At 45.8% G+C, this 263,055-nt stretch overlaps 4 protein-coding genes across 7 annotated transcripts; 2 read left to right on the top strand and 2 right to left on the bottom strand.

Annotated features, from left to right (window-relative positions):
- Nucleotides 1-19,936: 19,936 nt before the first annotated feature.
- SENP5 (SUMO specific peptidase 5) lies at nt 19,937-44,507 on the top strand. Its single transcript, XM_073578737.1, has 10 exons — nt 19,937-20,446; nt 22,901-24,363; nt 34,224-34,329; nt 36,399-36,531; nt 36,697-36,744; nt 37,541-37,618; nt 39,470-39,607; nt 40,462-40,545; nt 43,155-43,205; nt 43,793-44,507. The coding sequence occupies exons 2-10, from the start codon at nt 22,932-22,934 to the stop codon at nt 43,901-43,903; spliced, it is 2,181 nt and encodes a 726-aa protein (XP_073434838.1). The 5' UTR covers nt 19,937-20,446; nt 22,901-22,931; the 3' UTR covers nt 43,904-44,507.
- A 14,370-nt stretch (nt 44,508-58,877) lies between these two features.
- Nucleotides 58,878-63,899, bottom strand: NCBP2 (nuclear cap binding protein subunit 2). Its single transcript, XM_073578734.1, has 4 exons — nt 63,760-63,899; nt 62,362-62,543; nt 59,464-59,602; nt 58,878-59,142 (listed from the first exon to the last, which is right to left on the bottom strand). The coding sequence occupies exons 1-4, from the start codon at nt 63,823-63,825 to the stop codon at nt 59,071-59,073; spliced, it is 459 nt and encodes a 152-aa protein (XP_073434835.1). The 5' UTR covers nt 63,826-63,899; the 3' UTR covers nt 58,878-59,070.
- On the top strand, nt 63,872-64,644 carry NCBP2AS2 (NCBP2 antisense 2 (head to head)). Its single transcript, XM_073578735.1, has 2 exons — nt 63,872-64,010; nt 64,085-64,644. Exon 2 carries the CDS (start codon nt 64,102-64,104, stop codon nt 64,420-64,422), a length of 321 nt encoding a protein of 106 aa, XP_073434836.1. The 5' UTR covers nt 63,872-64,010; nt 64,085-64,101; the 3' UTR covers nt 64,423-64,644.
- A 76,692-nt stretch (nt 64,645-141,336) lies between these two features.
- PIGZ (phosphatidylinositol glycan anchor biosynthesis class Z) lies at nt 141,337-235,193 on the bottom strand. 4 transcript variants are annotated; one of them, XM_073578731.1, is made up of 6 exons: nt 234,962-235,193; nt 234,689-234,847; nt 160,809-160,914; nt 157,617-157,672; nt 150,015-150,134; nt 141,337-143,509 (listed from the first exon to the last, which is right to left on the bottom strand). In XM_073578731.1, exons 4-6 carry the CDS (start codon nt 157,660-157,662, stop codon nt 141,942-141,944), a joined length of 1,734 nt encoding a protein of 577 aa, XP_073434832.1. In that variant the 5' UTR covers nt 157,663-157,672; nt 160,809-160,914; nt 234,689-234,847; nt 234,962-235,193; the 3' UTR covers nt 141,337-141,941. The 4 variants fall into 4 exon arrangements, with proteins under 4 accessions (XP_073434832.1, XP_073434834.1, XP_073434831.1 ...); XM_073578733.1 differs by having other exon boundaries at nt 157,632-157,672; XM_073578730.1 differs by lacking the exon at nt 160,809-160,914.
- Nucleotides 235,194-263,055: the final 27,862 nt, after the last annotated feature.

The raw sequence follows: 263,055 nt of genomic DNA, 5'->3' as shown, positions 1-263,055 counted from the left end.
CGAGCGAGTCAACCAGGCACTAACATCCTATCTCCGGCATTTTTCCAATGCGCACCAAGATGATTGGGTTTCACTTCTTCCTTGGGCTGAGTTTGCGTATAATAACCATCCAAGTGAAGCCTCCTCCAAATCTCCCTTTTTTGTGGTTTTTGGTCAGAACCCTGGCATTCCCCTTCCTGTGTCCCCTACCTCGGGTGTACTGGCAGCGGACTCCTTGTCTGTAGACTTCTCTCAGATTTGGAGGGAGAGCAAAGTAGCCCTCGAGGGTGCCAGCCTCAGGATGAATAGGTATGCTGACAAAAGTCGGCTAGACGCACCTCCGTATCGCCCAGGGGATAGAGTTTGGTTGTCTTCTCGGCATGTCAGGTTGAAGATTCCCTCCTATAAATTAGGTCCTCGTTACATTGGCCCCTTTGAGGTCTTAAGTCGCATCAACGACGTGGCCTACAAATTGAAATTGCCCACCTCACTAAGGATTCCCAATACCTTTCATGTATCTCTCCTCAAACCTGCAGCATTTAACCAATACCACTCTGCGCCTTCCCAAATCTCCCAACCTTGTAGCTCGGATAACACCTTTGAGGTTCTGGATATATTGGCTATGAAGACAGTTAAGGGAAAGACCCTGTTTTTAGTGGATTGGAAGGGTTACGGTCCTGAGGAGAGATCATGGGAACCCCAGGAGAATATTGATGCTCCTCGCATTATGAGATGATTTCTCTCCAGCGTGAGGAGAGGGGGATGTAAAGGGGGGGTACTGTTACGCCCCTGAGCTCCACTTACCCTGTGGCGCGCACTTCCCGGCCCGCTCCTGCTCTCCGGCGCGTCCCCGCGCCCGGCCTCTGGCTCCCTTCAGGCGCGCAGCCCCCTGGGTAACATGACGCGCTGGCTCCGCCTCCAACATGGCAGTGCCCAGCGCTACTTATGGCCGGCGTCTGGACAGGTAAGACGCCTGCCTGTTCTTCTAATGCGGTGACGCTGTCTCTTTGCAGCACTCTCCGTGTTCCAGGCCCTTTTACCCTGCCTCTGTTTGCGTTGTGCTCCTAGTCCTTGCACTCCTATTCTTGCCTCTGCCTTCGCTGCCTCCGTCAGTTCTCCCTCTGCTCTCCTGCTTTACTGTGTCCTCAGTTGCTCCTACTCCTCCTCGGTCCTGCTCCTCACATCCTTCCGCTTTTTGTTTCTTCTTTTGCAGCCTCCAGCCATTCGCACCCGCTATGCTCCGGTCCTGCGCTCAACGCTCTCTGTGCTCTCCTGTGCTCACTGTATGGATACGCCTGTGCCCCCACTCCTACCTAGCCCTAGTCGCCTTTGGTTCCAGCAGTCGCGGTTCCATCCCCTGGGGGTCTGCCCCTAACACTCCCTGTATAGGGGGTGGTCCTCACCTGGGCGCTCGCCCTCGGGGGCTCTGGAGCCGTGACCCAGAGGGTCCACTTCCGGGTTGCCTCTATGTACCTTCCCGCTACAGCAACCGTAACAGTCAGTTTCCCTTCCTGCTGCACCATAGCCTGTGTTGTCTCTGTCCAACTGCTGGGTTAGGCTACTTTCACACATCAGGATTTTTCCGACAGGCTGGATCTGGCTATTTTTAGGAAAACCGAAACCGGCGAAAAACCGTTTTTTCTTGCTGACTTGTATTAGCGCCGGATCGCGCCGCATGGCCTCCCATTTCTTCCGGTTTTGGCTGGATCCGGCAAAAAATTTAATTCCGGCGTCTGGAAAAAACGTCTACAGTAACTTTTTTTGTCTGCGGTGAAAAACCGGACAGCACCAGATGCGACGCTTCCGGGTTTTTGCTACAAGGATCTGGAAAAAGACGGATCCGGCTACCGGATCCGGTTTTTTAGTCTGAGCATGCTCAGATCCAATTGGCCAGCCCCCAGGAAACAGGTATAATCAATGCCAGTGAGGCCCTCATCCATTTACCAGCCAGCAAGACAGCCAGCCACAGAGCTAAAGCCTTCCAGCCACAGCCAGCCACAGAGCTAAAACCTTCCACCCACAGAGCAAACCTGCCAGCCACAGAGTAGCCACAGAGCTAAAACCTGCCAGCCACAGAACCAGGGCAGCAAGCCAGCGGAACACCTCCCATGGGCGTTTTTAAAAACCGGATCTGTCGTGAAGCGGATAAAAAAACGGACGAAACGGATGGAAAACTGATGCAACGGATCCGGTATTTGCCAGTTCCCCTAGATGGATCCAGCAGAAAAACGGATCCGTTTCATCAGCTCTCAACAATTTATGCCGGATCCATCGCTCCGGCGCGACGCCGGATCCAGCCTGTCAGAAAAAACCTGATGTGTGAAAGTAGCCTTATTTATACTCTCCTGACACATGCAGTCTTTGTTGGCTATATTCCAGGGTAGATCTTATCTTGCTTAGGATTTCTCTTTTGCTTCTCCAGTGGTTTGTTTGTGTATTCCCCTTCTCAGCTTTTTTCCCATTTTATTACATTCAGGGGACTGGGGGTCTCGTATACCAAAAGTCTTTTTTGGAGTCCCTCTCTAGGATGTGGGACATATATACCAGGATGGGGACAGGATGTGTGACATTAGTATATGATGTGGGAAATTACTGCATAACGGGGGAAGGTGGGAACACATATGTCCTTATAGGATTTAACAATGCTACAAGGGCCCATAAATCCAACCACAATGCGGGGCGGGCAGGTCCAAATTTCGCAAAAGGGCCCATTGGACTCTAGTTACGCCACTGCTGGACACAGGATATTGGTCATGTGCCTGCACAAGAAGAGTGGTAAGCGAGGGGGGCCCACTAACTGGGTGGCCCTCCCAGGGCCATTGGGCACTCGGTACCTGGCCGGTGTCCGCGGGATGTGTCACAGCAGCGGTGACCTGGTCCGTGGTCCTGGGCGCCCAATTAATAGGGGAAGTTGAATGGTGGAATGTATTAAATGAATAGTTCGTGACGCTGATGGTGAAGCTCCCCACAGGTGGAGCTGTATTCCCAGGGCAGTGTAGATGTAGGGGTAGAGGAGAGGGACAGGCGGTGTAGAAGCTGGTACCCCGATGTAGTGGTACAGGGTGTGTTAGCGCAGGAGTAATTGGAGGACACCAGGGATGTAGTTCCAAAGCTTTACTCACAGTCTGTAGTACACACAGGTGCCTGCCTCCGTGCTGTGTCCTCCGGGTCAGGGACTCAGTCAACCTCCAGGTCAGATGGAATGCTCCCTTCCAACACTCCGCCAACATGTGCCTTTCTGAACGTCTCCTCTTATAGCGCCTTTGGTGTGAAGGACTCCTAGCACTGAGTTACACTGGAGTTCCTCCTGACAGATGTTCCCAAGAACCATACTTGTACGGCAGACAGCTGTAGCCTGCTTCGGGGACTCCTTACTCCTGAGTCCCGGCTCACTATCCAAGTTGCTGTTGTGCCCCCAAGTCTTAGATGGGAGTAGTGCATTTACAGCTCACTACTCCACCGGTGTCTGCTGTAGGACCATTAGTATCCATACAACCTCGGGGACCGGGCCCCGGCCTTGCGCTTAGAACTTCTAGGCAGGGTTCTCTCCTAACCCACATACTCTGTTCCCTTTTACTCCTTCGTTCCGTACTAGTCTCTCCTTCTTATGGAAGATCAGGCTTCTGTTCAATGTCTTTCTCCTTCTTCCTTTCCCGTGCCAGCAGACCAAGGTCACTGAGGTCTGCTGCAGCACCTCCTTCCTCCATCCCTCTCCCAGGGATCTTCTCTCCTCACTCTCCTGAACTCAACTACTGACTGACCTGAAATCCTAAACCTTCCCACTCTTTTATGTATTCTAACACCACCCGCCTCCCAGCACGTTTCGTGTTCCAAGCAGGGAGCCACCAAAGGTGCTCTGCTACACTCCAAGCAGGTAGCCGCAATGTGGCTTTGCTGAACTACTGTGTTGTGTGGGATGCAGGTGTTGGAGCGTGGTCAGGAGCCTCCAACCTACCTGGATGGTGGAGTACCACACCTCAGGAAGAGGTGCAGTACCTCTGTGGCAACGGAATCCTCAGGGGCACCACATTCCCCCCTGTTAAGCAAAGCACGTCCGCAGGCTGCAAGTCAAACAGAGTTAACAATACAGGAACATACAAAGTTTTTTTTTGCATTGCTGAATAAACATTTCTTATACTAAACTTCCCAATGTGGGAGGCACGGTTTCTTGAACGTTGCAAACAATTCTAAGTTAACTATCTAAAGTCTTAATTCAAAAGTGCAAGTTTCATCATCAACCTATTTGTTCATCATCTTTCCTTTTTCACATGCTCTACCCTTCTGTCATTAGCTTAAAGTGATAACCGCTGATACCTAGTTCATCACCTACATTTTCCAAATCTTCATTCTTTATTCAAATCTCTCATCTCTTTATTAAAATATTCATATGTCTTATATGAAAGCTATCATAAAACACATTATCAAATACTTCACATTAAAACTTTCAATAATTCTTGTAAGTGCTGGACACCACTCCCAGCCGGGATCTCTTGCAGTGTCCTTTGATTGGAGTCATGCTCCAAATGAGGTAGACGTTATCTTCGCAAAGTGACTATGTAAAACCAAGAGAGGGCACCTAAATAGGTGCAAACTATGTACAATAAGAGTTCTGAACCATTCAGCGTTCATGATCTCTGCAGTTCAAGTGTGAAAGCTGCCATTACAACTGGGCAACAACTGGAAAAACAAAACTAAACCATGATGATCAAAATAGGAAATAAAAGGCACAACGGTGCAAATACCCACCTGGGTAACGAGAATTATTTATTTTTGCTGGAGATTGCTAGTGGTGGTCTCCTCCAGGGATTTATGGAAACTGGTTACTAGAACTGCTTCCAGGGGAGAAAAATGCATTGGCAGTCCGCAGGTAATCCTCTTCCATCGGAGTCAAATTTGCAGCTTGCTGTACTCTTGGCTGCAGGATTGGTGTTGATCCAGCTTGGCACATGGGGGTAGGCACAAACACTGTTTTGGTAATCACTGGGGGTGAAGGGGCAGTAGACGGTTTCTGCCTGCAGGTCTTGATGAGATCCTCCGGGACCCGTCTGATATTCATCGCATACCAGCCTCTCAATCCTTCATGTCTGGTAAACGTCACGTGATCTCCCGGGTGTAGGTATCTGGCAGGGTGCCTCTTCCTCAAGTGTGATTCCACATCCCTCTGATTGAAGAACAGATCAGAGATTCGGCTGGGGTCATGGATGAAGCCGAACCCCCTCTCGTGGTTCACATTCAAAACGTATCCCCAACCTGCGGAGTCCCGGGGACCGTAGTGACCGGCACGGACCTGCTCTTTCCGGTCCAAGTCAGGGCCCAGCACAGCCAACTTGCGCTGCTCCCTTGCCCGCTGCTCGGCTGCCAGCTGGCGTACGGTCACTTGGCAGCTAGCCCAATTTTCGTCTTCCTTCCGTTCTTCCCGAGACCGATCCCGGCTCGTCGTGTAATGCGGCACCACCATTAGGGGCTCCGGTGTCTTTCCCAGGGGACTGGTATCCCAGTCCCAGACTAGATGTAACACAACCTGGCCATCCGCTGTGACCGCGGTACACCCCAGGGCCTTCCCAGGTGCAGGGGCATCAGACGTACCGGGAACCTCCTGGCGGTGTGGTCTCTGCTCCGGTGCAGGCATGGTGGCAGCGGGTGCCGTTCGGTAGGATACTGGGAACGGCGGTGGAGCTAATGGCGGCTCCGGGTCCACAGGGGTCTCTGGAGGGACCTGCGCGGCCGCGTCAGGTCCGGACGGGAGCTCTTCTTCCTCCGCTTTGGCTCCCAGGGCCTTGTACAACTCCTCTGGTGGTAGCGGCAGAGAGGGAACACTATACGCTGCCGGTGGTATGGCAGCGGTCGCAGGCTCCACAAGGTCTGCCTGGAAAAGATCTAGTGCAGCAACGGCGGGTACCGGTGTCGCGGGTACCGCAGGTGTAGGCCCCTCCTGGGCGCGCTGCAGATTCAAAGTCCATAGCGCTTCCTACCTCAGTTGCAGGCAGCACGTCAGCTGGGCTATTTCGTCCTTCAGCTGCTGGCGGTTCATCTCGGACACTGGGTTGGAGCCTTCAGCCATGGCGCCTGGGAGATCCAACATAACCTCCTTGCGCTCCGCAGGCCTCCTCCCGTCTCCTTCCAAGATGGCGTTCTGGCGTTCTTCTTCCTGTCTGAGCTCTTTTCCTGCCACTGGCTTCCGCTCCTCCTTCTTGCGGCGGCGTCTTCTTCCTGCTCCTCCATACCAAGCCAGTATACTAACCCCTCGGGGGGTGGGCCATGTCGCTATCGCATATTAATTCAGGCAGGGGAGGCCCAGGACAGTTCGCGGTCTTTTCTTAGGACTTCCCAGGTTGTCACGCCCTTCTTCACCGCGCCAGCGGCCATTTTTAACATTCATTTCACAGTCTATCAAATTGGGTCTTCTGCACATTTTCAAAAACTTTAAGTCTTAGTCACACAGAACCCGATGGCATCCGGTCTCGTCATCCTGTTCGTGACGCCAAGTCTGGGTCACCCTCCCAGGGCCGTGGGGCACTCGGTACTGGGCCGGTGTCGGCGGGATGTGTCTCAGCAGCGGTGACCCGGTTCGTGGCCCAGGGCACCCAATTAATAGGGGAAGTTGAATGGTGGAATGTATTAAATGAATAGTTTGTGACGCCACCTGTGGTGTTCGGAAAGTGCGATGTTAAGCCGACGCTGCATGCAGATCCTCTGGGACTGGTGGTGTGGTGCAGCCAAGACGGTGAAGCTCCCCACAGGTGGAGCTGTAGTCCCAGGGCAGTGTAGATGTAGGGGTAGAGGAGAGGCACAGGCGGTGTAGAAGTTGGTACCCTGATGTAGTGGTACAGGGTGTGTTAGCGCAGGAGTAGTTGGAGGACACCAGGGCATGTAGTTCCAAAGCTTTACTCACAGTCTGTAGTAATACATAGGTGCCTGCCTCCATGCTGTGTCCTCCGGGTCAGGGACTCAGTCAACCTCCAGGTCAGATGGAATGCTCCCTTCCAACACTCCGCCAACATGTGCCTTTCTGAACGTCTCCTCTTATAGCGCCTTTGGTGTGAAGGACTCCTAGTACTGAGTTACACTGGAGTTCCTCCTAACAGATGTTCCCAAGAACCATACTTGTACGGCAGACAGCTGTAGCCTGCTTCGGGGACTCCTTACTCCCGATTCCCGGCTCACAATCCAATGTTATGGATGAGTCACCGAAGGAGGAAAAAACAAAAATAATAGCTAAGTCCAGAAAACCAGAGAAATTGGAAGCTATCGGATTGCAGACCCCTGAACCTATCCACAACAACTAGCAGTAGCCGTGGGGGGTTCCTACGGTGCCCTAGACCCCTCGATCACAGCCGGAGAACGAAATTAGCCTAAAGACAGAAAGGGGAAATCTAAACTGCCCCAGAGCAGACCCCAAAGCAATAGGCAGCCCCCAACATATAATGACTGTGAAGCAAGATGAAAAACACTAACATAGATAGAAAGATAGGTTGAGCAAATGATGGGGTCCAAGCTAACTAAATAGGACAGGATAGAAAAGCTGCTGTCTGCAATCCGCAAAAACCCTATCCAAAAAATGAACCAACAGATTGATAGGAAAAACAGGCCCTGAAGTCGCTAGGCTTCAAAAAGACTATATCAGCACTCAGGTATATTCTGAAGACAGAGCCAGAGATCAACAGATCAGAGACAAAAATGGAATTCAGCTCACCCCCGGCCGGGGATGGCTGAACTCCAAAAAACAAGGCAAACAAAACCAGAACTAAAGTGTACAAAAGGCAGAGCAAAACTTAGCTTTGAGAAGCAGAAATCAGACTGGTCTCCATGAATCCAGCAGGAAATCACCAGCGAGGCAGCAGGGCGTCGGCTGCCTTATATCCAGTCATCAGTTCCTGTGACCCAGTCATCATCTACCTGCTCAGCTGTTTGGTGATCAGCCTCACTACCTTCCGTCGCTGGAAGAGGGAGTTCATCAGACCTCACTGGTGAAGGGAAAAATGAACTCACAACAGTACCTCCCCCTTGAGAAGGGGTCACCGAACTCTCATCCATGCCACCAGGGCGATCAGGGTGAGCCCGATGAAAGGCACACACCAATCTTTCGGCATGAATATCAGAGGCAGAGACCCAGGAATTATCCTCCTGACCATAACCCTTCCACTTAACCAAATACTGGAGTCTCCGTCTAGCCAGACGGGAATCCAGTATCTTCTCTACCTCATACTCCATGTTACCTTCAACCAATACAGGGTCAGGAGGTGCCACCCGAGGAACTACTGGTTCAACAAACCTCTTCAACAAGGACTTATGGAACACATTATGAATCTTAAAGGTGACAGGAAAAGTCAACCGAAAAGAGACCGGATTAATAATCTCCAAAATCTTGTAAGGTCCAATAAATCTAGGCTCAAACATAGGAGAAGCCACCTTCATAGCGATATTTTTTGATGACAACCAAACCATATCACCCACCTTAAACTGGGGACCAATGGTCCTATGCCGGTTGGAAAACCGCTGGGCCTTTTCCTGGGAGAGAGACAACTTATCCACCACTTGGTCCCAGATCTGGTGCATTCTCTCCACCACAGTGTCAACACCTGGGCAGGCAGAAGGCTCCACCTGCCCTGAAGAAAATCGAGGATGAAACCCAAAGTTACAAAAAAAAAGGTGACATCAAAGTGGCAGAACTAGCTTTATTATTTAAAGCAAATTTGGCCAAGGGCAAAAATGAAACCCAATCATACTTATCAGCCGAAATAAAACATCTCAAATACGACTCCAAAGTCTGGTTTGTTCTCTCCGTCTGCCCGTTGGTCTGAGGGTGAAATGCAGAGGAGACGGACAACTGAATTCCCAGCTTAGAACAGAAAGTCCTCTAAAATCTAGACACAAACTGAACTCCTCTGTCAGACACAATGTTCTCAGGAATCCCGTGCAAGCGAACTACCTGTTGCAAAAACAAGGGCACCAACTCAGAGGAAGATGGCAACTTAGGGAGTGGTACAAGATGGACCATCTTAGAGAATCTATCACAAATCACCCAAATAACGGTCATTCTCTGAGAGACAGGCATATCAGAGATAAAATCCATTGAAATATGGGTCCATGGCCTCTTGGGCACCGGCAAAGGCATCAACAACCCACTAGAGCAAGAACAAGGTTTAGACCGGGAGTAAGTCCCACAGGACTGCACAAAATTCCTGACATCACGAGACAAGGCGGGCCACCAAAAAGACCGACTCACCAGATCTCTAGTACCAAAAATACCTGGATGACCAGCCAATGCAGAGCAATGAACTTCAGACATCACTCTCTTCCTCCACTGGTCAGGAACATACTACTTTCCACTGGGACAACGCTCAGGTTTGTCCTCCTGAAACTCTTCCAGAGCACGTCTCAAATCGGGCGAGATGGCAGAAAGAACTTCCCCCTCGCCTAAGATGGTAGCAGGCTTGGTCACAACAGGAGAATCAGCAAAGAAACTCCTAGAGAGGGTGTCTGCCTTGACATTCTTAGTGCCAGGAAGAAAAGAGACCACAAAATCAAAACGTGTGAAAAACAAGGCCCACCTAGCCTGTCTAGGATTCAAGCGTTTGGACGACTCCAGGTAAATCAAATTCTTGTGGTCAGTAAGGACCACGACCTGGTGTTTAGCTCCCTCCAACCAATATCTCCACTCCTCAAAAGCCCATTTCATGGCCAACAGTTCCCGATTCCCCACATCATAGTTACGTTCGGATGGGGAGAACTTTCGGGAAAAGAAAGCACAGGGATTCATTTTAGATGTCACAGGATCTTTTTGGGACAAAACGGCTCCTGCACCAATCTCAGAGGCGTCCACCTCTAACTGAAACGGGAGTGAGACATCAGGTTGCCGCAGAACCGGAGCAGAAGTGAATCTTCGCTTCAGCTCCTGAAAGGAAGAAACAGCCTCCGGAGACCAATTCAGCACATCAGCACCCCTCTTAGTTAAATCAGTCAATGGCTTGGCAATACTAGAAAAATTAGCTATAAATTTCCGATAAAAATTAGCAAAACCCAAAAACTTCTCGAGGGCCTTCAAAGAAGTGGGCTGAACCCAATCATAAATGGCCTGTACCTTGGCCGGGTCCATTTCAATAGTTGGAGACAAAATGAATCCCAAAAATGAAATCCTCTGTACCCCAAAAAGGCATTTCGATCCCTTGACATACAGGGAATTATCCCTCAAAATCCGGAACACAGTCCGAACATGTTCCACATGAGAGTCCCAATCCTTGGAAAAGATCAAAATATCATCCAGATAGATAATCAAAAATGTATCCACAAAGTCTCGGAAAATATCGTTCATGAAGGATTGGAAGACAGAAGGGGCATTAGTGAGCCCAAAAGGCATCACCAGGTACTCAAAATGTCCCTCCGGAGTATTAAACGCCGTCTTCCATTCATCCCCATGCTTAATGCGAATAAGGTTATACGCCCCCCTGAGGTCAAGCTTGGTAAACCAGCAAGCACCTTTAACTCTGGAGAATAGATCAGAAATCAGGGGTAACGGATACTGATATTTAACAGTAATTTTGTTGAGGGCACGATAGTCAATACAAGGCCTTAATGAACCATCTTTTTTAGCCACGAAAAATAAAACAGCACCTAAGGGTGAAGAGGATGGTCTAATATGACCCTTCTCCAACGACTCCTTAATATAGGATCGCATAGCCTCGTGCTCGGGTACAGATAAATTGAAAAGCCGACCCTTGGGAAATTTACACCCCGGGCTCAGCTCAATTGCACAGTCATAACTCCTATGAGGAGGCAAAGACGCAGACTCATTCTCACTAAATACATCATAAAAGTCAGCCAAATAGTCAGGAACATCATGCGACTGGGGAGAGGTGGAGAAAACAGGAGCATCACTAAGGGCACACCGACAACCCCAACTCACCACAGACACAGATTTCCAATCCAAAACTGGATTATGGATTTGCAACCAGGGAAACCCCAGAATAATGGTATCATGCAAATTATGCAACACCAAAAATCTGCAATTTTCTTGATAGTCTGGGGCGACCCGCATTACCACCTGGGTCCAAAACTGAGGTTTATTTTTCGCCAAAGGAGTCGCATCAATACCCCTCAAAGGGATAGGCGTCCGCAAAGGCGTCATAGGAAATCCACAACGTTTAGCAAAATCCAAGTCCATCAGGTTCAGAGCTGCTCCCGAATCCACAAAAGCCTTGGCGGAAAATGTGGACAGGGAGCAGATCAGAGTAATTGCCAGAAGAAACTTAGGTTGAACACCACCCACAGAAAACGTATGAGCACAACGTTTCTCTCGTTTAGGGCAGACAGAAATAATATGCGAGGCATCTCCACAAAAAAAAACACAGCTTATTATGCCTTCTGAACTCCTGACGTTGCGCCCTGGACAAAACTCTATCACATTGCATAGGTTCAGACATTTGTTCAACAGGTGGCAACACCTCTCATGCGGTCTTGCGTTCACGCAAACGCCGATCAACCTGAATGGCTAATGACATAGAATCGTCAAGACCAGAGGGAACAGGAAATCCCACCATAGTATCTTTTACGGTTTCTGACAAACCTTTCCGAAAGAGAGATGCCAAGGCATCATCATTCCAGGTAGTAAGGACCGCCCACTTTCAGAATTTTTGACAGTACAACTCTGCAGAATCCCGACCCTGGCTCAATGCCAACAGGGCCTTTTCAGCCTGATCAATAGCAATAGGTTCATCATACAACAACCCCAAGGCTTGAAAAAATGCATCCACATTATTTAGAATAGGATCATCAGGTTTCAAAGAAAACGCCCAATCCTGGGGATCGCCACGCAGCAAAGAGATGACAATTTTAACCCGCTGCGCGGAGCTCCCCGATGAGTTAGGCTTCAAGGCAAAAAATAATTTACAATTATTCTTGAAATTCAAAAATTTAGACCGATCCCCAAAAAACACATCAGGAGTGGGGATCTTTGGTTCAGCAGCATGTGAATGAGTAAGATAGGCGGAAATTCCCCGCACTTCCACAGTGAGCTGCTCCACACGATCAGACAATTGCTTCATCTCCATTGAGAGAAAAAAAACTTCCCCCTACGGCCTCAGAGATATAGAGGAAAAAATATACACAAAGAAATTCTGACACTTTTTTTTTTTTTTTACAATTCTTTCCTGCTATTGAGTACCCTAGGATCTGCGGTATGGCTGGTGATTCTGTTATGGATGAGTCACTGAAGGAGGAAAAAACAAAAATAATAGCTAAGTCCAGAAAACCAGAGAAGTTGGAAGCTATCGGATTGCAGACCCCTGAACCTATCCACAACAACTAGCAGTAGCCGTGGGGGGTTCCTACGGTGCCCTAGACCCCTCGATCACAGTCGGAGAACTAAATTAGCCTAAAGACAGAAAGGGGAAATCTAAACTGCCCCAGAGCAGACCCCAAAGCAATAGGCAGCCCCCAACATATAATGACTGTAAAGCAAGATGAAAAACACTAACATAGATAGAAAGATAGGTTGAGCAAATGATGGGGCCCAAGCTAACTAAATAGGACAGGATAGAAATGCTGCTGTCTGCAATCCGCAAAAACCCTATCCAAAAAATGAACCAACAGATTGATAGGAAAAACAGGCCCTGAAGTCGCTAGGCTTCAAAAAGACTATATCAGCACTCAGGTATATTCTGAAGACAGAGCCAGAGATCAACAGATCAGAGACAAAAATGGAATTCAGCTCACCCCCGGCCAGGGATGGCTGAACTCCAAAAAACAAGGCAAACAAAACCAGAACTAAAGTGTACAAAAGGCAGAGCAAAACTTAGCTTTGAGAAGCAGAAATCAGACTGGTCTCCAAGAATCCAGCAGGAAATCACCAGCGAGGCAGCAGGGCGTCGGCTGCCTTATATCCAGTCATCAGTTCCTGTGAGCCAGTCATCATCTACCTGCTCAGCTGTTTGGTGATCAGCCTCACTACCTTCCTTCGCCAGAAGAGGGAGTTCATCAGACCTGACTGGTGAAGGGAAAAATGAACTCACAACAATCCAAGTTGCTGTTGTGCCCCCAAGTCTTAGATGGGAATAGTGCATTTACAGCTCACTACTGCACCGGTGTCTGCTGTAGGACCATTAGTATCCATACAACCTCGGGGACCGGGCCCCGGCCTTGCGCTTAGAACTTCTAGGCAGGGTTCTCTCCTAACCCATGTCCTCTGTTCCGTGCTAGTCTCTCCTTCTTATGGAAGATCAGGTTTCTGTTCAATGTCTTTCTCCTTCTTTCCTTTCCCGTGCCAGCAGACCCAGATCACTGTGGCCTGCTGCAGCACCTCCTTCCTCCATCCCTCTCCCAGGGATCTTCTCTCTTCACTCTCCTGAACTCATCTACTGACTGACCTGAAATCCTAAACCTTCCCGCTCTTTTATGTATTATAACTCCACCCGCCTCCCAGCACGTTTCTTGTTCCAAGCAGGGAGCCACCAAAGGTGCTCTGCTACACTCCAAGGAGGGAGCCGCAATGTGGCTTTGCTGAACTACTGTGTTGTGTGGGATGCAGGTGTTGGAGCGTGGTCAGGAGCCTCCAACCTACCTGGATGGTGGGGTACCACACCTCAGGAGGAGGTGCAGTACCTCTGTGGCAACTGAATCCTCAGGGGCGCCACATAACTTCAATAGCTAAGCTAGCCCCTTCTCCAATGTATGGACAGTGAAGGAGTGGGACTTAGCTAACGAAATTAGCCATCAGCTGTCCTCATTCACATTAGGACACAGTCTCCTATGCAGGCCCGGATTGGTAATGTACCCAACCGGGCATTTTCCCGATGGGCTGCTATAACTTGTGGACCGCTTGCCAGCTGATGCGGCGCCGGCGGCCACCAGCCTATTTTTCCTGCCGCCGGCCTTTTAAATCTGCGGCACAGCGGCGGTTTTACAGGTGCACGCAGCACGCGTGCATCAGTCAATGGCACTGTGGCAACAAGGCTTTTGGCACCCTAGGGGTTAAGATTCAGAAAGCGCCGCGACGTCATGATGCACGTCATCTGACGTTCTTTGAGGGCAGAGAGCTGGAGAGAGCGCGGTCTGCTCTTCTCTTCCCAATGGCTGCAGGCAGGCAGCACTAACCTATCACCGACCGTCATCCAGGAATTCGGAGGAGCTCTGCTCTCTTACCCACGCACGCCGGCTCAGGCTGAGAGAGATGGTCTACTAAGTAAGCAGTGTGGCCGGGGGTGAGTTATAAAGACAGGGGCTGGGGCTGGGGGGGTGCTGCCTGGTCTGATGTGATTTGTATGCAGGGACCAGGGCTGGGGGGGCATAGCTGGTCTGGTGATGATGTGTATATATACAGGTGCTGGGGGGGCATGGCTGGGCTGGTGATGATGTGTGTATATATACAGGTGCTGGGGGGCATAGCTGGGCTGGCGATGATGTGTATATATACAGGTGCTGGGGGGGCATGGCTGTGCTGGTGATGATGTGTGTGTATATATACAGGTGCTGGGGGGCATAGCTGGGCTGGTGATGATGTGTGTGTATATATACAGGTGCTGGGGGGCATAGCTGGGCTGGTGATGATGTGTGTATATATACAGGTGCTGGGGGGCATAGCTGGGCTGGTGATGATGTGTGTGTATATATACAGGTGCTGGGAAGCATAGCTGGGCTGGTGATGATGTGTGTATATATACAGGTGCTGGGGGACATAGCTGGGCTGGTGATGATGTGTATATATACAGGTGCTGGGGGGGCATAGCTGGGCTGGTGATGATGTGTGTGTATATATACAGGTGCTGGGGAGCATAGCTGGGCTGGTGGTGATGTGTATATATACAGGTGCTGGAGGGGCATAGCTGGGCTGGTGATGTGTGTATATATACAGGTGCTGGGGGGCATAGCTGGGCTGGTGATGATGTGTGTGTATATATACAGGTGCTGGGGGGCATAGCTGGGCTGGTGATGATGTGTGTATATATACAGGTGCTGGGGGGCATGGCTTGGCTGGTGATGTGTGTGTGTGTATATATATACAGGTGCTGGGGGAGCATAGCTGGGTTGGTGATGTATGTGTGTGTATATATACAGGTGCTGGGGTGCATAGCTGGGCTGGTGATGATGTGTGTATATATACAGGGGCTAGGGGGCATGGCTGGGATGGTGATGTATATACTGTCTGGTCTGATGACTGATGTGATGTATATACAGGGGCTGGGGGGGCCGCCGCCTGCCTGGGCTGATGATGTATATACAACAGGGACTGGGGACTCCAGGTGATGATGTGGGGAGGGGGGATAAAGGGGGACTGCACATGATATGTGAAGGGGGGCTTAAAGGGGACTGCACATGATGATGTGGGGAGGGGGGTTAAAGGGGGACTGCACATGATGATGTGGGGGTTAAAGGGGGACTGCACATGATGTGGAGAGGGGGGTTAAATGGGGACTGGACATAATGATTTAGAGAGAGGTGTTAAAGGGGGACTGCACATTATGTTGGGGGGGTTGAAGATGGACTGCACATTATGTGGGAGGGGGGTTTGAAGGAGGGCTGCACATGATGTGGTGGTTAAAAGGAACTGCAAAGGATGACATGGGGTAAAGGGGACTGCACATGATGTGGGGGTTAAAATGAACTGAAAAGATGACATGGGGTAAAGGGGACTGCACGTGATGAAGTGGGGGTAAAGGGGACTGCACATGATGAAGTGGGGGGAGGGGACGGGAGACTGCAAATGATGAATTGAGAGTGAGGGAAGAGGGACAGCAATTGAATTGAGGGTGGGGAGAGTGAATGATAATCTGGGGAGAGCAAATAATAATGAATTTTGAGGGTGAGAGAGTAAATGATGTATTGAATGTGGGGGTAGAGCTGTTGATAATGAATAGCGGGTGGGAGAGAGAATGACAATGAATTGGGGTGGAAGGGGCATGTAAATATGAGCCGGGGGATCAGGAGGTACACAGTGGGGACGTTGAGTATGCAGTGACTGGTAATGAATTGGGGGAAAGAGTACAGGTGCTAATTAATTAATATATTTATTAGGTGGGGAAAGTGGCTATGTATAGCTAGAAGGGGCTCAGTGGCATATTATAATTTATATTTGGAATGGTGGGTTGCATAATAACCAATTATGTATTAATGGTGGGTGCATATCTGTATTCAGACGTGTAGTGTAGAAGAAAGGGAAAAAAGAGGGGAATGTGCTCTGGAAGCCGTGCAATAGGTAACTATGTGTTATTTTATGCAGAGATGAGTCTTGGCTGGAAGAGGTGATGGCGGACTACGCTGCATGAAAAAGAAAAGTAAAGATAAAGGACTTCAGCTAGAGACGTCCCTGGTGAGTCAGTGTGTTACCTGTACACTAATGCTATACACTGTATACTCTGTACAGAGCTCCTGTGTATAATGTCACCAGTGATCATTATATCATCTGTACACTTACACTGTATACAGAGGTCCTGTGTATAATGTTACTGGTGATCCCTGTATTACCTGTACACTATATATAGCGCTCCTGTGTATAATGTCACCAGTGATCACTGAATTACCTGTACACTGACACCGCATACTATGTACAGAGCTTCTGTGTATAATGTTTCTGGTGATCACTGTATTACCTGTACACTATATACAGATCTCCTGTGTATAATATCACTGGTGATCACTGTATTACCTATACACTGACAGTAAATACAGAATTCCCGTGTATAATGTCACTTAGTATTTTTGTTTTTTATTAATGATCAGTATTGTAGTATTCAGTCACTATGTGGTGGTACTATGTGGTCTGGTCATAGTGTGGTGATATTTGTTCCTTGTATGTGGTATTATTTGGTCTGATCATGGTGTAATGGCATTTTCCCTTGTATGTGGTATTATAGGTCACTTTGTGGTGGGATTATGTGGTCTGGTCATGGTGTGACAGTATTTGTCCCTTGTATGTTGTATTAAAGTTAAGCTCCCGTCACATACAGCGAGATCGCTGCTGAGTCAAAAGTTTTGTGATGCAACAGCGATCTCACCAGCACTTACCAGCGACCGGCCCTCCTGCCGGGTATCGTTGATTGTCCTGGAATGGCCAGGACATCTTTTTGCTCGCTGGTCTCCCACTGGCCAGCACGCATCGCTGCGTGTTACAGGCTGGAGACCAGCGAGCTGGCGCTGGTAACTAAGGTACACATCGGGTTTCTAAGCGGTGCGCGCCGCTTAGAAACCCGATGTGTACCTTATTTACCACTGCGCTGGTGCAGGGAGCTGGTAACCAAGGTATACATCGGGTTTCTAAGGGCCGCACGCCGCTTAGAAACCCGGTGTACCTTGGTTACCTGCTCCCTGCACCAGAGCGCTGGTAACTAAGGTACACAGTGGGTAACTAAGCGACATGCGTCGCTTGTTACCCACGTGTCGCTGGTCCTGATCGCTGCAGTGATCTGCCTGTTTGGCAGCTCACCAGCGATCATGTAGCGACACACCAGCGATTCTGACAAGGTCATATCGTTGTCGGGATCGCTGGTGCGTCGCTATGTGTGACGGGGCACTTAGAATCGAGTAGGGTCCGGCCTAAAGAGTCTACCGTGTCGTGATGGTGGCTTAAAAAATCTTTTGGCCAGAACAAAAGCTGCTGGCTTTGTATGTGATCTGGTGTTTGATGGGAACTGTTAATGTCTGATTGATGAGAATGTCGTGATGGAGAAGTTGAGTTTTTCCAAGAGTGAGTCGTGGGACTGTGGAAAGTTGGAAGGGTGGAGGTGGAGCTGGGGTAGAGCCTGGGCGGTGTCTCAAGGAGGCCTGAAAATTTTGCCAGTATGGAGCCCCGAAATTTCTAATGGCAGCCCTGCTGCTCAGTACCACTTTTCCTGTCCTGTATATATACACTGCACAGTACCACTCCTTTCCTGTTGTTAGAGAGGTGACATTTGTCTTTGGGAGGGTTAATACTGGTTTATTATTTTCAGGAATACTATGGGAAAATAAAAAATACTGTATTTTTCAGACTATAAGACACACTTTTTTCCTCCCAAAATGTGGAGGAAAATGTGGGAGCGTCTTATAGTCCGGATGAACCGGTTGTGGTGGGGAGGTGGGGGAGCGGCATCGGAGGAGCAGTGGGTTACAGAGGCAGGAGCCAGCAGCTGCGGCTAACTCCTGTGCCCGCTGCTAAAGAGAAATGAATTTTCACTGCATTCCACCCCCATGGGCATGGAGGGCAATGAATATTCATTTCTTTTTAGCAACCAAGTATGATTTGCCCCCATCCCTGTCCTGGTAAGATTGGTCCCATCCTTATTCTGGTATGATTGGCCCCCACCCCCATCTTGGTATGCATGGCCCCATCCTTATCCTGATATGATCCTTTCCTTATCCTGGTATGCATGGCCCTCATCCCCATCATAGTATGTATGCCTCCTCATCCCTGCAATACCAGGACTGGGATGGGGGTCAATAATAAACAGGTAAAGGATGGAGCCCTGCATTCCAGGATAGGGATGGGGCCATGCATACTTGGACGAGATGAGGACCCTGCATACCAATATAGGGATGAGGGATATCATTCCTGTCAGGATAAGGAAGAGGATCCATGCATACTAGGACGAGGTGGGGCCCTGCATACCAGGATAGGGATAAGGGCGATTATTCCTGCCATTATAGGGATGAGGAGGCATGCATACCAGGATAGGGATTATGCCAAGCAATCCCCTATCATGAGACCTATGTAGTCTCTGGGGTCCGACCTCTGGGACCCCCATGATCCCGAGAACCAGCACTCTAAAAAAGAGGTCGATCATGCGCACTCCGGTGGCATTCACACATGGCTCTTCAAATAACGCCTTTAAGAGGAGTGTTGAAGGGCACAACAAAATATAGTAACATCCACTGATCGGGTGTGGGGGGAGTGTTCTAGTATGGTTGAGGCTGGTGAGATTTGTGTGGCAGGGCTGCTTTTTTGTCCCAGTCCGGCCCTGCTCCTATGTCAAGCACAGGACTGATATCCAGGCGGCCTGGAGCTGAGTACAGCGACTAGTGGCCTATCTGGAGCGTCAGCACTGTGAGGCATTGTGAGGTAACAAGGTGAATGAACACTCCATGATGGAATGCAAGGTCCTTGTGACTGACTTCACTGGAAACCTGACAGGACGGAGCTCCGCTGCAGGGAAGTGAAGATTATCTCTAGAAGATAGACAGCTTGGTAAATAACTTCACATCCTACCGACAACGATGGCTACTCCGTGCTGCCACCAGGGGGCGCCATCTCCGCTCTGCCATCCTCTCACACTCTAGTCATGCAGGGGGCGAGCCTGAGCACCACAGACTGACGGTAGCGCCGGGGTGGACGGTCCGCCCCTCGTGGTGCCAGCTACATACATTAAACACACGGCCGGTCACCGTACGAGTACCCTGCGTGTGCCCGGCGGCCGGAGCTGGGTTGCCAACTACACTTATTTTTCTGGACAGCATATAAAAAAAATCACGGACAGACAATATTTTTTTACCGACACATAGGAAAACTAGAATGAATCATTATGAGTATAAGTGATACAAGCATACAGCCCAGTTCCGCAGTTCAGGAGTTACGGAAATAACCGAGCGTCTGGGCTACGCGGTTAGTAACGCTCATAGGTGCGTAGCTTACGGAAACAGCGTGGCATACGGTTTCCGAAACGTCTATCCAATTATGGGAGTTACGCATACGGCTTAACACAGCCTGCTCGTTTTTCCGTAACTCATAGTCACAGACACATCGTAACACAGGCGCTCGGCTAGTTCGTAACTCGTTACGGAAACAGCGTAGATCGTTGTGTTGCGTGTTTTCCTTAACTCGCATTCTCTTCTATCAGCGTTACGTAAATAGCTTAGCCTTGCCCGCTCGGCTATTTCCGTAACACCTGAATTACGGAAACAGCGTGGACCGCTGTGCTACGTGTTTTGCGTAACTGGCATTTACTTCTATCGCGGTTACGTAAACAGCGATGCCTAGCCCGCTCGGCTATTTCCGTAATCCACCTTTGGCTGCTGCATTTAGACAGGTGTTCCTTTCTCACGACTGGCTGAGATGAGAATACCAAATGTGTATACCACGACCGCCCTGGTGGCCACAATTTCCCGGGAGAGCGTTATGTTATGAGCTCACGCTCGCTGCGCCCTCCCCCAGCACTCAGGGCAGCCCCGGGCCAGTGCTCAGGCGGTCACGTGTTCCTTCCCGGCTGGGGTTCGCACTCTGCTGGTTGTTTGTCCCTTGTGATACCCCGTACAGGAGGCGTTGTGCTGTGCTTGGCCAGGAGGAAGCCGGAGGATCGGGGCAGTTGTGTGCTGAGAGTACCGGGCGTCCCCTCCTGTAGAGGCCGGTGTGGGCTGTGTGACACGTACCGGCACCGTGTCTGGCCCTCGTTATAGGGCGCTCCCAGTGGCCGCAGTGGTCAGTGGCTTCCCGTGCTGTGGCCCGGCGATTGACATGTGTGCTATCATGGATGTGAGTGGGATCCGCCACATGGCCTGCTCCGCTGAGGTAACTACATGGCTGTGCTGTGTCCCCGGGAGATCTGTGGGGGGCAACCGGGGGTCGTGTGGTCGCCATAGGACATGGCCGTCCGCTGTTGCTATGGGTTACACCACTCCATGTACAATGCTGCTGTGTCAGGGCTTAGCATCCTGATGAAAAGTTGCTTTAATGATCATTTGTGGTGGTGCCGGCTCCGGGCTTATGTGGCCCTTGGGGGTCCCTGTTCACTTTTGAGTTTTCCTTCTTTCTTTTCCCCAAGCGGTAACATTTTACTTTTCCATCCATGTCCCTTTTTTGCGGTACGACCTGTAGTTCTTATTTGGTGCCGTAATGGGGTTGATGCGACTTTCTGTTCTGTTCCATGTTTTGGGAGGCGAAGTGTCCAAAAAGCAGCGATTCTGTGCTTGTTGTGGCGGGAATGGGATCAATTCTCTGATATTTTATTAGATCAGATTGTTACACACGCAGCGTTACCAAATATCGATTTTTATTTGGTGTTCCAGAATAAAGGGATTTGAATAAAAATCCTTTTTTTAATTTATTTCTTTTTCACTTTTTTTTTCTTACACTTCTTGAGGGTCTTGAACCTGCGATCGTGCACAGTGCACAATTCTGTAATTATTGTAGTATATGATAAAATGACCGTTCATCGTGCTGGTGCCAGCCCTTTGCCCATGCTGGTGCCAGCCCGTGCTGGTGTCGGTCCTGGCCTTTGCCCGTGCTGGTGCCGGCCCTATGCCCACCGGCCCGTGCTGGTGCCAGACCTTTGCCCATGCTGGTGCCAACCCGTGCCGGTCCTGGCCTTTGCCCGTGCTGGTGCCAACCCTTGCTGGTGCCGGCCCTGGCCTTTGCCCAACTACATTCCAACTACGTTCTAAATTGGCCACGTAGTAGAGCTAGGATTTAGAGCAGCAGCCAGTGTTAAAGAGGTTGCCCACTATTTTACATCAATCGCCTATCCCTAGGATAAGTCCTTAATGGCTGATTGGCCAGGGGTCCGACACCCGGCTCGCCCGCCGATCAGCTGTTATCGGCGTTGGCAGTACTCACTTGCCAAGCTGCTCCATCTACTTGTAGCTGCCACAGGATACTGCAAATCCGCCTCCTATTTAAATCAATAGGAGTCAGATGTATAGTACAATGAGGAAGCTACTACAAGTCATCAATGGAAAAGTAGTAATTATTTTCTTGCTGCAGCCATATTTACATCAGATAGCAGAATGTGCGGCCATTGTGGTTGTCACTTTTTAAATTCTTTTTGTTAGAAACAAATCTGTGCTTTTTTTTCTCACCCTGTATAAAATTTATAATGGAAAAGTTAAGCAATATGGCAGTAGGTCTGGTTGTCAATCAAATGTTTTTAAAATGGCATCAGCAGGAAATACTTGTCTATAAGGCCACATTCACACATTGGGTTACTGGGTCAGTATTTTACCTCAGTATGTGTAAGCCAAAACCAGGAGTGGGTGATAAATACAGAAGTGATGACGGGTTTCTATTGTACTTTTCCTCTGATTGTCCCTCTCCTGGTTTTGGCTTATAAATACTGAGGTAAAATACTGACCATACTTTAACATGTAAAAAGATCAGAATTTATGGCCTGCTCTCAGACTTTTAATACATGAAATAGTGAAAGTATTGAAATAGCGCTGGGCCTGAGCCTCTAAGATTAGGTTCACACAAGTGTATTTTCATGGAGAGCGCTCAATCGTAGGCCGGGGTCACACAGCTGCATGAGTGAATCGGGCCATTATGCTGTCAGAGTTTGACACAAGTGTCACCTTAGTGTGATCCGATTTTCTTGCGCGAAAAAATTGCTGCACAAGTGAGGAAAACTTAATTTCTGCGTTGTCTGAGTCCGCTCATGTTGGACTGCACTAGGATGACATCCAAGTGCAGTCTGCTTTTTCACTCGCACCCATAGTCTTGCATCAGTGCGCATGATTCGATCATCGGATGCACTTGCAGCACGCTACGATTTTTTTTTCTTTTTTCTCTTATGCTGACTTGGCATGAAAAAATAATTGCAGATCTGCACGGCCCTAATACTATTCAATGGCGCAGTCTTTAAAGCGATTATTTTTTTTAAAGGACCATATCTGCTTGTGAAAAATATCGCAGCATGCACTAGTTTCTTCCGTATTTCGGGTCACACTCACCCATTCTATGCATGCGCCCAACATATAGGGATCCCATACGGAACATCTGTATAGCTTCTGCATTGCGATTTTGTAACATAGGAAACTGTACATGTTTTTCTAAATTAATAGCAGATGCTCTTAAAAAAAAAAAACAGGTTGCATTTGGATTCTATATGGATGACAAGTGAGAGATAAATTGAAGTACCGCTGTGCGTGTGTGATAGATATCTCTTTAAGATTGACATATAAGGTGATATTAAGAGATGAGCACCCGTTCTAAGGTCAGGATGATTTATTCTGCATTTTTCTTTTCTTTTAGGATAGCTTCAAGCCTTTTATGTGGCAGAAAAATGAGAGAACATAACTTTTTTCAAGCCCGAAAAAAACGATTTTCTGTCCTGCCGTCAAAATGTTCAGGACAGTCCGGAGATTTTAACAACTTTGTCTCCAAAGAACAAAAAAACCTCTTCCCCAAGAAATGGAATAATGCCTGCTTGAATAATGACCACAAGGACCAGCAGATTGCCGGCAGTCACGCCAAAGCACCGAAGAGACTTGCCGGTCAGATCTCAGGAACCGAATCTGGGGATAGCGCTGTAAAAGAATATAGCTTAAAAAGTCTTAAAAGAAAATGTTCTTCTTCTGAGGTTCCTTTATGTGAAGATCCAGTGACCCCATTGCAAGCCGCAAAGAAGACTAAACTTTGCGGTGGGAAGGAGACCTCAAGCCCGGTGTCCATCAATCATCTCGTCCACCAAGACTCCGCTAGTGTGCCACCAAAGAAGCCCCCCAAGGGGCAGGAAAGCAAGGATGAGATTTTGCTGCCACGACGTTGCAGGCAGAGACCGGGAAAGAGACTTTCTGGCTTATTAAAGCAACCGTGCTCTGGAGGCTTATGGCTGCTGAAAAGCTGTGATTTGCTTAATATCGGAAGAGTACCCTTATTTATGATGCAGAGAAAACTCTTTCAGATTGCAGCCTGTGGTAAATTACAGTCTGAGAAGCTCAGAGCACAAAAGCCCAGCTATAGACTACTGGATTTTAACTGGATGTGGTTTCAGAAAGGTTTTTGGAACTGCTGCAAGAAGACTCTGAGAAGCCGGATTAGGAGAGTGGTCTCGTACTTGAAGTTGAAACTTCAGAGACACAAACGAGCAGGACGGAGGTCATACGATATGAACAATAACACTTCAGGAATTTTATATCAGATCCCACAATGCCCGACCAGAAGCTGCCTACGAGGTGATGCCGCCGTCAAGCTGCCGAGCGTGGAAGCTCCCTTCGGAAATGCTGCGTCCAACGTTGCTCTCTTAAAAGACAACCAGCAAGCTCTGCTCTGCGCGCCCGCTCCGTGGTGCGCCACCGACACCTTAACCAAGAAGGCAAGTGAGGCTCCCGCTATTAACAACCAACCACATGACTTTTTACTCACCGAAAAAGAGGTATACATCTCTTGCCAGGAGGAAACGGCCACTCATGGCGAGAAGGACGACGACCAGATTCCCCTGCCTAACGACAAGCTGCACGAGTGTGCAAGCGATGCTGCTTTTACATGTCAGGACAATGCTTCCCAGGATGTGGTTGGGAATGGAGATGAATCCTGCACCATGGACTTGGATGACAGCACAGACTCTGACATATTTAGCGCCAAGTTGTTGGATCACCCTTACTGTAAAAGTCCCAATGAGCAGACGACCTCTGAAGGATTGGATGTACAGGGCCTACAGAACGGACAGAAAATGCTCTACGTCCCAGATGAACAAGTTGCATCCAGTATTTTCGGTATGTGCCCCTTTGTGTTTAAAAACCAAAAACAACTACTTTTAGCGACCATGCCACTTTTTTCTAATTGGATATGTCTAACTTGATGTTGCTAATAACTCTTGTATGTTTAGACTTGTATCACAGTGATTCTTAGATTTTTTTTTTTCTATGACTCCTTGTATTTTGTTAGTATTACATTTAGATTGATCTGCTTTGCATTTCTAAAATATTGAAAATTTGATGAAAACATAAAAAAAATCAGTATTTAAAATTCCTAAGCAGAATACGCACCGTGTGCACATACCCTTACATACCTAGCCAACTCAAATCTGTTTTGCACAAATGAGGGGCAAAGACTCCAAAACATGAATCTGCAAATGGGAGTTTCTGGTTTGGCTTCTTATCGCTGAACAGGGCCGTTGGTAACAATTTTGCTGTGGACAGGAAATTTACATTAGTGCCACCAATCCAGCGCTAAAAGAAAATGCTAGACTGGTTCTTTAAAGGGTTGATGTTGACTTTTAGGATTGCTACATCCATTACATGGCGCTTGAGTTCAACTCCTCTTTTTCTCACCCTGTGGTTCCTAAAAGGTCAATACCAGTGACGAGCGAACGTGCTTGGATAACATCTTATTCGGGTGCATGCTCGGGTGTTTTCAGCGTATCTCAGGCGTGCTCGTATATTATGTTCGAGTCCTTGCAGCTGCATGATTTGCAGCTGTTAGCCTGAACACTTGTGGGGATCACCTGTTTGTTAGGGAATCCCCATGTGTTCAGGCTGTCTAGCAGCCACATGGACTCAAACATAGTATACGAGCACTACAAGATACTTTGATAACACTCGAGCATGCTCGGATAAGATATTATCCAAGCACATTCACTATAGTCACTATACTCCTCGGTGAATTTTGAGGAGGCATAGTTCCAAAATTCGGGGCTTCTGTGTGTTGTTTTTTTTTTTGCTGGTTTGTCCTCTTGGCATTCTTTGAACAAATGCACTACAGGGTGCAGCCAGCCCATATAGCAAGATGTTGCAAACCACAGGTGCAAAATACTAAATAGACGGTCACTCACCACCTACCCATTCATGGCGGGGGTGACTGCTTAGTATACATTTGCACAATAGAGGCCATGCATGTGAACAGTGTCCTATACAGGTCTCTATTGTGCAAATAATTTTTTACCTCTATCTATTCCATCCAGAAGTCAAATCGCGCTTCCTCCTTTTGATGCCGTTCGTCCAAACAGTAGATTCTGAACACAGATGAGGTATCGGAGTGCTCGGGACAAATTGTTGTACAAATTTTTTGTGCAGTGAGCACTGTAGCGTTGGGGTCCAGAGTTCAAATCCCACCAAGGACCACATCTGCAAGGAGTTTGTATGTTCTCCCCGTGTTTGCGTGGGTTTCCTCCGGGTGCTCCGGTTTCCTCCCACATTCCAAAGACACGTACTGATAAGGAATCTGGATTGTGGGCCCCAATAGGGACAGTGCTGATAATATCTGTAAAGCGTTGTATAAGGGAGTTAAATGGAACCTGTCAGCAGTTTTGGCCGATAAGATGCGTCCACTGCCCTTCAGAGCTTATCTACAGCATTCTATAATGGTGTAGATAAGGCCCCGGTCCAACCTGCAAAATAGGAAAAATAAGTTTTATTATACTCACTCGGGGGCGGTCCAGTCCGCTGGGTGTCGCCCTGAAAGGCGGTGGCCACATCTTATAGTGGCCAAAACTGCTGACAGGTTTCCCTTTAAATAAATTACAGCTTGTGAGAATTAAAAATTTGAAGCTAAAGCGACATTTTACTTCAAGCTCCTGAAGGGTTAACAAACATCCTGAATCAGGTTTTGGATACTTCAAGGGGTACAGTTCTTAACCCCTAAGGGTATGTGCCCACGATCCGGAATAGCGGCGTTTTGGAAGCACCTGCGCTGCATCCATACCACTGTGTTCTGGGTTACAAGCACAGTGGGTTTGATTCCTATAAATCCCGTGCCCACCGTGCTTCTATTTAATGCTGCATAAAGTCACCCACGGTGCGGGTTTACAAGCCGCAGCATGTCAGTTATCTGCTGCGAAGACTCATCTCCGCTGCGTAGTCCATACTCATTCGTTACATGCGGTAAATCTGCATGGTTCAATGAAAACAACAGTTGTCTCCTTCTCACCCAGCGTCATACTTACGGTTTTGTAGCCCATTCCAGCTTTGTGCATGTCTATGATTTTGTCCCTGACATCCTTATAAAGCTCTTTGGTCTTGCCCATGTTGTAGAGATTAGAGTCTGACTGATTAATTGAGTCTGTGGACAGGAGTCTTTTATAAAGGTGACATTGTAAGACAGCTGTCTTTAATGCAGGTAATGAGTTGATTAGGAGCATTTAACTGGTCTGTAGGAGCCAGAACGCTTAACGGTTGGTAGGGGATCAAATACTTATTTCTCACTGCAAAATGCAAATAAATTTATATAATTTATACAATGTGATTTTCTGGATTTTATTTTTGATATTCTATCTCCCAATGTTAAAATTAACCTACCCTTAAAATTATAGACTGTTCCTGTCTTTGTCAGTGGGCAAACTTACAAAATCAGCAAGGGATCAAATACTTATTTCCCCCACTGTATATGTCCTGCAAATCGATCTATATATACCGGGCTAAGGCTAGTTTCACACTAGCGTTTTGGAGCGCAGCGACGGCCTACGCACGGCCGCCGCTAAGCCCCGCCCCCTGTCGCGCCCCGCCGGTAGCTCCGCCCACCGGCGCATGACGCTGCCGACCTGCGCCAAACGCAACCTGCTGCATTTTGGTTGCGTCGGCGCACCGTCAAAAAGGCGCATGCGCCGCCAAACGCATACTGCGCACGGCCTGCGCCCCCTGTGATAAAGATAGGGGACGCAGGGCGCATGCAGCGTCATGCGCCGGTGGGCGGAGCTACCGGCGGGGGCGCGGCAGGGGCGGGGCTTAGCGGCGGCCGTGCGCAGGCCGTCGCTGCGCTCCAAAACGCTAGTGTGAAACTAGCCTTACACGTCCTCCTTCCCCATCGCATATTGAACTGTATTGGCCTCCTGGATGCTGATATAGTTGAAAGCAATAATGGAAGATGGAGCCATCCACTCCCTCCTCCATCATTCTTGCTGTGTCATCTCAGCTCAGCGGGTGCAATGACATCACTAAATTGCGCCGCTGTGCTAAGCAGACCACACGCTGAAGAGACTGGAGCAGCGGGAGAACGAAGAAAGGAGAGGTGTTTTTTTGTTAAACCATGAGTACATTGTGGGGCACATTATATTAACTGGAGGGCTATTCTGTTTGCAGTGCTATGTGCAGCCATTATATTGTTTGGATGGGTCGTGGAGGCCATTATACACTGTGTCCCAAGTTATTATGCAAAAAATATTTCCTCATATTTTCTCTAAATTACCTATATGAATTGCAGTCATTGTTATTTTCCAGTCATCTAATATTCTAGTATAATTGCAATGTTTTTGAACAAACTGCCTATGAAAACAGTATATTTTTAAAAATAAGAAACACTCAAAATGCATGTTCCAAATTATTATGCACAGCAGAGTTTTCAACCTTTTTATTTTTATTTTGAACAAAAAAATGGTCAATTGTGAAATTATAAGCATTATCAGCTTTTTACAAAATGAAATCAAACAGTTTTCAAGTCAAAACTTTATTCTAGGTGATGTTACATTTGCACATAGGACCCCTTGTTGGAAAGAAGCTTCTGAACTCTCTCGTCCATTGAATTTGTCAGTTTTTGGATGGTTTGTGCTTCAATTGTTTTGCATGTGGACAGAATCCCCTCCCAGAGCTGTTGCTTAGATGTGAACTGCCTCCCGCCATCATAGACACTCCTTTTGATGATGCTCCAGAGGTTCTCAATGGGGTTGAGGTCAGGGGAAGATGGTGGCCACACCATAAGTTTGTCCTCTTTTATGCCCATAGCAGCCAGAGATGCAGATGTGTTATTTGCAGCATGAGACGGTGCATTATCATGCATGAAAATGATCTTGCTGCGGAAAGCACGGTTCTTCCTCTTGAACCATGGCAGGGAGTGCTGTTTTAGAAACTCCACATAGATTATGGAGTTCATCTTTACCCCTTCAGGGATCCTAAAGGGGCCAACAATCTCTCTCCCCATGATTCCAGCCCAAAACATTGCTCCACCTCCTCCTTGTTGGCACCTTAGCCGTGTTTTCATGGGGTGTCCATCAACCAGCCATCCTCCACGCCATCCATCTGGACCATCGAGCGTTGCACGGCACTCATCGGTGAACAGTTTGGAAGTCAGTCTTCATGTATCGTTTGGCCCACTGGAGCCGTTTCTGCTTGTGCGCAGTGGATAGAGGTGGTCGACAGGATGGCTTACGCACAGCTGCAAACCTCTGAAGGACCCTGCATCTTGTTGTTCGGGGGACGTTGGAGGCACCAGCAGATTCAAAAACTTGTCTGCTGCTATGACAAGGCATTTTTGCAGCTGCTCTTTTAACCTGACGCAATTGCCTGTTGGAAAGAGTCCTCAATTTTTCCTTATCAGCACGCACACTTGTGTGCTGGGAATCAGCTACATACTTCTTGATTGTGCGATGATCACGATGAAGTGTCTTGGCAATGTTGATTGTAGTCATGCCTTGACCTAAATACTCCACAATTTGTTGCTTCTCAGGAGCCGACAGATCCTTTTTCTTTCCCATTTTGGCAAAAAATGTAGGCTGCCTAATAATGTGGAACAGCCTTCTTAAGTAGTCTTGCCTTTATTTGGACACACCTGCCAAACTAATTTGCACAGGTATCTGCAATTGCTTTCAGTGATATAAAGAGCCCTGACACACATCACCATCAATGAGTTTAAATGACAAACAAAAAAATTCTAACCTTATCACTCCTAAACTCTTTTTGCATAATAATTTGGAACACAGTTTACAGTGTGAAGGGTTGTGTGCGGGCCATTATGCTGTTTAGAAAGCTGTGTAGGGGCCATTATACTGTGTTGCGGGTTGTGTTGGGGCCATCTTACTGTGTGGTGGGTATTCTATGGAGGACTGTGTGGGGGCCGTCATATTGTGCGGATGACTGTTAGGGTCACAGGTGGGGCACCATACTTTGCCAGGTGAGAACAGTAGGGTCATACTGTGCAAGTGGAGGGTTCTGTAGAGGCATTCACTGTGTTTTGAGAGTAAATTTGTTGGCATTATACTTGGTGGCCATGATTGGGATATCTTTGTGTTTGGGAGCACTAAAGGGCTTCAAATAGGGAAAAATCACTTTGCAAGGCTGTGTTCACACGTTCAGGATTTTTTGCGTTTTTTTGCGTTTTTCCCCTGCAAAAACGCTTAAAAAAACGCATACTGTACATTAAGCATCCTATTAATAGAATAAATCCGCAATTTTTGTACCCATGATGCATTTTTTTTGTGGAAAAAAACGCACTGCGGAAAAAAACGCAACATGTTCATTAATTTTGCAGAAAATCTGCAGATTTCATTGTATTAGGATGCTCCAGAAAAAAACGAGAAAAATCTGCTAAAAAACGCACTAAAAACGCAGAACAAAAATTGCGGTTTTCCTGGTAAGGAGTCATAAAATCATAGAATCGTAGAGTTGGAAGGGAGCTCCTGGGCCACATCTGGTCCAACCCCCTGCTCAAAGCAGGATTCGCTAAATTATCCCAGACAGATGTCTCTCCAGCCTCTGTTTGAAGACTTCTATTGAAGAACTCACCACCTCTCGTGGCAGCCTGTTCCACTCATTGATCACTCTAATTGTCAAAAAGTATTTTCTAATATCTAATCTGTGTCTCCTCCCATTCAGTTTCATCCCATTGCTTCTAGTCTTTCCTTGTGCAAATGATAATAAAGATGATCCTTCTGCAATGTGACAGCCCTTTAGATATTTGTAGACAGTTATTAAGTCTCCTCTCAGTCTTCTCTTTTGCAAGCTAAACATTCCCAAATCCTGCAACCTTTCCTCATAAGACAGGGTTTGCAGACCGGTCACCATTCTGGTCACTCATTTCTGAACTTGCTCCAGTTTGTTGATGTCTTTTTTTAAAATGTGGCGCCCAAAACTGGACACAGTATTCCAGATGAGATCTGACCAAAGAGGAGTAGAGGGCAATAATGACTTCACGTGATCTAGACTGTATGCTTCTGTTAATACATCCTAGAATTGCATTTGCCTTTTTTGCTGCTGCATCACACTGTTGACTCATATTCAGTCTGTGATCTATTAGTATACCCAAGTCTTTTTCACATGTGCTGTTGCTTAGCTGTTAGCTGTTGCTATTCCTCCCATTCTGTATATGCTTTTTTCATTTTTATTGCCCAGATGTAGTACTTTGCATTTTTCCCTGTTAAAAACCATTCTGTTAGTTGCTGCCCACTGCTCCAGTTTATTTATATCTTTTTGAATCTTCTCTAGTATTAGCTATCCCTACTAGCTTTGTGTCATCAGCAAATGTAATCAGTTTACCCTCAATTCCTTCATCTAAATCGTTGATAAAGATGTTGAACAATACAGGGCCCAGGACAGAGCCCTGTGGTACTCCACTTGAGACATTCTTCCAACTGGATGTGCAGCCATTTACGACCACTCTTTGGGTCCGATCACTAAGCCAGTTAAGAATCCACCTGACGGGTGCCTTGTCCATTCCATACTTAGTCATTTTTTCAATAAGGATTGTGTGAGATACTTTGTCAAATGTTTTGCTAAAGTCAAGATATACTATATCTACAGCATTTCCCTGATCCACCCAATCAGTGATTCTGTCATAGAAGGAAATTAAGTTAGTCTGACATGACTTATTAGTTACAAACCCATGCTGACTCTGTTTAATCACTTCATTCTTATCCAGGTACTGACATACATGTTTAATAATTTGTTCAAAGATCTTTCCTGGTATAGAAGTCAGACTCACCGGCCTATAGTTGCCTGGGTCCACCTTCTTCCCCTTTTTGAAGATAGGAACATTTGCTCTTCTCCAGTCTTCTGGGACTTCTCCTGTTCTCCATGAATTTTCAAAGATTATGGAGAGCGGTTCAAAAATTTCTTCTGCTATCTCCTTCAGTACTCTGGGGTGTAATTCATCTGGACCTGGAGACTTAAATTCATTTAGGCTAGCGACGTGTTTCCTCACTATATTTCTGTTTATAGATATCCTGGATTCTTCTATTCCCTTAATAGGACAGTGAAGAATAGTTGATGTTACATTTCCTTTCTGAGAGAAAACAGATGCAAAATAGGAATTTAAAAGTTCGGCCTTCTCAACATCCTGTCTTACCATTTCATCATTTTCATCCTGTAAAAATCCTATAGCATCTTTGACTTTTCTTTTACTTTTGACATATCCCCAAAATCCTTTATTATTGCTTTTGACGTCTCTTGCAAGCCTCAATTCATTGTCAGCTTTAGATAATCTGATTTGTGCCCTGCAGGTTCTGCAGACAGCATTATATTCTTCTTTAGATATGCCTCCCTCTTTCCATTTTATAAACATTTCTTTCTTCCTTTTTAGCATGTGCTTAAGTTCTGTGTTCATCCATCCTGGTTTCCTTAAATGCTTCCTATTATTCCCTTTTTTCGGAATTGTTAACGATTGTGCTTTGAGAATTTCATTTTTCAAGATTTCCCATCCTTCCTGGACATTTTTGTCCTTAAGGATATCCAGTCATTGGATCCCTCCAGTTCTCTTTCTGAATCCCTTAAAATCTGCCTTTCTGAAATCTAACCTTGATGTCTGAGTCTTCACAGGTCTTCCTCCTCTAGTTATCCAAAATTCTAAAATAGCATGGTCGCTACCTCCTAGAGTCCCAGCCACTTTTACCTCCTCAACCATTTCCTCCCTGTTTATAAGGATTATATCCAAGGTAGCAGTTACCCTTGTTTTCTCCCCTACCTTTTGGAAGATAAAGTTGTCAGCAAGAGAGGATAAGAATTTCCTTGACCTGTTAGTTTTGCCTGAGAGAGATTCCCAACAAATGTCTGGATAGTTGAAATCTCCCATGACAAATATGTCATATTTTTTGGAGAACTCGGCCATTTGATGCATAAAGAGTTCATCCATATCTTCAGCTTGCACAGGCAGCCTGTAGTAAATGCCTACAATGGTGTCCTTTCCATTGTTCTGTCCTTGTATTCTTACCCAAACAGTTTCCACAGAACTCCCAGTCTCTGAAGCTTGGATCTCTGTGCAGATATACGTGTTTCTAACATACAATGCGACACCTCGTCTTCGTTTATTTATGTCTGTTTCTTGCAAATAAGTTGTATCCTTCTAGCCTTGTATTCCAATCATGTGTATTGTCCCACCAAGTTTCTGTGATTCCAATGACATATTTATTATCCTGCGTTAGTAGTTCCAATTCTCCTTGTTTGTTGCCCATGCTTTGTGCATTAGTATAGAAACAATTTAGTTTGTGATTTGGTTTCTCTTTCTTCATTATTTTTATTATTTAGATTTTCTGTCTTTGTTCTTTCCTCCCACTTCTAATAGCAGAGTTCTCAATAGCATTTGTCAGGTGTATGGCTTTTTCTGGCCTCTTGCTTCCCTTCCCGCATTGTTCTACAGTAGTTTAAAGCTCTCCTTATAAGTGTAGCAAGGCGACTTCCAAATACATGTTTTCCAGTCTTCGCAAGGTGCACCCCATCTCTAGCAAGTAGTCCATCGTATAGGTAACTCACTCCGTGATCCAGAAATCCAAATCCTTGCTGACGGCACCATCGACGTAGCCAGTTGTTCATCTGCAGAATCTTATTCCACCTCCTTGTTCCATGGCCATCCACTGGGAAGATGGAAGACCACCTGAGATCCCAGTTCTTTCACTTTCTTACCTAAGTTTTCGAAGTCACTGCAGATGGTTTCCAGGTCGTTTCTTGCGGTGTCATTTGTCCCCACATGTATTAGCAGGAGTCCGTTTTTCCTCAGGAAATTTCTGCATACGTGTGCACATAGCCTTATGGCTGCAAAGTCATAAGCTATGCCTTTCTGTGACTCCACTGAAATACCTTTTTTTTTTTTTTGGTTAGGGGAAGGGGGGGTTGGGACTTCTGCTATGGGGCCCCATGATTTCTATTTATGCCTCTGGGTGCATCATATTGTGTACAGTGCCAGCAAAACAAATCTTTAAGGGGCATCCAACAGATGCGCCTTTTCTGGGCGGCTCCGGACTGCTATTTCTAAACTGGAGGGGGCCAATACCCGTGGCCCCTTACCAGCCTGAGAGTACCAGCCCCCAGCTGTCTGCTTTAGATTGGCTAGTTGGCGGGACCCCACACTGTCTTTAAACTATTTATTTAAATGAATTAAAAAAAAGTGTGGAGACCCCTCTATTTTTGATAACCAACCTGGCTAAAGCTGACAGCTGAGGGTTGCAGACCACAGCTGTCATCTTTGCCTGGCTGGTTTTCAAAAATACAGGGGAACCCACAACATTTTTCTTTTAAATTTCTAAAAATATTTATTTAGAGTGCAGGAGTTGGCTGAAGAATATGCCCATCAGCCACCGCCTGCTCGCTCTGTTAATACTCCCATAGTAGTTCCATTAACTCAAAACTGAAAATAAAGACTAAACAACCACAAGTTCGGCCCAGGTATCATTTTAATCAGTATAACGGTGCCAACCTGACATTGTCTGTAGGTTACTTTACACAATCCTGCTGAAAGGTTCCCTTTAAGCCTAAGCTGACTCTAGTAGGCTAGCGTAGCTCTGAAACACAACAGGTAGCCTCATCAGACTTTATAACTTTACTATATCCAGACATTAACATGACAACGTGATTCCGAGAGATAATCCTACCCCCAGTAAAATTTGACGTTGAAGATTTGTTTTATCTTTTATTTTATCTGCTTCTTTTCCACCTTTTTCTAGATCTTCTGAATGAAGTAGTGAAGAAGTATGGGAGTTTGATTCCATTGACTGAAAATGAAGTCCTTACTCGATTAAAGGAGGTTTTTAACCAGGACTTTTCCCACAGGTGTGACATTTAATATTCATCATGTAGATCTTCAGCAATAGGGAAACATCATGATCAGATTATTGACTTTCTTCCCTGACACTTACTGCAGTCTGCAATACTCTGGTGCCGAATGCCCTCCAGAGACAAGCCTCACAGGAAGTCTTTACATGCGTCTTCCTGTCTGCTTCACTTCCATGCTCCCAGGTGTAAGACAGGCAACTAGACATTTATTCTATTTCTTTATTTTGCTCTCATGTATTTTGTATGATAACCCCTTAAAGGGATTGTCTGGTGGAAGCAACATATTTACTATCCACAGAATAGGGGATAACTTGATGATCGGTGGGGGTTAGGCTAAGTTCACATGTCCAGTAATAATCCATTAGTACAGATCCAGTGCTGACACAACTTTTTAGTCCGTTATTCACTCACTGATTTCTGCCAGATTGTGTTTTTTTTTATTTTTTACATTGGAGTCAATGGGCCATGGATCCATTACTGCGGCATCCATTGTAGCATATTTCTAAATGATCTGGCAAGAAAAGGCCTTAGGGTACCGTTACACATAGCGATGCACCAGCGATCCCGACAACGATATGGATCGCTGGTGCATCGCTAAGTGGTCGCTAGTGAGCTGCCACACAGGCAGATCTCACCAGCGACATCGCTGGGGTCGGGGGTCGCTACATACCTGTCAGACGCGGCGATCCTTACGTCCTCCCGCCCACGTCCACGCGTCGCTCGTCGGCGCCACAGGAAACCCAGCAGGAAGCGCCCGACGAGAAATGATCCAGGACCTTCTCGCGCGATCAGCAATAACCAGCGGGGGAGCCGGTCGGAGTATCACATGTAACGATATCGCTAGCAATATCGCTGCTACGTCACAAAATCGGTGACTTTACAGCGATATTGCTAGCGATATCACAGTATGTAACGGGGGCTTTAGACCACTGGGACCCACACAGATCAGCTGAACGGGAAACTTTTAATGTTATGGGATAAGTGATAACTTTGTTTTTCCTTTATTCCCTCCCCTCGTTTTTGCACCTCCCCTTTTCAGCAGCCATCATTTTTTATTATGTCCACATGCATGGCTGTATGAGGCTTTGTCTTGTGCTTGACATACCGTATTACTTTTCAGCGGTGTTTTGCAGTACCTATACATTGCTATGTAATTTATGTTGAAAAAAAAAATATCTAACTTTATTTTTATTCATGTTTTACGCCAAAAAGCCTGATGAATTCTCCAGGTTATTACAGTCATTTAGATGCCTAATATTTGTAGAGGAGTTCCTTGCTTTTTTTTATTTTATTTCTTTTTTTATATCTGTGTGAGAATGTATTTTAAAAGAAACGTTTTTTTTTTTCCTTAATTGCTCATTTCTTTCCACTATAACTGAGGCGTCCCTAGGACCCAGACAACCCTCTACCCCTGTCCACTAGGACCTAGCAGTGCTGCGGTGCCAGGCAGACACCCAGTAGTCATGTGATCGGCGGGTGCATTAGAAGACTTGGCAGTGCCAATGACTCTATTCGCTAGATGAGCGCACTATACCGCTGCGGTCTTGCCCTCCTGTGTTTGACACCGAACCTGCTTCTTCTAGATGGCCAGAGCTTTAATCTGGAGCCATAAATTTACCATTTCACAGGATTAAATCCCGTGGTAATATTGGGGTAATGTGCAGATTATCACACTTATTTCTGTTCTCCGCTGTAAGAATCAAGTACTCGTTGGGAAATCATACCCGTAAACCATCACATGGTGTGAGGGCATCTCTGGATTTTAGCCAGCATCTTCATTCCTTCCTGCCCTCTTTCTCTATTAGTGTCATTTAGCTATGGTCCTACTAAATATTAGGTAAGTACATTTTAGGTAGTTGGTAAAAGTAGATGTCTCTTTACTGAATTAGCAGTTGGCAAACCTTGGGCATCATTGCATTAGGCAAGTATGAACCAACTAAGCATATCTTGTAGACACGTCACCAGGATGAAGCTTCGTAGGGACTTGTCTATTGCTTCTTCTTGTACCTGTGCCGGACAAATCAATACAGATGGTCATTTCTCTTTCGTCTTGTGTTCTCTCTCAGGATACCTCTCATTTGCAAGGAAATGGCAAAGTTTAGAGCCAAAAATTGTGGCTTCCGCATCTGCTATAATAAACACACGCTCTACTTGGATGATCTTGTCACCCTCGATGAACAACAGTGGCTCAATGACCAGGTTTGAAAACACGAATATGAATTTTCTTTTTTTTAAATCTGTTTCTGAAAGGCTCTGTGAGAAATAAAACCATATTCATGTATGTGTTCATATAGATAATTTTCAATCAATAATCCGTTAAAATCTTCACCTTTTTTGAGAGTGTTTTAATTTTTTTGTATTTAGGTCATTAACATGTACGGTGATCTCATTATGGATACTGCACCAGACAAGGTGCGTATTTACCTAGATGTACTTTTCTGCCTAAATTTTTGCATATTCCTTCTGTGTACCTTTTATATGATCACATTGGACAGCTGATTAGGGGCAAAGTATTTGTGAAGAATTGCAAAATTCTTCCACAATTTATGGTTAATAACTTGAATATTAAATATCAGTTTACATTATGTGATCTCCTGCAATAAATGGCAAATATGCACCAATGGGCAGTCATTTAATAGCTTGGTTAGACAACGAGACCGCATAATATGCGCATGGAGCGATTAGTAATTGTTTGTTCATTGCTTAAATGCTGACCATTGTTCTCAGCAGCACAGGTCGTGTTTACACAGAACAATATGCTGTTGAGAATGATGCTCTCTTAAGCTGCCAAAGGATCATTGGCTCCTTTGTTGGGTGATTGGCAGCCTGTGTATGCTGGTCAGCAATCCAAAACGCTCTTTCCTCATCGTGCAGTGGAAACGCACCATAAAGGGAATCTGGGAACAGGTTTTAGCTGAAGGCTGAGCCCTGTATAACCATTGGATGGCAGCTTTTTGTGTACGATGTGCATAGGCAGCAAGCTGCCAGTCAGTGACGTGTGAGGGGTGATGCAGAGCTCTTGAATATGGAGGACTACCTGGCAGCAGGTTTACTAGTCCTTCAGTGAGAATCTCCTGCTGATAAAACTTAAATTTTATAAAAACAGAATTCATATAAATTTACTGTCTTGCAACCAGAATTTTTTTTTTTTTACACAATTTTTTCTTTGCAGACACGGATGTTAACATTGTTCCATTTGTTTTATCAGATTCACTTCTTTAACACATTTTTTCATAAACAACTTGTGACCAAAGGATATGATGGGGTGAAACGATGGACTAAAAAGGCAAGTTCTTCTTTCCTTTTATTCTGTATGTGGTTATTGATATGTGGGGGAAAGGGATCAATCTTTGTTGCTCACTTCCAAAATTTCAGCTGTAAAGCCGCTAATATTGTGGCCTATTATTCTTGACTACGGCTTTTCTGTTGCCTCAATGTGTTTCTCCCAATGCGTGAACACTGGGCACATCAGGAGGCTTTGTCAGTACAACACATCCAGGTGCCGAACACTGTATATAGTACTGGAGCCCCGATGGTGGATTCTAGCAGCACAGATTTGAGCTGCACAAGGGACTGCCCCAGTAGGTGACGTCACAACTACAAGCTGACATCTAATCGTTCCACAGCCAACCATCAATGCCTATGACTGTGCCGCACACACCAGCTATACCGGCCTGCCCACCATCATTATTGCAACTTGATGCTCCCGTCATGGAGTACAGATATATGTGTGTGTATAAGTGAAAAAAAACGTTGCTGTCTCTCTGAGATCATGCAAAGCTTGTAGCCGCACACATCGAATGGTAATTTCTTATCATGGCTTTGCAGAATAGCAACACAGCCGGCACATGTCTATTGAGGGGATACACATTCATGTGCCCATGTTGACAGTATGACCCCTGAAATCTTACTTAACCACTTATGGCATAACGTGCATTAAAGGGAATCTGTCACCCCCAGGATGTACATGATCTATTAATATGGGGACACAGATGATAGAAATGTTAACCTCATACTTGCCGTCTTGTTGAGAAATCGTATTTGATTTCTTCCAGGCTCTTAGGTGTTCAGTTCCTGTAAGAAGACTATGCCTCCTGTCTTCATTTGCGTACCACCCCCCTCCCATCAGCATCACAGTGCTCTGTGACATTTAATGGTGGACCCGGATCATACGCCTGCGCCCTGATGTAGCGCGATTATACGTTCCAATTACTCTCTTCTATGGGCATTGGCTTCTTTGTTGTTCTGCGCAGGCAAGACACTGCTACTTCCATTACAGTGACCTCCAGCGTGCACGGCGATAAGGTTCTCTCCCGACCATGCATACATGGGTGACAGGGGCATCAGAAACTGTACTATGCAGGGAGGAGGGAATTGGGGAGGGCACCTTATCGCCCTGCACGCCTTTGCAGAAGAACGCTGAAGTCAATGCCCATAGAAGGGTGGAACAGGTATGTATTATCGCGCTACTTCAGGCGCAGGATTCCTGGGCCACCAGTACACTTCGCAGGGCAGTGTGACGTTGTTGGGAGGAGGTGGTACGCAAATGAAGACAGGAGGCGGAGGTTTATTCCAGGCACCGCACAGCCAGAGCCTTGAAGAAATCATTAGGATAAAGAAATAAAAGACTATATCTGTCCTCTTTCATCTCCGCTAGATTTCTAAACCATAAATTGAACAAAACTGAATTCATCATCTTTCCACCATCTCGCTCAACCCCCTCCCCCCAACAGACCTAGCCATCAAAGTCCATGGCTGTCCACTCTCCCTAGTCCCGCAAGCTCACTGCCTCGGGGAAACCCTTGACTCTGATCTCTCCTTCAAATCACACATCCAAGCCCTTTCCACTTCCTGCCTACTCCAATTCAAAAATGTCTCCCAGACCCAAGAATCTACAAAAACAAAAACATTACTGCATTCCCTCATCACTCTCACACCCTCCAATCTATCCTAAACTCTGCTGCCTGACTAATCCAGTGTTCAGTGATGCGCGGCCATCCAGTATGTGGTTTTGTATTTTGTGGAGATTCGGATAAGGGATGCCCTTCGGTGAATACTATTATCTTCTGTGTAATAACAGATTTCTGCTTTTCCGTTGATTTGCTGTACTTACTGTGTTCATTTGTGTTTTTTCTAGGTGGATCTCTTTAAGAAGACCTTGCTTTTGATTCCAATACACTTACAAGTCCACTGGGCCCTAGTTGCTGTGAACATCCCAAATAAGACTATTTCTTTCTATGACTCTCAAGGCTTACATTTAAAATTTTGTACAGAGGTAAGTGGCAACCATCTTCTTCAACATGCAGATGGGTTGAAAAGCATCTTGACAGTGCACAGAACTTGTTTCTAGGAAGCCACCTGACCCAGATGCTTGGTGCTCGCACATTCTCGGGTTTGACTCTATTCATGCTCAACACAGTAGTCAGGAGTAGAGATGAACAGATCCACAGCCCAGGTCAATGCTCTCTGGCCGTGGTCAGGAACTCAACAAATTTCCTAAGCTTCCAGGTTGCCTGACACGGCAACTGATTTGACCCGGTGTGACATTATCTGTGAAGCGCACAAGTGATGTCTCACCAGTCCACAGATCATAAGCGAAGCCTGGGATCCTGGTGGATACGGAAATACACGAGATCATGTCCACAGAAAGAGACTACGGACCTAGACCGTGGTCGGGCAAAGCTATATGCTCTTCTATAGGCAGGAGTGTATTCGAAATATAGATCTTATATAATGTGACCAGGTGCATGAACAAGTTACAGTAATAAAAAGCTCTACATAATGTCCCTAGATACTTTTCTGTGACACGTAAGAGTTATCAGGCATGAACACTGCTGCGTTGCAACTAGTCACTGATAAAAATTAACTTGGCTGAACTTTGTAAGAATGAGCAAGCTCTAGTTTACATTTCTTTCACAACATCATGTGGTCTTCTGAGCACAGTAGAGCTTGAGCAGTGGCTCTTAGGAGTGTCTCATCTATAATATCACATTGCAAAACAAGTGCACAATAAAGGTAGAATATTCATTTTACCAATGTTGTGTTGTCTACAAGGAAGGAAAATTGTTTCTTTTAAGGTGGTTCATTTTGATTCACTGAATCTTTATTATTTATTCTAATTTCCTGCAGAACATCCTCAAGTACCTTATGACAGAAGCCAAGGAAAAGAATCATCCTGAATTTCTTCAGTGTTGGCAGACTACTGTAAAAAAGGTGAAAAGTTCAGGCATTGTAATTTGCAAAAAAAAAAAACAAACTAATTTCTTCTCTGTTGTGGAACAGGAGGGTCTGTGATTCTACAATCTTTTATGCTTGAAGCTCTGTTCAGACACTGGCTTTAAGGGAATCTGTCAGCAGAATTGTGGCGAGTGTCAGGCCGGCGCTGTTATACTGATTAAAATGATACCTTGGGTGATGATTCTTGTGGGGATGGCTTTTTGTGGAGCTCTGATTAGGTATTCACCAGTGTGGCTTCTGAGAGGTCACTGATCCCTCAGTGACCTGCCCCCTATTTTACATACTGAATATCATGTTTTGAAAAAATTTCATTCAGCAGGCAGGCGGCAGCGCCTGTGATGTAGCATGAGCACATGAATAATGTCCATGTAATTATTTTATTTGGGGATATACATATATTCAAAATCGGTGATTCAATAGTTGCTACTGCACAGGCGCCGCCATTTTGCTAGAGGAAAAAAAAATTGTCTCCAACGAGATGGCACCGGCAAAATGGCGGCGCCTGTGCAGTAGCATCTATGGAATCACCGATAGATGCTACTGCGCAGGCGCTGCCATTTTGAGAATTTTTTTTTCTGAATACATGTATATCAACAAATAAAATAATTATATGAACATTGTACATGCGATCATGCTACAGAGCAGGCACTGCCACCTGCTTGCTGAATGTGACATTTTTTGTCAAAACATATTATATTCAGTATGTAAAATAGGGGGCCGGTCAGTGAGGGATCATTAAAACATGCAAAAACATAAGCCGCGGAGACACCATCACATGTTTCTCAACGCAAGCAATGACTAGCCAGGTCTTTCACCGGGAAGGAACAACCACGGGAAGGGCAGTCTCCAATGAAGGAAACCACCTATACCAAAACATGGTATCCATCCACAGACAGCTGTTTCGGGGTATTGCCCCTCATCAGTGTGGAGTAGGAAACTGGCTAGTAGGAGCAATACCTAGTAAAAGACCATGAAAAAGGGAGGATGATTGACCTCATGGAGATCAACATCCGACACTGCGGAGACACCATCACGTGTTTCTCAACGCAGTGATTCTAGAGCACTGCCCCCATCCCTTATGGGAAATATGTAATATATGTTTTACATATTTCCCATAAGGGATGGGGCAGTGCTCTAGAATCACTGCGTTGAGAAACACGTGATGGTGTCTCCGCAGTGTCGGATGTTGATCTCCATGAGGTCAATCATCCTCCCTTTTTCATGGTCTTTTACTAGGCATTGCTCCTACTAGCCAGTTTCCTACTCCACACTGATGAGGGGCAATACCCCGAAACAGCTGTCTGTGGATGGATACCATGTTTTGGTATAGGTGGTTTCCTTCATTGGAGACTGCCCTTCCCGTGGTTGTTCCTTCCCGGTGAAAGACCTGGCTAGTCATTGCTTGCGTTGAGAAACATGTGATGGTGTCTCCGCGGCTTATGTTTTTGCATGTTTTACATATTTCCCATAAGGGATGGGGGCAGTGCTCTAGAATCACTGCGTTGAGAAACACATGATGGTGTCTCCGCAGTGTCGGATGTTGATCTCCATGAGGTCAATCATCCTCCCTTTTTCACAGTGAGGGATCAGTGACCTGTCATAAGCCAATACTGATGAATATATAAGCAGAGGACCACATAAATCTCTGCCCCACAGGCCTCCCCGGAGCACCAGAATCTCATTAACTGAAAACCACAAATACAGATTAAACAACCACAAGACAGATTTCATCAACCAAGGTATCATTTTAACAAGTAAATCCATGACAACGACTGACCTTTTGGATTTCTACTTCAGATTTGTTTGTGTGTGCGCAACAGATTCACATCAGGATTAGGCCCATTGTCATTCACTGTGGCTAATCCTATATGCTATGCTAATTCTAAATATATATATATATAAAAAAAAAAAAAAAAAATTATATATATATATATATATATATATATATATATATATATATATATATATATATATATATATATATAATTTTTTTTTTTTTTAACAGAAAACCTTCAGGTAGATTTTAGTCTGTGGAGGAAGTAAAAAAAAAAAAAATTATATATATATATATATATATATATATATATATATATATATATATATATATATATATATATATATATATATATATATATATTATATATATATAATTTTTTTTTTTTTTTTTTTACTTCCTCCACAGACTAAAATCTACCTGAAGGTTTTCTGTTACCTGTGAATGGGGTTGCAGAAACCCCATTTATATGCGTGTGTATTTGCCTGAGATTTTAGATGGATTTCAGCACGGAATCTGAAATTTACCCCACAATCCATTTATAATCCGTCGTATTAGTTATTAATGTAATTAAAAAATTACTGCACCTTTTAGGGGGTTCAAGCTTATTCCCTTAAACTATAGTGAGAATACGAAGAAAAGCAAAAAAAAAAACTATTGATACATGCTTTCTATGTGAGAACAGTATCGAAGTGGGGAGTTGACAATATCTGGTCATAACTCAGAATTTTTACTTAATTTTATGCTCTTTCTTTATTGTGCTTTTACGTAGTAAAATTTTTCTCAAATTACATTTTTATTTTTCTTCCAGTGCATTCCACAACAGAAGAATGACTTTGACTGCGGCGTGTTTTTGCTTCAGGTAGGTCTATAGCCTTTTTTCCATAAACAACCTGAGACTTGTGAATCAGTCGGTTACAAAAAATGCCATGGATTCATCACAGGATATGGGATACATAATATGTGGCAACATGGCCAACCACATAAATTGTTGGCAGCTGTTGACTAGCAGTGGTTACTTGCAGCAGTAGAGTTGTATGTGTTCCAATCCAGATCTTTATCCGGACAGGTTTAGACCATCTGATAGCAATCCTGCTGACAATTGACATTTAAAGGGAACCTGTCATTCGATTTATTCTGTCCAAACCACGGGCATAATGAATCCGAGCGTGGCTGCTCGATTTGCACCCAGGTGTATAGTTAGATCTGACAGGGACCATCCAGAGGCAAAGTTAGTCGGGCACCTCCCCTCTGCACTGCTCCAGATGATTGACAGGTCTATTCCATAGCAGATCTGTTAACTATATATCTTCTAAAATGCTGATGTGTTTAAAAAAAAAAAAAGTACTTAACTGCAGTCATGCAGCCAGACTCTGATTCATGCTGCCGGTGGATTATTTGTCTAGGTTTATATATTAGCAATAACAGACGTCTTCTCTCTCTTTTCAGTACTGCAAGTGCCTCGCTCAAGAAAAGCCTTTCCAGTTCTCCCAAGATGACATGCCTCGTATCCGCAAGATGATATACAAAGAACTCTGTGAATGCCGACTCTTGGATTAACAGCAAAAAAAAATTAAAGCTGCACCATTTTGTGGCCCATTTGAAAACCATTCAAGCTGTACTTGAATTATTGAATACTTCCACAACTTTTAGACATGAAACTTTTGAAGGGTGGCTGGCCCTCCATTGTTACCTCAAATGCTCCTTTTTAGTTCGTTAGTTTCATCTGATTTGGACATGGATTACGAATACAAGGAAAGCCACCATGAAATCTTTTGTGGCTTCCTTTTGATTCTGGTATTTATTATTTATTATGTAAGCATGCGAATATGCAAAAGCATGCCGCAGTACAACAAGGACTGTATATTTGATGCACCTTTGACTTGTAGATAGAAGTGACAAAGAAAGTTTTAATTTTGTTTAAATCTATAAAATAACAGGTACATTTTTTCCTGTGATTATTAAAACTGTATTTACTTTTTAAATGTTTTTCCAATGGAAAAATGACTCATTACATATATTTTGCTCAGACGTATTTTATTTATTGCATTTTCACTTTTCTTTACAGCCCATGTATTATGGGAAGTTCCACAAATTAGGGATAATTGTGGATATGGTCAATGGCGCTATGTTTGTGCTTCAACAATGATACTATTTTATTTCATGTGCCTCAGTCTCTCTGTATCTGCATTAATAGACCCGGATCATTGTTTTGGGTAAGTCGGGCGATAAAATATCACTTGTGCCCTTAAGTGTAGTACTGCTAATTTAGCAAAAACTTGAAAACACTTTATTAATGAAAAAGTTTTGATTATTTGGGGGGGGGGGGGGGGTCAGAGTTTTGAGAACTCAACTGATTGGGTTTACTGAACTTAACAGAGCGTTTCTGCAATCAGAAATGAAGGGCATTCTTAATTTTAGTTATTAGTGGTGGTCTCGGATCTCCACTGGTTGAAACCTTTGGGGCGATTGTAACGTGGCCCGCAGTGTAAAATCACATAAGTTTCACTCTTGTGAACTCTTACAGAAATATGATGTGTGTAGTTGTCCTTAACTGTTTTGTACGATCTAGAACGACAATGTTGTTATTTAGAGATGCCACTTATGGGTAGATCAGTGCCACCCCAATTTTTGCTTACAAGAAAAAGATGATGGTTTGTAAAACTTGGTTGAAAGCATTTCGAGCTACGTTTACACACATATATTAGCGGTCTCTATGGCCAGAAAAAAAATGGGATTCAATCCTTTCTAAAGGAACCGTTAAGATTTGATCCAATGACACAATGTAAATGCTGCTTTTGCTTCGGCCACAAAAGAGCTTGTGTTCAATGATCAGATGGACACTGCTGCGCTAAAAGTAATACGGCACACAAAGGTAGCTCAGGTGCTGGACTCTGTATGTATGTGCAAATGCTGGCGAAACTGCATCACAGAACAAAAATCACTTACTGGACAAAAATTAAATAAAACGGTTCACATGCAAGAGGACAAATATCTGCTCAGATAATGTACCAACAAAGAGAGTCAAAAGGAGAATAAGTGTCAGGAGAGGTTACTGATAATCCTATTGATTCTGTCTTGAACCTCCCGCTACCTACCGGTGTCCATGATATCATGTTGGTACACCTGGCAGCAAGGGGGGTGGGTTGCTAATCTAAAGATGCTAGAGGGAAAGAGGTTCATAATGTGAAAGGTGTGAACACCGGATAACTGCTCCACAGAATGGGGATAATTAGAGATTAGTGATAAGGTAACCAAAAAGAAAAACCAAGGACCTCAAAGTGCAAGATATCTAATAATTCTCCAAATCGTGCTAAAAGCATAAGCAATAGCTCAAGATTCAAAAATAAGAGGATTTTTATCTTAATATCGATTTTATTAAATATAAACATGACAAGCAGTAAACAGGATATGAATGACAGCTAAAAAGGCTGGTGCTAACACGATAACATAGACGGAACAAATAAGATGATAGCGCACCGGAAAGAGAAACAAGACAACACTGTGGACCCCCGCACTTGGCTAGATGGAGAAGAATCCACAATAAATATAACCTGCCAGGCCGATAATAAATATATTAAGGTAAAAAAACCTCTTAGTTTTGCATCTATTGCTTATGCTTTTAGCACGATATGGAGAATTATTAGATATCTTGCACTTTGAGATCCTTGGTTTTTCTTTTTGGTTTTATTGTTTAGTCCTAGAGGTTTGTTCCACCTGGCCATGTGGATTATTTTATAGGTTTAATAAGTGCTTGGATAAGGTGTTGTCCAAGTATGCTCATGTGCAAACCAAGTGTCTTCGATGTGCTCGAAAAATATGTTCGGGTCCCCGCACCTGCATGTCTCACGCCTGTTTCTTAGGATCCCGTTACACTAAACGACGCACCAGCGATCCCGACAACGATACGACCTGGTCAGGATCGCTGTTGAGCTGCCAAACAGGCACACTCGCCATCGATCAGGACCAGCGAGGACACTGGTATCCAGGGTAACTAAGCGTGCGCGTCTCTTAGTTACCCGCTGTTTACCCTGGATACCAGTGTGCTCGCTGTTTACCTTGGATACCAGCTCCCAGCGTCTGCATACAGTGCTGGGAGCTCGCTGATCGTTGGTCTCCTGCTGCCACATGCAGCGATGTGTGCTGGCCAGCGCGAGACTGATCAAAAAATGGCCCAGGACATTCCTGCACGATCAGCGATACCCGACGGGGGGGCGGTCGCCGATGCGTGCCACACACAGTGAGATCGCTGATGCATCACAAAATCGGTGACGCATTAGCGATCTCTCTTAGTGTGAAGTACCTCTTAGGCAATCCTGCTTGTGTTGCGGACAGTCGCAAAACATGCAGCAGTGGGGACTCGGGCAAATTTTTCAAAAAGGACAGACAATTAGCACCCGAGCATGCTCGCTCATGGCTATTAGAGATCTGTCTGCAGGACTGGTGTGTGCTCAGATAATGTAGGACTACTCATACCAGAATTATAAAAGGACTTCAACACAGCATTGTTTCCTGCACAACGATTGATGGTTTTTATTCTACTAGTACAAAGACCTGCAGAGAAAATTTGTCTGACACTATAGTACAGTAGTGTTCAGAAACATGAGTTACCGTATTTTTCAGACTATTAAGACTCACCAGACCATAATACGCACCCCAAAGTTTCAGAAGGAAAATAGGGGAAAAAAAAAGAGTGTCAAATGGGGGTCCGTCTTACAGTCCGAATTCAGCCTACTGTGGGGGATCGGCAGGGCTGGTGGAGTGTGGTCACGTGGTGTACAGTGGTCTGGCGATATGATTCCCATCCCAGACTTGTGCGGCAGGTTCGGCCGTGCTAGTGGTGCGAGGGCTCCGCCAACATTTTCTGAAAGCACATCCATTGCTGCGATGCGGTGGCCGCCGGGGGTGGCAAATGCTCAGATTGAGATCTCGGCAACGAGATAAACCTGCCGCACCAGCCTGGGAAGAGTGCGATAATCGTCCTGCAGCGTTGGACTGGGACAGCCACAGAATTGCCCAAATAGTGCTGCTGCCACACTACTTGTAAGTATATTCTGACTATAAGATGCACCCCCCTTTTCCCCCAAAAATTTATAGTCTAAAAAATACGGTAATCACAATCTTTTATACTAGTCTTTATTTCCAGCATCGGGAACTGTTTCTAATTTAAAGCCTTAAGAGAAATGTATATAATTTAGGACAGCACGGTGGCTGGGGTCCTGGATTCAAATCCCACCAAGGACAACATCTGCAAGGAGTTTGTATGTTTTCCCCGTGTTTGCGCGAGTTTCCTCCTGGGTTCTCTGGTTTCCTCCCACACTCCAAAGACATCCTGATAGGGAATCTAGATTGTGAGCCCCATCGGGGACAGCGATGATAATGTGTGCAAACTGTAAAGCGCTGCGGAATAAGTTAGCGCTATATAAAGATTATTATTATAATTTTTAACTACTTTGAAGAAAATAACAAAAAATGAACATTGGGCTTTTCTAAAAAATAGCAGTGTCTGCATTTGTCTTTATAAACTCACAATATGTATTTTTTGTGGATTTAGCATTCCTGTGAACCAATAACCTAATATTTAGTTGTATAGCCACAGTTTTTTAGAACTGCTTCATATCTATATTGCATAGTCAACCAACTTCTGACACCTGTCACCTGTTATTCCAGCCCAGGATGCTTGGACGACATCCCACAATTTTTTGGCATTTCTTGACTTTGCCTCAGAAACGTAATTTTTGATGTCACTCCACAAGTATTCTATCGGATTTAGGTCCGGGGATTGGGCTGGCCACTCCATAACCTCAATTTTGTTGGACTGGAACCAAGATTTTGCTCGTTTACTGATGTGTTTAGGGTCATTGTCTGTTGATCAAATATTTTAATATATGCTAACTGGTTTATGATCCCTAGTATGAGTTAAATAGATCTGGCACTATACTAGAAACATGAAAACCTCAAAAAGAGGAAAAAATCCTCCAAAAAATTCAAATACAAACCAGACAGGCCCAAATGCATCTGCACTAATACAAGGTGCAGCGGACCCGAGTAAAATGGCAGCTGCACAGGTGCATACATACCAAATGAAACAGCCAGCCTACAATCAGGGATTGGCCGTGTGGTACACCAGTGCAGAAAAAATAATCCGCATGTGGCAGTGTTCACACACGGAATGCAGGGCTTCTGGTTCACAACCTCTTAGTAACACCATATAGGGGGCTGCCCAGTGCTAACTATAATGCATCCCGTGTGAACAGAGGCCACAAGTTTGCAGAACCATTTGGGCCCAACTGCACCCTGAAAGAAATATAAAAAGTGCACAAAAAACATATCAATATATGTAAGGTTTTTCCATTCTACATGACGGCACCACGAGAGAGGAGATCTGCCCCACGAGGACAGGAAACCTTCAAGATAAAAGGGGCGGCTCCTCTCTCCGCATCAATTGGTTTCCTGTCCTCGACGGGGAACCCTCAAGATGAAAGCCTCTTGAAGATTTTGAAGATAGAAGAGGATGCCTGGACCCGGGTCGGGTGATTAATGGCAGGCATGGATTTGCTACACCCGACGCCGGGTACCGGTAGTCGCCTCGGGGGCCATATATGCCTATGTCCCCCCTGAGCGAAGGCATGGCCACAGCCGGTAGGGCAGATGCCCAGGCGAAGCAGGGTACCTTGGCGATGGACCCTCCAAGATGACAGCACACAAAGAAGGTCCAGGGAGGCCACTTGCAGTGTTCCCTCCCTGTCGACATACAGTGGCCATGCAGCCCAGGAGACACATCGGTGCCCGGGCAGAGAAAAATGCTCCTCGGAGGCCACAGACATTGTACCCTCCCTGTTGAAGACCAGACACCGGACCCCGCAGCGAAAAGGATACCTGCAGTCAGTGGGCCATCGGGCAGGTAAGGGGTGTCTGGGGGCCCCGAAGCAAGTAGGGCCCAGGCGCTCACCCGGCCCAGGTTCGTATGGCCGCACCGGGAGGCGCGCGCGTTGGGAGCGCGCATGACGGCCGATGAACCGGAAGTGGTTGCGTGCGACCCGGAAGTAGAGCGACGCGCCGCGGGGCCTGCGAGAGGCAGAAGGTGTGCACGGTCCCGGGGGGGCGCGCAGAGGCATGGGGCACGCACGTGCGCGCGCGTCCACACAGACACTAGCGGGGCAGGTGCGGGACCAGGTGGTCCAAAAAAAAAAAAAAAGTGCTATTTAAGATCGCCAGAAAAGGCGAGCAGGCGTCACAGCCCCAATTTTGAGTTGGAGGTGACTACTCGCAGCCATAGGCAGCATAATGGAGAGCCCTTCGCCAGAACATGTGCAACCGCGCCAGGAAGCAAAGGAGAGGCGGTCGTGCTCAGAGGAGAAGGCAAAGACACGCCGCAGCAGTAGTGTGAGCCACTCGGGCAGCGCACGGGCGGATCGTCACCGCAGGAAAGAGGGGTCCATAGTCTCGTTGGGAGACAGTGAAAGGACCAGTCAGCCTCCAGATCCGGTACCCGTTCTGTGGAGCGCCCGAGTGGTGAGTGAACTTCGAGAAAGTCCAGTAATCTAATGTCTGTTCTCTTTCTCTTTTCTCCTCTCTTCCCTCTCCTCCTCCTCTTACATACATTGGCGGGGTGGAGTATAGGAGGTCCCTAAGAAATGTAGAGGAAAGTCTAAAAATAAAGAATGTGCTTTATGTAAAAGTCCCGTAGAAGCAGCCTGGAACAAAAAGTTATGCCAGGAGTGCATTAACAAGACCATAGCGGAGGAGACACCCTCATTTTCGGATAGTCTGAGGTCCATAATTCAGACAGAAGTTTCCAAGTCAGTAAGAGCATTACAATCTGTAGATACAGAGAGGAAAACTAGGAGATCAAGCCCCTCAGGGGTCTATCAACAAGACTCTACAGGGTCAGAAGACGACTCAAATAAGACGCAGTATTCAGGAAGTAGCTCGGACGGGGAAGATACGTTCCCAGTAGAAACTACAGATGAACTCATTAAAGCAGTTAGATCTACCATGGGGCTAGTAGAAGAGCGAGCAAAAAAGACAGCCCAAGAACTCATGTTCAGTGGACTGCAAAAGAAAAAACGTAAGACCTTCCCTGTTAATGAGCAACTGAAAGCACTCATAAAACGCGAATGGGAAAAACCAGAAAGGAAGTCCCAGATAACGAATTCCCTGAAGAGGAGATACCCCTTTGAGGAAGAGGCATCCTCATCCTGGGATAGGGCCCCCAAAATTGATGTAGCGATATCAAAGGTCGCCAGAAAATCTTCCCTACCCTTTGAGGACCTGGGGTTTCTAAAAGAACCGCTGGACCGGAAGGCGGACAATTGCCTTAAGGCAGCCTGGGAAACCTCGGCTGGGGCACTAAGACCCGCCATCGCAGCCACTTGTGTGGCTAGGTCCCTGAAGATATGGACAGACAACTTGGAGGATCAATTAGAACAAGGAGTTCCCAGAGAGACGATTCTGGAAGCATTACCGGCTATTAGAGCGGCGGCAGACTTTCTCGCAGAGGCGTCAGCAGATTCGGCCAGGCTAGCGTCAAAGTCAGCAGCCTTAACCAATGTAGGACGGCGTGCGGTATGGCTCAAATGCTGGCCGGGGGACACTCAGGCAAAAATGAAACTTTGCTCTCTACCATGTGAAGGAAATTTCTTATTCGGTCCGGCATTGGATGAAGTGTTGGAAAAAGCGAGTGATACAAAAAAGAATTTTCCGAAACAACCATTTCAAGCCTTTTGGCGCTCCTTTCAGAGGGGCCGAAAATTCAGAAGACAACAATTTAAAGATCGTGACAGAAACAATTCTGACAGACGATACAGAGGAGGGAGAGGCTTCTATTTCAGTAAGCCCCCAAGAGAAGCCAAAAAACCCGCCCAGTGACGGTCCTTCTCAGGTGGGGGGAAGGCTCTCTCACTTCCTCCCAGCCTGGGAAAGGATCTCATCCAGCACCTGGATCCGACAGATAGTAGGGTCAGGTCTGGAGTTAAAATTCCACCACTTCCCTCGGTGTTACATGTCGGTCCTGGATCTCAAGGATGCTTACTATCATGTCCCGATCCGGCAGCAAGACCGCAAATATCTCAGGGTGGCAGTCCAGATAAAATCTCAGTGGCATCACTTTCAGTACAAGGCTCTGCCCTTTGGGGTAGCAACAGCCCCCCGGGTCTTCACGAAATTAATTGCGGAGGTCACGGCACATCTCAGAGAAAAAGATGCTCTAGTAATACCATATCTGGATGACTTCTTGATAGTGGGGAAAGATTTCTCTCACTGTCAGGAACGAGTCAAGATAGTGATAGAGACTCTTCAGACTCTGGGTTGGCAACTGAACCTCAAAAAATCCAGGTTGGAGCCAACAATGGTCCAGAATTTTTTGGGCCTAACAATAGACTCGGTAATACAGGAATGTCGCCTCCCAAAGGAGAAAGAAGAGAAAATCAAAAATCTAATCACAATCGCAATACACGGTACTAACCTGGTGGCAGCGGGCTGTGCTCCGGTGCAGGGGCGGAAGCTCCACCGGCATTTCTTCGCAGCCCGGAGGCCCCCGCACTTCCCTTGCTGGCCGCCGCCATGTTGCGGTGGCCTCCGGGAGCATGGACGCCGGAAAGATGGCCGCCGGTCCGGGGACGGCGCATGCGCGGGATCAGATCTCGTCCCGAGATCTCGGGGGACGAGATTCAAATCTCGGCAACGAGATCTGAAGCTGCGCATGCGCCATCCCCGGACCGGCGGCCATATTCCCGGCGTCCATGCTCCCGGAGGCCACCGCAACATGGCGTCGGCCAGCAAGGGAAGTGCGGAGGCCCCCGGGCTGCGAAGAAATGCCGGCGGAGCCGCCGCCCCTGCACCAGAGAACAGCCCGCTGCCACCACCGCAGAGCCCCGCCCGCTGCCACCACCGCAGAGCCCCGCCCGCTGCCACCAGGTTAGTACCGTGTATTGCGACCACAAAAATTCATTCAAACTCTGGTACAATCATCTCAAGAAAGACAAAAGAGCTTGGAAGAGGAGGTATTATCACTTATACAAAAACTCGTACTAGAAGAAGTTCCATAAAAAGAAAAGAAGGCAGGCTTTTACTCCCCCCTATTTCTGATAAAGAAACCAGACGATTCCTGGAGGACGATTATAAATCTGAAAGGCCTCAACAAGTATCTAGTAGTCCCATCATTCAAGATGGAGACGATAAGATCTACAGTGAAACTCCTCTTCCCTCGGTGTTACATGTCGGTCCTGGATCTCAAGGATGCTTACTATCATGTCCCGATCCGGCAGCAAGACCGCAAATATCTCAGGGTGGCAGTCCAGATAAAATCTCAGTGGCATCACTTTCAGTACAAGGCTCTGCCCTTTGGGGTAGCAACAGCCCCCCGGGTCTTCACGAAATTAATTGCGGAGGTCACGGCACATCTCAGAGAAAAAGATGCTCTAGTAATACCATATCTGGATGACTTCTTGATAGTGGGGAAAGATTTCTCTCACTGTCAGGAACGAGTCAAGATAGTGATAGAGACTCTTCAGACTCTGGGTTGGCAACTGAACCTCAAAAAATCCAGGTTGGAGCCAACAATGGTCCAGAATTTTTTGTGCCTAACAATAGACTCGGTAATACAGGAATGTCGCCTCCCAAAGGAGAAAGAAGAGAAAATCAAAAATCTAATCAGGACAACATTAGGAAAGCCAACAATGACTCTGAGGAAAGCCATGTCAGTGTTGGGGTCCCTAACCTCCTGCATACCAGCGGTAAAATGGGCTCAATTTCACACAAGGGAACTTCAGTGGTGTGTTACAAAGCGATCTGACGCTTCAAGGGCAGTTAGAACAGAAGCTCACCATCCCGGATCCTGTACTCCAGTCACTAAGATGGTGGTTACAGATAGAGTCTTCTCCGAGGGGAGTACCCTGGACATATACAGCCTCCAGAGTAGTCACGACAGATGCCAGTCCCTGGGGCTGGGGAGCCCATCTAGACACCCTATGGCTCCAAGATCCTTGGGCTCAGGAGGAAAAAGATCTATCCTCAAACGAGTGGGAGCTACTAGCCATCGAAAGAGCGCTGGAAGGATTGCTGACACACCTGAGAGGACATCATGTGAAAGTCCTATCGGACAATCGTACAGCAGTTGCATACGTGAACCATCAGGGGGGCACCCGTTCTCGGGCATTAATGGAAATAGCAAGAAGAATCCTGACTCTGGCGGAACATCAGTTTCTCTCATTATCGGCCCTGCATATCCGAGGCGTGGACAACCTGAAGGCGGACTTTCTGAGCAGAAACCGCTTAAAGCAAGGCGAATGGTGCCTAAAAGAGTCCATTTTTCAACAGGCAGCATTATTCAACTATGACCTGGCAAACGATAGATGGGTCGCCAGATTTATCCGGGCCTGTACTAGAGCTGACTCTGTCCCGTCTCCTAAACCTTCTCCCTGGGATCTAAATTTAGTCCTATCATCTCCAACGGAAAGCCCATTTGAACCAATAAACGCAACATCAGATAAAGTGTTAACTTTAAAAACAGCCTTGTTAGTGGCACTCACATCGGCACGTAGGGTTGGGGACTTACACGCACTATCAGCAGACCCGCCATACACTCAGGTTATGGACGATAGAGTCGTGTTAAGATTAGATCCAGCATACCTCCCTAAGGTAGTGTCGAAATTCCACAGAGCTCAGGAAATAATCTTGCCATCCTTTTGTCCTAACCCCGGTAACAAAAAGGAAGAGAGATTACATTGCTTAGACGTTAGGAGATGTATCCTACAGTATTTAGAGGTGACAAAACCATGGAGGAAACAGAGGGCCTTATTTGTCTCATATCAGGGGGCAAGGAAAGGCCTTAAAGCCTCTAAGCAAACTATAGCTAGATGGGTGAGAGAGGCCATCATACTAGCATATAGTAGTGCAGGCAGGGCTGTTCCAGAGGGCCTAAAAACCCACTCCACGAGGGCCATGGCAACGTCCTGGGCAGAGAGAGCGGACGCCTCCATCGACCAAATCTGTAAGGCGGCCACTTGGTCCTCTCCATCTACCTTTTTCAGACATTACAGATTAGACCTATCTGCTGCCTCTGATCTCACATTTGGGAGAAGAGTGTTACAGGCAGTGATCCCCCCCTAAAGAGAATACAAATCTCTGTAACTCTCTCGTGGTGCCGTCATGTAGAATGGAAAAACACGGGTATTACATACCTGGTAATGTGTTTTTTCATGACACATGACGGCACCCTTATATTCCCACCCTATTTGATCACGTCACTAGTTGGGTGTTTTGTTAGTATTATACACTCCCTTGGTGTTGGAAATTTAGCAGTATAAAATATGTATTATTTATGTGTCCACTAACCTGCGGAGTTCCTCTCGTGCTCTGTAAAACAACTGATGCGGAGAGAGGAGCCGCCCCTTTTATCTTGAAGGTTTCCTGTCCTCGTGGGGCGGATCCCCTCTCTCGTGGTGCCGTCATGTGTCATGAAAAAACACATTACCAGGTATGTAATACTCGTGTATTGGTTGATATTAAGGCCTTAATGCGGAAGCTGACTAACTGCGTCAAAGTTCCTTACTACTTGCCAGTCCTACTCTAACATGAAAACCTCAAAAAGAGGAAAAAAATCCTCCAATCCTACTTGTTAGAGTAGGACTGGCAAGTAGTAAGGAACTTTGACGTAGTTTGTCAGCTTCCGTATTAAGGCCTTAATATCAACCAATAATGTGTCAAATGGGGGTCCGTCTTACAGTCCGAATTCAGCTTACCTGGGAAGGGATCCGGCACAGGTGGAGAAGTAGTCACAGGGGTCATTCAGTGGTCCAGGCTCGTGCGGTGGCAGCTCTGTGCTGGGGCAGGTTGGTTGTGCTGGGGCAGCTGCGCTGGGGTAGGGGCAGCTGTGCTGAGGCTGGTGGGCTCTGCGGTGCGGTGGTGGCAAATTTTTGGGGAAAGTGGGGGGTGCGTCTTATGGTCGCAATACACGGTACTAACCTGGTGGCAGCGGGCTGTGCTCCGGTGCAGGGGCGGAAGCTCCACCGGCATTTCTTCGCAGCCCGGAGGCCCCCGCACTTCCCTTGCTGGCCGCCGCCATGTTGCGGTGGCCTCCGGGAGCATGGACGCCGGAAAGATGGCCGCCGGTCCGGGGACGGCGCATGCGCGGGATCAGATCTCGTCCCGAGATCTCGGGGGACGAGATTCAAATCTCGGCAACGAGATCTGAAGCTGCGCATGCGCCATCCCCGGACCGGCGGCCATATTCCCGGCGTCCATGCTCCCGGAGGCCACCGCAACATGGCGTCGGCCAGCAAGGGAAGTGCGGAGGCCCCCGGGCTGCGAAGAAATGCCGGCGGAGCCGCCGCCCCTGCACCAGAGCCCCGCCCGCTGCCACCACCGCAGAGCCCCGCCCGCTGCCACCAGGTTAGTACCGTGTATTGCGACCATAAGACGCACCCCCCACTTTCCCCAAAAATTTTTGGGGAAAAAAGTGCGTCTTATGGTCGGAAAAATACGGTAAAACAAACTGGCATGGGTTCCGCTGTATTTTTGATAACCAGCCAGGCAAAACTGACAACTTATAGCTGCAACCCTCAGCTGTCAGCATTAACAAGGTTATTTATCAAGAATAAACAGGTCCCCAGGCGTTTTTTTTTTTTTTTTAAGCAATAAAATCAACCAGCCTTGCTAAAGCAGACAGCGAGGGGCTGGTAAGGGGCCATTGATATTGCTCCCACCCCCAGACTAAAAATAGCAGCCCGCAGCTGCCCAGAAAAGGTGCATCTATTAGGTGTGCCAATTCTGGCGCTTTGCCCAGCTCTTTCCACTTGCCCTGTAGTGGTGGGGTTCATATTTGTGGAGTTGGGGTCAGCTTGGTATTGCCTAGTGACATCAAGCCAATACTAATCTTAGGGCAGAGACACACTGGCAAATTTTTTGTCAGAGAATCGGATTGTAAAACTTGCCCTGGCCGGCACCTCTCCTGACCTGAACTTGACAGCTGCATAGTAATCCATCACGCTGTCATGCTCAGGTCAGGAGAGGTGCCGGCCAGGGCAAGTTTTATGATCCGATTCTCGTCATCGCTCATTCCACTGAAGCCATCCCATAATAAAACAAGTGTTAAAAAAAAAAAAAAAAAAAAAAAAAAAAACACCACAACCATATCCCTCAGCTGTACATCATTCTGTCCCATGCCATAATCCAGGTCTGGGCGATTAACAGTTTTCAACCTGGACGGTGCCAAGATGCAACGTCCAGGCTGAGAACCACTGGGAAAAAGCTTCTGTGCACCATCAGTGAGCAGCGGTGACATCAGCAGGATTATCGCCGGGCCTCTGAACTGTGGTGACCTCTGAGATCCCCGCTAGCACAGTGAGGAAAAAGCCTCACTATGCAGCAGCAAGTTATTCACTGCAAGAAATTTCTCATTGGACTGTGGCGGACTCTGTAAGCCAGCGTTCCCCAACTCCATTACTCAAGGCCCACCAACAGATCATGTTTTCAGGATTTCCTTAGTATTGCTCAGGTGATAATTGCTTCACCTGTGCAATACAAAGGAAATCCTGAAAACATGATCTGTTGATGGGCCTTGAGTACTGGAGTTGGGGAACCCTGCTCTAAGCTCAGCGCCAGACTTTCTTCACTGTGCTAGCGGGAATTTCACCCAGGTCACTGCAGTTCAGGGTTCAGGCTGGAAACGCAACCTCAATGACATCACCACTAGTCACTGATGTTGCGCCCACAGCAGCTCATTTTCCCATTTGTTCTCAGACTGGACAGTTGCATCTTGTTTATCCCCAGACATGAATTATGGCATGGGACAGAACAGACAGGTGAGGGAAATGGTTGTTTTTTATTTTATTACTGGAGATAGTGGCATCAATGGAATGGGTGTTGATGTATGGTTTAATTTAGAATCATTGAAGGAGTAATTTTTTCAATCAAAGGACTTGATTCTGTCTGTATATCTAATAAATAAAGCTCAAAGTAAGTGTAAGTGTGTGTGTGTGTGTGTCCGGGATTGGCATCCGCACCGTCGCAGCTACAGCCACAAAATTTGGCAGTCACACGACTGGACCCCGAGAGCATCCTAGGCTATGTTGTGAGGCGAAATTTTAACCCCGCGCATTCCAATTTAGCAAACAATTTTGCCCCTATCTACACAATGGGGAAACAGTGTGTGCATATCAAGCCCCGCCCCTCATTATGATATAATGGTTGCCATTGCGACGCTGATGTCATCATAGGTTGCAAGCCCCGCTGCTCATTATGAGGTCATAATGGTTGACTATGGGATGGAGGATGCGTGATGGGTATATAGGCACTGGACTATGTGATGGAGGATATGTGATGGGTATATAGGCACGGGCCTATGAGATGATGGATATGTATAATGGATATATGGGCACGGGACAATGGGATGGAGTATAATTATAATTTGCTATAACTAACCACAGTTAGTTACTATGCCCAGGCAGCACCGGGCTCTTCAGCTAGTTTACAATATAATTATAGGATTAGTAATGACAGGTGTCGTATAGATGCTTCTCCATTACTAAGCCATGGGCTTGATGTCACCAGGCAATACAAAAGTAACATCAACCCCACGAATCATGTGCATCCAGCCTAATAGATGTGCCTTTTTGACCTGGGGGGAGGGGGCTTACCAGCCTGAGAATACCAGCCCCAGCTGCCTACTTTAGGAAGGTTGGTTGTCAAAAATGAAGGGGACCCCATGCAGTTTTTTTTTCACAATTATTAAAATTAAAATAAACAGCTTGATGTTCGGTTCCAACCTGCAGCTGTCAGTTTTGCCTGGTTATCAAAAATACAGGGGAACGCATGCTTTTTTAAAATTATTTTATAGGGCAGACTGATTAATACTCTCATCAACAGCCAACTGCTCTCACTGTTATCAGCTGATTACAACTCTCAAGATTGTCCCCTGCTAGTGCTGATCACAGCACAAGCAGGGGAGAATGATGAGAACGGTCTTCAGCATCAGGGGCCAGGTAACAGCGCGAATAGTACCACTGCTTTCCTGGCGCCGGTACTAATGCGACACATGGTCGCCACAAGTATTACACACACAAGCACGCGGACGTGTTTCTACGGTACCGAAAATATCAGGACATGTGAAAAAGCCATTAGATAGATTATTCTAGACCAATGTTTCCCCTAGCTGTTACATTTGTATGGGTAATTTTTCATGAACAGATGTCTTGCATTGGTGACCTGTGTTCATGCTTCTGTGACAGAAGCAAAGCTGAGCTTTACGATCCTGAAAACTGCAGCAAAAAAAAAAAAAAAAAAAACACGCACCAAAAACTGCATTTTTGACTCTGATTCTATTCTGCCAAGAGTGCAGGTTTTGGTGCAGAAAAAAAAATGCTGAAAAAAGCCTACAGGCCATTTTTTTCTTTGTTTATACACTCACGTGACCATAGCCTTAAAGTGATCTGACAACAGTGAAACTTAACAAAATACTAGGATATATGTTTTCTAGGTAAATGATCAGGAACCAACTCAAAATAGTGAAATAAAACCAGATCCCAGCCAGGTGTAAAAAGGCTAAATAGCTTTTTACAGTTTATTCAAAAGTCTGAGTAGTAATATGATCAGAACAAATAAGTATGAACAGCAGAAATACGCATTCATAATTTCCTTTCCATAACAAAGGCAAACAAACATTCTCATAGAAATCACTGGATAAAGACCAAACTCCTGTTGGACGTCTTGGAAAGAGCTTGAGTTTTTCAAAATGTCTGTACGATTTTACCATAACCACCTCTTCCTGCATCATAATCCTGGCGATACTCATCTCTAACCTGGTAGAAAAAAATAAAGATATATTGGGTTCACAAAAACACTATTTTAGAAACATAATATGCATTTCAATTAAAGATATTTTTCACTTTTTAAAAATCTATTGGCTCCGAGACTCCACTTCTCCACCAGGCCCAGATTACTATGCGATCACATAAAGTCCTTAGCGACAGAACATCACATCATAAAGTGAGCGAGGACATTGACCACATGGGATTAGAGGAGAAACTGATGAAAGTAGTACAGAAAAGGGTATTTTTTTCTGTGCCAATAAAATTTAAACAAAAAAACATAAAACTACTTTAAAGAAATAGTAATCTCACCTGACCACCCGACTTCCCTCGTCCATACTGTCTACCTTCTTTAAATCCTGCATCCCAGTCTGTTCTTATGATTCTATCATCTAGACGAGTACCATTAATGAACCTCATGGCTTGCTCTGTATCTGCCCTGGTGTAGTATCTGATCACCGAGTTAAGGTTTAAAGTTTTCAGATCTCCTGAAATGATCACAACTGAACACTAGATTTTGTGTTAAGGGCAATACAAAAGGTTATTGTTACTAAAGTAAAATATATTAGTTGTCGGATGATCCAGCATGGCCTAATATAGACTAAGGACATGTTCATGCGCAGCATTTTTTTCTGCACCAAAACTCAGAGTGGTGACCAGAAGAAGAAAAAAAAAAAAAAAAAAATATCGCTGTGTACATTACGCGCATTTTTTCCCATGAATTTAAATGAAAAACACTGCAATAAAATCTGAAAGAATTTATATGCTGCAATTTGAAAAAGAAACCCCACAGGTCAAAAATCCACAAGCAGCTGCATTTTGCTCTGTTGGTACTGTAACACAGCAATTTTTCTCGATCTGCAGTACAGCACCTTTCAATGTTTACATTTGTCCAACAGAGCTCATAAAGGTACTGTCACACTTAGCGATGCCCCAGCGATCCCAACCAGCGATATGACGCGGTCAGGATCGCTGGTGCATCGCTAAGTGGTCGCTAGTGAGCTGCCACACAGGCAGATCTCACCAGCGACATAGCAGGGGTCGGGGGTCGCTACTTACCTGTCAGACGAGGCGATCCTCCCGCCCGCATCCACGCGTCGCTCGTCTCCACAGCAGGAAGCTGACGACGAGAAACAGTCCAGGACGTTCTCGCGCGATCAGCGATAACCAGCGGGGGAGCGGTCGGAGGTAAGCATCAGACATAGCGATATCGCTAGCAATATCGCTATAACGTCACAAAAACCAGTGATGTTATAGCAATATTGCTAGCGATATCGCTTAGTGTGACAGGCCCTTAAGTCATACCTGGAAACCCCTTTAAATTACAATAAAAGTCAAATTGTTTTTTCAGTAGTTCAACTTTAAAGAAGCACTTCTCCCATAAAATGTTTATCTTCTTAATCCCTTTCACGACATGCGCCCTACATGTACAGGCCATGTAATTTCCCTCCCTTTGATGTAGGCTCTGGCACTGAGCCCACATCTTTCCTGGCACATGTCAGCTGTTTTGAACAGCTTGCACAACGTATATATAGGAGGGTGTGCACTATTGTCAAACTGCAATATCTAGTGGAGTGCAATACCTAGCCTATGAACAATGAGACCAAAATGCACAGCTGTAAACCCGATAAATGCGTTTAATGTGATTGCACCGGAAGCGTGTAACTAATCCCGCTCATGTCACATGACCGTGGGTCGCTGAAGGGTTGGCATTACAACCCAAGGTCTGCAGGAGATCCCTGTGGTTGTCATTGCCAGATTGCTATGCGCGCCGCCCAGCCGTCGGCGCTCTTAGCAAGTGAGCATTTCTGCTACACACAGGTGATCTGATCATCGTGTGTGTAGCAGAGGCGATCAGACAACTGCAACTTCTAGTCTCCCATGGAAACTATTGAAGCATGCAAAAAGTAAAAAAAAAAAAAAAAAAAAAATTAATTTTTTTTGGTCACCGCAACATCGCATTAAAATGCAATAATGGGCGATCAAAAGATCATATCTACACCAAAATGGTATAATTAAAACCGTCAGCTCAGCATGCAAAAAATAAATCCTCACCCAACCAGAGATCAAGAAAAATAGAGATGCTACGGGTCACGGAAAATGACGCAATTTTTTTTTTTTTTTTTTAAATAAAATTTGGATTTTTTTTTCACCTTTTAAATAAAAAAAAAAGAACCTAGACATGTTTGGGGTCTATGAACTCAAAATGACCTGGAGAATCATAATGGCAGATCAATTTTAGCATTTAGTGAACGTGGTAAAAAAAAAAAAAAAAAAAAAAAATCCTAAGTATTTGAGGAACTGCACTTTTTTCCTGCAATTTCACCGCACTTGGAATTTTTCTCTAGTTTTCGAGTACACGACATGGTAAAACCAATGCGGTCGTTCAAAAGTACAACTCGTCCTGCAAAAAACAAGACCTCACATGGCCATATTGACAAAAAAAAAAAAAAAAAAAAAAAAAAAAAAATGTTATGGCTTTGGGAAGAAGGGGAGCGAAAAACAAACGCAAAGACGGAAAAGGGCTGTGGTGTGAAGGGGTTAATATATTGCAGTCATCATTATATAGCACTGAGTAATTACATTTGCTCATTTTGCCTGCGAAGTTAGGTATACTGTTTTCACATCAAGTGATTAAGAATTGAGTAGCTGAAGCCTTCTAAGGTCTATGTTGAAACAGGTCAATTTTGTCTGCATGACTCATGAGTCACTGCAAAAGTCCTGGGCAGTGGGGGAGGGATCAACTGGGTTAGGAGTAGGGATGAGCAAATAGTTTTGGATAACTCCTTATCCGAATAGCTATAGCGCTTACCGAATTGCTGCATCGGGAACCCGGATACCTGGAGCGCTCCCGATAATCATCTGTATGTGTTGCGGATGTGTGACAGTCATAACACATGCATGGAGAACCTGTCTGTTGTGACTGTCACACATGCAATGATTATGGGGAGCGCTTCAGGTATCTGGGTTCCCGATGCAGCTATTTGGATAAGGAATTATCCGAAGCTATCTGATCACCCCAAGACAGGAGTCGACGAGGGGAATGCTAAACGCAGGGACAAGAGACTTCCTGCTTCCACATAAAGAAGAATTAGCTGGGTAGAAAGGCACAATGAGCAATTGTAAGTACACAGTGCTGTGTAATATGATGGGAGGAGGAGTGCTTCTTTGAGAACGTCCATAAAGTTCAACCTTTAATTCAAAGGATACTCTACAAAGCAGAACCCACACGCCGTCTTCTTAACCTTATCGAGGCCCATGACGATTTTCTTCACATCGCCGCTTTTACTGAATAATTCGTAGATTTGCTCTTCTGTGGTGTAAAATGACAGATTCCCGACATATAAAGTGCAGCTCTGCTTCAGGAGCCTCTCCTGGTCGTCTCTGTTACCCTGGGGAGAGAGGGGGACACAAAACCATGGGGATAAAACAAAGTTCTCACTTCTTGGGAACTGGATGGATGAGAAGATTTCAGAGACAAGATCTCGCTCACATTAAGCCATTGTTCCTCAAACATGAGACCTCACCGGCCCCCACCTTCTCCACTGTGTGCACAGCAGCCTCCCACTGCCCAGGGGGAGCCACACCTGCCTGCCAGCATACACCCTCCGACGCACCCCAGCAATACACCCAGGGCTGTGGAGTCGGTAAGGCCTGTTTCACACTTCCGTTTTTGTGTCCGCCAAACGGATCCGTTTCCGTTTTTTTGACGGAAACTGATGCAAACGGATCCGTTTTTTTAAAAACGGATCCGTTTTTTGACGGATCCGCGGTAACCGTAATGGAAGTCTATGGGACAAAAAAAACGGATCCTGCAAAAAATGGCGGATCCGTTTTTTTAAGGAAAACAACGGATTTTGACGGATTTGAAAAAACGGAAGTGTGAAACAGGCCTAAGCCAAACCTGCGACTCCGAAATTTCCCTTACTCCGACTCCCACACATATTGCTTATATTTAAGTGAAAAATTTATTATAGTACAATGTGAACATCAGACATTTAATCATTTTTATGATCCAATAATCAAGATATTTAGATAGAACAGAATATATATTGGTGTACTACCCGGTTTTCATTCTTTTTGGTACAGATACGATATGGATAGACAGATATGGATAAATGGATAGATTAGATAGAGCAGATTTCTAATCTGCTTTTGCTATTGAGAACATTATCTATGAGCTCAAAAACCTTTCAGGTGATGCAGTTTTTTAAAAAGATGATCAACTTTTGCAGCTGAAAAACGTATCCTCAAAAAACACAGGAAAAACGCTGTGTGTGAATGTAGCCTTAGATCAGGAATATAACAGCCATTTATAGGACATTTCATAACTTTCCCAAACTCCTATGAAAAAATATTCAGCACATTCTGCATTGAATTACTGTACCCAATTTATTATATATTTTAGGAGTCGGTCCATTTTACACCGACTCCGACTCCACCAAAATGAGCACCGACTCCGACTCCACAGCCCTGAATACACCCTCCGATATACACTAGCATACAAGGGCCAGCATGAGGCCTCCAGGCTCACGGTACTGGGGCTGCCATACACCTCCTGACGGGGACCCTCACACATGGGGAAAGGCTCCACTGCGGGACGCTCACCTTGAAGTGCTGGTCCCGGTACGCGCTCAGCTCCACGTACGAATCACTCTTCAAGGAGCTGAACATTGCTGCTAGTGCACCCTCCGCCAACTACCCCGCAATACGGCAGCCGCTAAGCGACACTGGTTTAGCGACACTCATGAACCAATCAGAGAAGACACCGTAAAGAAGCATTTCCGCGTTTTACGATAAAGACCCGCCGCCATATTTGATGAGGGCGCCCAGCTGATTGCGTGCTGGCGAGGACATAGGTAAGTACGGGCTGTGCTGTCATGGCGGCTGCGCACTGTGTGAGGCTGTAACCAGCTCTATCTCCGTGCCTCAGGCCCCGTCCCGGCAGAGATGGTGCTCAGGAGGCTCCTGTTCTCCTTACTCAACAACCCCCAGCTGATAGAGAAGCTCTCCGAGTCCCGGCCGATCCGCAGAGCCGCGCAGATCACCGCATTCGCCGTCACAAAGGCGCAGCTGACCGGCAAGGACGCAGCACAGCGCATGCTCCGCTCCCACACGGTGCAGCAGCTGAAGCAGGAAGCGTCCGCGTCTCCCCGGGACCTGGGGGAAATGGGACGCAAGATGGGGAGGATCCGGGAAACGTTTGTGAGAGAGCTCAAGACTGGCATGGCGGAAGCGAGAGGGCGAATGAAGAAGCAAAGCGGCAAGTGATGCTGTGCAGAGACTGGTGGCCTGTGCCAGCCGTGCCCCCCCACTGATGGTGCCGGCCGTGCCCCCCCACTGATTTTACCTGCCGTGCCACCCGCATTAATCTTCCCGTATTGTCTGGTGCCCTCTAGCGGCTAAGCGGCGAGTCACAGCCTCCTGTACCGGGGTCTCCTGCAGGAATGAAATGAAATTGTACAACGGAAAATAAAATCTTCTGCCGTTTTATATATTTGCTGCTATTTGACTCCAGGAAAAACCATAATGTATTTATGATGAAGGGTTTACAGGACAAATGGCCCAGAATGTACCGTATGAATGTGAATGTCTGGTGATGGATTAAGGGGCCTCGGCCCACCCTAATGTTACCTGTAAATACTTAAAGGGAATCTGACACCTATTTTTTCGCCTATCAGCTGCCGGCACCGCCATCAGGGGCTTATCTACAGCATTACAGAATGCTGTAGATATACCCCCTACCGTCCCCCCATGTAACCTGAAAGATAAGAAAAACGAGTTAGATTATACTCACTGGGGAGGCGATGCGGTGGGTGTCGCGGTCCGGTCCCTCCCATCTTCTAGCGATGACGTCCTCCTCCTTACTTCTGACACTGCTCCTGCGCAGGCGTACTTTATCATTTTATCTACCCTGTTGGGGGCAGAGCAGAGTACTGCAGTGTGCAGGCGCCAGACCTCTCTGACCTTTCCCGGCGCCTGCGCACTTCAGTACTTTGCTCTCAACAGGGTAGATAAAGTGCGCCTGCGCAGGAGCGCGGCAGGAAGCAAGGAAGAGGACGTCATTGCTAGAAGATGGGAGGCGCCAGACCTCTTTGACCTTTCCCGGCGTCTGCGCACTGCAGTACTTTACTCTGCTCTCAACAGGGTAGATAAAGTGCGCTTGCGCAGGAGCGCGGCAGGAAGCAAGGAAGGGGACGTCATTGCTAGAAGATGGGAGGCGCCAGACCGGACACCCACCGGACCGCCCCCCCCCCCTCGGTGAGTATAATCTAACGTGTTTTTCTTCTCTTTCAGGTTACATCGGGGGCTTATCTACAGCATTACAGAATGCTGTAGATAAGCCCCTGATGGAGGTGCCGGCAGCTTATATGCGAAAAAATAGGTGACAGATTCCCTTTAAGGCTATGTGCACACGCTAGCATTTTTAAACGCTCAGGAAAAGGATCCCCTTTCCAGAAATCGCGCGTCTTTTTCCGCGCGTTTTTTGACGCGATTTTGACGCGTTTTTTGACACGCGATTTCTGGGATCATTGGGGAAGGCTAAAAACGCTCAGCAATGCGGAAATTAATGAGCATGCTGCATTTTTAGCCACTAAGCGATTCCTGAGCGGTTAAAAACGCATGCATTGGCACAAAAAGCCAAAAATGCATGCTAATTAATTTGATGCATCTTTTAAGTGTTTCTGCAGCGTCTGAGCCGGCTCAAACGCTGCGGAAACGCTTAAAAAAACGCATCGTGTGCACACAGCCTGAAGCCTCTTCGTTTGAGTCCTTTACAATGAAGTAATGTTTCTTATCTAATGGTAAGAACCGCACCTATTCTGGTCCCCTTTTGATGGGTCAATTTGGGAATTATCTTCCAGCACATATATTTTACTGAATTGTTTTTCATGGTGGGCGTTGGAGCTTTGGAGGGGGGTGTAATGTAAATCACGTAATTTTTTTTTTGTCATTAGAGGGCACGATGCTGTAATCATTTGCTGCCTGGAAATCCCATTCTCGCTGCCGCTCGTAGAGGCCTTCTAGCCTATTCATTGTGATGCGGGCGACATCAGCAACTCTGCTGCAGTGCGCATATTATCCTGAGCAGTGAAAATCAAATATCAAGCAGCAAACATAATACCCCCTACCAATACGAGCACACGTACCATAGTGTTGCATAACATACCCCATTGACAGCACCAAACAAATGCCACAGTGAAGCTCAACAATACTGCCCCAGTGATCTGCTGACCAATTCTCTTGTCTATAGGAATGGGGAAGAACAGAGACCTGGAAAACATTGGGATGAGAGCGACGTGGGATCAGTATTCTTTCTTTCATGGTGCTGCACTCAGCTGGTTTTCAGCCCTCACATAAGAATGAATGTAGTGTCAGTGTGCATCATCAACCACCACTCCATTTAAGATGGGCTTTTCCAATTTTCGAGATCACTGGGGATTCCAGTGCTCTGATCCCCAGCGATTGGGAAGTTATCACCTCTCTAATGGAGAATACCGTGAGCGCTTATTTTTAAATATTACTGTAACTCATGAACAGCTCCTCTATCCCACACAGTGTTTTCCATGGTTCTCATTACCTTCACTTACTGTGCTTATTGGAGTAGCGTCCTCAAAGATCTTCTTTTGTTGTACAGGACCTTGGCCATATGATGATGTCTCGAAACGTCCTGTATCCATTTTTAGTTGCCGTTTTTGGTTAATCCATTGCAATGTATTCCAGTCCCAAATCTCCTACTCCATCACCTCCCACAGAGCATAGTCTGAAATGTTGGTCCAAATGTTGTTAATAGGGATGAGTGGACCATTGGAAGTTTGGGTTCTGCTACCTGACCCAAATTTTACTCCAATATTCGGATACCGGAACTGTAGCTGAACTTGAACCTGATCACACATGTCATTGAAAACAATAAGAGCCCGATCTTTGGAGCTTGAAAACTTTCTGTCTGTGTGTGTGTGTGTGTGTGTGTCTCTCTCCTCCCGGACCTCCCCTTGTACTATTAACATTAACACAGACTTCTGGGAGAAGGTCGGGTTCGCTCATCTCTAGTGCTAACGTTTTGGCAGAACATGCAACTTCTTACTTTAAAATGTTGCAAAATAGATTATTTTAGTCTTTAAAGAGCACCATTTATCTTGTGCAATATTAACAAACCATGTGCTTCATTTTGAAGCATTTTGCACTAAAACAGTTCAACAAATACCTTCATTAAAAAAAAAAAAAAATAGGGACTTCACAAAAAGCAATCTATGAATCCGTCTCAAGGACTCCACAAGACCTCTGAAGGTTTCCTGTGGTATCTGGCACTGAGGCTAAATTCAAACAGTCTAAAATACATCAGAGAAAGCTCTCTACGTATATACTTTAGCATTTTAACAGACCAAAGGTGTTGTTTTGACATTAGTTTGGTCAGTATGTGTCTACACACAGTTTAATTGTATAGGAAATTGTCGCAAACTGCGCTTTCCTATACAAAGAGTCACTGAAAAGAAACTCATGCTAATACCTATCTATATGCAAAAATTGCAACTCATATATAGATTCATTACGAACAGTGATCTATTTCAAGTGTTTATTTCTGTTTACATTGATGATTATGGCTTACAGCCAATGAAAGCCCAAAAGTCATCTCAGTAAATTAGAATAACAAACACCTGCATTTTTGTTTAAAAATGTCCCTTAGTCTGTTTCAGTAGGCTCCACAATCATGGGCAAGACTGCTGACTTGAGAAGATGTCCAGATGGCAGTCATTGACACACTCCACAAGAACGGTAAGCCACAAAAGGTCATTGCTAAAGAAAGCTGGCTGTTCACAGAATGCTGTATCCAAGCATATTAATGAAAAGTTGAGTGGAAGGAAAAAGTGTGGTAGAAAAAGGTGCACAAACAACTGGAATAACTACAGCCTTAAAAGGATTGTTAAGAAAATGCCATTCAAAAATTTGAGGGAGATTCACAAAGAGTGGACTGCTGCTGGAGTCATTGCTTCAAGAGCCACCACACACAGACGTATCCAGGACATGGGCTACAAGTGTCACATTCCTTGTGACAAGGCACCATATGACCATTAGACAACGCCGGGAGCGTCTTACCTGGGCCAAGGAGAAAAAGAACTGGACTGTTGCTCAGTGGTCCATTGTATTGTTTTCAGATGAAAGTAAATATTGCATTTCATTTTCTAAATCAAAATCCCCGAGTCTGAAGGAAGAGTGGAGAGGCCACAATCCAAGCTGCTTGAGGTCTAGAGTGAAGTTTCCACAGTGATGGTTTGGGGAGCCATGTCATCTGCTGGTGTAGGTCCGCTGTGTTTTATAAAGATAAGTTAGCGCTGCCATCTACCATGAAATTTTAGAGCACTTCATGCTTCCCTCTGCCGACAAGCTTTTTGGAGATGTAAATTTCATTCTCCAGCAGGATTGGAACCTGTCCACACTGCCAAATGTACCAATACCTGGTTTATTAACAGTATCACTGTGCTTGATTGCCCAGCAAACTCGCCTGACCTTAACCCCATAGAGAATCTTTGGGGCATTGTCAAGAGGAAGATGATAGACACCAAATCTAACAATGCAGATGAACTGAAGGTTACTATCAAAGCAACCTGGGCTTCCATAACACCTCAGCAGTGCCACAGGCTGATTGCCTCCATGCCACACCACATTGATGCAGTAATTTATGCAAAAGGAGCCCCGACCAAGTATTGAGTGCATTTACTGAATATACATTTCAGTAGGCCAACATAGATTTTAAAATTTTTCATCCTGGTGTTATAAAGTATTCTAATTTACTGAGAATGACTTTTGGGTTTTCATTGGCTGTAAGCCATAATCATCAACATGAACAGAAAAACACTTGAAATAGATCACTCTGTAATGACTCTTTATAATACAGTCATATGTTAAAGTTTGGGCACCCCTATTAATGTTAACCTTTTTTCTTTATAACAATTTTGGTTTTTGCAACAGCTATTTCAGTTTCATATATCTAATAACTGATGGACTCAGTTATATTTCTGGATTCAAATGAGGTTTATTGTACTAACAGAAAATGTGCAATCTGCATTTAAACAAAATTTGACCGGTGCAAAAGTATGGGCACCTCAACATAAAAGTGACATTAATATTTTGTAGATCCTCATTTTGCAAAAATAACAGCCTCTAGTCGCTTCTTGTAGCTATTAATGAGTTCCTGGATCCTGGATGAAGGCATTTGTGACCATTCCTGTTAACAAAACAATTCCAGTTCAGTTAAGTTTGATGGTCGCCAAGCATGGACAGCCCGCTTCAAATCATCCCACAGATGTTCAATGATATTCAGGTCTGGGGACTGGGATGGCCATTCCAGAACATTGTAATTGTTCCTCTGCATGAATGCCTGAGTAGATTTGGAGCAGTGTTTTGGATCATTGTCTTGCTGAAATATCCATCCCCTGCGTAACTTCAACTTTGTCACTGATTCTTGCACATTATTGTCAAGAATCTGCTGATACTGAGTTGAATCCATGCGACCCTCAACTTTAACAAGATTCCCGGTGCCGGCATTGGCCACACAGCCCCAAAGCATGATGGAACCTCCACCAAATTTTACTGTGGGTAGCAAGTGTTTTTCTTGGAATGCTGTGTTTTTTAGCCTCCATGCATACCGCCTTTTTATATGACCAAACAACTCAATCTTTGTTTCATCAGTCCACAGGACCTTCTTCCAAAATGTAACTGGCTTGTCCAAATGTGCTTTTGCATACCTCAGGCGACTCTGTGGCGTGCTTGCAGAAACACATTCTTTCGCATCACTCTCCCATACAGCTTCTCCTTGTGCAAAGTGCGCTGTATTGTTGACCGATGCACAGTGACACCATCTGCAGCAAGATGATGCTGCAGGTCTTTGGAGGTGGTCTGTGGATTGTCCTTGACTGTTCTCACCATTCTTCTTCTCTGCCTTTCTGATATTTTTCTTGTCCTGCCACTTCTGGGTTTAACAAGAACTGTACCTGTGTTCTTCCATTTCCTTACTATGTTCCTCACAGTGGAAACTGACAGGTTAAATCTCTGAGACAACTTTTTGTATCCTTCCCCTGAAAAGCTATGTTGAATAATCTTTGTTTTCAGATCATTTGAGAGTTGTTTTGAGGAGCCCATGATGCCACTCTTCATAGGAGAATCAAATAGGAGAACTACTTGCAAGTGGCCACCTTAAATACCTTTTCTCATGATTTGATACACCTGGCTATGAAGTTCAAAGCTCAATGAGGTTACAAAACCAATTTAGTGCTTCAGGAAGTCAGTAAAAAGTAGTTAGGAGTGTTCAAATCAAGAAAATGATAAGGGTGCCCATACTTTTGCACCGGTCAAATTTTGTTTAAATGCAGATTGCACATTTTCTGTTAGTACAATAAACCTCATTTGAATCCAGAAATATAACTGAGTCCATCAGTTATTAGATATATGAAACTGATATAGCTGTTGCAAAAGCCAAAATTGTTATAAAGAAAAAAGGTTAACATTAATAGGGTGCCCAAACTTTAACATATGACTGTATATGAATTTCATTTTTTGGATTGAAGAACTGAAATAAGTTACTTTTTGATGATATTCTAATTTTGTGAGAAGCACCTGTGTGTGTGTGTGTGTGTGTGTGTGTGTGTGTGTGTATATATCTATAAATATAAAATTAAACAATGCATTTGAATCTCATCACCCCATCCCCTTGACCTGTGAATAATGTCTTGAAGAACACTTTGTGAACTATAAAAAAGGATATGCCTCTTCAACGAGACATCCAAATATCCAAGAGATCCAAATAACCAGAGACCCTTTACAAAACCACGGCTAGGAACACTCTACAGGATAGCTGCCAGATCATGGCTCCATCACCAGGGACACAGATTTGACATTCTACAGGATGACAGCTTAGGGGACCATGGCCCCAACTGCAACAATACAGATCTGCTCCATTGACAATCACAGAACCTATGGATATGTTTGGGTAGTCAAGATTAGAGATGAGTGAATTTGATCGGGTTAGGGCTTATTTGGCAAGCTATAACGCTTACCCAATAAGCTGCGGAGGGAACCCAGCTTCCTGGATCGCGCCTGCTGACCAGCTGCATGTGTCACAGCTGTTTGACAGTCATGACACATGCATGGAGAGCCAAACAAACAGGCTTTCCGTGCATGTGTTGTGACTGTCACACAGCCACAGCACATGCAGCTGCGGAGCCAAACAGCTGATCAGCCGGCACGATATGACAACAAAACTTTATCATCCAGTTTCCTCAGAGCATTTTTCGTGTCTTACCTACAAAAATAAACTCCAGTCATAAATGAGGAGAAACAACTGGTATCCATTGAGTCCACACATGGTGTCCTCTCTGTTCCGTAGTTCCTGGATTAAATACCATTCAATCCATTGAAGCAGGCACATCTCCTGTAGTTTCTGTTTCTTGTTGAGGTCATATATACACTCTAGTCTTCCCAAGGCGTAGATGGTGGGGTTGAACATAGTGGCATCCAAAGCCTGCTGTGCATACCACATCAATGGTCTGGTGTGTCTGTATGCTTCCCTGGTTGTGGAGCCCTGGATGGTGTGTGAGAACACCAGCCCCCTTCAGCTTCCTCCATTCTGCCTGGCTGAATAGTATCCCACTGCTGCCACCATAATGTGGAGACACAGGGGGAGCCACAGGTGCCCCGGTCCGCTAGCCAAAACCGCATAGACCAGGGATCGTCCCACCGAACGCCCACTCTCCCTTTTAACATTGGTGTAACGCTACTCAGACAAGACAGAGTGAGAGTAAAACTGTGGCAAATCTTTATTGAATCCCAAAGAAGGCAGATAACACATAGAACAGTCCCAGCACAGTACCCACGATGGTGCATTGAGTCTCACCCGCTGACTTGCCGGGATAAAAACAACTGCTACTTCAGAGCTTCCAGGGTCAACTACCCCACCTGTGGCACGCACAGAGAGAAGGTAACGACAAGCATAGAAAGAGGACTGTCCATTCAGGTATTAGGCCAGTTGATCAGAGGATCACAACCTGGATTCTCCGAACATCTCCATTGAGCCAAGTGACCGGAGGGTCCCAATCCTGGCTTTCCCCAAACAAATCCATTGTTCAGCGATGGTCAATGGAGCAGATCTGTATTCTTCCAGCCGGATCTGATGTCTCCTAAGCTGGCATCCTGTAGAATAATAAACTGTGTACCTCGGGATGGAGCCATGATGTTTTGGCTGCAGTCCTGTAGAGTCCCAGGATGTTTTGATGTCTTGGCTCAATCTTTGTCTCTTTGTCTTGATATATAGTGCTATGCAACCTCTTTTTATAATTAGCAAGTGTCCTTCATTCAGTATTTACATAAAGGGTAAGAATGGAGATTATATCAAGTAGCATTACTTGATTATATCTATTTGCATAGTTTTTCCTCCTCTGTTTTCAAACTCACCAAACTATCTGGCCTAGAGAATGTATAATTAGCATATAAGCAAGTCATCAAGCATAAGAACACACTATATTATATCAAATGTAAACTGACAGCTTATACACTCAGAAACACGACCAACCAGAAAGAAACACATAAATTCAAAAGTTAACAAATAGATAGCAGTCTATTCTTTCTGGCTTGCTAAAAATAGGCAGCTGGTTAATTAAGAATACTGTGTCTTCACCGTCAGGGATGATCATTCCCCTTTCATGGTGGACATGAGATCAATGATAAGAGAAGTACAAATCACAATTTCCAATCTGGTTTCCCCTCAGCCAGCACAGATTATGCCCCGTCGTAAAAGACCCAGATCAGAGATGAAATTAAGCTCTGATGAGGGGGAAGAGTCATACCACTCTGATTAGAATTTGGAAAAAAGGGTGTAGGTAACTCCAGCTTTTCCAGAGGAGAGGAAAAAATACAGTTTTTCGTCAGAAAATATGGATGAGCTGCTGCAAGCAGTTAGAAGCACCATGAAAATTGAGGAGACAGGTGGCCCATTCGATACAGGGTAAAATGTTTGGGGACCTAAGGACCTGAAGAAATAGGGTCTTTCCTGTTAATGAACATATTAAGGCTGTGAGACTGGAAGAATGAAAGGATGCAGAGAAGAGCCTGGTGATATGGAGAGACTTTAACCCCTTAACGACCAGAGGTATTTTTGGTTTTGCACCCTTCTTCCCAGAGCCTTTTTTTTTTTTGGTTAATATGGCCATGTGAGGGCTTGTTTTTGCGGAACGAGTTGTACTTTTGAGCGACACCATTGGTTTTACCATGTCACGTACTAGAAAACAGGAAAAAAAATTCTAAGTGCGGTGAAATTGCAAAAAAAGTGCAATCCCACCCTTGTTTTTTGTTTGGCTTTTTTACTAGGCTCACTAAATGCTAAAACTGACCTGCCATTATGATTTTCCAGGTCATTACGAGTTCATAGACACCAAACATGTCTATGTTTTTTTTTATCTAAGGGGTGAAAAAAAATCCAAACTTTGTTAAAAAAAAATTGTGCCATTTCCGATACCCGTAGCGTCTCCATTTTTCATGATCTCGGGTTGGGTGAGGGCTTATTTTTTGTGTGCCGAGCTGATGTTTTTAATGATTCCATTTTAGTGCAGATTCGATCTTTTGATCGCACGTTATTGCATTTTCATGCAATGTCACGGCGACAAAAAAAAAAGTAATTCTGGCGTTTTTACTTTTTTCTCGTTACGCCGTTTAGCGATCAGGTTAATCCTTTTTTTCTATTGATAGATCTGGCGATTCTGAACACTGCAATACCAAATATGTGTATGTTTGATTTTTCTTTTATTGTTTAATTTTGAATGAGGCGAAAGGGGGATGATTTGACCTTTAATTTTTTTTTATTTTTAAAAACATAAAAAAAGTTTTTTTTTAAATTTTGGCATGCTTCAGTAGTCTCCATGGGAGACTAGAAGCTGCAACAACCCGATCGGCTTTGCTACATATAGAGGATGATCAGATCGCCTATATGTAGCTGAATTACTAATTTGCTATGAGCGCCAACCATCGGGTGGCGCTCACAGCAAGCTGACACTGACAACCATATAGGTCTCCAGGAGACCTCTGATTGTAATGCCAATGAATCGGTGACCTGCGATTACGTGATGGGGTCACCGGTGGGCGGATTTCCGGCACGATGGCTGGAAGCGTTTGTTAAATGCCGCTGGAAGCGTTTGATAGCGGCATTTAATGGGTTCATAGCCGTGGATGGATCGTGATTCCACGCGCGGCTATTCCGGGCACATGTTAGAGGAAAGATGTGGGCTCACCGCCGGAGCCCATATCAAAGGAAGGGAATCTGACGTCGGCGTACTATTATGCCAGAAGTCATAAAGGGCTTAAGATAAGTCTACCCTTTGAGCTTGAGGACATTAGCGTTTGGGAGAAGATCTCGAAAGTTGATGTTCAGGTAACTAGAGTGGGAAAAAGACATTCATCCTATTTGATTATTAGTCAAGCCTTAGACATCCTATGGTTAGGAAGGCATAAAAGAGCCTGGGAAGCCTCTGCTGCCATAATTAGGGCCAATATAGTAGCCACTTCTGTGCACTTATGTATTGACGAGTTAGGGAACCACTTTAAAGTCAAAACACCAATAGAAGATACAGTATATTGGAATCTCTTATTTTACTCAACTAGGCAACGGGTTTCATGGCAGACACATCAGCTGAGTTGGTTAGATTTGCTGCCGGGAATATCACTTTTTGAAATTCATCTCGATGGGCCATTTTGCTTAAAACTTGGGCTGGGGATAACCATTCCATAAACATGTTATGCTTGATTCCCTTTTCAGGTCTTCAAGTGTTTGGCCCGGTCCTAGGGGAGATCCTGAAGACGGCCTCCGATAATAAAAAAAATGTTTTCTGTCAATTGTCTTTAGCAAACTACTGTTGATACCGTATGGAGTTTTGTTTTTCATGTTACTAACAATTCTCTATTTCAGTAGTTACTATTCCATATGGTGTGTTATTTTGAACCTGTTGATATGTTTACTTTTGTTTTTAGTGTGTATTATAAAACAATAAAATTTTGAATAATGCGGAATGGGAAGACCAGCAGATTGAGCTACCCAAAAGGGGGTAGAGGTAAGGGGTCCCTATTTGGTTCAGGGCCTAGCACAGGAAGACCATTACACCAGAGCAGTAGGCGGGAGGTTTTGATATTTCTGAAGTGGTGGCAGGAAATTACTCTAAATCAGTGGGTGCTTCAGACTATATCGCAAGGCTGCAAAATAGAATTTGCAAAGTTTCCACCTGAGAAGTTTCAGCTAACAACTTAAAGTCCTAAACAATTATTCCCGTTTCTCAAATAGAATGGTTTCAGGACCAATACTCTGGCCTCTTCTCCATAAAGAAACCCTTGAGCGATTTTCATAATATAATAAACCTAAAGCCCTTAAATCAATGGGTCACATACATGAGATTCATGTTGGAATCAATAACATTGACTGTGCCCTTGATAGGGTTAGATGCAGTAGTGTCTACTCTAGACTTAAAAATCAACATCCAACACTGCGGAGACACCATCACATGTTTCTCAACGCAGTGATTCTAGGGCAATGCCCCCACCCTTATGGGAAATATGTAAATATATGCAAAACACAAGCTGCAGAGACACCATCACGTTTCTCAACGCAAGCAGTGACTAGCCAGGTCTTTCCCTGGGAGGGAACAACCACGGGAAGGGCAGTCTCCAATGAAGGAAACCACCTATGCCAAAACATGGTATCCATCCACAGACAGCTGTTTCGGGGTATTGCCCCTCATCAGTGTGGAGTAGGAATCTGGCCAGTAGGAGCAATGCCTAGTAGAAGACTGTGAAAATGATGATGAATGAACCCATGGAGATCAACATCCAACACTGTGGACACCATCACATGTTTCTCAACGCAGTGATTCTAGGGCAATGCCCCCACCCTTATGGGAAATATGTAAATATATGCAAAACACAAGCCGCGGAGACACCATCACATGTTTCTCAACGCAAGCAATGACTAGCCAGGTCTTTCCCCGGGAGGGAACAACTACGGGAAGGGCAGTCTCCAATGAAGGAAACCACCTATGCCAAAATATGGTATCCATCCACAGACAGCTGTTTCGGGATATTGCCCCTCATCAGTGTGGAGTAGGAATCTGGCCAGTAGGATGGATACCATGGCTAGTCATTGCTTGCTTTGAGAAGCGTGATGGTGTCTCCGCGGCTTGTGTTTTGCATATATTTACTCTAGACTTAATACACCTATTATAATGTAGCCAGTAGGGATGAGTGGACCTGTGGAAATTCGGGTTTGGGTACGAAAACTGTACCCGTACTTAAACCAAAATCCGAACCCCATTGAAAACAATGGAGACCTGAACTTTGTATATGGGAAAAAACCTCTCCCTTTCTCTCCCTCAACCTCTCCTAGAACTTCGGACATTGCAATGGACTTCCAGGAGAAGTCCGTGTTCGGCGTTTAGCACCGAACATTAACAGTCCTATACGAAACCCGAACTTTTAAGTTTGGGTTCGCTCATCTCTAGTAACCATTCATCTCTCACATCAGAAGTTCCTCAGATTTGTGATAGAAGATCAGGGCGTGGTTCAGTACTTCCAGTGCTTCCCGTTCTATCTTCTGCCCCGCTTGTCTTCACAAAGTTAATTATGGAAATAGTATCCTTTCTGAGGGAAAAGGTACTCCTCATTGTCCCATATATATAGACAACTTCTTCTTAGCGGTACTTGACACCGAACTAGAAAGCCATCATGCAATGACTATTCTCCTTAAAAAACCTAGGCTAAATAATAAACAGGGAGATAAGTAGGAAAGCAGAACATTTTTATAGAGGTCCTCTTGGGTTCCCACAGCGGTTCATCTTTCCTTCTGCAATTAAAGCATATGGAGTTCAATAGCAGAATTCGGTCCTTTTAACGGCAAAGACAGAACTCGACCAGGTCCTAGTATTCTGGGTTTAATGACATCCTGTTTACCCAGTGTGCATGTTACCCTCAACGGTGATGCATATGGATTTGTAGACCCACTGTGACACAGGGCCGTTCTGGGAAGGGGGGTTGCTAAACAGCTACCTGGTGTTCATTGGAGTTCCTGATGGTGAAGACAGACTGGGCTGCAGGTGGCCACCAGGTACCACTTTTGGGAAGAGCACTGCAGCTGCTAACCTCAGGGAGTCAAGTATGCTGACATTGATTAGGTCTAGATCTCCATTCAGACTAGTAAATTCTGGCACCTATACAGAACAGTTACTGACACTGATTCGGGCTTGGCTCAGACACGCCAGTCTAGGATACTGGCTTAGTGTTTGGCTGCACACAGACTAGGGGAACAATGTTCAGACACTACCTGATCACGGACCAGGGGACGAGGTTCAAGCACTTGCCAATCCGGTACCAGGGGAAAGCTTCATGAATGTGGTTCAGGCATTGGCCGCTCCAGGACCAGGGGACTACAGATAAGATCTGGCCACACCGGGAGCAGTGTTACAATTTCAGGACACTGACCGCACCGGGACCAGGAGATTTTGGGAACAGGACTTGCCACTCCGGGACCAGGGGACTATGCATACAAGACTGGCCGCACCTGGACTAGGGATACAGGTTCAGGACACTCGCTGCAATGGAACGTCACAATTCACTAGTAGTACACCTTAGTACTTGGCGCACTGCCGGGAATTGCAGTGCACGCACACAAACCAGGAAGCAGGAGAATGCCAGAGACTGCCCCGAAGACCGGGGCGGTGAGTAAGTCAACGTACCTGCATGCAGGGAGAAGGGTACACCATGCAGGGGCGACAGCAGTAGCGCTACAGCACCCTCCCTTATGCCCTATTTTCTTCAAGCATCTGAGGACTCTGCAGAGAAGTTGGAGGCTGAGACTTCTTCATGGACTCCCATGACTTCTCTTCAGGGTTACAACTTCTGTCAACTAGAAGAAATATGACTAGAGTTGAGCGATACCGTCCGATACTTCAAAGTATCGGATCGGAATGGATCGGCCGATCTTTAAAAAAAGTATCGGTATCGCAGATTCCGATACCGGAAGTCCCATTCAAGTCTATGGGACTTCCGGTATCGGAATAAGAAAAACCCTGTTTTTGCCTTGTACAGCCTCTCTGGGGTCTGTACGGGCCTTTCGGGGGGCTGTGCCGGCCTGCCAGGGGGTCTGTGCAGGCTCCGGTGGTCTGTGCCGGCCTGCCGGGGGGCTGTGCCGGCCTGCCGGTGGTCTGTGCAGGCTCCGGTGGGCTGTGCCGGCCTGCCGGGGGGCTGTGCCGGCCTGCCGGGGGGCTGTGCAGGCTCCGGGGGGCTGTGCCGGCCTGCCGGGGGGCTGTGCCGGCCTGCCGGTGGTCTGTGCAGGCTTCGGGGGTCTGTGCAGGCATCGTCCGATGGGACTACAAGTCCCATCGGGCGATGCCTGCTACCATGACAGTGATTGACACATTAGCCAATGATGGGACAGTAGTAGTCCCATCATCCGGCTAATGTGTTGAATGTAAAAAAAAAAAAAAATTACATGCTACATACATGCTACATACATACAACATGCATACTACATACATGCTACATTCATACTACATACTACATACATGCTACATTCATACTACATAAATACTACATGCAACATACATACTACATATATACTACATACATACTACATATATACTACATGCATGCTACATACATACTGCATGCTACATACATGCTACATACATACCACATATATACTACATACATACTACATGCATGCTACATACATACCACATACATACTACATACATACTACATGCATGCTACATACATACCACATACATAACACATATATACTACATGCATGCTACATACATACTACATGCTACATACATACCACATACATACTACATGCATGCTACATACATACTACATGCTACATACTACATATATACTACATGCATGCTACATACATACTACATGCTACATACATACTACATATATACTACATGCATGCTACATACATACTACATGCTACATACATACTACATATATACTACATGCATGCTACATACTACATGCTACATACATACTACATATATACTACATGCATGCTACATACATACTACATACATACTACATGCATGCTACATACATACTACATGCTACATACATACCACATACATACTACATATATACTACATGCATGCTACATACATACTGCATGCTACATGCATGCTACATACATACTACATACATACTACATGCTACATACATACCACATATATACTACATACATACAATACATTCATACAATACATACATAGACATACAGTACATATAACATAGAGTAACATACTTACCAATACTTGTCACATTGTTCCCCGAAGCCATTGTCTTTTCCAGAATAAATATTAACATAACAAACCACAAAAATACTCACCCACGATCCGAAGCAGTCCACGAGTGTGTCCCACGACGATCTTGGGTAGAGAACTGCAGCATCAGCTGTTGCTGCCGTTCTCTACGGGCTGCAGGAATCCAATGACGGAAGGTAGGTATCCTTCCGCACTGTATTCCTCCGCCACTTAAAAAAAAAAAAAGTCCCTAGTCTCACTTTATGCCATTGCTGTGTGGGAATTTCCCACGCAGCAATGGCATAAAGTGAGACTAGGGACTTTTTTTTTTTTAAGTGGCGGAGGAATACAGTGCGGAAGGATACCTACCTTCCGTCATTGGATTCCTGCAGCCCGTAGAGAACGGCAGCATCAGCTGATGCTGCAGTTCTCTACCCAAGATCGTCGTGGGACACACTCGTGGACTGCTTCGGATCGTGGGTGAGTATTTTTGTGGTTTGTTATGTTAATATTTATTCCGGAAAAGACAATGGCTTCGGGGAACAATGTGACAAGTATTGGTAAGTATGTTACTCTATGTTATATGTACTGTATGTCTATGTATGTATTGTATGAATGTATTGTATGTATGTAGTATATATGTGGTATGTATGTAGCATGTAGTATGTATGTAGTATGTATGTAGCATGCATGTAGCATGCAGTATGTATGTAGCATGCATGTAGTATATATGTAGTATGTATGTAGCATGCATGTAGTATATATGTAGTATGTATGTAGCATGTATGTAGTATGTATGTGGTATGTATGTAGCATGTAGTATGTATGTAGCATGCATGTAGTATATATGTAGTATGTATGTAGCATGTAGTATGTATGTAGTATGTATGTGGTATGTATGTAGCATGTAGTATGCATGTAGTATGTATGTAGTATGTATGTAGCATGCATGTAGTATGTATGTAGTATGTATGTAGTATGTAGCATGCAGTATGTATGTAGCATGTATGTAGTATGTATGTAGTATATATATAGTATGTATGTAGCATGTAGTATGTATGTAGCATGTAGTATGTATGTAGCATGCATGTAGTATATATGTAGTATGTATGTAGCATGTATGTAGCATGCATGTAGTATATATGTAGTATGTATGTAGCATGTAGTATGTATGTAGCATGCATGTAGTATGTATGTAGTATGTATGTAGTATTTTTTTTTTTTTTTTTTAACATTTAACACATTAGCCGGATGATGGGACTACTACTGTCCCATCATTGGCTAATGTGTCAATCACTGTCATGGTAGCAGGCATCGCCAGATGGGACTTGTAGTCCCATCGGACGATGCTTGCACAGACCCCCGGACATCAGCACAGCCCCCCGGCAGGCCGGTACAGACCCCCACAGGGTGCACAGACCACCGGCAGGCCGGCACAGCCCCCCGGCAGGCCGGTACAGACCCCCACAGGGTGCACAGACCACCGGCAGGCCGGCACAGCCCCCCGGCAGGCCGGTACAGACCCCCACAGGGTGCACAGACCACCGGCAGGCCGGCACAGCCCCCCGGCAGGCCGGTACAGACCCCGGGCAGTCCACACAGCCTCCCGGCAGGCCGGCAGAGACCCCCGGAAGGCCCGAAATGACGGCGCATCATGATGCGCACACACCGCGCATCATGATGACGTCAGGCTGTCAATCAACTTTGAACTTCCGATTCCGATGCCGAATTCCGATATTGAAAAAATATCGGAAGTCGGTATCGGAATTCCGATACAGCAAGTATCGGCCGATACCCGATACTTGCGGTATCGGAATGCTCAACACTAAATATGACATATCTCACTATCGTCATGACTAGGATGCTTCTCTCCATAAAGCCATCCTCAGCATAGGGTGAAGCGGGCACAGCACCAGGAACTGGGTATTGGGAAGTCTCTCTGTGTACATTGAGATCAGTTATCACCCCGAATGAATCAAGTACTGACTGGAGTATCTCCGCCTGGTTGGTAGATTGAAGAGATTTGGCAGATACTACAGTAGCACCTTGAAATTCTCATCACCAGACCACAGAGACTTAAGATACCTAGTCTGGTCATGTCATCAGCCTTGTCTCCAAGACAAAACGACCACAAGGTGGGGAGGTTCCTGGGGCAAATGATTGGTATAATCGTTGGGACTATGTGGGACATCGCCTCTGCTTCCCATTCTTTGGGGACACAACACACAGCGACTCATCGATTAGCAGACAAGATGGTGTTTGTGCTAGCCAACCTGGACATATGGGGACCAGACACCTCTTGGGACTCAGCTGTCCCAAACGAAGCACCACACAGGGTCTCCAGACTAGAACAGGCACTTGAGTTCTCAGTTCTAGATGACCAATGGGAACACCAGACAGCACATGGAAGGCGATCTCTGTATATAGTGCACTGATCTGGAGCTTGAGTTGCTCAGACATGACTTTACTGTTTCTGAGTAGGGCTCATCCTTCATTTGACAACACCCTCACAGGATTCTGGAGCTGTCGAATGGGAATCTGACACCGGCTTGCAGCACAAACTCTCCTGGGGAACTGAAGCCTCCACTTGCCATGGATACAGTCATAATCATTTGTGGACAGGCAATTCTCCCACCAAGGGCAGCCTCTCCCACTGACCCAAGGTTTTGGAGTTTTTTAGGCTTCACTGTACAAAGACCGTCAGAATGTTTCACACAGCTTCAGCATTATCGGAATCCCTTCTCCCAACTGACTTCTGGCTTCTGCTTAGTGTGCCAAACATGGTCGAGCTTGATGGATTTTGCACAGGTAGCTGCCTCAACAGGCTGGTGAATAATTGGTCTTTGAGAGGACAGGGCCTGACGTGAGGGTCTCTTCACTCGTCTGGTTTGCTCCTGCAACCTGGGAAGGGAAGTTGTTTCAGGAGATTCTGGGTTAGGCTCATCAAAGAACATTCAGAAGTCCTGCAGGTCCGAGGTGATAGGAGCCCCTTTCTCCCATAGGGGAATGAGCCATGCCAGGGCATCTCCTGCTAGGTAGGACATTAAGAATCCCACCTTGGCTTGATCAGAGGAAAATTGCTGTATAAAAACCTTCAAAGTGCCAAACCATGGTACTACTTCGGATCCCCATAGTAGGATGGATCATAGGTGGATCAAAGAGGACGGTTTCCATTACGGGAGCGCTAGTTTCAGATTATCCAGACATCAGGGCTTCTAATAAGGCATCTAGAGTCATAAGATCAAGCAAAAATTGTTTCTCTCTCACTAGTAGTTCAGCTGCATACACAGGTCAGTAAGCAGAGAGGACTGGGAATAAGCAATGCCTATGGCCAAGCAAACTGTTGCTGCCATAGCTGAGCAAACTGTTATGCCCAACGGTGGAACATGTGGATTTCTGGACCCATTGTGCCACAGGGCTGGGCCTGTTCAGGAATGGGGTGTTAGTGAGCGGCTACCTGGTGTTCACTTGCGCTCCTGATGGTGAAGGCAGACTGAGCTGCATGTTACTAATATGTTTTTTACCAACACCCCTTCATGTCACATGGTAATTTAAAATACTCTGGTCTCTTTAGGGTCCACTACGACCCTTATTTGGTTGTTCTGGCATGAATTTGTATAGCCATTGGATACAGGACTGGCCAGACTGGGACCAGGGATACAGGGTTCAGGACACTGGACCTAGGAACCTCACAATTCTCTAGTAGTACACATTACTTACTAATGACTCGAAACGTTGCTTGGCCACTCCATGAGGGAGAGGTTGTGATTTATACAAGATGCCTCCCATGACAGCCATCTTGCAGGTGCTCTAAATTATACTAACTGCCTCTCAGCTTCAAGCTGCGGGCTTTTATTATATGCGTGCTGCCCCTTTAAGAGTAGGGGAGCACATGCATTAGGTGCAGCGGCGACGACACGCAAGCACAGACCAGGAAGTGGCAGTAAGTAGGATCACACTGGGGACTGTGCCGAGGGCCTGGGTTGGTGAGTAAACCGGTATCTCTGCATAGAGGGAGAAGTGGACACCATGCAGAGGTGCAATAGAGCTACAATGTGATGGTGCCAGTTCCATTCAAAAAACTTCAACGGAAAATTCTATCCTCCTGGGACAAACGGCCGTTGTGCGTAGACAAGAAGGTCTAAAAATTCCCTGAACTGGTGGACTTCCCTGCAAAATCTTCAAGGAGGAAGTCCCTAGACTTTATCTCCCTGCGTCACAATCACCAACAATGCAAATTACAGCAATTGGGAAGCTCAGGTAGAGGATGAATAACTGCAGGGTACCTGTGTGAGGCTGATCCCTTAAAGTGAGATCTATATGATTGCATGTATCTGACCAAATATAAGCTGAGTGCGCGCTTAGAGGCAAAAGAATGTATCGGATACACAGAGACAGATACACACTTCCTCTCTCAGCAAGAGATGGCACACAACTGAACTTTAATTTCTCATAACAAAGAAACAGGAAATGGGTGTCAAACAATCTTCTGAGTAGCCAGTGTCCGTCTATGATAGGTCCATTACAACTTCACTTCCATATATGGCGTCTTGATGTATCTTGCTATCTTCACTCCTGCATTCCAAGGATTTCTTCCAGGGTGTTTCCTCTTCACCAATCTTTGACCTCAAAGATATTCCTTTGGGCAGAAAGGACAGTTCTATCTCTGCAGTGCACCTGAGAGCATTGCAGAATCAGGTGGCGGATTCCCTCAGCAGAGACAGATTGTGATATTTGAAATGGGAGTTGAAAATGGCAGTGTTCCAACACTTGACCCAGTGATGGAGTGTCCCTCGGGTAGATTTATTTGCATCCAGGAAGAATGCGAAGGTGTAGAATTTGTTCTCCCTGAATCCAGAAGACAATCCTGATGGGATTGATGCCTTATCCCAGAGCTGGTTTTAGGCTAGAGTAGCAACTCTCTCGGGGTAAATAGGTAAAAAGCTAAAAAAAAAACTGCAACTGACCCAGCCGGTTCCTGTACAAACTGGAGATCCTGACCCCGAAGTCCCTAGTGCTTTCTACTGAGACTCTAGTGGTCTTCTGCTAAGATAGCTCTAACCACAAACTGGAAGATGGCAAGTCGAACCAATGCAACCTTAGAGGCTGTCGAGTGCTTCACTTTCCTCCTAAAAAACTGAAAAGTAGAGCAGAGCGTGAATTACCTACAAAAGTGAAAATGTGCTGTAAAAGGAAAGATTCCAGAGTGAGAAAAATAAACCATGAGATACAAAATAAAGTATAAAGTATGTACTGTTAGATAATATGCAGACTTAAAAGAAACAAGATAGGTGCAAAATACAGAATAGAAACTGCAAAGAGACAAACCCTAGCTGGAATTTCACTGACTGGTTTTAAACTACAACAGAATGATTGAACCTCCAAATGAGACTATCACCAGCGGGAAATACCAGCAGTTGGAAGAATATAAAGCCGCACACGATAGGGCAGACAAATAAAAACACCTGTTATGCTAATCAGACTGCAGCCAGATAACAGAACCTAAACACCCAGAGAAAAAGGTGTGTCTGCTGTGGCTTGGGAACAGAGAAGGCAACCACAAAACACAGGCTCAGGGGTTTGAACCCATGAGCATGACAGCTGGGACATGGAACTTTAATACTCCTTCCTGCCATTTCCTAAGATCTCAAAGGTGCTGAGGAAGATTCAACAGGACCAGGCCAGAGTAATTTTAATAGTTCCCTTCTGGCCGAAGAGGAGTGGGTTTCTCCTTCTGTACCAGATGGCTTTGAAAAACCCTTTCTTAATTCCACAAAATGAAATTATTGCACCTGTCAGATTGGATTCTGAAAGGCAGACCCTGAGGACACAGGGTCTTCTAGATCCAGTAATCTCTAAATCAAGGCTAGTAGGAAATCGGTAGCCTCAGTCATATATGACAGAATTTGGAAAAACTTCTGTCCTCAACATGTAGAAGTCATCGTAAAAATTTCCCTTCCAAATGTTTCAAAGATCTTGGACTTCCATGAATCGATTAATCCATTTTGGGGTACAATTAGAATTGGTATTTAAACAGTCCTACACATCATGCTGTTCACATTTTAACATCATGAGACCAAGACGACAACTAACAATTGATCAACAGTACCTCGCCATTGGAAGGCTTCAAGCAGGATGTTCTCAGAAGTGGCCACTGAGCTTAGAGTATCACAGAGTGTCATCAGTAGGTTACAGCGGAGACTGGAAGAGGCACAAAAAGGCAGAGAAGTGAACACCCTTTGGTCACAGCCCACACTGATCACCGCTTCATTGTGAACGATGCCCTTTGGAACCAGATGATGAATGCCGCACAACTCTAGGCACATTTAAGGGAGGTTGGAGGCACCCAAGTGTCACATCTGACCATTCAAAACCATTTACATCAGGATGGTCTGCATGCTAGGCGATCTGCAAGGGTATCTGACCACCCCACCAGGTACAGACTTCATCACAGGGATCATCTAAGCTGGATGAGAGACCAGTGGACCTCAGTGCAGTTCACTGATGAAAGTCAATTCATGCTGAGCAGAAAAAATGGCCACCAATAGTGTTGGAGACATCAGCCATTCTTGTCACCAGATGAGATTTTGGTGATGGTGGTGCTACAGTATGGGCAGGTGTTTCTAATCAATACAGAACTGCCCTACACTTTATGAGTGGTAGGACAAGCTCCAACTACTTGAATAAAATCATTAATCCATTCATTGTGCTTTTGCACGAACAACATTGGTCTAATTTCATCTTCATGGATGACAATGCTCCAGGTCATTGAGGTTGCATCAATAGGGAACGGCTGCTTGAGACTAGGTTATCTTAAATGAAGTGGCCTGTACTTTCTCCAGACCTGAATTCCATAGAAAACCTGTGGGATCAGCCGAGTCGCCGTGTAGAGGTTGGTAATCCTGTACACCAGTACCTCAATGACATGAGGGCCATCCTTCAAAAAGAGTGGAATGACATGCCTCAGGAAACAATAACTTGACCTGTGAACAGCATGAGATGTCATTGTTAAGCTGTAGTTGATACTCAAGGCCACATGACAAATTATTGAGACATTGACTTTTTTTTTGGGGGGGGTATACCCACCACTGTTGGCTTTTGTTTCATAACATTTTGGGAATGAGGAAATCACCATTGCATGCTTAAATGACCTACTTTCATGATGAAATATCACTGAGCTTTTTACGTTTTCCATATATTCCGTCCGAAAGCCAAATATCCCTAACTTTTTATGAGTAGTGTATGTGTGTATGTAGGTGTATGAGTCTATATACACGTATATACACACATACACTACTCACAAATGCAGTGTGACCCCACACTTAGACAATATCAGCTCTATATATCCTGTAAGTTAAGAGTTGGCATCTTCATAGATTGAACTTTTTTTCTAGTTAATTAAAGATGCTTGACTGAGATCTTGAGAATCTGAAAGTCAAGTACACCACACTTTGAAGTCAGTAATTTTGTTTTACCATTCTGAACAATTTTTTGCAGTGTGGCAAGGAGCATTAGTCTACAGAAAGAAGCCACTTCTGTTAGGGAAAACCATTGCCAAGAAAGTGTGTACGGGACCTACTACAATGTTAAGGCACGTTTTATGTGTCAGTAACAGCCATATGAATTTGAAAACCCAAGATTTGCTAGCTGAACACTGCCTAAAGCATCACACTGACCCCACCAGCTAGCTTTTTTTCACCTATCACATCCTTGGGACATTTCTTATTCACATGAACATGGCACTAGGCTACTTTCTCCTATTGGTCCATGGTCTCGTTCTGATGCACATATTCCCATTGTAGGTGCCTTTGGTTAACTGGACTCAGTTTGGGCTCTCTAATCCACTTGCAGCTATATAGCCTAAGGGTCCCATTACATTTCGCGATGCACCAGCGATCCCGACAACGATACGACCTGGTCAGGATCGCTGGTGCATCGCTAAATGGTCACTAGTGAGCTGCCAAACAGGCAGATCCCACCAGCGACGCAGCAGCGATAAGTGATCCAGCGGCGGTCGCTCTTACCTGTCACACCGCAGCGATGATGACGACTTCCGCCTGCATCCATGCGTCGCTAGTCGTAGCCAGTGAGACGCCAACAAGGAAGAAATGGCCCAGGACGTTCGAGCGCGATCAGCGATATCCAGCGGGGAGGCTGGTCGCAGGTATGTGTCACATGTAGCAAGATCGCTAGCGATATCGCTGTTGCATCACAAAATCGCTGACGCTTTAGCGATATGGCTAGCAATATCACTATGTGAGAAGGGGGCTTTATTTACATCAAGGTTTTCCTAGCATTAAATGCCACAGGTTGGGGACCTCTAATCTAAGAGATAAGCTGCAGTCTCTGGCAGTCTAACTACACCTTTACCTTTGTTAACATGTATTCAAGTTTGTTAAAAGGTTTCTATTTGCCAAAAAAAGTGTTGGGTGCACAGCTATTCTGATTCTAGCCACTATCTACTTCCATGAAGAAATTCAGAGAGAAATGTTAATAGAGGCAGCATCTTGTCCTCATCTTATTTGGACAGCATTGTAGATGTATAGTATATCTCTCAAAGTCTCTCTGCAACCACCAACTTTAAATATTGTCCATTCTACATTTGGGGTAAAGCCAATATCCCTGCATGCCTTAAAAAAGTAATAAATGTCATCATTATAATGTCATGACTCAGCTGTCAGGTGACCCGGGACCAGAGGCACCTTCCCTGTCCCTAATACTAGGGGGTGCCCTAGATTGCCCTATTCCCAGGGACACTTCTGAAGGTGAAGATGCCGGGGCCGCCACTCTTGCTTTATCTCCTGAATCAGACCTCCGTCTGTTCCATTCTCCCACCCAGGCAAGAGGGGAGCTGCCGTGCATGGCAGTACGCCAATCCGACAAACAAAGCAACATGAACAAAGGGTAACTGAAAATACCAGGCACATAAATATTCACTCACATATACAGAGGAATTCACCGGGGAGTGGAAGATGGGAAAAAACAAAATAAGAGGAGGGAAGGGAATTATCACACTTACAAACCCACGCAACAGCCACAGATTACTCCTGCAAACTCCTCATATAAACACCTCCAAGCCATGCAGCATAAGCTACCTCTGACATGTGTTTGAATCAGGACCCAGATTATATAGGGGATAGGAGTGGCTAACCAAGCTCAGCTGAGAGCTCAGACTCCCAGAGCTCCCAACATGACCGGTTAACCCGTGTTCTGCCCAAAAAAATAAACACCATTTAAAAAGAAGGTGAAGTGCTTCTTTTTAGCGCAGGAGTAGGAGCAATCAGATGCTGCGGTCGTCTGTCTCCTCTCTGTTGCGGTAACCCAGTGACACATAAAGGAGATAGATAGATAGATAGATAGAGATTTTGAAGTGTTCAGGTGACATCATGCTGCTTAGATCTTCACAATATTACAGCTTTGCTTTATGAAATGAACTATGCTTTTTAAGAGCTACATTTGTTATCTAAAAATTATTAAATCTTAAAAAACAAATAAAAGTCTTATTGAAGAATCAGATGTATCAAATAAGATATTTACAGACAATTTAAATTTCTCTTATGGTTTTATTTACTAGCCTGGACTCTATAGTATATAATATATTGCACGGAGCTTTCCAACCTCCTTGTATATGAAAGTGTAATGGACTTTGCACACGTTGCAGACTTGTTGCTTTTTTACTGCGGAGATATGTCACAAAACCTGTAGGGTTCCCTGATGCCAAAAAAGTGAATGAGAATCCAGAAATCTCGTTCACAAGTTGCTTATTTGTGCCCCAAAAACATACACTTTTGCTGCCGAGCTTTTCTTGCCAAGAAATGTAGAAAGAGTGCAGACATTTCTGCACCAAATATTTAATGTGTGCACATACCCTGTGAGACCTGATTGCTAAAATGAAGGGGCAGTGGTGCTCAGCTGGGTTTTGTTCTCCTCTGACACTAAAGAAAGGCTCATAGGCTGTCTACAGAGAGATGAGCGCTTTTATGTTTCAGTAGTAGAGAGGGGTCTCACCACCCGTTTCTCACGAATCAAAACTTCTTCTATGTCCATAACTTAGAAATCCGATACAACAAAAAATGTGTAAGGACAAAAGTAGCCGCAAATACTAAAAGATAGATTTATTATATAGATCAAAAAGCAAGTATATATCCAACATAACAGACGCAAACATAAATGGTCACAAAGTAAATTCAACAAAGTATGGTGGCAGCAATCAATATCCAATTACTATAAAAACCAATATATGCAAAGAGTATATACAAATGTAAATCATTCAAATAGCAAGTAAAAAAGAAAAAAAAAGTTAGTTCAAGCATTAAAGTGATATCATGCTACAGATTGGAGTGCCCGCAAATATAATTCCCTTTAGGTTAAGTCAAATAAGATGCAGATAGTGCATTAAATAATGTAGATGTAATGAGGCTCACCCAGCATAGTTCGCTTCTATCTACATGCCTGTTCGGCCCAGCACTGATCTCTGCTGGCTCACACGAACTGCTCCTGACTGTGATTCTGCTGCTTCATTTGACTTCATGTCTACAGAGCAGCTCTTAAGGTACTGTCACACTCACACTTAGCGATGTACCAGCGATCCCGACCAGCGATAAGACGCGGTCAGGATCGCTGGTACATTGCTAAGTGGTCGCTAGTGAGCTGCCACACAGGCAGATCTCACCAGGGACATCGCAGGGGTCGGGGCTCACTACTTACCTGTCACACTAGGCAATCCTGAGTCCTCCCGCCCGGCTCCACGCTCGTCGCTCGTCTCTCCACAGGAAGTGCCGCAGGAAGCTGACGACGAGAAGCGGTCCTGAACGTTCTCGCGCGATCAGCGATAACCAGCGGGGAGCGGGTCATAGGTAAGTATCACACACAGCGATATCGCTAGCAATATCGCTATAACGTCACAAGTTATAGCGATATTGCTAGCGATATCGCTTAGTGTGACAGTACCTTTACTCTTCTGGCCTGCTCTGTCGACGGGGCATCACTGCTGATATCATACTGATTCACAGCTGGCTCCCTGCAATTAAGTAGCGGGAAGCAAGCTGTCAAACAGCATGACATCATCAAAGCACCCCGTCAACAGAGCAGGACAAACAAGTAGAAGCTGCTCACTTGATGTGATGTCACCAGAAGCCACAGAGTTTGCTGCAGAATTGGTCCGTGACCTCTCTGAGCAACAACTAGCCAGCTGTTAAACTCCGGGGAGCCCGCTGTCAATCAGCATGACATCGGCAGTGATGGCCGGCCCACTGAGGAGACCAAAAGAGTAAAGGTACTGTCACACTTAGCGATGTACCAGCGATCCCAATGTCTGCATCCATTTACTCAACGTGTGCACATAGCCTTATAGGAGAAAATGAATGGTACAAGTCCTTAAGCAAATTCTCCTGAGTATACCGATACCCCATATGTGGTCAAAAACTAGTTTTGAGGCACAGTGCAAAGCTTAGAATGGAAGAAGTACCATATTGAGGTTCAGATTTTGCTGGAATGGTTTGATAGTGCCATGTCACATTGGCAGAGCCCTTAAGGGGCTAGAACAGTGGAACCACCCCATAAGTGACCCCATTTTAAAGACTACATCTCCCAATGAATTGATCTAGTGGTGAAATGAGTATGTTGACACCACATGTGCCTCACAGTGTCTTATATCATTGGGTGGTGAAGAAAGAATAATCTCATTTTTATCACTAAAATGTTGTTTAAGCCCCAAATTTTTATTTTTTTTAAAGTCTAATAGGAAAAAATGGACCTCATAGTTTTTTGTGCAATTTATCTTTATAGTGCCGATACCCTACATGTAATTGGGAACTACTTCTGAAGCACAGTGCAAATCTAAGTAGTGAGGGAGCACCATATTATAATGCAAATTTTACTGTTATGGTTTGGGGGTGCATGACCCACTGCTAGAGCCCCTGAGGTGCAATAACAGCAGAACCTCCCATAAATAACCCCAATTACGAACTATACCTTTCAACGAATTAATCTAAGGGTGCAGTGATCTGTGAGGAGCCATAGCGCTTTTCCAGAGCCTTTATGCAACCAGTAACATGAAAGCCCCTTATAATTCCATTGACAGGTGATGGACCTGAGTGAGGACTTGCTTTTGTATGGATTGAATTGAGCTTTTATTGGGAACATTTTAGATAATATGTTGAATCACATTTATCCATCGCTCCACGCTGAGCACTTACTTTGAGGTTTCTATCTAAATCCACAAATGACGTGATTCAAATGAAATCCCCAATGCTTCTGTTCATTGTAATGATGTAGCGGAGGTACTCTGGACTCTGTCTGGCCCCTGTTCAGCAGTGTCCTTCTTTTCAAAGATGCACAAAACTTTGACCGACCACACTTTTTTACATGCTTAAAAATTTCTGTAACAAAATCTGCAGCATGCGAATTAACTTTAAGGTCGAAATACACTTGCAATAGCCATTTGGCCAATAATTATTTTAACTCCCCAACAAATATACCGGTACCACCAAAATAATTTAATGTGTATGGCCTCATTTCAAAAGGAGCTCCCAAATCTTTTCTCTGCAATTTTGCATAAATATAGCTCATACAACTCAAACACATGGCTAATAAATAAGTAATATTAATAATGACCTTATAAAAAAGACCAGGGCCATGCAAATGTGGCAAGGACTAACAAGGACCTATCGTCATATAACATGGAGGCAAAGAGAAAGAGAAAAGACGATATTGTTGTCCAAGGATGTAAACAAATACTCAAATTTATTAGATACAGTTGTGGCCAAAAGTATTAACACCCCTGCAATTTTGTCAGATAATACTCAGTTTCTTCCTGAAAATGATTGCAAACACAAATTCTTTGGTATTATTATCTTCATTTAATTTGTCTTAAAAGAAAAAACACAAAAAGAATTGTCCTAAAGCCAAATTGGATATAATTCCACACCAAACATAAAAAAGAGGGTGGACAAAAGTATTGGCACTGTTCGAAAAATCATGTGATGCTTCTCTAATTTGTGTAATTAACAGCACCTGTAACTTACCTGTGGCACCTAACAGGTGTTGGCAATAACTAAATCACACTTGCAGCCAGTTGACATGGATTAAAGTAGACTCAACCTCTGTCCTGTGTCCTTGTGTGTACCACATTGAGCATGGAGAAAAGAAAGAAGACCAAAGAACTGTCTGAGGACTTGAGAAACCAAATTGTGAGGAAGCATGAGCAATCTCAAGGCTACAAGTCCATCTCCAAAGACCTGAATGTTCCTGTGTCTACCGTGCGCAGTGTCATCAAGAAGTTTAAAGCCCATGGCACTGTGGCTAACCTCCCTAGATTTCAACGCAAGATTGTGCGGATGTTGGATAAAGAACCTCGACTAACCTCCAAACAAGTTCAAGCTGCCCTGCAGTCTGAGGGTACAACAGTGTCAACCCGTACTATCCGTCGGCGTCTGAATGAAAAGGGACTGTATGGTAGGAGACCCAGGAAGACCCCACTTCTTACGCCGAGACATAAAAAAGCCAGGCTGGAGTTTGCCAAAACTTACCTGAAAAAGCCTAAAACGTTTTGGAAGAATGTTCTCTGGTCAGATGAGACAAAAGTAGAGCTTTTTGGGCAAAGGCATCAACATAGAGTTTACAGGTGAAAAAAAGAGGCATTCAAAGAAAAAAGCACGGTCCCTACAGTCAAACATGGCGGAGGTTCCCTGATGTTTTGAGGTTGCTTTGCTGCCTCTGGCACTGGACTGCTTGACCGTGTGCATGGCATTATGAAGTCTGAAGACTACCAACAAATTTTGCAGCATAATGTAGGGCCCAGTGTGAGAAAGTTGGGTCTCCCTCAGAGGTCATGGGTCTTCCAGCAGGACAATGACCCAAAACACACTTCAAAAAGCACTAGAAAATGGTTTGAGAGAAAGCACTGGAGACTTCTAAGGTGGCCAGCAATGAGTACAGACCTGAATCCCATAGAACACCTGTGGAGAGATCTAAAAATGGCAGTTTGGAGAAGGCACCCGTCTAATATCAGGGACCTGGAGCAGTTTGCCAAAGAAGAATGGTCTAAAATTCCAGCAGAGCATTGTAAGAAACTCATTGATGGTTACCGGAAGCGGTTGGTCGCAGTTATTTTGGCTAAAGGTTGTGCAACCAAGTATTAGGCTGAGGGTGCCAATACTTTTGTCTGGCCCATTTTTGGAGATTTGTGTGAAATGATCAATGTTTTGCTTTTTGCTTCATTCTCTTTTGTGTTTTTTCATTTAAGACAAATTAAATGAAGATAATAATACCATAGAATTTGTGTTTGCAATCATTTTCAGAAAGAAACTGAGTATTATCTGACAAAATTGCAGGGGTGTCAATACTTTTGGCCACAACTGTATACAATTACATAGTAGATGTAAGGGGGAAAGGGGTGACACACATATCAAAAAAAGTGCTGTAAAAAAACTAGGGTGTTTCGTCAGGGGTCATTAACGAACGCAGGGTCAAAACATGCATTGGGGCGGGTGCGCACCTCCCTGGGACCCTTGCTGCTTCTGTGTATAGTTATAACCTTTTATACTTGTGTCTGTTTGCATATGGCCATGGTGGCTACTTAATAATAATAATAATAATACATTTTATTTCTATAGCGCCGACATATTCCACAGCACTTTACATTTCAGAGGGGATTTGTACAGACAATAGACATTACAGCATAACAATAATCACATAGATTATAACAAATACCAAGAGGAATGAGGGCCCTGCTCGCAAGCTTACAGCCTATCAGGAAAGAGGTAGACACGAAAGGTGGGTGGTAACAGTTGCCCTGATTGTATGGACCAGCCATAATGTTAAGTGTGTAACAGTACAGACACAGAGGGTTAATGGATGCATAAAGCATGTGGGAAAATGATGCGGGGAACCTGGTTAAGGTAAAACTTTTGGCTGTGCCACACAGGGATAGATTAGGCTAATGTGTTGAGGCGATAGGCCAGTCTGAATAGATGCGTTTTCAGGGCACACTTAAAGTTGTGGGGGTTGGGGACTAATCGTATTGACCTGGGAAGTGCATTCCAAAGAATTGGCGCAGCACGTGTAAAGTCTTGGAGACGGGAGTGGGAGGTTCTGATTATTGAGGATGCTAACCTCAGGTCATCAGCAGAACGGAGGGCGCGGGTAGGGTGGTATACTGAAACAAGGGAGGAGATGTAGGGTGCTGCTGAGCCATGGAGGGCTTTGTGGGTGAGGGTAATAAGTTTATACTGAATTCTGGAGTGGATGGGTAGCCAGTGTAATGACTGGCACAAGGTAGAGGCATCGGTGTAATGATTGGTGAGGAATATGATCCTGGCTGCAGCATTCAAGACAGATTGGAGAGGGGAGAGTTTGGTAAGAGGGAGACCGATTAGAAGAGAGTTACAATAGTCGAGACGAGAATGAATAAGAGAAACAGTAAGAGTTTTTGCAGAGTCAAAAGTAAGAAAAGGTCGAATTCTAGAAATGTTTTTGAGGTGCAGATGACAAGAGCGAGCCAGTGATCGAATGTGGGGGGCAAAGGAAAGCTTGGAATCAAGTATGACCCCAAGACAGCGGGCATGTTGCTGGGGAGTAATAGTGGAACCACACACAGAAATGGCAATGTCGGGTATAGGTACATTAGTAGAGGGAGGAAACACAAGGCGTTCAGTCTTTGACAGGTTCAGTTTCAGATATAGTGAGGACATGATGTTAGACACCGCGTTTAGACAATCACCGGTGTTTTCTAGAAAGGCTGGCGTGATGTCAGGAGAAGAAGCGTATAATTGGGTGTCATCAGCATAGAGATGGTACTGGAAACCAAATCTACTGATTGTTTGACCAATAGGGGCAGTGTACAAGGAGAAGAGGAGGGGGCCTAGAACCGATCCTTGAGGAACCCCAACAGTAAGGGGAAGGTGAGAGGAGGAGGAACCGGCAAAAGATACAGTAAAGGAGCAGTCAGTGAGATTGGAGGAGAGCCAGGAGAGAATGGTGTCCTTGAGGCCAAAGGAACGGAGCATAGTGAGGAGGAGCTGATGATCCACAGGGTCGAATGCTGCTGAGAGATCCAAGAGAATTAGCATGGTGTAATGGCCATTTAACTTAGCTGTTAGTAGATCATTAGAGACTTTAGTGAGGGCAGTTTCAGTAGAGTGTAAAGAGCGGAAACCGGATTGGAGAGGGTCGAGAAGAGAGTTATCAAAGAGATAGTGGATAAGATGGGAGTGGACCAGGCGTTCCAGGAGTTTAGAGATGAAGAGAAGATTAGAGACAGGTCTATAGTTAGTGGCACAGTTTTGGTCGAGGGATGGTTTTTTAAGTAGTGGATGTATGATGGCATGCTTAAATGAGGAGGGAAAGATACCAAAAGAGAGATAGAGGTTAAATATTTTAGTTAGGTGAGGGGTGACAGCAGGGGAAAGGGACTGGCGCAGATGTGACGGAAATGGGTCACTGGTGCAAGAGGTTGGGCGAGAAGATGAAAGAAGCCTGCTTACTTCTTCTTCTGTGACTGGTTCAAAATCAGAGAGTGAGCTATATGCAGTGGAGGAGGGAGGACAGTACATGGTATGAGGTGATTGGGAGATAATTTCCTGTCGAATCTGGTCAATTTTTTCTTTGAAGTAATTGGCCAGATCATCAGCTCGGAGCTCCATGGTTGGGGCCTGTACTCTTGGGTTGAGTAGAGAATGAAAAGTATCAAAGAGACGTTTCGGGTTATTGGACAGTGAGGTGATGAGGGTGTTGAAATAGTTTTGTTTGGAGAGGTGAAGGGCAGTGTTGTATGTTCTAAGCATAAACTTATAATGGATGAAATCTTCGTGTAGATTGGATTTTCTCCACAGACGTTCAGCGCACCTGGAGCACCTATGCAGGAAATGTGTTTGCAGGATGTGCCAGGGTTGTCGCCATCTGTGTTGTGGTGTTCTATTTATAGGGGGTGCATATTCATCAAGGGCACTTTGAAGTGTTTCATTGTAATGCTTCAGTGCAGAATCAGGACATGAGAGGGAGGAGTTGGGGCCAATGAAGACTGCAAGTTCTTCATAAGTTTCTGGGTGTTAATGGCCTGTATGTTTCTATAAGTATGGACTGTGGGGGTGACCTGAGCAGCCTGGCAGTTCTTGATAGAGAATGAAAGAAGATTGTGGTCAGAGAGCGGGAGAGGGGAGTTTGCAAAATCATCCACTGCAAAAAGCTGAGAGAAGACCAAATCGAGGGAGTTTCCGTCTTCATGCATTGGAGAATTAGTAAGCTGCGAAAGGCCAAACGAGGATGTTAGAGATAAAAGGTGAGTAGCAGATGGGGAGAGGGGAAGAGCAATGGGGATATTGAAATCTCACATGATGAGGGTAGGGATGTCACAGGAGAGAAAATGTGGAAGCCAAGTGGCAAAATGATCCAAGAACTGATGGGAGGGGCCGAGAGGACGATACACCACCGCCACTCGCATGGAGAAGGGGGTGTAGAGTCTGACGGCATGGACCTCAAAAGAAGGGAAGACTAGTGAGGGTAGTTGAGGGATAACCTGAAAGGTACATTTTGGTGATAGGAGCAGACCAATGCCTCCATCTGCTCTATTGTCTGATCTTGGGGTATGAGAGAAGTGTAGTCCCCCGTATGAAAGAGCAGCAGCAGCGGTAGTGTCTGACTGCTGGATCCAGGTTTCAGTAAGAGCCAGGAGGTTAAGAGAATTAGAAAGGAAAAAGTCATGAGTGAAGGAGAGTTTGTTACACACTGAGCGAGAATTCCAAAGTGCACAATTAAGAGAGACAGATGGCATGCAGGGAATATTAATAAGATTAGAGGGGTTTCTGAGTGTAGCAGTTGGGGGTTTGACTTTCTATAACATGGGGGACCAGGGTTGGGAGCAATGTCTCCTGCGACTAGGAGGGGGATAGAAAGAGTGAGCAGATGGTTAAGTGATTTGTGAGAGCGTCTCTTATGTTGAATGGTGGGACTGACTGGATCTGTGCAATTTAACAATGTGAAAAGAGCGTGAGTGCTATACATAGGAGAGGAAAGGAGTGAGGGGCCGATATGGATGGAGTGTAGAGAGTTAATGCCAGGGTGGTGGATGTGTGTGAATGCAGCGGCCAGGATATAAATTACACAAATGCATATGGTATATATTTGTTGTCCTCCAAATGTACAGGGAATAGATTTATTTTTTGTCTTACCTGTCTCCTGCCCTGTCTAACTGCCATGTTATAACTGCCAGTACTTTGATACATGTACTTTGATTACTTACCTCATTAGTACAATCTGCTGACTGGTGTTTCTCAAATACTGCTTCCTATATAGAGACTGCACTATTTCACCCATGCTATATCATGATAGTATACTTGTAACAATAATGTAAAATATCATGTATGATTTCTCCGGAACATTCTGGAATCTTCCATTCTCTACACTTTCTAAAAAAAAGGTGCATAGCTTCCCAGAGATAAGTGACCCCACTGTTCTTGTCCCTGTGTGCCTGTCACACATTGCAGCTTTGTATTCTCCCTCTGCCTGACAGTAATGTGAGACTCCAGTATGTGATCCACTCACTCTTTCCTGTCCACCCCTCCTTCCTCGGAAATGTCTTAATTAGCAGAAAGAATTTCCTTTGTCTCTTTTCCACCATGTGAAGCTACTCGCAAAGACAATAATGAGAATCTAATCACTTGGTCATAGAACGCCGCCAGATTATAATAGAAATATGAAAATGACACATTGGGACGTGCGCCGATCGGGCTTCATTACAGTGGTTCTTGCTAAATTCTAGCACCAACAGAACCAGAGAAATGGATTTCTCCTGAGCAGAGCGGAATAGACAGCTAGTGTTTGATGTCATTACAAAGCTAATTTCAATATAAGGGCAGAGACACACTGGCGTATTTTTTGTCCGAGAATTGCATCGTAAAACTCGCACTGGCTGTCTGCTCTCCTGACCTGAGCTTGACAGCTGCATAGTAATCCATCACGCTGTCATGCTCAGGTCAGGAGAGGTGCCGGCCAGTCCGTGAAGTGCGATGCGATTATCGCATGAGAAATTCGGCAGTGTGACTCCAGCCTAAGATGAATGATGGTTCTCAAGCCCAGATATGATGGTTATAAGTTTTCAGAACCCAAATCTGTACTTTGAGAAAGGGGAGGACTGTCACAAGCCAGCCCTTTAGTGATGTCACAAGTTCAAAGGTATAAGGTGTTTTCCCCTACTCCTACCTCATTCTAGCCTGGGATGCTGTGGCAATAAGATCTCAAAATGAATGGTGACGTTTGGCTCCTCCTCCTGGCATGTTCTGCCTGAAATTATCTAAGCAATATGTAAGTTTATCTCTGTTTTTTAAATCTCTTTTATTTGTAGTTGGATTGTACATACTGTTATTGTCTCATATCATAAAACCTTTTTATCTTCTGTAAACACTGCCCATCTTTTGGGAATAAACTATAAAATTTATTAGGCCTGTCTCCTTGCTCTGTGACAAATTCACGTGCCTATAAGCTAATTACGCTACTGATTTGGGTTGGCTTCGAACCACTCTATTAATTTTAAATATTGATAAGAGAAATCGTAAGCTGGTGGCAGCGAAGTGTGCTCTGGGCAGGTGGGCTAGCAGGCAGTGATGGAAAGGGCAGGCGGGCTAGCTGGCAGTGGTGGCCAGGACAAGTTATAATTCCCTCACTGCAGCGGCCTAATAGCCAGTGCACAACAAGTAGCCCGTCCGGCGACTAATTATCCTAGGTGTAGTTCCCGGACTGACCTGAGGGTAAAGGGGTGCCGGAGAGCTGTGAGTTCCAAAGTGGAGCTGAAAAGTGGGATATACCGTATATACTCGAGTATAAGCCGACCCCCCTAATTTTGCCACAAAAACCTGGGAAAACTTATTGACTTGAGTATAAGCCTAGGGTGGAAAATGCAGCAGCTACTGGTGAATTTAAAAAATAAAAATAGATACCAATAAAAGTAAAATTAATTGAGACATCAGTAGGTTAAATGTTTTTGAATATCCATATTGAATCAGGAGCCCCATATAATGCTCCATACAGTTCATGATGACCCCATAAGATGCTCCATACAAAATACACCCCATATAATGCTGCACAAAGGTTAATAATGCACCCATAAGATGCTCCATAGAATAATATGTCCAATATGATGCTCCATAAAGGTTATGGCCCCATAAGATGTTCCATAGATTATGCCCCCATATGCTGCCCCCATAAGATGCTCCATAGATTATTCCCCAATTTGCTGCCCCCATAAGATGCTACATAGATTATTCCCCCATATGCTGTCACATAAGATGCTCCATAGATTATTCCCCCATATGCTGCCCCCATAAGATGCTCCATAGATTATTCCCCCATATGCTGCCCCCATAAGATGCTCCATAGATTATTCCCCCATATGCTGCCCCCATAAAATGCTCCATAGATTATTCCCCCATATGCTGCCCCCATAAGATGCTCCATAGATTATGCTGCTGCATTTAAAAATAAAAAAAATGACATACTCACCTCTCCATTGCTGGGTGTCAGGTGCCGGTGTCACTGCTGGCACCTGAGATACTCACCTGTCCTGCATCCATGGCTGCTTGCTGCTGTCTGGCACGTCATCGGTCAGTGACGTTCAGACTGCAGGGGGCGCAGCGTGCACTAACCATGTCACCGTGCCCTCTGCAGTCTGAACGTCACTGACAGATGACGTGCCAGACAGCAGCAAGCAGCCATGGATGCAGGACAGGTGAGTATCGCTATACTTACCCGTCCTGGCGCTGTCTCTTCAGTCCACAGCTTCTCCACGCTCTCCCTTCCTGCCTTCAGCGGTCACGTGGTACCGCTCATTAAAACTCATGACTATGCGCATATTCATGAATTTAATGAGCGGTACCATGTGACCGCTGAAGGAAGGAAGGGAGAGCGCGGAGAAGCTGGGGACTGAAGAGACAGCGCCAGGACGGGTAAGTATGACCTTGACACCAACGCCCCCCCCTCCCCCTCCGACCCCCTGGTGTATATGACTCGAATATAAGCCGAGTGGGGGACTTTCAGCCAAAAAAAATGGGCTGAAAATCTCGGCTTATATTCAAGTATATACGGTACATAAAATCCCGGCAGCTTATAACCTATTGTGGCAGCGGTGGGATAACCAAAATAAGCCCCCCCGGTGGTAAATTTTTAGGGCAAGACTAGCGTGCTGTTTTTATCACATGGTGCCAGCGGTGGTATAACTAAGATAAGCCGCCCTGTGCCTGTGATAGCTGTGAGCGGCCAAAGGTCACACCCCCTGATCGTGACAATACTTACCTGTATTCTACATTTTTTAACCAGGTTAGTCATGTTACATACTTGTTTACATGGGGATATGTCAAAAGTAAAAGAAAAGTCAAAGATGCTATAGGATTTTTACAGGATGAAAATGATGAAATGGTAAGACAGGATGTTGAGAAGGCCGAACTTTTAAATTCCTATTTTGCATCTGTTTTCTCTCAGAAAGGAAATGTAACATCAACTGTTCTTCACTGTCCTATTAAGGGAATAGAAGAATCCAGGATATCTATAAACAGAAAGATAGTGAGGAAACACTTAGCTAACTTAAATGAATTCAAGTCTCCAGGTCCAGATGAATTACACCCCAGAGTACAGAAGGAGATAGCAGAAGAAATTTTTGAACCCCTCTCCATAATCTTTGAAAATTCTTGGAGAACAGGAGAAGTCCCAGAAGACTGGAAAAGAGCAAATGTTCCTATCTTCAAAAAGGGGAAGAAGGTGGACCCATGCAACTAAAGGCCGGTGAGTCTGACTGCTATACCAGGAAAGATCTTTGAACAAATTATTAAACAACATGTATGTCAGTACCTGGATAAGAAGGAAGTGATTAAACAGAGTCAGCATGGGTTTGTAACTAATAAGTCATGTCAGACTAACTTAATTTCCTTCTATGACGGAATCACTGATTGGGTGGATCAAGGAAATGCTGTAGATATAGTATATCTTGACTTCAGCAAAGCATTTGACAAAGTATCTCATACAATCCTTATTGAAAAAATGACTAAGTATGGAATGGACAAGGCAACTGTTAGGTGGATTCATAACTGGCTTATTGATCGGACCCAAAGAGTGGTCGTAAATGGCTGCACATCCAGTTGGAAGAATGTCTCAAGTGGGGTACCACAGGGCTCTGTCCTGGGCCCTGTATTGTTCAACATCTTTATCAACGATTTAGATGAAGGAATTGAGGGTAAACTGATTAAATTTGCTGATGACACAAAGCTAGGAGGGATAGCTAATACTAGAGAAGAGAGAGAGAGGATTCAAAACGATATAAACTGGAGAAGTGGGCAGCAACTAACAGAATGGTTTTTAACAGGGAAAAATGCAAAGTACTACATCTGGGCAATAAAAATGAAAAAAGCATATACAGAATGGGAGGAATAGGGCTAAGCAACAGCACATGTGAAAAAGACTTGGGTATACTAATAGATCACAGACTGAATATGAGTCAACAGTGTGATGCAGCAGCAAAAAAGGCAAATGCAATTCTAGGATGTATTAACAGAAGCATACAGTCTAGATCACGTGAAGTCATTATTTCCCTCTACTCCTCTTTGGTCAGACCTCATCTGGAATACTGTGTCCAGTTTTGGGCGCCACATTTTAAAAAAGACATCAAGAAACTGGAGCAAGTTCAGAAAAGAGCAACCAGAATGGTGACCGGTCTGCAAACCCTGTCTTATGAGGAAAGGTTGCAGGATATGGGATAGTTTAGCTTGCAAAAGAGAAGACTGAGAGGAGACTTAATAGCTGTCTACAAATATCTAAAGGGCTGTCACATTGTAGAAGGATCATCTTTATTCTCAGTTGCACAAGGAAAGACTAGAAGCAATGGGATGAAACTGAATGGGAGGAGACACAGATTAGGTATTAGAAAAAACTTTTTGACAGTTAGAGTGATCAATGAGTGGAACAAGCTGCCACGAGAAGTGGTGAGTTCTCCTTCAATGGAAGTCTTCAAACAGAGGCTGGACAGACATCTGACTGGGATGATTTAGCAAATCCTACTTTGAGCAGGGGGTTGGACCAGATGGCCCAGGAGGTCCCTTCCAACTCTACGATTCTATGATTCTATGATTCTATGATATCTGAGTAATGGCTTTCTTCATGCCACTCTTCCATAAAGGCCAGATTTGTGCAATGTGCGACTGATTGTTGTCCTATGGACAGACTGTCCCACCTCAGCTGTAGATCTCTGCAGTTCATCCAAAGTGATCATGGGCCTCTTGGCTGCATCTCTGGTCAGTCTTCTCCTCGTTTGAGATGAAAGTTTAAAGGGACGTCCGGGTCTTGGTAGATTTGCAGTGGTATGATACGCCTTCCATTTCAATATGATCGGTTGCACAGTGCTGCTTGGATGTTTAAAGTTTTGGAAATCATTTTGTATCCAAATCCGGCATTAAACTTCTCCACAACAGTATCACGGACCTGCCTGTTGTGTTCCTTGGTCTTCATGATGCTCTCTGTGCTTCAAACAGAACCCTGAGACTATCACAGAGCAGGTGCATTTATACGGAGGCTTGATTACACACAGGTGGATTATATTTATCATCATTAGTCATTTAGGAGAACATTGAATCATTCAGAGATCCACAATAAACTTCAGGAGGGAGTTTTCTGCACTGAAAATAAAGGGGCCGAATAATATTGCACGCCCCACTTTTCAGTTTTTGCATTTCCACAAAAATTTAAAATAACCAATAAATTTCATTCAACTTCACAATTGTGTTCCACTTGTTGTTGATTCTTCACCAAAAGTTTACATTTGGTAACTTTATGTTTGAAGCATGATATGTGGAAAAAGGTTGAAAAGTTCCAGGGGGCCGAATACTTTCACAAGGCACTGTATAAACAGTACTGTATGTATGGCTTATAAAGAGGATAGTATATCCAATTAATATCAATTCAAATAATAGTTATCTCAAAACCACCAAACCTGACACAAATCAGAATGAAACCCATAAAGACAATCCATATCTATAGCAGCAAAGAGTTATAAAAAGTGCAAAAATAGTGCAAAAGTATCTGGTATCGATATGATAAACAGCGACATTAGAGGTGGCAATGTCAGCAAAAAACTTGCCCAACTTGAGACCCAGTGGATCTGGACACTTCGCACTGTGTCTCATTGGGTATCAATGAGAGTCTTTCTTTTATACCATTCTTATAATGTTTGTTTTTTTAGTGTTTTTTAATATTTTAATATTTTTATCTTTTTATTAATTTCAGCTTTTGTGGAATGTCGTTATATATGTGGATTCCCCTGAATATACATGCATCTATATGAGAGAAAAAAAAAATTTTGATGGCGCAAAATAAGAAGATCTTTGTTCTGCTAACAAGAAATTTGTGCCTTTCTCCAATATTTATTATATATTGTGTATTCATATTATTATTCTCATTCCACTTTGTGGGTTATCTATATGTATTCTGTACAATTTATTTGCATTATAAATTGTTTAATATTTGTTGTTACATAGACTCCATATATACACCTATTTACCAATATAGTGTATGCTTTTCTTATTTCAACTCATTGCTCTGCATTACATGCACCACCTGATATCCCTTTACGTATATCCCCTTGCTGTTATCAACAGCTCTCTTATTAGTATTCCTCCATCTGGTGTCTATGTCCCGAGCATTGAGCAGTGCGCATTCGCGGTCTGACGTGCCGCCTTGTCGCGTGGCAGCGGCGTCTCTCTGTGTAGCAACACGCCACCTTAGGGCGGTGTTTGCTCGCATGACGCCACTTGCCGCATCACTTCCGGGTCACGCCGACCGCGCATGCGCCGCATCGCTTCATGCCCCGGGCTCACCGGCCTTTATATAACCCCTCTTGCTGTGCCATTATGATGAACTCCCTGACGAAGGAGACTTCCGAAACGCACGTCGGGGCGCGTTCTTTAGGCATACCACATCTCCCACCTTCCTGGCACCCACAGGTATTCAGCCCTATTCTTACGCTATTTGCCTTTTATGGCTCAATTAGGCTGACCCACGCTACATTATAAGAATGGTATAAAGGAAAGACTCTCATTGAGACCCAATGAGACACAGTGCGAAGTGTCTAGATCCACTGGGTCTCAAGTTGGGCAAGTTTTTTGCTGACATTGCCACCTCTAATGCCGCTGTTTATCATATCGATACCAGATACTTTGGGGTGCGTTCTTTAGGCATGCCGCATCTCCCACCTTCCTGGCACCCGCAGGTATTTAGCCCTATTCTTACGCTATTTGCCTTTTATGGCTCAATTAGGCTGACCCACGCTGCAACATATCGGCGCATATGTGATATTTATCACTGTGGTCTGCTCCATTATACACTTAGCCTGACTGCTTCACATTCAATTTTACATACCTTTTTTGCACTTTGCATTATTGCACACTTTGCTAATTTGCACATTATTATTGCTTTATATATGCTTCATATATACACTTCTTTTTTGTATATTTTATGACTTGTTTAGTACCTTTGCATATTTTGCACAAAGGACCGTTATGTATCTCAAGGTGGGTGGCCTTGAGATGGAGACTTAGGTTTGTATTGAGCAGCAATGATACTGCTGAGGTTCTGGTTCAATGTGTCAGGGAGAAGTCTCCAGGTATCTTGGGAGACGGGCAAGCCTAGTTACCTAGAAACCCACCCAGGGGGTGTGTTTAGAACACTATGGTAGAGTGTGTATGAGAGTGTGAAGGACCTGTGATGAGGTCATAGCCATGTGACCCAGTGGGCGTGGCTATGGACCATATAAGGTGGCCAGGGTAGGTCACATGGGGGGAATGCAGGGACCTGGTTGGTCCAGTGTGGAAGGCCCCCTGGAAGAAGTGTCTCCTGGCTAACAGCCTGTGGAGTGGCTGTGTGTAATGGCTGCCAGCGTCTGAGAGTCCCAGAGGAGAGAGTGGATGTCTGCAGTGTGGAGAAACAGCCATGAGGAAACCCTGACGTGGGTGAGATAACTATGAGGATGAAGAGCCTGTGTATGCCAACCTGTGTGACCACAGGGAGGACAGAGAGAAGCTCTGTCAAGGATGCTATGCTGAGATGAACTTTATGTTGCTTGCTTTGGTTTATGCTGCATAATAAACCGCATGGACTATACTGGTTTTATGGAAAACCCGTGCCGGATGTGGTTTTGCGGCCGCTAAGCGAGAATCCCCTATGTGAATGATAGCGCTACCTCACAATTGGTGGAGATTGCAAAGGGCAATATTGTAACCTTGTTGCTGGGAGCAACGGAAGAGGACTGCAAAATTCAGTGGCTAAGGCCAGCGCTGAGCCAGGAGGGCTGACGGTCGAGAAAGCCGTGTAGTATGCTGACTGGCCACGTGTGTGAGCAGAGCCTGTGATGGCCTGCAATTGGGGAAGCCACTGTTCGACTGTGGTTCTGGAACCGTGGGGGGGCCTAGTGAGTAAGGCACGGTCCGGATCGGTGAGCCCAGTGCGGCCGCTTCCCCAGGAGAAAGAAACTGGTGATTGCTAGGGTGCCTCTGTGGAGAAGAGGTACCCGAGGACCTGTGTGGCCGACACAGGTAATGGACTGGTGTTCGTGTGGTACTGACCTGGGTCAGTGAGTAAGATGGTGTACCTGGAGGGTCCAGTGAGGAAAGTCCTGGAGGGTCAGTGCCGGGAGAAGAGTCAGATCCCGGGAGCACGTGGTGTGACCTTGGACCTGGTGAGGCACGAGTGTTGGGCAGTCTCAGGCGGAGACAGATGTCCTGAAGAGCACCAGCCAAGCCCCTGGACCTGGTGAAGCCGGTGTGTGGGGAGACCCTGAGAGGAGGGTCGCTCCCTGAATCGCACCCGGTGCGCCCTGTGTGTTGGACGGTCTCAGGTGGAGACAGGAACGTCCTGAATAGCACACAGACAGGACAGGTGAGTTTTGTGTGGTGTGTTTTTTTTCTTTTCTCAGCTCAGCCTGCGGTGGCTCAGTGGGAGTCAAGAAGGTGACAAGCGGCTTGCTGTAACTTGGCGGGGTTACGAAGGGGACAAGCGGCTTGCTGTAACTCGGCGGGGTTACGAAGGGGACAAGCGGCTTCCTGTAACTCGGCGGGGTTACGAAGAGGACACCGGAAGCTGTGTGTGAACAGCAGCCGGTGGTGTCGGTGTTCGGTGACAGCAGGAGCTGTGGTGGTGCCAACAAGTACTTGTGTGGTATCGTAAGAGACATAAACTGTGTGGTGTCAACTGTGGTCTGAGAAGACCGGTATAACGGACATGGGGAAGTCTCGGAAGTGGGCGGTGACCCAAATTGGGGTGGTAGCCCAAAAGGGGGTGGAGTCCCAGAGGGAGGTGGTGAACCAAATTGGGGTGGTGGTCCAGAAAGGGGCCGAGTGTGAAGAAATGGCAGCACTGGTTGGCTCAGTGGGGATGTCTGGGAAACCGCAGTGTTCGTGTATGTTGTTTCCAGAATGTGGGATATTCTTTCCGGGTGATGACTGGCCACAAGTGTGTACAGTGATGCTACACCAGGAAGGAATCTTGGAACGGTTGGAGTCAGGTGACTCCTCTCACTTTCTGTCTGACCGAGAAAATGGTCCAGGTTCACTGTAAACATGGGGTCACGGTGAACTATGCGGTAGACAGAGTAATGTTGGAGGGGCTCGGAGGCAGTGAGTGCCAAGGTGGCAGTATACCATCAGACTTAGTGTATGCCTTGGAGTGGGGCCGGGACTTTGTCAGGTTTGATGACATGCCAGGAGGGCGGAGACGTTCCTACTGGTGGGCTAACCAATACTAAGACGGTGACGGCTCCTGACATGGAGAGGTCAGAGGTAGAAGTGACCGGGAAAAGGGGTATGTCGGCCCAACGGACGGACCTGACATCGCGTGACAAAACTGACGTTGACCTGGTAGATAAAACGGCTGGAGTGTTCACACAGTTAATGGGTAGCTGGAGGGATTGCTCGGCAGGTCGGGGTGACTCAGACTCTGGGGGTGACTGTGGCTTTGAGAGAGACAGGGAGCACAGACTAGAGGAGCTCTTGAAAGAAGTCTTGGAGCTCAGAGGTCACCTGTCCACCTGGCAAAGTGTGAACAAGACCATTAGGGAAGAGTTGGAAGAACTCAAAGAAACTGTAAGAGATCTTCGGCAGGAGAGGAAGTTGGACGAAGATTTACCACGGGTGAGCGCGAGTGATAACAAGACGGAACTGCCAGTATCCATCTTGACGAAGGGTCATGAAGAGATAAAATCTTGTGAAGTTGGTGAGCTAAGAACTGAAGACAACAGTCACCCAGTCGGGTCAACTGTAGTGAAGGAAGTGTCCGTGGGAAAGCCAGAGCCTTCGGTCCAGGAAGAGAGCAAGACCACGACCTTCAAGGCTGTGATTGAGGTACCAGAAGACATGCATGAAGCCTGTGCGGAGGAAGGTGTGCATGAGGCTTTCAAAGAGGCGGTCAAGGCGTGTAAGGTGCACTGGGCACCTGAAACTCGGCAGTTGGTGGTAATATCAGCCAGGGAAGATACAGCAAACCGGGTAGCTGTCCTGAAAGAGATGCTTTTACAATGTCTCCACGCCAAACAGCTGGTCAGGCGGAGTAATATGAAGGCTGCTCGATGCCTAGAGTTAGAGAAGGAGGCTATGGATCGGCTAGGTTTGCGGAAAGATGTGGTTCTGGTACCCAAAGCTCTGATTGGGAGAATCATTGGAAGATCCGGGAAGGTAATGCAAGACCTTGTTAATATCTCCGGTGTGGTGAGGGTGAGGATCCCTCCAGATAATGAACACCAAGTATCCAGTGAAGTGGATAGGATTCCCATCATGGTGGTTGGCTCCGTGGAGAGCCTGAGAGACTTTCGGATGCTCGTAGAGTATTGAGTGGGGTACCTGCAAGAGATTGAGCAGTTGAGGCGGGACCATCGGCGAATCAATAAAGAGGTGCGGAACACCAGGTGGCGGTTGCCTTCAATCCAAGATGTAAGGACCCGAAGGGTTTCTCCAAGTAGTGACATGGCAGGTGGCCGAAGATTTCAGCAAGTGGCAGTTCGACGGGCCGTGCGAGGCTGAGAGACATTAGTTCCGGTGAGACGCTGAATGGGTCATACTCAGGCCAGACAGTAGGCCCGATTAAGACTGATGACCGTACCAACCGGGAGAGCTGGTCAGTGGGAGAAAGGTCAGGTGACGAAGCGCACTGTAGAAGGGTGGTGACTCAACAGTGTCTGATGACGCAGACAGATTGTGACTGGAGGGCCAGGGATCAAGACCAATATGCTGACCGCCGGGGGTGGGTGAGGCCTAACGCAGAGATGAGGCCGTATGACAGATGGAGACAGTTCTCTTGACCTGGGGGGCAAGGTGTAGTGAGTGCCCGGTCTCGAGATCCTGGGGTGATGCTGTGTGTTCAACTCCACAGGTTTCAACAGAGGGGGGAGGTATGAGGTGTAATGACCACTGTGTCTGCTAGGGTGCACTGTGTGGATGTCCCAAGAGAGAGGATGAGTGGCAGAATACAGAAGGACCGTTATGTATATCAAGGTGGGTGGCCTTGAGATGGAGACTTAGGTGTGTATTGAGCAGCAGTGATACTGCTGAGGTGCTGGTTCAATGTGTCAGGGAGAAGTCTCCAGGTAACTTGGGAGACGGGTAAGCCTAGTTACCTACAAACCCACCCAGGCGGTGTGTTTAGAACACTATGGTAGAGTGTGTATGAGTGTGTGAAGGACCTGTGATGAGGTCATAGCCATGTGACCTGGTAGGTGTGGCTATGGACCATATAAGGTGGCCAGGGTAGGTCACATGGGGGGAATGCAGGGACCTGGTTGGTCCAGTGTGGAAGGTCCCGCTGGAAGAAGTGTCTCCTGGCTAACAGCCTGTGGAGTGGCTGTGTGTAATGGCTGCCAGTGTCTGAAAGTCCCAGAGGAGAGAGTGGATGTCTGCAGCGTGGAGAAACATCCATGAAGAAACCCTGAAGTGGGTGAGATAACTATGAGGCTGAAGAGCCTGTGTATTCCAACCTGTGTGACCACAGGGAGGACAGAGAGAAGCTCTGTCTAGGACGCTATGCTGATATGAACTTTATGTTGCTTGCTTTGGTTTATGCTGCATAATAAACCGCATGGACTATACTGGTTTTATGGAAAATCCGTGCCGGATCTGGTTTTGTGGCGGCTAAGCGAGAATCCCCTATGTGAATGACAGCGCTACCTCACAATATATATACAGTTAGGTCCATATATATTTGGACAGAGACAACATTTTTCTAATTTTGGTTCTAGACATTACCACAATGAATTTTAAACAAAACAATTCAGATGCAGTTGAAGTTCAGAGTTTCAGCTTTAATTTGAGGGTAACCACATTAAAATTGGATAAAGGGTTTAGGAGTTTCAGCTCCTTAACATGGGCCACCCTGTTTTTAAAGGGACCAAAAGTAATTGGACAGATTAAATAATTGTAAATAAAATGTTCATTTCTAGTATTTGGTTGAAAATGTGAGAGGGGCATACTGTATGCCTCATCAGCCCTACCGCCCCTTGGAAGATCGGATCACAACCTAGTGCACCTCCAACCCGTGTACAAGCCACTTGTACAGAGAGAACCTGCTGTCACTCGCACAGTGAGGATATGGACTGAGGAGAGTGATGATGCTCTGAGAGACTGCTTTGAAACAACCACTTGGGATGTGCTGCAAGATTCCTATGGTGATGACATGGATGGTCTCACACACTGTATAACGGACTACATTAATTTCTGTGTAGACAACACGGTACCCACAAAAGTAGTGAGGTGCTTCTCTAACAATAAACCATGGATCAGCCCCAGAATAAAGGCTCTTCTCAAAGAGAAGAAGTTGGCCTTCAGATCAGGTGACAAGGGCAGGCTGAGAGATATGCAGAAAGATCTGAAGAATCTAATCAGGCAGGGAAAGGCTAATTATAAGAGAAAGATTGAACTGAAATTGTCACAGAAAAGGATTCATGAAGTCTGGGAGGGTCTAAAGTCTATATCTGGGCATAGACAGACTGTCTCCAGGATGGTTGTAGATAAAGAGATTAATGAACTTAATCTATTCTTTAACAGATTTAATCACACACTGGCTGCTCCTGCCCCTGCATACCATTCACACCTCTCTGCTACAATAACCTCACCCCCTGCTGCAACTTGTCAACTGAGCCAGGGTCTGTTCTTCACAAGTGCCCAGGTTGCAAAAGAACTGGATAAGATCAAAGTTTTGAAGGCTGCAGGTCCTGACGGCATCAGTGCAAGGCTAATCAAAACCTGCGGGCACCAGCTGAGTGAGATCATTACATATCTGTTCAATATGAGCCTGAGAATAGGTATAGTACCACAACTGTGGAAATTATCGTGTGTGGTACCGGTTCCGAAGAAACGTTATCCAAAAGACCTTAATGACTATAGACCTGTAGTATTGACATCACACCTGATGAAGGTACTAGAGAGATTGGTTCTCACACGTCTCCGTCCTCTAGTGAGCTCGGATATGGACCCTCTCCAGTTTGCCTACAGGCCGGGCATTGGTGTGGATGATGCCATTATCCATCTTCTAGATAGGACTCTCTCTCACCTGGAGAAACCTGGGAACACTGTGAGAATAATGTTCTTCGATTTCTCTAGTGCTTTTAATACCATACAGCCAGGTCTACTGAGAGATAAGCTGGGCCTTGTTGGCGTGGACCTCCAACTCTCCACCTGGATCCTTAACTACCTCACGAACCGACCTCAGTTTGTAAAGGTTCGTGACAGTGTGTCAGACACGGTGATCTGCAATACAGGGGCACCTCAAGGTACAGTTCTTGACCCTTTTCTCTTCACACTGTACACTGGATTTTAAGTGCAACTCATCTAGCTGCTACTTGCAGAAGTATTCTGATGACTCTGCAATGGTAGGCCTCATCACAGGAGGAGATGAAAGAGAGTACAGAGATACTAACCAAGCTTTTGTGGAGTGGTGTCAGAGGAACCACCTTAGGATTATTTCTGGGAAGACCAAGGAATTGGTGGTGGACTTTCGCAAGGGAAAAAATCCACCAGTAGTGGTGAACATTCAGGGAAATGACATTGAGATAGTCGACACCTATAAGTACCTTGGTGTGATCCTCAGTAATAAGCTTGACTGGGCCCATCACTTGGATGCAGTGTACAGGAAGGGCCACAGTAGGCTTTATCTGCTCAGAAAGCTGAGAGCCTTCCAAGTTAGGGGGGCACTCCTTGCATCCTTTTTCAACTCTGTTGTGGCATCAGTCATCTTCTTTGGTGTGGCGTGCTGGGGTAGTGGCATATCAACCAGGGACAGGAATAGGCTGGACAAACTGATTAGAAGGGCCAGCTCTGTCCTGGGATGCCCCCTTCATCCAGTTCAGGAAGTAGGCGACAGGAGGATACTGGCCAAGGTGAGCTACATGGTGCAAAATGATTCTGTCATGATCCCAGTGCAGGTTTTTGAGCTGCACACCGGGGGTTAATGTCTGGAGCTCTGTGCAGGTTTTGACCTGCACACTTGGGGTTAATGATTGTGGCCTCTTTCTGGTTCTGGGAGAGCTTCATAAACCTCTGGGTAGCTTCAATCCCTGCCAGTTATACTTTTGCCTTTGGCCTAGTGTGCTGACCCCCGTGTGCTTGTTTGTTGCTATAGCTTGTTTATATGGTTCTGACCCGATTCTGTTTCCCGTTGTGAGTTTGCCTGTTGATTTTGTACTGCGTTATTATCTGTGTATGACTCATTGCCTGTGACCTGACAACTCTCTGCTCGCCCCTCTTGTACCTTGCAGCTATCTGTGTATGACTCATTGCATGTGACCTGACTACTCTCTGCTCGCCCCTCTGGTACCTTGCAGCTATCTCTGTGTGTGACTCATTGGCTACGTCCTGACTATTCTCCCTGTCTATGCCCCTTGGTAACTTTGTCTCGCAGTTACTCTGCTAGGAATTGTCTTGCAACTCCTAGCTCTGTGGAGTTTAGGCCACGCCTCTAGCAGTCACGTGATCCAGGCCCTGCTGCTCTGAAGTACGCATCTATTCGGTTGCTGCCCGCTCCACAGGTAGCTTTGAGCACGCTTTCGCTTTACTCAGGGCACGCGCACTGGCTCAGTGAGCAAGTTCAGTGCGGTGTCTCTGACATTATAACTGGCCTACAATTTTTTTTTTCCTCTCCTCACTGCTGCAGCATGGACCCAATGTGTGCTTTATCTGAGCAGGTGAAAAGCTTGACTCAGTCATTGCAGAGGCTTAGTTTAGAACACCAAGCTCTGGCCCAGTCCCAACGGCAGGTTGAGGACTCAGTTCAGGGGGTACTTTCCGCTGGCTTCCAGCAGGTGGGGAATAGAGATGTCATTTTAGTCCCACCTGAATCCCCAGTTAAATTACCAGATATGTTTTCTGGTAACAAGGATGATTTCAGGGCATTTAAGGAAGGCTGTAAGCTTTTTTTTTCTTTGAGACCCCGTTCCTCTGGGGATGAGAAACAGAGGGTGGGGGTGGTGATGTCCCTGCTTAGGGGGTCCCCACAAGCCTGGGCATTCTCGCTTTCCTCTTCTGCCCCTGAGAGAATGTCTGTGGATGCATTTTTTGAAGCCTTAGGGCTTATTTATGATGAGCCTGATAGAGTGCGGTTGGCTGAGGACAAAGTGATGAGTGTCTGTCAGGGGGAACACTCGGCCGAATGGTTCTGTACTGAATTCAGATGTTGGGCAGCGGAGATTTCCTGGAGTGACGCCGCCCTGCGGGGGCTGTTCCACAGAGGCCTGTGTGAACGTCTGAAGGATGCTTTGGCACTTCATCCTCCGACTGACTCCCTGGAGGATGCCATGGTCCATGCGGTTCGCATGGATCGCAGGCTGCGGGCTAGAGGCATTATGCAATAGGAAACACCATTATTCTTCAGTGGAGATGAGACCCAGACTCTTCCTATAGCTATGGAGGTGAACGCTGTCACCTGTGAGGGAAAGGAAAGAAGACGCCGCCGGGAAAAGCAGTTGTGCTTCTATTGTGGGAAATCTGGACATTGGAAGAAGGACTGCCCCTCCTGTCCGTCATCCTCCAAGATGGCGGGAAACGACTAGGTCTGGGTAGTAATCGAGGAGGCTACCCAGACCTTCAGGTACAATTTTCCTCATGTGCTAAAATGGTGCTGCAGGTGGAACTGGAACTTGGTTATGGTCCTGTTCAGACTACTGCTTTTATTGACTGCGGTTCGGCTGTGAACCTGATTGATACCAAGGTTATGACTCTTTATAAGATAGGGACAGTCAGGCTTCACGATCCTGTTAAACTTGTGGCAATTGACTCATCTCCTCTTACACAAAACGGTATCTGTTGCAGGTCTGAACTATTTTCCCTAAAAGTGGGTTCCACTCATGTGGAGAAACTAAGTTGTCTGGTGGTAGATAACTTGCCTGCAGGACTGGTACTGGGGATGCCTTGGCTTCAATGCCATAATCCTACCATTGATTGGGTTACAGGGGAAATCACTCAATGGGGATGCAATAGTAAATGTGGTAACCGGGGACATCTTGTTAATGCTGTTAAATCTGTGTCTGTGTCGTCTGTCGATCTGGAAGGTATTCCGGAGTACCTGAAAGATTTCGAAGACGTTTTTTCCGAAAGTGAGGCTGAGGCGCTGCCACCACATAGACCCTATGATTGTGCCATTGATTTAGTACCCGGAGCCAAGTTACCTAAGGCTCGATTGTTCAATTTGTCTGGGCCTGAGCGCCAAGCCATGAAGGAGTACATAGCTGAGAGTCTCCGCAAAGGGCATATCAGGCCTTCTGTGTCACCTGTGGCAGCAGGGTTCTTCTTTGTGAAGAAAAAAGATGGTGGTTTGCGGCGGTGCCTCGACTTTCGGGAACTGAACAAGATAATGGTTAGGAACTCTTACCCGCCTCCCCTCATCCCAGACTTATGTAATCAGTTAGCTGGGGCCCAATGGTTCTCCAAGTTGGATCTGCGGGGGGCCTACAATCTGATAAGGGTTCGGGAAGGGGACGAGTGGAAAACGGCATTCCTCACATCAGAAGGACTCTTCGAGAACCTGGTAATGCCATTTGGGTTAACTAATGCACCCGCTATTTTCCAAAATTTCATCAATGTTGTGTTTTCTGATCTGATAGGCCGTTTTGTTATTATTTATTTGGATGATATTTTGGTGTATTCCCCAGACAGTCAATCTCACTTGCAACATCTAAAGACAGTTCTCCAGAGACTCAGGGAGAACCAATTGTTCGCCAAATTGGAAAAATGTTCGTTTTTTGTACAGGAGCTGTCTTTTTTGGGGTTGATTGTGTCCTGTGAGGGGTTTCGTATGGATCCTAAGAAGGTGCTGGCGATCACTAACTGGGTTCAGCCTCGAGATCTCAAGGGGCTCCAGCGCTTCTTAGGATTTGCGAACTATTACCGGAGATTCATTAAAGGTTTCTCACAAGTGGTTAAACCACTCACGGATCTTACCCAGAAGGGAGCTGATGTAAAAAATTGGTCTGTACTTGCTAAGGAATCCTTCTCAGTGATTAAGAAATGTTTTATGTCTGCCCCGGTGTTGGTGCAACCTGACCCTTCCAAACCATTCATTGTGGAGGTGGATGCTTCTGAAGTGGGGGTGGGGGCTGTGCTGTCCCAGGGTCCGGCCACCCTTACCAATCTCAAACCCTGTGCCTTCTTCTCCAAGAAGTTCTCTTCAGCTGAGAAAAACTATGATGTAGGCAATAGAGAACTTCTTGCGGTCAAGCTGGCATTTGAGGAATGGAGGCACTTTTTGGAAGGGGCGGCTCACCCTATCACGGTTGTCACGGATCACAAAAATATGGCATACCTTGAATCTGCTAAGAGGCTTACTCCTAGACAGGCCCGTTGGTCACTTTTTTTTTCACGATTTCAGTTATCAATTACTTTTCGACCGGGATCCAAAAATGTTAAAGCGGATGCCCTGTCCAGAAGTTTTGATCCAGTGTCTCCCCCTGAGCCGCCATCCTCCATTCTTCCCCCAGGGGTGGTAGTGGCGGGGGTCTCAACTGAGTTGGAACAAGAAATCCTAAGGGCTCAGGCCCTAGCTCCGGCAACCAGGCCAAGCGATAAATTGTTTGTTCCTGATTCATTGCGCCTAGACTTCTGCAGGAGTTTCATGATTCTAGGCTGAGTGCTCATCCAGGTATCACAGCCACTAGAGAGGCAGTAACCAGGGGTTTTTGGTGGCCTTCATTAAGGTCCGATGTCAAAGAATTTGTTTCTGCTTGTGGCATGTGTGCCCGTTCCAAAAGCTCTCATAACCGACCAGCTGGGGAACTCATACCTTTACCGGTTCCTGATAGGCCATGGACTCATCTTTCCATGGATTTTATTACCGGTCTTCCACCTTCCAGGGGCAATACCGTGATCTGGGTGGTGGTGGACAGGTTTTCTAAACAGGCCCATTTCATTCCCTTGGCAGCATTACCCTCAGCAGAAACATTGTCAAGGTTGTTTGTGCAGCATGTGGTCCGATTGCATGGGGTACCCCTGAATGTTGTGTCTGACAGAGGTGTGCAGTTTGTGGCCAAATTTTGGAGGGCGTTCTGTATGAAATTGGGCATCTCACTCTCCTTCTCGTCAGCATATCACCCGGAGAGCAATGGTCAGACGGAACGCACCAATCAATCCCTGGAACAAATTCTCAGGTGTCTGACCTCCGCCAGACAGGAGGATTGGTGTGATGCATTACCGTTGGCTGAATTCGCTTTTAACAACCGGGTGAGTCAGTCCACCAACATGTCCCCATTCCTGATTAACTACGGCTTTAATCCGCATTTTGGGGAGTTTTCTCGGGTGGATTCCGGTTGTCCAGGAGCAGAGGGGTCCGTTCAATGGTTAAAAAACCTCTGGGCTGAAGTCCGGCGTAATATCTCTCGGGCCCAGGGGAGATACAAATATTTTGCGGACAAAAAGAGAGCCTCGGGAGACATGTTTCAGGTGGGAGAGAAGGTTTGGCTCTCCACGCGTAACATACATCAACTTAAAGGTACCATCAGTTAAGTTGGGACCAAAGTTCATTGGTCCGTACGAGATTATGGAGATAGTCAACCCTGTGGCATATAGGTTGCGTCTCCCCGCCTCCTTAAAAATATCTAATGTGTTCCATAAGTCTCTGTTAAAACCAGCAGGATCTGTCAAAGAGAACTCTGAGACTGTTGTTCCTCCAGTGCTGGTGGAGGGTCAATTGGAGTATGAGGTCGGACATATTGTGCACTCTCGGCGGGTGCGCCGCTCTTTGCAGTACCTGGTCCACTGGAAGGGATATGGACCAGAAGAGCGCTCATGGGTCCCTGCTCCTTCGGTACATGCAGATCGCCTGGTTCAGGCGTTCCATGCCAAGTACCCGGGGAAGCCTGGGGGTCCAGAGGCCCCCCCGTTGAGAGGGGGGTACTGTCATGATCCCAGTGCAGGTTTTTGAGCTGCACACCGGGGGTTAATGTCTGGAGCTCTGTGCAGGTTTTGACCTGCACACTTGGAGTTAATGATTGTGGCCTCTTTCTGGTTCTGGGAGAGCTTCATAAACCTCTGGGTAGCTTCAATCCCTGCCAGTTATACTTTTGCCTTTGGCCTAGTGTGCTGACCCCCGTGTGCTTGTTTGTTGCTATAGCTTGTTTATATGGTTCTGACCCGATTCTGTTTCCGTTGTGAGTTTGCCTGTTGATTTTGTACTGCGTTATTATCTGTGTATGACTCATTGCCTGTGACCTGACAACTCTCTGCTCGCCCCTCTGGTACCTTGCAGCTATCTCTGTGTGTGACTCATTGGCTACGTCCTGACTATTCTCCCTGTCTATGCCCCTTGGTAACTTTGTCTCACAGTTACTCTGCTAGGAATTGTCTTGCAGCTCCTAGCTCTGTGGAGTTTAGGCCACGCCTCTAGCAGTCACGTGATCCAGGCCCTGCTGCTCTGAAGTACGCATCTATTCGGTTGCTGCCCGCTCCACAGGTAGCTTTGAGCACGCTTTCGCTTTACTCAGGACACGCGCACTGGCTCAGTGAGCAAGTTCAGTGCGGTGTCTCTGACATTATAACTGGCCTACAATTTTTTTTTTCCTCTCCTCACTGCTGCAGCATGGACCCAATGTGTGCTTTATCTGAGCAGGTGAAAAGCTTGACTGTCATTGCAGAGGCTTAGTTTAGAACACCAAGCTCTGGCCCAGTCCCAACGGCGGGTTGAGGACTCAGTTCAGGGGGTACTTTCCGCTGGCTTCCAGCAGGTGGGGAATAGAGATGTCATTTTAGTCCCACCTGAATCCCCAGTTAAATTACCAGATATGTTTTCTGGTAACAAGGATGATTTCAGGGCATTTAAGGAAGGCTGTAAGCTTTTTTTTTTCTTTAAGACCCCGTTCCTCTGGGGATGAGAAACAGAGGGTGGGGGTGGTGATGTCCCTGCTTAGGGGGTCCCCACAAGCCTGGGCATTCTCGCTTTCCTCTTCTGCCCCTGAGAGAATGTCTGTGGATGCATTTTTTGAAGCCTTAGGGCTTATTTATGATGAGCCTGATAGAGTGCGGTTGGCTGAGGACAAAGTGATGAGTGTCTGTCAGGGGGAACACTCGGCCGAATGGTTCTGTACTGAATTCAGATGTTGGGCAGCGGAGATTTCCTGGAGTGACGCCGCCCTGCGGGGGCTGTTCCACAGAGGCCTGTGTGAACGTCTGAAGGATGCTTTGGCACTTCATCCTCCGCCTGACTCCCTGGAGGATGCCATGGTCCATGCGGTTCGCATGGATCGCAGGCTGCGGGCTAGAGGCATTATGCAATGGGAAACACCATTATTCTTCAGTGGAGATGAGACCCAGACTCTTCCTATAGCTATGGAGGTGAACGCTGTCACCTGTGAGGGAAAGGAAAGAAGACGCCGCCGGGAAAAGCAGTTGTGCTTCTATTGTGGGAAATCTGGACATTGGAAGAAGGACTGCCCCTCCTGTCCGTCATCCTCCAAGATGGCGGGAAACGACTAGGTCTGGGTAGTAATCGAGGAGGCTACCCAGACCTTCAGGTACAATTTTCCTCATGTGCTAAAATGGTGCTGCAGGTGGAACTGGAACTTGGTTATGGTCCTGTTCAGACTACTGCTTTTATTGACTGCGGTTCGGCTGTGAACCTGATTGATACCAAGGTTATGACTCTTTATAAGATAGGGACAGTCAGGCTTCACGATCCTGTTAAACTTGTGGCAATTGACTCATCTCCTCTTACACAAAACGGTATCTGTTGCAGGTCTGAACTTTTTTCCCTAAAAGTGGGTTCCACTCATGTGGAGAAACTAAGTTGTCTGGTGGTAGATAACTTGCCTGCAGGACTGGTACTGGGGATGCCTTGGCTTCAATGCCATAATCCTACCATTGATTGGGTTACAGGGGAAATCACTCAATGGGGATGCAATAGTAAATGTGGTAACCGGGGACATCTTGTTAATGCTGTTAAATCTGTGTCTGTGTCGTCTGTCGATCTGGAAGGTATTCCGGAGTACCTGAAAGATTTCGAAGACGTTTTTTCCGAAAGTGAGGCTGAGGCGCTGCCACCACATAGACCCTATGATTGTGCCATTGATTTAGTACCCGGAGCCAAGTTACCTAAGGCTCGATTGTTCAATTTGTCTGGGCCTGAGCGCCAAGCCATGAAGGAGTACATAGCTGAGAGTCTCCGCAAAGGGCATATCAGGCCTTCTGTGTCACCTGTGGCAGCAGGGTTCTTCTTTGTGAAGAAAAAAGATGGTGGTTTGCGGCGGTGCCTCGACTTTCGGGAACTGAACAAGATAATGGTTAGGAACTCTTACCCGCCTCCCCTCATCCCAGACTTATGTAATCAGTTAGCTGGGGCCCAATGGTTCTCCAAGTTGGATCTGCGGGGGGCCTACAATCTGATAAGGGTTCGGGAAGGGGACGAGTGGAAAACGGCATTCCTCACATCAGAAGGACTCTTCGAGAACCTGGTAATGCCATTTGGGTTAACTAATGCACCCGCTATTTTCCAAAATTTCATCAATGTTGTGTTTTCTGATCTGATAGGCCGTTTTGTTATTATTTATTTGGATGATATTTTGGTGTATTCCCCGGACAGTCAATCTCACTTGCAACATCTAAAGACAGTTCTCCAGAGACTCAGGGAGAACCAATTGTTCGCCAAATTGGAAAAATGTTCGTTTTTTGTACAGGAGCTGTCTTTTTTGGGGTTGATTGTGTCCTGTGAGGGGTTTCGTATGGATCCTAAGAAGGTGCTGGCGATCACTAACTGGGTTCAGCCTCGAGATCTCAAGGGGCTCCAGCGCTTCTTAGGATTTGCGAACTATTACCGGAGATTCATTAAAGGTTTCTCACAAGTGGTTAAACCACTCACGGATCTTACCCAGAAGGGAGCTGATGTAAAAAATTGGTCTGTACTTGCTAAGGAATCCTTCTCAGCGATTAAGAAATGTTTTATGTCTGCCCCGGTGTTGGTGCAACCTGACCCGTCCAAACCATTCATTGTGGAGGTGGATGCTTCTGAAGTGGGGGTGGGGGCTGTGCTGTCCCAGGGTCCGGCCACCCTTACCAATCTCAAACCCTGTGCCTTCTTCTCCAAGAAGTTCTCTTCAGCTGAGAAAAACTATGATGTAGGCAATAGAGAACTTCTTGCGGTCAAGCTGGCATTTGAGGAATGGAGGCACTTTTTGGAAGGGGCAGCTCACCCTATCACGGTTGTCACGGATCACAAAAATATGGCATACCTTGAATCTGCTAAGAGGCTTACTCCTAGACAGGCCCGTTGGTCACTTTTTTTTTCACGATTTCAGTTATCAATTACTTTTCGACCGGGATCCAAAAATGTTAAAGCGGATGCCCTGTCCAGAAGTTTTGATCCAGTGTCTCCCCCTGAGCCGCCATCCTCCATTCTTCCCCCAGGGGTGGTAGTGGCGGGGGTCTCAACTGAGTTGGAACAAGAAATCCTAAGGGCTCAGGCCCTAGCTCCGGCAACCAGGCCAAGCGATAAATTGTTTGTTCCTGATTCATTGCGCCTAGACTTCTGCAGGAGTTTCATGATTCTAGGCTGAGTGCTCATCCAGGTATCACAGCCACTAGAGAGGCAGTAACCAGGGGTTTTTGGTGGCCTTCATTAAGGTCCGATGTCAAAGAATTTGTTTCTGCTTGTGGCATGTGTGCCCGTTCCAAAAGCTCTCATAACCGACCAGCTGGGGAACTCATACCTTTACCGGTTCCTGATAGGCCATGGACTCATCTTTCCATGGATTTTATTACCGGTCTTCCACCTTCCAGGGGCAATACCGTGATCTGGGTGGTGGTGGACAGGTTTTCTAAACAGGCCCATTTCATTCCCTTGGCAGCATTACCCTCAGCAGAAACATTGTCAAGGTTGTTTGTGCAGCATGTGGTCCGATTGCATGGGGTACCCCTGAATGTTGTGTCTGACAGAGGTGTGCAGTTTGTGGCCAAATTTTGGAGGGCGTTCTGTATGAAATTGGGCATCTCACTCTCCTTCTCGTCAGCATATCACCCGGAGAGCAATGGTCAGACGGAACGCACCAATCAATCCCTGGAACAAATTCTCAGGTGTCTGACCTCCGCCAGACAGGAGGATTGGTGTGATGCGTTACCGTTGGCTGAATTCGCTTTTAACAACCGGGTGAGTCAGTCCACCAACATGTCCCCATTCCTGATTAACTACGGCTTTAATCCGCATTTTGGGGAGTTTTCTCGGGTGGATTCCGGTTGTCCAGGAGCAGAGGGGTCCGTTCAATGGTTAAAAAACCTCTGGGCTGAAGTCTGGCGTAATATCTCTCGGGCCCAGGGGAGATACAAATATTTTGCGGACAAAAAGAGAGCCTCGGGAGACATGTTTCAGGTGGGAGAGAAGGTTTGGCTCTCCACGCGTAACATACATCAACTTAAAGGTACCATCAGTTAAGTTGGGACCAAAGTTCATTGGTCCGTACGAGATTATGGAGATAGTCAACCCTGTGGCATATAGGTTGCGTCTCCCCGCCTCCTTAAAAATATCTAATGTGTTCCATAAGTCTCTGTTAAAACCAGCAGGATCTGTCAAAGAGAACTCTGAGACTGTTGTTCCTCCAGTGCTGGTGGAGGGTCAATTGGAGTATGAGGTCGGACATATTGTGGACTCTCGGCGGGTGCGCCGCTCTTTGCAGTACCTGGTCCACTGGAAGGGATATGGACCAGAAGAGCGCTCATGGGTCCCTGCTCCTTCGGTACATGCAGATCGCCTGGTTCAGGCGTTCCATGCCAAGTACCCGGGGAAGCCTGGGGGTCCAGAGGCCCCCCCGTTGAGAGGGGGGTACTGTCATGATCCCAGTGCAGGTTTTTGAGCTGCACACCGGGGGTTAATGTCTGGAGCTCTGTGCAGGTTTTGACCTGCACACTTGGGGTTAATGATTGTGGCCTCTTTCTGGTTCTGGGAGAGCTTCATAAACCTCTGGGTAGCTTCAATCCCTGCCAGTTATACTTTTGCCTTTGGCCTAGTGTGCTGACCCCCGTGTGCTTGTTTGTTGCTATAGCTTGTTTATATGGTTCTGACCCGATTCTGTTTCCGTTGTGAGTTTGCCTGTTGATTTTGTACTGCGTTATTATCTGTGTATGACTCATTGCCTGTGACCTGACAACTCTCTGCTCGCCCCTCTGGTACCTTGCAGCTATCTCTGTGTGTGACTCATTGGCTACGTCCTGACTATTCTCCCTGTCTATGCCCCTTGGTAACTTTGTCTCGCAGTTACTCTGCTAGGAATTGTCTTGCAGCTCCTAGCTCTGTGGAGTTTAGGCCATGCCTCTAGCAAGTCACATGATCCAGGCCCTGCTGCTCTGAAGTACGCATCTATTCGGTTGCTGCCCGCTCCACAGGTAGCTTTGAGCACGCTTTCGCTTTACTCAGGGCACGCGCACTGGCTCAGTGAGCAAGTTCAGTGCGGTGTCTCTGACATTTTCCCATCCCATGCATGAGACGTGACAAAGATGTGCAGTACTGTCAGTGACCGGCTACTTCATCCTAAATGTGAGAGGGAGCGCTATCGAAAGTCCTTCCTTCCTGCTGCAGTTAGGCTGTATAACCAGCACTGTCCAAAACGGAGAACGACCCAAACAGTGAACTGATAGATCCAAAGTTGTGATAGTCCTGTTATATCTTTTTTTTCGTATATGTACCTACCTACTGTCAATGTAATGCCTTTATGCATCTGTATCTGTACTTGTTCCTGCCTTGCTGCTGTAATGCTCTGAATTTCCCCATGGTGGAACGATTAAAGGATTATCTTATCTTATCTTATCTTAAAACCCTTTGTTGGCAATGACTGCCTGAAGTCTTGAACTCATGGACATCACCTGATGCTGTGTTTTCTCCTTTTTGATGCTCTGCCAGGCTTTCACTGCGGTGGTTTTCAGTTGCTGTTTGTTTGTGGACCTTTCTGTCTGAAGTTTAGTCTTTAACAAGTGAAATGCATGCTCAATTGGGTTGAGATCAGGTGACTGACTTGGCCATTCAAGAATATTCCACTTCTTTGCTTTAATAAACTCCTGTTTTGCTTTGGCTTTATGTTTTGGGTCATTGTCCATCTGTAGTATGAAACGACGACCAATCAATTTGGCTGCATTTGGCTGGATCTGAGCACACAGTATGGCTCTGAATACCTCAGAATTTATTCGGCTGCTTCTGTCCTGTGTCACATCATCATTAAACACTAGTGACCCAGTGCCACTGGCAGCCATGCATGCCCAAGCCATCACAATGCATCCGCCGTGTTTTACAGATGATGTGGTATGCTTTGGATCATGAGCTGTACCACGCCTTCGCCATACTTTTCTCTTTCCATCATTCTGGTAGAGGTTGATCTTGGTTTCATCTGTCCAAAGAATGTTCTTCCAGAACTCTGCTGGCTTTTTTAGATGTTTTTGCAGCTTAAGGATGGCTTGTTTCACCTGCATGGAGAGCTCCTTTGACCGCATGTTTCCTTCACAGCAAAACCTTCCAAATGCAAGCACCACACCTCAAATGAACTCCAGGTCTTTTATCTGCTTGAGAATGACATAGCGAAGTGATTGCCCACACCTGTCCATGAAATAGCCTTGGAGTCAATTGTCCAATTACTTTTGGTCCATTTAAAAACAGGGTGGCACATGTAAAGGAGCTGAAACTCCTAAACCCTTCATCCAATTTTAATGTGGATACCCTCAAATGAAAGCTGATAGTCTGAACTTCAACTGCATCTGAATTGTTTTGTTTAAAATTCATTGTGGTAATGTCTAGAACCAAAATTGGAAAAATGTTGTCTCTGTCCAAATATATATGGACCTAACTGTGTGTGTGTGTATGTATATATATATATATATAAATATTTTTGCACTGCATTGTTTTATCACTGCTCAGGTTTATTCATTTTTTTGTGCCAATACTTTTGCACTATTTTTGCACTTTCTATAGCTCTTTGATGCTATAGATATGGATTGTCTTTAAGGGTTTCATTCTGATTTGTGTCAGGTTTGGTGGTTTTGAGATAACCATTATTTGAGTTGATATTAATTGGATATACTATCCTCTTTATAAGCCATACATACTCTTTATATATTATGTGGTCTAATTGCCTCTTACACTAATTTTATTATATGTCTATGTTGTTGAGCCAAAGAAATATTTTAATAAAGGCTATTTTAATTTAAAAAATTTTTTTTACTTCAATTCATTTATTTTCACAGCCCCCATCAGGGTTTTTTGTCACCATCTTCAGTTGTTTTTTTCAGCTGGTAGAAAAAGATGCATAAGCAACCGGGATAAACGCAGCCTTGAAAGGATTAAGAAAAGACCATTCAACAATTTGGGGGAGATTCACAAGAGTGGACTGCTGCTGGAGTCATAGTAAAATAGTAATATAGTAACATAGTTAGCAAGGCCGGATCTACGTCCTTCTAAAGAATCTAATAACTGTAAGATACAATATTGTTACGCTCCAGGAAAACATCCAGACCTCTCTTGAACCACTCAACTGAGTTCGCCATCACCACCTCCTCTTGCAAGGGAGTTCAGATTCTCACTGCCCTAACAGTAAAGAATCCTCTTCTATGTTGGTGAATAAATCTTGGTATAAACAGATCCTCGGAGAGATATTTGTATTGTCCCCTTATACACTTATACATGGTTATTAGATCTTCCCTCAGTCGTCTTTTTTCTAGACTAAATAATCCTAATTTTGCTAATCTCTCTGGGTACTGTAGTTCCCCCATCCACTTTATTAATTTTGTTGCCCTTCTTTTTACTCGCTCTAGTTTCATTATATCCTTCCTGAGCACTGGAGCCCAAAACTGTACACAGTACTCCATGTGCGGTCTAACCAGGGATTTGTACAGAGGCAGTATAATTTGCTCATCATGTGTATCCAGACCTCTTTTAATGCACCCCAAGATCCTGTTTGCCTTGGTAGCCGCTGCCTGGCACTGGCTGCTTCAGATAAGTTTATCATTAACTAGGATCCCCAAGTCCTTCTCCATGTCAGATTTTCCCATTGGTCTTCCATTCAGTGTGTAATGGTGATATTGATTCCTTCTTCCCTTGTGTATAACCTTACATTTATCATTGTTAAATCACATCTGCCACCTTTAGGACCACCTTGACTGCTTTACATAGTTTTGTATCATCTGCAAATATCGATAGTTTACTGTGTAAATCTTCTAAAAGATCATTACTAAATATGTTGAAGAGCATAGGTCCCAACACTGACCCCTGCGGTACCCCACTGGTCACAGCGAACCAGTTAGAGAAAATACCATTTATAACCACCATCTGCTTTCTATCACTAAGCCAGTTACTTATACACATTTTCCCGGAGCATTGTCATTTTGTGTACCAACCTCTTGTGTGACATGGTATCAAATTCTTTGGGGAAATGTTGGAATATGTTTGGTGCAACCACTCCATTCCTGCCTGTGAGTGTTTAATTGCTAGATTTGTATGCTGTTCATAAAGTTAGAACTAAAAAAAAACTCCCAGAAGCTCACACAGGGAGAGCATGTGACTATATTTCCTGTTTTTCTGTGTCTGTGTATGAGAGAAACAGACTGCTGTAGATGCTGCACACATTGAGACACACAAATGATTTATTCCTGATCTATTAAGCATATTGTTCCTGATTGTTCCTGAATAAAGAAGCTCTGTTGTCACACGCTTGGAGAGTATTCTGAATAATCCATTGCCAACAGGTTATGCGCCAGAGTGACACAGAACCTCAGAGTAACAAAGCAACAGAAGCGCAGAGCAAAAGCAGCACATAGCAACAGAGAAGATGTCCACTAGCAGCAATCCTGTCAAGTTCATATAATCAGAATCCTTGAAACAGAACGCATTTTTTATAAGAAAATCAATCCCTATACCAAGTGGTGAGGGGCACTATTTCAGCACGGGATGCTCCCATCATACATGAAAACAGCAAAAAATGAGCAAAATATTTCCTATAAAATTATATCAAATTCATTAAACAAAATATTACATAAAAAAATTGAAAAACAGACATTACATAAATTGACAAAGTCAATAGACGATTATAAGCACAGATGTAAAGTGCATTGGCCCCAGTGACATGTAGTGGATAGGGGAAGATAAAGAATTGGTAAAAAAAGAAATTTTATTTAAATATAAAGTGCAAGTGTTAATGCAATTTTTTGTTCCCAAATCTCAGAAAAAAGAAGAGGTATACCAATCACAGGACTATTTATGTACTGAAAATAGCAGAGGGATATAGTAACTGATTAAATTATACAGCGCATATCACTTTAATATTTTGTTTAATAAATTTAATATAATTTTATGGGATATATTTTGCTGTTTTTTGTTTTTTTGCTGTTTTCAATCCTGTCAAGTTCTCAGTGCCAAGCCTCACTAACCAGAACTACCAGTCCTGGAAATTCAAGGTGGAGATCCATTACCAGATGATTGGCTAGAAAAGGATTAGAAAGACCAAAGCACGATCTCCCTCAGTGTAGATGATAATCAGATTGTGCATATATGCAAGTGTGCAACCTCAAAGGAGATGTGGGATGAGTTACAGAAAGTGCATAAAAGATCAAATCTCAGCAATAAGCTTTATCTCATGAGAAAGCTGTATCAGTCTAAGTTAAGTAAAGGACAGAATATGCAGGACTATATAAGAAACACCCTAGAGATTGTGGAGCGTCTCAGGGGTATTGGAGAAGAAATTAAAGATTTTCATGTTGCTGCACTTCTATTAAGAGGTCTTCCAGAAAGTTATGACACACTTGTGACTGCACTAGATGCACGGCCAGATGATGAGCTCACACTATAGTTCATTAAAGGCAAACTTGTGGATAAATTCAAGAGAAAAACACAGTATTTAAGCAGCAGTAATGAATCCAGAGCAGAAACAGCATTAAATACAAAGGATTTCCCTAAATATAAGAGCAATCTAAAAGAAACTAGTGAATGTTTTCTCTGTAGAAAGCCTGGCCACCTTAAAGCAGACTGCAGAATTTGTGAAAGCAAGAATGAGTCAGCTTAAAAAGAACAGTCATCACAGGGTTAAAACAGCTGTAACGGAAGATTCTGCAGGTGTTGAAGCTGCATTTATTGCCAGTACAGGCCCATCTGCAAAGCATATATGGTGCATAGATTCTGGTGCAAGCAGCCATATGACAAATAACAAGGATTTCGTTACTGACCTTAATGAAAGAAAAGTCAGAAAAGATCATCTTAGCTAATGGTCACTATATGACTTCAGAAGGAGTAGGAGACGGCTACCTCCACTGTCCAGTTTCCGCAGTACAAAGCAGAAAGATCCCAACAAAAGATGTTCCTATGTTTCCAGCCTTAAAAACAATCTTCTGTCAGTAAAGAAGCACACACAAAAGGGGAATGTAGTTACTTTTAAAGATAACCGCTGCATCATCTCAAAGAAGGGTCACACTCTTGCAGAAGGAAAAATCCAAGATGAACTTTATCAGCTAAAATGCAAAGAAAGAGTGTACAGTGCTAGACAAGATCTGCATAAGAACTGTATCCATGTACGGCACAGGCGTCTTGTCCACAGAGACCCAGAACCAGTAAGGAAGCTAGCTCAACTTGCAAATGGTATTGAAATCAACCAGTGTAGTCAAATAATGAAGCACACTAGCTGTCTTAAAGGGAAAATGTCCAGAAAATCCTTTTCTAAAATAAGCACCACTAGATCGGCACAGCCACTGGATCTGATACATACAGATGTATGCGGTCCAATGAGTGTTCAAACTCCTAGCAAGAAGAAATATTTTCTCACATTTATTGATGACTACTCCAGATATACAGTCGCCTTCCTGCTTCACAGTAAGGATGAAGTTCCACAGATACTTGAAGAATATCTTGCTGTAGTGTTTAACAAATTTGAACAATGCCAAAAGCCCTGCATGCAGATAATGGAACGGAGTGGTAAGGTGCAAACCATTTTGAAAAAGGATGGAATCGTGATCCAGACTACCATTCCATACAACCCAGAACAAAATGGCATTGCAGAGAGAAAGAACCGTACTCGCTGTGAAAGTGGAAGAAGTATGTTATTTGATGCCAATCTACTTACAAGGTATTGGGGAGAAGCCATCATGACAGCTTGCTATCTTCAAAACAGAGTGCCAGGTAAAGCCACAAATAAAACTCCATATAAGCTATAGAACTACAAGAAGCCTAACCTGAAGCACCTCAGGATTTTTGAAAGCAAAACGATTGTGTATGTTCACAAAGAAAAACATTCCAAGTGGAAATCACATGCAAAGCAAGGAGTCCTGGTCGGCTATAGCGAAACTCAAAAGGGATGCAGAATCCTGTACCCAGAGACCAACACAGTAACAATCAGCAGAGATGTAGTGATTGATCAAAACTCTATCGCTCAAATTCCATGAAGTTACACCAGTTATTCAACCTAAAAAGCATGAACAAGAATCTCAATCACCAAACCCAGACACCAAAAATGAAAACACTGAAGTGTAGATAAGTTCTGAAGCCACCAAGGAAGAAACAGAATAGCCAAGTCATCCTCCAGTCAGGAGATCAGAAAGGCCAAACAAAAGTATCCCAGCTAGACGTTTTTCCTATATTGTCAGAACACTTCCTGAACCAGAGCCACAGAAGTGGTTAAATGCCGCTAATGAAGAGATGGAGTTCCTTCACCAACTCCAGACATGTGAGCTTACTGAGCTACCATAAGGAAAAAGAGCAATCCGTTGTAAGAGGATGTTCAAAAACAAATATGACTCAGAAGGTAAAGTTCACCGGTTTAAAGGGAACCTGTCACCCCCCCAGGGCCTATTAAAGTTAAAGAGCCACCTTCAGCAGCACTAAGGCTGCATTCCTTGAAGGTGTCTCTTATGTTTTTTATCCCTAGGAATGCTGAAATAAAGACTTTTATAAATTGTCCGCCATACCTCTATTGCGTCATGGGTATGTTTTCTCCCTGTCTCAACCGCCTCACTGACGTCCATCATCCCCGTCTTGCCTCTTTGTGCCGCCTCCTCTGTTCCTCGTTACGTGACTGGTGCCTGTGCTCTGCAAACATATCTCAGGCCTGCACCGTGCGCGCTGCCCGGGAACTTACATCAGGTGATGATGTAAGGATATCGCACCTGCGTGTAGCGGAGGCCCCAGATCCCGCCCCGCAGTGTGTATGGTGCACCTGTCCCCATCTCCCTCTGCCTCTTTCCGACCTATTTACTTTAATTGGCCCTGGGGGGTGACAGGTTCCCTTTAAGGCAAGATTGGTCACAAGAGGGTACTCGCAAAAGTATAGTGAAGATTATGATGCTACATTTTCACCATTTGCAAAGGAAACCACATTCAGAACTTTAATGTCAGTAGCTACAGTTCAAGAGATGACAGTGAGACATTTTGACATCAAAACAGCCTTCCTACATGTGACATTGAAGAAGAGTTGCACATGAGCCAACCTGAGGAATATATTAAAAAGGGTGAAGAGCACCTTGTTTGTAAAATGCAAAAATCTCTCTATGGACTTAAGCAGTCGGCAAGAGCATGGAACTCGAAAATGAACAAAGTTTTGATGAATGAAGTATTTACAAGATCTCAAGCTGATCCATGTTTGTATATGAAAAATGTAGCTAAAGAGTGGATGTATGTTCTCCTATATGTAGACAATGTGATCATGTCTCATCAAAATGAAAAAGAAATTGTAAAGCCAGGTGAAATTCTCAACCAGCACTTTAAGACTAAGGACCTTGGAAATGTGACATATTATTTGGGAATCCAAATCCAGAGAGAGGAAGATGGGAGTTTCTTCTCAACCAAAGTTATAAAATTTACGCAATACTAAACCAGTTTGAATGTCAGAAGCCCAAGGTGCATCAACACCAATGGATCCGTCCTAGTTAAAGTTGGAAGGAGAAGAAGATCTGCTACCCAGCAATGAGAGTTACAGACAAGCAGTTGGGCCGCTTCTGTACATAACAACCACAACTCAACCGGATATCAAGCAACTGTCATAATTCTCTGCCGACATGTAAGCAAGCCACGCCAAAGAGACTAGAATGCAATTAAGAGAATTCTTCAATATCTTAAAGAAACTCAAAGGCTAAAACTTAAGATATCTGCATCAGGAGATCTTACTCTCCGAGGTTATGTGGATGCAGTTGGGCTGGAGATTCCAGTGATCGGAAATCAACAAGTGGTTACTTGTTCAAGTTAGAAGAAAATTAAATTTCTTGGTCCAGCAGAAAGCAAGTGTCAGTCACATTATCTTCTACAGAAGCAGAATATATGTCTGCTGCTTATGCAAGTCAAGAATTAATTTGGTTGAAACAACTTTTGGAAAATGGCGGCAAGCCACTAGATCAACCAACAATTATCTATAAGGACAACCAAGAATGCATTAAACTTGCCAACAGTGAGAAGATTAGTAGATTACTGCAAGGACTCAGCACTTTGATGTAATACAGTAATACTTCAACAGTTATGTGACTTAGTGGAACGTGGTGTACTCGAGTTTGTGTATTGCGAGTCTGGCAAGATGATAGCTGATGGTATGACAAAGCCATTAGCAAGAGCCTAGTTTGTGGACTCCAGAACCACAATGGGACTAACAGGATAAGTAGTTGCTGAGTGGGGGTATTGGAATCTGTTTGGTGCAACAACTCCATTCCTGTCTATGAGAGTTTAATTGCTAGATTTGTATGCTGTTCATAAAGTTAGAACAAAAATAAACTCCCAGAGGCTCACATAGGGCGAGCATGTGAATGTGTTTCCTGTTTTCCTGTGTCTATGTATGAGAGAAGCAGCCTGCTGTAGATACTGCACAGATATAGACACACAAATAATTTATTCCTAACCTATTAAGCATATTGTTCCGGATTGTTCCTGAATAAAGAAGCTCTGTTGTCACACGCTTGGACAGTATCCTGAATAATCCGCTGCCAACAAAAAATCAAGATATACCAGGTCCAATGACTCACGTTGGTCCAGTTTACAGCTTACCTCTTCATTAAAACTGATTAGATTGGTTTGACAGGAGAGATTCCTCACAAACCCATGCTGATATGGAGTTAAAGAGTTATTCACATTGAGATAATCCAGAATAATATCCCTCAGAAACCCTTCAAAAATGTTACCAACAATAGAGGTTAGACTTACTGGCCTTACTCCCCGTCTATGTGTTATTTGGTTTGAGGCGAACCCTTTTATATTTGTCATGTTTGTTATGTTTTATATCCTGAAGTAAAATATTTTGGATTTTATTTTTTGTTTATGCGACACTCTTGATCTATATGTTGTATAATAGTGACATGATCTGTATATATATATATCAACGTTTCGGATTGTAAAATCATTTTTCAAGCTGGTATTATAAAGTATTCTAATTTACTGAGATAATGACTTTTGGGCTTTCATAGGCTGTAAGCCATAATCATCAACATTAACAGAAATAAACACTTGAAATAGATCACTCTGTTTGTAATGACTCTATATAATATACAAGTTTCACTTTTTGTATTGAAGAACTGAAATAAATTAACTGTTTGATGATATTCTAATTTTGTGAGATGCACCTGTACTTGCAGGTTATCATTATTATGGCTGAGCACCTTTATACATAGTTTGTGGTTAATATCTATATATAAACTTTACAATTGTAAATGCTATACCAGTGTTTGGTTTCTCATAGGCCATCCGCTCAAAAAGACAACCTCAGACGTACTTAGCACTGGCCACTTCATCTAACATTTCTGAGAGGAATCCTGGCCTTACCCCTATACAGGGATCTGGACTTACTAGGTCATCTGGGTTTTATCTGAGGAGTAGCCGCTGGCCAGAGTAGCGATCCTGAAGTAGGAATTATCAACGAAAGCTGGGTCAGCATGAGTAGAGACAAAATCGGTACACAAAATCGAAGTCAAGGAAACAATATGAGTCAGATACCAGGTGATCAGAGTTGGCAAAGTCAGGCTCTCTGGCGTCCAAATTAGGCGGGATAATAAGACAAATGTGATCAGGGACCCAAGTTAGTCAGATAGAGGATAAAAGCATCAAGAATAGCACCAGTGAACCAGAAGAAAACCTAGCAATTACTGGTAACTAGAGATGAGCGACTTTTGGTTTTTTAGGGTCGCGTTTCGTTTCGTGAAACCCGACTTTTCCAAAAGTCGGGTCGAGCAAGATCGTCCGATTATAGGGAAAAGTCGGGGTCGTCCCGAAACACGAAACCCAATGTAAGTCAATGGGGAATAAAAGTCGGCAGTGAGAGGAGGACAGGAAACACACCTACAGTGCCCATTTGAATGCCAAAAGCATCAATTCTTCTTACTTAAGCTTGTCAACCTTAATTAACTTCATAATACAAGTTACGCACTGAAAAATGGGGGTTATTTGGCTAAAGTTGTGGGGGGGGAGGGCTGGCTGCAGGTTTTCATGTGCCCTGGGCGAAAGAGCGCCCCTTTAACACATACCACAACTCATCATGCTCCGATACGGCAGAGAAATAGCGGTATAGTACAATGAAAAATACCTCACTTTTTACATCTCATGACGAGGCCCATCTATTTCTCCATACAGAATCATTGGTCCCATATAATGTTTGAAACAGTATATGATGAGCTCCACATAATGCTACAGTATATGTTGGTCCCCATGGATGAAGCTCCACTGTCTTATGGGCCCAAATAATGCTCCAAACATAATGGGCCCCATTTCTAATGCTCTAGTGTATAATGGGCCCTGTAAATGCTGCTCCAGTGTCTGATGTCCACCTTTGGAATGTTCCAGTGTATGGTGGGCCCCATCTATCATTCTCCAGAGTATAGTGCTCCCCAAAAATTGCTGTCCCAACATTGAAAACAATCAAATAAGTCTCCTCGCTAGGGAATCCCTGTACTTGTCTGGATTCCTCGTCGTCCCCATCTTCCATCTCACTGCACAGTATTTCAACTTTGCAAGTGCTGTGATCCTGAGCAAGCAGGGGGGGGGCCCACTCGTTGGCGACGGCACTGGCACAGGGCCCCTGATAGTACGGTGGTGTGTCTGATGGCGGGTGGGCCGAACCTGCACTTTCATCTGCAGCTTCCTCTTTGTCACCGTGTAAGATGGAACTGTATATGGGAAGGGTAACCTGAGTTTCATCAGGGTCAGATTCAGGTCGTGTAGCGTGCGAGGGGAATGTAGTTGTCTGGGTCAATGTACCAGCAGATTCATCGAGCAGTGGCTGGGCATCAGTGCACTTGTGTCGCCCCCAGGAGTACGGTCGCCACAGTGGCATTACCTTCTTCCTAGGGAGTGTGATGTCATGCTTGGGAGCAACGAAGGATCTCTCTAGCAGGTTAACTGATTGGGCGGCGTTATTCCCACGAGTCATGACCCTCCAAACAGCGTTCATGAAGGCAAAGTGTTTGTTTTACGTGGGCAGTATGGTTGCAAAGCTGAACCTTAAAGGAATGTCCAGAAGGGCACCACCAGGAGTGGAGCCTACGGTTAAATTCGACTCCACCTGGGAAACCTCAACCATGCCAGCTACAGAACAGATGCACACATTGCAAGCTTAATTCCGTTAACGAATGAGACTCTGTCATGCCCCGCGGTCCGAGTCCGGCTTACTAGAGGGACACGTGACGCTCTGGCACATGAGATTGGCCAATAACTGGTGTGTCATGCCCTTACATGTCCGTGGCTGCATGTGCGCTACACTGAAAAGGCCAGCGTTTGTCGCTTACAGGTGCAGATAACCCGCTGAACAATGTTAGTGATGGGGATCACTGATTACAATTATTACCCGCGAACAATGATTTCCCAGTAAGTGCAGGTCAACTGCAGTTCCGGAATTAGGCCTAACCGTCATTCCTGAAAAAATGAAAAACTTACGTGTGCAAACCACAGGTGCTGTAGCTTGCTTAACGGCTCGCCAGCCGTTCTCACGCCCAGTATGGATTACACGTGATTGCACAAAGGTGAGAAAGGGTACCGTATCCCCAGATAACATGTATGGATAGCGTACACATTCAAAATATATGTCTCAGGAGGCAGGCTCAGACGGTGTTAGGCCCAGTATGGATTGCACGTGATTGCACAAAGGTTAGAAAGGGTACCGTATCCCCGGATAACATGTATGGATAGCGTACACATTCAAAATATATGTCTCAGGAGGCAGGCTCAGACGGTGTTAGGCCCAGTATGGATTGCACGTGATTGCACAAAGGTTAGAAAGGGTACCGTATCCCCGGATAACATGTATGGATAGCGTACACATTCAAAATATATGTCTCAGGAGGCAGGCTCAGACGGTGTTAGGCCCAGTATGGATTGCACGTGATTGCACAAAGGTTAGAAAGGGTACCGTATCCCCGGATAACATGTATGGATAGCGTACACATTCAAAATATATGTCTCAGGAGGCAGGCTCAGACGGTGTTAGGCCCAGTATGGATTGCACGTGATTGCACAAAGGTTAGAAAGGGTACCGTATCCCCGGATAACACGTATGGATAGCGTACGCATTCAAAATATGTCTCAGGAGGCAGGCTCAGACGGTGTTAGGCCCAGTATGGATTGCACGTGATTGCACAAAGGTTAGAAAGGGTACCGTATCCCCGGATAACATGTATGGATAGCGTACACATTCAAAATATATGTCTCAGGAGGCAGGCTCAGACGGTGTTAGGCCCAGTATGGATTGCACGTGATTGCACAAAGGTTAGAAAGGGTACCGTATCCCCGGATAACATGTATGGATAGCGTACACATTCAAAATATATGTCTCAGGAGGCAGGCTCAGATGGTGTTAGGCCCAGTATGGATTGCACGTGATTGCACAAAGGTTAGAAAGGGTACCGTATCCCCGGATAATATGTATGGATAGCGTACACATTCAAAATATATGTCTCAGGAGGCAGGCTCAGACGGTGTTAGGCCCAGTATGAATTGCACGTGATTGCACAAAGGTTAGAAAGGGTACCGTATCCCCGGATAACATGTATGGATAGCGTACACATTCAAAATATATGTCTCAGGAGGCAGGCTCAGACGGTGTTAGGCCCAGTATGGATTGCACGTGATTGCACAAAGGTTAGAAAGGGTACCGTTTCCCCGGATAACATGTATGGATAGCGTACACATTCAAAATATATGTCTCAGGAGGCAGGCTCAGACGGTGTCAGGCACAGTATGGATTTGACGGCCCAGACTACACAGCGGAGGAGCAGGGAGAGGTAAACATTGCAAATGCTGGGGCCCTGCCCAAGCAAGGGGGCCCACTCGTGGGCGTCAGTACTGGCACTGGGCCCCTCATAGTACGGCGGTGTGTCTGACGGCGGGTGTGCACCACCACCGTCAGAGACACTTGATTGCACTATGAAGGACCCTGTACCAGTGCCCGCGCCCAAGAGTCGGCCTACCCACCTGTCCAGGGCAACGGCACTCGCACGGTGTCGTGCGCTAGGTGGTGACCCCGGCCATGGGGGGGGAGGCAGCACAGTTAGGGAGTTTTAGAAAGTGGCATATGTTGATGTTGGACATTCAGCTGATGCAAAAGGTGAAATAGGTCAAGTCCCAGGAAGAGGTGGACCAAAGCAAGACATTTTTCTGTCACCCTATGTGTCATCAGAGGAAGGTGGGACAAAATCCTTGGAAACCCATGCGTGGTTCATTTTAATGAAGGTTAGATCATCCACATTTTGGGTTGACAGACGGGTCCTTTTTTCTGTCAGGATTGATCCAGCTGCACTGAAGACTCTTTCCGATAGCACACTTGCAGCTGGGCAAGCGAGCTCCTGTAAGGCATATTGTGCCAATTCAGGCCAGGTGTCCAGTTTAGCGGCCCAATAGTCAAAGGGGAATGACCTGTGTGGGAGAACATCGATATGGGAGGAAAAGTAGTTTGTAACCATAGTTGACAACTGCTGTCTCCTGTCACTTTCCATCGATGCAGTATTACCAGTTGTGTGAGCGGTACTTGAAAAATCAGTCCACAACATTGTCATGAAACCCCTGTCTCCAACGCCACTTCTGCTGTGTGCACCACGAACACCTCTGCCAAGCTGCCCCCGGCCCGTACGGCTCGTGTGAGAACCATCACCGCTGCTGTGTGCTGGGAATGCCTCAAGCAACCGATTTACCAGAGTTGCTTGTTTATTAGCCAATATTAGGTCAAGGTTCTCCTGTGGCATGATGTTTTGTAATTTGCCTTTATAGCGTGGATCCAGGATGCTGGCCAACCAGTAGTCGTCATCGTTCATCATTTTGGCAATGCGTGGGTCCCTTTTTAGGATCTGCAAGGCATAATCTGACATGTGGGCCAATGTTCCCGGTGTCAATGATGCACTGCGAGTGCTGGTTGGAGGAGCACTTTCTGGCAAATCCACATCCCTCCAGTCACGCACAAACCCTGTACCAGACCTTGCCACGCCAACATTTTCACTTGCCCCACGAGATGCATCCTCCTCCCCTAAGTAATCATCCCCATCATCCTCCTCCTCCTCCTCTTCTTCCTCCACCTCGTCCAGGAGAGGTCCCTGAGCAGACAATGGCTGAATGTCATCAAGGATTCCCTCCTCCTCTTCCTCCTCATCAACATTGGCTGCAGACGCCTGCTCCTTAAGGTGCGTCAAAGTTTGCATGAGCAGACGCATAAGTGGGATGCTCATGCTTAGGATGGCGTCGTCTGCGCTTACCAGCTGTGTGCATTCCTCAAAACACTGAAGGACTTTACAGAGGTCTTTCAGCTTCGACCACTGCACACCTGTCAACTCCATGTCTGCTCTCAAAGTGCCTGGCCGTGTATCCTCCCACAAATGCATTATGGCCTGCCTCTGCTCGCACAGCCGCTCCACCATGTGCAGGGTGGAGTTCCACCTTGTTGCAATGTCGATAATGAGGCGGTGGTTGGGAAGGTGGAGCAATCGCTGCAGCTTCTGCATACGAACGGATTATACAGGCGACCGGCGGATGTGCGCGCACAGTCTTCGCACCTTCTGGAGCAGGGCTGTTAACTCTGGATAATTTTTGAGGAAGCACTGCACCACCAGGTTCAAGGTGTGAGCCAAGCAAGGTATATGGCTGAGTTTTGAAAGGGCTATGGCTGCCACAAAATTACGGCCGTTATCACTAACTACCTTGCCTGCCTCAAGATGTACACTGCCCAGCCATGACTCAGTTTGTCGCTTCAAGTACTCGGCCAGCACCTCGGCGGTGTGTCTGTTGCCCAAACACATCATCTGCAACACAGCCTGCTGACGCTTTCCACTAGCTGCTCGATAGGGGGACACATCGTGTGCAACAGTGGCAGCTGCAGATGGAGTGCTCGTACGACTGCGCTCTGTGGACGAGCTTTCGCTTCTGGAGGAGGAGGAGGAGGAGGAGGGTCGAACGCCTACAGCCAACTGTTTCCTATACCGTGGGCTAGGCAGCACTGTCCCACCACCGCTGTCCCCTGTGGACCCTGCATCCACCACATTAACCCAGTGCGCAGTGATGGACACGTAACGGCCCTGGCCATGCCGACTGGACCATGCATCAGTTGTGAGGTGCACCTTTCCACTCACTGACTGCTTGAGTGCATGGACAATGCAGTCTTTCACATGATGGTGGAGGGCTGGGATGGCTTTGCGAGAGAAGAAGTGGCAACTGGGTAGGTCATAGCGTGGTACTGCATAGGCCATGAGTTTGCGGAAAGCTGTGCTTTCCACCAACCGGAAGGGCATCATCTCAAACGAGATTAGTTTGGCAATGTGGGCGTTCAAACCCAGTGTACGCGGATGAGAGACTGAGTACTTTCTTGACCTACTCATAGTGTCTGGGAGGGTGAGCTGGACTTGAGAGCTGCATATGGTGGAAGTAGCGGTGGACTGAGAGAGGGTTGATGATGGTGATGGAGTTGGTGTTCTTTCTGATGGCCTAGAATCAGTCTTTCGTTGATATAACAGTGGGATTCCCTGACTGCTGTGGCCTTGCAACGACACCTCAACATTTGCTGCTGTGCTAACCGGTGGGCTTACAGTGGGGGAAACAATGTAGCGTTGCTGACTACCTTCGTTGTGATCAGTTGCACATGTGGCACTTGAGGTTTGGTGTTGTGTCCACGCTTGCAAGTGCATGCTGGTTAAATGTCTAAGCATGCAACTGGTATTCAAATTTTTCAGATTTTTCCCTCGGCTAAAGGTCTTTGCGCACTTCTTACAGATAACCTTGGCCTGATCATGAGGATTTTGTTCAAAAAAGTGCCACACTGCACTCTTCCTACTTTGGCAGACATTTTGCGGCCTAGCACGCTGTGATCTTTTGACCCTCTGGACAAGCTGTCCAGCAACTCTTTTGATGTTTGGAACCTGTCTTTGGAGTGCTCCGGGCCTGCCAGATAACAGCTGTTGCGATGTCGATGTCTGCTGTGGATGCTCCTCATCTGAGCTATTGGAAGCAGCACCCTCTTCCCCCAATGGATGCCAATCTGGGTCAACAACTGGGTCATCCATCACCTCCTCTTCTATGTCATGTGCACCTTCCTCTGTGTCACCGTGTATGGTGGTATAGTGTGCGGGAAGGGGCACCTGAGTCTCATCAGGGTCAGAATCTGGCTCTGTACACTGCGAGGACAATGTAGTGCTCTGAGTGAATGTACCAGCAGAATCATCCATCAGCGGCTGTGCATCAGTGCACTCCATGTCAGATTCATCTTGGCCTGGGTAATTCACCATTTGACTTGATAATCCAGGCATGGTATGTGAAAACAGCTCCATGGAGTAATCAGTAGTATGGCCTGCGTCATCCTTCAATCTTGGTTGGGGTGAAGGACACAAGGAAAGGTGTGGTTCATGAACATGAGCCTCCAATGACAACTCAGTGCTTTTACTTTTTACAACTGAAGAAGAGGAGGCGATAGAGCTGGAGGCTGAGTCAGCAATGTAAGACAAAACTTTTTCCTGATGCTCTGGCTTTAAAAGCGGTTTGCCAACTCCTAGAAAACTAAGCGTTCGAGGCCTTATGTAGCCAGACGATGACGCAGGCTCAACACCTCCTGCATTCGGTCCTATTTTGCTCTTGCCACTACCATCAGATCCACCACCAACACCATCATTACCAGCTGCCAACCCCCGCCCAATTCCACGGCCTCTTCCACCAGCCTTCCTCATTTTTGGTAGAAATGTAGACAAAATCCAACAAACTATATAGTAATGTAAAACAAGGTACAAGGTGTCTATAGGACAGGGGAGATTTTGAATTTCTGCACACACTTGTGGACACTGGACACTTTTGGATTGTGTGAGGCCCAATGAATATCTGAGCGCTATGTGACAGGCTCGATGGCACAGCTGTGACAAAAGTGACTAGAGGATAAGGGAGATTTTGAATCTCTGCACACACTTTTGGACACTGGACACTTTTGGATTGTGTGAGGCCCAATGAATATCTGAGCGCTATGTGACAGGCTCGATGGCACAGCTGTGACAAAAGTGACTAGAGGATAAGGGAGATTTTGAATCTCTGCACACACTTTTGGACACTGGACACTTTTGGATTGTGTGAGGCCCAATGAATATCTGAGCGCTATGTGACAGGCTCGATGGCACAGCTGTGACAAAAGTGACTAGAGGATAAGGGAGATTTTGAATCTCTGCACACACTTTTGGACACTGGACACTTTTGGATTGTGTGAGGCCCAATGAATATCTGAGCGCTATGTGACAGGCTCGATGGCACAGCTGTGACAAAAGTGACTAGACGATAAGGGAGATTTTGAATCTCTGCACACACTTTTGGACACTGGACACTTTTGGATTGTGTGAGGCCCAATGAATATCTGAGCACTATGTGACAGGCTCGATGGCACAGCTGTGACAAAAGTGACTAGAGGATAAGGGAGATTGGATTGCTTTTAAAAAAGCAGTTTGCAGAGCAGTGGGTAAACAGCAATGCCAGCCTGTCAGGAAGCCTTAAAAGGCAGCCCAACAACCAACACCACTGATACACCACAATATAGCCTCCCCTTGCACTGCACACACAGTGACTGGTGTGTTGTGCAGGCCAAATTGCTAGCAGCAGAAGCAGTTTTTTTTTCTTCTCAGCAGGACAAAAAAAAAAAATTGGGATTGCTTTTAAAAAAGCAGTTTGCGGAGCAGTGGGTAAACAGCAATGCAGGAATGTCAGGAAGCCTTAGAAGGCAGCCCAACAACCAACACCACTGATACACCACTATATAGCCTCCCCTTGCACTGCACACACAGTGACTGGTGTGTTGTGCAGGCCAAATCGCTAGCAGCAGAAGCAGTTTTTTTGTCTTCTTCCCTGCCTAACGCTCTCCCTACAGAATCAGCAGCAACTTCTCCCTATACTGAGATCGGCAGAAGTAAGATGGCGGTCGGCGTGCACGCCCTTTTATACCCCCTGTGACGCCCACCAAAGCAAGCCAATCACTTGCATGCCCTTCTGAAAGATGGTGGTGACCCCTGCCTATGTCATCACGTTGCCCACAGTGTCCGTGGATCCTGATTGGCTGAAAAAGAGCGCAAAACAAACTTTTGAAACGCGACTTTGGCGCGTAAGTCGCCGACCTCGTGGCCGACCTCATCCTAGGGTCGGGTTTCGTTTCATGAAACCCGACTTTGCCAAAAGTCGGCGACTTTTGAAATTTTTTCGACCCGTTTCGCTCAACTCTACTGGTAACTCTTAGAAATTTGCAGGGAGTTTTAGCAGGTACTGGCCGGTTGGTCAACGAACACCCATTCTGCCTGGCTATTCAGTACCACATATCTAAGCCACAACAGTATTTGTGGCTTGGCAGTGCTTCCGCCACCACGCAATACTGGTCATGATATTGATAACTTATACTTATGAGTCTTTAGGATAACATCCTAGGATAGTCTTTAGGATAGGTCAGCAATATCAGATGGTCGTGGGTCCGACACCCGCACCAATTATTAACTCTATTGGTTTGCAGCTCTGTTGGTGACTAGATGTACACAGTGTGCAGAATCAGAGCATAACTGCTTAGTTCACTATGTAGTAGCTGCCCTCATGTCAAAGGACCAGATCAGCTGGAGTATTCGAGAACATTCGCTACTCATTGGTCAGAACTGTGCTGTGCCAGCTGTGTTCACTCTCTACATCCAACTGCCTCATAAAAGCAAGCACCTGGTCGGTGGGTGTGCCGGGTGTCAGACCACTACAATTCTGATATTGATGATCTATCCCAGGGACAGCCTACCACCCTACCCGTGCCCTCCGTTCTGCTAATGACCTGAGGTTAACATCCTCATTAATCAGAACCTCCCACTCCTGTCTCCCAGACTTTTCACGAGCCGCGACAATTCTTTGGAATGCACTACCCAGGCTTGTACGATTAATCCCCAAACCCCACAGTTTTAAGCGTGCCTTAAAAACTCATTTGTTCAGACTGGCCTACCACCTCAGCGCATTAACTTAAATATCCCTGTGTGGCTCATTTCTAAATTTTTTACCATAACCAGGTTCCTCGCATCATGTTCTCACATGCTTTTTGCATTTAATAGCCCTCTGTGTCTGTACTGTTACATATTTAGACTGTTAACTGGTTCATGCAGCAACAGGAACACCGAATTCTTACACTAAGTAAGGTCCAAACCATAAAATAAAAGCAATTGTTACCATCCACCTTTCGTGTCTCCCCTTTTCCCTTATAGATTGTAAGCTTGTGAGCAGGGCCTTCATTCCTCTTGGTATCTGTTTTGATCTATGTGTTTATTGCTATGCTATGCTGTAATGTCTATTGTCTGTACAAGTCCCCTCTATAATGTAAAGTGCTGCAGAATATTTTGGCACTATAGAAATAAAATTATTATTATTATTAAAATTATCTGTGTCCTAAACCTGAAAAATCCCTTTAATAGAATACTGTGATGATTTGATTACCAAATACCAACCACTGCCAGAAAAGAGATTTCATTTGAAATCATTCTAGAGTAGGATTGGACAGTTTCTATAAAATCATTGTTTTTAATCTTGGGGGCAAGTGCAAAACCCTGCTCAATGCTACCCCCTTGTTGTCCCCACATCGACCTCAACTACGTGCAGAGATAAGTGACTTTTTAAACTGCCTGTGAACAAATGAGACATTTTGAGTGGATCCTCCATAGTGAGATGTGGTGTGAACAAGGCTTCATCTTTAAAAGCTAGACCGCAACTCTCCACAACTGGTTTAATAGTGCCAGGGAATACGGCTATCAAATGGTGCACTGTCTTCCCCAGCTCTTGTGCATTTCTGACTGAAAGTTCTACTTGTAAGTCTCTAAATGTTTGGCACATGATATCTTCTGTGCAGCCAGCAACGTCAATAATATTCACCGCTGTTTGTCCTTTCTTTAGGTTCAGCAAGTACAGAGGGGGCATGTATGTGTGTGTGAAGAGGACAGAGTAGCGGTATGACATGTTGCCAGAGGCGGAATTAGACTGCACAATTTGTTGGATGCAGAACAAGCCGGGAATTATTCCAGCTTGATGGAAACAGCCAAAGAAAAAGGCTCCAGTGATATTAAACAAGATGATAACACATTTTGTTTTCATTGTGCTATTATAATTGGAAACTAATAATACCAATGGTACTAACAGGGGGATTAGGAAGCGAGGTTCCTGGTGGCTAAAAAATGAGAGACACATTAGCGGTGCAAAGTAAAATATTAACAGTAAGCTGGTTGGCTGAGGAGAAGGCTTTTCATTGGGACTTTTATCAGAGTTACTCCATATCTTGTTTTTTAATATGGTCACACCAGTGCACACAGCGGACAGATGAAGCAGTCCAAAAAGCATAAAACCATTTACTGCCATGTGAGTTACTCGGGGGTGAATCCCATGCTCAGCAAGATTTTCAGGGTTCATGTTGTATTGCAGGAAATTAATAGGTGTTAGAATTGTGTTTTTCACTAGCTGCTCAATGAAACCTTCTTTGCCATTCATAGAAAGCGGCCAATGTCCAGTGTAGTATATGGTGTCTGCAGCTATAAATAAGACTGTGCAGAGGATGACACTTGGCATGGTCTTCAATACAGCAAGAATAATAGATGTCGGGGAAAAATAGGTCTTGTGACTGTCGCTTTTGTCAGCCCAGTATAATATTGGCACAAAAGCGAAACAAAGAAAAGTGGGTCTGTTAAAAAAGCCAACTGTCAAGACCAGGCCAATAAAATGATAAGATTTTGTTTTACCAGAATTCAATACAGGGCTTCTTTCAAGAGGTGATATAAGTAGCAGGAGAATAGCAAACAGCACACCCTCAACAGCATTGCTGATTGTTCTAGTGTAGAATACTAGTGTAACTGGAGACATTGCCAGGAGCACCAATGCCTTCCATGGGTTGGAGCCCCAGGAAAATGCTACCCGATATACTGTATAGTCCAATAGGAAGGAAAGGATTGTTATGATGAGACGAGGAAGAACCAGAAGAAAGTAACTGTAATTCGAAGCCATCTCTGTCCCAAATATATGAAATACGTTCATAATCCAGAAGGCTGTGCCAGATGTTAGAAGGGGAACAAGCACTGTCCTACAGGGGGAGACTGATTGAAATTCCCAAGGACGATAGATTTCCAGATCCAATATGTCACCTAGAAAACATATATACATTTAGTAAGTCTATAAAATTGGACTCTTAAGGTTGGCCACATGCAAGATGCAATCATAGCAAGATTCAACTTATGATTGGATTGTATTATGTGTACTGGCCCAAAATTTACAGTGAAGTTTTTATTAAGATATATCAAACATTTCTTTAACCAGAGTTTAGAGATGGGCATACCCCTAGAAGTTCGAGTCCAGTGGTTCGACCAAACTGTTAAAAAAAAGTTTGAGTTCGGCTGCCATAATAGTACTCCGACCCAAACCCAAACCCGGACCCCATTCATTTGAATGGGGGGCCTGAACATTCAATGTTTGCTACACTATCATGTGTATGACAGCGCGGCAAACACTGCCTCTAATCGGCAGTAAAATCAAATGAGAGTGTGAGCCCAGCAGCTGTCATTGGTAATAAAAAGTTTACCTCCAGTCACTGGTGTCGGCTGATGGGACTACTTCTCTCATGAGCCTATACCTACTTTCGCTAATAACAGTGAGAGCAGGCGGAGGCTGATGGGAGTTTTTATCAGCTGGCGCCTGTGCTCTCAATAAATAATTTCTTTAAAAAATGACGTAGGTTCCCCTATATTTTTTGATAACCTGCCAGGCAAAACTGACAGCTGCGGGTGGGCTGCAACCCTCAGCTATCAGCGTTAGGAAGGTTGGTTATAAAGAATAGAGGGATCCCCACGCTATTTTTTTAAATTATGTAAATAAATCATTTTAATAAATGGCGTAGGGTCCTCCCCATTTTTGATAACCAGCCTTGCTAAAGCAGACAACTGGGGGCTGGTATTCTAAGCCAGGTAAGGGGCCATGGATATAGCCCCCCCCCAGTCTAAAAATAGCAGCCCACATATACTCAGAAAAGGCACATCTATTAGATGTGCCACCTCTGGCACTTTGCCTGGCTCTTCCCACTTGCCCTGTGGCGGTGGCAAGTGGGGTTCATATTTGTGGGGTTGATGTCACCTTTGTATTGTCCGGTGACATCAAGCCCACAACTTAGTAATTTAAAGGCATCTATAATGCACCTATCCATTACTAATCTTATAGTTATATTGTAAATAAACACAGAGCCAGAATAAAGTCCTTTAATTGAAAGATGTCTATTCATTAATAATCCTATAGTTATATAGGAATGTCCAGGCTGAGAACCACTGAGGACTGACTTTTTCTCACTGTGCTAGCGGGGACCTCCAGTGAGATCACCGCTAGAACAGTGAGAAAAAGTCATTCCTCAGTGGTTCTCAGCCTGGACAGTCCCATCATTTTGTGTTATTACAGGAGACAAGGGCTTTAATGGAATGGCTGTTAGGTGAGTATAACTATGCTTGTTATTTTTAAATAAAAAGGAAAAGTGTGTTTTTTATTTCAAATATAAGATTTTAGTCTTGTTGTGTGTTTATTTACAATATTACTATAGTATTAGCAATGGATAGGCGTCTTATAGATGTCTCTCCTTTACTATGCCGTGGGCTTGATATCACTGGACAATACAAAGGTGACATCAACCCCACAAATACGAATCCTACTGGCCACTGCCACAGGGCAAGTGGGAAGAGCCGCTCAAAGCACCAGAATTGGCGCATCTAATAGATGTGCCTTTTCTGGGAGGTTGTGGGCTGCTATTTTTAGGCTGGGGACAATATCCATGGCCCCTTACCAGCTTGAGGATACCAGCCCCAGCTGTCTGCTTTAGCAAGGCTGGTTGTCAAAAATGTAGGGGAACCTCATGCTGTTTTTTTAAATTATTTATATAAATAATTTTTTTAAAAAACAGCATGGAGACCCCTCTATTCTTGTTAACCAACCTTGCTAAAGCTAACAGCTGAGGGTTGCAGCCCGCAGCTGTCAGTCTTGCCAAACCTGAACAGTAACATAGACTTTCTGGTGAAGTTCATGTTCGGGGTCTGTGCCTGAACAGTAGATGTTCAGTTTGGACGCTGAACTTTACTGTACGGGTTCACCCATCTCTACCAGATTTCACACTTTATTGCTTTGGTAATGATTTAAATAATTTGTAGATTGAAAAATGTATTAATCTACAGGGCTTCCTTCAACCTTCTGCAAAAAGTATAATATTTTAATGACTTTTAAACCCCTTCCAATCAGAATCCAAGAAAATGGTGGCTGAGTGAATTCTCAAGAATTAAATCTCAAAAAAGTCAAATGTCTTATAATCTGAAGTTTTTGGGAAATTCATAGCAAAATTAATTCTTAGAATGTGAATCAATTCACTCATATTTACAGATCAATCAAATCAATAATTTTTATTTACATTAGCAGAAAAATTTATTTGTGTAATCCAAACAGGGCTGCCATCAGGGCTTTACTGCCCTTACTGTTGTATGGGACCTGGTGATCAAAAGTAAAAAGGGGCCCCCCTCTAGCGCTTCTGCTCACTGGGCCCCAGGTATAACGAAGCACTATGTACCGGTGAACCACCATAGGAGGCACACATCTCATCCCAGGGAGCCTAGCTGAAGCTTCACGGAACATCCATGCAGCTCCAAGGGAGTCCCGCCATCTCTTCTGTGATGCGCTGGTGACGGCGCGACCACAATGATGTCATCGTGTACGAGCGGCATTTATGCACGCCACTCACTGGGACACCTGAAGTGGAGCTGCAGGGGATTGTATGAGAGGTAAGTATGTAATTTTTTTTTTATAAAAATGAATTAAATGGGCTTGAGGAAGCAAATGATGATGAATTGAGGGTGGGGACGGCAGATACCAAATGATAATTTGAAAGTGAGGTGTGAGGAGAGCTAATGATGACTTGAGGGTGGGGCTGGGTATAGCAAATAGTGATGAATTGAGGATGGAGTACAGTAAATGATAATGAACTGAGGGTGGGGGCAGCAAATAAGGTTGAATTGAGACTGGGGATGTGGGACAGCAAATGATAATGAACTGAGGGTGGGAGAGTAAAGGATGATGTATTGAAACTGCGGGATGGGGGACAACAAATGATGATGAATTGGGAGTGGGGGAATGTAAATGATGAACTGAGTGTTGGGGAGAGGAAATGATGCTGTATTAAGAATAGGGAGACCAAATGAGAGGATTAATTGAGGATGGGAGAGAGAGGACATTGCATAATGAATTGGGGTGAAGGGGGCATGTAAGTATAATGAATCAGGGGAGCAGAAGGTACAGAGTGGGGTGCATTGGGGATACAGGAGTGTGACTGGTAATGTATTGGGAGAAAGAGTACAGGTTCTAATTAATTTATATATTTATTGGGTATGAAAAGTGGCTATTTGTAGTTAGTGGGGGAACTGTGATGGATTACAATTTATATTTGGAATGGTGGGTTGCATAATAACTAATATATTAATGGTGGATGCATGTCTGTATTTAGCTGCATAGTGTAGAAGGTGGGGAAAAGTGGGGAATGTGTTCTGAAAGCGGTAATCTACTGTAGATAACTATGTGTTATTTTATGAAGAGACGACTCCTGGCTGGAAGAATTGATGGCAGTCTATGCTGGCTGAAGAAGAAAAGCAAAGATGAAGGACTTCAACTAGAGACGTCACTGGTGAGTCAGTGTATTACCTGTACACTTACACTATACATTGTATACTATATACAGAGCTCCTGTGTATAATATTATGGGTGATCACTTTATTTTCTGTACACTGACACTATATACAGAACTCTTGATACTTGAGACTCCTTAAAAAAGCCACTGGGCGAAACTTACGTTGGAGTTACAGGAGCCACGGGTTACTGACTACTGGTATATATTTATTTATTATATCCCTCTTTTCTATGCTCTTTATGCACTTTAGTTCTAGACATACTTGTCTATTAGGTTTTTGCACTATATAGTATATTTATATGAGATTATTATTATTTTTAATCATTCCCACAAATGATTTTTCCTGTACTGTGGTTTGTGATTTTACTTTTCTTTTCCCACTATCTTTCATGTTTTATAATAATAATAATAAAATTTGATATTTTATCTTTTTGATTCTCATTGGTTGATTCACATATTTTAAGCAGGTTTATTATATTTCTCTGAGAATATCCTGAATCAATGTTGTTTCATTATAGTGAGTTTATCTCACATAGGTTGTTGTTTTACTATCCCATGTACAATGTCACTGGTGATCCTTGCACTGCTTGTACCCTATACACCATTTACAAAGCTCTTATGTGTAATATCACTGGTAATTCCTGTATTAATTGTGCAATATTCACTATATACAGGGCTTCTGTGTATAATGTCACTGGTGATCCCTATATTACCTGTACACTATACACTATATACAGAGCTCCTATGTATAATGTCACCGGTGATCACTGTATTACCTGTACACTTACACTATTCAATGCATACTATGTACAGGGCACCTGTGTGCTTGTAATATGCTGTCTGGTCATGATGTGGCGGTATTTGTTCCTTGTGTGGTATTATTTAATTACTATGTGGTGGTATTATGTGGTCTGGTAAACGGTGTGGTGGTATTTGCTCCTTGTATGTAGCATTATTCTGTCACTACGTGGTGATAATATGTCATCTGGTCATAGTGTGACAGTATTTCTCCCTTGTACATGGTATAATTCAGTCACAATGTGATGGTAATTTGTGGTCTGGTCATGGTGTGACAATATTTGTCCCTTGTATGTGACACATTCCCAGCCAAAAGAGTCTACCTTGTCATGGTTGTGGCTTAAAAAATCTTTTGGCTGAAACAAAAATTAATGGCTATGTATATGATATGGTGTTCGATGGGAACTGTTAATTTGTGATTGGTGAGGATGTGGTGGAGAAATGGAATCTTTCCACGAGTGGGCTGTAGAACTGTGGAAAGTTCAAGGGGTGAAGGTGGTGCTGGGGTGGAGTCTGCGCGGAGTCCCCAGGGGGCCTGAAAATGTTGCTAGTATGGGGCCCTGAAATTTCTGGTGGCAGCCCTGAAGTCAAACCTGCTGGGCAAACACCGATAATCAGCTTCTGTTACATGCTTCTAAAGCTGGCCAAAATTATGGCTGTCACTCAACTCTCCCATACAAAGGAGGGGTCATTCGGCCAAACACTTTTGTGTTCTCTATGAGAAAGTCGCCGGCTGACACATCAGCAGTGGCTTATCTTTGGGAGAAAAATGTGATTTGCAGTCTAAAATCGGACATGCCTATTCAACATTTGTCTCAACCATCAGTCGGCTGGCTACAACCCTCTACAAGTATAATATTTTATTGACTTTTTAACCTCCTCCAACCATCAGAATCCAGCATAATGGCAGCTGATTGGAATCTCAAGAATGAAATCTCAAAAAATTCTGATTTCTTAGAATCTATAGCTTTGCAGAAATTCATAGTAAATTCAATTCTATTACAATCAATGTTCTCATCTCTACAGATCAATCAAATCATGATTATTTAGATTAGCAGAAATATCTATAAGCCAGATGTAAGATCTAGGCAGTGCTGGGAGAACATTGATCAGCTTCTGTTGCAAGCTTCTAATGTTGGCCATAAAGATAGCTGTCAGCCAATTCTTCCGCACACAGGAGGGCTTGTTTGGCCAAGCACTCCTGTGTTTTCTTTGAGAAAGACTCCGGCTGACACAAGAAATTAGTGGCAACTTATCTACAGGAGAACAATGCAATCCGCAGTCTTAGACAACCATCGTTTGGCCAGCACCTCCATAAACATTATGGTACCGTCACACTTGGAAGGTCGCTGGTTAGATGTCAAACAGTCAGATCTCAACAGCGACGCAGCAATGATACAGAATGATACAACGGTCTTTGGGATCCTGTCTCTCAGACCTGTAGTAGTGAGGTAGTTCGTCGCTGTCTCTGTCAAACACAGCGATGCATGCTGGCCAGCGGGACACCAGTGATCAAAAAATGGCCCAGGACATTCGAGCACGATCAGCGACAACATCGCAGCAGGGGCCCGATCACCGCTATGTGTCACACATAGCGAGATCGCAGGCGAGATCGCTATTGCATCACAAAATCGGTGACACAACAGCGATCTCACTAGCGATCTCGCTATGTGAGACGGGGGCTTTAGACTTTTGTCCAAACTAGTTACAGACAGGGGATGATCTTCAGCCCTGGTATTTGATAGGACACAGGCCCAGACTCCGTCCACAAGCACCAGATTGGATACATTAGTTATATTACCCTGGATGGAGGAAAGCAAGATGTACTAAAAGACAAATATTTCTAATGATACCTGTGACTTGCTGGGGTAACTATCGGAGTCAGCGACTTTGTGCTCCTTCATAACTCTTAACAGTATGAGTGTCTTGAGAACACCAATTCTGCTAACAACATAGCAGACAAGGCAGCCCATGACCAGACAGGCCCTTCTGGCATTTGCCAGAATTGCCAGATGGCCAGTCCGACTGTGGTTTGAACCCATCAATATCGGCAGGTTCGGACAACATTAGTCTAATGTGTATGGTGTCCTTTAGTCATAAGTGAAAAAGAGAGCTTGAAAGCAATCATGCAGTTTGTAGGCATTACATACCTGCCATTACTTCAGGAGACTGGAAGAATTCATCAGGATGCAGGTAGCCATTCTGCGGAGCAAGGCACCACATGACACGAAGAGCACTCAAGGCTCCCCACAGCATTTTCTCTTTCATTGCTGAAGCAAAATAAAGTTAAACCATCAAGAAAAATCAATCAATGCTAACGTTCTCAATAAATATGCCTTCAGCAGTAAAGTAACTGACTTGCTATGTGTGGACTATTTTTGTTACTGGATTACTTTATACCTGTTTTATATTGCCATAATAAGGTGTTACACATTATTGTACATAGTTCATGACATAGCTACTTAGCATTTTATTAGACTGTTACCTGTATAAGCCAGTGTTGTTATTATGCTAGAGAATAGGTTGTTGCCATTTCAATAATTTTTATTGTAAACATTAAAATACAATTTACCTTCCCATAGGGGCCCACAGAAATAGGTCCAGTTTAATTAATATCTAATGCAGGATACAAATAATTCTTAATGGTGGTCTCACGTAATGTGACATTTTGAGTTAAAAAAATAAATTCAATTTAAGGATTTATTGCAAGTGTAGATGAACAAATCAATTTCATGTCAATTCAACATGTGTCAATTTTTTTGAATTTGCCAACAAGCATTTTACACAATGCAGAATACTATATCACCCTAAGAAGGCTCACATGACCTCAGGTGCAGCTATGACACATGGTACAGCACATCCAGTCAGAAAAACTCTCATAGTCTGTATAAAAATTGAAGCAGGAAATGAAGCAGTCATTTAGCAGTGAATCTGGATAGTGAAAGAACGCCATATTGCATTGCTTAGCCATAGAGATAGGGAGAGACAGCCATAAACTAGTGAACAAATTCTACAATTAGTGTGTGTTGTGGCACAGCAGTGAGGAGGATTAGTGTATAACATGAGAAGGAAAGTGAATAATAAAGACATTCAACTGATAGTGAGTGAGATAGGAGGCTGTAATTGATCACATTTGTTATAGTGCCGCTGCAGTTCAATTATACATTTTTTTAATTCTTCACGCAGAAATACAAACTGAAAGAAAATTGGAGTGCCCTGCCAGGGCCGTGGGGGCACTCGGTACTGGGCCGGTCCTTAGGGGGTGCATCACACCAGCAGTGACCCGGTCCGTGGCCCTGGGGGACCAATAAAAATGATGGAAAGGGAGATTAAAGTTTATAAATTATAGTTTGTAGCTCGTGCCGCCATCTGTAGTATTCGGCAACAAAGGTGTTAGCTGCCACTGCAGGGGAGACCACTGGGGCAGATGGTAGTGCAGCAGAGTTGGTACAGCTCCCCACAGGTGGAGCTAGTCCCAGGGCTCTATAGTGTGATATATAGAGATGATGATGATTGTAGTACAGAGCAGGTGTCGCAGCAAATAAAGGGGAGGACACTGCAAAGTGCAGTCTTCACTCTTTTTCTCACAGTTTGTGATATAGTCCAGGGCACTGATTACAGCTGGTATTGTAGATCCGTTCAGCCTGGAAGCAGTTTGGGATCCATATAGCCAGGTGGGTTCAGAGTAGGCCTCCCTATTGTGCTGTATGCTAAGATCCTTGCTGCATAAAGCTGTGCTCAGTCCTTGGCTCTTTTCTGTTCCTTTGGTTCTTGCCTGTATAGCAGGCAGCTTGAGCCTGTTGCAGGTGTCACTACTTCACTGTGGCTCCGACTCTGGTCTGTTGCTTCTGTGCCTTCAGGTGTTATGGTGGGGCCAGGGGACCTGCAGTCCCCTGCCCTCCGGATTTAGCTGTCGGGGTTTCAGCACCCACACAGCCACGGACTCCAGTGTCCGGTCTTTAGCACATGACCCTGAGGTGAGCTTAATTCCACCCCCACTCCTCAGGTTCTTCATTTCACGTCCACTCTCCTCTCTTTCTCCCTCAGACTGACTAAACTAACTCCACCCCAGCCCAGAACTTGCTGGAAAGCTCCCCTGAAACTGGGTTTAGAGCTCCCCCTTCTGGTCTGGAGTAGGAAAGTGTTGTATGCTGTTGTATCTGGCCAGTGAATTCCTCCTTGCTTTCAGGCATGACATCACCCCCCCCCGCGAGGCAGGCAATGCCACTGTGGCAACTGGACTCCTGGGGTGCCACAAAATCTCTCTGTGACTGCCCCATAAGCCCAACCGGGTGAATTCTACCAGTAGGCCCCTGCATCAGAAATTTGAGTTGTTCTCCTCAATTTACAGGAAGCAACAGAACTGTCTGCCTGATCACAAAAAATACAGATAAATTGTAACTATTTTATTACGCTGGCTGTTACCACCTGTGCCTGGTTTGCCATAGCCATACTTGATAAGGTTGGTCAAACACTTTGACGTTACCAAGGCTGTGTTTATGTTAAGGTTCTTGAAAACTGTTGGGGACAGTCCTATGAGGTCTCAGGGTGTCATACACACCCTTTCAGAGCAGTTGGAGGCTTTGGAGCAGTGTTAATTAAAATTTTTTGAAAATTTTTAGAGAAGCTGGTAAATGTTAATTTCAAATGATATTATCATCCCTATTGACAAGCATGTCTTATGAAGGAACGTTGTTATTTATATCATGAGTAAGAAGAATCGCCTGAGGATCTCTCTGATTTTTCCCCATTCATTTTCACTTTGGTTTACAAATGAGGGTCATCACTGATGAATAAATGGGGACACTTTGCCACAAATGTTCAGGAGGAGTTGGGTCGCCCTCCCAGGGCTGTGGGTACCGGGCCGGTGCCAGCGGGATGTGTCACAGCAGCAGTGACCCAGTCCGTGGCCCTGGGTGCCCAAGTAATGGGGGAATTTGTATTGTGGTTAGTTTGAATGAATAGTTTGTGACGCCACCTGTGGTGTTCGGCAAGTGAGGTGTTAAGCCGACGCTGCATGCAGATTCTCTGGGGCTGGTGGTGTGTGGCAGCCAAGATGGTGAAGCTCCCCACAGGTGGAGCTGTAGCCCCAGGGCAGTGTAGCTGTGATGGATGAGGAGAGGCGCAGGCAGTGTAGGAGCTGGTACCCAGATGTAGTGGTACTGAGGGTGTAAGCGCGATAATGAATGGAGGACACCGGGGCTTGTAGTTCCAAAGCTTTACTCACAGTCTGTAGTGCACACAGGTGCCTGCCTCCGGGCCGTGTCCTCCGGGTCAGAGACTCAGTCAACCTCCAGGCAAGATGGTAGGCTCCCCTCCAACACTCCGCCAACATGTACCTTTCTGAACGTCTCCTCTATAGCGCCTTAAAGTGTGACGATCTCCTAGTACTGAGTTACACTGGAGTTCCTCTCATCAGATGTTCCCAAGAACTCTACTTGTACGGCAGACAGCTGTAGCCTGCTTTGGGGACTCCCTTCTCCTGAGTCCCGGCTCTCTATCCAAATGCTGTTGTGCCCCAAGTCTTAGATGGGAGTAGTGCATTTACAGCCAACTACTCCACCGGTGTCTGCTGCAGAACCATAAGTGTCCATACAACCTCGGGGTCCGGGCCCCGGCCTTGCGCTTAGAACCTATAGGCAGGGTGCTTCCTTCCAACCCACATCCTCTCTGTTCTATTCTCCTTCGTTCCGTATTATTCTCTCTTTCTTATGGATGCTTAGGTTACAGATCAGTGTCCTTCTTCCTTCCTTCCTTTCCCGTGCCAGCTGGCTCAGGTCACTGAGGCAGCTGCAGCACTCCTTCCTCCATCCCTTCTTCCAGGGATCCCCATTCCTCTCCGAGTGGCTTCCTTCTCAGACTTCCCTGATGCACTCCCCCTGAGGGACTGACCTCTAATTTTAAACCTTCCCAGTCTTTTATCTATCCTAACTCCACCCACCTCCCAGCACGTCCAGAGTTCCAAGCAGGGAACCACCAAAGGTGCTTTGCTACTATCTAAGCACTGAGCCGCAATGTGGTTGTGCAGAACTACCCTGGTGTGTGGGGTGTGAGTGTTGGAGCGTGGAAAGGAGTTCCCACCTTACCTGGACGGTGGGGCACTACACCTTAGAAGAAGGTGCAGTACCTCTGTGGCGACTGAGCCTCAGGGGTGCCACAGACACAGTTCTGATTCTTCTGTAGCAGACATCATCATGTTTTCCTTCCTATAATAGTTTGTTAATGCAGATATGTGAGTGAATGCATCCAAGCTAAAAATATGACTGTTTCCATGTGTCAGGAGCAATTGCATTGGATTAAATAAGATATTCAAAGCGTTAAAATGGAAATATTTGCATGCCACAATTTCCACCAGATGTACTAACATTATTCTATTTTTAGCTTTAACGATGAGACTTGTAAAATAAGTGGCTAACTATGTAACTAAAAGCATTTAGACAACAAATTGCAATAGTAATGGCATGATTTCTGTTTAGCGAGATCCATTACAAAGTGTCCATTAGAGTATTAATAAATTAGTATTGAATGACTTTAAGTGAGAGTAACTCATATATGCTTTTTTGGCAATAAATAATCTAGTCCTACTTGACCTGCTATCAGCATAGTACATAATTTAGAATTTAAGCGGGTAGCCGTAAAATAATCAGCAAGTCTAACCTCTCTAACTGTTTGTACAGTGGGGTATGTGAACTTTTGATCAGGGTCATTTGGATGTTTTGAGTTATCATTATGATTTAAAAAGATAAAACACAGTAGTTTGACAATAAATGGCTTCACCCAACCACTAACCATTAGTGGAGAAAAAGTTTTGGGATTATCATTCATGTTATCTGAAAAAAGGCCACGAAAGCAAAAATTCTGCCGGGGTATGTAAACTTTTGAGCACAACTGTATGCTCATGTAGATCAATGAAAGCTAAATGCATTGATACATTTCTATTTACTGTCCATTACATTATTACACAAAAAATGATGATTTTATGAATATGCAGACGAAATGTTAGGTGCTTCATCCTGCCCAAAGCACTTAATGGAAGTTTGCCTTTCCCAGTCATTTACATCGAAAGTGCTTACCTCTCTCTTTTGATTGATAACTGGCAGTCTTGCTGGCAGAAACTCTTGTGCCTGCTCAAATTACTGTGGAGTTCGCGCTTGCACTGTATGGTCCTCTCCTGAAGGCGCTGATTTCAGTATGTTAATGCACTTGTGCCACTCATTGACACTGTATTCCCAGAAAAAGACCTGGGGCAAGATTTCCTGCTAGGCGTCTGTCATCAGCGAGATAGCCAGCTATCAATCAAAAAACCGGAGGCAGGCACTAAGGATGTACGGTAAATAACTTGGGCAGGCAAACTTTAGGTGCTTTGAGTGGGATGAAGCACCTAACGCTCATTTGCTTATTTGTAAGCTTGTGGATTTCTATGAAACAACTCATTGAACAGCAAATAGAAAGGTATCAATACTTTTTTTTCTAATTACCTACATGACCATATAAATGGTTAAGAATGTTACATTTACTTGCCCTTTAAATACTCAGATACATTAAATGCTACGAAGAATTGTTCCCAGGTGACTTGTCTTAGAATTTGATTTCACTATAAATTCATTCTCAAAGTTTTGATGCTCAGAAATTTCCTCCTCTGCATCTCTTTTATTTTGCTTTAAACTGCGCTTTTCCAAGCTGATGCATTTTCTCAGTCTTAGCATTCGAAATCATGGAGTATTCATACCAAATATAACAGCACTGCTATGGCATATTTACTCATCTTGGCTTTACCTATGGAAAATCCGACTTCTACGAATGTACTATGGGTCTATAGTGTAATAATGTTTACTATGTTTTCATGTACAGTATAGGGAAAGTGTAGTACTCCTGGTTGGACACTAGAGGGGGGCACTCTAGTATATAGATTAGTTAGTGGGTAGTATAGGGTTAAGTGTAGGAGGGGCAGCCGAGAGATAAGATTAGAGCAGAGGGGAAGTTAGTTAGATGAGGCCAGGGTGCCTAAAGTGTCCACATGTGCTATAGGCCCAGGATGGCTCGGCAGCCACGCAACGTTAAGTAGCTGCAGCCCATTTTATCCACAGCCACTAGGCATCATTGCAGTGGGCCAGTACAGGATAAAGAAGATGTGGCGACTCATAGCCTGGGCAGATGCCTTTAGGGAGGGAGTCGGTTGGAGTGAGGAGCTGAAGGAAGTTGGAGCATCGAAGAGAATGGTACAGCCGGGCCGGATGCTTTTCCAGAGGCAACCAAACCTGGTGGCTGATGATTTTGAGTCTGGGGCGAAACAGGCAGAAGGAATTGTCATCATGGCGAGGTTGGGCCAGGGAGAATCTGGGGAGCAGTCTAGGACGGTATGGTCCAGTGCCGCACTGAAGCGTCAGCGAAATAGGGAAGGATGAGGAAACAAGTGCAGTTGAATGTGAATTCCATGATGTGCCAACTGTGGATATAAGGTGTGAAGTTCTAAGTAAAGAGAATGTGCCAGTTATCCTGGACTGTGTCTCCATTTCTGGGGTCACCCGGAAGAGGGGCCATTGCCGCCTGTGAAGCACCCAGGGGGACTAGAAACTGGAGACGCAGGTACGCTGAGAAGTGTAATACAGTTTTCTGTGAGGGAAGGTCGGGACACAGATGCTTCAGTGTCTCTTGCCATGACTACAGTCCTATCCTCCCCTTACATTAGCAAAACACATTAATCTACCACCAAAGGTGTCCAAAGCCTTTGTTAGCCATTTATGGTAAATTGTTTAGATGACCAGTCAGCGCAGTTAACAAAGTCATGTACAAATACATTTGTATACTTTTGAGAAATTCTTACAATGTTGGCTACCTTTGGCTTGCCTACAGCTGGGACGAATGCATCTTATGACTTAAGGCCCCGGCCCACACAGCGATCTCGCTAGCTGGATCGCTGATTTTGTGAAGCATCAGCGATCTCGCCAGCGAGATCACTGTGTGTGACGGGGATCAGCGACCGGCCCCCCTGCTGGTTATCGCTGATCGTGTAGCATCGTCCTGGGCCATTTTTCGGTCGCTGGTCTCCCGCTGCCCAGCACGCATTGCTGCGTGTGGCAGCGAGAGACCAGCGATCAGCGACGCTGGACGCCGGTTACTAATGTAAACATCGGGTATCCAGGAGCAGCGCGACTCCTGTATACCCGCTGTTTACCTTGGAAACCGGAGTACACGCTGGTTTCCAAGGTAAACATCCGGTATCCAGGAGTCGTGCGGCTCTTAGATACCCGATGTTTACATTAGAAACCAGCGTGTACGCTGGTTTCCAAGGTAAACAGCAGGTATCCAGGAATCGCGCTGCTCCTGGATACCCGATGCTTACATTAGAAACCAGCGTCCAGCGTCGCTGATCCTGATCGCTGGAGGGGCTGTCTTGTGACAGCTCACCAGTGATCAGCCTATCAATGTCCCAGCGATCCCATCATGTCGGATCGTTGGTGGGATCGCTGGGACATCGTTATGTGTAATGGGGGCTTTACTCTTCAGACAATAAAACTGCAGCATATCCTTTAGGTCATTGTTGAATTGTAATGAGGTCATATGCAGTATATTAACCACATTGATATTCACGGTGAAGAAAAGCAAATCATGAAATCCTTGTTAAAATGCGTCAAAACTGCAGTTATCTTCTTTGTCACTACTGAAGTTTGTAAATATAGCATATGTGCTGTCAGTGAGATAATCATTTCATAGTAACATTACTGTATATTCACTTTAGCGCTTTATTGTACCTTGTTCTTGCATACCTAAGGTTTTTTGTTTCTGTTTCAAATCCATTTCTGTTGCACTAAAATGAAAACAAAACATACAAAATGGTTAAATAAGAAAGTATATGAGCACTACCTGTGCTTAATTTTTCGTAAAGAACATGAAAAAAACTTGGTGCATCGGTACATACTATAGATTGTACACATAGACAAATCTAAAAAGTCTACACACCCCTGTTAAAATGCCAGGATTTGCCATGTAAAAAATTATACCAAGAAGAATGATTTCAGAACTTTTTCCTTCTTCAGTGCCACAAATAATCTGTACAACAATGAGATCCCTTTGCTGTGTTGTAAACTGTTTATAGATTGCTGATTTTGCTGTAAAATATAACTAAGAAAATGCCAGGAAAATCTTAGAACAGCTAAACTTATATGGGGTTAATCAGAATCGCTTTACATTTTGGCAGCTGTGTACTGACTACTATTTGTCATGAGTTTAAACGTGATTGAGTAATTCTGGACACAACCACAGCCCCAAATATAAGAGGGTGCTCACACTTGTTCAATCACAATCTTTCGGTTTTATTTTTTCATTTTCCAGTTTGTTTCAGTTTGTTTCTCAATGGATTTGTACAGATTATGGGTGGCATTAAAGGTGGAAAAAGTTCTGAAATCATTGTTTTTGGTATGATTTTTTACATGGCAAAAACATGGCATTTTAAAAGGTGTGTGTAGATGTTTTATATCCACTGTAAATGTAAACCTATTTTTGACAAAGGTAGAGGGGGAAATAGCTCACTGTATTCCTGGCACCTGTTAAGGAATGAAGTCCACACTTGGAGCCACCCTGGCCCTGGGTGTTTCTTGAAGCAGAAATGATAGAAGGAATTCTCCATCGTTGAAGGAAAGATAAAACTTCACATTTATTCTGTACTAGTTAACAGAAAGACTATCTAGTCAAAACGCGTTGGTATTGTACTCCCTGGAATATTCATTGGTGTAACCAACATGTCTTTCTTTTAACAAGTATAGAATAAATGTGACGTTTTACCTTTCCTTCTGCGCTGGAGAATTCCTTCTTTCATTTCTGCTCCTATTTTTTACTAACAGCCACTTTTGAAGGAAAGGAGAAAATGTACTTACTGTATTTATAAGGGGGTACAGAGGACAGTTTATACCCTGCCTGCCTTGCACCTGCTTCTATGTCTCTGTTATGAATAATGCATTGTGTGTATATATATATATATATATATATATATATATATATAGTATATACACACACATTGTATATGTATTCTATCATATGTTTTGTAATGCTGCCATATTATTGTGTATGTATAATATTAATATGCTGAGCAGTGTATTGTATAAGATGTAGGAAAAAGTATAGGATCTAGCTAGTTGTAGGATTTAGATTAGCCCACTAGAGGGGGCACAATAGGAAAGAACATAACAGAGTAAGATAGACCAATAGGGTTTAGTTAACTAGGAGGGGCCAACTGGGTTAAGTGAGAGAGAGCTTCCTGGGCTCAGGGAAAAGGGTCTGGGAGCCTGGCCAGGGCAGTTGTGCCCCGCAACATTAAAGCAGAAGATCCCAGCTCGTCCAGGGCCTAGAAGCTAATGGTCACAAAAGAGGTGGAGGAATACAGGGCAGCATCAACATGGTGACAGCTAGATCGATCCCAGATGTCCAGGGCGAATCGGACAGGGAACGCCTGAAGCGGATTAGGCTGAACAGAGTGCTGCGGTACTGGAGGAGACGGTACGACCCTGCAATATTCCTGGAGGCGTTAAGGACAACACAGGGAAAGGAAAGGTTATGATGTGTGAAGGATCCTGTGTTGTACCTGTGACTAATCTGGACGAGCTGAGAAAAGAACTGAGTAAAAAATGGATAAAATGTCCTGTAGTGTATTTGTGATGCCCCTGGGGCTTCAGTTGCCACAGAGATACTGCACCTCATCCAGAGGTGTGGTACTCCACTCTCAGGTAACGCGGGGGTGGGTCGCCCACCCGGATGGGTCGCCCACCCGGATGGGTCGCCCACCCAGGGCCGTGGGGTACTTTGTACCGGGCCCAATGAGCTTCAATGAGAGATGTCACGGCAGCTGGGACCCGGCCCGTGGCCCTGGGTGCCCATTGTAAAAGGGGGAATGTTCAGTGTGCTTATGATGATTAGAATGAATGAGTCGTGACGCCACCTATGGTGTTCGGCAATGAAGGTGTTAAGCCGACGCTGCAGACAGATCCTCTGGGACAGACGGTGTGGTGCAGCAATGATGTTATAGCCCTCCACAGGCAGGGCTTTAGTCCCAGGGCAGAGTAGGTGAAGTGACACTTAGATGGTGTAGTGTCGGACGCAGGGGATGTAGCAGTGCGGGGCAGGTTGACGCAGCAATAAGTGGAGGACACCAGGGCATGTAGTTCCAAAGCTTTACTCACAGTCTGTTGTGGCACCAGAGCCCGCATCCGTGCCGTGTCCTCCAGGTCAGGAACTCAGCCAACTTCCAGGCAAGATGAAGTACTCCTTTCCAACACTCCGCCAACTTATGTGCCTTTTCTGAACATCTCCCTCTTAGTGCCTTTAGTGAAGTACTCACAGAACTGAGTTACACTGGAGTTCCTCCTGTCAGATGTTCCTATGAACTCTACTTGTATGGCAGACAGCTGTAGCCTGCTTCGGGGACTCCTTACTACCTAGTCCAGGCTCTCTTATGTTGCTGTTGTGCCCCCAAGTCTGGTGTGGGAATAAAGTGGTGACAACTTCTATTCCTCCGGTGTCTGCTGCAGGACCATTAGTATCCATACAAACTCGGGGACCGGACCCCGGCCTTGCGCTTAGAACTTGGGAAGGGTTCTCCTCTAACCCTAATCCTTAGTTCTCTTCTTCTCCTCACGTTCCATACTAATCCTTTCCTTCTTATGGAGAGTCAGGCTTTCCATCAAAGTTCCTTTCCTGTGCCAGCGGACCCAGGTCACTGAGGTCGGCTGCAGCACTTCCTTCATCCATCCCACTCAGGGGATCTTCTCTCCTCCTCTGGCTCTGTCAGACTAAATCCTAAACCCTTCCCGCTCTTTTAGTGTAGGCTAAACTCCACCCGCCTCCCATCACGCTTCGTGTTCCAAGCAGGGAGCCACCAAAGGGTGCTTTGCTACAGTGCTATGTTGTGTGGGATGAAGGTGTTGGAGCGTGGTCAGGTGTCTCTACCTTACCTGAATGGTGGGGTGCCACACCTCAGGAGCAGGTGCAGTACCTCTGTGGCGACTGAATCCTCAGGGGCGCCACATACCCCCCCGTTAAACACAGCACATCCGCGGGCTGTAAAAGAAGCAAAGATGGACAAATACAGGAACATACAAAATTTTGTGATGCTAAATAAACAGTTCATATCTAAACTTCCCAATGTGGGAGGCACGGAGTCTTGAACGTTACAAACATTTTAACTAACTATCTATATCTTACTACAGTTCCAAATTCAAAGTGCTATTTCAAGTATTATCATTAACATATTTCTTCATCATCTCCTCTTTCACATTTTCTACTTTCTATTATTAACCTTAAGTGACAACCGCTGATGCCTGGTTCGTCACCTGCATTTTTCAAATCTTTATCCTTATTCAAATCCTTCATCTCTTTATTAAAACATTCCTAATAGTCATTGCTATTAACTAGATTCTATATAAAAGCTGTTGTCTAACTATTAAGACTTTCATAAGGCACAATATAAAATACTTTACATCAAAACTTCAATAATTCTTGTAAGTGCTGGACACCGCTCCCAGCCGGGATCTCTGGCAGTGTCCTTTTGATGGGAGCCATGCTCCAAGTGAGGTAGTCCTTATTTCCAAAAGGGCTATGTAAATCCAAGAGAGGGCACATAAAGAGATGCAACTATGTACATTAAAGTTCTGGATCATTCAGTGTCCATGATCTCCACAGTTCAGTAAGAAAAACGCTGCCAATAAAACTGGGCAACAAAACTGGAATCAACAGGGAAACAGCATGATAACAAAAAATAGAAAAACAGGCACAATAGTGCAAATACCCCCTGGGTAACAGAGTTAGTTTTTGGTATGCTCTTTAATGTTGGTGGTCCCCTCCTGGGGTACTGGAAGCTGATGACTTGGGCTGCTTCCAGGGAAGAAATTGTGAGCATCCTCTTCCTGCTTGTGGGTTCACATAGGACGAGTTGTTGGCAGCTGGGTGGATTGCTGCTTGAGGTACAGCAGGTGCAACTACCTGTACCATAGGGTGGCTGACAGGGGTTGATATAGCCTGTCTGACCTTGGCAGGTGGGATCACTACAGTGGGAGGTATTCCTGCCGGTGGGACATAGGCCTTCTCTTTCTTATAGGCCACAATTAAATCTTCGGGGATTTGGCGTATGTTTATGGTGTACCAGCCACGCAACCCCTCATGCCGGGTAAAAGTAACGTATTCCCCCGGTTGCAAGTCTCTTGCAGGATGTCCCTTCCGGAGGTGTGACTCCACATCCCTCCTACTAAAGAATAGGTCACTAATCTGCTTGGGGTCCGTGATAAAACCAAACCCCCGCTCATTATTCACATTGAGGACCTGTCCCCATCCGGCTGAGTCCCGGGGACCGTAGTGACCGGCACGGACCTTTTCCTTCCGGTCCAGATCAGGGCCCTGCACAGCCAGCCTCCGCTGTTCCCGCTCTCTCTGCTTGGCTGCCAGCTGGAGGAGGGTCTGCTGACAAAAGGACTCTGTCTCTTCTTCCTCCTCCCGGGATCTGCTTTTACCCACTGTAGACAAGGGCACTACCGCTAGGGGTTCAGGTGTTTCCCCCCAGGGCTCAGAGTCCCGGTCCCAGACAAGGTCCAGCACGACCTGTCCGGACGCTGCAGCAGCTACACACCCCGAGGCCTTCACAGGTGTAGGGACAGTGGACGTACCTGGGGCCTTCTGGCGTTGCTCCGGCTTCGGTGCAGGGTTAGAACGGCAATCAACAACAGGAACATCCACCGGAATAGTCCATTTTGCTGTCGGAGGCGGCGGTGGAGCAGATGGCGGCTCTGGGTCCGCAGGGGTCTCCGGTGGGACCGGCGCAGCCGCGTCAGGTCCAGGTTGGGGCTCAGCTTCCTCCGCTCCGGCTCCCAGGTCCTCCGAGAGCTCCTCCCGACAGGCTGCACTCTGCGGTGATGGCAGCGTGCAGGTGGAGACAGGCACTGCCAATGGCACAGCAGCAGCCGCAGGCTTCACAGGTGCTGCCGGCGAGAAGTCTTGTGCATCGGTGGCAGGTACTGTGGGTGAAGGTACCGGCGTGACAGCAGCGATAGTGGGTACCAATGGTGAGGGTACCGGACATGGAGGTACCGATGGTGTAGGCCCCTCCTGGGCGTGCTGCCAGTTCATTATCCAGAGCGCCTCCTGCCTCAGCCATAGACGGTGTGTCAGCTGGGCTATCTCGGCCTCCAGCTGCTGGCGGTCCATTGTGGAAGCCGGATCGGAGCCTTCAGCCAATGCGCCGGGGAGGTTCAGCTCAACCTCCTTGCGCTTTTCGGGCCTCCCTCCTTCTTCCATCATGGCGTTTTCTCTTCCTTCTTCTTCCTGTCTAGACTCTTTTCCCGCCACCGGCCCTCGCTCTTCCTTCTGAAGGCGGTGTCTTCTTCCTACTCCTCCATACCAGGCCAGTATACGAACCCCTCGGGGGGTGGGCCATGTTGCAGTTGCATAGAAGTTCAGGCAGGGGAGGCCCAGGACAGTTCGTGGTCTTTTCTTAGGACCACCCATATTGTCATGCCCTTCTCCGTGCCGGCGGCCATTTTTAGAGTCCATTTTACAGTCTATGAATTTGGTTATTCTGCACATTTTCAGCAATGTTTAAGTCCAATAAATCTTAGGCACACAGAACCCGGTGGCATCGGGCTTCGACATCCTGTTCGTGATGCCAAGTTGGGTCGCCCTCCCAGGGCCATGGGGTACTCGGTACCGGGCCCGATGAGCTTCAATGGGAGATGTCACGGCAGCTGGGACCCGGCCCGTGGCCCTGGGCACCCATTGTGAAAGGGGGAATGTTCAGTGTGCTTATGATGATTAGAATGAATGAGTCGTGACGCCACCTGTGGTTTTCGGCAATGAAGGTGTTAAGCCGACGCTGCAGACAGATCCTCTGGCACAGATTGTGTGGTGCAGCAATGATGTTATAGCCCTCCACAGGCAGGGCTTTAGTCCCAGGGCAGAGTAGGTGAAGTGACACTTAGATGGTGTAGTGTCGGGCACAGGGGATGTCGCAGTGCGGGACAGGTTGACGCAGCAATAAGTGGAGGACAGCAGGGCATGTAGTTCCAAAGCTTTACTCACAGTCTGTTGTGGCACCAGAGCCCTCATCCATGCCATGTCCTCCGGGTCAGGAGCTCAGCCAACTTCCAGACAAGATGAAGTACTCCTTTCCAACACTCCGCCAACTTATGTGCCTTTTCTGAACATCTCCCTCTTAGTGCCTTTAGTGAAGTACTCACAGTACTGAGTTACACTGGCGTTCCTCCTGTCAGATATTCCTATGAACTCTACTTGTACGGCAGACAGCTGTAGCCTGCTTCGGGGATTCCTTACTACCTAGTCCCGGCTCTCTTACGTTGCTTTTGTGCCCCCAAGTCTGGTGTGGGAATAAAGTGGTGACAACTTCTATTCCTCCGGTGTCTGCTGCAGCACCATTAGTATCCATACAAACTCGGGGACCAGACCCCGGCCTTGTGCTTAGAACTTGGGAAGGGTTCTCCTCTAACTCTAATCCTTAGTTCTCTTCTTCTCCTCACATTCCGTACTAATCCTTTCCTTCTTATGGAGAGTCAGGCTTTCTATCAAAGTTCCTTTCCTGTGCCAGCGGACCCAGGTCACTGAGGTCGGCTGCAGCACTTCCTTCATCCATCCCACTCAGGGGATCTTCTCTCCTCCTCTGACTCTGTCAGACTGACTAAATCCTAAACCCTTCCCGCTCTTTTAGTGCAGACTAAACTCCACCCGCCTCACAGCACGCTTCGTATTCCAAGCAGGGAGCCACCAAAGGGTGCTTTGCTACACTAATATGTTGTGTGGGATTCAGGTGTTGGAGCGTGGTCAGGTATCTCCACCTTACCTGAATGGTGGGGTACCACACCTCAGGAGGAGGTGCAGTACATCTGTGGTGACTGAACCCTCAGGGGTGCCACAGGGGTACTACCCAGAACCCAGACACTTGCATCCAACACTATACCTCTCAGGGCCCGTGAGGACCTAGGCATAGCGTGTGAGTGGAGAAAGCAGCAGGGGGAGAGCTGAAGGAAGGACAGTGAGAAAGTGTAGATAGTTGGAGCTGGAGACTTAAGCAGTGAGGAGCTTGTCCCTAGACCAGAAGACAGTAGAAGGAGAGAAAGGAAAGACAGAAGAACAGAAAGATAAGCTTCAGTGGAAGAGAGTAAGAAGGGGTCCTAGGGGCACGGGTAGTGAGGAATCCACCCGTAGGGCCCATATCCATGCCAACCATAGTCATGTAAATGGACCAGGTCGCAGTAGGGGACCGGCCCCAGACTAGTGGAGAAACTAAGGACTCAGCTAGCTAACCGGAGGTTGCAGTATCTGCATGTGCTGCAGCCACATCCATACACATTCGCTGAAAAGGCAGCCGGATAGGATCAAGGGGACCTAGAGCACATCGCCCGTCAGGATCCGGGGCTGCTGGCTTGGGACACTGTGTGTGAAGGCGCAGGGCAGAAGAGGAGGAAGCCAACGCAGTGAGACAGCCAGGGAAGGAAATTCTGAAGGGGGTTCTGGCACCCCGGTTGGGAATTGTAACTGGAAGAACTGTGAGTAAAAGTGTGAAGACTGCACTCCACTGTGTCCTCTGACGTATTTACAGCGTCACCTGATTTTGCACCACAGCCACCATCATCATCTCTAACACCTATAACTGCCCTGGTGCTTAGCTCTACCCGTGGAGAGCTGTAACAACCGCTCCAGTGGTCTCTTTTGCAGCATAGGCTATCACCTTTCTTGCCGAACACCACGGGTGGCATCACGAATCATCCCCATCTTTATTCCCTTAAATCATTATCTTCTTTATTTTCATTGCATGCCCAGGGCTACGGACTGGGTCACTGCTGCCGTGACATCTCTTTTAAGAATTGACCGACCCGATACTGAATAACCCCAGAGGTAGGGGGCACTGCAAACTTGGCATCATGAACAGGATCTACCAACCCGATAAACCATGTCTCGTGCCTTAAGACTGTGTAAAAAGACCGTGGAAGACGCCCCAAGTTTATGTAAATGGGAGTGCTGTAGCTTCCCATCGTGGGCTGAGTTATTGATTGGCACGAACACCATGCCTGCCCACTGTAGATACTTTTGTGCACTAAGAACATGTCAGTCGGCCAGTGAGATCCACCTCCTGATCTGGGATGGCGGTAAAAGGAAAAAGAAGAACTGCCCATGGAGGAGAGAGCGGGAACAACACATGGGCATGACAGAGAACAACCTGGAACCCAAGATGGCGAGCGGGGGATACCCGGAGCATGGGGTGGAAGCAGAGGACTCCCCCAGCCAACGGGATGGAAGCCCGGACCAGCTGCCAGTAAAGGACCCAGAGTTCTTTGGCTCGGAGGTGGAGGAGCTGAGCCGCCAGCTCCTGCGCTCACAAATCACCGCACTATCTAAGAGGAAAGAGGCCTTGCGGGAGAGAAGATGCCAGCGGCAGACGGCCTTGCAACCCGCAGTCCCGACCCCAGCGGAGGAGGAGTCCGGCACCGGAGAAGCGACAGCTGCAGGTACAGTGATAGCCCCTGCCCCGGTGACCGAGGAGACCCTTTTAGGTGCACTGCAACCCCAGAAAGCCTCAAATGTGCACCCAAGCCTCCCAGACCCAGGTGGAGGGAGATGAGCAACTTGTGCTACCCGATGTAGCACTGGAGCACGAACTTTCCTGACCAGCGAGTTGCAGACCCCAGGCACTGTCCTGGAAGCAGAAGAAGTAAGAGGAGATAGAACATGACGGAAAATAGTAAAAAAAAATGTAATAGTTAATAGTTAACCTGGTTAAGTTCCTTCATAAAAGTTTAAAAACACTGTGGTCATGGACAATGAGTGACCATAACTTCTCTGTAAATAGTTAGCACTATATGTGCTCCGTATTGGTTTTACCTCAGTCCGTGTAGAGTGTGAGTACTCTACATTTGCACTTTAAAGCCCAAAGAACAAAAACCGTCTGGCGTGGCCAAAAAGTGGGCCAACGAGGTGACCAGCTATGCCTTGTAGCCACGCCCAATGCCTATGTTGGGGGTTTGAGACGGGTTCCCCCATATTGCACTTAGGAAAAGAAGAATACCATGGTTCTGGATTACACTGAACTCTGTTGCACTTGATATGAAAAGTTTTATTGATATTAACGTTATATTTCATGTGTCAGATAGTTCTATCAATGGTAAAGCTATTTTTCATATTTCTAGATCGTTATTAATTTTATCACAGTTATATTTATATAATAGTTATATGTAGAGTTGAGCGACTTTTGGTTTTTTAGGGTCGAGTTTCGTTTCATGAAACCCGACTTTTCCAAAAGTCGGGTCGAGCAAAATCGGCCGACTATAGGGAAAAGTCGGGGGTCCGACCGAAACACGAAACCCAATGTAAGTCAATGGGGAATTAAAGTCGGCAGTGAGAGGAGGACAGGAAACACACCTACAGTGCCCATTTGAATGCCAAAAGCATCAATTCTTATTACTTAAGCTTGTCAACCTTAATTTACTTCATAATACTAGTTACGCACTGAAAAATGGGGGTTATTTGGCTACAGTTGTGGGGGGGTAGGGCTGGCTCCAGGTTTTCGTGGGCCCAGGGCCAAAGAGCGCCCCTTTAACACATACCACAACTCATGATGCTCCGATACGGCAGAGAAATAGCAGTATAGTACAATGAAAAATACTTCACTTCTTATATCTCATGACTGATATCCATTTTAAATTCTCCAATACCTCCAAAAACGGACAGTATATAACTCCACACAGTATTATGGCCAGCGCTTAGTGCGCTATACAGAGTAATGAGGCCCATATATTTCTCCATATGGAATCATTGATCCCATATAATGTTTCAAACCGTATATGATGAGCTCCACATAATGCTATAGTATATGTTGGTCCCAATGGATGAAGCTCCACTGTCTTATGGGCCCAAATAATGCTCCATATATAATGGGCCCCATTTCTACTGCTCTAGTGTATAATGGGCCCTGTAAATGCTGCTCCAGTGTCTGATGTCCACCTTTGGAATGCTCCAGTGTATGGTGGGCCCCATATATCATTCACCAGAGTATAGTGCTCCCCAAAAATTGCTGTCCCAACATTGAAAACAATTACATAAGTCTCCTTGCTAGGGAATCCCAGCACTACTCTGAACTCCTTGTTGTCCCCATCTTCCATCTCACTGCACTTGGCTGTTTAGGCCCTCCCACCGGCAGAGACACTTTTGCGTACTATGCGGTGCCCTGTGCCAGTGCCATCGCCCATGAGTATGCCATCCCCACCTGCTCAAGGAACCTGCACTTTCATCTGCACCTTCCTCTTTGTCACCGTGTAAGGTGGTATAGTATGTGGGAAGGGGAACCTGAGTTTCCTCTGGGTCAGATTCTTGCAGTGTAGAGTGCGAGGGGAATGTAGTGGTCTGGGTCAATGTACCAGCAGCATCATCCAGCAGTGGCTGGGCCTCAGTGCACTTGTGGCATCCCCAAGAGTACAGTCGCCAATGTGGCATTACCTTCCTCCTAGGGAGTGTGTTGTCAAGCTAGGGAGCAACGAAGGATCTCTCTAGCAGTGAAACCAACACACAACACATTTCCCAATCCAGGCTAGCAGGGAGACCTCTGAACCTGACTGCTGAGGCGCTGCTCTCTGTGGTCGGGAGGAGGTAAGTTAGGGCACTCTGTGCAGGGAAGGAGAAGTGTGTGGACGTGAGAAGGGGAGCTGGAGGATGAGCAGAATTAAGGCTCACTCCTAGCTGGAGCGCATGGTCCCGATTCCGGTCTCCGAGTTTGTAGGGACACTGACGTTCCTGCAGCAGAAACCGGGGGAAGTAGCAGCTATAAATGCTCTGTACCCAACTAAGGCTCGGAGGCCCCAGCATCGACGTGTGGGAGCCAGAAGGAAAAGGCTACAGCTGTCTGCCATACAAGTAAAGTCTGAGGAACATCTGTTAGACAGGAGGCACTTCAGTGAACCACGGTCCTGTGAGTGCTTCCCCCACAAGCGCTAGAAAGGAGACATTCAGGAAGGTACATCTTGGCGGAGTGTTGGAAGGGAGCTTTCCATTTTGGTCCCAGAGGTTGGCTGAGGTCCTGACCCGGAGGACACAGCACGGAGGCAGGCATCTGTGAAACCTGCAGACTGTGAGTAAAGCTTTGGAACTGCATGCTCTGGTGTCCTACAGTTATTCCAGCACTGCTACATCTGGGTACCAGCACCTACACCGCCTGTGCCTTTCCCCCATCACTACATCTACACTTCCCTGGGACTCCAGCTCCACCTGTGGGGAGCTTCACCATCTTTGCTGCACAACACCATCAGTCCCAGAGGATCTGCATGCAGCGTCGGCCTAACATCTATGCTGCCGAACACCACAGGTGGCGTCAAACTATCTATATAAACTCTTTACCATTATACCACGCCATTTACATGGGCGCCCAGGGCCACCGTCCGGGTCACCTCTGCTGTGACACATCCCACTGACACCGGCCCGGTACCGAGTACCCCACAGCCCTGGGAGGGTGACCCATATGCCGACTGCTGATCGGGCGGCTTTATTCCCACAAACCTCCAAACAGCGTCCATGAAGGCAAAGTTTTTGGTTTCCGGGGGCAGTATGATTGCAAAGCTGAACCTTAAAGGAATGTCCAAAAGGGCACCACCAGGAGTGGAGCCTGTGGCTTAATTGGACTCCACCCGGGAAACCACAACCATGCCACCTAAAGAAAAGATGCACACTTTGAAAGCTTTGTCGATTCTGTGTGTGGTGTGGTATGTGTGTTTGTAGTTGTGCTAGCGATTTCTCAGCTTTATTCCATTAACAACCGAGACTCCGGCATGCCCCCGCAGTACGTGTCAAGCTTACTAGAGGGATAAGCGAGGCTCTGGCACATGAGATCGAGCAATAACAAGTCTAGCATTCCCGTACATGTCCAGGACTGCATGCACGCTACACTGAAAGGACCAGCTTTTGTCGCTTACAGGTGCAGATAACCTGCTGAACTCCGTTAGTGATGGGGATCTGGGATTCAGATTATTCCCCGCGAACGAACGATGATTTCCCAGTAAGTTCAGGTCAACCGCAATTCCGGAGTTGGGCCTAGCCGTCATTCCTGAAAAAATTACGTGTCCAAACCACAGGTGCTGTAGCTTGCTTAACAGCTCGGCAGCCGTTCTCAGGCCCAGTATGGATTCAACAACATTGTAGAAAGTTGATAAAGGGTACAGTTTCACCGGATTACACGTATATATGTAGCCTAGTTTACACATTAAAAATATATGTCTATAGATCAGGAGGCAGACTCAGATGTTTTCAGGCCCAGTATAGATTTGACCAGATTGTACAAAGTTGAGAAAGGGTACTTTATCACTGGATAGCAGGTATATATAGCATAGTTTAAACATGTAAAATCTCCGTGTTCTCAGTATGGATTACACAGCAATCTAAAAAGTGGAAAAAAGGAAATGCATTTGAGGCGTAGACAACTATATACTTTTGGTGTTATTTTTAAATCTTCAGATATATTTCTGTCTCAGTAATACAGTCCAGCCTCTCCGCAATAGGAAATGAGATGCATACAATTACTGACATAAAGGCTAGTGATTGCAGAAATCTAGGAATTACTATTCACGGGAAAAACTTCCATCACAATTCTCATAGGCGATGCTGACCCTCAATTAATTTGTGTGTTGAGACAGTGAAAACATTTTTTTGTGAATAAAGTCTTGCTGTATCGCACTTCCATTGATTCCATCACTGTTACTCATCTCAATTAAATTTTTATCACAGGGAGCGTTCTAAACATGGTGCTCACTGGCTATCATGATCTGTCACGTAACTTTGGAGTGCAAAAGACAGAAGCCACAGGCCGTAGGCGATTCTATTTGATTGGCATGAGAGGGCACATTTTAAAATGTGCGCCGGAATGTCACACGTTTGTGAGTAGGAAAACTGTGAAAGCTGATGATAAACCACCACTGCATGTCATTGTGAGTCGACGTCCATAAGAAATGGAAGCCATTGATCATCTGGAGCTAGAGCCCGGCCAGCAGGACAGGGCATAGCTACATCTTAACCATCATCTTTCAGTTCAATCAATTTGTAGTGGCACTCCCAGTGAAGGATTTGACAGCCCAGACTACACAGCGGAGGAGCAGGGAGAGGTAAACATTGCAAATGCTGCGGCCCTGCCCAAGCAAGGGGGGCACACACGTGGGCGTCGGTACTGGCACTGGGCCCCTCATAGTACGGCGGTGTGTCTGACGGCGGGTGTGCACCACCACCGTCAGAGGCACTTGATTGCACTATGAGGGACCCTGTGCCAGTGCCCGCGCCCAAGAGTCGGCCTACCCACCTGTCCAGGGCAACGGCACTCTCACGGTTTCGTGCGCTAGGTGGTGACCAGGGCCATGGGGTGGGGGCAGCCCAGTTAGGGCGGTTTACAAAGTGGCATATGTTTATGTGGGACATTCAGCTGCTGCAAAAGGTGAAATAGGTCAAGTTCGTGGAATAGGAGGAGGACCAAAGCAAGCCATTTTTCTGGCAACCTATGAGTCATCAAGGGATGGTGGAACAAAATCCTTGGAAACCCATGCATGGTTCATTTTAATGAAGGTTAGAGCATCCACATTTTGGGTTGACAGACGGGTCCTTTTTTCTGTCAGGATTGATCCAGCTGCACTGAAGACTCTTTCCGATAGCACACTTGCAGCTGGGCAAGCGAGCTCCTGTAAGGCATATTGTGCCAATTCAGGCCAGGTGTCCAGTTTAGCGGCCCAATAGTAAAAGGGGAATGACCTGTGCGGGAGAACATCGATATGGGAGGAAAAGTAGTTTGTAACCATAGTTGACAACTGCTGTCTCCCGTCACTTTCCATCGATGCAGTATTACCAGTTGTGTGTGCGGTACTTGAAAAATCAGTCCACAACATTGTCATGAAACCCCTGTCTCCAACACCACTTCTGCTGTGTGCACCACGAACACCTCTGCCAAGCTGCCCCCGGCCCGTACGGCTCATGTGGGAACCATCACCGCTGCTGTGTGCTGGGAATGCCTCAACCAACCGGTTTACCAGAGTTGCTTGTTTATTAGCCAATATTAGGTCAAGGTTCTCGTGTGGCATAATGTTTTGTAATTTGCCTTTATAGCTTCGACCACTGCACACCTGTCAACTCCATGTCTGCTCTCAAAGTGCCTGGCCGTGTATCCTCCCACAAATGCATTATGGCCTGCCTCTGTTCGCACAGCCGCTCAACCATGTGCAGGGTGGAGTTCCACCTTGTTGCAATGTCGATAATGAGGCGGTGGTTGGGAAGGTGGAGCAATCGCTGCAGCTTCTGCATACGAATGGAGTGTACAGGCGACCGGCGGATGTGCGCGCACAGTCTTCGCACCTTCTGGAGCAGGGCTGTTAACTCCGGATAATTGTTGAGGAAGCACTGCACCACCAGGTTCAAGGTGTGAGCCAAGCAAGGTATGTGGCTGAGTTTTGAAAGGGCTATGGCTGCCACAAAATTACAGCCGTTATCACTAACTACCTTGCCTGCCTCAAGATGTATACTGCCCAGCCATGACTCAGTTTGTCGCTGAAAGTACTCGGCCAGCACCTCCGCGGTGTGTTTGTCGCCCAAACACATCATCTGCAACACAGCCTGCTGACGCTTTCCACTAGCTGCTCGATAGGGGGACACCTCGTGTGCAACAGTGGCAGCTGCAGATGGAGTGCTCGTACGACTGCGCTCTGTGGACGAGCTTTCGCTTCTGGAGGAGGAGGGTCGAACACCTACAGCCAACTGTTTCCTATACCGTGGGCTAGGCAGCACTGTCCCACCACCGCTGTCCCCTGTGGACCCTGCATCCACCACATTAACCCAGTGCGCAGTGATGGACACGTAACGGCCCTGGCCATGCCGACTGGACCATGTATCTGTTGTGAGGTGCACCTTTCCACTCACTGACTGCTTGAGTGCATGGACAATGCAGTCTTTCACATGATGGTGGAGGGCTGGGATGGCTTTGCGAGAGAAGTGGCGACTGGGTAGGTCATAGCGTGGTACTGCATAGGCCTTTCCACCAACCGATAGGGCATCATCTCTAATGAGATTAGTTTGGCAATGTGGGCGTTCAAACCCAGTGTACGCGGATGAGAGACTGAGTACTTTCTTGACCTACTCATAGTCTCTGGGAGGGTGAGCTGGACTTGAGAGCTGCATATGGTGGGTTGATGATGGTGATGGAGTTGGTGTTCTTTCTGATGGCCTAGATTCAGTCTTTCATTGATATAACAGTGGGATTCCCTGACTGCTTTGGCCTTGCAATGACACCTCAACATTTGCTGCTGTGCTAACCGGTGGGCTTACAGTTGGGGAAACAATGTAGCGTTGCTGACTACCTTCTTTGTGATCAGTTGCACATGTGGTACTTGAGGTTTGGTGTTGTGTCCACGCTTGCAAGTGCATGCTGGTTAAATGTCTAAGCATGCAACTGATATTCAAATTTTTCAGATTTTTCCCTCGGCTAAAGGTCTTTGCGCACTTCTTACAGATAACCTTGGCCTGATCATGAGGATTTTGTTCAAAAAAGTGCCACACTGCACTCTTCCTACTTTGGAAGACATTTTGCGGCCTAGCACGCTGTGCTATTTTGACCGTCTGGACAAGCTGTCCAACAACTCTTTTGATTTTTGGAACCTGTCTTTGGAGTGCTCCGGGCCTGCCAGATAACAGCTGTTGCGATGTCGATGTCTGCTGTGGATGCTCCTCCTCCTCATCTGAGCTATTGGAAGCAGCACCCTCTTCCCCCAATGGATGCCAATCTGGGTCAACAACTGGGTCATCCATCACCTTCTCTTCAATGTCATGTGCACCTTCCTCTGTGTCACCGTGTATGGTGGTATAGTATGCGGGAAGGGGCACCTGAGTCTCATCAGGGTCAGAATGTCAGAATCTGGCTCATTACACTGCGAGGACAATGTAGTGCTCTGAGTGAATGTACCAGCAGAATCATCTATCAGTGGCTGTGCATCATTGCACTCCATGTCAGATTCATCTTGGCCTGGGTAATTCACCATTTCACTTGATAACCCAGGCATGGTATGTGAAAACAGCTCCATGGAGTAATCAGTTGTATGGCCTGCGTCATCCTTCAATCTTGGTTGGGGTGAAGGACACAAGGAAAGGTGTGGTTCATGAACATGAGCCTCCAATGATGACTCAGTGCTTTTATTTTTTACAACTTCAGAAGAGGAGGCGATAGAGCTGGAGGATGAGTCAGCAATGTAAGCCAAAACTTTTTCCTGATGCTCTGGCTTTAAAAGCGGTTTGCCAACTCCTAGAAAACTAAGCCTTCGAGGCCTTGTGTAGCCAGACGATGACGCAGGCTCAACACCTCCTGCATTCGGTCCTATTTTGCTTTTGCCACTACCATCAGATCCACCACCAACACCATCATTACCAGCTGGCAACCCCCGCCCAATTCCATGGCCTCTTCCACCAGCCTTCCTCATTTTTGGTAAAAATGTACACAAAATCCCACAAACTATATAGTAATGTAAAACAAGGTACAAGGTGTATATAGGACAGGGGAGATGTAGAATTTCTGAACACACTTGTGGACATTGTTGGATTGTGTGAGGCCCAGTGAATATCACACCGCTATGTCACAGGCTCAATGTCGCAGGTGTAAAAAATGTCACTATAGGACAGGGGAGATGTAGAATTTCTGAACACACTTGTGGACACTGTTGGATTGTGTAAAGCCCAGTGAATATCACACCGCTATGTCACAGGCTCAATGTCATAGGTGTGAAAAATGTCACTATAGGACAGGGGAGATGTAGAATTTCTGAACACTCTTGTGGACACTGTTGGATTGTGTGAGACCCAGTGAATATCACACCGCTATGTCACAGTCTCAATGTCGCAGGTGTGAAAAATGTCACTATAGGACAGGGGAGATGTAGAATTTCTGAACACACTTGTGGACACTGTTGGATTGTGTGAGGCCCAGTGAATATCACACCGCTATGTCACAGTCTCAATGTCGCAGGTGTGAAAAATGTCACTATAGGACAGGGGAGATGTAGAATTTCTGAACACACTTGTGGACACTGTTGGATTGTGTGAGGTCCAGTGAATATCACACCGCTATATCACAGGCTCAATGTTGCAGGTGTGAAAAATGTCACTATAGGACAGGGGAGATGTAGAATTTCTGAACACACTTGTGGACACTGTTGGATTGTGTGAGGCCCAGTGAATATCACACCGCTATGTCACAGTCTCAATGTCGCAGGTGTGAAAAATGTCACTATAGGACAGGGGAGATGTAGAATTTCTGAACACACTTGTGGACACTGTTGGATTGTGTGAGGCCCAGTGAATATCACACCGCTATGTCACAGGCTCAATGTCGCAGGTGTGAAAAATGTCACTATAGGACAGGGGAGATGTAGAATTTCTGAACACACTTGTGGACACTGTTGGATTGTGTGAGGCCCAGTGAATATCACACCGCTATGTCACAGTCTCAATGTCGCAGGTGTGAAAAATGTCACTATAGGACAGGGGAGATGTAGAATTTCTGAACACTCTTGTGGACACTGTTGGATTGTGTGAGGCCCAGTGAATATCACACAGCTATGTCACAGGCTCAATGTTGCAGGTGTGAAAAATGCACTATAGGACAGGGGAGATGTAGAATTTCTGAACACACTTGTGGACACTGTTGGATTGTGTGAGGCCCACTGAATATCACACCGCTATGTCACAGGCTCAATGTCGCAGGTGTGAAAAATGTCACTATAGGACAGGGGAGATGTAGAATTTCTGAACACACTTGTGGACACTGTTGGATTGTGTGAGGCCCAGTGAATATCACACCGCTATGTCACAGTCTCAATGTCGCAGGTGTGAAAAATGTCACTATAGGACAGGGGAGATGTAGAATTTCTGAACACACTTGTGGACACTGTTGGATTGTGTGAGGCCCAGTGAATATCACACCGCTATGTCACAGGCAGAAATTGGCTAGTGTATGACAAGCTACAAGGTGTATATAGAATTGGGCAGAATAGGAATCTCCCTAGAGTGTAGGTCTGTAAGAACGGAACATGTCCTCGACTTATTCTTACAGAGTCACACACAGATAGCTTCACTGTGGCCGTGATAACAGCCGTTACACGGTACTGAGAGAGGAGCGTGCACGTACACCGCTGTCTGGTGTCCGTAAAATTGTCAAGCTCCGTGTTTTTTAAGTATACGGACTGACACACGCTGTCTCTCTATAGTTTTGAATGTGATCAAACATCAAATATACTTAACTGTTTGAAAAACAGACAAAACTAGAAGGTGGAGGTCTGTAAGAACGGAACATGTCCTCGACTTATTCTTACAGAGTCATACACAGATAGCTTCACTGTGGCTGTGATAACAGCCATTACACGGTACTGTGTGAGGAGCGTACACCGCTGTATGGTGTGAAAAAATGCACGCTCAGTACCTCACCAGGACAAAAAAAAAATTTGGATTGCTTTTAAAAAAGCAGTGGGAAAACAGCAATGCAGCTATCAGGAAGCCTTATAAGGCAGCCTAACAACCAACACAGCTGATCCAGCAAAATATAGCCTCCTCTTGCACTGCACACACAGTGACTGGTGTGTTGCACAGGCAAAATCGCTAGCAGCAGAAGCAGTTTTTGGTGTCTCCTTCCCTGCCTAACGCTCTCCCTACAGAATCAGCAGCAGCAGCAGCTCTCCCTATTCTGAGATCAGCATAAGTAACATGGCAGTCGGCGTGCACGCCCTTTTATACCCCCTGTGACGCCCCCCAAAGCAAGCTAATCACTTGCATGCCCTTCTCAAAGATGGTGGTGACCCCTGCCTATGTCATCACGTTGCCCACAGTGTCCGTGGATCCTGATTGGCTGAAAAAGGGCGGAAAACAAACTTTTGAAATGCGACTTTGGCGCTAAAGTCGCCGAGCTCGTGGCCGACCTCACCCTAGAGTCGGGTTTCGTTTCATGAAACCCGACATTACCAAAAGTCGGCGACTTTTGAAATTTTTCGACCCGTTTCGCTCAACTCTAGTTATATGTAATGTTCAAGTGAAAGTGCCTCCCATAAAGGGAAGAAGAATTCCTGTTTAACCGTTACCCTGTTGTAATTGTTAGGTGTCAGGTTCCTGCCACTCCACAGCAGGAATCCAGAACCTTGCACCCAGCGGTCTCCCATTCTTCTTCAGTCGCAGTGGAGCCTGCTCAGCAGATTCGTCAGTCCCGGCGCTCTGCCCAGGCCAACTCCGTGGGTTTGCTTGCTGCTGCCGCCTCTGGCACAGCTATGACAATGCATGCTGCTCAGCAGCGAGATTCTCCAGAGACTAAGTCCTCATGTCGGACCATTGAGCATGCCCGTGGAGTGATCTCCCATTGGAGATCGAGGGTCATGTGCTCAAGTCCTGCTCGTGTTCGGATTGGCCCATCCGAGAAGCCAGGAAGGTTCCGGATGCCCGTGGCTATAAAAGGTTTGCATGGCCGCTCGCCCATGCGCTAGGATAGACTGTATTTACAGACTATGAGGTGTGAGAGATGTATGCACGTATGAATGTATCTGGTGATTGACTCATTATGAAATCCCTACCCTTGGTACGCATCTGTTGTGCAGCCTAGCCTGCTAAATCCCAGGCTTAGGTGTAGGTAGGTCAGGGTTTGAGTCAGACATTGGTCCTCACCAGTGATCCAGCACGCCTCAGTGCATATACTCCACACACCACTGCCAGCATCTTTAGCGGCGCTCGTGGCAGCGACGTCGTGCGCTCAGTGGGCCTAGAGGGACTCTAACCCCGTGTCCTTGGGGTAGCGTTCTGTGGCCGTACACTGTGCGCTCTTTTAGCTGAGCTCTGTGAGCACAAACAGGCTCCGGCGTTTATGTTCAGCGGTAGTGCGGCTCTGTGAAGCAACAGAGTCCGCCCCTGTACACACCAGGTGCCGATAACCCGCGTGTGTTCTTATAGTATACCGCCATATAGCATCTGCCATTACTGAGCAGCAGGTTACCACCCCTGCATGGTGGACCCCGGGCTGCAAACGCACCTTATTACCATCTTTATTATTTGGTGTGCTCCGCCTGCCCTAGCATTATCCTAGCACCAGGGTCTGGCTAGTAATGGTGGATGAACAGCGACAGCTGCAGTACATCCGGCAGCTGCAGGGCAGGTTGGTGGCTCTCAAGCGTTCAGCCTCAGCTGCGGATGTTACTGCGGTCGCTGTTCAGGCAGCCACAGAAGCTGTCTCCCGTGTGACCACAGCCATCCCTGCCCCGACTTTGTCCCGCCTCCCGCTGCCCGAGAAGTTCTCGGGTGATAGTGCTGCTTGTAGGGGTTTCGTAAGCCAGTGCTCTATACAGCTGGAGCTTCTGGCCGCACAATTACCCTCTGAGCGGGCTAAAGTGGGATTTATTATTTCCCTCTTGTCGGGCAGGGCTTTGGAGTGGGCCACACCGCTGTGGGAGCGTGGTGATCATGTGGTGCAGAGTGTCTCGCGGTTCTTGGACACTCTGAAGCAGGTCTTCCTGGGACCACGAGTCACCCATGACACCGCGCTCCGGCTGCTGGCATTGTCACAGGGCTCGTCCATGGTCAGCCACTTTGCTATCCAGTTCCAGACGCTGGCCTCAGAGTTAGAGTGGCCAGATAAGGTCCTCATTCCGGCATTCTGGAGAGGTTTGGCTGGCTATGTGAAGGACGTTCTGGCCACCAGGGAGATTCCCGCTACACTGGAGGAGCTTATCACTGTCTCCACCCGTATAGATCTTCGCTTCGCCGAGCGAAGGTTGGAGCGGGACCAGTGTAGGCAGAGGTTTAGGTTGGCACCTAGTTTTGCTAAACCTCTGGAATCTTCCGATCGGGCGTCCGAGTGTCAGGGGGCTTCCCGTGAGGGATCTAGGCCCCTGTCCGCTCAAGCTCCTGTGAGCTGTCATGTTTGCCGGCAGTCCGGTCACCTTGCCAACCGGTGCCCACAGCAGCTGGGAGAACGCTCGCGCCTAGTGGCCGTAGGAGGCGGCACACTAGAATCAGCGACGTTTTCCTCCAAGCTGTCCTTTAAGGGGACACTTGAGTTTGGTTCTTCCACTCTGGCGGTGGAGGTTTGCGTGGATTCCGGGGCAGAGGGCAATTTTATGTCGTCAGCCTTCGCTCAATGGCACGCTATACCCCTGGTTATGATGTCTACACCAGTCACCGTCAAAGTGGTGAACGGCGCCACTCTACCCTCACAGATAACCCACCAGACCGTCCCCTTGTTACTCTCAGTGGCTCCATCTCATCAGGAGACGATATCCATCCTCGTCATGCCCGAGGGTATTGACCAGGTACTTCTAGGGGTCCCTGGCTGCGGTACCACTCCCCTATATAGAGTGGTCCTCAGGGAGGATTATTGGGTGGAGTAAATCATGTGAGGGTAGATGTCTGAGGGAGTGCATTCAGGCTGCCTCCACCGAGGTTCCCGCTGATCTCTCCTCGCTCCCCAAACACTATGGACAGTATGCGGACGTGTTCTCCAAAAAGGCGGCAGAGACCCTTCCACCGCATCGCCCCTATGACTGTCCTATTGACCTCTTGCCTGGTGCTGAGCCTCCCTGGGGTTGAGTCTATCCCCTTTCTCTCCCGGAGACAGAGGCCATGTCTCAATACATCAGGGAGAATCTGGCAAGAGGATTCATTAGGAAGTCAGTGTCACCAGCGGGGGCGGGATTCTTCTTCGTCCAGAAGAAGAGTGGGGAACTACATCCTTGCATTGATTACAGGGGTCTTAACGCCATCACCGTAAGTATCCTCTGCCCCTGATATCAGAGCTGTTTGATAGGCTACGGGGAGCGAGGGTGTTTTCCAAACTTGATCTGCGGGGGGCTTATAACCTGATTCGCATCCGTGATGGGGACGAATGGAAGACGGCATTTAACACCAGGGATGGGCAGTATGAATACCTGGTGATGCCCTTCGGCCTCTGTAATGCCCCGGCCGTCTTCCAAGACTTTCTGAACGATATCTTCCGGGATATGCTTACCACCTCGGTTGTAGTCTATCTGGATGATATTCTCATCTACTCTCCAGATATTGACTCCCACCGGAGAGATGTTTGCAAAGTTTTCGATCGCCTGCGGGTAAACTCCCTCTATGCCAAGTTGGAGAAGTGTGTGTTTGAGCAGGAGTCCTTGCCTTTCCTGGGCTATATCATCTCTGCCTGGGGATTGGCCATGGATCCTGCCAAGCTACAGGCGGTGATGGATTGGGAGGAACCTCATTATCTCAAAGCGGTGCAGCGCTTTATGGGGTTCATAAATTACTATCGCCAATTCATCCCCCACTTCTCGACTTTGGTAGCACCCTTGGTAGCCCTCACCAAGAAGGGTGCAAATCCCAACTTGTGGTCGGAACCGGTCTCCAAGGCCTTAACCTCCATTAAGTCCCATTTCGCTAGCGCTCCCATTCTACATCGCCCCGATGTAGATAAGCCCTTCATTCTGGAAGTGGATGCCTCTTCCGTCGGTGCTGGAGCGGTCCTGTTTCAAAAGAACACGCAAGGTCGGAAGCACTCATGCTTCTTTTTCTCCAAGATCTTCACACCGGCGGAGAGAAATTATGCCATCGGGCACAGGGAGTTGCTAGCGATGAAGTTGGCCTTCTCAGAGTGGATACACCTCCTGGAGGGGGCTCGCCACCCTTTCCAGGTGTTCACCGACCACAAAAACTTGGTGTATTTGCAAATAACCCAGCGGCTAAACTCTAGCCAGGCCAGATGGTCTTTGTTCTTTTCCCGGTTCCACTTCACCCTCCATTTTCTCTCCGGGGAGAAGAACGTTCGGGCCAATGCTCTCTCCCGCTGTGTCATCGGAGGAAGAGGAGGAGGAGCCTCGGCTGATCGTCCCATCCGAGAGCCTGAGGACTGTGGCTCCGGTTGCCCTTGAGTCAGTACCTCCTGGCAAGACATTTGTCCCTGCCCGTCTGCGACCGGAGGTCCTCTCTTGGGCTCATTCGTCCAGGGTGGGTGGACATTTCGGGACAAAACGGACCTCTGAGCTTTTGGCGAGGACATACTAGTGGCCGCATATGGCCCATGATGTCAGGGACTATATTCAGGCGTGCGTCTCTTGCGCCCAGAATAGGTCCTTTCGGCAGCGGCCCGCTGGGCTTCTTTTTCCTCTGCCAGTAGCGGACAGGCACTGGGAGATGGTTGGTATGGACTTTGTGGTGGGGCTACCCAAGTCCAGTGGCAGCACGGTCATTTGGGTTGTCACCGACCATTTCTCTAAGATGGTGCACTTCGTACCTCTCTCCTGGTTACCTTCTGCGCGGGGCCTGGCAGTGTTGTTCATTAAGCACGTTTTCCACCTGCATGGCATGCCGGACAAGATTGTCAGTGACCGGGGTCCTCAGTTTGCGTCCCGGTTTTGGAGAGCTTTGTTCCCTGCTCAGCATTGAGCTGAATCTCTCCTTGGCCTATCATCCCAAGACGAACGGGTTGGTAGAGAGAGCCAACCAGACCCTGATCACATATCTTCGACATTTTGTCTCGGCCAGGCAGGACGACTGGGCATCCATGCTGCCGTAGGCAGAGTTCGCTTTGAACAATGCTGTGGCCGACTCCACCAGTCCCCATTCCTCCTAAATTATGGTCAGCATCCGCGCGTCCCTGTGTCCATGCCCGTGTCATCCACCGATTCCAGGGTGGCAGACTGGGTGGTGGAGGCACGCGACATTTGGGATCGCACCCAGGATGCTATCCGGGCTTCCAAGGAGAGAATGAGGACCTCCGCTAACGCACACCGGCGCCCTGCTCCGACTTTTGCTCCTGGCGACTTGGTGTGGCTCTCCGCCCGAAACATCAGGCTGCGGGTAGAGTCCGCTAAGTTCGCACCGTGCTACATTGGCCCCTTCAAGGTCCTCAAGCAGATCAGCTCTGTGGTCTACCGTCTGGCCCTTCCACCACACTTGGCTATCTCTGATACATTCCACGTGTCCCTCCTTAAGCCTGTTCACTTGTCCCGGTTCTCCGAGTCATCTGCCGGGACATCAGACTTGTCTTCGGAAGAGTTTGAGGTCAATGCCATCGTGGGATGCAAGGTGATGCGGGGCAAAATGTTTTATTTGGTGGATTGGAAGGGTCATGGTCCAGGGGCTCGGACCTGGGAGCTAGTGGAGAACATCCACTCTCTGCTCCTCATTGCGGCGTTTGAGCGTAGCGAGGCTCAGAGGGGAGGGGGCCCTAGGAGGGGGGGTAATGTTAGGCATCAGGTTCCTGCCACTGCACAGCAGGAATCCAGCACCCAGCGGTCTCCCATTCTTCTTCAGTCGCAGTGGAGCCTGCTCAGCAGATTCGTCGGTCCCGGCGCTCTGCCCAGGCCAACTCCGTGGGTTTGCTTGCTGCTGCCGCCTCTGGCACAGCTATGACAATGCATGCTGCTCAGCAGTGAGATTCTCCAGTGACTAAGTCCTCATGTCGGGCCACTGAGCATGCCTGTGGAGTGATCTCCCATTGGAGATCGAGGGTCACGTGCTCAAGTCCTGCTCGTGTTCGGATTGGCCCATCCGAGAAGCCAGGAAGGTCCCGGATGCCCGTGGCTATAAAAGTTTCACATGGCCGCTCGCCCATGCGCTAGGATAGACTGTATTTACAGACTATGAGGTGTGAGAGATGTATGCACGTATGAATGTATCTGGTGATTGACTCATTATGAAACCCCTACCCTTGGTACGCATGTGTTGTGCAGCCTAGCCTGCTAGCGCCAGGCTTAGGTGTAGGTAGGTCAGGGTTTGAGTCAGACATTGGTCCTCACTAGTGATCCAGCACGCCTCAGTGCACGTGCTCCACACACCACTGTCAGCGTCTTTAGCAGCGCTCGTGGCAGCGACGCTGCGTGCTCAGTGGGCCTAGAGGGACTCTAACCCCGTGTCCTTGGAGTAGCGTTCTGTGGCCGTACACTGTGCGCTCTTTTAGCCGAGCTCTGTGAGCACAAACAGGCTCCGGTGTTATGCTCAGCGGTAGTGCGACTCTGTGAAGCAACAGAGTCCGCCCCTGTACACACCGGGTGACAATAACCCACGTGTGTTCTTATAGTATACCGCCATATAGCATCCGCCATTGCTGAGCAGCAGGTTACCACCCCTGCACGGTGGACCCCGGGCTGTGAAAGCACCTTATTACCATCTTTATTATTTAGTGCATTCCGCCACCCCTAACAGTAATGCATTACCAAAATTTTTTGCGTGATGTAACAAATTTTTGCTCTGTTCCAGCCTGAGGACGTGCTGTGTTTAACAGGTGGGGTTTGTGGCACCCCTGATGGTTCAGTCGCCACAGAGGTACTGCACCTCATCCAGAGGTGTGGTACTCCACTCTCAGGTAAGGAGGAGGAACTACCCAGAACCCAGACACTTGCATCCAACACTATACCTCTCAGGGCCCGCGAGGAGCTAGGCAGAGGGTGTGGGTGGAGAAAGTAGCAGGGGGAGAGCTGAAGGAAGGACAATGAGAAAGTGTAGACAGTTGGAGCTGGGGACTTGAGCAGAGAGGAGTTCATCCCTAGACCAGAAGAGAGTAGAAGGACAGAAGAACAGAAAGATAAGCTTCAGCGGAAGAGAGAAAGAAGGGGTCATAGGGGCACAGGTAGTTAGGATTCCACCCATGGGGCCCATATCCACGCCGACCGTAGTCAGGTGGAGGGACCAGGTCACAGTAGGGGACCGGCCCCAGACTAGTGGAGAAACTAAGGACTCAGCTAGCTAACCGGAGGTTGCAGTATCTGCATGTGCTGCAGCCACATCCATACACATTCGCTGAAAGGGCAGTCGGATAGGATCAAGGGGACTTAGAGCACATCGCCCGACAGGATCCGGGGTTGCTGGCTTGGGACACTGTGTGTGAAGGAGCAGGGCAGGAGAGGAGGAAGCCAGCACAGTGAGATGGCCAGGGAAGGAACATCTGAAGGGGTTCTGACACGGTGTACCCCAAGTTACCTGAGAACTGGCTGGACCACTGACCTGGAGGACACAGCACTGTGAGTAAAAGTGTGAAAGCTGCACTCCACTGTGTCCTCTGACTTATTTACAGCTTCACCTGCCTTGCGCCACAACCACCATCATCACCTTTAACACCTATAACTGCCCTGGGGCTTAGCTCTACCCGTGGAGAGCTGTAACAACTCTGCTGCATCACCAACAGCTCCAGCGGTCTCTTTTGCAGCGTTGGCTATCACCTTCCTTGCTGAACACAACGGGTGGTGTCACAAAGCATCCCCATCTTTATTCCCTAAAATCATTATCTTCTTTATTTTCATTGCACGCCCAGGGCTACGGACCGGGTCACTGCTGCCGTGACATCCCCTTTAAGAACTGACTGGCCCGGTACCAAGTAACCCCGGCCCGTGTAAGCAGGTAAACGGATTTAGTAACGTAGAGATGCAGACTAAGGGTTAATAAGAGTGTGGTTTAATTTACAGCAATAAACTCCTTGCAGGGAGATAACAGGAAGGGGGAAAGCAGATGGAAACAGTGTAATTGTGATATAACGCAACAGTCTTGCTATCAAATTTAACTTATTGTGACTCTGCTGTCCTTTAGTCGCTTGCGGTCCGATGGATGATGGAATGCTGGCAGGGTCCAACACAGCATCTTCAGGCTTCACCGCCCAACACACGGTCCTGCTTCTGGCAACAACGAACAGTCACCGGTTTTGCCCGTTGAGCCCCTAGTCCAATAAACTGCAGAGCCGAAGTGTGGAGCTCTGCACAAGTCTCTGCTCGGTGTGTGCTCCACTGAGCACCTGCCGATAGCTGGATACACATTCCACGGTATTTCTCCTGGTGCTTGTTCCTCAGTACACCCGAACAACGCTGCTTCCCTCGGGGCCCGCCACTCTGCGTGCTCACTGGTAACCGGGAGCCCTCACTGAACCCCTTCCGGTCTCTGTTCCACGCTTCACCTCACTTCACAGAGTGCAGCTAGCCCCTGCCTTCTCTTTCCTCCAGCGGGAACTCTCTGGCTTCTCCCGCGTTACACGCCCTCTCATCCCCCTGCTTACCATGCCCCTTCTCGCCAGGTAATTATTATTATTATTATTATTATTTATTGTTATAGCGCCATTTATTCCATGGCGCTTTACATGTGAGGGGGGTGTACATAAAAACAAGTACAATAATCTTAAACAATACAAGTCATAACTGGTACAGGAGGAGAGAGGACCCTGCCCGCGAGGGCTCACAATCTTCAAGGGATGGGTGATAATACAGTAGGCGAATGGGTCCTGTCCAGCTCCCATTTCCTTCCCCCCTGCAATACTGGATGCAGCCTCTGCAGTTCCAGGCCCGGTATTGCACAGGTACCCACAGCCTGGTCTTCCTCCTTACACCCGTGTACCACAGCCACTGCTAGAAATGCTCAACAGTGCTATGCTCCTGTCTTGACTCCATTATTGGGCTCAGTTCCCTGCCACTATGGCCAGCAGGGAAAACCATTAGGTTTCACAGGTTGCTCAGTGTACCTCACTGACATCGTCATCCAAGTCCTTTTAAGGTTACTATGACTATGGACTATGGGAAGGAGGATATGTATGATGGGTATATGGGCACTGGACTATGGGAAGGAGGATAATCAATATAATTTGTTATAACAAACCACAGTTAGTTACTACGCCTGGGCAACGCCGAGCTCTTCAGCTAGTTGCACATATTAATGAGTAAGCCACAAACAGAGAAAAGTATATGCAAACAGCAAGGGATCACCATAAAATAAACAAATTTTATTGGAGGACAACACAGAAATCATTTAAAAACACTTAAAATATCCAAAATTGGATTTTGCACAAAAGAGAGAGTGATCCACAATAAGGAGTAAAATACTCTTAAACCTACAAGCCGTTATTGTATAACTATGTTTAACACAGTCCCATAAAGAATATAAAAAGTTGTATCCCTGGTCACAAATCAGAGTATAAACAGGCTATTCAGAAAACAGTGCATAACAAAATTGCTACATCACATATACTTTATCACCTCATCTGGCCCCATTGTATTTCTTATCTCTTATGGCTACTGTCAAGGGAGCCTTCAAATGTGCTCTGGCCTTAAAGGTACTGTCACACTTAGCGATGTACCAGCGATCCCGACCAGCGATATGACCGGTCAGGATCGCTGGTACATCGCTAAGTGGTCGCTAGTGAGGTGCCACACAGGCAGATCTCACCAGCGACATCGCAGGGGTCGGGGGTCGCTACTTACCTGTCAGACGAGGCGATCCTGACGTCCTCCCGCCCACCTCCATGCGTCGCTCGTCATCACAGCAGGAAGCCCCAGCAGGAAGATGACGACGAGAAACAGTCCAGGCCGTTCTCGCGCGATCAGTGATAACCAGCCGGGGAGCGGTCGGAGGTAAGTATCAGACATAGCGATATCGCTAGCAATATCGCTATAACGTCACAAAAACCAGTGAAATTATAGCGATATTGCTAGCGATATCGCTTAGTGTGACAGGCCCTTAAGGCCCTGTCACACACAGCGATCTCGCTAGCAAGATCGCTGATTTTCTGACGCCACAGCGATCTCGCCAGCGAGACCGCTGTGTGTGACGGGGATCAGCGACCGGCCCCCCTGCCGGTTATCTTTGATCGTGTAGCATCGGCCTGGGCCGTTTTTCGATCGCTGGTCTCCCGCAGCCCAGCACACATCGCGTGTGGCAGCGAGAGACCAGCGATCAGCGATGCTGGACGCTGGTTTCCAAGGTAAACATCGGGTATCCAGGAGTCGCGTGGCTCTTAGATTCCCGATGTTTATCTTGGAAACCAGCGTGTACGCCGGTTTCCAAGGTTAACAGCGGGTATCCAAGAGTCGCGCGGCTCCTGGATACCCGATGTTTACATTAGAAACCAGCGTCCAGCGTCGCTGGTCCTGATCGCTGGGGCTGTCTTGTGACAGCTCACCAGCGATCAGCCTAACGATGTTCCAGCGATCCCATCATGTCGGATCGTTGGTGGGATCGTTGGGACATCGTTATGTGTAACGGGGCCTTTATCCATTATTATATGTGATGTAGCAATTGTGATAACAGCAGGTGTATGCACTATTTTCTGTATAACCTTTTTACAGTCTGATTTGTGACTAGGGATACAACTTCTTATATTCTTTATGGGACTGTGTTAAACATAGTTATGCAATAACGGCTTGTAGGTCTAAGAGTATTTTACTCCTTAGGCCGGGGTCACACTTGCGAGTGTGATGCGAGAAACTCGTGCGAGTCTCTCGCATCAATACCAGGCACTGCCGCCGGCACTCGGACCGGAGTGAACGGCTGCATAGAAAGACATGCAGCCGCACACTCCAGTCCCATGATTTCTGTGTTGTACTTTAATAACATTTGTTTATTTTATGATGATCCCTTGCTGTTTGCATATACTTTTTCTCTGTTTGTATCTAGTTCCTCTTTTTGCAATCACCTCTGCAAATTCTAGTTTCTACAACTTGCATCTCCTTCTCAGACCTGCTAATTAACGCAATGTTGATGTAAGAATTACGAACTTTTATATAAAGACTGTTCACATTACGCTGAAATCATCTCCACAACCTACTGTGATTTCTACAACATGCATCTACTGCCTCTCAGACCTCCTGATTAAACCATAATCATCACTAACCAAGTTTACCATGAATGCATGATCTTCCCAACTTCAGATGACAAAGGAGAGGTGAAGGATTACCTCTAAAAAAAAGTAGCCTAAACTCTAAACATCTAAACTGAGTAGAAAAGCAGCCAAGAGGCCCATGGTCACTGTGGAGTAGCTGCATAGATCCACAGCTTAGGTGTAACTATTTGTTCACACAGAGGCGTATCTGGGGGGGCAGCTGGCAGGGAGGCGCAGTCGGGCCGCCTAATGTGGCAATCCGCAGTGTATCCCCGGCGGCTGCATTCTGCCACCCCCGGACTGGAAGTCGGCTGTTCTATGTACCGGCTGTCAAGCTGACAGCCGGCACAGAGAAGCTGCAGTACGCCATGCTCCCAGGGATCAATTGTACTCGCATCTAACAGTCATGAGAACAAGTGAGGCTCTGACCACCAATGTGATCACGTTGCTGATGTCACTCGCCTGCCCTGCAGAGGCGCACAGTGGTGGTAAGAGATTTAGCTTGGAGATGGGGAGATTTAAAGGGGGATGGGGGTATTTAATGTGTGTGGGAGATTTGGTGTGGGGATGGGGGTATTTAATGTGTGTGGGGAGATTTGGAGTGTCGATGGGGGATTTAATGTGTGTGGGGAGATTTGGCGTGGGGATGGTGGGATTTAATGTGTGGGGAGAGATTTGGAGTGGGGATGGTGGGATTTAATGTGTGGGGGGAGATTTGGGTGGGGATGGGGATATAATGTGTGGGGGAGATTTGGAGTGTGGATGGGGGATATAATGTGTGTGGGGAGATTTGGAGTGGGGATGGGGGATTTAATGTGTGTGGGGAGATTTGGAGTGGGGATGGGGGATTTAATGTGTGTGGGGAGATTTGGAGTGGGGATGGAGGATTTAGTGTGTGTGGGGAGATTTGGATTGGAGATGGGAAGATTTAATGTGTGGGGAGATTTGGAGTGGGGATGGAGGATTTAATGTGTGGGGGGATTTAAGAACAAATAAAATCAGGAGCAAAGGGGGACATGCAGAGTATGTATGAGGAAATAAAATGGGGGCATATTTGAGGAAACAGTACGGGGGAATGGGGGCATGGATGAGAAAACAGTATGGGGAATAAGGGTCATGTATGATGAAACAGTATGGAGGATAGGTGCAGACACAGTATCTTGAGTGGGGGCATGGGTGCAGTCAGTATGAGGAGCGAACGGGGGGAATGTATGTGGACACCGTATGGGGAGTGAGGGTGATGGGATGTGTGCAGACACAGTATGGGGAGTTAGGAGTATACGTGAGTAGGCAGTATAGAGTGCGGGAGTAAATATATGAGGAGACAGTATGGTGAACAGAGGGGATGTGAGAGGAGACAGTATGAGGAGAGAGAGGAATAGCGTGAGGAGACAGTGTGGGGGGAGAAAAGTGGGTGGGTACAGAATAGAGACTGAGTAGTGGGGGGTAGCATGGGGAGACAGTGTAAGTATACAGCCAGGAGGTGACAGTATACCAAGGAGAGGTCAGTGTGAAAAGCATGTAACATAAGAGGGACAGTGTGGGGGTCATATTTTGTGCAGACAATATAGTGAGGGGCAATTATTTATTCAGGGGCTAAGCGTAGGGCAGATATTTTTATTCAGAAGCATTATAATGACCCTGCTATTTTAATGGGCATCATGTGGAGATTTGCTGCAGAAGACAGGAGAAGATGGAAGTCTGCAGATACAGCTGTGGATGAGAAAACTCATCATGGGGTCTGGACAAGATGAAGACAAGAAGGAGAACAACTCCAGAGATGACGTCATCTATAAGGTATCTGGATGTGAATGTTATTTGTGATAATGACTAATTCTCATGTTTTTATTTATGTTAGGAGCATTAACCCCTTTCCTACATTGGATGTAATATTCCGTCCATGTGACCTGGGCCCGAAGTCCCATGGACGGAATATTACGTCATAGCGATCAGCGGCGCCCACGTGGTGAGCGCCGCTGATCGCGGCCGGGTGTCAGCTGATTATCACAGCTGACACCCGGCACAATGTGTGCTATGTGCAGCGCTGCTGCGGGGGTCTCTTTCCCTACAGGTCCCCGGATCCAAGATGGCGATGGGGACCTTCGGGGGCCTGTAGGGAGCTGACTTCCTCAGTGCCTGCAAAGCGCAGGCATGAGAAAGTCTGCGTCTATGCCTGTGACAGATTGCTTATCTGTCACAGTGATCTGTGATGTGACAGATCAGCAGTCTGTCAGAGGACAGTGATTCCCCCCTGGGACAACCTAATAAAGTTAAAAAAAAAAAAAATTAAAAATAATTTTTTAAAAAATCACTAAATAAATTAGAAAAAAAAAAAATATTCCCAAATAAATTCATTGTTTGGAAATAAAAAAAAACAATAAAAGTACACATATTTGGTATCGCCGCGTCCATAACAACCTGCCCTATAAAACTGTCCCATTAGTTAACCCCTTTAGCGAACCCCTTAAAAATTAAAAAAAAAACGAAGCAAAAAATAATGATTTATTATCATACCGCCGAACAAAAAGTGCAATAACGCGTGATCAAAAAGACACATATAAATATCCATGGTACCGCTGAAAACATCATCTTGTCACACAAAAAATGAGCCGCCATAAAGTGTCATCAGTGAAAAATTAAAAAAGTTATAGCTCGCAGAATAAAGCGATGCAAAAATAATTATTTTTTATATAAAATAGTTTTCATTGCATAAAAGCGCCAAAACATAAAAAAAGACATAAATGAGTTATCGCTGTAACCATACTGACCCGAAGAATAAAACCGCCTTAACAATTTTACTGCATGCGGAACGGTGTAAACGCACCCCCCAAAAGAAATTCATGAAACGCTGGTTTTTGTTCATTCTGCGTCCCAAAAATCGGAATAAAAAGTGATCAAAAAATGTCACGTGCCCAAAAATGATACCAATAAAAACATCAACTCGTCCCACAAAAAATAAGACCTCACATGACTCGGTGGGTCAAAATACGGAAAAATTATAGCTCTCAATATGTGGTGATGCAAAAACCATTTTTACAATAAAAAGCGTCTTTTAGCGTGTGACAGCTGCCAAACATAAAAACTGCCATAGTAAATCAAACCCCCCATTATCACCCCCTTAGTTAGCGAAAAATAATAAAATTAAAAGAAAATGTATTTATTTCCATTTTCCCGCTAGGGTTAGGGTTAGGGCTAGGGATAGGGCTAGGGTTAGGGCTGAGATTAGGGTTAGGGGTGTGTTGGGGTTAGGGTTGGAGTTAGAATTGGGGGTTTCCACTGTTTGGGCACATCAGGTTCTCTCCAAATGCAACACGGCGTCGGATCTCAATTCCGGCCAATTCTGCGTTGAAAAAGTCAAATGGTGCTCCTTCCCTTCCAAGCTCTGCCATGCGCCCAAACAGTGTTTTACCCCCACATATAGGGAATCAGCCTACTCAGGACAAATTGCAAAACAACTTTTGGGGTCCAATTTCTCCTGTTACCCTTAGGAAAATAAAAAATTGGGGGCAAAAATATCATTTTTGTGGAAAAAAATGATTTTTTTATTTTCATGCCCGGGCGTTATAAACTTCTGTGAATCACTTGGGGGTTCAAAGTGCTCACCACACATCTAGATAAGTTCCGTGGAGGGGTCTGGTTCCAAAATGGGGTCACTTGTGGGAGTTTCAATCGTTTAGGTACATCAGGGGCTCTCCAAACGCACATGACACCCGCAGACCATTCCATCAAAGTCTGCATTCCAAAACGTCACTACTTCCCTTCCGATCCCCGATGTGGGCCCATACAGTAGTTTTCTCCCACATATGAGATATCAGCGTACTCAGGACAAATTGGACAACAACTTTTGGGGTTCAATTTCTCCTGGTACCCTTGGGAAAATAAAAAAATTGGGGACTAATTGATCATGTTTGTGGAAAAAAATACGATTTTTTTATTTTCATGCCCTGGCATTATAAACTTCTGAGAATCACTTGGGGGTTCAAAGTGCTCACCACACATCTAGATAAGTTCCTTAGGGGATCTAGTTTCCAAAATGGGGTCACTTGTCGGGGGTTTCCACTGTGTAGGTACATCAGGGGCTCTCCAAAAGCAACATGACACCCGCAGACCATTCCATCAAAGTCTGCATTCCAAAACGTCACTACTTCCCTTCCGAGCCCCGCCGTGTGCCCATACAGTAGTTTTCTTCCACATATGATGTATCAGCGTACTCAGGACAAATAGGACAACAACTTTTGGGGTCCAATTTCTCCTGGTACCATTGGGAAAATAAAAAAATTAGTGACTAAAAGATCATGTTTGTGGAAAAAATATGATTTTTTTATTTTCACGCCCAGGCATTATAAACTTCTGTGAAGCACTGGGGGGGTTCAAAGTTCTCACCACACATCTAGATAAGTTCCGTGGGGGGTCTAGTTTCCAAAATGGTGTCATTTGTGGGGGGTTTCCACTGTTTTGGTACATCAGGGGCTTTCCAAACGCGACATGGTGTCCGATCTCAGTTCCAGCCAAAAACATCAAATGGCACTGCTTCCCTTCCGAGCTCTGCCATGCGCCCAAATAGTGGTTTAACCCCACATGTGGGGTATCAGCGTACTCAGGACAAATTGCACAATAACTTTTAGGGTCCTGTTACCCTTGGAAAAATAAGAATTGAGGGTGAAAAGATCATTTTTGTGGAAAAAATATGATTTTTTAATTGTACGGCTGTATGTTATAAACTTCTGTGAACCCCTTGGGGGTTCAAAGTTCTCACCACACATCTAGATAAGTTCCTTGGGGGGTCTAGTTTCCAAAATGGTGTCATTTGTGGGGGGTTTCCATTGTTTTGGTACATCAGGGGTTTTCCAATCGCGACATGGTGTCCGATCTCAATTCCAGCCAAAAACGTCAAATGGTGCTGCTTCCCTTCCGAGCTCTGCCATGCGCCCAAATAGTAGTTTACCCCCACATGTGGGGTATCAGCATACTCAGGACAAATTGCACAATAACATTTAGGGTCCTGTTACCCTTGGGAAAATAAAAATTTGGGGTGAAAAGATCATTTTTGTGGAAAAAATATGTTTTTTTAATTGTACCACTGTACGTTATAAACTTCTGTGAAGCCATTGTGGGTTCAAAGTTCTCACCACATATCTAGATAAGTTCCTTGGGGGGTCTAGTTTCCAAAATGGGGTCACTTGTGGGGGGTTTCCACTGTTTAGGTACATTAGCGTCATGGCATCCGATCTGAATTCCAGCCAATTTTGCATTGAAAAAGTCAAACGGTGCTCCTTCCATTCTGAGCTCTGCCATGCGCCGAAACAGTGGTTCCCCCCCACATATCAGGTATCAGCGTACTCAGGACAAATTGCACAATAACTTTTGCAGTCCAATTTCTCCTGTTACCCTTGGTAAAATAAAAAAAATTGAACCTGAAGTATTTTTTTGAGAAAGAAAGTTAAATGTTCATTTTTTTTTAAATATTCAAAAAATTCCTGTGACGCACCAAAAGGGTTAATAAACTTCTTGATTATGGTTTTGAGCACCTTAAGGGGTGCAGTTTTTAGAATGGTGTCACTTTTGGGTATTTTCTATCATATAGACCCCGCAAAGTGGCTTCAAATGTGATGTGGTCCGTAAAAATAAAATGGTGTTGCAAAAATGAGAAATCACTGGTCAATTTTTAACCCTTATAACTTCCTAACAAAAAAAAATTTTGGTTCCAAAATTGTGCTGATGTAAAGTAAACATGTGGGAAATGTTACTTATCAAGTTTTTTGTGTGCTGTATCTCTGTGATTTAAGGGCATAAAAATTCAAAGTTGGAAAATTGCGAAATTTTCAAAATTTTCGCCAAATTTCCATTTTTTTCACAAATAAACACAAGTTATTTGAATTAAATTTTACCGGGATCCATGGAAGCGTTTCAGAGTTATTACCTCATAAAGGGACAGTGGTCAGAATTGTAAAAATTGGCCCGGGAGTTAACGCGCAAACCACCCTTGGTAGTGAAGGGGTTAAAGGGGTTGTCTAGGTTTGTGATGAGTCTGCAGTCATTCTATGTGACTGCAGACTTCTGAATTCTCACAGTGTTCACTGCACGCTGTCAGGATTCTCTCGTGCCAGCAATTTACATACATGTGGTCATGTGCTGACTAGCCATGTGTGGCCTCACTCAATGAAAATGAACGGAGCGAGGTCGGGCATGTCTAGTTGGAATGTGCCCAGAAGCAAAACGCATGCTTGTGCTGACATGACCGTCCACTCTTGTCACCGGCAAGGGAGAATCCTAAAAGTGTGCAGTGCATTTGTTGTGTGAATTCAGAAGCCTGCAATGTCAGGATTCAGCTCTGCAGGTTCCATTATTCAATAACATGGACACATCACTCATATGCGACTTTCATACTGGTGGGCACTGTACTGAATAAGGAGAGTGCCACTGACTGTTGTGCCTCTCTTCCCCTCCCCTTCCCTCATAGTGACTGGAGTTGCCCACCTACGTTTTGGTGGGGCGGTGGTTAAAATTATGGGACCAATGGGAGCAGGAAGGGGTAGCACAGCCCCTTCCTGTGGGGTATATATCAGTGGGTCCGAGGCCGCCCTCCCTCTTTCCTCCTCGAACACATCCTGGAAGTGCTTGTCTGGAAGCACTGTCTGGTATTATGGCAGATCCTCTTATTGAGGCTCTGCGTTTGCGAGTTATGCAGGAGGGGGAGTCGTGGCTGCACAGCGCTTTGGCGGGGATAGGAGATCACCTGGGAGCTTCTCAGGCTCCTACCTCTGTAGGGGTGCCTGGCCCGGTCACCGTTTCCCCGCGGGCTGGATTGGCAGCCGCCGCGGTGGTTCACTCTGAGCAGCCGGAGGCGGTGGGGCTGCAGGGAGGTAGGCGGTCCGCATGGCGCTTCCGCCCTCCGTTGTGGCTGAGAGACGCCTTGCCGGAGTCGGACGCTGTGTCTCGGCGGCGCGCGGCGAGGCGGAAGTCCCCGCCCCCGATTTCCAGCCCTGCGTCACGGAGCAGGCAGCGGCGTCTGCACGTGGTAGAAGAGCGCGCAGGAGTACTGAGGAGCCGCTGCACTGCCTGTCGCTGGCCGGGGGTTGGGTTCAGGTGCCCACGGTAGCGGCGGTAGTGGGGAGTGGGTTGGGGGTGCAGCAGAAGGGGAAGAATTTTGCAGGTGCACAGGGGTGTAGGATGGGAGGGAGGCATAGTGCTACGTCCTCTGCTTCTGCAGAGGAGCAAGGTTGTGGTCAGCCCTTGGTGCAAAGGGGAGGGGGGAGGGGAGGTTGGCCATAGAGGTACAGGCATCGGCCATAGGGGGTGTCCTGCCACATTCACCCCCCCCGGGAAAGGTTCCGTTGGGCGGTACTGGGCCCGGCCCTGCCCCACATGTGGGAAGCATACAGGGGGATTTGGTTCAGAGCACGGCTCCGGCTCCTGCCATTGCCGGTGGTAACAGAGAGGCTCCCTTGGCAGGGGCAGTGGGCACATACCCCCCCGGAGGGGAGGCGGGACAGGCATAGACGCCAGAGATCTTCCTCCTCTTCCCTCTACTCATCTTCCCCGCAGTCGCGTCACCATGGGCGGCATGCTTCGCGGAGGCAAAGGAAATCACGGCATTCAGGCCGCAGTGCGTCCTCTCGGGGTCGCCGCCGCACCCGGTCCTCGAGACGTGGCTCTCCGTCTTCAGCGTCTGAGGCGACAAGCACGTCTGTGAGTCCCGAACATGCCCTCAATCCTCCTCCTGCGCGCCAAGAGTCGAGGGTTCCGTCAAGGACTTCCAGCCTGGCTGCGTTGAGCGCACCTCCTGAGGCTACAAGTCATCACATCAGCATCCAGGCGAGTTATCCGGGAGCCGGAGTTCCTCCATCTATGGGAGTCTCTCCTCCAACGGTGAATCCGGGTGAGTGTTCCCTGCTGGGTTCTCCAAGTGTGGATAATGCAACGGTGATATCTGTGTTGAGAGCGTTGATCGGGCAATTAAGGAGGGTGATAAGGTTGATTCACCGCTTGCCGGGGTGTACAAAGATACCTTGTTCTGTGGGGTCAGTGCGCTGGGTTCGCACATAGACAATGATACTAAAAAGAAGATTTGGAGCAATGAATATGTGGATATTTGGTCGCTGATTGCGGTGGATCAACACACTGTGGACAAGGAAAGGAGGTCGGTGGAGAGGTTTTCGGATAGAGTGCACCCGAAAGTGGCAAAAACTATAAATAATTGGCTGCAAGCTTTTGCCGTATTGGGTTGTATTATGGGTCAGAAGCACCCGGGTAGATGCTCATAGTTGTTCATTTATCAGGATATGATTTACAACTCATACAAGGCTTATGGTGGGTCAGCGTGGTGGAGGTATGATGAGGAATTTAGGAGACGGTTAGCTCTCCACCCGGAGATTGGTTGGGGGGTTAAGGCGACTGAGGTATGGTTGCGTCTTATGATGACGCAGAAACAACACCCCTTTCCAACAGCGGCCGCTGGACAGGGTTCAACAGGTTCCAGTTCAGTGGTCGTGCGGAGACCCGGTACCTGTTGGCTGTTTAATGAGGGACACTGACGATTTTACGGTCTCTGCAAATTCCGTCATGAGTGTTCCTCATGTGGAGATTCCCACCCGGCGGCTAGGTGTTCCCACCCTGCGGGAAAGTTGCCAGTTTAGCCGCAGCAAACCGAGAGGATGGACACCAGTGAATGTAGTTGCGATGGAGCTGTGGTTAGACCAGTATCCCAATAAGGAGGCTGCCGGTCAGTTGCGTTTTGGGTTTTCGGAAGGTTTTTTCATCCCGTTTAGATTGCATAGGTCCCCCGGTTTTTCGGAAAATTTGAAGTCTGCTCGAGAACATCCTGAGGTTTTGTTATCAAAAGTGCAGAAGGAGGTAGATCTGGGTAGGATGGCGGGTCCGTTTTTGTCGCCGCCTTTTCAGGATTTTAGAGTATCTCCTCTGGGAGTGGTCCTGAAGAAGGAACCGGGCTCTTTTCGTTTAATTCACCATTTGTCGCACCCAAAGGGTTTTTCGGTGAATGATGGAATCTCCCTCGATGATGCGTCAGTATCGTATGCATCTTTCGACAGGGCTGTGGCTTTGATCAGGAGCGCGGGGGAAGGAGCATGGTTGGCGAAATCGGATATCGATTCGACTTTTCGCCTGTTGCCGGTGCATCCGGATTGTTTTAATTTGTTGGGTTGTCAAGTTGCAGGAGAGTTTTATTTTGACATGTGTCTTCCCATGGGGTGTTCTATTTCGTGCTATTATTTTGAGCTTTTTAGTTCCTTTCTGGAGTGGGTGGTTAGATGGGAAGCAGGAGACAGGTCAGTTACTCACTATTTGGATGATTTCCTTTTTGCATGCCCAAATGACTCGGATGTGTGTAACAGGTTGCTTTCCACGTTCACAGCAATCGCGAAGAAATTTGATGTGCCTCTGTCTCCGGAGAAGACGATTGGCCCGGATAAAATTCTGTCGTTTCTTGGCATCGAAATTGACACGGTAGCGATGGTTTTTCGCTTACCCGTGGAAAAGATTCAAAAATTGGTTTCCTTGATCGAGGGTTTTATGTCTGTTAGGAAAGTCACCCTGTTGTAGATGCAATCATTGCTAGGTTTGTTGGTTTTTGCATGCAGAGTCATGCCGGTGGGCAGGGTTTTCTCGCGACGGCTGTCGCTGGCTACGAAAGGAGCCTCTAGCCCGCACCACAGGGTACGGGTCACAAGGGCCATGAAGGCGGGTTTGGAGGTGTGGCTTTCTTTTTTGCAATCGTTTAATGGTTACACTTGTTTCATGTTACCGTGCCAGACGGCTCAGGAATTGAATTTGTTTGCAGAAGGAGACAGAATGGCGGGTTTTGCGGCTGGATTTGGCAATCGGCGTTGCTGGGAGGTTTGGCCGGAGTTGTGGTCTAAGTCGGGCCTTTGTCAGGACAGGACACTATGTGAGATTTTTCCTATCGTGGTTTTGTTTGAGTTGTGGGGTGAGTTACTGTGCAATCAGGAAATTCAGTTGAGGTCTGTTAACCCGGGGGTGTTTCGCTGTATCAATCACATGTCATCCAGGTCTTTGCCGGTTTTGGGCCTTCTGCGTAGACTTGCCCTACTATGTTTGAGGTTCAACATTTGGCTTCGGGTTCAATTGGTGCAGGGGCAGGATGGTTTTTCTTCTAACCTTTCTGATTTCTCTGCTTTTCAGGTTTCCACGGTTCATGGCCCCAATGTCCTTCCGGAGGATTTGAATTGCCCGTCGGTCCTGTGGGATGTGGTCGGGAACAGTTGATGTCCCTTGTCTGCTCCTCGGTGTCTCAATTGACTTGGCGTGCGTATGGTAAGGCATGGACGGAATGGTGCCAGTTGGTGGGTCATAGGCCGGTCCAGGCGTGCGAGAATTCCAGATTGCAAGTTACGGTTGAGTACTTGTGCCAGTTGACCAACAAGGGTTTATCGGGAGCATCGGCGCAGCAGCGATTGTCGGGGGTTGCTTTTCATTTTCAGCTCTTAGGATGGCCTGACGTTACAAAATCTTTCATCGTTCAGCAGGCTATAAAAGGTTTGAGGAGGGTTCAACCTAGTAATAAGTGTCGGCGACCAATGTCGCTAGCCCTGCTTAGCCGGATCATAACTACGGCTCATGAGGTGTGCAGATCCACTTTTGAAACAGCTCTTTTATCTGCTGCTCTTGGTTTAGCATTTTTCGGGGCCCAAAGGTGGGGGAATTGGTTCCGCGTTCAAAGCTCGACGTGGGGTGTGGTTTGCGTTTCGAGGATGTGTTTTTTTTTGGAAGGGTCAGTTCGTGTGAGAATCCGTAAATCAAAGACTGATCCGTTGGGTCGGGGTTCTTGGGTTTTGCTACATACTGCCAAATCATCGATGTGTTCGGTCGCTTTGCTTAAGGCATATGTGGTGATGAGACAAGGGGGTAATTTTTTCTTCACGCATTTCAATTTTTCACCGTTAACCAGGTACCAATTTCAGACTGTGTTTAATAAATGTTTGAAGGGTTTAGGAGTTCCAGCTGGTGAGTATGGTACTCATTCTTTTTGCATTGGGGCTGCTACGGAGGCAGCTAAGGAGGGTCTTCCGGATTCGGAAGTTCAAAAGGTGGCGTTCGGCATGCTTTGCTCGATATATTTGTCCGGATTTGTTATATTAACATTTTTCTTTTTTCTGCAGGTTCTGTCAGACCGACTGTCTGGTTGCTGGGACATTCTTATATTTTCTGGGCTGCGCAACGTGCTGAGTGTTGCCCAGGTGGACGTCACCTTGGATTTCGGGATGTGGATTTCATGTGGAGAGGCGTTAGGGGCCTGCAATGGCCGCAAGTGTGGCCTGAGGTTATTTCGGTGGCAAGAGGAGCTCGGGGGCCTGCTATTTTGGTCCTGCATGCGGGGGGAAATGATCTTTGCTCCTACAAAGTGGCAGAGTTGTTGACGATGATGCGGGCTGATATGGAACGGTTCCATAGTTTCTTCCAAGAACTAGTTTTGGTGTGGTCCGAGATTGTCCCGAGGACGGTGTGGCAAGGGGTTCGTGATGGGATGGCGATTGAACGGTCAAGGAGGTCGATTAATGCCCGCATCTCTAAGTTTGTGCGTGATAGGTTTGGTGTGGTAGTTCGGCTCCGACAGTTGGAAGGGGATAACAGCGCCCTGTTAAGGCCTGACGGGGTGCATTTAAACGATATCGGGCTCGATATATTCTTATCCGGATTGCAAGATGGTGTGGAGCAGGCTTTGTTATTGATGGGTGGGGGTCAGAGTCCTGTTTAAAAAACAGGATCCTCCGTGGCGGTGAAAGAAGGAATGGCACGGAGTTACGGCTTGCTGGCTGACTTGCCTGCGAATACGGAGCAGGGCATTTGGCGGCGAGCGCGTGTTAAGAGAAGTCATGTGCCTTCAAAATGGTTGTTTAACAAAGCATTTAATAAAGCTGTGACCGACCTTCACCCATCATTTGGTTTCTGAGTTTGATTTATTATGGTTATTGGGGGGGCAGAGGTGATGTGTGTGGGTTTTATCCCTGGGTCGCAACAGTCTGGTGGGCACTGTACTGAATAAGGAGAGTGCCACTGACTGTTGTGCCTCTCTTCCCCTCCCCTTCCCTCATAGTGACTGGAGTTGCCCACCTACGTTTTGGTGGGGCGGGGGTTAAAATTATGGGACCAATGGGAGCAGGAAGGGGTAGCACATGATAGATGCTACTGCATAGGAGCTTTTTTGGTGAAGGTATTTTTCTTTCTCCCCACAATAATATGTGACTAAATCATAAATTAATATATGCATATTAGCCATTGTATCATGCTACAGTGGAGATGCTGCCGCTGGCGCCTGCGTGATAAATGTCAATTTTTTTACACACAATATTATATGCAGTATGTAAAATAGGGGGCAGGTCACTGACAAATCAGTGACCTGTCATAAGCCATACAGATGAATATCTAAGCAGAGCATCACATGAAGACCCCGACAGGCTGCTCCGGAGCATGAGAATCTCATTAACTGAAAGCTGCAAATAATGATTAAAAAACAACCACAAGATGGATTTCATCAACCAAGGTATCATATTAATCATATTATAATGGCGCTAAGCTGACACTGTGTGTAGGTTACTGTGCACAATCCTGCTGACAGGTTCCTTTTAAGCTCTACCAATATTACACTCAGCGGTGATTTGGACAGCATGATCAGGTGATAGGTTCCCTTTAACTTATAGAAAAAAAAAATGAAGACAAAAAATTGAAAACCTCACGATTGTGTTTTTTAGATTCTCGAGAACTCCGACAAAAAATGAAATAAGAAAGGAAATGATGAAAACATTTTATCTGCCTCAAAATGGTATCAACAAAATAATCAGCTTGCGACATAAACAGTAAGCTTTTACACAGCTCCATCACATAAAAATTAAAACATTAAAGGTGTAAGATAATATGGGCAGAAAGCACTATTTGACATTGTCGTATTTGCACTGACCTGTAAAATCATATTGCCAGGTCATTTTTACTGCACATAGAAACAAAATTCAGCATCAGTGTTAGAATTGCTATTATTTTCATGAGTTCACTGCACGTGGACATTTTTTCCCTGTTTTCCAGTACATTATTTGTAAAAATTAATGTTGGGTGGTTTAAAGGGGCTGTTACATGAACAAAAGTACACATTAATTAATACATATTGGAATAAAAATAAGTTCCAAAACTGGATGTGCCTTTCACTAGATAATCTTATAATTGTACTCCCTTGTAATGGATGTGTCCTACAACGCAGGAACATGGTCTAATATACCGCAGCTTCTGAATAGAATCATAGAATCGTAGAGTTGGAAGGGACCTCCTGGGCCATCTGGTCCAACCCCCTGCTCAAAGCAGGATTTGCTAAATCATCCCAGACAGATATCTGTCCAGCCTCTGTTTCAAGACTTCTATTGCAGGAGAACTCACCACTTCTCGTGGCAGCCTGTTCCACTCATTGATCACTCTGTCAAAAAGTTTTTTCTGATATCTAATCTGTGTCTCCTTCCATTCAGTTTCATCCCATTGCTTCTAGTCTTTCCTTGTGCAAATGAGAATAAAGATGATCCTTCTACAATGTGACAGCCCTTGAGATATTTGTAGACAGTTATTAAGTCTCCTCTCAGTCTTCTCTTTTGCAGGCTAAACATTCCCAAATCCTGCAACCTTTCCTCATAAGACAGGGTTTGCAGACCGGTCACCATTCTGGTCGCTCTTTTCTGAACTTGCTCCAGTTTGTTGATGTCTTTTTTAAAATGTGGCGCCCAAAACTGGACACAGTACTCCAGATGAGGTCTGACCAAGGAGGAGTAGAGGGCAATAATGACTTCACGTGATCTAGACTGAATCCTTCTGTTAATACATCCTGGAATTGCATTTGCCTTTTTTGCTGCTGCATCACACTGTTGACTCATATTCAGTCTGTGATCTATTAGTATACCCAGCACAGCCCCTTCCTGTGGGGTATATATCAGTGGGTCCGAGGCTGCCCTCCCTCTTTCCTCCTCGAGCACATCCTGGAAGTGCTTGTCCCATCCTCCCTCCCTGTTATGTCTATTATTAATGTTTATTGTAGTTACAAGTCACAGCGGTGAAAGAAGGAATGGCACGGAGTTACGGCTTGCTGGCTGACTTGCCTGCAAATACGGAGCAGGGCATTTGGCAGCGAGCGCGTGTTAAGAGAAGTTATGTGCCTTCAAAATGGTTGTTTAACAAAGCATTTAATAAAGCTGTGACCGACCTTCACCCATCATTTGGTTTCTGAGTTTGATTTATTATGGTTATTGGGAGGCAGAGGTGATGTGTGTGGGTTTTATCCCTGGGTCGCAACAGTCTTATAGTCCTGTGACAATGAGCTCCTCTTCCTGCTTCTTACAGTTTTTCACTGAACATTGAGAGTATTAGGAAGAGCAGCTTGTCGGTACATGACTAAGTGTGCAAATAGCATATGTACTTGGGGTGTGGGGAGTGCCAAACTGAATTCTTGCCCTGGGTGCCAGAAAACCTAGATACACCTCTGTGTTCAAAGGAAAACTGTTAGTCATATACTCCACAAATATGGACTTTACAGAAGCATGGCAAAAGAAAGCCATACTTGAAAACAAACCACGAGAGGCCCCATTTGAAGTTTGCAAAAAGCCATGAAGGGGACACAGCTAGCATGTGGAAGAAGGTGTTGTGGTCAGAGGAGACCAAAGTATCACTTTTTTGAGCTAAATGCAAAATATTATGTGATGTGGAAAGCTAACACTGCATATCATGCTGAAAACACCATCCCCACCGTCAAACATGGTGGTGGCAGTATCATACTATGGAATTGCTTTTCTTTAGCAGGGAAAGGAAGCTGGTCAGAGTTGAAGGGAAGATGGAGCTAAGTACAGTGCAATCCTGGAGAAAAACCTGTAAGGGTGTGTGCAGACGCTACGGAATCCGCTGCGGATTAATCCGCACGGATTTTGCAAAAACCGCAGATAAACCGCAGGTCAAAAGACCTGCTGATTATCTGCGGTTTTGCCTGCTGTTTGGTCCTGCGGATTCACCATCTCCACAATGGTGGAGATAGGAACCCGCTGCGGATTCCGCAGAAAGAATTGACATGTCAATTCTTTCTGTGGTTTCAAAACCGCAGCAAATCTGCGCGGATTTTTCCGCAACGTCTACACAGCTGTTTTTTTTACCATTCATTTGAATGGTACTGTACACCGCAGCTAAAACTGCTGCGGGTCCGCAGCGGAATCCGCAGCGTGTGCACATACCCTAAGAGGCTGCAAAAGACTTGAGACTGGGGGGTAGATTCACATTCCAGCAGGACAACAACCCTAAACATGTTGCCAGAGCTATAATGGAATGGTTTAGATTACAGCATATTCATGTGTGTGAATGGCTCAGTCAAAGTCCAGACCTAAATCTCATTGAGAATCCGTGGCAAGACTTGAAAATTGCTGTTCACAAACACCTCCATCCAATCTCACTGAGCTAGTGCTAGTTTGTAAAGAAGAATGGGCAAAAATGTAAGCATCTAGGTGTGATCTGTGGTAGAGACATACCCCAAAAGACTTGCTGCAGTAAGTGCAGCAAAAAGGAGTTCTACAAAGCACTGGCTAGGGGGGAGGGGACTGAATGAATACAAATAACAATTTTCTGATTTGTAAAAGCCATGAATAATTTTCTTTACACTTCACAAATACTTGCTACAATTCCCAAAAAATACATTTACGTTTGTGGATGTTTGTGGAAAGTCATTGGGTATGAATATTTTTTATCAAGGCACTGTAATGATAAGCATCCCTACAGGTTTAATGCTGCTGACCTGAACATCTTCCAATTTAGATTTTTTTTAAGTTAGTTGTAAAGGCGAACCTGTCAGCAGGATTTTGCTCAGTAAACTACAGACACTGTCAGGTTGGCACTGCTATACTGATTAAAATGATACCTTGGATGATGAAATCCGTCTTCTGGTTGTTGTTTATTATTTGCAGTATTTAGATAATGAGATTCTGGTGCTTCGGGGCGGGCCTGTGGTGGCGCCATTTTGATGCATCCAAATTTTTATTCTCTCCAGCAAAATGGCACTGGCATCCGATTTTTGCACAGCAGCATTTATCGAAACGCAATAGATGGTACTGTGCCACAGCCATTTTGATGTAGCCATTTTTTTTTCTCTAGCAAAATAGCACCGACAGTGGCGCCGGTGCAGTAGCATCTATTGGAACATGATAGATGCTACTGCATAGGAGCTTTTTTGGTGAAGGTATTTTTCTTTCTCCCCACAATAATATGTGACTAAATCATAAATTAATATATGCATATTAGCCATTGTATCATGCTACAGTGGAGATGCTGCCGCTGGCGCCTGCGTGATAAATGTCAATTTTTTTACACACAATATTATATGCAGTATGTAAAATAGGGGGCAGGTCACTGACAAATCAGTGACCTGTCATAAGCCATACAGATGAATATCTAAGCAGAGCATCACATGAAGACCCCGACAGGCCGCTCCGGAGCATGAGAATCTCATTAACTGAAAGCTGCAAATAATGATTAAAAAACAACCACAAGATGGATTTCATCAACCAAGGTATCATATTAATCATATTATAATGGCGCTAAGCTGACACTGTGTGTAGGTTACTGTGCACAATCCTGCTGACAGGTTCCTTTTAAGCTCTACCAATATTACACTCAGCGGTGATTTGGACAGCATGATCAGGTGATAGGTTCCCTTTAACTCATAGAAAAAAAAAATAAAGACAAAAAATTGAAAACCTCACGATTGTGTTTTTTAGATTCTCGAGAACTCCGACAAAAAATGAAATAAAATGTTTTCATCATTTCCTTTCTTATCTGCCTCAAAATGGTATCAACAAAATAATCAGCTTGCGACATAAACAGTAAGCTTTTACACAGCTCCATCACATAAAAATTAAAACATTAAAGGTGTAAGATAATATGGGCAGAAAGCACCATTTGACATTGTCGTATTTGCACTGACCTGTAAAATCATATTGCCAGGTCATTTTTACTGCACATAGAAAATTCAGCATCAGTGTTAGAATTGCTATTATTTTCATGAGTTCACTGCACATGGACATTTTTTCCCTGTTTTCCAGTACATTATTTGTAAAAATTAATGTTGGGTGGTTTAAAGGGGCTGTTACATGAACAAAAGTACACATTAATTAATACATCTTGGAATAAAAATAAGTTCCAAAATTGGATGTGCCTTTCACTAGATAATCTTATAATTGTACTCCCTTGTAATGAATGTGTCCTACAACGCAGGAACATGGTCTAATATAACACAGCTTCTGGTTAGAATCATAGAATCGTAGAGTTGGAAGGGACCTCCTGGGCCATCTGGTCCAACCCCCTGCTCAAAGCAGGATTCACTAAATCATCCCAGACAGATATCTGTCCAGCCTCTGTTTGAAGACTTCTATTGCAGGAGAACTCACCACTTCTCGTGGAAGCCTGTTCCACTCATTCATCACTCTGTCAAAAAGTTTTTTCTGATATTTAATCTGTGTCTCCTTCCATTCAGTTTCATCCCATTGCTTCTAGTCTTTTCTTGTGCAAATGAGAATAAAGATGATCCTTCTACAATGTGACAGCCCTTGAGATATTTGTAGACAGTTAAGTCTCCTCTCAGTCTTCTCTTTTGCATGCTAAACATTCCCAAATCCTGCAACCTTTCCTCATAAGACAGGGTTTGCAGACCGGTCACCATTCTGGTCGCTCTTTTCTGAACTTGCTCCAGTTTGTTGATGTCTTTTTTAAAATGTGGTGCCCAAAACTGGACACAATATTCCAGATGAGGTCTCACGAAAGAGGAGTAGAGGGCAATAATGACTTCACGTGATCTAGACTGAATCCTTCTGCTAATACATCCTAGAATTGCATTTGCCTTTTTTGCTGCTGCATCACACTGTTGACTCATATTCAGTATGTGATCTATTAGTTTACCCAAATCTTTTTCACATGTGCTTTTGCTTAGCCCTATTCCTCCCATTCTGTATATGCTTTTTTCATTTTTATTGCCCAGATGTTGTACTTTGCATTTTTCACCGGTTAAAAACCATTCTGTTAGTTGCTGCCCACTGCTCCAGTTTATTTATATCTTTTTGAATCTTTTCTCTCTCTTCTCTAGTATTAGCTATCCCTCCTAGCTTTGTGTCATCAGCAAATTTAATCAGTTTACCCTCTGAGGACGGGGATTACAGCTGATTCTTTCTGTGAGGTAAAACAAGTTTTTAAACAGGCAGGAAAATATTTTGCCTCACAGAAAGAAGCAGCTGCAGTCCCCCCTGCTGTAATGTCTATATACTTTCTTGCTTGCTCCCCAGGAGATGCGGTATGATCAGACCATTTTCCTGTACACAAATACCCTATTGATCCCCCCGGTCGCCCGATTGTCTCAGGTAATAGCAGACCCTGTGAATTGATTTCGGATATTGTGGATTATTTTTTAAAACCTTTGGTCTTCAACTTACTGTCCTATATCAGGGATACCACGTTGGAACTCCAACGACTGGATCAGTTGTAACTTGATAGAATGGTCGTTGTCACGGTGGATGTGGAGTCTCTTTACACTTCCATCTGCCATAAAGATGGATTGGAGGCTGTACATTTTTCCTTAATACTAGTACTTAGGACGGTCCTTTAGAGGACTTAATCCTGTTTCTTTTGCAATTTTTTTTGACACACAATGCTTTTACATTTAACAACCAGACTTATCTCCAATTACAAGGCTCCGCAATGGGTGCCTCCTGTGCCACATCTTACGCCAACTTGTTGTTGGGTACATGGGAGGAGGGATGTCTTTCATGGGGACCTCATCCAGGAAAATATCTCCGTTCATAACTGAATGAGGTACATTGATGACATCCTTTTCTTATGGGATGGTGACTTAGAGGGATTGAATAATTTGATGCGACAACTGAATAGAAATGATCGTATTATCAGATTGACCTTTAAATTTGGCAGGGAAATCGATTTTTTTGGACATCAATTTTTGGGTCCTAATGGCCGTGTAAATACGGACAACTTCAGAAAGCCCACTTCTACCAATTCCTTTTTGGCTGCCGACTCTTCTCATCCTGTGTCTACTAACCAGAAGATTCCTATTGGCCATTCCTATTGGCCATGCAAAAAGAATTTTTTCTACTGAGGAAAATTTTGAATTACAGGCCACCGGTCTTACATGGACATTCATTGAGAGAGGTTACAGAAAACAAACAATTAAAAGAAGTTACCTCAGAGCGGAAAAAACTATGCTCAATCAACTCCTTTATGGCCCCTCTACATCTAGAAAACAAGACAAGTCTAATCAGGTACGTTATATCACTACCTACAATAATCAATGGAATAGTTTGAAAGGCATCATCGATAAACATTGGGAGGTTCTGTTGACTGACCCCATCTTACGGCGGATTTTACCTACCCAACCGTCTTTTGTAGCCAAAAGATCAGCCAATTTGAAGGATATCTTGGTCCACAGTCATTATGAACCTGCAAAGACCTGTACTGGTCATGCTTCACAGTCTGGATCACCAGATTTCTTTCCCTGTGGCCTTTGCAAAGGTTGCCTTAAACATGTCAAGTCAACAACTTTTTCCAACCATGACGGGTCTTGCCGCTACGACATACGCAAACATCTGACCTGCACTTCTCATGGAGTTATCTACCATGCTCAGTGTCCATGTGGGAAAGTTTACATTGGCATGACCACGAGGGAGCTAAAGGTAAGAACATGTGAACATAGCAGGGAAATTGAAAAGGCTAGAACTAGTCATGATGACTGCTCTCTTAAGCTTCTACCTAAACATTTCAAACTCCTTCACGGGTGTAATGCCAGGGGTCTAATGGTCAAAGCTATTGACCAAGTGGTCTTGGGGTCACGTGGAGGTGACCGAACCAGGAGTCTATTACAAGTAGAGAGCAGATGGATTTATCGTCTCGGAACCATGAGTCCTGGGCGTCTTAATGAGAGTTTGGGATTTTCAGCTTTCCTGTAAGATATATGCATTAGAGGCATCCTTTTTAGGGTAAGGGGTGGGGTTTTCTTAATTCTGTTTGATTGGTTGTATTTTTAAAGCATTTCATTGTACGTCAAATGTCTTTTTGTATTTATTTAGATAACTTACCTTGCGGTTTATCCTTTGGGGTCTTCTTTTTGGCCATGCCATTGGTCTCCTGTCCTCCTGCATGTCTGTTTTCACGCCTGTGACTTCCAATGTGTTTAGCCAAAAAGAAAAACTGCCGGGTTGATTTCAGTCCCTAAAGATTCATCACCAACTACCCTATATAACCAATTGGGCCAATAAATGAATCATCTTATACATCACATCATTATTCATGGAATTGGACTATCTTATAGATTTAATATGGACTATCATTTGCATGAATTCTTTTTTATTTTATCTGTTCCCTTTAGCCAGCTGGCACATTGGATTACACATCTTTAACTTAAATTAGAAGTAATTTTTCAGCTTGGGTGATTATGGGCTGTATTTTAGTTATTCAGGATCCTTTTAACTTGTTTTTTTTTTTATAACCCACACACAATGCACCATTTTCTTATCATGTCCTGAATTTTATCAACGCAGCATCTTTTGTATAGGTATTTCAGGATCTGTTATGTTTTATTAGATTATTTATTTTTAATTATATATTGTACTAGCTGAAGAGCCCGGTGCTGCCCGGGCATAGTAACTAACTACGGTTAGTTATAACAAATGATGATGATTATATCTATATATATATATATATATATATATATATATAGCTGATTGTAGAGCCCCGCCCACTCAGTATAGCCACATTCACTATAATATCCCACATCATCCCGTCAGCCAGAGCTACCAGACAACTACCCCTAATATCCCACATCATCCCGTCAGCCAGAGCCACTGGACTACTACTTCTAATATCCCACATCATCCCATCAGCCAGAGCCACCGGACAACTACGACTAATATTCCACATCATCCCGTCAGCCAGAGCTACTGGACTACTACCCATAATATCCCACATCATCCCGTCAGCCAGAGCCACTGGACTACTACTCCTAATATCTCACATCATCCTATCAGCCACAGCCACCGGACAACTGCCACTGATATCCCACATCATCCTGTCAGCCTGGAGTCAGAACCATAGAGCTAAGTGGAACAGTCCTAATTTCCATACTGGGGATCCCTTTAAGAGAGGCCTGGCATCAGAACCAGAGCACTGAGAGGATTTGCCCTGACTTCCATACCAATGATCCCTTTAATAGAAGCCTGGGGAGAGAATCAGAGCACTGAGGGATTTACCCTAACTTCCATACCGGAGATTCCTTTAAGAGAGGCCTGGGGTCAGTACCAAAGCTCAGAGTGGATTTTCCCTCACTTCCGTACCGAGGATTCCTTTAAGAGGGGACTTGGGTCAGAATCAGAGCGCTGAGTGGATTTGCCCTAACTTCCATATCGGGGATCCCTTTAAGAGAGCCTGGGATCAGAACGAGAGCGCTGAGTGGATTTGCCCTGACTTGCATACCAATGATCCCTTTAATAGAACCCTGGAGTCAGAATCAGAGCACGAGGGATTTGCCCTAACTTCCATACAGGTGATCCCTTTAAGAGAGCCTGGGGTCAGTACCAGAGCATTTGAAGGCAATTGCCCTGACTTCCATACAGGAGATCCCTTTAAGAAGGGCCTGGGGTCAGTACCAAAGCGCAGAGTGGATTTGCCCTAAATTCCATACCAATGATCCCTTTAAGAGACCCTGGGGTCAGAACCACAGAACGGAGTGGAACTGTCCTAACTTCCATACCAGGGATCCCTTTAAGAGAGGCCTGAGGTCAAAACCAAAGCGCTGGATGGATTTGCTCTGACTTCCATACCAATGATCCCTTTAAGAGGGAAGATGTGCCTATGTGATAGAGTATGTGTGATGTGTATATGGGCATGGGAGGGGGGATTCATTTCTGTCATGTGCTCTTTTCAGGGGGGCAGACAATGGCTGGGAGCTCATGTTCCCAGGGATGCGAGATTTCTCCCACGATGTCAGTGTCTGCTGAGGTGTTGTCAAGTGGGAAAACTGTTGGTCATAGCAACCAATCACAGCTCAGCTTCTTTTGAACAGCTCTGGTGAAATGAAAGATGCTTCGTGATTTGTTGGTGATACACACACACACTTTCATTTTTATATATAGAGATTTATACACCCATCACTTTATTCTCCTTGCACTTTTCCACCTCCTTTAATAAGACATTGCAAATCATTGTGCACTGTCACTTTATTTTTATTCTATTTACTCAATGTATCTCAAAGTGGCACTGTGACCACGATTATCATATTTACATTTACACACTTGTAAAGTGAAGTTCACTAGGTGTATATATCCTTTCACTTTTTTTTCTGGTTCCTATGTGGCACTGCAATGGTTACACTCGGGTTCATGCAGGTGACTGTATCTTTTCATTCACATCTTCTACCTTCCAGACAGTGCACATGAGTTTGTCGTCATGTCTCCACGCACTTCTGGAAGTGCATCATTTTGTGCTTGCGTGCATTGCAGCATTTGGTCCAGCAAGCGCATTCCTGGAAGAGCCCATTTCAAATGGAGGCTGAGGATGGCCGCATGCACTTCAGTATCCACGGCAGGTAGTTATCACAGGCGGGGGTTGCCTAATCCCGGCACTTTCATTGGCCCTTAATATCTTTAGAGAGACCTTCCCACCCCTCTATGACATGCCCCTTGGAGGTAGCTAAGGGCGAAACACGCGTCGGGGCGAGGGGGAACCACTGGACCACCCACCTTATCTACTGTTTTAGCAATTAGAAATTATTAAATGTATACTGTCCTTTTGATTTCTTCTGATATTAAATAAACCTCGTATAAACTATTGCATGTATACAGTGTCATTATTCACAATTTTGAAGCCTTTCAAAGAATTTGTATACTGCCCATGGCACACTACAAAAATCCCACAGAACCAGTTCCGTACTAATTCACTGCTGTATCTTAGACTTAGCTGATTATGTATTTTTTCAGCAAAGACCTTAGCATAATGTCAGCAGATTCTGTGACACAATCTAATGAAATATTGTCTCAATGCTCAATTCAGCTGATACAGGAAAGATATATATCTTTGTACCGTGTTAGCCAGTAGATAGAAGAATATTTAGAATCGAGAGTCCTCAGTGGTTGATACCTTTTAATGGCTAACTGTAAAGATGGTAACACATTGCAAGCTTTCGAGACTACTCAGGTCTCTTCATCAGGCTGGACTAATACAACATCAGAAGAGTCACATACTGTACTTATACACAAATCAGCACAGAAACAACGCAATAGATAAGACAAGTGATGTGAAGCAGAATTGTCATTATGGGAAAGGGATGAACATGAATATTGGATCAGTTCATAGATAAGGAGTGTGAAAGCTGTTAGCTTTTCCTCAGACTCTGTCCAAATGATTAAAATATCATCAATGTAGCGGTAGTAGGCCAGAGAGCTGATGGGACATGAGGACAAAAAGTCACTTTCAAGCTTAGCCATGAAAAGATTTGCATACTGTGGAGCCATTTTACTTCCCATAGCTGTTCCAGTCTGCTGTAGATAGATCTTGTTGTCCCTCTCCCATATAGACAATTCTGCTTCACATCACTTGTCTTAACTATTGCGTTATTTCTGTACTGTTTTGTGTATAAATATGTGATTCTTCAGATGTTGTATTAGTCCAGCCTGATGAAGAGACCTGAGTAGTCTCGAAAGCTTGGAATATGTTGCCATCTTTTGAGTTAGCCAATTCAACTGACAAAAGATCAAGCTATCCATAGCAATATAATCACCTCTTATAAATCATGGAGACAAGTCGCAGTTTATTTGGAATTCTGAAATTACCAACAACAATTGCATTTTTATCCACATTTAAAATTGCCTTAATTGGCTACTCAACATAGCATAATCATCAGTTTATCATTATATATTGTAGGTTTGATCATCTTCATAACATTATTGTACATAAATATCAACATCAGCTGAAGGATGTCAGAGATTTTCACATAAAATACCATTAACACGAGACTTAAGGAGTCATAAATAAGCATCAAATAATAAGTGTGTAGTAGAGTAGTAGCCCATACTACCAGTGTCAATGTATTACCGACAGAGTCTATAACTCTTAATGAGTTCTAAGGTGTAAGGTTTCTTCTTGTGGAGAGTGACATGTCAGCACCGGCAAATTGAGATTCTGATTTGGCTTTTATCCTAAGTCATATTGCAAGACTCGTTAAAGGGTTGATTGTGACTTGTAGGATTGCTACTACCAACAGGCGGCGCTATAGAGTTCAAGTCCTCTTTCTCTCTGAAGAGGCAATTTGCATACTAACTCTTTATGATCAGTCATTTCAAGAGCCGGTTTGGTTTTCCTTTTTAGGTGCCTTATTTCTTGAACCCTTATCTTAGCTTGCAGCATAGGACCCATAAATTATACAACAAACAGTCTTGACAGCCATATGCACACATTTTCCTCCCCATGACTAATAAGATTGCAGATTGCATGATAGTTTGCCCAGTGGCCAACTCACCACAGCTCCAACAGTCCAGGAGCACTCACAGTTCATGTAGTCCTGATCTGGTTCACTCCTCAAATGTTCCTGTTCAGGTTTTCCCCTCTCTCCTTTTTTCAGAGTACAGCCCTTTAAAAACAAGTGTGCTGCTCTTAAACCCCTGGGGTGAAAATACAAATTAAAATCAAAGGCAATTTGTGGTTACTAGAGCACATTCCATAGAGCAGCCGCACACAGTTTGTTTTTATCACAAAGGATGATCGACCCCATTAGGGTCTCAGTCCCGTAATCCAGCAGGGGAATGTGCAAACGTGCGCAAAAGAACTTGGGGGGGGGGGGGAACAATATAACTCCTTTTAATAAAACTTCAACCACTCTGGTCAACATCTGTTCCTGGTTACTCAGGGGCTCCTGTCCCCAGGGATGCAGAACAGTTCCATTTTTTTTCTTTTCCGCACAACTAGCACAACATCAAAAATTTAAAGGGGCCGCCTTCACTCAGCATTGTCCTTGTGGCTGGCATAATGAGCCACACCATGACCCTGCACGTAAATAATTGTGTTGCCCGAAGATCTGCTGGAGGAGGACTCTCCACTGTTTCTCCTACTTCTCCCTCCAGCAGACAGTTGGCCCGGCGACCTTGGGGCCTCCCAATCCTGTGTCCCGGCTGCTCCTACAGCTTTGTTCAGAGGCGTCGCCCCTCTCGGGGTTCTGAGGCCCTCAGGTATCGGGGTTGTCACTTGAGCTACGACCGTAATAGGCGGCAGCACGATTTGTCGGGCCTCTCTTGCCTGCCGCTCTTCCATACTGGAAATCATGGTGACCATGACAGCGTATGGTCCCCTGGGCCCTCCGCTTTTATAAAGGCCACTAGGGGACCTTCATGCCAAATGGACCCGGCATTCTCACCGGTCCCGGCCTCTTGGATGAACCCGTATCCTTTAGAGGAGTTGACGTATTTTATCAGGCCACATGTCATCCGGCCGCCGATGGCTACACCTCCAGTACGCTGCGGCTCTTGCGTAATGCGACACTCCCGCCGCTTCTTCTCTTCCCTAAGCCCCGAAATCCACCTAGCTTCCTCAGTGGTGGGGACCCGAGGCTCTCTTTGGTATTTGATGGGTTGTGGGGCAGGGGCTAAGGTGGATGTTGGACTCATCACCCGGGATGCATCTGACTGGTATGATCCTCCGCTCTCTCCACGTGAGTTAAGGGTCACAGCTGTGACGGCTTCACAGCCTCTCGATCCAGATATCCCGACCACTTCTTCCTCTTGTTGCTGCATTTGTGTAGACTATGTGCTCAGCAATGGCACTGCCCGGTCCTCCACGCAGAATTTTCTGAGCTATCAAAATCTAAAGTAAAATAATCCAAACAGTAAATGGCGTAACGAGAAAAAAATCAAAGCTCCAGAATAACAAAGGTTTGTGGTTTCCGCAACGCTGTAATAAAATGCAATGAGTTGATCAAAACATTGTATCTTCCCCAAAATGGTATCAATGAATACACCAGATCGAGCCATCACCCAGTCCCAGATCCCGATGAATGGCAACGCCATTCAGATATCTCAGATAATGGCGATAATGAAAAACTTTTTTTCATACAAATTTCAGAATTTTTTTTCACCACTTAAGTAAAAAAGAACCTATACATGTTTGGCATCTGCGTATTTGTCCTGGCCTGGAGAATCATAATGAGTGACATATCAGCTTAACCATATAATGAACATGGTAAATAAAAAAAACAAAAAGCAATTGTGGAACTTTATTTGCTATTTCACTGCATTTGGAATTTTTTTTCCAGTTTTCCAGTACACTATTTGGTAAAATCAATGGTGTCATTCAAAAGTACAACTTGTCTCGCAAAAAACAAGCCCTCATATGGCCATATTGATGACAAAATGAAAAAGTTATGGCTCTTGGAGGAAGGGGAGGAAAAAATTAAAAGTGGAAAATCACCCAGGGATGAAGGAGTTAAAAATGCCTGGAACATTGTATAAAACAATACATTTTTGCATCTATTTTCCTGTAGAAAATGTTGATGTCAGGAGGATTTCTGTAGAGTGATTCTGCGTTGCTGATATGCTGCTAGTATGGAGACATCAATCCAGAAGTTGATTGAAAGAGTAGTGGTTTATTCAACGCCCGTGCCAATACCACTGACTGTTTAACTCTCTAAATGCCATGGTCAATAGTGATCACGGCATTTAGAAGGTTGTGAGAGGCAGGGGGCTTCATGGTAAGACAAAGTCAGTAATGGCGAGCGGGGATCAAGCAATGACCTCTTGCCTGCCAAGTACAGTGACTTGCTATTGGCAGTGTCTAACTGGTATTCTGCCATTGTCAAAATAACATGTCTAATGCATGGCAATACAATAGACCAGTGATCAAATAAATAAAAGTAAAAGTCCTGTAGACCCGGAGTCCCCAATCACTGGTCCGTGGACAATAACTGGGCCGTTGGGGTTTTTTTTTATGGTCCGCAGTGCCTGTCGACCCCTTTAATTTTACTGGTGCTTGCCCTGATGGTTCATTATCACTGGGGTGGTGTGTGCATACGCACACAGTGTTCATCATCTGAACAGTGCGACACACACATGGCTGCAGCCGGAAAGGCGTTGATACTGTCATATGTCAGCGCAGTCTGTGGGCAGAGAGCATGCACTCTGTTCTCCTGCCTGTGGCCCTAGTAATGCAGCAGCTGCAGCTCAACTGGAGCAGTAGGGAATGAGGAGAGAAAGAGGTAAGTATTTTTTTGCTATATATATATATTATATATATATATACACTGCATATATATATATATATATATATATATATATATATAAAAATCAAGAAAAATAGGCAGCACTCCAAATTAAATGTGAAAAAAGTGGATACCTTACTGATCCTCAGGTGGCGAGGTTTCGACAGTGACCCGTCTTTGTCGTTTTATCATTACTTTGTGGGGCCATCGTACTATATATGGGGGTTACAAGTTGGGCCATCATAATATATATACCCCGCCTCATATGACCAAAACCCCGCCCTTGCCCCACTTCTCACTGCTGGGCCATGGAAAAATGGTCTTTCTTGAAGCCGGTCCCTGTTGCTAAAAAGAACCACTGCTGTAGACGGACTAAGTAAAAAAAAAAATCTTCAAAAAAATTGTTAGAAATATAAGAAAAGCACAAAATATAGAATGACAGAAAAGTGTGAAACACGATTATAACAATAAATACCCACGTTTATTTAAAAACAGAAGTAAATTAAAAAAGTGCACATATTTAGTGTAGCCACATCCAGAATAACTTGATATATTAAACTGTCACACCATTTAACCCCTACAGTGAACACCGTGAGAAAAAAATGACAAAAAAACTGTCTTTTTAGAACAGCCAAACAAAAAGTCGAACAAAATGGGCTCAAAAAGTCATATGTAAATAAAACTGTTTACCCTGAAAATATCTGTTAGACATGGAGTTTCCCCCACTGCACAGGGAGAAATCTCAAGCCATATCCTCTGCGGTCTCCCATTCCTCTGTAGCCACAGAGATTCCTGCTCAGGAGAGACATCGGTCCAGAGGTCTTGCCCAGGCTGATGCTAGGTGTCTGCTTGCTCCTTCTGGCTCTGCTTGAGTCAGCAGCAAGTAGACGCTTCTGGGACTAAGTCCTGTCTTTTGGGTACTTAGCATGCCCGTGGGATGACCTCTCATTGGAGGTCGGAGGTCACATGCGCAGGTCCCGTTTCTGCTCGTATTGGTCCACTACTGGGAAGGTCCCAGAGGGACGCCGCTATAAAAGAGCCGCATGGCCGCTCGGTCATGCGCTAGTATAGACTCTTATGGGTAGTTGTGTGTGTGAAGATGGATGCATGAGACTTGTGACTGACTCATTAAGATCCCCTCCCTTTGGCTGTGTATGGTATAGGGGTTACAGAGTCAGAGTCCGTGCCAGTAGTGGCATAGTCTATGTGCCACAGAGTATCCCGCTCGCTACAAGAGCGTTAGCGCCATATAGTACCATCCAGCACAAGGCACCACTGCACGGGCAGCAGCGTTCCTTACAGCTGTGCCATGTGCTAGTTAAGCGCTTTCCTCCCTGCTCTGGGTGGTTAGTGGCGTCCGCTGAGCGTTGCAGTGAGCACTTGGTGCAATTTATATTTTCCGTTCTCTTGCTGGCACCGCAGTTGCAGCGCCAAGCGCTAGTGGTCTAGAGGGACACTAGCCCCAAGTCTCTGAGGCAGAGTTCTGTGACCGTTAGCTAGTGCTCACCCAGCCAAGCCCTGTGAGTGTTAAAAGGCTCTGGCATTTGTTTCAGCGGCTCTGTGAGGTAACAGAGTTCGCCCCTGTGCACATCGGGTCAGCGGATATCTCCTCGGTGTTCACTTAGTTCTCCGCCATTAACGAGCAGCAGTTTAAAATCTCTGCACGGTGGACCCCGGGCTGCGAACGCACCTTATTCCATCTTTATTATTTGGTGCATTCCGTAAGCCCGTATCAATATCTTTTTATCTTGCAAAAAATAAGCCCCACTTAGCTCCATAAGTGGAAAAATTGAAAAGTTACAATTCTCAGAATATTGAGATGCAAAAATATTTTTTTTCTTTAAAATTGTCTTTATTGTTTAAAAATAGCAAAACATAAAGAAAGAATATACGGTAATAGTGTTTAAGCTGAAAATCGTCATCTACTGATCAAAGACAAACGAGAAAGTGAAAGTAAAAAGGAATTGTATCAGTAGGAACCCAAGAGCAGAGTGTTTGTTCCCACAAGGAGGAGATCAGGCCAGGTGACAGCTGTTGCACAGTTAGTAATCATAAAAGGCCTAGGAGGGCAGTGAAGGAGAGGATATAGCATCCAGACATGTAGCAGGAAATGCAAGTGTGCAGCAGAGCAGGCTTAAAGCCACCATTGTTCAAGATTGACGACCTAGAGTCAGAGAGGTCCCAAGAGTGAAGGCTCGGAGATGGGAGGTCCGACTCACATATCTTTGACTTGTAGTCTAGCAGGAAATACCAGTTACCCGCGTTAGGGCCAGTGTAATGATCAGGTTTCTCTTAGTAGTGAGATTGACACCAATTAAGCTGAAACATAAAGATTATGCATTACTCATCAACCGTCATTTACTTGCTAGATTACAAGGACAGTGTATATAAATAGAATGTAGAATAGATATTGCATTTAGATGCATCACTGTGTTCTGTTAGTATTACTTTAATCATACCTCCCAACATTTGAAGAATATACAGACAAACAAATGATGTAGCGCACCATGGCAAATGTTGGTCACACCCCATTCCACGCCCATTTACCGTTAATTACTACCCTGACAGAAGGGTTGTGGTAGTGAGTGAAATTCAGCTTCAGCAGATGCTCGAGACTGCAGGGCTTAGAACCAAATCCGGGACAGTCCGCTGTATCTGGGACAGTTGGGGCTAAAGATGAGTTGATCAATTCACGAGACTCTGGTCCAGACCAGTACAGTGTTACCTGGTGACTGGACTGGAAACCCTGAATCTCTTACCTTCTGGCATCCACGACTTGGCTTTTGATTAGCCAAGGCTGGTGTGATATCATCTGTGCATCCTGCTCATCACTAGTTCGGGCCTGTGGATTTATTTTTTGTTCCTTCATTCCCAGTCGGAGCTGCCAGAACTTTCTCATCTTTATGTAGCTGCACTATACAACATCTTTCTTTTTGTATCTGTAAGACCGTGTTCACAAGATGCAGAAGTCCTGTGTTTTTTGTTTTCTGCACCAAACTACACAATGACAATCTTCTCTGATTATTTCTGGGTTTTTTTAGGCCTCTTCCACCTTATTTGATGCATTTCTGGTGCAAATGTGAGGTCACGTTTTTAATGTGGTTTTTATAGTACAGAAAAGCTTTGATTCTGCCCTTTAAAAAAGTAACTGCAGTTTTTACATGTGTTTTTCAATGCTCCACTCAGCATTCTCCAGAGAAAAAAGGCACCAAAACCACAGTTCAGCTGTTAAGGGGTTACTGGTTCAGAAAGTCTTTGATTGTCCACTTATAAACGCAACGGCGGGTTTTTTTATGCATTTTTCTTCTGAAGGAAAAATGCATTAAAACAAAGTAGGAGGTTTCATGAAATCACATCCACTTTGCTTTGACAGTTAAATGCATCAGAATTTCCGTGCAAGAAAACTGCAGAAAATATGCAGCATTTACAGCACATGTGAACATGGTCTAAATGTCTAAGCAAAGTGGATGTGTTTCCATGAAATCTCCGACTTCATTTTAATGCTTTATTCTTTATAGGCTTCTTCAGAAAAAAAAATGCATGGAAAAAAATGCCTTTACATTTATAAGTGCACAATCAAAGATTTTCTAAACTATTAACCCCTTCACCACCTTGGGATTTTCCGTTCTCACATTTCTGTTTTGTGCTCCCCTTTTTCCCAGAGCCCAAACTTTTTTATTTTTTTGTCAACATGGCCGTCTGAGGGCTTTTTTTTGTGGGACGAGTTGTACTTTTGAACTACATAAATGGTTTTACCATGTAAAGTACTGAAATATGGGTAAAAAATTCCAAATGCAGTTAAGGGCATTTCATAACAACAAGTGACATGTTCCTCAGTTAGTTCCTCTACTCTTTGCACAGCTCAGTACACTATCTTGGGAGCTTTAATTTTCTCTGTGGGGACCACATGTGTTGAGGTGTAATGCTACATCCCATCACAACTCTTTTCCTCTATGGGAACCTCACAGGTTAAGGTGTAATGCTACAACCCCTCACAGTGACTCTAAGTTCCCAGCCAACTAATGCGTACCCCACGAAGTGGGGTTCATTGATGCAACCACTCAATACCACTTCCAATGTCCAGTTCACATGAGTCATAGTCTCCATGTATGTATTCTCTTCCTCTTGCTTCCCTTTACTTTTGTCTTCCATTACCTCTCTGTCGGAAGGCTCTGTACCATACTGCTAGGCTTCATAGGCCAGTCCCCAATATTATTTCTTTCACTATCTCTATCCCGATTCCTTACTACTGCTTGCTTCTCTTCTCTTACTGGCTTTTACTATGTTCTCCAATAGTTCCTGTCTTGCCACAGTGCATGCAGCACTCCTCTCACTAGGCCTGAGGTCTTTTTTTCTGTACACTCTGGGCTCTTTCTGACTCACTACCATGAAACTCTCTCTTGTCCCTTCAGCATGGCCACTCACACTTCGGACTATTAACTCTAACTATCCCTGTCAAATACCTTTTGCTGGGTAGAACACAGCTTCATCACTAACAGTGCAAATCATTGAACACACAAACATTTTAATGATATGTGGCGCCCCTGAGGCTCAGTCGCCACAGAGGTACTGCACCTTCTCCTAAGGTGTAGTGCCCCACCACCTAGGTAGGTTGGGAACTCCTTTCCACACTCCAACACTCGCTTCCCACACAACAGGGTAGTTCAGCACAACCACAGTGAGGGTTCTCTCTCCTCCTAGACATTAGGAGTGCCCTGGTGGTTCCCTGCTTGGAACACTGGATGTGCTGGGAGGTGGGTTGAGTTGAGATCCATATAAAAGGTTGGGAAGGTTTAGAATTACAGATCAGTCTGGACAGTCAGTCAGGAGAGTCTGAGGACGGGTCCGAGAGGAAGGAGATCCCTAGAAGAGGGAGAGAAGAAGGAGTGCTGCAGCTGCCTCAGTGATCTGAGCCAGCTGACACGGGAGAGGAACAGAAGGAGAAAGACGTAGAACTGCAACCTAAGCTTCCCTAGGAATGAGGAGTAGAGAGAACAGAGAGGAGTTGTGGGTCAGAAGAGGAACCCTGCCTATAGGTTCTCAGCGCAAGGCAGGGGCCCAGTCCCCGAGGTTGTATGGACGCTTATGGTTCTGCAGCAGACACCGGTGGAGTAGTTGGCTGTAAATGCACTTCTCCCATCTAAGACTTGGGGCACAACAGCAACTAAATAGAGAGCCAGGACTCCGGAGAAGGGAGTCCCCGAGAGAGGCTACAGCTGGCTGCCATACGAGTAGAGTTGTTAGGAACATCTGACAGGAGGAACTTCAGAGTACCACGGTACTGGAGCTCTTCACACCTTAAGGCGCAATAGAGGAGTCGTTCAGGAAAGGTAAATGTTGGCGGAGTGTTGGAGAGGAGAATCCTGACTTGCCCGGGAGGTTGATTGAGTCTCTGCCCCGGAGGACATGGCACGGAGGCAGGCACCAGTGTGTACCACGGACTGTGAGTAAAGCTTTGGAACTGCAAGCCCTGGTGTCTTCCATTCATTTGTGCGCTAACACCGTCAGCTCCGCTACATCTGGGTACCAGCATTCCTCACACCGCCTGTGCCTATTCTCATCTATTGCCATTACACTGCCCTGGGGTTACAGCTTCACCTGTGGGGAGCTACACCATCTATGCTGCAACACACCATCAGCCCCAGAGGATCTGCACGCAGCTTTGGCTTAACATCTTGCTTGCCAAACACCACAGGTGGCGTCACAAACTATCACATAAACTATATCACAAACCACCATTGATTTGGGCACCCAGGGCCACGGACCGGGTCACCGCCGCTGTGACAACTTTCCTCCTGACACCGGCCTGGTACCGAGTACCCCACAGCCCTGGGAGGGCGACCTAGATACACAAGTCTTCAAGGGGAAATATAGGCAGCTTTTCCATCTCCTTACATTTCTCCCTTCTTTAATGATTGTCGTCCTAGATCATGGGTCCTCAAACTACGGCCCGCGGGCCACATGCGGCCCACGAAGGACTTTCATCCGTCCCCTGGCCAGGCCGACATTAAACTGCACTGATTACAGGGCCAACGGGCCCTGTAATCGCGGGCGGGACGAGGCACCGAGGAAAGGCGTTGCGCAGCCCTCAGTATGCAGCAGAGACCACACAGGCGACGTGATTATCATCATGCCGCCTGTGCAGGAAGAAGACGGAGATGAGCAGGTGCCTCTTCAGAGCAGCAGGGGACATAGGTGAGTACTGTTTTTTTTTTCTTTTTAACTCCGGGTCCTATTGGGGACCTGTGCTGCCTTTTGGGGACCTGTGTTACGTATTGGGGAAATGTTCCTGCCTATTTGGGACCTGTGCTACCTACTGGGGACCTGTGCTACCTTTTGGGGACCTGTGCTACGTACTGCCTACACTGTGTTCCAAATTATTATGCAAATGATATTTTTCTCTGATTTTCCTTAATAGTCGGTACAAATGACAGTCAGTCTAATAAAAGTCATCACCGGTTAGAGTATACATCAAATTTTATTGAAGAAACCTCCCAATAATAACAGTATAATCTCCAAAATGAATAAAAACTCAAATTGCACTGTTCCAAATTATTAGGCACAGTAGAATTTCTAAACATTTGATATGTTTTAAAGAACTGAAAATGCTCATTTGTGGAATTTGCAGCATTAGGAGGTCACATTCACTGAACAAAAAGGATATTTTGGAGTTAAATAGCTTAACAGGCCAAGTGACATGTTAGCATAGGAACCCTTCTTTGATATCACCTTCACAATTCTTGCATCCATTGAAATTGTGAGTTTTTGGAGAGTTTCTGCTTGTATATCTTTGCATGAAGTCAGAATAGCCTCCCAAAGCTGCTGTTTTGATGTGAACTGCCTCCATAGATCTTTTGCTTGATGATACTCCAAAGGTTCTCTATAGGGTTGAGGTCAGGGGAAGATGGTGGCCACACCATGAGTTTCTCCTTTTATGCCTATAGCAGTCAATGACTCAGAGGTATTCTTTGCAGCATGAGATGGTGCATTGTCATGTATGAAGATGATTTTGCTCCTGAAGGCATGTTTCTGCTTTTTATACCATGGAAGACAGCTGTCAGTCAGAAACTCTATATACTTTGCAGAGGTCATTTTCACACCTTCAGGAACCTTAAAGAGCCCTACCAGCTGTTTCCCCATGATTCCGGCTCAAAACATGACTCCTCCACCTCCTTGCTGATGTCGCAGCCTTGTTGGGACATAGTGGCCATCCCCCAACCATCCACTACTCCATCCATCTGGACCATCCAGGGTTGCTCGACACTCATCAGTAAACAAGACTGTTTGAAAATTAGTCTTCATGTATGTCTGGGCCCACTGCAACCATTTCTGCTTGTGAACACTGTTTAGGGGTGGCCGAATAGTAGATTTATGCACCACAGCAAGCCTTTGAAGGATCCTACACCTTGAGGTTCGAGGGACTCCAGAGGCACCAGCAGCTTTAAATATCTGTTTGCTGGTTTGTAATGGCTTTTTAGCAGCCACTCTTAATCCAATGAACTTGCCTGGCAGAAACCTTCCTCATTCTGCCTTTATCAGCACAACATGTCTGTGCTCAGAATCAACCACAAATCTCTTAACAGTACAATGATCACGTTTAAATTTTTGGGAAATATCTAATGTTTTCATCTCTTGACCAAGGCATTGCACTATTTGATGCTTTTCAGCAGCAAAGAGATCCTTTTTTTTTCCTAAATTCCTTGAAACCTGTGCCCTGCTTAATAATGTGGAACATCATTCTTAAGTAGTTTTCCTTTAATTTAGCTCACCTGGTAAACTAATTATCACAGGCATTTGAGATTGATTTCAGTGATCCAAAGAGCCCTGATACACAATACCATCTATGAGTTTATTTGAAAAACAAAAAATAACATCTTTATGACACTTAAATCCAATTTGCATAATAATTTGGAACACAGTGTATTTGGGACCTGTGCTGCCTATTGGGGAACTGTGCTGCCTATTGGGGACCTGTGCTACCTGTTGGGGACATTTACCTGCCTATTAGGGACCTGTGCTACCTATTGGGGACCTGTACCTGCCTATTGGGGACCTGTGCTGCCTATTGGGGACCTGTGCTGCCTACTGGGGACCTGTGCTACCTTTTGGGGACCTGTGCTATGTATTGGGGACATGTTCCTGCCTATTGGGGACCTGTGCTGCCTATTGGGGAACTGTGCTACTTTTTGGGGACCTGTGCTACCTGTTGTGGACATTTACCTGCCTATTAGGGACCTGTGCTACCTATTGGGGACCTGTACCTGCCTATTGGGGACCTGTGCTGCCTATTGGGGACCTGTGCTGCCTATTGGGGACCTGTATCTGCCTATTGGGGACCTGTACTGCCTATTGGCGACCTGTGCTACCTTTTGGGGACCTGTGCTACATATTGGGGACATGTTCCTGCCTATTTGGGACCTGTGCTACCTACTGGGGACATTTACCTGCCTATTGGGGACCTGTGCTACCTTTTGGGGACCTTTGCTACCTTTTGGGGATATTTACCTGCCTATTAGGGACCTGTGCTACCTATTGGGGACCTGTGCTGCCTATTGGGGACCTGTGCTGCCTATTGGGGACCTGTATCTGCCTATTGGGGACCTGTGCTGCCTATTGGCAACTTGTGCTGCCTATTGGGGAACTGTGCTGCCTTTTGGGGACCTGTTCTACATATTGAGCACATTTTCCTGCCTATTGGGGACCTGTGCTGCCTATTGGGGACCTGTGCCCCCTATTGGGGAACTGTGCTGCCTATTGGGAACCTGTGCTGCCTATTGGGGACCTGTGCTACCTATTGGGGACATTTACCTGCCTATTGGGGACCTGTGCTACCTATTGGGGACATTTACCTGCCTATTAGGGACCTGTGCTGCCTATTGGGGATCTGTGCTACCTATTGGGGACCTGTACCTGCCTATTGGGGACTGTGCTGCCTATTGAGGAACTGTGCTGCCTTTTGGGGAACTGTGCTACATACTGAGCACATTTTCATACCTATTGGGGACCTGTGCTGCCTATTGGGGACATTTACCTGCCTATTGGGGACCTGTGCTACCTATTGGGGACCTGTGCTGCTTATTGGGGACATTTACCTGCCTTTTAGGGACCAATGCTGCCTATTGTGGATTCTTGCACCACACTAGTCTGAACCAGTGGTAAAAGTGGAGTTCCACCAATATGGGCACTGGTGAGGCTGCATCGATGGGCACTGATCAGGCCGCATTGATGGGCACTGATCAGGCCATATTGATGGGCACTGATCAGGCCGCATTGATGGGCACTGATCAGGCCGCATTGATGGGCACTGATCAGGCCGCATTGATGGGCACTGATCAGGCCGCATTGATGGGCTCTGATCAGGCCGCATTGCTGGGCGCTGATCAGGCTGCATCGATGGGCACTGATCAGGCCGCATTGATGGGCACTGATCAGGCCGCATTGATGGGCACTGATCAGGCCGCATTGATGGGCACTGATCAGGCCACATTGATGGGCAATGATCAGGCCGCATTGATGGGCACTGATCAGGCCGCATTGATGGGCGCTGATCAGGCCGCATTGATGGGCAGTGCAGTCTGTATGTCTCTGTGTGGGAAATTTTATTGCTGGTATATTGTTTTTGTAGCGCTGTATATATGTTGGTATTTTACTAATAGCAATTTTGAATCCCTAGGAAACAATGATATCAAGAAAGAGAAAAAATTGACTCGAAGTGTAGGATATTCGAAGAACCCCGAAAAATCGGTAAGTTTGATGATTTAACTACTTCTTCATTTTTAATATTGTATTTGTTCCTATTTTGTTATTATTTCTAAATAAGATATGTGCAGTGTGCATATGAATTTGGTCCTAATTTTTTTTAAACTATATTCCGGCCCTCCAGTGGTCCGAGGGACCGTGATCTGGCCCCCTGTTTAAAAAGTTTGAGGACCCCTGTCCTAGATCATCTGGAAAATCTAGAAGAAACAAATACAAGCTACACAGTGTGCTCGCCACACTGGCCACCTCGATTCCCTGAATCATGAATCCAGCAACCACCCTGTACCATATGCTTATGCTGGAAGTAACGGCCCACAGGAATGGTCATCTGCTTTAGCCGGACATCTCTCAAGCCTGGTTTGGATCTGATCACGGTCTTCTGGCACTGATTATGGTTAGGGATGGGCGAATCCTGAAATATTCGGAATCGCTAGGCTGTAACGAGTCCGACTCGGAAACTCGCTATTCGTTGCAAGTCTAGCGAGTCCAATGTTAATGAATGGGGATGCGAGTTTTGCAGCGATTCCTGTGCTGGGGAGGAGGAGAATGGGGATGCAGAGTTCTTAGTGATTTTGTGTGAGCAGCTGGACACAAAATCGCTAAGAAACTAGGATTGCTTGTTATTAAACTGTGAAGGCGAGTTTTCCAGCGAGTCCTGTGGAAGAGAGAGAGAGAGAGAGAGAGAGATTTTTTTTCCAGAGTTTAATACAAGCAATTCTAGTGTCTTAGCGATTTGGTGTCAGCAGGGGGACACAAAATCGCTAAGAAAATAGGATTGCTTGTATTAAACTCTGAAAAAACTAGGATTGCCATTGATTTGTATTGGACTCGTTACTGTGCGAGTAATCGCTTGGAAACTCGCAGAGTACCGACTCCTGCGAGTCCCCTGCTACTCGCAGAGTAACGAGTCCTAACGAGTAGATTCGCCCATCCCTAATTATGGTCTTTTACTGGTGCTTGTCAGGGTCTTCATCTGGCGCTGGTCACAGTCTTCCTCTAGCTCTAGGCACAGATCTTCCTCAGAACTCACCCTTTCTTCAGCATCTGACCACTCTCAGATCCTTCTGTGGTGATGGTGGCTGTAAGTTCACCTGGCAGCCACACGACCGGCTTGGTGCAGGTTCTGGCGCCAACTCTCGGCATAACCAAGCCCTTTATATTTGGGAAATGCAGACTGTCACCTGACCTGTAGTCTTCTCGATCCCCTTCCCTGGGAACATAGATTCCTAATAATACTGTTCTTTTGCATTCACTTTCTCTTTCATCCTTGACCACCAGGTGACGGTGTTCACCCACAGATACTCAGCTTTAAACACTTTTATATGTGACCCTTCACTTCTTCATCCCCTTACATATAAATAGCAGCAAGATAGGCAACTGTCTCCAAAAAAGGGATAGTTGTTGGTCCATTTAAACGTATTAAAAAAACATAAACAGTTTGTAAATGCTTAGTGCTATTAAACATTTGTAACTATATGTTTATCCATAGCCATATGTGTTAAGGACACTTTACATTTGGCTGGTTTCACACTTGCATTGGGCAGAACTGCGGAGGGCTGCGTACTTCCTCAATTACACCCCGCGCACTGCCGCACTTCTTCCATTCAGCTCCGCCTACATCGGCATGCGTCTTGCATACCTATCTTTAACATTGGGTAAGCAGGCCATGCAAATATATGCGGATACCTCTGCATGCGTCATTTTGACGCTGCACTGACCGCAACAAAATGCAACATGTTACATTCTACGCAGTTCAATGCATCGTCAAAACGACGCATGCGGAGGCATCTGCATACATTCGCATGGCCTGCGTACCCAATGTTAAAGATAGGTACATAGGACGCATGCCGACGTAAGCGGAGTTGAATGGAAGAGGTGTGGCAGTGGGCAGGGCTTAACGGAGGAAGTACGCAGCCACCGCAGCTCTGTCCAGTGTGAATACAGTGCTAAAAAATCTCATAGTGTTATACACTTTTCAGGGCAAACGGAGGTTTTGCATGGGAGAATTTGTTCAGCAAAGTAGAATTACTCCTTTTATCAAGAGAGCACAATTGTCAGATCACAGGCAGTAACTGGCCTCATTTGGTTGAATGTGGGCTAAAAACCCATGTGATGTCACCGTGATAATGAAATAATTTATTTTACCATTTTAACATATCTAGTTTAATAAATGCAGCTCTAACAGCTTGGTGCAACTAGTGCTACCAAGTTTCCTGACAGCTTAGCCATTCCTGTTTTGCCTAGAGGCAGATTTCCACAACAAGCTAAGGTTGGGCAAGAATTTTGCTGATAATGTACGGATATAAGCACTTTCAGCATGTAATTAGATGATAAAAAGTGTTTTCTAAAGATATTGCACTAACCTAGGAAAAATGTTTCAAATGAAAACGGACTGAACTATAGAATTAAAGCATAGCTCCAACTGTCCCAGATTCAGCAGGACTTTCCTGCTTTGAGGGCTCAGTCCTCAGTCTGATATCTTCATCGCTCCTCCTCCTCCGGGAGTGGGCTGCATCCTCTCTGCTAAGTGCATAAATTAAATTTAAAATATTCACTTCTCCTGAAATCAAGTCTCCCCTGCACTTAGAACTCTCTGTTCTATGCTAGCAGGTGGCAGCTTTACATAGGAGCCACATCACATAATTGATAAACATTGGAGATTTTGGTAATCTTGACCTGTATTGCAGGCAGTGAACCCAGAAGCAGTTTATACATGTACATTGTATACAGGAATGTATTTCTTTGTACTTGTATACTGAGGTGAATAAAAAGTCACAGTTTTTGTTCCTATAAAACTAATAAAATTAATAAGCAATTACAAAAATGTATTTTTTTGTGTGTGAGAGTCTCCACGGCAATTGAACCCACAATCCTCAACATCAGAGGCCAGAGAATTTTGTGTTCTTGATCTGACTCCATGGGCCGATTCTACTGATGCATTGTACACAGCAGAGTATTTTTATGTTTCTGTATTCTAGAAGAAGAATAAGGCTGGTTTCAGATTTGCGTTCAGGAGGGCTGCGGATGGCAGCCTACTTCCTCCTTTCTTTCCCCATGAAGCTCCACCCATGCTCCGCCTACTTCTGTATGTGTCCTGCGTTTCCCTGCCTACCTATCTTTAACATTGGGTATGCAGAAACATGCGTTGTATGCGGATGCGTCCGTATGCAGCGATTTGACGTGTGCGGCGACCGCACAGAAATATAGGTTCAAATCACCCCCCTTTTGCCCCATTCAATAAAAACAATAGACATATTTGTCATTGCCAGATCCAGAAACACGCGATCTATAAAAATATATAATGGATTGATCTGTAAATTTAGTGAGACAAAAAATCGAAACCCCAGAATTACATTTTTTTGGTTGTCACAAAATTGCAAAAAATGTAACAACAGAAGATCATATCTACCCGAAAATGGTATCAATAGAAACGCTAGTTCAGCGCACAAAAAATAAGCCCTCACTCAGCCACAAAACCCAAAAAATGGAGAAGCTGTGGGTCTTGGAAAATGGAACTGCTTTTTTCTTTTGAACCATCTTTGGATTTTTTCACCACTTAAATAAAACAGAACCTATACAGGTTTGGTATCTACAAACTCATAATGACCTGGAAAATCATAACGACTGGTCCGTTTTAGCAAAAAGCAATTGTGGAATTTTTTTTTGCAATTTAAAGATTTGAAGATGCATGCCTAATATCTGATGTATATAGATCACACTAAGTTATCCTTCAGTATAAGCAAGTTTATTTTTGAATGGTGGTTTCTCTCAATGAACTGTAAAACATCTGGTCCTGGAAAACCAGCAACATCAATTACATGTGGCTTGCACGGACGTAGCGCTATCACAGCACAAGTTCACACACCCAGCCAGGACCCCCACTTTCATGTAATGTGCCAGGATGTGGAAGAAGAGTGCCCCGGCGACAGCTACTGTCCCGTGCCACTTTTCATATACACAGGCGATATACACAGGAAGCACCTTAGCTTTTTACAGGCTGTGGTCCAAAAATTATCCTTTTTGAATTGAAATAACACTTAGGTGATTGAAAAATGAAGAAGCAGTATTTTAAAAAAAAAAAAAACCTTCCAAAAATGATCTCTTCTTTTTAGTAGGGACAACAAAATGTTTGCTGTTTATAGAGTGAAGAAGCCATTGCTTTTTGACAAGCAGTCCAAAAATATCCCTTTTTGTGATCAGCAACAGGTTTGCTGTTTGGTAAATGAAGAAGCAGTAACTTTTTAACAAACCATGCAAAAATTATCCCTTTTTTGTAGTTCAGCAAGACATTTATTTGGAAAATGAAGAAGCAATGGTTTTTACAAGGTGTCCTAAAATGTTCCCTTTTTTGGGAACCGTAACAGGTTTGCTGTTTGGAATGTGATGAAGGAATGGCGTTTTAAAACTCATTCAAAAATTATTTTTTGGGGAGCAGCTTTAGGTTTATTAACACTATTCAGGATACCACCATCAATACAGTATAGTTGTAGAACACAATGGACAGAAAGGGGATGTGTAGCAATCAGCAGTGGCAGTTGCAGCAGTAGCAATCGCACAGTATAGAATATGATTATGATGGGACCCCATGGAATCAGAGCTAAGGGTATATCCCCGAGAAAAGACACTGTTCTTTTGTATTTCAACAATGCCAATCAGGTGGTGCTCAAGCAGACCATGTGTTTATTTCAAAACCTTGAGGGTGTGGTTCAAATGTCAAGACATTTTCCAGGCCATGACCTTCACCTTCTTCCCGTTAATATATTTCTTTAAAAATTTTGCATCAAATTAAGGGCATGTGCCATGCAAGGAGCATGAATTTCTTTACCCAAATGTAGTGCAGTCATAATGTTCCATACATTGTCAATTGTGACAATGCCTAGTTGCAGTTGGCAGGGAGGTATACAGCATGAGATTTGCTGCTTGATGCAGAAGAGCATTGTGTTATGATCATGCTCACACACTCACACAGATAACAGAGGAGGGAAGAACTACCAAAGAGAGAAGCAGCTCCTGTACCCAACTGGTGCCTATATATACTAGAAAAAGCCCTAGCCACACAACGAAATACACCCCCCTCATACCTAGCTCCCTAAAACGTCATCAAGGGGTTTCTCATATCTCCTGAGGAACCAGATCGGAGGCCGCAATACAAATCCAACAAAGGTAGAAAAAAGCATGCAGGGAAACGCGTGAAACCACGGTCAAAAACCTAAAGACGTTCAAAAAGGATAGACAGAGATAAATAAGGAGAACCAAAAAACAAACAAGATAAGTGAAACCTCCCAGACCCCCAAATGCAGAGAAGAGAGGAAAGGTCCTGGAGAGGAAAACTCACTTGCAGCAGGATAAACAACTGGAGCTTACTGAACAAATTAAACCCCTAGCTGAGGAGCTTGAACTACAAGCACAAATCTATATGAAAGTATAGCCAGCAAGTGAGGTAAGTGAAAGATGAACGTATAAAGTCCATCCTAAAATGGGATAGAATAGAGCCAAAAGGGAAATTGGAAAACGCCAACCAAGAGGGTTAATCCAAGACAAAAGAAATCATTAGCATTTGGACAGAGACGAAAACGACTGTAGCCCCGCAGAGATGGAAACGGACCACACAGCGAAAGGTCATGGGATCATGCTCATAATTTGTAAAACATTTTGGCAGTGCTTAAGCTTAAAAGAACAAAAAGAATGATGGAGGGGTGTGGATTCAACATTCTGCCCTGTTGCTGTGGAGAAGGCGCCATGTTCATTAAGGCCAGGGTCACACTTGTGAGAGTGTTGCGAGAAACTCGCGCAAGTCTCTCGCATCAATACCCGGCACTGCCGCCGGCACTCGGGACCGGAGTGTGCGGCTGCATGTATTTCTATACAGCCACACACTCCGGTGCCGAGTGCCGGCGGCAGTGCCGAGTATTGATGTGAAAGACTCGCTCAAGTTTCTCGCATCACACTCACAAGTGTGACCCCGGCCTTAGGAGTATGTGGAGAAGTTGCAGGAAGTTGTCGAATTTCGTTGCCTTGAGTTGGAACCAAATGTAGCGCACAACGAAGGAGGCTTCACCACCTGTCCTGGTTGTGTTGGTGCATCTTTGATGCTCAAAACATTGACCCAGTGATCTGAGTGAGTTGTGAAAGACATATTCTTTTATGGTCCATAAAAGCTGCCCCAGGTGTCAGTGGACTTTCAAACTCAATGCCAAGTACAGGGGAGGCTCACATTCTCTTGTATGGAAAATCACATAGTGGGCACCCCTTTCTGCAAGAAATAATTGTGGCTGAGTATCTTTCAGCAAGCCTGAGTGCACACATCATTTCTTGAAAAGAAATCAGCAATTCTGCAGCTCCAGTACATGATGATAAAACCCGCCAGATACTATCTGAAAATCTGACCTGACTACCTGTAAGTTGAGTGCATGGAGAAGGGATAGCAGGACAGCTACTGCATTGCTCATATTACTGGTCAGTTTGATTTTCCCACATGAACAGTTGATGCCACTTTATGTGCTGATGGAAAGTGACAATTTCTAGTTTATTTGAGCTTCAAGTCAATGGCTTATTGTTGGAATATGTTTGGTGCAACAACTTCATTCCTGTCTATGAGTGTTTAGTTGCTAGATTTGTATGCTGTTTATAAAGTTAGAACAAAACAAAAAAAACTCCCAGAGGCTCACACAGGGATAGCATTTGACTGTATTTCCTGTTTTTCCTGTGTCTCTGTGTATGAGTGAAGCAGCCTGCTGCAGATGCTGCACAGATAGAGACACACAAATGATTTATTCCTGATCTATTAAGCTTATCATATATTGTTCCTGAATAAAGAAGCTCTGTTGTCAAATGCTTGGAGAGAATCCTGAATAATTCGCTGCCAACACTTTTTTTCCTGTTGCAGATTCTGCATACAGCTAAAGATTTTTAGAAAGGAATTCCAACACCCATGATGGCTTCACATAGGGCTTGCTGCCACAGATTTCAAACGCTGTTGAGCCACCTCCACCAACAGCAGTTGGGGTATTACTTTCTTCCAAGCTGACCACTGAAATATCAGATCTTCCTCAAGAATATATTTTTGCCAGAGATTGCACTGCTTTTTTTTTATTACTTATGCCACCAATATCCTCCTGATCATAATCAAATTCTTATTATCCTGTTCCCATAATCATCATAATCTTTAAGTCAGCTGGCATTTAGCTCAGTGTGACCATCTCAGCTGACATTGTCAGTGCCCCTATCTTACCACCACGGCTGACTGAGTCATCAACACAGCTAAGCATTTGAATCATATCCTCCATCTCCTCCACCTCAACTCATACAAGTACAAAGGTATAAAAATATATATAATATATCAACTGGAAGAAGTTCCATTTGTGAAATATCTTCCTTAGCCCCTCAAGTGTTATAACTGACAGGACTAAAGGACAGAAAAGATACATGTGGCAATGACGGGACTTAAAGTCCTCAATGTAAAAATTATTTTTTTCAGTAATAGAGAAGGACTGTGAGAAGACTGACTCAAAACTACGATGTCACTATCAGAGGTAACATCATCCCCATGTGACTGAGATGAGTGATATGCCATGCATTCCATAATGTCCTCCGCAATCATTCCCACTAATATGCTTGCTGAAGGCAAAGGAGACCAATGTGACTTGCATCAGGCAATACCACTTGTCTTAGGAAGTTCTACAACCCAGATTGCTGGTGACAGTAGTGCTTTTTTTTGGCAGCCACATTATAATTTCTAGATGCTCTGGTAAGGGTTTTTTGTCTTTGACATTACCCCATCCATTGCCATTGCTACTTTTTCTTTTACCATACATTTTCAATTGTACTGCTTTTGACACTCTTTTAAACTACAATTCCTCCTTTCCCAAAAAATATACACAAGAAATGTACACATTTAAAAAACAGAAGTGGCAACAAGCTGCAGTATTGGCGTCGTATGTACAGACAGATTAATAAGCATGAAACGCTTATTTTTTTAAAACCCAGAAATGAAATGTCGGATGGCACTCACCATCCTATAAATGTCCTTTATTTTGATATCACATAAAAACACAGGCAGGAAAGTGTGAAGTGTCACACTAGTTTCGAGCTGGTATGCGCTTCTATGAGTCCTTGTCTGATGCAATCTTCTGCACTTGTATAAAATGGCAGCGGGCATTTTTGGCAATTCGAGCAAGCCAAATTGTTTAAATTCGTAAGGTTCAGTGAGTTCCCAAAAATTCAGATTGCACTGAATCAATTTGGTCATCTCTACCAACAAGCTTTAAAATGCATCTGTCACCTCTGCCACCTGTCAGTAGCAATTTATTCTCTGTACCTTTATTTAATTTAATTATTTTATGATTTGGAGTTTAGGGTGTGATTTTGCTTTATAACATATAGGGTATGTGCATTTAAAATGTGGAAGGCACACTTGTTTTATGTATTGAGTGGTATAGACACCTATAAGTATGCGACTGTATCTAAATACAAACAGTGGACTAGGTCACAAATAGGCCTCATTCTGATGTGAATATTTTTCATGCACTCAAAAAAAGATACAAGTGTCATCAGTGATTTGGATCCGAGCGTCATCGGTGTTGGCTAGTATGTAATCAGTATTTTTCACATGTGGATAAATAAATTAATTACAAAGCTTCTCCTACCCTTTGCAATGTTAAACAAGGACAGCATATGGATGCCATCCATGTGCTGTACGCATTTTGCAACGACATAAAGAAGGATTTTTCCAGCGTCTCCAGGAGATAAAATAATAATTGCTTTACTAAGAATATAAAATCTTCATACCATCAGGTAAAAGCAACATAAAGAGGCATATGGAGAGGAGCAATTTCCTACGCGTTTCACCCTAAGAGGGCTTAATCATGGAATGCCATGGTAAATAATAATTTGGTAAATAATAAAAATAGGGGACCCTGGGGTGCATATTTTTAATGTTGCCATATTTGCCTGTGAGCGGAGCTATCATTGCTTGCTCAGTCCTGAACCCCGTCTGCAGCCACTGCTAAGTTGTCATGACAACTTCTGGACTCCCTTGTATCACCAAGGCATTTAGCCATTGGCACGCACTCCTCCTGATTGACTGGGCTGTGGGTGGTGTTTCACTGCACGTCACAACCCAGTACCCAGCGCGCGCTTTCCCGCTCTCCTCTGCTTTCATTGGCCGCAAGCAAGCTGACATCAGCGGATGTCAGCAGCGGCTGCAGCCGGGGGTCACGTAATTGGGACTGTGATAGCGGCGCTCACAGGTAAATATGGCAACATAAGGTAATTACAAAAACAGTTATTTAAAAGGAGGTTTAAATCAATAACGCATTATACATTGTAGTGGATCATCTCTTTAAGAAAACAGCTCAGTTATTTCTATCGTTCCCCAATGCCTTCAAATGAGATGATGGAATTGCTAGTCCGCTCCAAGCTTAGAAAGAAATTAGGTACATGGGACCTCGGTTGTAATCATCAAAATGGTTATTGTGGAAAAATATAACTTCAGGATGGCTACACACCCAGCATGTTTTATAAAAACATCACAGCAGTTTTACATGTAGATTTTTAAGCCAAAAGGAGTATATATTTTTTATTTTTAGTTCCCATTCCTTTTGTATCTGTTTTTGGGTCTAAATGCTTCAAAAATTGCAATCCCCCCCAAAAATAATGTGTGTAAAACCTCCCCAAAGAATTTTCTCTTGAGTTAATTATCGAGCCTAATCATCTTAGCAGCCATATGTTCTTCTATAAATCAGGTCTCAAAGTCGCAGCTTCTTATAGGATTATAACATAATTGTTACTACAGTGACAACTATTTTTACAAGAATTTCACTATATTCTACCCATATATCTACCTATCTTCGCTGTACCAGGCAATAAAAATAGCCTTAGTGGGAGTGTTAGAGGATAACAAGATTAAATCAGATTATACTTAATTTTGACCACTAGAGGTTGCTGAAAATCCCACAGGAGATACAGATGGAAGGTTTTAACCACATTTATGCTGGGTCTTCCTACGCATTTGATGCGATGGTGTGTGATGTACATCAAACACATTTACTGATATCATCATTCACATAAATCTATCCCTAAACATACATGATTTGTTCATATGTGTACAACTGTATATAGAAATAGATGTTACGTGCCTCCTTCAGAATCTATTTGCCTACCTCCTTCAGTGTGTTAATGGACGTGGGAACACACCATTATCTCCATTTCAGTCATACCGTCGGTGCTCTGCCTTTAAGCTTTGTCCTTGAATTAAGTGCATTTCATTATTCTACATTTCCATTCATGACTTCCATGCAACAGGACTACCAACAACAAGGCTGTGGAGAAAAGGGATGGTCCTATGAATGAGTGCAGAATAGTAATATAAAAACTACATCTACATTGTGATGCTGAAGACCAGGCAGAGCCTTAGAGGATGACAATCCACTCACGTTTATCCCCATTCTAGTCTGCATCAGCAGCAAACGCAATCCAGCAGAGCAGCGGAGGCGCAGATTGTCCCTGTTCCTTACTGACGCAATCAAAAACACATCGGTGATAAATGGATTATTTACGCGATACTATATGAAAGGCCAGGAGGCAGCGTTTTGTCACAGGATTGAATAGAAAAGCGGAACCTTCTTGTAGCCAGAATGGAGAAGCTCCCTCTGCTGACTGCTAAATGTTACGCAGTGAAGTAGCCAGAGGGAATAGCCAACACAAAAAATAAGTGTGATTTCTTGCATGAAACGTAAGGAGGTGCATTAGTAGAACAGTTACTTGTGCATAAATTGGTATATACAGTATATGTATACAGTGGGGGAAATAAGTATTTGATCCCTTGCTGATTTTGTAAGTTTGCCCACTGACAAAGACATGAACAGTCTATAATTTTAAGGGTAGGTTAATTTTAACATTGAGAGATAGAATATCAAAAATAAAATCCAGAAAATCACACTGCATAAATTCTAGATATTTATTTGCAGTGAGAAATAAGTATTTGATCCTCTACCAATCATTAAGAATTCTGGCTAATACAGACCAGTTAGACGCTCCTAGTCAACTCGTTATTTGCATTAAAGACAGCTGTCTTACATAGTCACCTTTATAAAAGACTCCTGTCCACAGACTCAGACTCTAACCTCTACAACATGGGCAAGACCAAAGAGCTTTATAAGGATGTCAGGGACAAGATCATAGACCTGCACAAAGATGGAATGGGCTAGAAAACCATAAGTAAAATGGTGAGGGAGGAGACAACTGTTGGTGCAATAGTAAAAAAAATAGAAGAAATACCAAATGACTGTCAATCGACATCGATCTGGGGCACCATGCAAAATCTCACCTCGTGGGGTATCCTTGATGATGAGGAAGGTGAGAGATAAGCCTAAAACTACACAGAGAGAACTTGTTAATGATCTCAAGGCAGCTGGGACCACAGTAACCAAGAAAACCATTGGTAACACATTACCCCTTAAAGGTTTAAAATCCAGCAGTGCCCGCAAGGTCCCCCTGCTCAAGAAGCAAATTGTAAGGTTTCCGGATGTTCCATAGAGTCTGGTACTTCGCCCAGTCCTTGAACTTCCTGTCAGTCCAGTTATTTAAGTCCGGACGGGTTAGAAAAGACTCATTGCCTGAGTATTTTGTTACTGGTGTCTTCTGAGCTTCCTCATGACTTGCTTCTGGAGTTCCTACTGCTGCTCGTTTACTCTGTGCTGTGCCTCATCATTTCCAGCTGCCTTCCGTCCTCTGTGCTGCTTCCTGATCCTGACTGTGCTTACCTACTGACCAGACTTCTAAAGACTGGAGTTACACATCTCTGGAACTGCTGTAGTCCGTAAGATTTTTTGATATTATTATGATCTGAACATTAACTCCTGGACTGTGTCTGTGCGGCTGCGGTGCTGGACTTTAGCAGGACTTTTTCAGCCCTAAAGGAAGTAAACTGAAAAACCTTCTCTTTGTGGTTCACCATCATCATATTACTGGACTTCCATGAAAGGTGTCGGCTTCACTGTTTGCTTATTTCTGGACTGCCAAGTGTAAGTGCAGGTCGCATTCTTACTGCATATCATTTCTGAACTTGCTTGCATTAGCGGTCACCCTCCGCTGACCATTTCCGTTTTGTGCTATTTTGCACTTCGCCGTAATTTCAGTAATTCCTCTGTTAGTTTATGTTTACTTTTGCTTTGTTCAGGCTGCGTTCACATGTCGCGTTTTTTTCGCGGCGGTTTTTAACGCGCGTTTTTGCCACGAAAACGCAAAAAAACCAGCATCCCATGCATTCCTATGGGATTCTGCAATGCTGTGCTAATTCTGCGGATTTTCCCGTGGCGGAATCGCATCGTGGAAAAATCCGCAGCATGCTCATTAATTTTGCGGAATCGCGGGGATTCCGCCCACATAGAAATGCATTGTTCTGCTTACTTTCCGCATGTGGCTGTGCCCACCATGCGAAAAGTAAGCAGAACATTTGCGGATGGTACCCAGGGGGTGGAGGAGAGGAGACTCTCCTCCAGGCTGTGGGTACCATATCCCTGGAAAAAATAGAATAAAAAGTAAAAAAAATCGGGTTATATTCACCTACCGGCGTCCCGCGCAGCCTTCCCGGGCCTCAGCGACGCTCCCGTTCCCAGTAATGCCTTGCGAGACCTTTGATGACGTCGCGGTCTCGCGATACTGCAGCGGTCCCCATTCTTTGCGATATCGCTACAGTACAGAGCTTTAAAATAGAACAACATGGGAAGGGAAGCAAAAGACCAGAAAAAGCCATACACCTGACAAATGCTATTGAGAACTCTGCTATTAGAAGTGGAAAGGAAGAACAAAGACGAAAGAATCTAATTAATAAAAATATTGGAGAAAGAGAAACCAATCACAAACTAAAATGTTTCTATACTAATGCACAAAGCATGGGCAACAAACAAGGAGAATTGGAACTACTAACACAGGAAAAGAAATATGATGTCATTGGAATCACTGAAACTTGGTGGGACAATACACATGATTGGAATACAAGACTAGAAGGATACAACTTATTTGCAAGAAATAGACTTGATAAACCAGGAGGGGGTGTCGCATTGTATGTTCGAAACGCGTATATCTGCACAGAGATTGAAGCTTCAGAGACTGGGAGTTCTGTGGAAACTGTTTGGGTAAGAATACAAGGACAGAACAATGGAAAGGACACCATTGTAGGCATTTACTACAGGCCGCCTGTGCAAGCCGAAGATATAGATGAACTCTTTATGCATCAGATGGCCAAGTTCTCCAAAAAATATGACATGGTTGTCATGGGAGATTTCAACTATCCAGACATTTGTTGGGAATCTCTCTCAGGCAAAACTAACAGGTCAAGGAAATTCTTATCCTCTCTTGCTGACAACTTTATCTTCCAAAAGGTAAGGGAGAAAACAAGGGGAACTGCTACCTTGGATCTAATCCTTATAAACAGGGAGGAAATGGTTGAGGAGGTAAAAGTGGCTGGGACCCTAGGAGGTAGCGACCATGCTATTTTAGAATTTTGGATAACTAGAGGTGGAAGACCTGTGAAGACTCAGACGTCAAGGTTAGATTTCAGAAAGGCAGATTTTAAGGGATTCAGAAAGAGAATTGGAGGGATCCAATGGCTGGATATCCTTAAAGACAAAAATGTCCAGGAAGGATGGGAAATCTTGAAAAATGAAATTCTCAATGCACAGTTGTTAACAATTCCGAAAAGAGGGAAGAATAGGAAGCATTTAAGGAAACCAGGATGGATGAACACAGAACTTAAGCACATGCTAAAAAGGAAGAAAAAAATGTTTATAAAATGGAAAGAGGGAGGCATATCTAAAGAAGAATATAATGCTGTCTGCAGAACCTGCAGGGCACAAATCAGATTATCTAAAGCTGAAAATGAACTGAGGCTTGCAAGAGATGTCAAAAGCAATAATAAAGGATTTTGGGGATATGTCAAAAGTAAAAGAAAAGTCAAAGATGCTATAGTATTTTTACAGGATGAAAATGATGAAATGGTAAGACAGGATGTTGAGAAGGCTGAACTTTTAAATTCCTATTTTGCATCTGTTTTCTCTCAGAAAGGAAATGCAACATCAACTGTTATTCACTGTCCTATTAAGGGAATAGAAGAATCCAGGATATCTATAAACAGAAAGATAGTGAGGAAACACTTAGCTAACCTAAATGAATTCAAGTCTCCAGGTCCAGATGAATTACACCCCAGAGTACTGAAGGAGATAGCAGAAGAAATTTTTGAACCCCTCTCCATAATCTTTGAAAATTCTTGGAGAACAGGAGAAGTGCCAGAAGACTGGAGAAGAGCAAATGTTGTTCCTATCTTCAAAAAGGGGAAGAAGGTGGACCCAGGCAACTATAGGCCGGTGAGTCTGACTTCTATACCAGGAAAGATCTTTGAACAAATTAAACAACATGTATGTCAATACCTGGATAAGAATGAAGTGATTAAACAGAGTCAGCATGGGTTTGTAACTGATAAGTCATGTCAGACTAACTTAATTTCCTTCTATGACGGTATCACTGATTGGGTGGATCAAGGAAATGCTGTAGATATAGTATATCTTGACTTCAGCAAAGCATTTGACAAAGTCTCTCATACAATCCTTATTGAAAAAATGACTAAGTATGGAATGGACAAGGCAACTGTTAGGTGGATTCATAACTGGCTTAGTGATCGGACCCAAAGAGTGGTCGTAAATGGCTGCACATCCACTTGGAAGAATGTCTCAAGTGGGGTACCACAGGGCTCTGTCCTGGGCCCTGTATTGTTCAACATCTTTATCAACGATTTAGATGAAGGAATTGAGGGTAAACTGATTAAATTTGCTGATGACACAAAGCTAGGAGGGATAGCTAATACTAGAGAGGAGAGAGAGATGATTCAAAAAGATTTAAATAAACTGGAGAAGTGGGCAGCAACTAACAGAATGGTTTTTAACAGGGAGAAATGCAAAGTACTACATCTGGGCAATAAAAATGAAAAAAGTATATATAGAATGGGAGGAATAGGGCTAAGTGACAGCACATGTGAAAAAGACTTGGGTATACTAATAGATCACAGACTGAATATGAGTCAACAGTGTGATGCAGCAGCAAAAAAGGCAAATGCAATTCTAGGATGTATTAACAGAAGCATACAGTCTAGATCACGTGAAGTCATTATTTCCCTCTACTCCTCTTTGGTCAGACCTCATCTGGAATATTGTGTCCAGTTTTGGGCACCACATTTTAAAAAAGACATCAACAAACTGGAGCAAGTTCAGAAAAGAGCGACCAGAATGGTGACCGGTCTGCAAACCCTGTCTTATGAGGAAAGGTTGCAGGATTTGGGAATGTTTAGTTTGCAAAAGAGAAGACTGAGAGGAGACTTAATAGCTGTCTACAAATATCTAAAGGGCTGTCACATTGTAGAAGGATCAACTTTATTCTCATTTGCACAAGGAAAGACTAGAAGCAATGGGATGAAACTGAATGGGAGGAGACACAGATTAGATATTAGAAAAAACTTTTTGACAGTTAGAGTGATCAATGAGTGGAACAGGCTGCCACGAGAAGTGGTGAGTTCTCCTTCAATGGAAGTCTTCAAACAGAGGCTGGACAGACATCTGACTGGGATGATTTAGCGAATCCTGCTTTGAGCAGGGGGTTGAACCAGATGGCCCAGGATGTCCCTTCCAACTCTACGATTCTATGATTCTATGATTCTATGATTCTATCGCGAGACCGCGACATCATCAAAGGTCTCGCAAGGCATTACTGGGAATGGGAGCATCGCTGAGGCCCAGGAAGGCTGCGCGGGATGCCAGAAGGTGAATATAACCCAATTTTTTTTTTTTTTTTAATTATTTTTAACATTAGATCTTTTTACTACTGATGCTGCATAGGCAGCCTCAATAGTAAAAAGTTGGTCACACTCATCAAACACTATGTTTGACGAATGTGATCAACCTGTCAATTAGTTCTCCAAGTGATGCTCCAGATCGCTTGGAAAACGCTAGCATTCTGCAAGCTAATTACGCTTGCAAATCGCTAGTTTTTCCGCGGTAAAATCGCAGGAATTTAAAATGCGATTTTCCCGCGGAATGGAATTCCCGTGGAAGTTACCGTGGGAATTCCGCAACGTGTGCACATAGCCTTATACAGTTTGTTTGTCTCAACTTTGGTCTCAGATTCGTTTATCCCACGCAATCAGATTCCATAGTACCTTGATATATATTACACACATGTGCAGTCCCATCTGAAGTTTGCCAATGAACACCTGGATGATTCTGTGAGTGATTGGAAGAAGGTGCTGAGGTCAGATGAGTCAAAAATTGAGGCCTTTGGCATAAGCTCAACTCGCCGTGTTTGGAGGAAGAGAAATGCTGCCTATGTCCCAAAGAACACCGTCCCCACTATCAAGCATGGAAGTGGAAACCTTATGCTCTGGGGGTGCTTTTGGGCTTAGGGCACAGGACTACTTCACCACATCAATGGGAGAATGGATGGAGCCATGTACCTTAAAATCCTGAGCGACAACCTCCTTCCCTCTGCCAGGACATTAAAAATGAGTTGTGGCCACAAGTCAAAGACCCAAAACATACAGCCAAGGCAACAAATGAGTGGCTCAAAAAGAAGCACATTAAGGTCATAGAGTGGCCTAGACAGCTTTAATACCATAGAAAACTTATGGAGGGAGTTGAAGCTCCGAGTTGCCAAACGACAGCCTCAAAATCTTAATGATTTAGAGATAATCTGCAAAGAGGAGTGTCATGTGCCTCGCCCTGAGTGACACGGCCAGCAGGCCGGTAACTGATACAACAGGACGAGGCACGTTTTATTTGTCCTATGTGGCACGGCCCGCAGGGCGGTAACTGATACAATAAGACATAGGGGAAAAGGGGGAAAACCTGGGTAACAATAACAATTGTGGCCCTGCGATAGGGAGTAGGGACGTGGAGACCTCCTGCACTCCCCTGTATCAGTGTCTCTACACTCCTAACGTTCCCTAGGCCGGTCCCACACCGGGCAACGCTCAGGATACCTTTTAACCCTAGATCGCCCTGCACTTAAACCCTCACTAGGGAATTGGTCGGTGCAGAAACTAATCCCACCACTGCACTAAACACACATAAGGAAAAGTGACAAAACAGGGGAAACACCACTTAGCTTTGCTCTGTTGCTTACGCTCCTAGCAACAGAGCACACCACCTGCGTGCATCTTTTCCTCCACCGTGTCCGACATCTGAGTCCAGCTTTTCTGCCAAAAAGTCCAGCATGCTTGAGTCCAGCTCTCAACAACCAAGTCCAGCACCGTGAGTGCAGTTCTACACCGCAACTGCCATTCCACCAAGCCATGCAGGCACTCCTTGCTGACACCATCGCTGACTCCACCAATCCACTCTAGGACTCTCTCTGAGCTGCCTGTGACTCTCCTTTAGCTCCATCCTTCACCCAGGCTTGTTTGCAAATGAATACTTTCAATGTCACCAACAGTGATTAACACACCTGATACTCTCTTATAGAGCTATCACACCTGATACATAATTAAGTGCACAAACTAAGATAACCAGAGTGTAATGACCCTAATGGCCACCGGGGGAAAAACCACCTTTGGCACACAGCCAAAGGAAAAAAAAAGGTTACCTTGTGCATTTAATCGGTCAGATCCAACCTGGATCGTGACAGTACCCTCCCCTTAATGAGGGGCCTCTGGACCCTCTAGACCACTCCTCATCAGGGCACCACCTACAGCGGAGACACCTAGATCAAGAGTTCACCCCTGCAACTACCTGCACCTCAGGTTTATGACAAACGCACCGCTGTGTTGTGAGTTCATTTTCCCCTTCGTCACTGAGGTCTGGTGAACTCCCTATTCTGGTAAAGGAAGGTAATGAGCCTGATTATCAGGCACTTGAGCCTAATGAGGATGACTGGCTGAGTGGAGTCATGGACTGGATATAAGGCTGCCGACGCCCTTCTGCCCTGCGGGTGATTTCTCTGTGGACTTCTAGGACACCAGTCTGATTCCTGCTCCTCTAAAGCTAAGTTTTCTGCTTTGCCTGTTAGCATTAGTGTTTTGTTTTTGTTTTCCTTGCTTTTCTGGATTCTGCCATTCCCTGCTGGGGTGAGCTGAATCTCCTTTTGCCTGCTGCTCTGTCTTCAGAATATTCCTGAGTACTGACATAGCTTTTTTGAAGCCTAGCGTCTTCAGGGCCTTTTTCACTGTCAGTCTGTTGGCTCTTATTTTCATAGGGTTTTTCACGGATTGCAGACAGCAGCCTTCCTGTCCTTTCCTATCTAGTTAGCTTGGGCCCCGTCTTTGCTCAGTCTATCTTTCTGTCTGTGTTAGTGTTTTCATCTTGCTTCACCGTCTGTTGTGAGTTCATTTTCCCCTTCATCACTGAGGTCTGGTGAACTCCCTATTCTGGTAATGGAAGGTAATGAGCCTGATTATCAGGCACCTGAGTCTAATGAGGATGACTGGCTGAGTGGAGTCACAGACTGGATATAAGGCTGCCGACGCCCTTCTGCCCTGCGGGTGATTTCTCTGTGGACTTCTAGGACACCAGTCTGATTCCTGCTCCTCTAAAGCTAAGATTTTTGCTTTGCCTGTTGCATTTGTGTTTTGTTTTTGTTTTCCTTGCTTTTCTGGATTCTGCCATTCCCTGCTGGGGTGAGCTGAATCTCCGTTTGCCTGTTGCTCTGTCTTCAGAATATTCCTGAGTATTGACATAGCTTTTTGAAGCCTAGCGTCTTCAGGGCCTTTTTCACTGTCAGTCTGTTGGCTCTTATTTTCATAGGGTTTTTCACGGATTGCAGACAGCAACCTTCCTGTCCTTTTCTATCTAGTTAGATGGGGCCCCGTCTTTGCTCAGTCTATCTTTCTGTCTGTGTTAGTGTTTTCATCTTGCTTCACCGTCATTATATGTTGGGGGCAGCCTATTGCTTTGGGGTCTGCTCTGGGGCAGTTTAGATTTCCCCTTTCTTTCTTTAGGCCTATTTAATTCTCCGGCTGTGATCGAGGGGTCTAGGGCATCGTAGGAACCCCCCACGGCTACTGCTAGTTGTGTTGATAGGTTCAGGGGTCTGCAATCTGATAGCTGCCAACTTCTCTGGTTTTCTGGACTTAGCATTTCTGTTTTTGCCTCCTACGGTGACTCAATCATAACAGAATCACCCGCCATACCGCAGATCCTAGGGTACTCAATAGCAGGAAAGAATTGTGCTTTAAAAAAAAAAAAAGTGTGTGTATATTCTTTCCTCTATATCTCTGAGGCCGTAGGGGGAATTTTTTTTTCTCTCAATGGAGATAAAGCAATTGTCTGATCGTGTGGAGCAGCTCGCTGCGGAAGTGCGGGGAATTTCCGCCTACCTTGCTCATTCGCATGCTGTTGAACCAAAGATCCCTACACCTGATGTATTTTTGGGGGATCGATCTAAATTTTTGAGTTTCAAAAATAATTGTAAATTATTTTTTGCCTTGAAGCCTAACTCGTCAGGGAGCTCCGCGCACCAGGTTAAAATTGTCATATCTTTGCTGCGTGGCGATCCCCAGGATTGGGCGTTTTCTTTGAAACCAGATGATCCTATTCTGACTAATGTGAACGCATTCTTTCAAGCTTTGGGGTTGTTGTATGACGAACCTAATGCTATTGATCAGGCTGAAAAGACCCTGATGGCATTGAACCAGGGTCGAGATTCTGCAGAGTTGTACTGTCAAAAGTTCCGAAAGTGGGCGGTCCTTACTACCTGGAATGATAATGCCTTGGCTGCTCTCTTTCAGAAGGGTTTGTCAGAAGCCGTAAAAGATACTATGGTGGGATTTCCTGTTCCCTCTGGTCTGGACGATTCTATGTCATTAGCCATTTAGGTTGGTCGTTGTTTGCGTGAACGCAGGATTGCACGAGAGGTGTTGCCACCGGTTGAACAGACGTCTGAACCTATGCAATGTGATAGAGTTTTGTCTAAGGCGCAACGTCAGGAGTTCAGAAGGCGTAATAAGCTGTGTTTTTTCTGTGGAGATGCCTCGCATATTATTTCTGTTTGTCCTAAACGAGAGAAACGCTTTGCACACACGTTTTCTGTTGGTGGTGTTCAACCTAAGCTTCTTCTGGCAATTACTCTGATCTGCTCCCTGTCCACATTTTCCGCCAAGGCTTTTGTGGATTCGGGAGCAGCGCTAAACCTAATGGACTTGGATTTTGCTAAACGTTGTGGATTTCCATTGACACCTCTGCAGACGCCTATCCCTTTGAGGGGGATTGATGCTACTCCTTTGGCTAAAAATAAACCTCAGTTTTGGACCCAGGTGGTCATGCGGGTCGCCCCAGACCATCAAGAAAATTGCAGATTTTTGGTGTTGCATGGTCTGCATGATGCCGTTATTCTGGGGTTTCCCTGGTTGCAAATTCCTAATCCAGTTTTGGATTGGAAATCTGTGTCTGTGGTGAGTTGGGGTTGTCGGTGTGCCTTTAGTGAGGCTCCGGTTTTTTCCACCTCTCCTCAGTCGCATGATGTTCCTGACTATTTGGCGGACTTTTATGATGTATTTAGTGAGAATGAGTCTGCGTCCTTGCCTCCTCATAGGAGTTATGACTGTGCAATTGAACTAAGCCCGGGGTGTAAATTTCCCAAGGGTCGGCTCTTCAATTTATCTGTACCCGAACACGAGGCTATGCGGTCCTATATTAAGGAGGCGTTGGAGAAGGGTCATATTAGACCATCCTCTTCACCCTTAGGTGCCGGGTTTTTTTTTGTGGCCAAAAAGGATGGTTCTTTAAGGCCTTGTATTGATTATCGTGCCCTCAATAAAATTACTATTAAATATCAGTATCCGTTACCCCTGATTTCGGATCTATTTTCTAGAGTTAGAGGTGCTTGCTGGTTTACCAAGCTTGACCTCAGGGGGGCGTATAATTTTATCCGCATTAAGCAGGGGGATGAATGGAAGATGGCGTTTAATACTCCGGAGGGATATTTTGAGTACCTGGTGATGCCTTTTGGGCTCACTAATGCCCCTTCTGTCTTCCAGTGCTTCATGAACGATATTTTCCGAGACTTTGTCGATAAATTTTTGATTATCTATCTGGATGATATTTTGATCTTCTCCAAGGATTGGGATTCTCGTGTGGAACATATTCGGACTGTGTTCCGGATCTTGAGGGAGAATTCCCTGTATGTCAAAGGATTGAAATGCCTTTTTGGAGTACAGAGGATTTCATTTTTGGGATTTATTTTGTCTCCGTCAACTATTGAAATGGACCCGGCCAAGGTACAGGCCATTTATGATTGGGTTCAGCCCACTTCATTGAAGGCCCTCCAGAAGTTTTTGGGTTTTGCTAATTTTTATCGGAAATTTATAGCAAAATTTTCTAGTATTGCCAAGCCATTGACTGATCTGACTAAGAAGGGTGCTGATTAGAGTTGAGCGAAACGGGTCGAAAAAATTCAAAAGTCGCCGACTTTTGGCAAAGTCGGGTTTCATGAAACGAAACCCGACCCTAGGATGAGGTCGGCCACGAGGTCGGCGACTTACGTGCCAAAGTCGCGTTTCAAAAGTTTGTTTTGCGCTCTTTTTCAGCCAATCAGGATCCACGGACACTGTGGGCAACGTGATGACATAGGCACGGGTCACCACCATCTTTCAGAAGGGCATGCAAGTGATTGGCTTGCTTTGGTGGGCGTCACAGGGGGTATAAAAGGGCGTGCACACCGACCGCCATCTTACTTCTGCCGATCTCAGTATAGGGAGAGGTTGCTGCTGATTCTGTAGGGAGAGCTTTAGGCAGGGAAGAAGACCAAAAAACTGCTTCTGCTGCTAGCGATTTGGCCTGCACAACAAACCAGTCACTGTGTGTGCAGTGCAAGGGGAGGCTATATAGTGGTGTATCAGTGGTGTTGGTTGTTGTGCTTCCTTCTAAGGCTTCCTGACAGGCTGGCATTGCTGTTTACCCACTGCTCCGCAAACTGCTTTTTTAAAAGCAATCCAATCTCCCTTATCCTCTAGTCACTTTGGTCACAGCTGTGCCATCGAGCCTGTCACATAGCGCTCAGATATTCATTGGGCCTCAAACTGCTTTTTTAAAAGCAATCCCAATTTTTTTTTTTTGTCCTGCTGAGAAGAAAAAAAAACTGCTTCTGCTGCTGATAGCAATTTGGCCTGCACAACACACCAGTCACTGTGTGCAGTGCAAGGGGAGGCTATATAGTGGTGTATCAGTGGTGTTGGTTGTTGGGCTGCCTTTTAAGGCTTCCTGACAGGCTGGCATTGCTGTCTACCCACTGCTCCGCAAACTGCTTTTTTAAAAGCAATCCAATCTCCCTTATCCTCTAGTCACTTAGGTCACAGCTGTGCCATCGAGCTTGTCACATAGCACTCAGATATTCATTGGGCCTCACACAATCCAAAAGTGTCCAGTGTCCAAAAGTGTGTGCAGAGATTCAAACTCTCACTTATCCTCTAGTCACTTAGGTCACAGCTGTGCCATCGAGCTTGTCACATAGCGCTCAGATATTCATTGGGCCTCACACAATCCAAAAGTGTCCAGTGTCCAAAAGTGTGTGCAGAGATTCAAACTCTCACTTATCCTCTAGTCACTTAGGTCACAGCTGTGCCATCGAGCTTGTCACATAGCGCTCAGATATTCATTGGGCCTCACACAATCCAAAAGTGTCCAGTGTCCAAAAGTGTGTGCAGAGATTCAAAATCTCACTTATTCTCTAGTCACTTAGGTCACAGCTGTGCCATCGAGCCTGTCCCATAGCGCTCAGATATTCATTGGGCCTCACACAATCCAAAAGTGTCCAGTGGCCAAAAGTGTGTGCAGAGATTCAAAATCTCACTTATTCTCTAGTCACTTAGGTCACAGCTGTGCCATCGAGCTTGTCACATAGCGCTCAGATATTCATTGGGCCTCACACAATCCAAAAGTGTCCAGTGTCCAAAAGTGTGTGCAGAGATTCAAACTCTCACTTATCCTCTAGTCACTTAGGTCACAGCTGTGCCATCGAGCTTGTCACATAGCGCACAGATATTCATTGGGCCTCACACAATCCAAAAGTGTCCAGTGTCCAAAAGTGTGTGCAGAGATTCAAAATCTCACTTATTCTCTAGTCACTTAGGTCACAGCTGTGCCATCGAGCCTGTCACATAGCGCTCAGATATCAGTGGGCCTCACACAATCCAAAAGTGTCCAGTGTCCAAAAGTGTGTGCAGAGATTCAAAATCTCACTTATTCTCTAGTCACTTAGGTCACAGCTGTGCCATCGAGCCTGTCACATAGCGCTCAGATATCAGTGGGCCTCACACAATCCAAAAGTGTCCAGCGTCCAAAAGTGTGTGCAGAAATTCAAAATCTCCCCTGTCCTATAGACACCTTGTTTTACATACTATATAGTTTGTTGGATTTTGTCTACATTTCTACCAAAAATGAGGAAGGCTGGTGGAAGAGGCCGTGGAATTGGGCGGGGGTTGGCAGCTGGTAATGATGGTGTTGGTGGTGGATCTGATGGTAGTGGCAAGAGCAAAATAGGACCGAATGCAGGAGGTGTTGAGCCTGCGTCATCGTCTGGCTACATAAGGCCTCGAACGCTTAGTTTTCTAGGAGTTGGCAAACCGCTTTTAAAGCCAGAGCATCAGGAAAAAGTTTTGTCTTACATTGCTGACTCAGCCTCCAGCTCTATCGCCTCCTCTTCTTCAGTTGTAAAAAGTAAAAGCACTGAGTCGTCATTGGAGGCTCATGTTCATGAACCACACCTTTCTTTGTGTCCTTCACCCCAACCAAGATTGAAGGATGACGCAGGCCATACTACTGATTACTCCATGGAGCTGTTTTCACATACCATGCCTGGATTATCAAGTCAAATGGTGAATTACCCAGGCCAAGATGAATCTGACATGGAGTGCACTGATGCACAGCCGCTGATGGATGATTCTGCTGGTACATTCACTCAGAGCACTACATTGTCCTCGCAGTGTACAGAGCCAGATTCTGACCCTGATGAGACTCAGGTGCCCCTTCCCGCACACTATACCACCATACACGGTGACACAGAGGAAGGTGCACATGACATAGAAGAGGAGGTGATGGATGACCCAGTTGTTGACCCAGATTGGCATCCATTGGGGGAAGAGGGTGCTGCTTCCAATAGCTCAGATGAGGAGCATCCACAGCAGACATCGACATCGCAACAGCTGTTATCTGGCAGGCCCGGAGCACTCCAAAGACAGGTTCCAAACATCAAAAGAGTTGCTGGACAGCTTGTCCAGAGGGTCAAAAGATCACAGCGTGCTAGGCCGCAAAATGTCTGCCAAAGTAGGAAGAGTGCAGTGTGGCACTTTTTTGAACAAAATCCTCATGATCAGGCCAAGGTTATCTGTAAGAAGTGCGCAAAGACCTTTAGCCGAGGGAAAAATCTGAAAAATTTGAATACCAGTTGCATGCTTAGACATTTAACCAGCATGCACTTGCAAGCGTGGACACAACACCAAACCTCAAGTGCCACATGTGCAACTGATCACAACGAAGGTAGTCAGCAACGCTACATTGTTTCCCCCACTGTAAGCCCACCGGTTAGCACAGCAGCAAATGTTGAGGTGTCGTTGCAAGGCCACAGCAGTCAGGGAATCCCACTGTTATATCAACGAAAGACTGATTCTAGGCCATCAGAAAGAACACCAACTCCATCACCATCATCAACCCTCTCTCAGTCCGCCCTGTCCACCGCTACTTCCACCATATGCAGCTCTCAAGTCCAGCTCACCCTCCCAGACACTATGAGTAGGTCAAGAAAGTACTCAGTCTCTCATCCGCGTACACTGGGTTTGAACGCCCACATTGCCAAACTAATCTCGTTTGAGATGATGCCCTTTCGGTTGGTGGAAAGCACAGCTTTCCGCGAACTCATGGCCTATGCAGTACCACGCTATGACCTACGCAGTCGCCACTTCTTCTCTCGCAAAGCCATCCCAGCCCTCCACCATCATGTGAAAGACCGCATTGTCCATGCACTCAAGCAGTCAGTGAGCGGAAAGGTGCACCTCACAACTGATGCATGGTCCAGTCGGCATGGCCAGGGCCGTTACGTGTCCATCACTGCGCACTGGGTTAATGTGGTGGATGCAGGGTCCACAGGGGACAGCGGTGGTGGGACAGTGCTGCCTAGCCCACGGTATAGGAAACAGTTGGCTGTAGGCGTTCGACCCTCCTCCTCCTCCACCTCCTCCAGAAGCGAAAGCTCGTCCACAGAGCGCAGTCGTACGAGCACTCCATCTGCAGCTGCCACTGTTGCACACGATGTGTCCCCCTATCGAGCAGCTAGTGGAAAGCGTCAGCAGGCTGTGTTGCAGATGATGTGTTTGAGCGACAGACACACCTCTGAGGTGCTGGCCGAGTACTTGAAGCGACAAACTGAGTCATGGCTGGGCAGTGTACATCTTGAGGCAGGCAAGGTAGTTAGTGATAACGGCCGTAATTTTGTGGCAGCCATAGCCCTTTCAAAACTCAGCCACATACCTTGCTTGGCTCACACCTTGAACCTGGTGGTGCAGTGCTTCCTCAAAAATTATCCGGAGTTAACAGCCCTGCTCCAGAAGGTGCGAAGACTGTGCGCGCACATCCGCCGGTCGCCTGTACACTCCGTTCGTATGCAGAAGCTGCAGCGATTGCTCCACCTTCCCAACCACCGCCTCATTATCGACATTGCAACAAGGTGGAACTGCACCCTTCACATGGTGGAGCGGCTGTGCGAGCAGAGGCAGGCCATAATGCATTTGTGGGAGGATACATGGCCAGGCACTTTGAGAGCAGACATGGAGTTGACAGGTGTGCAGTGGTCGAAGCTGAAAGACCTTTGTAAAGTCCTTCAGTGTTTTGAGGAATGCACATGGCTGGTAAGCGCAGACGACGCCATCCTAAGCATGAGCATCCCACTTATGCGTCTGCTCATGCAAACTTTGACGCACCTTAAGGAGCAGGCGTCTGCAGCCAATGTTGATGAGGAGGAAGAGGAGGAGGGAGTCCTTGATGACATTCAGCCATTGTCTGCTCAGGGACCTCTCCTGGACGAGGTGGAGGAAGAAGAGGAGGAGGAGGAGGATGATGGGGATGATGCATCTCGTGGGGCAAGTGAAAATGTTGGCGTGGCAAGGTCTGGTACAGGGTTTGTGCGTGACTGGAGGGATGTGGATTTGCCAGAAAGTGCTCCTCCACCCAGCACTCGCAGTGCATCATTGACACCGGGAACATTGGCCCACATGTCAGATTATGCCTTGCAGATCCTAAAAAGGGACCCCCGCATTGCCAAAATGATGAACGATGACGACTACTGGTTGGCCAGCATCCTGGATCCACGCTATAAAGGCAAATTACAAAACATCATGCCACAGGAGAACCTTGACCTAATATTGGCTAATAAACAAGCAACTCTGGTAAATCGGTTGCTTGAGGCATTCCCAGCACACAGCAGCGGTGATGGTTCTCACACGAGCCGTACGGGCCGGGGGCAGCTTGGCAGAGGTGTTCGTGGTGCACACAGCAGAAGTGGCGATGGAGACAGGGGTTTCATGACAATGTTGTGGACTGATTTTTCAAATACCGCTCACACAACTGGTAATACTGCATCGATGGAAAGTGACAGGAGACAGCAGTTGTCAACTATGGTAACAAACTACTTTTCCTCCCATATCGATGTTCTCCCACACAGGTCATTCCCCTTTGACTATTGGGCCGCTAAACTGGACACCTGGCCTGAATTGGCACAATATGCCTTACAGGAGCTCGCTTGCCCAGCTGCAAGTGTGCTATCGGAAAGAGTCTTCAGTGCAGCTGGATCAATCCTGACAGAAAAAAGGACCCGTCTGTCAACCCAAAATGTGGATGATCTAACCTTCATTAAAATGAACCACGCATGGGTTTCCAAGGATTTTGTCCCACCTTCCCCTGATGACACATAGGGTGACAGAAAAATGGCTTGCTTTGGTCCACCTCTTCCTGGTACTTCACCTATTTCGCCTTTTGCATCAGCTGAATGTCCAACATCAACATATGCCACTTTCTAAAATTCCCTAACTGTGCTGCCTCCCCCCCCATGGCCGGGGTCACCACCTAGCGCACGACACCGTGCGAGTGCCGTTGCCCTGGACAGGTGGGTAGGCCGACTCTTGGGCGCGGGCACTGGCACAGGGTCCCTCATAGTGCAATCAAGTGTCTCTGACGGTGGTGGTGCACACCCGCCGTCAGACACACCGCTGTACTATGAGGGGCCCAGTGCCAGAACCGACGCCCACGAGTGGGCCCCCCTTGCTTGGGCAGGGCCCCAGCATTTGCAATCTTTACCTCTCCCTGCTCCTCCGCTGTGTAATCTGGGCAGTCAAATCCATACTGTGCCTGACACCGTCTGAGCCTGCCTCCTGAGACATATATTTTGAATGTGTACGCTATCCATACATGTTATCCAGGGATACGGTACCCTTTCTAACCTTTGTGCAATCACGGGCAATCCATACTGGGCCTAACACCGTCTGAGCCTGCCTCATGCTGTATAGACATATATTTTGAATGTGTACGCTATCCATACATGTTATCCAGGGATACGGTACCCTTTCTAACCTTTGTGCAATCACGTGCAATCCATACTGGGCCTAACACCGTCTGAGCCTGCCTCATGCTGTATAGACATATATTTTGAATGTGTACGCTATCCATACATGTTATCCAGGGATACGGTACCCTTTCTAACCTTTGTGCAATCACGTGCAATCCATACTGGGCCTAACACCGTCTGAGCCTGCCTCATGCTGTATAGACATATATTTTGAATGTGTACGCTATCCATACATGTTATCCGGGGATACGGTACCCTTTCTAACCTTTGTGCAATCACGTGCAATCCATACTGGGCCTAACACCGTCTGAGCCTGCCTCATGCTGTATAGACATATATTTTGAATGTGTACGCTATCCATACATGTTATCCAGGGATACGGTACCCTTTCTAACCTTTGTGCAATCACGTGCAATCCATACTGGGCCTAACACCGTCTGAGCCTGCCTCCTGAGACATATATTTTGAATGTGTACGCTATCCATACATGTTATCCAGGGATACGGTACCCTTTCTAACCTTTGTGCAATCACGTGCAATCCATACTGGGCCTAATACCGTCTGAGCCTGCCTCCTGAGACATATATTTTGAATGTGTACGCTATCCATACATGTTATCCGGGGATACGGTACCCTTTCTAACCTTTGTGCAATCACGTGCAATCCATACTGGGCCTAACACCGTCTGAGCCTGCCTCCTGAGACATATATTTTGAATGTGTATGCTATCCATACATATTATCCAGGGATACGGTACCCTTTCTAACCTTTGTGCAATCACGTGCAATCCATACTGGGCCTAACACCGTCTGAGCCTGCCTCATGCTGTATAGACATATATTTTGAATGTGTACGCTATCCATACATGTTATCCGGGGATACGGTACCCTTTCTAACCTTTGTGCAATCACGTGCAATCCATACTGGGCCTAACACCGTCTGAGCCTGCCTCATGCTGTATAGACATATATTTTGTATGTGTACGCTATCCATACATGTTATCTGGGGATACGGTACCCTTTCTAACCTTTGTGCAATCACGTGCAATCCATACTGGGCCTAACACCGTCTGAGCCTGCCTCCTGAGACATATATTTTGAATGTGTACGCTATCCATACATGTTATCTGGGGATACGGTACCCTTTCTAACCTTTGTGCAATCACGTGCAATCCATACTGGGCCTAACACCGTCTGAGCCTGCCTCCTGAGACATATATTTTGAATGTGTACGCTATCCATACATGTTATCCGGGGATACGGTACCCTTTCTAACCTTTGTGCAATCACGTGCAATCCATACTGGGCCTAACACCGTCTGAGCCTGCCTCCTGAGACATATATTTTGAATGTGTACGCTATCCATACATGTTATCCAGCGATACGGTACCCTTTCTAACCTTTGTGCAATCACGTGCAATCCATACTGGGCCTAACACCATCTGAGCCTGCCTCCTGAGACATATATTTTGAATGTGTACGCTATCCATACATGTTATCCAGGGATACGGTACCCTTTCTAACCTTTGTGCAATCACGTGCAATCCATACTGGGCCTAACACCGTCTGAGCCTGCCTCCTGAGACATATATTTTGAATGTGTACGCTATCCATACATGTTATCCAGGGATACGGTACCCTTTCTAACCTTTGTGCAATCACGTGCAATCCATACTGGGCCTAACACCGTCTGAGCCTGCCTCCTGAGACATATATTTTGAATGTGTACGCTATCCATACATGTTATCCAGGGATACGGTACCCTTTCTAACCTTTGTGCAATCACGTGCAATCCATACTGGGCCTAACACCGTCTGAGTCTGCCTCCTGAGACATATATTTTGAATGTGTACGCTATCCATACATGTTATCCAGGGATACGGTACCCTTTCTAACCTTTGTGCAATCACGTGCAATCCATACTGGGCCTAACACCATCTGAGCCTGCCTCCTGAGACATATATTTTGAATGTGTATGCTATCCATACATGTTATCCAGGGATACGGTACCCTTTCTAACCTTTGTGCAATCACGTGCAATCCATACTGGGCCTAACACCGTCTGAGCCTGCCTCATGCTGTATAGACATATATTTTGAATGTGTACGCTATCCATACATGTTATCCGGGGATACGGTACCCTTTCTAACCTTTGTGCAATCACGTGCAATCCATACTGGGCCTAACACCGTCTGAGCCTGCCTCCTGAGACATATATTTTGAATGTGTACGCTATCCATACATGTTATCTGGGGATACGGTACCCTTTCTCACCTTTGTGCAATCACGTGTAATCCATACTGGGCGTGAGAACGGCTGGCGAGCTGTTAAGCAAGCTACAGCACCTGTCCAGACAAGTACAGGGATTCCCTAGCGAGGAGACTTATTTGATTGTTTTCAATGTTGGGACAGCAATTTTTGGGGAGCACTATACTCTGGAGAATGATAGATGGGGCCCACCATACACTGGAACATTCCAAAGGTGGACATCAGACACTGGAGCAGCATTTACAGGGCCCATTATACACTAGAGCATTAGAAATGGGGCCCATTATGTTTAGAGCATTATTTGGGCCCATAAGACAGTGGAGCTTCATCCATGGGGACCAACATATACTGTAGCATTATGTGGAGCTCATCATATGCTGTTTCAAACATTATATGGGACCATTGATTCTGTATGGAGAAATAGATGGGCCTCGTCATGAGACGTAAAAAGTGAGGTATTTTTCATTGTACTATACCGCTATTTTTCTGCCGTATCGGAGCATGATGAGTTGTGGTATGTGTTAAAGGGGCGCTCTTTCGCCCAGGGCACATGAAAACCTGGAGCCAGCCCTCCCCCCCCACAGTTTGTAGCCAAATAACCCCCATTTTTCAGTGCGTAACTTGTATTATGAAGTTAATTAAGGTTGACAAGCTTAAGAAAGAAGAATTGATGCTTTTGGCATTCAAATGGGCACTGTAGGTGTGTTTCCTGTCCTCCTCTCACTGCCGACTTTTATTCCCCATTGACTAAGGCTGGTTTCACATTAGCGCTTTTTAAGCGCACGCACGGCCGGGGGTAGCTCCGCCCCCAAGCCGGCTCTCTGCCCGGCGTGCCCGCCCCTTGCTTGTAGCGCCGCCTCCTAGCGCACAGCGGCCCCTGTGATCGGCGCACCCTATCTTTAGCATAGGGTGCGCAGATCGTGCGCAGGCCGTGCGCTAGTTGCGCTTTGACCTGCGCTGCGCACTTTTGACGGTGCGCCATGCGCGCCAAAATCAAACTTTTCGGATTTTTGCGCGCATGGCGCACCGTCAAAAGTGCGCAGCGCAGGTCAAAGCGCAACTAGCGCACGGCCTGCGCACGATCTGCGCACCCTATGTTAAAGATAGGGTGCGCCGATCGCAGGCGCCGCTGTGCGCTAGGAGGCGGCGCTACAAGCAAGGGGCGGGCACGCCGGGCAGAGAGCCGGCTCGGGGGCGGAGCTACCCCCGGCCGTGCGTGCGCTTAAAAAGCGCTAATGTGAAACCAGCCTTACATTGGGTTTCGTGTTTCGGGACGACCCCGACTTTTCCCTATAATCGGACGATCTTGCTCGACCCGACTTTTGGAAAAGTCGGGTTTCACGAAACGAAACGCGACCCTAAAAAACCAAAAGTCGCTCAACTCTAGTGCTGATGTGTTGAATTGGTCTCTGGAGGCTGTTGCTTCCTTTCAGGAGCTGAAGCGAAGATTTACCTCCGCCCCGGTTTTGCGGCAACCTGATGTCTCACTCCCGTTCCAGGTAGAGGTGGATGCTTCTGAGATTGTTGCAGGAGCTGTTTTGTCCCAAAAGGATCCTGTAACATCTAAAATGAATCCCTGTGCCTTCTTTTCCCGAAAGTTCTCTCCATCTGAACGTAACTATGATGTGGGGAATCGGGAGCTGTTGGCCATGAAGTGGGCATTTGAGGAGTGGAGACATTGGTTGGAGGGAGCTAAACATCAAGTTGTGGTCCTCACTGACCACAAGAATTTGATTTACCTAGAGTCGGCTAAACGCTTGAACCCTAGACAGGCTAGGTGGGCCTTGTTTTTTACACGTTTTGATTTTGTGGTCTCTTTTCTTCCTGGAACTAAGAATGTCAAGGCAGACGCCCTCTCTAGGAGTTTCTTTGCTGATTCTCCTGTGGTGACCAAGCCTGCTACCATGTTAGGCGAAGGGGTAGTTCTTTCTGCCATCTCGCCCGATTTGAGACTTGCACTGCAAGAGTTCCAGGAGGACAAACCTGAGCGTTGTCCCAGTGGAAAGTTGTATGTTCCTGACCAGTGGAAGAAGAGAGTGATGTCTGAAGTTCATTGCTCTGCATTGGCTGGTCATCCAGGTATTTTTGGTACTAGAGATCTGGTGAGTCGCTCTTTTTGGTGGCCCACCTTGTCTCATGATGTCAGGAATTTTGTGCAGTCCTGTGGGACTTGCTCCCGGTCTAAATCTTGTTCTCGCTCTAGTGGGTTGTTGTTGCCTTTGCCGGTCCCCAGGAGGCCATGGACCCATATTTCAATGGATTTCATCTCTGATATGCCGGTCTCTCAAAGAATGACTGTTATTTGGGTGATTTGTGATAGGTTCTCTAAGATGGTTCATCTTGTACCACTCCCTAAGTTGCCGTCTTCATCTGAGTTGGTGCCCCTGTTTTTACAACAGGTGGTTCGTTTGCACGGGATTCCTGAGAACATTGTATCTGACAGAGGAGTCCAGTTTGTGTCTAGATTTTGGAGAACTTTCTGTTCCAGGCTGGGAATTCAGTTGTCCTTCTCCTCTGCTTTTCACCCCCAGACCAATGGGCAGACAGAGAGAACAAACCAGACCTTGGAGTCGTATTTGAGATGTTTTATTTCCGCTGTTCAGGATGATTGGGTTTCATTTTTGCCCTTGGCCGAATTTGCTTTAAATAATAGAGCTAGTTCTGCCACTTTGATGTCACCTTTTTTTTGTAACTTTGGGTTTCAGCCTCGATTTTCTTCAGGGCAGGTGGAGCCTTCTGCCTGCCCAGGTGTTGATACTGTGGTGGAGAGAATGCACCAGATCTGGGACCAAGTGGTGGATAAGTTATCTCTCTCCCAGGAAAAGGCCCAGCGGTTTTCCAATAGACATAGGACCATTGGTCCCCAGATTAAGATTGGTGATATGGTGTGGTTATCATCAAAAAATATTGCTATGAAGGTGGCTTCTCCTAAGTTTAAGCCTAGATTTATTGGACCTTACAAGATTTTGGAGATTATTAATCCGGTCTCTTTTCGTTTGGCTCTTCCTGTCACATTTAAAATCCATAATGTGTTCCATAAGTCCTTGTTGAAGAGGTTTGTTGAACCAGTTGTTCCTGGGGTGGCACCTCCAGACCCTGTATTGGTTGAAGGTAACATGGAATATGAGGTAGAGAAAATACTGTATTCCCGTTTGGCTAGACGGAGACTCCAGTATTTGGTTAAGTGGAAGGGTTATGGTCAGGAGGATAATTCCTGGGTCTCTGCCTCTGATATTCATGCCAAAAGATTGGTGTGTGCCTTTCATCGGGCTCACCCTGATCGCCCTGGTGGCGTGGTTGAGGGTTCGGTGACCCCTCCTCAAGGGGGAGGTACTGTTGTGAGTTAATTTTCCCCTTCGTCACTGAGGTCTGGTGAACTCTCTATTCTGGTAATGGAAGGTAATGAGCCTGATTATCAGGCACCTGAGTCTAATGAGGATGACTGGCTGAGTGGAGTCACAGACTGGATATAAGGCTGCCAACGCCCTTCTACCCTGCGGGTGATTTCTCTGTGGACTTCTAGGACACCAGTCTGATTCCTGCTACTCTAAAGCTAAGATTTTTGCTTTGCCTGTTGCATTTGTGTTTTGTTTTTGTTTCCCTTGCTTTTCTGGATTCTGCCATTCCCTGCTGGGGTGAGCTGAATCTCCGTTTGCCTGTTGCTCTGTCTTCAGAATATTCCTGAGTACTGACATAGCTTTTTGAAGCCTAGCGTCTTCAGGGCCTTTTTCACTGTAAGTCTGTTGGCTCTTATTTTCATAGGGTTTTTCACGGATTGCAGACAGCAACCTTCCTGTCCTTTTCTATCTAGTTTGATGGGGCCCCGTCTTTGCTCAGTCTATCTTTCTGTCTGTGTTAGTGTTTTCATCTTGCTTCACTGTCATTATATGTTGGGGGCTGCCTATTGCTTTGGGGTCTGCTCTGGGGCAGTTTAGATTTCCCCTTTCTTTCTTTAGGCCTATTTAATTCTCCGGCTGTGATCGAGGGGTCTAGGGCATCGTAGGAACCCCCCACGGCTACTGCTAGTTGTGTTGATAGGTTCAGGGGTCTGCAATCCGATAGCTGCCAACTTCTCTGTTTTTCTGGACTTAGCTAGCATTTCTGTTTTTGCCTGCTACAGTGACTCAATCATAACACCGTCATTATATGTTGGGGGCTGCCTATTGCTTTGGGGTCTGCTCCGGGGCAGTTTAGATTTCCCCTTTCTTTCTTTAGGCCTATTTAATTCTCCGGCTGTGATCGAGGGGTCTAGGGCATCGTAGGAACCCCCCACGGCTACTGCTAGTTGTGTTGATAGGTTCAGGGGTCTGCAATCCGATAGCTGCCAACTTCTCTGTTTTTCTGGACTTAGCTAGCATTTCTGTTTTTGCCTGCTACAGTGACTCAATCATAACACCGTCATTATATGTTGGGGGCTGTCTATTGCTTTGGGGTCTGCTCCGGGGCAGTTTAGATTTCCCCTTTCTTTCTTTAGGCCTATTTAATTCTCCGGCTGTGATCGAGGGGTCTAGGGCATCGTAGGAACCCCCCACGGCTACTGTTAGTTGTTGTGGATAGGATCAGGGGTCTGCAATCCGATAGCTGCCAACCTCTCTGGTTTTCTGGACTTAGCTAGCATTTCTGTTTTTGCCTCCTACGGTGACTCAATCATAACACCGCTGGTATTGGTAAAGTTTGCTCTGGAGGCACCACTCATTTCCAAAGCGTTGACCTGAGGAACGAGTTATGTATGAGTATGTGTATGTTTGGCATGAGCTGGTAAGACTCAGCAACACACTTCCACAAGATGATTTTTGGTGGCCACCTGTACATGCTCGTTCACACACAGGTCCGGACCTGAATGTTTATTGCCACACATTCGTTTGTCATATTTAGGTGAACTCATTCTAGGATCGACAACAGAGGCGTCCCCCTGTGTCACCACACTCACACCCCCGCACTCCACCAAGGGGTACACCACCCCCCAACCCTCTGCACCACGAGGTTGATGCCTCCCAGGGTTGGCTAATGGCGAGGGTTGAGATTTGCCCCTACTCCCCCGCAGCGCACCCGTTGCTCACACTGGTGAGGGAGGGGCCTGGAAATGGAGGAAAAATACACTCCCTGGTCGCCTTCCTCTGAACGACCAGGAGGGGTGGCTACTTCGGTGGTATGGAAGATTTGGCGTAGACCCCGCGGACTATTACACCAGTCTGCTAACTACAGAGATGCACCCCTTCACCTCGGGGAACCCCAGACAGCACCATGGGGACCAACTCCACCCACCTGTCTGGGTACGTCTGCCTGTAAAAGCAAGTCCTGCTCCACAGCAGCGACTCTAGGGGCTTCATTGCCAGCCGCTATTTGATTTCCTGGTTGAGACAAATGGGAGGCCCCAGACCCTGATAATTGCTGCTGAGCTGCTTCACACCATGCAGCTCCTCACTCTCCTCAGTGAGGCCCAGCAGCCAATACTCACAGGTCTGAACATGGCCTGAGGCTAACCAGAAAAAAAAGTAAGGTTGGTGATAATGTCACGTGCCTCGCCCTGAGTGACACGGCCAGCAGGCCGGTAACTGATACAACAGGACGAGGCACGTGTTATTTGTCCTATGTGACGTGGCCCGCAGGCCGGTAACTAAGACAATAAGACATAGGGGAAAAGGGGAAAAACCTGGGTAGCAATAACAATGGAGGCCCTGCAATAGGGAGTAGGGACGTGGAGACCTCCTGCACTCCCCTGTGTCAGTGTCTCTACACTCCTAACGTTCCCTAGGCCGGTTCTGCACCGGGCGACGCTCAGGATACCTTTTAACCCTAGCGTGTCTTGCACCTAAACCCTCACTAGGGAATTGGTCGGCGCGGAAACTAATCCCATCACTGCACTAAACACACATAAGGAAAAGTGACAAAACAGGGGAAACACCACTTAGCTTTGCTCTGTTGTTCACGCTCCTAGCAACAGAGCCCACCACCTGCGTGCATCTTTTCCTCCACCGTGTCCGACATCCGAGTCCAGCTTTTCTGCCAAAAAGTCCAGCATGCTTGAGTCCAGCTCTCAGCAACCAAGTCCAGCACCGTGAGTGCAGTTCTACACCGCAACTGCCATTCCATCAAGCCATGCAGGCATTCCTTGCTGACACCATCGCTGACTCCACCAATCCACTCTAGGACTCTCTCTGAGCTGCCTGTGACTCTCCTTTAGCTCCATCCTTCACTCAGGCTTGCTTGCAAATGAATACTTTCAATATCACCAACAGTGATTAACACACCTGATACTCTCTTATAGAGCTATCACATCTGATACATAATTAAGTGCACAAACTAAGATAACCAGAGTGTAATGACCCTAATGGCCACCGGGGGAAAAACCACCTTTGGCACACAGCCAAAGGAAAAAAAAAAAGGTTACCTTGTGCATTTAATCTGTCAGATCCAACCTGGATCGTGACAAGGAGTGGACCAAAATTCCTTCTGATATGTGCGCAAACCTCATCATCAACTACAAAAAACGTCCTACAGCTGTGCTTGCCAACAAGGGTTTTGCCACCAACTATTTAGTCTTGTTTGCCAGAGGAATCAAATACTTACTTCTCACTGCAAAATGCAAATAAATTTATATAATTTATACAATGTGATTTTCTGGATTTTATTTTTAATATTCTATCTCTCAAGGTTAAAATTAACCTACCCTTAAAATTATAGATTGTTCATGTCTTTGTCAGTGGGCAAACTTACAAAATCAGCAAGGGATCAAATACTTATTTCCCCTACTGTACACCAGCCCCAGCATCTGCTATCTAGTGTATGTACCCCAGCTTCAGATTCTGCTGTCTGGTGTATACACTAGCCTCAGAGTCTCCTTTGTGATGCATATGTCCCAGTGTCTGCTATCTGATGTATATGCACCAGCATCATGGTCTCCTTTGTGTTGTATATACAGTACATCAGCCTCAGGGTCTTGTATGGGGTGTATAGGGAGCGCCCACCAGAGCTGTGGGGATACTCAGTAGCTGGCCGGTTCTTAAGGGGATGTGTCATGGCAGTAGTGACCCAGTCCATGGCCCTGGGCATCCAATGAAAATGAAGATAAAAGGGGAATAAAGTTTATAAGATATAGTTTGTGACGCCACCTGTGGTATTCACCAAGGGATAACCGACGCTGCTTAAAGAGACCGCTGGGACTGATGATGATGCAGCAGAGTTGGTACAGCTCTCCACAGGTAGAGCTAAGTCCCAGGGCACTTATGATGTTAAAGATAGTGGTGTTGGTTGTAGTGCAGAGGGGATGGTGCAGTAAATAACTCTGAGGACACAGCAGAGTGCAGTCTTCATACTTTTACTCATGGTTTGTGGTGCAGTCCAGAGCACTGATTACAGATGGTAAAGGAGATCCGGGCAACCTAGAAGCAATTTGAGCTCCACCTAACCAGATGGTGTTGGAGGCCTCCTTACTGCGATGTTCTCTGAGGTCCTTGCTGCCTGAAGCTATGCTCAGTCTTCTGTTCCTTACTGTCCTTTAGTCCCTACCTGTATGGCAGGCAGCTTGAACCTCTTATAGGTTCATGGTGACTCTGGCTCTGGTATGCTGCTGTGCCGTCAGGTGTGTGGTGGGGCTAGGAGGCCTGCAGTCTCCTGCCCTCCGGATTTGGCTGCTGGGACTGTTGTACCTGTGCAGCCATGGACTCCGGTGTCTGGTGTCACCGCTCTTCCCTGGGGTGAGCTTGGTCACACCTCCAATCCCCAGGCTTTCCTAAACTTCCACTTCCCCCTCTCTTCACTCTGCTCTTGGGACAAGCTCCTCACAGCTCCTGTCCCCTGTACAGACTCTCTCAGACTCACTAACCCTGCCTCCAGGCCAGAACTAATAAGGAAGCTTTCCTGAAACCAGGTTTTTAGCTCCCCCATCTGGTCTGGAGTCAGGAAAGGTGTTGCATGCTGGTGTTATCTGGCTAGGGAAACCCTCCTTGCTTCCAAGCATGACATCACCCCGTGTGAGGGAGTCAATGCCACTGTGGCAATCGGACTTCTGGGGTGCCACATATATACTCCAGTCTCAGGGTCTCCTATGTGATGCATATGACTCATTGTCTGATATCTGATATATTCACCAGGATCATGGTGTCCTATGAGGTGTGTATAAACCAGCCCAATTGTGTCCTGTGGTGTATATATACCAGCCTCAATGTCTCCAATGTGGTATACATACTCCAGCCCCAGTGTCTCCTGAATGATATAGCTACACCAGCCCCAACGTCCCCTATATGATGCGTACATAAGAGCCCCAGCATCTCCTATGCAATGCGTATTTATCAGCCCCAGCATCTCACGTTATGTGTATATGATACGCCAGCCCATGTCCCTTATATGATGCATATACAAACACCCCAGCATATCCTATGTGATCTATATACACCAGCCCTAGTGTCTCTTTTGTTATGTATACAGCATTATTAAGTATATAGTAATACTACACTATACAATGTATAGTATATACACAATTCCATACTATATTTTGTTACAGAATAGTGTGGATTTTTGCAAATACTGAATAGAGTATGGTGTGAACTCCCCAAAACTATTATATACACAGGCACAGCTACATACTAAATAAAGTATACATAGCTCCACAGTATATACTATTGGTATTCTCTAGAGATGGGTGAGCGTGATCAGTGCTGCTTTATGTTATATTC

This window comes from Dendrobates tinctorius, unplaced genomic scaffold (genome assembly GCF_039654945.1).
Source record: "Dendrobates tinctorius isolate UK_male_01 unplaced genomic scaffold, ASM3965494v1 ptg000060l, whole genome shotgun sequence".
NCBI lineage: Eukaryota > Metazoa > Chordata > Amphibia > Anura > Dendrobatidae > Dendrobates > Dendrobates tinctorius.
The sequence above is the reverse complement of the archived record's forward strand: the minus strand, read 5'-3'. Positions and strand labels throughout refer to the sequence as shown.

Coding starts and splice junctions, on each gene's coding strand:
- NCBP2AS2 (XM_073578735.1), top strand. CDS start 64,102: ATGGTGCTCAGGAGGCTCCTGTTCTCCTTACTCAACAACCCCCAGCTG.
- PIGZ (XM_073578731.1), bottom strand. CDS start 157,662: ATGGATTTGAAACAGAAACAAAAAACCTTAGGTATGCAAGAACAAG. Junction 150,135..157,616: donor CTTAGGTATGCAAGAACAAG/GTACAATAAAGC, acceptor ATTTTGCTTCAG/CAATGAAAGAGAAAATGCTG. Junction 143,510..150,014: donor GTCTCCTGAAGTAATGGCAG/GTATGTAATGCC, acceptor TATGTTTTCTAG/GTGACATATTGGATCTGGAA.
- NCBP2 (XM_073578734.1), bottom strand. CDS start 63,825: ATGTTCAGCTCCTTGAAGAGTGATTCGTACGTGGAGCTGAGCGCGTAC. Junction 59,603..62,361: donor TGTGGGTTCTGCTTTGTAGA/GTATCCTTTGAA, acceptor CTCGGTGATCAG/ATACTACACCAGGGCAGATA. Junction 59,143..59,463: donor GAGGGAAGTCGGGTGGTCAG/GTGAGATTACTA, acceptor TTTTTCTACCAG/GTTAGAGATGAGTATCGCCA.
- SENP5 (XM_073578737.1), top strand. CDS start 22,932: ATGAGAGAACATAACTTTTTTCAAGCCCGAAAAAAACGATTTTCTGTC. Junction 36,745..37,540: donor TGGATACTGCACCAGACAAG/GTGCGTATTTAC, acceptor TTGTTTTATCAG/ATTCACTTCTTTAACACATT. Junction 39,608..40,461: donor ATTTAAAATTTTGTACAGAG/GTAAGTGGCAAC, acceptor AATTTCCTGCAG/AACATCCTCAAGTACCTTAT.